Below are 283311 nucleotides of genomic sequence, written 5' to 3'. Positions count from 1 at the left end.
ATAAAACAAAAACAAATCTATGAAATAAATTTAAACTACCAAACTGATCAAATTCAAATGAACACCTTACTTTACTGTGACGAATAAGGATGTTTTGCAGAAGTTAAATGTCTGATGTTGGGCCTCCCAGCAGAGAGATATCATTGTTTTAACCTGTCACTTTATTGTCAGCCCAATTCTTTGGACTTTAACATGATAGACCATCATTTAATCCAGAGGGCAGCAAACATTTTCTGTAAAAGGCCAAATGGTAAATATTTTCAACTTTGCAGACGATATGGGCTCTGTCAAAGACTACTCAACTCTATCACTGTAGCATGAAATCAGCCATAGACAGTAGTAAATGGATGAGCCTGGCTATGTGCCAATAAAACTTTATTTACGAAAACAGGTGCCAGGCGGGATCTGGCCTGAGGGCCATAGTTTGCTGACTCCTGATTTCATCCATCATCTTTATTATGTCATCATTTGGCCTTTTGCCTTTTACCAACAAATTTCACTTTTAACTATTGATTTTTTTTTTTTATGGACCAGGCAATTCAATAATTCACTCTAAAATTTCAACCCTGAAAAAAAAAAAATTAGCAGAAATGATTTCTTGCCTGCTTACTACTCAATCACTGCTAAAGAACTGATATGAAAAAAGGCAGGTTCTGAGAAATACATCATCTTCCCGCTGTGGGCATGGGCATCCTTGGGTTCTGTGTTCCTGTAAGTCCCTTGGGCCATGCAGCAGCTGTTTCTCTCACTTCTTTTCTTTATTTGAATTACTGATTGGACGTCAAACGGTGACATTCTCTCACCTTCATTGGACACGAACATATTATTTAAGATAGTCAGCCTCTACTATTTCCTCTTTATTTTACCAGTCCATCATTCAAACAAAAAACAATGACTGAGCACCTACAAATATCAGGTGCTATTTTGAGCACTTGGGACTTTTTTTCATGTTTTTAAAGTATGCAAGATTTTATTTTTTTATTATTTATATTCAATTAGCCAACATATAGTACATCATTCATTTCAGATGTAGAGGTCAATAATTCAACAGCTGCATATACCACCCAGTGCTCATCATATCACGTGCTCTCCTTTGTGCCCATCACCCAGATGCCCCATGCCCCCACCCACTTCCCTCCAGCAGCCTTCAATTTGTTTCCTAGAGTTAAGAGTCTCTCATGGTGTGTCTCTCTCGGATGACTTCCCATTCAGTTTTCCCTCCTTTCCTCTATGGTCCTCTGTGCTGTTTCTCATATTCATATGTGAGTGACACCTTATGAGAATTGTCTTTCTCTGACTTATTTCACTCAGCATAATACCCTCCAGTTCCATCCATGTTGATGTGCATGGTAAGTATTCATCCTTTCTGATGGCTGAGTAATACCCATTGTATATGTATAGCACATTTTCTATATCCATTCATCAGCCAATGGGCATCTCCGCTCGTTCCACGGTTTGGCTATCGTGGATATTGCGAGCACTTGGGATCTTAAACAGAAAAAACAGACCCAAAGAAGCCCGCCTGAAGAAGATATTTGCAGGGGCTCCTGGGTGGCTCAGTTGCTTAAGCCACTGCCTTCAATTCAGGTCATGATCCTAGAGTCCCGGGGATCAAGTCCCAGGGATCGAGTCCCGCATCGGGCTCCCAGCTCCGTGGGGCGTCTGCTTCTCCCTCTAACCTTCTTCCCCTCATGCTCTCTTTCACTCTCTCTCTCAAATAAATAAAAGATATCTTAAAAAAAAAAAAAAGAAGAAGATATTTGCAAATGATATATCTGATACTGGGTTAACATCCAAAATAGGTAAAGAATGCATATAGCTTATCATGATGAACCCAGAGTAATATATAGAATGGTTGATTCACTATACTGTACACCTGACACAAATGTAACACTGTATATTAATTTTATTTGGATAATAAATAAATAAACATGGCGGGGACCCAAAACAGTCAGATTAAAAATGAGTGAAGGACCTGAATAAATACTTTTCCAAAGAGGACATACAGAGAACCAACAGACACATGAAAAGATGTTCAAACATGATCATCATCAGGGAAATGCAAATCAAGAACATAACGAGATATCATCTCACAGCTGTCAGAATGACTAGTATCAAAAAGAAAAGAAATAGGAATGTTGGTGAGGATGTGGAGAAAAGGGAGCGCTCGTGCATTGTTGGTGGGAATACAAACTGGTGCAGCCACTGTAGGAAACAGTAGGGAGATTCCTCAAAAAATTAAAAATAGAATTACCCTACAATCCAGCAACTCTACTTCTGTGTACTTACCCAGAGGAAAAGAAAAAACGAATTCGAAAAGATAGATGCATTCCTATGTGGACTGCAGCACTTTTTACAATAGCCAAGTTATGGAAACAACCCAAGCGTCTGCTGATAGATAAATGAATAAAGATAGGGGGGCGGTGTAATAGACTGTCACTTAGCAATTCGAAAAAAGAATAAAATTTTGTCATTTGCAACAACATGGATGGGACTTAAGGGTATCGTGCTAAGTGAAATAAGACACAGAAAGTTAAATACCATAGGATTTCACTTAGGTGTGGAATCTGGAAAACAAAACAAAACAAACAGCAACAAAAAAGAGAAACATAATGAATACTGTTATGCTGAAAATAAATTTTTTAAAAAAGAGAGAGAAACAGACTCATATTAGAGTTGCCGGATGGTGGTAGGGGGTGATGGGTGAAATAAACGAAGGGGATTACGAGATTACAAACTTCCAGTTTTAAACTAAATCCCGCAAATGAAGAATACAGCATAGAGAATACAGTTAATAACATCATGATAATTCTGTGTGGTGACAGATGGTAACTGCGCTCATCGTGGTGAGCATATCCTAATGTATGTAATTATCAAATCACTATGTTGTACTCTATGTTGAAACTAATATACTATGTTAGCTATACTCCAATTAAGAAGAGGGAAAAAAGGGAGCGGGGGGAAACCTGCGTTCACAGATCTTACATTCAGACTGAGGAGTGGGCAGTAGAGACAGATGATAAAAATTCAAATAACATATGGATACATCAGTTGTGGTGTTGTAATGAAATCGAGTGAAGGTCTATATTAAATAACTTTAGAAGCCAGCATCATCACAGAAGATGATCGATTACAAAGGATCATCCCAAGGGCAGTGTTCAGTGTCCTTCCTGGAGGAATCCGACAGCAGGCAAGGGTTGCTTATTTGTGTTTTGCCGGAGGACAGGTCACGGGAGCTCTCACGGGAGCCAGCCTTGCTCACCAACCCATCAGGAACCCCGAGCTGTTCCTGCTTGGGCTCCTTGGGCGCCAATGCCGTTAAAGCGCCTGCGCCTGGGAACTCAAAGTGGCCAGGACGACGTGGTCCACGCACGTGACCTAGCAGGTGCTGGGCTGTCGTTTTGCTATTTATGTCCTTCACAGCTCCTGACGGTGTGGCCCTGAGAAGCCCGAAGGAGACCTTACAAGGCTTTGGTGGTTTCCTGGCTCTGCCCCTGGGGCCGTGGATTAGTCAGTCCCCATGGATCAGTAAGTCCCAAAACAGGACTGTGTTTCCCCTCTCCCTCACAGAACTCTTAAGAGAACCAAATAAGATAAATGGTGAGTTTGTTGGGTTTTGACTTTTTTTGTTTTTTTTGTTTTTGTTTTTTTTAATTAACCTGCTGGAAGCTGGTTTGGCCCCAGGAGGGAAAAAAGAGGGGGAAACCACCAGAGAGGGCAGATTTTTACTGATATGCAACATAGCCTGCTCATTGCACTGGGCTCTCACCTTCGGTTAGGACTGTATACCCGCGGTCTCTAATGTAGGGTCGCTGTGTTGCTATTATTATACTAGTGTTATTACATCCGTGTGTTGGAAGAACTACCGAAGCCCAATTGTCTAGGGTGCTCACATGGTTGAATTCTCTTTACAAAAGGGAAACCCTTACTGCCATTCACATTCCTCTTAACTTCATGAAGATAATTAGTTATCAAGCCTACAGATTTCTCTATCTCGTTCTCTTTTTTTTTTTTTTTTTTGGTCTGGCAAAACCTTTCACAGACTGACAATATATATTATTCCTATTATCTTTTGCTTTAGTCAGTTTCATAAAGTACTCCCCACCCAAGCCCTGTTTCTATTGTATTTTCCTCAGGTCTTTGAAGAAGAAAAAAGCAACGCAGAACAAAACTCCAGAGTCTATTTCAGCAGGGTCATGGAGTTGAATATGAATGAATACTCATATTCACTGAATATGAATAGGCAGAAGGACTTCTTGCCTAAACGTTCTCAACTGCAGCCTGTCCGATCCCTACTGTGTGAGAGCACTGAATCAGATCAGACGCGGGAGGAATCACTTATTTCAAACCTTGATTGAATGGATCACACTGTCTGATATACACCAGCGTCAGCCAGGACAATTTCCTGAACCTCTGCTACAACAAAATCACTGCGCTATACACACCCAAAAAATACAAACATGCACGCTTCTCTCTCTCTTTCTCTCTCTCTCTCCACTGTCTCTTTCTGTCCCATGTCCTCTGCCCACAGACCAGTTGTTCCCGGTGAAAGGCTGCCAGATCATATCTCATAAGCACCTGGGGAGCCCGCCTGAGGTTCCCAAAGTCTAAGAATAATGTGGTTTCCCAAGAGGAAGAAAACACCATCCTCCCTCCTCCCCCGCTCCCAGCCACCAGACACCCCACTCCCAGCAGGCAAACACAAACCAGACTGCCCCAAGAAAACAACTCCCCTAAGATGACAACATTTTCAATTTGCAATCTGATTTTTTTCCCTTTAATATGTGTGTTGTGTGCTTTTCCCTTTGTCAAAAGAGCACAAGCCTTTCATTTTGCCTTTTATTTGTCTTGCTGCCGGTAGAGTGAAAATGTATTGGCTTTTCAGTTAGTGATTACACATCATCACATACCCAATTTATAACACCATGCCCCAAAGAACAGATGTAATAAAGCAAGGGCAGGAAGTAGCAACCTTATAAAACAGAGCTGCCGACTCAAAGGGCTTTGCATGTGTGCAGGAAAGAAAACAGTGCCGGCTCCATGCCTGGGAACTTGTATTTTGCAAATGATCACAGATGTTATGGACACAGGTCCAGAGAGTGGGTGAGACAGGAAGAGAAGAAATCAGGAGATCCAGTTTCCTGGCCCAGGGACAAAGACTATATAGCCCCAGTGCTCTGCGGGGGAGAACAGCGCTAACTTCACAATCATCCACCCCAGTAAAACCAAACTGTCCAGGACCAGCCTCCCGAGGTTAAGGAATCTGTGGCTGGGAGGCCAGTCCACCTTGCTAATGGTTTGGAGTTTTATTCCGTTGTTCCAGGAGAGTCCACGGGCTTAGGATCTTGAATAGGACCTTTTGATAGGCACGTGCTGGTGAGACCTCCCTTGGGGTGCTTCTCAAAGACCCCCCCAGACTGCAGGAAGAATCTACCTCAAAGACCCCAGTTAATACTTCCTTGGTTTCGTGGCCTATCATTTGTGTCTAATTTGGTTTTTGATGAAGATGATTAACTAAATATATAGCTATATGTAATTTATTTTCCTGACTGGAGTAAATCAGGAAGGGCCCTCGCTTTTGGCCCAGCAGACGAGGTCCCTCCGCCTGAGGCTAAGGAGACTCACTCACCTTGGCGCCATTTTATCAGTGGCCTCTTCCCTTCACTCTGGGTGGTCTCAGACCTCACCTGTAGAGCAAGGTGTGGCATCCAATCTTCATCTAGGCCCAGACTTGTCTGATGGAGGCAATTAGCCCTCAGGCCCAGAAGTCTGGTTCCCTACTGGAAACCGGGCACCAGCCTCCCTGGACACTAAGTCAGAGGAGACCACAGACGCAAGCACCCTCCATGCCTGCACACACTCAGTTCTCTTCCTTCCTGGTCACCCCCAGAGTGAGCACCCCCATCTTTTATCTCTGCCAGAGTCTGAGCCATTCGCCAACCCCTCTGAGTTTGGGGTTCCCTGGGCCCTTCTGTTTCTCCATTCCTCATCCCTCCTCCTTCCCTCCTTTCTCAGGAGACGGGGGAAGTCCTCATGTTCTCCCTCTCTAAGGCAGGACCCCCTACACTTAGTCACATACAGTCACACACACCCAGACACTCACAAATGCACACACACACATTCACACCCACACCCATGCACGTGCACACTCATACTCCCAGGCTCATTCACATAGACACACTCACTTCCCACATTCACACTCATGCCCACTCACACACCACACAGTCACTGATTCACATATAATCACACATAGAGCAGCCTTTTCCAACTGCTCCATGCACGCTGATCTCAGAATTGAAACTCTGTACCACACTGTCTACTTCATTATTTTATAAATGTTTTCTGTGTGGCAGTCACATATACCTTCCCCTAACTCTGTCCTGAAACTCCATGAAGGCAAGCCAAAGCCATATACTTCCTCCATCCCTCCCTCACCCCACAGCTTTTAGAAGCAACCTAGACTTAAGGCATAAAGTTCAGCAAATCAAATTTTTTAGATCACTGAGCTGAGAGAGGTCTCAGAGATCACCACATTTCCTGTTTTTCCCACTCCAAACTAGATACAGGGATGGATGGATGGACAGATGGATAGATACATGGATGGATGGATGGATGGATGGATGGATGGATGGATGGATGGAAAGATGAATGGATGGGTGGATGGGTAGACAGATGGATAGATGAATGGATGGGTGGATGGATGGATAGATGAATGGATGGGTGGACAGATAGACAGATGAATGGATGGGTGGATGGGTGGATGGGTGGACGGATGGATAGATGAATGGATGGGTGGAGGGATGGATAGATGAATGGATGGGTGGACAGATAGACAGATGAATGGATGGGTGGATGGGTGGATGGGTGGACGGATGGATAGATGAATGGATGGGTGGATGGATAGACAGATGAATGGATGGGTGGATGGGTGGATGGATGGATAGATGAATGGATGGGTGGATGGATGGGTACATGGATGAATAGGTGGGTGTGTGCATGCCTTGACTGATGCATTTGCTGACTGGCAGGATTGGAACAGCTATTTATGGATTGCAGGGTCATGCTAGAGTTGCTACCCTGTCCTTGGCGTTTGGGTGGGGTCCTGGGCTCTAGGGCCCTTCCTTGGATACCCTATTCTGGCCCCAGCCAGAAGAAGTCACTGAAGTCACAGTAAGAATTCTGACCTGGTCTCAGACCAGCCTGGATTCCATGGCCACCTCTGTCACTCCCTTTGTGGCCACTAGCAAGTTCCTCTAAACCTCAGTTCTCTTCAGCATGAATTGGGAATATTAATAGGATCTATTTCATTGATCTGCTGTGGGCTTTAAAAGAAATAAAGAGGGAAGAGCATTCCACACAAGGCCTGGCACATAGGAGAGACCCAATACACAACCGTTACCTGATGATTACCATCAGAGTTCCAAATAAAAAGGAAGAGTGGTTTTGAGTCCTGGAGCTGCCGTCAGTTACCCGTGACTATCCCCTTATCCCTGTTAGCTGGTTGCCTTGCTTTGTTTGGGGACTGGTGAAATGAAGATGATAAAATCTGCTTCACTGGGCTCTTGTAAAAGGTAAATAAAATTTCAACTGTGCCACACCTATTAGTTCTCCACAGCATGTGCATCTAGCGTGGGAGGTACTGAGTCAAGGTAGTAGCTGGCTTCATCTGTAAAGCAGTGGCGCTTGTCCAGGTGGTTTCTGAAGTTCCCACCAACTGTTGCTGCCTCTGTCCCCTGTTGTCTTTCCCCTGTCCCTGTTCCACTGAAACCCAGCCAGGCCATTCCAGGACCAAATCCTCAAAAATGCCCTCCCTGGCCAGAATTGCTGAAGACAAGCTTCCTCTCTCTCTGAGATCTCAAAATGTTTTTAAAGTTTATTACCACTCACTTCTCCCACATTTTTACAAACCAGATCCCAGCTTGGCCATGTAATTGCAGAGCTGAAGTTCCATCCTCTACCACAACCTGGAGAAATGGCCATTTTGGTCTTCAACACATCCTGAGGAATGTAGGTGGAGCTGTGCCAAGGATCTGATGGACGGCCCCAGCCATGGGTGAAATGGGGAGGGGTGGTCGAAGAGGCCCTTAACTGCAAAGGGTTCCAATGCCCTCATCCATAGAGGGCAGGAGCTTGGGATTTGAGAACCAGGAATCGATGTCGGAGGAAAATTCCAGAACAGACTCACTTCACACTTTGAGAATTGGAGTAAAGATCTTATTCATTTGTGTTTTAATTTTAAGCCTCATTCTGATTATAAAAGTAATCATAGAAAATGCCAAAGGGCAAAAGCAAATATAACTAGTGTAACTAGTATGTGTGTATGTGTGTGTGTGTGTGTGTGAGAGAGAGAGAGAGAGAGACTACTGTTAACAGTTCCCACTCGTTTATTTTAACATAGCTGAGATTCACCTGTATAAAATATTTTACATCTGTTTTCCAGTTAATGTTACATATTATTATACAATTAATTTCCCATATCATTAGAAGCTCCATTAATGACATCACCTTTAATGAATCCATAAATACTCCCTCATTTGGAAACCACGACTTTATTTAACCATTCTACTCTTGGCCATTTAGGTTGTAACCACTTTTAAACCCAAACAACCTCTGAAGCACCTTGAGGTCCACTGTCCCAGCCCAGAGGTGAAGGATCTATAGCCTAGGGGCCTTAGGTGCCTCTGTCCCCTCCCCTGCTTCATGGTGGGGGCTGTGCTGTAATTACAGGATGAAGACCAAGAAGCTGCTTCCCTTCCACCTCTTTGCCCGGTTTTCCTGAATTAACATTTTAATGACTAAAGAGCAGTACTGTGATTCTCACGTACATAATTCTAGTCAATAAGATAGGTGATCTGAATTGTAGGGGAATCAATTTTTACTAGAATTCTATAAAGTTTATTGAATGAAATACAACCCATAAATCTTTTCTTTTTTGTCTTACCTTTGATCAGGACTATCTTAGTCCCAAACTCTTGATTGCAAGGATCAGAAACCACTCAAACGAGCTCAAATGAAAGATTGGGGTTATTGCAAGGGTACGCAGAGGTCCTGAAGGAAACCAGGAAGTATTGAGTCAAGCCTCAAGAAGGTCAGGAAGCAGGGATTTGCTCTCCAGCTCTCTTTAATCACCCATGATTTCTCTGCTCTTCTCTGCTCCCTCCAGCCCCCTCCAGGGCCCCCTCCCTGACTGGCTGCTCTGAGTCCCAGTTCCTTATATGCTCAGCAAGTGCATAGTCCCCAAATGGCTGCCCTTGCCCCACCTCCATGTGACCTTTCAGCACACATGCCCAGCACCAGCTCACGACATCCTTCTGATCCCTGGTTCAGATTCCCCAAAGGGGGAATCATACTGGCTGAGAAGCACATCGTGTCCGGATCCACATAAGCCATTGATTGTTCTCTGACCAGCCCATAGTCAGGCTACTCCTGGCTCCCAATCAGCAGTGGTGGGGAAAGCAGGATCACATGAACCCGACTCACTCAGCAAGGCGTTGGGAGGACCATAGATCCCCTGAAAGGGAATCTGAGCCAATAATAAGCTCCTGTGTCTAGGAGCACCTGGGTGGCTCAGTGGGTTAAAGCCTCTGCCTTTGGCTCAGGTCATTATCCCAGAGCCCTGGGATCGAGCCCCGCATCGGGTTCTCTGCTCAGCAGGGAGCCCGCTTCCTCCTCTCTCTCTGTCTGCCTCTCTGCCTACTTGTGATCTCTGTCTGTCAAATAAATAAATAAAATCTTAAAAAAAAAAAAAAGAAGAAGAAGAAGAAGCTCCCGTATCTAATTCCTAGACCAAAGACCATACACTGAGTCAGAGATTTTATTTCCACAGAGGTTCTAGAAGCACAGTCTTCTGGAAAGTGCCAACTAAGGCTCTCTCTTCCCATAATCAGGCCAAAACAAATAACATGGTCCCTGGAAATCATAAGCCCTGGGAACCCTTAAGTGAGTCCCTGATTCCAGTCATGAGCCTTGATCCACCAGTACTTTCTGCAAATCAACCAGGACCTATCTTAACCTTCAAGCTCAAGGGTGCTCTGCAAGCATCTTGGGATTGGACTGAGGGTGTCCAGACAGGCATGCTGCTACCTCGAGTCTTCCCCGGGATACTCACCTCACACCCCAAGATTTCATAAGTCCAACACAGAAAAAGGCATGAACAATAAAATTGTTGATATATTCAACTATGTTAAAATTAAAAACTTCTGTCCGTGATAATATAATAGAGAGTTAAAATGCAAGCTACAGAGTAGGAGGAAGGCACATACAATAAATATATCTAACAATATACGGCAGTTAAAATATAAGAACTCTTGCAGATTTTTCTAAGTGCGACAGAAAAATGACCAAAAGACTTAAACAAGCACTTTATGAAAGAGGATTTTTAAATGGCTTAGGAGTGTACAGAAATGTGCTTCACCTCAGCAGCCACCAGGGAAATGAGAACAAGAAAACACCGTGAGACTGCGCTGTGCTTCATCAGAAGAGCAAAACGAAACAACCGCGGGGACCAAGTGTGGGAAGATGGCAGAGGCGGAAGCTGGCGCACTGGTGCTGAGAGAGGAAGTTAAGGCACCCATCGCGTAAAGCTCCATGATGATACCTATGAAAGCAGAGCCACATACTTTCTATAGGACTTGGCAATTCCACCCTTAGGTGTATGCTAGACAGAGATCCAGGCAACAGAACTCCAGGTGGAAGTGCCAAAAACTAGAAATGACCGAAATCTCCATCAGCAACTGGTGGACACACTTGGGCTATAATCGTACCGTGAAATAGTATATAGCAATGCAAACAGATCCGCTACGCTGACGGGCAGCAACAGGGATGACTCTCACAAGCCAAACAAGCCAGACACCAGAAAGTACATGTCGTATGATTTCACTTCCTAAAGTACAACAACAGGCAAAACTCATCTATGGTGTTAGGAGACGGGATCGTGGTCCTTTTGGAGGAGGAGGCTGGGGAGTGGCAGAGAAAGGGCAAAGAGTGGATTCTGAGCATCTGGGGATACCATAATTCCTCATCTGGGTGGTAGTTACATGAGTGGGTTCACGTTGGGAGAGTTCAAGGAGCTCTATGCTTACACTCTGGGCAGTCTTATGAATGGATATTATGCATCAATTTTTTGAATATTCATTGTTTACAAAGGTAATTACTGTACAATGTGATGCACATAACTGTCCCCAAATAGTATCATCTCCCATACGTGTATATGACTCCTGTGGACCAGAGAGGTAAAGTAATTTCCACAAAGTCACACAGGTCATTAGTGGTGTGCAAGGCCACCCAGACTTTAAGACTCCAAGGTCAATAGTCTTTCTATGACACTCCGTTTCCCACTATATAGCAAAGCCTCAACCCCACCCCCTTTCCAGGCAAGACTGATGAAACATGCCTCCCACCTCACAGAAAGAAGAAACAATTGATATTCAAGACATCCTTTGAGTGGTGAACTAACCTTGATGTAATGATAGCTCTCTAGCGGGCATTAGCCAAACTCAACACTCAATCTTTTTGCCTTGCATATATAAGTCATTCCTGCAGCAACACCTCATCAAGAAGGTCCCAAACCCAGGCGGCCCCCCTTCCAACAGCCTGCCCAGACAGCTGCTGGGTTGCTGACCTCATGTCTGATGATGGCGGCCGGGACACAGCCCAGGACTGCTCTTCCCAGAGCCTCTGTCACTTTAAGGATCGGTTAGGTTCAACTTAAAACAAAAATAAAAGGAGAAAAGAGAGAGAAAAAATGTAAAACTGCAAAGAATCAAAAAAGGACAAAGCATTCACTCACTGGGTTGCTCCCGGACTCCATGCTCCTCTTGAGTTTGTCATGTCTCGTGGGGAAAAAAGAACAGAAAGCTTTGCCCCAAGAAGAGCTTAATATCACGGAATTTATTGCAGTTGAAAGAGACTTTTAAATTCATCTTCTAAGAGCAGAGAATGATAAAGACGACACAGGGAGAGCATTTTACAGGTTCTGAAGACTCTTCACGTGTCTCTCTTGATTCTCTAGGCAGTCCTTTCAGGAAAGGTGTTATTCACCACCACCACCACCACCACCACCCCCACCGAGAGAATAAAAACCCGGGCCATTTGCCAAATGGCTAAGCGGTCTCCTCCTGGTATTGGTCTCGGGTTGACTGAGTCCAAATCCCAGGCTCTTTCCACCCCACCACGCTCCACGCCATAAACCATGTCCTGCTCAGTGGAAACACCTGCAATGTGTCATCACTGCTTCTCAAGAAGCCTTGGAGCGAGAGAGCAATAGGGTTCCGAGACACCCAACAGAGGGACACATTAGCCCACATCTGGCTGCTTCCATACTGAACATTGGTGGCTTTTTGCAGAGCACCCGTGTATCCGTAACGCGCTGCGCTTGGACAGAGTGTCCCTTGGTCCACCCTCTGAGTCAGTAAGGTTTAACCCCTTCAGGGACTGACCCAGTTTGGTGGCCCCCCTGCTCTGCATTAAGAACATTGCAAAGTGATTGGAGAGCAAGTGGGATCTGCATAAAGAATGTAACCCTCACATCCCTTGTTACTTCTCTCAGTAGACGCAAATGCTGTTCCCAGAATGCCAATATCCACAGCTACTAAAGGCCCCACCATGCTCCCGGGCTGACTCCCGTGAAGCCACAGGGCATGCCAGTTGGAAAGCATGTCCCAGAACATGGGCAGTGAGCACACACACGCCACAGGTCCAGGATGAAGTCCTGTCCAGGAAAGGGATGGGAAGGTCCCATGAGTTCCCCACTGCTCCCCCAGAACACCTCAGAGCCCTGCCAAGGAGAAGCCAACTAAGTAGTGTCTCAGACCAGAAAATTCTCTGCCCAGGTTTCTCCCAGCAACAGAAAAGCAAAACCACCAGGAGCCCGTGAAGAATTCCCTCCCCCTCCGCCACCCCATCACCACGCACCCTCCAGTGGCAGGAGCCCGCCCTGGGACAAGGGAGGCCTACAGGGAATTTATAATATGTGGTGTGTGGATCAATGCAAAAAGCAATTGCTTTTTAACAGTGGACTTTCTTGTTCCAAGTCTAACCCTAAACAACAACTAAGGTGAAAGACACTGCCATTTACATGGTTGAAGAAGGGGAACTCCGAACACTCTGCCTTGTGTTTCAAAGCCAGCTGCTCTCAAGGACATCCCGTTTTCAGGATTACCTTTTGTGGCACACATGGTCTGACCGCCCAGGACCAGCTCTCTTCGCGGGGCAAATTGGAGACAGGCAATGTTTTTTGTTTTTTGTTTTTTAAATATGTTATTTATTTGACAGAGAGACATTTGACTGAGCCACCCAGGCGCCCCAAGGCAATGTTTTCAATATCGCTGCTACTGGGCTGTCCGCACAACTCTGAAAAGTCTGCCCACGGAGTCTGTTGGCTGGGCATGGCCGGCTGACTGGGGTTGGCAAGGCCAGGAGCCAAACCCCAAGTAGCCACTCACAGCCTTTCCCGCGCCGAGTTTCCTGGAGTTCTGATTGCGTCCCAGAGGCCCCGGCCCTTCCGGGATGGAGCATGAACTCACCCAGCAGCCCTGGGCATGCCACGGACTTGGCAGACGAGGCCCCGTTGAACTAGTGGGCCTGCTCCCGTGGTCAGGAGAACCGGGAAAGGCTGGCTTTCAAAGGAGCCAAACCACGGAGCTTGGGTTCCAACCCTTTGAAAGTCCTCCCTATAGCAAGGTGACCGTGGGCTGGTGATTCCACTGCCTGCTTCTGCCTCTGCAATCAAAAAGAAGAAAAATCCAGACCTGGGAAAGTAGTTGCTGTGAGCTAGAGTCCAGCCCAGAACGGCAGACACGCAGCCGTCTGTCTGGAGCAGGTGTTGATGTTTATTGACTGTCTGCAGACGGGGGCTACATCAGGGGCTCTGGGGGCAACCGACCATCAGCCTCAAAGGAAGGCCCAGAAATACCACGTTACCTGTGCTGAACATTCTTCAAACCCTAGCCTGTGCCAGGGCTTCAGCCTAAACCTCACAGTCCTACCAGACACAGCACAAATCCATCTGCCAACAGAAACACGAACCACCATCCAGCAGGGGTCCCCTGGTCCGGGGTTCTCAAGCAGAGGCATGCCATACCCTCCTGGGGCCATTTGGAAATTTGGGGAGCAGAGTCTGGGTTGAGGGATGCGACTGGCATTTAGAGAGAAAGCAGCAGGGATGTGAACCCTCCAGCAATGCAGGAGACAATACCGCGCTGAGAATTGTCTTGCCCGTAGTGCCGACACCTGCCCTCGCTCAGCCCAAATTCACAGCCTTGTCTCCCTGGAATAAACATCACAGCCTCACACAGTGCCCTGCAGTGGTGGTGGGGGGGGCTCAATGGCAGTCATAGAGAGGTTGTTTCCTCGGGTGTGGTGCCCATGGTCAGCATCCCATCTGTGCGTGTGGATAAGCACCTGCTCTTCCTTCACAGGCTTGTCACGAGGGGTCAGTGAGCTAATGTGTTTACAGGGCTGTGCTCGATAAGGAAAGCAATGTTCATTATTTAGGAACTGTTAGCCCAAGAATCTGGATCTGAACTTGTCGGTAGCAGACACAGTGGAGTCAAGTGGAATGAAGATTGATTGAATTCTAGAAAAATCTATCAAACCCCAGATCTACTTTTTTACCTGTAATGTCTTGGGCAAATCAGTTAGGCCAATCCAACTCTTCAGAGCTCCGCCCTTTTGCACCTGAGAATGTTCCTGAACATTCCTGAAATTAGGAACCGAGAGTGATTTGCCTGCTATAAGGAGCAGTACAAAGTATCCCCCACACATGTCATCTACGGAGAAGCCTACACAGCTAGACAATCATCCCCATAGGTCGGTGTTTTCTTCTTCACTTAGGATGACATCATTTCCTCCATGATTAAAAGTAATCAATGCAAAAACATACAGAAAGATGTTCCAGCTCACTAATAATAAAAGATGCATATTAAAATATCAAGAGACCATTTTTCATATAACATGTTGGCAAAGATTCAAAAGGCAAATGAGGCTCAGTGTTGGTGAGGGAAACAGTCTTCTTATATATAAACACTGTGGGCGGAAATATTAATTGATACAATATTTCTAGAAGACAATATGGCAAGACATACCAAAAATTATATGTATGTATGCATATATATATACACACACACCCATATATATATATATATATATATATATATATATATATATAAAGGAAATAATTTAGTACTTACAAAATACTGTACAAAAATGTTTATTGCAACTTTCCTTCCAATTAGGAATGGCCTGAATGTTCTTTAACTGGAGTTCGGTTAAATAAATAATGCCACATCTATTTATTGGAATATAGGCAGTCATTACCAAACATAAAATAGAGCTATATGCAATCTCATGGAAAGATGTGTAGATGAGATCACTAAGCGGTAAATAGCCAATTATTGGACAGTAGTAACTATGGTATGTCCCCATTGTGGTGCCAAAAAAAAAAATTATGACTACATTTCACATATCTGAAAGAAAACACACTAGATTCATTGGTTACCTAGGTGCTGGGGACAGAAAAGATTTTCAATTTATATCTGGAGGTGCATTATATCTAGAGGTATATTCTACCCAAATGCCAAGCAGTCAAAGGGTTAAAATTCAGGCCAAACCCTACACATAATTTTATGTTACAGCTTTATCCCAATTTTGATTAAGACTGCCATGAAATTTCAAGGGCTCTCATGGAATGCAGAAAGCCTATTTCTGGCCCATCAGCTTAGAGGGATGTCTGCTAACCCGTCACTTGACCATTTTTGTCACTGAGGAGACAGTCACTTTCAACTGAGGTAGATGAAAAGCAAAATGCTTCGAAGAGAGCATCTTATTTTTCTCTTTTTCTTCGTTCTTCTCGTACTCTCTGCTATGTCTGCATCAAGGATCGTGGATCACAGATGCTCTCCGTGATTTTGGCGTGTTTCCTCCTTTTGAACGTTAAGGTGGTAAAGCGGCTGTCCTATCCCTTGTTCATCCTCACAAAACACGCTGCCTTCTCAGATCAGGCTTTTTCTGGAGAGATTCGTGGCTTCAAGAAAAATAAACATTTCCAGTTAAAGCTGTTCTGAAAGGTTGTTTTGTGTAATGTCATGAATGGTATTACAACAAATAATTCCAAAAAATGAGACTTAAAGACAATCTAATTTTCTTTATCAACTGCTATCACAAATTACCCTAGACTTATACAACAAACATTTCTTTCTCACGGTTCTAGAGGCTGAAGACCAAGAGCGAGGTGCCAGCAGATCTTGGGTCTTAGAAGGTCCCTCTTTTGGTTTGCAGACAGCAACCCCCCCTTGCAGTGTCCTCACTCAGCACCAAGAGAGAACTGGGGTGCTCATCACAACATGAGGCCCCAACCTGGTGACCCCACGGACCTCCAAAAAGCCTCACCTCTAAATACCACCACACTGGGGGTCATGGTCTCTGTGTATAAATTTGGGGGGGGCGGGATGCAAACATTCAGGTCATAACACTAACTGACTTTTTTGTCTTGTTATTTTGTACATTTTCATAAAATTGCTGGTTCCCCAAAGGATATAAGAATATAATGTTTGTTTGTTTGTTTTCCCCCAAATCATCTAGCTAGCCTGTTGTCTCCTACCCTGCACAGGAAGTGTCAGCTCTTCCCCTATTTATTTAACTATTGGAAAGTTTATAAATTCGTGCATACAATTAACAACTTTCATTTTCATGGTTACCGTAGCACTTGGCTCTTACGATAATAAATGCACATTTGTACTTCAACTGATCGATAATATTTCAACATAAAAAGCGCAAAAGGGATTCCCACTCCAGGTTGCATCTAGAGGGCTTGCCTCTCTTGCAAAACAAGAGCATCACTATTAATAAATATGAATGCCACGCCTTGTTCCTAGCACCACTGTTGTTGGGTTTAGAGACAACGCAATCCCCCAACCGCTGATCACACACAGGGTCGGGGATGCCAGAAATGACTTTGCAGTTGACATCTACTATCGGGCCTCCAAAGGCCAAGTCCAAAGCTGACACCAAATATCAGATTTGGACCAAATACCAAGGCCAGAGTTAGCCTTGAGCATATCTCAAACTTCTTCTTATATTCATCTTATATTCATCAAATACTTACAAGAAGCAAGTATTTGTTTTATGATTGAACAGACATTTTTCTTAAAATCAACGAGTCCCCCATCCCTGGGGAAGAAGATATGGGTAGGTAGCAATATTGGATTGAACCTCCCAATAGTTCCCAAACTTTTTGAATAGTGGTTGTTGTTTGATTGTTATTTGGTTGTGTAGACGATCTCGGGGCTTGCGGCCTCCCCTGAGATCACCACCGCTCAGAAGTTCCTCATGGGGACAGCTCTCTGCCCATCTCCACTGTCCCTCACTCCCAGGTGCTGCAGGGGCAGCTAGCTCGGCCAGACCGGATGATGTCTAGCCCCTGTGCCAAACTTTCTAGGACTTCTCTCGCTGACAGGGTAGAGCCTAATCCTTAAGGAGACAGTGAGCATCTCCCAAAAGATGGCCCCACCCTACGTTTCACAGGCCCCCTTCCCTCACCAACGATGCTCCCAGCACCCTGGACTCTGTTCCTCCCATTACCTTCCCCTCAGTGTTGTCCCCGGTGAACTTTACTTGTCCTTCATGATCTTGAGTCAACATCACCCCATCCACAAGGTCCTCTTCCACCCTGTTCCAGCAGAATTCATCTGTCCTCACAGCCAACATGAACAGAGGGCCCACCCCCACTCTTCTGCAGATTCCTGAAAACAGGGACCACATCATGGCCACCTTCAAGACTCAGCCTCCTGCACATTTGTAGCAAATACATCCTTCCAGCAAACAGAAGGATCTCAGCAAATGTGGAAAGAAAGAATGAATGAATAAATGAATGAGCATAGACAATTAATCCCAGATCTTTGTGTGAATTTTACACCTACCCCTTCATAACAATATGATAATTCTGAATAGGCTGCCAAAGCCAGAGTTGGAAATCACTGGACCATTGGTTTTCAAACCTCATTCTCTGGAGATGGATGGCCATCATGGGAGCCAGAAACAGGGCACCCTACGTACCCACTGTGCACAGAGCAGAACCTCTGGGTTCCTTACCTCCAGGCTCACACATGTCCCTCCCAACCCTGCAGATGAAAAGAAGCACTATTCTGACTTCTTTCCCCACAGATTAGTATTGCCTGTTTGTAAACTTCATCTAAGTTGAATCCTCAGTATGTACTCTTTAGAGACCATCTCCTTTTATTTAATATTTGGAGTTTAGCCCATGCACTTGTACGTTTTCTTAGTTTCTTGAAATAGCCAAATAGAACATCAATGAAGAAAAGAACTGGGGAAGCATAAAACCCAAAAGCATGTGAGGCGTAGTATCAGTAGCTGAGTCTCAGGCAGTCTGTAGACCGTAAGCTTCCTGAAAGTGAAAATGATGTCCTCTTCATTTGTCGGTATTTCCAGCCATCCAAATTAGGCCAAGCTCATAATTGGGGCCGGCCACATTTTGGTTGAATTGAAAATGGTTAGACAGCGTAGACCATCTGGCCTTCAGGTTGCTGTGTGTTTTTTTTTTTTTTTTTACCCACAACCCATTTGCACCCCCACCTCCCCCGTGCAATTCCCCCCACCCCACCCCGCTCCGGACCCTGCCCTTTGTCTTTCCCCTCCTCGGGCTGTGCACAGAGCGTGTCCCTGGTTTGGGCCCAGTTGCTTGCCTTTCCAGACACCAGCATGACTCACCCAGTGGAGAGAGAGAGCGAGGAGGAACAGGGATGAGTGGCACAAAGTGCTAGTCAGAAAACTCTCGGGAGAGGCTCCCTGGTCAGGCCAGCAGGGGAAAGAGCTGGAAGCAGCAAGCCTACATACCACGTTCAGACAGGAGACAGAGGCAGACCCAAAGGGGCCCCAGCCTGGGCTCTGGACCCGGGAGCCACAGAGCGCCCCCCCTCACCCCCGCTGCCATCTCCCTCTGAACCCCCATGACCTTCCCTCCTCCGTGTGCACCACGGCCAAGTTTAGAGCTCACCCCAGCTGCTGGGGCACACTGTCACTCCAGCTGTTACTGAGCAATGGATTCCTGTTGCCAAGATATGGATTTGGTTTTAATAACAGTTAGTGCAAACACTGTAAATTTACTGCTGTGAGAGAGAGTTTTTGAAAACGTCCACTCTGGCTATAATTTTTCAGCCGCGCCAGCTGTTTGTGCTCAGCTCATACCTGACATGGTGCTTTGAAATAGCAATCACTGTATTTATAAGAAGGCAAGGACTCATAAATATGTCACAAGTGGAATATACAACGCCATATTTCACCATTCTCTATTTTAAAATTGTGAGTTATGGCTGCAGAAATGCACACCCATTAAAGGTGATATGATGTATTTTCTGCCCTGTTCAGGAGTCCATCCATCATCGAGACAATAAAGAAAACCGCACTTACTTTTTTCCTGTCGTCTGTAATTTATGATCCCCAAAAAGCTGTAACCTTTTGGCAGGCTTTGCAGAAACCACTGCACTGTTAGCAACTAAATAACCTTTTATAAGGTTTTAAATGTGTTGCTACAGTCTCAATGCACTTGCTGTATTGATCCAGAAGATCTTGGGGAAAAAAAAAAAAAAAGAAAGAGAAAGAAAGGTAGGGGAGGAATGGAAGATGATCTATAACAAGATCGATAACGGCATATAGATTGTTGAAAGATGCTTCTAATGATTTTTGCCAGCCATCATCCTTCAGCATGCCACGCCCTATCTCTTAGGCTTTGGTCTGGGCTAGAATTGATTGACCTTGCTTTCCTGCTGCCTCCTCCCTCCCTCCCTTCTGCCGAGCGGTCAGATGGGGAAAAACAAAATGTATTGGCCGCCACCGGCAATCTGCAGAAAAGCTCTGAGAATCACAGAGCTGGATGGGGCCGGTAAGACTACCTCAGGACCCAGATAAGGAAACTGAGGCCCAGCAAGTGTCTGTGACTTGCCCAAGGTCAAAAGGCGATTTAAGAGCAAGGGCTCGGACTCGGGGATTCCTGGTTTTCAGGGCACCCTGTTCCCCAGTCGACCACTCCCCATCTCATGTTTGCCCCACAGGAAGAGGGCGTGCAACAAGCAGGTGGACGCATTTCTGATGAGTTTTGCAGACCCAATAAATCTGCGTCGCCGTGAGGCGTAGTGGGAAGATGACAGGCCTGAGAATCAGATAAAACCGAACTGAATCTACATTCCCCGTCCCTCCCACTCCTGTGAGCAGTAACTAACCTGTCTGGGTCTCTGCTCTCCACCTGTAAGATGGCAATCACAGCCTACCTTGAAATGTGGCCGAGAAGATTAGATCTGGTGTCTGGGGGACACCAAGCACAAAGTAACTGGCCGACCTTCTGCCCTATCGCTGGCATTTTCTAGATTCTTCTTCCTTGCCCTTTGCTCCCCCCCTCATCCTCCAGGACAATAGCCACGGAAACTTCCAGGCAAGAGCCAGCTATGGAGGAAAGTAGGCCAATCTTCCCAAACAAAAAATCTCTGGTGCATAGGCATTTCCTCACTCATCACAGATGAAGGCAGCTGAGGTGGATACAATTATTTCCTTCTCTCTACGCAGAGGCGGAGCCAAGCTCTGGAAAGTATGAAGACCGGGTCTGTGCAATTCCCTTTGGAGGAACCCACATGACGACAAGGGTAATTGAGCTTTGAACACTCTATTCTTGGTAAGGAAAATCTGCAGGTTAAAAAAAAAAAAAAATGCTCTTGTGAAGAAACTGAACTACACAGTGGGGGGTGGGCGGTTCTTGCAAGTATCCCTTCCAGAAAATTCTGCCTTCTTGAATTCAGGGCTCCCAGCTCTGAGGACATGCCTCTTTGGAGCAGAGGTTGACAAGCTAGGACCTGCAGGACAAATCTGGCTACAGCCTTTGTTTGTAAATAAAGTTTCAGGAGCCCAGAGCCACACCCATTCGATTATATAGATTATATATTGTCAAAGGCTGTTTTCAGCTACACCTGCCCAGGTGAGTCTTTCTGCCAGAAACTGTGAGGTATGCCACGCCTAACATCATTACTAACTAGCCCTTTCTGAAAGAAGTTACAAACCCCTTCTCTAGAGTCTACCCAACAAGGCCACGCGCCAGAGAGAGCTTCCCAGTAGAAGGCAATCAATAATTACAATCTGTAAGGCAACTTGCAGTTTACAAAATCTTTCACAAACATGATCTTGGGTAAATCACCCAGCACCTGTGAGATCACCTGTGAGATGGAGATCCTGATTTTCCCAATGGCTCAGAGGAACATCCTCAGACTCAGAGAAGAAAATAATTTGCCCAAGGTCATACAGAGAGCCAGAGACAGAGCTGGGAACTGAACCCAGGCTGAGCAGATCTAAGAGGCCAAGCTTCCTGACCATCCCACGGCCCTCTCCTTCACAATCTGCACACACCCTCTGCCGCCCAGTGTGACAGCTCACCAGCCAGTCCCCTGGGATGGTCACTTAGCACCCCCGGACCTTTTTCTCATATCCGGAAAAAGGAATCACTAGAATACTCATTTGGAAAGACGCTAAGGGACTTTCCAAAAACACAGGCACCCTGTGAAAGATTTCCTAGGGCAAATCCTATTTCCTTCACCCAGTCTGACACCTGTTCCACCCATGGACAGGCCTTAGGAGAGACTAGCAAGACAGGTCTGAGGTGGGAAACAGGGGGAGAAGGAGCTCGCAATACAGGCCAGCCTGTAAGAGCAGAGCGCCCCTGGGTCCCACATCAGAGCATGGAGACAGCAAGAGCAGGCCCAAAGAGGCTGCCAAGCACATGCAAGGGTCGTGGGGGGGGGGGGGGCAAGTGTTGCCCCTCACACCTACAGGGAGCCTGGGTCAGGAGCAGGATAACAGAGCTAAGAGCCATCACCCCTCTGCCCCAGGTCCCACCATCTGTGTCAAAGTCTCTCTCGATTTCTTCCTGTGCTCTCCCAGAGCACCCCCCAAATCATTATTAACATTATAAATAAAAACGAGAGGCAAGTTATTAAATGTAAAATATGCAGAGTTCCTCCCAGAACTCGCCGGGCAGTTCATAAACGTGACGGCTTTATTTGGCTGCTGATCGAGGCAGCTGATGAAGCATCTCCCGGTCCTGGGCTAATTGAAGCTGTTAACGAAGTGGAGGGGAGAAAAGACTGTGGCTGCCTGCCGGGGACCAGACGGCAGCCCTGGGCTGAGACGGAGCCTGCAGTCTCCACCGTGTTGCTGCGCCCGGCCACACCAGGGCCCTGCGAATACCCAGAAAGGAAGCCCTTCGCTGCAGGGACACCTCCACTCCTCCCCTGAGCCCTCAGAATGTCCACCCGGAGCCCGCTTGAAGAGCCAAGAGAAGTTCCTCCTTCTTACCTAGAGAAGAGTCTTTTCCAATAAGATCTAGCTAAGGCTGATTTTTAGGACAACTTAGTGATTCTGGCCCGAGGATCCTTGTCCTCAAAACCCAGGCTGAGTGGAAACCACCCAAATGTCAACGCATCCACAGATAAATGGTGACCGAGTTGTGGCAGCTCATAACAAGGAATGAAGCACTGACCCATGCCACCACATGGGTAATCCTCGAAAACCCTGCACCAAATGAAAGAAGCCGGACTCGAAGTCACATACTGTGTGATTCCGTGTACAGAAAATATCCAGAATAGGTACATCTTCAGAGACAGAAAAGAGATTAGTGGTGCCAGGGGCTGGTGAAGGGGAGAACAGAGAGCAACTGTTTAAAGAAGGTTTTAGGGGCACCTGTGTGGCTCGGTTGGTTGAACATCTGCCTTTGGCTCCCATGGTGCTCTCTCTCTCTCTTAAATAAATACATAAAATCTTTAAAAAAATAAATAAATAATAAAATGGAGGTTTTATATCCATGAAGTTGGCTCCTCTTTATGGGTTTCAGATTTTTCAATCTGGAAACTCAGTCGACACCTAGCTCCATGATCCTGGTTCCCTGTATGGACAGGGGTGACCAGTGGGCCTCCAGCTTTTACCTCTTCAACCCATCCGAGCATCAAAAACAACAGCCAGCCTTTTGTCCCACGTAGGGCAGGAGCAAGGGAGCCTATGGGAGAGAAGCTCAGTATGGCAGAGAGAAGGAGGGGTCTCAAGTCAAAAGAACGGGTTCTGCTATCGTCCAGCTGTAAGATCTTGAACAAGTTCCTTAAATTCTCTGGTCCTCAGCTTCCTCTTCTAAAAAACAAGGCTGGTGAGGCTGGTCTTGCCTTGTTCACGGATTTGTTGTGAGCATCAGAGATACCTTTATTATTATTGGTAACTCTTTAAAAATCAGGGGGACGCCTGGGTGGCTCAGTTGGTTGGACGACTGCCTTGGGCTCAGGTCATGATCCCGGAGTCCCGGGATGGAGTCCCGCATCGGGCTCCCAGCTCCACAGGGAGTCTGCTTCTCCCTCTGATCTTCTCCTCACTCATGCTCTCTCTTGCTGTCTCTCTCTCAAATAAATAAATAAAATCTTTAAAAAAAAAAAAAAAAAAACAGTGTACTGGGGACACTTGGGTGAGGCAATCACTTGGGCAGCTGACTCTTGGTTTCAACCTCAAGTCATGATCTCAGGGTCATGAAATCGAGTCCCATGTTGGGCTCAAGCTCAGCACTGAATCTGCTTCAGATCCTCTCTCCCTCTCTCTGCCCCTCTCACTCATACTCTTGCTCTCAAATAAATAAAAAACATTTTAAAAGCCCGTGTATTAACACAGAGATGTACTAAACAACTACCAAATCACTAGCAATTGAGCTAAGTAATGGAAAGCAAGTTGGGTGGGAACCAGATGGGGGAGAGAACAGGTTAAGACACAATGCCTGCCCTCCATATAGGAAGGCAAATCCAACACAGATGGCACCACTGGAAAGCAAAGAACAGTGATATCCAGTCTCAGGGGTGCGTTCCTGAAGGAAGCGTTGAGAACCCAGAGCCCTGGGTTCTAGGCAAGCTCTGCTCCCAACCCTAAGGGTCATTTGAGAATCACTTAAATATGTTGGTTTTAGTTTCCTCTTTTCTCCAATGAGAGAGTCAAAGTCCTCAAAGATCTGGCTTTCAAGCTAGATACTAAACAAAATTAAAAGAAAAAAGACAAACAGGAAATATATTTTTTAATACCTATGTCAGAAGACAGATGCTCTTAATATGTAAAGGGGCTTTATACAATCAATAGGAAAAAGATGAATACCCCAAAAGGAAAAAAAAAAAAAAAAGTAAATAACGCATGACTTTGTACAAAGATTTTCCTGTTAATTATCATAAAGAGAAATTGAAAACAGTCTAAAAGCCAGAGTTATAAGAATAGTTTTCATTTTAATCAGGCACAGTCATATCGCATAGTTAGTGATAATCATATTTTTCATAATATTTCATGATAAAGTGTTCATAATAAAAGAGGAAAAGAAGACTGAAACTTTCAGGATGCCAGTTTAATGTTTTGTTTTTCCAAAAAAAAAAAAAAGGACAGTTATAGAGAGATGATAAATAGTCTGGAAGAATATACACCAAAAGGTTAACAGTAGTTATCTCTGAGTGTAGGTTAATAATTTTATTTCTCCTTTATACTTTTATGTTTTTCTGAATTTCTATAATGAGCACATTATTTTCTAATTTAGAAAAAATACGTTTAATCTATGATGCTACAGAATAGCAAATTCAGGGTTTTACATTCAGCTCCATTAAAATTTTATTCTAGCACCAAAGTGATAAAACCTTCACTAAAATAAATTTTCAAAGGTTATTAAAAACGGCCTTTATTATTCTGTGACTGTTTTTCTGTAACAGCATCTATCTCACTTAACTGCTGATTAACCTGCCTCTATTCTCAACTATTCATAAAATTTCTTGAGGGCAGAAATCTAGTCAAATTTATTCATAGCATCAAATATGACATTAGATGCTCAATAAATGTTTGTTGAATAAATGGTAAGAATGGAGAGATCACTGGTCTGGAGGAAATTGTCCAAGAGGCCACAGAAAGTGAGGTGGGCCATGGGGTGCCTGGTGGCTCAGTCGGTTAAGTGAGGGACTCTTGGTTTCAGCTCAAAACATGATCTCAGGGTCGTGAGATCAAGCCCCATGTCCAGCTCTGTGCTCAGTGGGAATCTGCTTGAAATTCTCTCTCACACTCTGCCCTTCTCCCCAACTCGCACTCTCTGTTTTTCTAAAATAAATAAATGAATCTTAAAAACACTGAAAAAATAAAACAAAGTTGGTTTTTTGTTTTTTTTTTTGACAGAGATCACAAGTAGGTATAGAGAGAGGAAGAAGCAGGCTCCCCGCTGAGCAGAGAGCCCAATATGGGGCTCGATCCCAGGACCCTGGGATCATGACCTGAGCCAAAGGCAGAGGCTTTAACCCACTGAGCCACCCAGGTGCCCCTAAAACAAAGTTTAAAAAAAAAAAAGTGAGATGGGCCTTGAAGAATGGTAGCAGTGGAATGTTTATAAATCCATCCGTCTAGTCAGCGAGCCTGCTGGGCCCCAGGCACGCTGCTGGACGCAGAGGCTGCTGAGTTAAATAGGACCCAGAGCCTCGCTGGGAGGAACTCACAGCTCAGGGATAGAAGCAGATGTATAAAAAAATGATGGGAATAGGGCACCTGGGTGGCTCAGTGGTTTAAAGCCTCTGCCTTCAGCTCAGGTCATGGTCCCAGGGTCCTGGGATCGAGACCCACATCGGGCTCTCTGCTCAGTGGGGAGCCTGCTTCCTCCTCTCTGTCTCTCTGCCTGCCTCTCTGCCTTCTTGTGATCTCTGTCTGTCAAATAAATAAAATCTTTTAAAAAAAAATGATGGGAATAAAAATAACAAAGCTAGGCCAGGAGACACAAAAGAAGCAGCTGTCCGTGCCGCTGGCAGGACAGAGCAGGAAGAGAAGCAGGAGAGAAGAGACAAGGCCAGGAGGACAGTGTTCGAGGGACAGGAGAGGGAGGGCAGCCATCAAATCCAAGGTGGGGACGCTGGAGAGAGGGGCGGGCGTGGGCGACAGCACGCTTGTTTACTCCACTTCCTTGCCTGTCACCCAGGTCCACGCAAAGTTCACAGGTAGGGAGCCAAGGGCTAGAAACGTGCATGCCTTCTCAGGAGGGCTCTTCTGTGTCCCTGGACCGAGGTTGGTGTCCCGGGAACTGAGCCCAGTGAGCTCTCCCTGAGACCAGCTTGGCAGGAATCCTGTGCCCCCACATGCTGGTCTGGGCGAACGCGTCCACCCCTATATGGAAAATGATCTGAACTCTGAGAAGGGGCGGTTCTTAAGCGGGGGAGCCCACATCCATGCTGTCCTCAACACTACGCCATCACCTCACGGTGAGAGAAAGGCAGGTGGAGAGAGGCTCTTCCTTTCACGGTTGGGTCTCTGATTCTGAGTGGGTTTACTCTATAAGGCGAGCTGGAGGAACTGCTCCCAGGCAGCCCTGAGAGCGCACCCAGACTCCTGCATACCAGGAAGTGGGTTTCCTCCATCCCGGAAATGCCTCCCTCAAGGTCTGCTCGGAGGCTGTGAGCCGGACCGCAGGGCTGGAGCACAGGCAAATGTGAATTAATGTGGTCTTCCAGCTGGGCTTCTCAGCAAGGTAACAAAACGTTGACATCAGCCTGAAAGTCAAATTAGGCTTTGCACTATGCGGTGTGACCCAAGGTGTTGACACCCTGGCTGTCTGCCTTCCGTGCTTCAGGAAAGCATGTGATTGGGAACAGAGCTCATGACTTCAACGGCTTCCCAGAACGCCCCTAGACAGCGAAGAACCCTCAGTGAGCGAATCCGTGAGCCTTTTCCAGGAAATGTGCACGGGGGGCGTTTCGTCGTTCTTCCCACCATCACTGAGTATCTCTTATGTGTCTGATGCTGTGACAGGTACTGGAGCACAGCAGGTGACCTCCAGAGGGGGAGCAGATAGAGACCCAGCCCATGAAACTTTCCCAGCACCATGGTGCTAGAGCACCATGGCGGTCTCTAGCTACCATCCCGTAGCTCAAGTTGGTCTTACCAGGTGCCCTCCCTGCGCTGCCCCCCAGTCACCCCTCAGTCCACCACCAGCTGCCTCGGCCCCTACCTGTCCATGGAAACTGTTCCCCTGGAGAACACCAGAATCTCCACACTGTCACACCCACGGATAGGACCCTGGTTCCTCGGGTTACCTGACCTTCTTTGAATGTTTGCTGCTGCCATATGACTCCTTTTTGAAATTCTTCCTTTTCTTCTCTTGTGGGTCCCTACCCCCTTACAGTTTTCCACAACCTTCCTGCCATAATTCTCCTTAAACCCTCAAAGACCTCCCCATGTCCTACAATTATAGACCCCACACTTGTTGGTATAAAAACCTCTTGTGATCCAGCTCCCGCCAGCTTCTCCAGACTCATCTGTCCCTCCCTTGCCATGTCTCCCCATACCCGATGCTACGGCAGCCCTGAACCACACAGGATACCTCTCCCAACCCCGTGCCCCGTCCTCCTCCCCTGGAATACCTTTTTCCTCCCCACCTGGCCATCTCCCTGGTAAACCTGGGCTGTTCTTCAGAACCTAAACATCAGCCACTTCCTTGTGAGGTCTTCCCTGACCTGCCCCCGCCCACACTGACTCCAGAAAGAGTCCACTGCCCCTCTTCTGGACCACCTCTGCCCCCTGCACTCATTTCCACTGTCCTGCTTGTCACGTGGTATTGCCACTGCTTCTGTGTCTGCCTCACCCACCAGGTAGAGATGATACCCTACTGCCAGCTCTCAGTCTGGCACTCAATTGAATTATGAAAAATATTTATGGAGCAACTTTAAGGAGCTTTTGGCATCAGGGAAAAGATGCCCTGGCACTGATTTTTGGATTTAGGATTTAGGTTTTTGACACAAAGGACATGGGGGATCCAAGTGCTGTTGCAGAAGGAAGCCAGGAGAAAAGGCCGGAGGCCAGGGGTCCTGAGAAGAGAAAGGCATGTGTGCTGGTCAGTTTCTCCGCAGGGTGGAGGGCGCAAAGGCCTGCGTGGGGAAACACAGGAGAGCACTTCCTTGTTTCCAGGCTCCTCAGCCCCTACCCAGCTGAAGGGACACCCCATTTCTCAAGAAGATTGGCACTTCCCTCGCCAGAACTCTCACCCCACAACCAGACCCTGATCATCTCCCGTGAATTCAGTCCCTCCCCAGCACTGTGAGCCCCCCAATGGGGCTTGGCATTTAGAGCCTGGCTGGTCAGACAGGACTTATGGCAGGAAATAGTAAGAACAAAACGACACACAGGATAAGAGCTAATTGGAATATCACCGAGGGCCAAATGCCATTATGTTAAGTTAATAACTGTGCTGGGAGACCAATGAAAGGCATTCTTGCTGGCTGCTTTCTCGGGAAATGTTTATGGGGCAGGTGGCACTTCAACTACTCTCTGAAGGAGGGAACTCTTTGGAAATAGGCAGAAAGCAGCCAAGCAGGGGGTTCACAGGGACGGAGGGATAGAGAGTGCCGTGGCTCAGCACCATGGCCTTTCAGGTGTGTAGGTGGTGGAGTGTGGTTTCCTTGGCCAGGGAAGTCCATCCAACATCTCTGTCTTGTGGAAGGGGGCTATTGTCATTCTTCCAGCTTCTCCCCGGTAGGAATGATGTGCGGTCCCTTGCTAAACCCGCTAGAACTCCTGCTGTTGGCAATTTCTGCAGGTGATGAGGAGAACCTTAAATAAGAACATTTACCTTCCATGGAGCCTCTTGGGCAAAATTCAGGTGGCGGGACGGCCTCTTTTCTGAGCTGCGGGGAAGCCACCTCTAAGAGGCTAACCTGCTTAGAGCATGTTGCTCTGTTTCAGGGCTGGAAGCACCACGGTCAGAAAGAGGCCTGATCGCCAGGCCCTCAGGTGGCCCTTCCAGTCACCGTCTGGATGCCAAAGTAGGAAACAAACAAGAGGACTACGCCAGGGCATGTCTAAGGATGACTCAGGGTGCCTTTGGTCCTGTGTCTCAGCCTATCTGGACAGGACAAAGGGGGATCCTAAAATCCCACAAAAAGGTAGGATCAGGGCGCCTGGGTGGCTCAGTGGGTTAAGCCGCTGCCTTCGGCTCAGGTCATGATCTCAGGGTCCTGGGATCGAGTCCCGCATCGGGCTCTCTGCTCCACAGGGAGCCTGCTTTCTCCTCTCTCTCTCTGCCTGCCTCTCTGCCTACTTGTGATCTCTCTCTGTCAAATAAATAAATAAATAAAATCTAAAAAAAAAAAAATAATAAAAAAATAAAAAAAGCTTCCAAAAAAAAAAAAAAAGGTAGGATCACCCAAGAAGTGAGTTAGTTGGTGAGCCAAGAGTCCATCCCAAGCCCTAAAAGATTGGAGCAGAAGTAGGGAGGGCGGGTTCCAGATTTCTTTGGCGTGGTGGTCCCAGGTCTGCGCACAAGATGGAAAGCCGAATGTTGGTTGAGCTTCACCGAAGAGCTCATACTTTGTCTTCGTTACTATTTTCTATCTTGATGAAAATTATGTTTGTTCACTTGGTTTTGTACCCTGCCACAAGATAAATAGAACCATGACTCATGTTTCACAACCTGCAGTGTTTTGATGAGCATTCGAGGATTGGGGCATGAGCCCTGTTGCTGTGATTTTTTTCCCATCTGGAAAGACGGGGGAGTGTGTTCATGCTCCCCACCACTGTGGCTCTCCAGTGCCACGCCTGTGCCCTGCTCACTCTCCCACCCACCTCCCAGCCCACTTAAGGGTGTAAATCATAGAGACGAAGCACTGCTTTCACATTGGTCCCTGTCCACCCCCTGGGGGCAGGAACTATTAAGAAATAAAACCAGCTGTGCTCAAGAGCCCCCAGCGTCAGGAGGAACGGACCCTCTTGCTTTGGCCCCACTAACACGTCCTTTTTCAAACCTCCTTGAAAAGTAAAACCCTGAGATCTGACAAGAGGCCAGATGACCTGAGACATGAACAAAGGCTTCTCAAAAGTGGCATGGGGGGAGTGGAAGAGAAACGTAAGAGCTCAGTGCATAATGTTATGCTTTAAACCACATGCCTTTTTCCAGACTGGGTTATTAAATTAATTCAGAACTTATGCTCACACTTAAAAGATTTCTGTCATATTTTATGAACATGATGATCTCAGAGTAATTTGCACTGGAAATGTGTCATATTAAATCAGGGGCACTAATAAACTTTATTACTGAAACTCCACATGGATCAGACGTGGCAGATAAACCATTCTACTTTCGCACTCATATTCATGCCATTGAAATATGGCTCTTCCTATGGGAAAACATAAATAAGCTTGATAATATTCCCTCTGCCCCACCACAACTGTACCCATCTGACCCAGAGGTGTCACCTGCCTGTCCTGCCCTCCCACATGGGAGCTTGTTCTAGGAGTAGGACAGATTGACCCAGGCAGAGATATTTCTTTGGGATTTTAAAACACTTTGACTTCCATGACTTTATCATCTTCCATTCACACTGGCATGGCCCTTATGCCCGACTGTGTATAACTGCTAAGAATTGTTTTACAGGAACAAGTATGGTATAAAAAGTACAGAGTGGTGAATTACGACACCTGAGTTCTTCTGCTCCTGCTACCAGCTGGCTCTGCGATCTGAACACAGATCAGACGGAGGGTATAATAGGGAACGCGTCCGCACAGGGATCGGAGGTTTATTTCTATTTAACAGAGGTTTTCTGAAAGCCTAACATGATCCAGGCCCTGTATGAGGGCACTAGAGATGCAGGAATGAATAGGAATTCAATTAGAATCCCAACAGGGGGCGTCTGGGTGGCTCAGTGGGTTAAAGCCTCTGCCTTCGGCTCAGGTCATGATCTCAGAGTTCTGGGATCGAGTCCCGCGTCGAGTCCCGCATCGGGCTCTCTGCTCGGCAGGGAGCCTGCTTCCCTCTCTCTCTCTCTGCCTGCCTCTCCGACTACTTGTGATTTCTCTCTGTCAAATAAATAAATAAAAATCTTAAAAAAAAGAAAAAAATTATCCCAACAGGATTATTTGAGAAACTAAATTAAATTATCCTAAAATAGGCATGGATTTGTACAATTCCATAGAAATACTTGGTGATTTTTTTTAAAAAAATATCTCTATAAAAAAAATTAATGTCTGAGAAGAGCCAAGTAAATTCAGAAGTGTGGGAGAAGACTTGCCTCACCAGATATGAAATACAAAGCCGAGATGTTCCAAATGAGGTGGCATGTGCAAGCTTTCACCCAACAAACCCATGGATATGAGAACCAAGGCAGGAAGAAGAGAAGCCCTTGGAAGTCTGTATTAGGATCCAATGGACGTCCCATGAGTCCTCACCAGCACAAGCAGTCAAGCATCTAGCTTCCCTATACTCAAGAAAACCGGGATTTTTTTCTCTAAAAAAAGAAAAATTTCACCAAAGTGGTCTGAATTCAGGAAGATGGGGTCATCAAAGGACAGGGGCTAGGGACAGAGTAAAAATAGGGGAATTAGGTGAACATCTACTTCTTATCTGGTGAGACAGAAGACCCTCCACCCTTTGCTGCAGTTTCTACAAGGTAAGCCATCAAGGACACCCGGACACACACCAACAGAACTCTGAAGCAGGAGACTAGATGACACTTCTCCAGTAGGGAAAAAAAGACCCCCCACATACCAACACCGGAGCGATGTGGTGCAAAGGGTCATGGCAACCTGATCTGCACCCTCCCCAGTGAAGTCCCACCCCCTCCTCACAAACAGCCTCCACTTAAGTGTGAACAGAGCCAAGGATCATCAGAGCCTTAAGGAAATCCTTCTCGAAGAAGATACAATCAAACACAAACATGAGTGAAAGAATCTGGGAAAAAAAGTAAACCAAACAATAATATCCTCAAGAGAGATGATTTTTCAACCATAAAGCAAAAGTAAAATGCTATTCGAAAGGCCCCGCTTGAAAATAAGAAAGAACTCTTGGAAATTAACATTGAGAACCAAAATAACATTATTCAAAAGAACTAAAATTAAAAGTTAAGGAAATCTCCTATAAATTAAAACTAAATGACAATAGAGTACAAAAGAGAGATGGAAAACATATGAATATCTGGATGAAAATCCAAATAATAAGAATTTAATAAATATAGAAGAGAAACATTTATAGGAAGAAAATTATTCGTGGAAAAATTAAATAAAATTTCCCAGAACCAAAGGACATGAGGATCCTCTGAGTGACTAGCGTAGTGAATGGGGGAGCGGGGAGATCCACATCAAGGAACACCATTGTGAAATTCCAGAACATCCAAGATACAGAAATAATCCATAAAAATTCCATGGGTCAGGGTGGGAAGTGAAGGGAGCAAGTGCATATAAAGAAATGGGAATCAAAATGCATCTGACTTCTCAAAAGAAATTTTAGATGTCAAATGATAGTGGATCAAGACCTTAAAATTACAAGGTGAACAAAAAACTCGGTTGCACATCCATACACTAACAATGAACAATCCAAATAAGAAACTAAGAAAACAATTTTGTTTACAATAACATTAAAAAGAGTAAAATACTTAGGAATAAATTTAACCAAGGAGGCAAAGGACTTGTATACTGAAAGCTATAGAACATTCTTAAAGAAATTAAAGAAAATATAGGGGCACCTGCTGGCTCACTCAGTAGAGCATGCAACTCTTGATCTCAGGGTTGTGCGTTCAAGTCCCATGTTGAGTGTAGAGATTACTTTAAAAAAAATTTTTAATTAAAAAAAAAGAAGACACAAAAATATAAAGACATCCCTGTTCGTGGACTAGAAGACATAATAAGAGATCAATACTGCTCAAAGTGTTCTACAGATTCAGCACAATCTCTATCAAAATCCCAACAATGTTTTTGCTGAAATGGAAAAATCTATCCTAAAATTCATATGGCACCTCAGAGGACCCAAAATAACCAAAACAATTTTGAAAAAGAAGAACAATGTTGGAGGAGGTCTCTCACACATTCTGATTTTGTCACATACTCCAAAGCTATGGCAATCAAAACAGGGTGGCACTAACATAAAAGTAGACATACAGACCAATAGAACAGGATGCAGAGCCCAGAAATAAACCCTACCATACAAGGTCAATGATTTTTGACAAAGATGCCAAAACCATTCAACAGTCCACCAAACGTTGATGGGAAATCTGGATATCCATATGCAAATTAATGCAGTTAGACCTTATGCCATATACAAAAATTAACTCAGAACAGATCAACAACCTAAACAAAAGGGCTAAACCTATAAAACTCTTAGAAGAAAATATAGAGGGAAATCTTCATGGCATTGGATCTGGCAACATTTCCTTGGCTATGGCACCAAAAACACAAGCAACTAAAGAAAAAATAGATAAATTTAATTCATTCATAATTAAAACTTTTGTGCCTCAATACACACTATCAACAGAGTGAAAAGAGAACTTACAGAAGGGGAGAAAATATTACCAAATCATACATTTGATAAGAGATTGATATTCATAATATATAGAAAGAGCTCCTACAACTCAACACTTGATCTTAGCCAAAAGGCCGAGAAGCGATTCCTACAACTCAACAAACAAACCCAATTCAAAACTGGGCAAAGGACTTGAATAGTCACTTCTCCAAAGAAGATCTATAAATGGTCAATAAGCACATGAAAAGATGCCCAACATCACTAATCAGCAAATCAAACACAATGAGATACTGCTCTACACCCATTTGATGGCTATTATAAAATACAAGTTTTTTAAAAAACAGAAAATAGCAAGTGTTGGCATGGACAGAGGGAAACTGGAACCTCTGTGCATTGCTGGTGGTTATGTAAAATGGTGCACTGCTACAGAAAATGGTATGGCCATTCCTCAAAAAAATTAAACTCATAATTATATGTGACCCAGCATTTCCACTTCTAGGTATATACCCAAAACAAGTGAAAGCAAGAACTCGAACAGACATTGGTATACTCATGTACCAACCAACCATCAACCAATGAAAGGATAAATGCCATGTAGTATAGCTGTAAAATGGAATAGTTCTATTCAGCAATGAAAAGGAACAAACCTGAAACAATATGGGTGAATCTCAAAAAAATCAGGCTAAATTAAAGAAGCCAGAGTAAACGTTATGTGGTCCCATTTACATGATATTTCTAATGAGGAAAAATCTGTAGAAACAAAGTAGATCAGTGGTTGACTGAGCCTATGGGTGACTGAGGAGGCTGACTTTAGCTGGGCACCAGGAGACTTTGTGTGATGAAAATGTTCTAAAACTGAGCATAGGGATGGTTGTACAACTATATAAGTTTGCTGAACTCATTCAACTCTACGCTTAAAAATGGATAAATTTTATGGTATGTAAATTGTGCCTCCATAACTCTGTTTTAAAAAAAAAAAAAAGTGTTAGTCATTCTTCCCAACACATAATATATTTCCCAAAGAGCTTTATTCACTTTGTTCTAAAATTCTGAACGTGAGCAGGGAGGGGTTGCCAGGGTGAGGGAGGCAAAATAAAAAAGATCAAATTGTCCCCTCTAGTACCTAATGATACCCAGAAGGAAGAACTACAGGCTTTGAGGGCTGCCATGTCCTGAGGCATCAAGAAGACATATGGCAGAGTCAGAGTTCCTCTTCATTCAATGGGAACTTGAAGGGCAACATTGCCCTTTGAAACTCCCAGGTGCAGTTTCTCAAGCTCCCCTTGGGACATCAAAACACTGGTGCAAAGTGAGGTCAGCCCCAGAGCTCCTCACTCTCCCACTGCCCATTAGCAACCTGAAGAAGGAAGAAGAGAGGAGTCTGCACTATAAAGTGATCAGAGGAAAAGAGGGGAGCCGAAGGTGAATGTGTGTAAATGTGGGTATGTATGTGGGAGCCCACAGATAAACCCATCTGCACAAACACACTCATGTGCTTATATGACATAAAATCCAAAATTTCATCACAATTATATTACATATTTTTAATTATAGGGAAACAAGAAGATGGCAGTACACTCCAATACTATTCTTTGTTAATTTTTAACTTGAAAATTAATGCTACTAAAAAAAAATTTCCTTTTTTACTTGGTCCACATGCAAATGCAAGTTTTTGTGTAATGAAATTCATGCTAATGTAAACACGATTTTTCCTGATAAAAAGAGCCTAGGGTGGCTCAGTTGTTTAAGCATCTGCCTTCGGCTCAGATCTTGATCCTGGAGTCCTAGGATCGAGTCACACATCTGGCTTCCAGCTCAGCGGGGAGCCTGTTTCTCCCTCTCCCTCTGCCGGCTGCTCCCCTTGCTTGTGCTCTCTCTCTCTGTAGTAAATAAATAAATAAAATCTTTAAAAAAAAAAAAAAAAGAGTGGATCAAGACACTCTTTCCTCTCCTAGCCTGGGTCTGGTCTCAGACTCTTTCCAGCAAGAAGCTCCAGAAATCTAATTAACAACTGATGGATATTATTTTTTAATTAACTAATTAATTAATTAAAAAATAAAAGTCTAGAATGTTTCAAAATCAGCACTATTAATGAAAGAACGGACATACTGGAAAACAAGGAAACAAATGATAAACACAGTCAATGGGTTGAAACAAAAACTTTCACCAGCTTCATCAGTCTGGAAATCCACCTTCTCTAACATAACCAGGGGTGCGTGGTTGCTATTGTTACTCTTAAGTGGTGCGTGGTTGCTATTGTTACTCTTAAGTGTGCAAGAAGATGAGGAAGAGCAAGGAGGCAGAAGTAAACTGTACAAAGGAAAACCAAAGTAACACAGGTCCCCAAAGATAATTCTTCTGCTTGTATTTCCAGAGTGGCCAGTTCCATAATCAGATGAGGCAAACATTGACAGAATTTCTACTCTCCCATTGTGCTTTACAGTCATAACAAATGGTGTGATTCGTTTATATGGAAAAGTTCATCGAAAGCAAATGTAGAAACTAGGTTTGAACTCGGCTGCTCGCTGGTGCTCAAGCTATGCGTGTACCGGCTTAGGCATGGGTAAGATATGGAGAATAATTCTTACCTTTCAGGATTGTTTTGGGAATAAAAGAGTGCCATTGCCACAAAGAAACCACCAAGGAAAGGGTGAACGCATCTGCTGTTCACCACCCTATGCGCACGCACACATGGCACAGGTCTTACCCTGAGAAGCTTTGCCAGCACTTCCCATGCAGAAATAGAAAGGAACCATTCTTAAGAAACCCAAACAGACACACCAAGATTAGCATGGTAACAGGCATTTCTGCTCCCAGGGAAAAAGACCTGGTTACTGGAAGCAGCAAAGGGTCACCTTATTCCCCTGCCTGGCCAGGTTCTGATAAGAACCGGGATTAGGGGGTGCCAGAGCCCCCAAATCTGGCTAGGAATCTGCTGAGGGAAAGTCAGCCCCCGATGATGAGGTCAAGGCTGCATATTCAAGTCCCATAAGGAGATTTTTCCTGGCAACAATCTTCCTCCTGGCCCGACCCACGCATACATGTGTCCCAATGGATGGAGGAGCTATGTCTGGGGGTTGGGAGAAGCAACTAAATGCAATCTGTTCCCATCATCAGGAAGGAAGGAAGGAAAAAAAAAAAGAAAACCTCAAAACATTGGTCCTATTGACAATAAGGCCAGATGTCCTTTTCAAATATCGGTATCTGACAGGGGCAGCGATAAAGAAAGACTCTGGACTAAAGAGAACTGTATTCCTCAGAGAAAACATTCAATGGCTATAGTAAAAGTCAAACTAATGGTGGCTCACACATGATAGCTCATTTCCTCCACACCTAAGGAGCAAAGTGTAAATAATCCGGGACAGGAAGGCAGAGCCATCATATTAGGACTCCAGGTCCTTCAAGCACATGGTCCTCGCAGACTCAACATTGTAGTTTCCATTTTGTAATTTCAGCTGACTACTGTGGCTCTTCCATTCTGAGTACATTCCAGCCAGAAGAAAAGGAAAAGAGCAAGGCAAGGCACCAGATTACCCTGGTGTTTAAAGGTACAGCTAGAAAGCTGTGCACATTACTGGAGTTCACATCCCAATGACTAGAACCAAGTCATAAGGAACAGCAACACCTAGCTGCAAGGGAGGCTGGAAGTTGTAGTCTTATTGTGGGTGGCCATGTGGGTAGTAGATATATTGGTTTCCTATATCACTCACCACAAACTGAGTGATATAAACAGAGATTTATTCTTTTATGGTTCAAGAAGTGATATAAACAGAGATTTATTCTTTTATGGTTCAAGAAGCCAGAAGTCCAAAATCCAGATGTTGGCAGAACTGGTTCTGGAGGTTCTGAGGGAGAAACACCCCCAACCTGCTCCCCCAGCTTCCGGTGGCAGCTGACAACCCTTAGTGTTCTTGCCTTTGACTGCATCTCTCCAATTTCTGACACCATGGTCACACAGCCTTTGTGCTTCAGGATGCAAACCTTCCTTTCCTTTCCGGTGTATAGAGACACCAGTTATCTTAATGTGAGATTATACTGCTAAGATGCTATTTGCAAAGAGGGGCACATTCACAGGCACCAGGAGTTAGGACTAGGACGTCTCTTTCTGGAGCATATTATCCAGTGCAGCACAGGGGATTACTGTCAAAGGAGGAGGAGAGTGGGGGATACTGGTGAACGCCTGACACAGTACACTGGGAAACCGCATCATGGAACCTCCACCCAGAACTCACTTCCCTCGTCTAGTTAGTCTAGAAGTGAATCCAACCAGCATTCCCCTCTGCAAACCCTTCATTTTCTAGACAGTTCTCATGTCTTGTGTCCCCCACAGTCACCTGTTCTTATCCCACAGATCCACATCTGTACATGCCCTCCATGGTTCTCCCCTCAGCCCAGCCCCGTTTCAGAGGTTGGTGACTCCCAAGGCTTTTTCCTTTGCTCAGGAGTCAGTGGCAAATAGCTGCCACCCTGAGAAGTAGGGCCACATTATGGCTTTTGTGGGACCTACATGCTTTGCCTTCATGGGCCCTTTCCTCTATTAAAAAAAAAGTTAGGGGTGCCTGGGTGGCTCAGTGGTTAAGCCTCTACCTTCAGCTCAGGTCATGATCTCAGGATCCTGGGATCGAGGCCCGCAACAGGCTCTATGCTCAGCAGGGAGCCTGCTTCCCCCTCTCTCTCTCGGCTTGCCTCTCTGCCTACTTGTGATCTCTCTCTCTCTGTCAAATAAATAAATAAAATCTTTTTTAAAAAACATTTAAATGTACATCTTAATAGTTTGATAGTTTAAATTTTTATTTTATGAATTTTATATAATAGTATATTATATCATTTATATAATTAGTAATTATTTTAGAATTATAATTTTAAATATATGATATATTCTATAATAATACTTATATATTATAAATATAAATTATATTTTTCATAAATATAATATATATTGATTATAATTTTAAACATATTATATTGTATAATTATAAATATGTTTATAATTATAATTGTTATTAATTAATAATATAATATAGAATATATAAATTATTTTATATAATTTAAAGTTATATTTTATTGCTACATTTCTATAAAATTAATGTCTTTATTATTATATATTAATATATTATGTATTGTTATATATTAATATATTAATTATATATGTTAACATAGTAAATGAATATTTGGATGTTTATATTAAAATTATATATTATGACTACATTGCTATAAAAACCAATATATTTATATTATATATAAAACATTGTCTTCAACTGAAAAAATTTTTTCTCATCATTTCAAAAAATCTTTAAAAGTTTGTAGACACTGGGCACTGATCTCCTTGCTTAATGGTAAGTCATCTGAACTGGAGAGCATGTTAAAAGGAAGAGCAGAGACAGCAGCCACCAGATCTGATCACAACTTCTGATCAGAGAATGGGAAGCGATACCCACCACGTCCCCCTCCCCCTAACAAATTGTTCACTTTATTTGCTCTCACAACACCTTAGGGACATACAACAAGGCACATAACAACCCATTGTTAGGTCAGAAAGGGCAGCCTGCTTTCAGAGCTAAGAAACAAATTTCCTCACTCCAACTGTGTTGTCACCACTATTCTCAATCTCAGCATGAATTGGAAGAAACATGCCCACACCATACAACATGGTGGATACAAAGCCTTTATTGAAGGTTGAGAGAAACTGCCCGTTCTTCAACATCATGAACCGTTCAATCCTGCACCACAAATCTGACTAATCCCCAAATATATTTCATCCCATACTTGTCAATTCTATTATTTCCTGATGCATTTAGTTTCCACTCATAAACTGACCCAGAAGACATATTTGTGAGGATGACCAACTCATCCACTAAAACTCATGGATCCCATCAAACCTCTCAGTCTCAGGCAAACCAGGACAGTTGGTCAAGCCATAATGATATCTAGGTGTCATCCTCTGCTCACATTTATGTGTTTTGACCAATAAGATGAAAAGTGCTGAGAACTTTTTTAAAGTAGTGATTGTAGTTCTGGAAAGTTCAAGTGGAGAGTCCAATATTACCACTCAGCAAGATGTACCTGGCAGTAAATGTGGCCAAACCAAGTCCCCCTGGCTTTCATGGCATCTTCTGTGTGGAAAGGAATGGCTGTGATTCAGCTGCCTCTTTTCTGGGCTCCCTGGAACAGTCTCTTCTAGAAATATTTTAGATGAATTGCCAAAGGAGAAAAGGGAGTTGGGCTGTGGTCCTCAACCACAGTGCACTTAAGAATAAGTAGAACTTGTTAAAAGTATGTTTTTACTTTTAGCTTCAGAGAGTCCAAAAAGCAATCTTTCTAACAAGAACTCCAGCAATCCTGATGTACATAGTTAGTGGGTGGACCACACTGTTTCAAACTCAAGCAGGAAGGAAACCTGAGAGCTGCTCCTCATCCCAGTAAGAAAAGCAGAACTGTGCACTCATGAAAAGGGAGGCACTTAGTGGTAGGACTGCTGTTATCTAAAAAGCCTATACTTATAAATCTTGAGAATGTTGCAAAGCATATCTCAGTTATCAAGATAACTATGCTCTCTCTATATATATATATGTTGTGTCATACATTTACCTATAATGTATACAGACAATGACATAAACGAGATAACAGCCACTAAAGTGACTGTATATAATAGGCATTTAATACATATTTATTCAGGGCGCCAGGGTGGCTCAGTGGGTTAAGCCGCTGCCTTTGGCTCAGGTCATGGTCTCAGGGTGCTGGGATCGAATCCTGCATCAGGCTCTCTGCTCAGCTGGGAGCCTGCTTCCTCCTCTCTCTCTCTGCCTGCCTCTCTGCCTACTTGTGATCTCTCTCTGTCAAATAAATAAATAAAATCTTTAAAAAAAATACATATTTATTCATATATATCCCACGGTGATGTGTTTAACATATATGTATATTAACAAATCCATAGTCCTGTTTTGACCACGTTAACATGGCCATAAGATAACCAAATAGAGTTGACAAATGGGCAGTTGGGTATAGGAGACTATAACTCTGGAGTTTGGTCAGGGGTCAAGTTAGGGCTAAAGATACAGATTTAGAAAGTGATCCACATAAAGCTTGTAGCACTTCAATAAAGCACAAACCATGGGGGCTGGGATCTTGATGTTAAGTCAAGATCAAAAGCCCCATAACCTCACCGGCATGAGCTTGGCTCTGTACATGAATCCAAGAACCAATAAAGCTTAGGCTAGCCATAACCAGAAATTAGAATGTTTATCAGCTTAGAATATAGTTCCAAGGCCATGTGTGGAAGCCCTTTGAGGTAAAAAACCTAATTCATTCATAGCTCAGTACAGAAACTCTTGGGGCCAGGCAGAGGCAAGCACAGGATGATCACACAACCCAAGACACCAAAAGGAAAAAAATTCTCACCAACAACATCCCCAAGGAGAGATGCACTCAGACCAAAATCACAGAATATATGAGGAAGGCCAAAAACAGAGCAAGCAAACCCCACACTGCCAAACCCATCCCAAAAAAGAGGGAAGAAATTACATCTGCAGAACTAGAGATAATAGAACAATCTGAAAGAAACTTTGAAATTTGTTCAGTGGGAAATAGAAAATCATTTAAGGGTTTTAAGAAAAAGCTGAACAGGCTGAAAGTAGTGTTTTAGAATTACTAGGGTGGCAATGACATGGAGAAGTTAGAGAGTGGAGCAGCAGGAATAGCCAAGAGGATTTACACCATCTACCTACTGGAAGTGTTCTCTTCCTCTTCTGAACTCCCCTGAAATTAACTGGCACATCACTTATGACCTAGTGACCTCCCCACTTTAATCTGTGTTTTAATGCTACCTCCACATATATAAACCATATAAAGGAACTCGCCAAACTCAAAGCTCCTTTGCAGCAGAATAGATGATAGATAGGTACATAGATAGATACGTAAATGATAAATAGATGATGATAGATAGATACATAGACAGACAGACACCTTTCTATATCCCCCAGAGCACCTCACATAGTGTTCTGGGCCCATGGGAGATATTCATAAATAATGTTTCATAAATAAACAACCTGACAAATGAACAAAAGTTATGTTAAAATCTGATTGATGAGACCTTGCTCTGTGAACCTCTAACTTCAACTGGAACACAAAACCAAGCTGATGGCACATCATTAGTTTATCTCCCCAGGATCTGATTGGCTCCTAAACTTGTTCTCTTCTTAGCCTATGTGTATGTCAGCTGTCAGTGTATTTAAAAGTCAGCTGAATTCAGTGACAGCTTTAAACCCCGTAGCACTGATAAAAATCTTTTGCTATGTGTGGATTCCCTGGTGCAGATTGCTATATAACCTGTCTTCCCTTCAAATTGATTGTCACTCCATAGACTTTTGACTAATCATTATAGTAGGTCTTGCCCTAAATCCGACTACCCCCTTTCTAATTAGTTAGAACATTTCTCCTTCCCTCTTTGAAGAAAAAGTCCGATGTAATGGCCAGTGCCTGGAAAACAGCAATAACTTAGGAACTTATACAGGGGCACAAACTTGCCACACTGAAGAGCATAACAGCAAAGATGTTAGGATTTCCTGTGAGGCCCAGAGCCATGCTCATTTCCAGAGCTTTCCTTATTATGGTGGTGGTAATAATAATGAGGATGACAGTGATGCCAATGACACAAAGCTATTTTTTTTAAGATTTTATTTATTTATTTGACAGAAATCACAAGTAGGCAGAGAGGCAGGCAAAGAGAGAGAGGGGAGGAAGCAGGCTCCCTGCCGAGCAGAGAGCCCGATGCGGGACTGGATCCCAGGACCCTGAGATCATGACCTGGGCCAAAGGCAGAGGCTTAACCCACTGAGCCACCCAGGTGCCCACAAAGCAATCTTTGATTGAACACCCAATATCACCAGATATTATGTTGGGCATCTTTCATACAAGTTGGCATGTAATCTTCCCTAGAATCCAGTTAGGAAGGTACTAGCATGTCCTGCCTGTCCACCTTACAGATGAGAAAAGTGAAGATGAAGAGTTAAATAGACATTTTTGTAAAAATATAATAGGTGTCAAAGCCAAGATTCAAACCTAAGTCAGTGTGAATGCAGTTTACATTCTTTCCATTTCCTCACACTGCTTCCACTATATATGCCCATGCTCCAACAAAACACCCAGGGGCACTCTGAATAATTATCTCAAGGACTTCAGATGATGAACATGTGCTTTGGAGCTGGAACGTTTTCCCATGAGACTGGAATCATGAACAGGCACCAGCTTCCTGAGTTTTTATTCCAATTCTATTCATGACTTCTTCAAGAGAATGACTAAATAAATCTGGTCTTATCATGCTCCCTCCATTTCACTCCACTGAGAATGAACTGATCCAGTCCAGCTCCAGATTTTTGTGTCCGCTTCTGAAGCCAACTATCCACCCACATGGCCAAAGCAACTGCAAACAAACAGCTCTGGAAAGTTAATGGACTTCTTTGGGGATACAGAGTAAGACCATAATAGAAAAATCATAATCACAGCACATTCTAGTACTTGCATCATTGAAATCATCCATTGCCAGTGTGGTCCAAACACACTGTACTGGCTTGCTCTCTAAGACTCAAAGTAACTACAGAATTAATTATTTTAAATTAATTTTAATTAATTTATTTTAATTTATTTAAAATTAATTTTAAATATTTCAAGAAGCTTAGAATGAGTGATATTTTTTAATTACTCTACTAAGCACATGACCATCAACAAGACAATGGTCAATTCTGTGGTCAAGTCACACTATAATACTATAAATTAGTAAAAATACATGAATTACAGCTACTTGCAACAGCTACTTGAATCTTAGAAATATAATTACCGAGAATGCCAAGAAATAGTGTCAAGTGACTCAAAATCCAGAGGGGAAAAAACAAATAACAGAAAAAACAGTGATCCATATTAATTAGAGTTATCAGATAGTGACTTTAAAGAAACTATGATTGATATATTCAAGAAAATAAAGAAAAAGATAGCAAATTTTACCAAAGAACTGAATCTGTTAAGGGAAGAGTCAAATGGAAATCCTAGAAATAAACCAATAACATTATTGAAATTAAGAATTAACAGAGGGGTTCAAGAGCAGATTAGATATTTCCAAAGAGAGGATAATAAAGCAGAGAGGAAAAGGAATGAAAAAATGAGGGGTGAGGGGAGAGCATAAGAGGTCTAAGCACATGCTAAATACATCCAGTATATTTATCACTGGAGTCCCAGCTGGAGAGGAGAGAGATAATGGGATAGAAGCAGTTTTCAAAGAAATACTGGCTGAGAATTTTCAAAAAATGATGAAAACATCAAGCCATAGAATAAAGAACTTCTACAAAACCAAAGCAAGATTAATACAAGGAAAACCATGTTTAGATAGTCACAGAAATACTGCTAAAAACCAAAGCTAAAGAGAAGAATCTTAAAAGTAGCCAGGGAGGGGGAGAGGACACATATTTTTTTTTAAAAGAACAAAAATAAACTGACAACTAAGCAATAGAAAAAATGGAAACGATAAGACAGTTAAAGGAAATGTTTAAATTACTGCAAGAAAGCAATTGCTAACCTAAAACTCTATACTCAGTGTAAATATCTTTCACATATGAGGACATAATAAAGGACAAAATAAAAAAATTTTAGATAAACAAAACCTGAGAGAATTTATCATTAGCATATCTGCATTAGAAGAAACACTAAAATGATTTTTTGGGGCAGAAGATAAATGCTTCCAGATGGAAACACAGTAACACAAGAAGAGAGAACAGCAACTTTTGGTAAAATTTATGGATAAATCTAAATTAATATTCACTGTATAAAACAATAATACTAATATCTGTGGAGCTCAAAGTATATGGGGAATTAAATATGTGTTAACAATACCACAAAAAACAAAAGGAGAGTAAATAGAGTTAAAGTGTTATAACGTTGGGGTGCCTGGGTGGCTCAGTCATTAAGCATCTGCCTTTGGCTCAGGTCATGATCCCAGGGTCCTGGGAATCAAGCCCTGCATCAAGGCCCACATCGGGCTCCCTGCTTGGCAGGAAGCCTGCTTCTCCCTCTCCCACTCCCCCTGCTTGTGTTCCCTCCCTTGCTGTGTCTCTCTCTGCCAAATAAGTAAATAAAATCTTTTAAAAATAATAAAATAAACAATAAAGTGTTATAAGGTTATTGCACTGTCCAGGAAGTGATAGAAGTGATAGGCGTGTTCATTTAAGATAGGTTATAACAAAACAATCATACATGATGCAATCTCTGGGGTAATCACTAATGAATAATAAAAGAATGTACAAATAACAATCTAATAGAGTAGGGAAATGATTTTTTTAAATACCTCATTAAGCCAAAGGAAAGAAAAGAGAACAAAATTAACAAACAATGGAACAAATACAAGGTAAATAGTAAAATGATAGGTTTAAACCTTGCTGCCAGTAGTTACTTTAAATATAAATGGACCAAATTCCCCAATTAAAAGACAAGGATTGTAAGACTGGATAAAAATAAATAAAATCCAACTGTATGTTACAGGCATACCTCAGAGACATTGAGGATTTGGTTCCAGACCACCACAATAAAGCAAATATTGCAATAAAATAAGTTGGATGAATTTTTGGCTTTCCCAGTACATATAAAAGTTGTCTACACTATGCTGTAGTCTATTAAATATACAATAGCATTATCTTTTAAAAAGTGCATAATTTTAAAAAATGCTTTATTGCAAAAAATGCTTACCATCATCTGGGCTTTCAGGGGCCATAGATCACTATAAAAATATATCTAATGATAATGATAAAGTTTAAAATATTTTGAGAATTACCAAAATGTGACACAAAACACAAAGTGAGCAAATGCTGTTGGAAAAAAATGTCACTGATAGGCTTGCTCATCACAGGGTTGCCATGAACCTTCAATCTATAAAAAATGTAATATCTGCAAAGTGCAATAAAGCGAAAAGTAATGAAATGAGGTATTCCTGTACAGCAATACATCTTAAACATAAGATTACAGAATGAAAAGCTATGTGGAAGGTTTAAAACATAGCCACAAATCCTTTGATTCTCCTCATTAAAGGTGGGGGTTTAACCCCCCTCCCTTATTTGAACAGGTTTTTGATTCCTTCAGCCAATAGTATATGGCAGAAGTAACACTTTTTTTCAAGGGCAGGTCATAAAGGCTGGGCAACTTATGCCTTGTTTGATGAAGCATTTGCTCTTGGAGCTCTGAGCCCTCTTTGTAAGAGCCTGACTACCCTGAGCCTTACGTGCTATAAAAATGCCTGAGTTACATAGAAGGGGCATGGGCAGACAGTCCAGCAACACTCCTAGCTGAGCTCAGTCTCCAGTTAGCCTGGTCCAAGTACAAGATGTGTGTGTGTGTGTGTGTGTGTGTGTGTGTGTGTGTGTGTGAAAAATCTCCAGATGACTCTAGCTCCCAACCATTTAAGTCTTTCCAATCACAATTCCAGACATTGTAGAACAGAGATAAGGCATCTCTGCTAAGCTCTGTGCAAATTCCTGACCCAAAACACCTCTGAGTTGTTGGTTTATGCCACTGTTTTGGGGTGTTTTGTTATATAGTAGCAGATAACTGGAAAATGCTAAAACTAAAAGGATGGATGGAAAAAGATACACCAAGCAGAGATTATTCAAAAGAAAAATGTTGTGTCTAGACAACTATCAGACAAAGTAAACTTTAAGGCAAGCAATTTTATTAATTTCCATTTCCTAATAATAAAGTGGTTGGTTCAAGAGAAAAATATAGCAGTATTAAATGTGTGTACACATGGGGCACCTGGGTGGCTCAATAGGTTAAAGCCTCTGCCTTCAGCTCAGGCCCTGATGCCCGGGATCCTGGGATCGAGCCCCATATCAGGCTCTCTTGCTGAGCAGGGAGCCTGCTTCCTCCTCTTTCTCTCTGCTTGCCTCTCTGCCTACTTGTAATCTCTGTCTGTCAAATAAATAAATAAAATCTTTTTTTAAAAATTTGTGCACACATAACAACATAGCTTCAAAATATATAAAGCAAAAACTGACAGATCATAGATATTTACAAGTATGGTTGGAGATTTTAACATGGTCTTAGAGTATGTTGTGAAGGATAGACATCATTCAGAGTATATTCTCTGATAACACTGAAATCAAACAAGAGATCCAAAACAGAGAGATAACTATAAAATCTCTAGATGTTTAGAAATTAAAGAATATAATTTTCTAATTAACCCATAAGTCAATGTAAAAAAAAAAAACCTACATTAAAATATCAAGCTTCTAGCCAACAACAACAAAATACCATTAATAAAGAAAAAAGGCAAATTGTAAAATGGAATAGATATTTGCAATACATATGGAGATTAGAAAATACCCTCAAATGAATGGAAATAAAAATAACATCAAAAATTGTTGGATTCAATAAAATAGATATAGAGAAACAACCCACTATACCCACCAGAATGCCTAAAAAAATTTTAACTAACAATATTAAGTGTTGTCAAGGATAGATATGGAGGAACTAGAATTCTTACACACTGTTGGTGGACATGTGAATTGGTACAACCACTTGGGAAAATTCTTTAGAAGTATTTATTATAATATGTACATACCCTAAGACACAACAATTACACTCCTATTATACCCAACACAAATGTCCATTAACAGTAGAATGAAGGGGCTCTCTGCTTCTCCCCATGTGGCAGACAGCCACTTTTGGTGTAGTGCCAGCCACATCCCCCGATACACAATGGTGAAGGTCCGAGTCAACAGATTTGGCCATATTAGGTCACCAGGGCTGCTTTTAACCCTGGCAAACTGGATATTGACACCATCAGTGACCCCTTCATTGACCCAAACTACATGATCTACCTGTGTTGGTAGGATTCCACCCATAGCAAATTCAGTAGTATTGTCAGGAAATTTGTCATCAATGGAAAGCCCATCTCCATCCATGGAACAAGGACCCATCTTCATCTTCCAGGAATAAGACCCCACCAACACCAAAGGGAGTAATACTAATGCTGAGTATGTTGTGGAGTCCTCTGGGATCTTCACCACCATGGAGAAGTCTAGGGCTCACTTGAAGGTGGGATCAAGAAGTCATCATCTCTGACCTTCTGCTGATATCCCCATGTTTGTGATGGCCATGAACCATGAGAAGTATGACAACTCCCTCAAGATAGTCAGCAATGCCTCCTACACCACCAACTGCTTAGCCTTCTGGCCAAGGTCATCCATGACAACTTAGGCATTGTGGAGGGACTTGTGACCACAGTCTATGCCATAACTGCCACCCAGAAGACCATGAACAGTCCCTCTGGAAAAGTGTGGTGTGATAGCCAAGAGGATGCCCAGAACATCATCCCTGCTTCTACTGGTGCAATCAAGGCTAAGTTCACCCCAAGCTGAACTGGAAGCTCACTGGCATGATCTTCTGTGTCCCTGCCCCCAAAGTGTCAGTTATGGATCTGACCTAATGCCTGGAGAGAGTTGCCAAATATGATGACATCAAGAAGGTGGGAAAGCAGGGATCCTGGGCTACACCGGGTCATCTCCTGAAACTGCAATAGTGATACCCACTCTTCCACCTTCGATGCCAGGGCTGGCATTGTCTTCAATTGTAAGCTCTTTTCCTGGTATGACAATGAATTTGACTATAGCAGTTCGGTGGTAGACCTTATGGTCCTCATGGCTCCAAGGAGTAAGAGCCCCCCACTGGACCACCAGCCCTAGTTAGAGCAAGAGGAAGAGAGCTGCTGGGGAGCCCTTGCCCCAACTCATCCCCCAACACACTGAGTATTTCCCAACCTCTACACAGTTCCCATCCCAGACCCCCTAAAGAAGGGGAAGTGTTTGGGGAGCCCTATCTTATCTTGTACCATCAATAAAGTATACTGTACCCAGCCAACACACACACACACACACACACACACACACACACTAGAACAAATGAGTAAATATGATGTAATACCACTCAACCATGAAAAAGAAATGAACTACTAACACGTATAACATCATGGATGAATCTTACAAAGATAATGCTGACTGAAAGAAGGCAGACATGAGAATACATACTTAATAATTCCAAAACTTGTCTATGGTGATATAATTCAAAACAGTGGTTACTTTGCAGGGAGACTACGGAGAGAATTGACTGGGAAGGGATACAAGGGAAGCTTCTAGAATACTAATCATATGCCATATCTTGATCTAGGTATGGTTACATAAGTGTATACTTTTGTAAAAATCAGTCAAGCTATGCACTTAAGATTTGTGCATTTTATTCTTTTTTATGTTACACTTTAATTTTTTTAGTTTTTTAAAAAGCAAAGGGATAATAAACACAAAATTCAGGAGAGTGGCCACTTCTGAAGGAGAGCCCATGGAAGGGGATAAGGAAGAAGTATACAGACACTTAAAGTTTACATTCCTGATGCATAAAATACCCTTCTGTATATATCAAATATCACATTAAATGTGAAAAAAATCTTTTAGTAAAAACAAATTATTCAAACAATTTAAACCCATGTGCTAAACTCAGGAAGAATTTTTAAAGTAAAATTAATATAAATTATTTTCAGTGATATTTAAATACAGGAAGACAATGCATTAATATAATGAGTGTCTTCCTCGCATGGTGCTGGTTGTACTTTCAAGAGGTCCCTCTGTCTGGGGTAGAGCACTAAGAATGGTGGGCATCACTGAGTATATACTGTCTGTTGGGTACTGTTGTGAATGCATTACATGCATCTAATTGTCACATAACCCTATGAAGCCAGTACTGTTATCACCTCAAATGAACAGATGGGGTAACACACACAGGGAGTTCAAGTGATTTGCCCATGGCCTCACAGCAGGCAAGCCTGAGAGTCAGCCTCTGAAGGCTGGTTTTGAATTGCCCTCTGGTTTAGAGCCTGTTTGTTTCACCCCTGCACTGCTCTGCCTCTTCTTATAAGAGGCACATCCCTGATTTCTGGAAGTTCTCAACCATACCCGACTCCTGACAAGGCCTGAAATCGAGTTCCAGAGTTTTATAATACCTGCCTCAGAGAGAGGGGTGTTGTGATGTGTCCATAATTACAACTACAATGAATTACAGTGTCATTACCGCCAATAACAATAACAATAAACATTAAGCCCACATGGCACTACATTACAGAATAGATTTAAAGGTTGCCATGATTGAACTGTTACCATGTTTCCTAATTTCAGACCTTCACTAAGAAAGAAGTAACCCGGATAAATTACCTTTTCTCTGTGAACTCTCTCCTGTCCTTTTCTGGCTTATAACCCCTACCACTTTAAACGATGCATGTGATTTATTCATGATGTGTATCTTACCTCTCCTCCAGGATGATAGGATTCATTTCTGATTCTTCCTTGCCTCCCATTACTTAGACATAGTAGGTGCTTAGCAAATATCCCTGTAATCAGTGAACGCATAATAAATAAATAAAAATTAGGTCAAACACCCCAGTTCTTTATAAAAGCTTCCACATAGAGGAGCCTGGGTGGCTCAGTGGGTTAAAGCCTCTGCCTTCAGCTCAGGTCATGATCCTAGGGTCCTGGGATCAAGCCCTGCATCGGGCTCTCTGCTCAGCAGGGAGCCTGCTTCCTCCCCTTTTTCTGCCTGCCTGCCTCTCTGCCTACTTGTGATCTCTATCTGTCAAATAAATAAATAAAATCTTTTAAAAATATAAATAAAAGGGGCACCTGGGTGGCTCAGGCGGTTAAGTGTCTGCCTTTAAGCACAGGTCTTGATCTCAGAGTCCTAGGATTGAGCCCCACATCAGAATCCCCACTCCGTGGAGAATCTGCTTCTCCCTCTCCTTCTGCCTCTGCTTCCCCAGGTTGTGCTCTCTCTCTGTCAAATAAATAAATAAAATCTTTAAAAAGACCTTGCCCATCATATTTGCCGCCGTATCTCCAGGGCTTAAAGAACCTCTAAGTTGTAAATATTAAATATCTGTAAATGTTGGTTGAATGAATGAAAATATGAAGGATAAATCATTCTCCCACATTGTAAAGTAGCTGTAAACCATTCCTCATCTCTGTGAAAGGTCTCCCACTCTGGATGGGTCGACATGTCCATCAGCTCAGAGGAATAAGGAATACATGCTGCTGGGTCTTGGTGATGGGATGAATGAGTTTATAATGGAGTGAGGGGTGGCTGGCTTGAGAGAAAACCCTTCACACTGATCCAACCACGTGGCAGTGGTGGTGGTGGCCTGTGCAGGAATTGCAGCAAACTATTCTTATTACATCATCCTAGAGACGATGACGATAAATGTACATGGCTTGAATGTCTTTCAGATTTTTTGTTTCCCTGCTTGGTTGAGATATAATTAACATACAACATTGTTTAAGTTTAAGGTGATAGATTCATCTATTGTAAAATGCAACATATATCACCATATTGAGAGCTGACACCTCCATCTTGCCCTAGCACGACCATTTCTTTTGGGGCGAGAACATTTAAGATCAACTCTCTTAGCAAACTTCAGACATACAATATAGTGTTTTAACTAACTGTATTAACAATAGTTAACTAATAGCATTTTAATATGCCATAAATTAGATCCTTAGAACTTACTCATCTTATAATCATCTTATAACCAGAAGTTTATACTCTTTGACCAACATTGGTCAACTATCTCTCCAATTCCTCAACTCTACCAGCCCCTGGTAATCACCATTCTAGTCTGTTTTTATGAATTCAATTTTTTTTAGATTACACATATACATGACATCATACATTATTTGTCTTCTCGGTCATTTTTTTCACCTAGCATAATGCCCCCAAGATCCATCCATGGTGGATCCATCCAAATGGCAGGATTTCCTTCTTTCTCTTGGTTAAATCATATTCCACTACACACACACACACACACACACATCAATTACATCTTTACCCATTCATCCACTAATGGTCCCTTAAGTTGTTTCTACATCTTGGTTACTGCGAATAATACTGCAATAAACAGGAGAGTATAGGCATTTCTTGGAGATCCTGTTTTTATTTCCATTGGATACATGCCCAAAAGTGGCATTGCTGGATCCCCTGGCAGTTCTATTTTTAATTTTTGAGGAACCTCCAGAGTATTTTCCACACTTGCTGCATCAATTTACATTCCCACCAGCAGTGCACAAGACCTCCCTTTTCTCTACATCCTCACCAGTACTTGTGATCTCTTGTCTTTTTTGATGATGGCCATTCTAACAAGAGTGTGGTGTTATCTCTCGTGGTGGTTTTGATTTTTTTTTTCCCTGATGATTAGTGACACCAAGCATCTTTTCATGTACCCCTTGTCCATTTGTTTGTCTTCTTTGGAAAAATATCTATTCAGTTCCTCTGCCAATTTTTTAATTGGATAGTTTGGGTTTTTTTATTGTTGTTGTTGGTTTGATGTGGGGTGTGTGTGTGTGTGTATGTGTGTGTGTGTGTGATAAAGCTGTCTGAATTCTTTATACATTTTGGATATTAACCTCTTATCAGATAAATGATTTGCAAATATTTTCTCCCATTCAGTAGAGAGCCCTTTCGTTTCACTAGTGGTTCCCTTTGCTGTGCAGAAGCTTTTTAGTTTGATGTAGTCCCTTTGCTTATTTTAGTTTTTATTGCCTTTACTTTTGGTGTCAAATCAAAAAAAAAAAAAGTAGCTCATGGAGCATACTCCCTACATTCTCTTCTAGGAGCTTTAAGGTTTCAGGTCTTCAATCTTTAATCCATTTAGTGATTTTTGTATATAGTGTCCGTTGAGGTCCTGTTTCATTCTCCAGAATTTTCTTTGTCTAGTTAGAAGTCGCCTAGGCTGGACGTCAAGCTCCATGATAGGGTCGGGGAAGTTCTCTTCTTCAGTCTTTCCTGCTCCACTTCCATTTCTTGATTTCTTTGGCATATCATTCTATCAATGGGGAAAGCCTGTGATGGCCATTCTTAAATATGAAACATCACCATTCAGAGTGAGCTATGCCTTGGGGTAGCTCTGGAACAGCCATTTGAGGAAAAGACTGTTCTTTCCTGCCCTTGAAAAAGCAGGCCTTGTTCTCCTGGGTGGGAAGCTTGACCTTCTTCCTGACTCCTCCCCTGCTCTTCACCTCCTACCCAGCTCCTCCTTCTAGCCCCCAACACATCTGTTTCATCTCCTCTTCCCCCTACCCCATCTATCCCTTCTGGTCTGCAGTGAGGAGGCATGCCAGAGTTTGATCTCAGAGCAGAAAGAATCCACAAAACAAGCCACAGAGTCTAACAGAAATGCTCTGGAACAAATTGTTTCTCAGCGACTTGCTCAGAAGAGTGATCAGAACCGGAGACTACAGCCCAGTTTGTTCCTTCATATCCTTTTACTGCAAAAGACCAAGTTCTGACCAGCACGTATTTTTTTTAAATTTTTTTTTTTATTATTTATTTGACAGACAGAGATCACAAGTAGGCAAAGAGGCAGGCAGAGAGAGAGGAAGGGAAGCAGGTTCCCCGCTAAGCAGAGAGCCCGATGCGGGGCTCGATCCCAGGACCCTGAGATCATGACCTGAGCTGCAGGCAGAGGCTTTAACCCACTGAGCCACCCAGGTGCCCCCTGACTTGCACGTATTTTGATGTCTGATCCAGGGCATCGCTTAGCAAAACCCCTGAGTTTCTGCACCCCCCCTCCCCACCACCATTCCCTTCGCTAAGTGACTTGGGGCGGGTGCGGGAGCAGGGGGAATGAGAGGAGAGCTGGGGGAACAGCTCACTCCCTGAGACTCAGAACCCAGTGTCTCAGAACTGGCATCCAGTACACCTCCCGCTCTTCTAAAGGCGTCTATTCGTTCTTAGCATTCTGGGTGAGTTTTTATGGCACCTGTCTCAACCACATGGGCCTCTCCATCCAGTGACTTCTATCTTAGCCTGTCGTCTCAGGCTCTCTCTCTCTCCCCACTTCCGGCGCCGTGGTCACCCGGTGGATCTATCTCGGCGTGTCCGTCCCGCCGCAGACCTCTTCCCCACCCCCCTCGGGGCCCCGGACCCGGAGCGCCCAGCCTCGCCCGCGCTCCCGGGGCGGCGGGGAAATGCCCGAGCGCGCGGCTCGCCGCGCCGGGCGCTTTCATCCCGATCCAGGTGGCGGCAATCCAGGACAGGATTTACGGGGCCCTGACCCTGAGCCGTCAAGAAGGAGCAGCCAGATTAATGGGGTGGGCGGGCTGGGGTAATAATCGTTTGTTTGATGTGACAAGCCTGATAGGCGTTGATTTACTTACAGACTGATGGGCTTTTAATTGAGCACCTCCATCCCAGTCACTTCAAAGGCAGGGGAAGTTGACAAGGGGCCCCTTGCACCGAGGGTGCCCGGTGACTGACAGCCCCCCTCCGCGGACGCTCGGCTCGGCCCGCGATTGGGCCCCGCGGACCCGGCCCGGCCCTCTGGCAAAGTAACACATTTTCGGTGTAACTCAGAAATGGCCTTTTGTCTGCTGCCAAGGGGGGCAGGCCCGGCTCGGCAGGCCGCGCGGCGCGCGGGAGGGCGAGGGCCGGGAGCCGCGGGTGGCCGCCCGGCTCTCCCCGCCCCTCGCCGGGCCGCGCGGCTCCCACCTCCTCCGCCCTCGCCTCACTTCCTCCCGCTTCCCAAACCCGCACTCCGCTCGGCCCTTCCCGCCTCCCCGCACCCTGCTCCTTCCTCCGCCCACTTGCTCCTTCCTCGCCCCCTCTCGGGAAAGGCGGAAAAAGGTGGAGTCGGCGTCTGCGGTCCCCGGAGTGGCCTGTGACCCGGCCCGTCCCGTCCCCGGACAGCCACCCTGCTGCCCCTGTCGCGCCTTCAGATCGGGGCACCCTCGGCCTGGGAGGCCAGGCCTCCAGGGAAGGGGCAGGGGCCACAGACCTCCGTGACTAAGGTCCAGCGGGACTTCCAGCCCGTTCTCCTTTGGTCCAGAAGAGGCTTTCATAACACAGGCTTTTACTCTGCTTGGAATATTAGGAAATGTCCTTTATCGGGAAAGTTCTGTCAGAATGGATTTGTTTTGGTTTTGTTTGTTTGCTTTGTGTAGTTAAGTTCTGATTTCCTGGCTGCTGAACTTGACTTGGGCGGGGAGGAGGACGTGCCCAGGACTCTCCGGTGACGTCTGCTCACCTGCTGCGCCCGGGATGGCGTCCAGGACGAGGCGACCCGGGAGTCGCGGAGGCTGGGACCCCACCCACCCAGGGGGCGGAGTCCCTGAACTCTAAGCGTGGGGCCTCCAAGCGTCCTCCCTGGGCGGGGTGGTTCTGTGAGACCCCTTGAGGGAGGCTCCAGCTTCAAGTTCTAAGTCAAGCCGCTTTAGTGACTGCCCAAGACTGTGGGCAAGGTCCTCCCCTGCGTTTTCTTCTTCTTCCCCCTGTAGTGACCCGTCCCAGCTCAAATAGCCAGGAAGGAAATGAGAGAGCAAGAAAGACAACAATAATAACTAGAAAAGACAACAATAATAACTAGAAAGACAACAATAATAACTCACATTTGCATAGCACTATTTAGTTTGGAACACACTTTCGCCTCTATTATATTAATTGGTCTTTTAACTGTGTGAGGTAATAAGTGTGCTGTCCTTTTGCCCATTTAGACAGATGATAAAACTGAGACTCAAAGGATAATGTGCTCCCAAGAGACAAAATCGCATCCCAAATTCAGGGACATTAAGACATAAACCATGTCCCAAACTCCCTCCAAATCAGCTCCTTCCTTCACAGCACATCACTGCATCCCAGAGACTATTGTCTCCCATTCTTTTTGAAGCTGCTTTTTCTTACTCCAGGTAAGTGGTTAATCTTGTTTCCCTCCCTTGTTTTCTCTTTTCAGGCCCTCCCCTGGCCCTCCACCCTCCTGGTCTGGGTGTCCAAGGACAGAGCATCCCACCTACCTTTGGGAGGCCAAATGTGTCCCTTAGTCTCTGCCCCAAAAGCCACTTCCAAGGCTCCCTGAGACCATGATGCGCCGTTAAGACCTGCTGCCCCAGCTCTCCTCCAGCATCCGTGTATAAAATGGCCATAGGCGAAGCCCCTGTGCATTGTGTTCTCTACTCAAACACATTCCCTGAAGTTGTCCATTGCCTATCATCTCAAAGCCAACAAAACACATGTTTCTCCTGACCTGCTGGAAGGGTAGTTGCTACTACAGAGCTGAGCCCTGGGACAGAGGCTTCAGAGAAACTAATCATCTTTCCCTTTCTGGCTTCTATGCCTTGGACGGATTTCCACTGATGGACTGAATACCACAAGACGTGGTCTGTTTACATGTCGGTGTCCTCCCTGGAGTCCAGGGACAAGTATGCATCTTCTCATCTTATATCCCCCGTGCCCAACGCTGAAATATTACAGAAACTCTTGTTGCTGAAATGGTTATCGAAAGGCAGTATAGTGTCTGGGTGAAGTCAGATAGCCTGGGATCACATTCCCAGCCCCACTGCTTGCCAGCCACACAGCCTTCAGAGAGGTCATTTCCATTTTGCATGCCTCCGTTTCCTCATCTGTAAAATGGGACAAAAAGAGCACCTACCTGGTGAAGTTATTGTGAAGGCTGAACGGGTTAATAACCTATGTCATCTAATCCACAATGCACTGGAGTTTTAGATCTCACAAGGAAAGAAGAAAAGGCTGTGAAACAATCTGTGACACAATGCTTTTTATCAATGTCAGAGATGTTTAAAAGTGTTTAAAATGTCTACATAAAACCCTTAGAGGGGCGTGTGGGTGGCTCAGTCAGTTAAGTGTCTGCCTTTGACTCAGGTCATGATCCCAGAGTCCTAGGATCAAGACCCTACCCCACCCCCCTACCCCCACCACCCCCCCCCACGTTGGGCTCCCTGCTCAGTAGGGTGTCCCAGTCTCCCTCTGCCTCTCCTCCTTGCTCATGCTCTCTCTCTCTCTCTCAAATAAAGAAAATTAAATGAAAATAAAAACACTTAGAAGAGTAGCTATCTAAGTGAAAGCTACTGCTCTTGTTGAAATGTATTCTAACAAAAGCCACATGATGAGTGAGTTAGTCCTCACTTTTTTACAGACGAGGAAACAGAGATTCGGATTGCTAAAGGAGCTTGACTGAGCTCGAAGGGCAATGAACCCTCCGCAGGCATGGCAGGCATTTAAAACCTGCCTTTGAGGTGCAGTAATCTACAGTTATTACAATAGCTGGCAGTCGCCCACCACGCTCCCCGGGAGTTAGGAGCTGGGTTTTGTTCTCAATTGCATTAGCTTTCCTTAATCTAAATTTCTTCCCTCTCTGGTATAATAACTCTGCTTCTTCCTCCCCCTCCTCCTTTGTACTTAGCTCTGATCTTGTTACTTTTCTGTTAATGGCTTCAGGTTCTACTGTATCTGCAATTTGAATTGTAAGCGACCTCATATCTTTTATGGCGGTAGGGGGGTATAAATAAATATAAAGGTCATGATCAGCTTTTAAAGATGACATGCAGCAAGAAAAAGTGAGAGGGCATATGGCCACGATTGCACGTGGGAATGTATATGTGGACACCCTGAGGGACTGCCCACAGTGCTCCCTCCAGTGCTACCCCAGAGAGAATCTGATGCTAGGTGTCCCAGTGCAGGTCAGAGCTCAGCAGGCCCCTACACCTGGGGTAGCTGTCACACCAGACTTTTTTCCCATAACCCAACGAGAACTACAGAGTGGAAAGGCAGAGGATCTTGGGAAGTTCTGGGGGCTGGAGGCAGTGAACTTTTCTAGGACATTCTCTGGCTCTCCTTGGTACCGCCTGCCTCGGTCCCAAAAAGATGCCACTTGGCCACTTGTGCCCACCATTTCCCCACATGAGGAACCCCAGTATTCTACCTCTTCTGTCCAGCTCATAATACTCCCGTTAAAAGATAATGGATACAATAGGGCATAGTATCATACCGAGGTTTTGCTTCCCAAGTCGGGAGGCCAGGGGCTGGCTAGAGAGTCATATTTGTGAATTTGCTTGGATTTTAAAGGATGGGATCCGGGTGGAGAGGGCTTTTCCAAAACTTCTCTCAACTCTCCCACATCAAAAGCTGGGTGAGCAAGGCAGTTTGAGAAGGACGCCTGCACAGGGCACGGGGAGCTTTGCCACGGGAAGCAGGGAGAACACGCCATCCTTCAGTAGCCCTGAATGGAGCCTACTGTTCTTCCTCCAAGATTGAATAAAATGTATTCTATGCTCAGATCTACCAGATAAAGAAAGAATATATCAACAAAGACGGGGAAAGACGAAAATGGTTGTTCAGCGATCCATTCACGTACGTGTAGTTCATCTCCAAGGCTTCCAAGAAAGCAGCTGCGCACCAAATCCCTTCCGACGCTGTCGGTATCTGAGCCTCCTGGGAGATAATCCTCTTAATGGAATATTTAAGAAATCGGATATAAATCACCAACCTTTTATCTCACCTGAAGATCCGTCCTCCATAGGGCGGGTGATGGCGGATGGCGCATACGTCTATCTACATACGGTCGGTGGCAGGTGTCTTTGTGAGTGGATGTTGCCATGTTTTTAGGCTCGTTATGCTTTTCAATATCTAAATCTATTTTAGTTTTCTGAAGATAGGGGTGTAAGATTATAAATCTTAGAGATCAGAGCCCAGAAAACAGCTGCACCTAGAGACAATTAAAACACACATCCCTGGGAGAAACCTTTTTGGTCATTTGCAACCAACAAAAATGCCTATTATTATGACACGCTCATAAATAACGAGTTTGGCATATGCTTTAGTACCAAACAGAAGATGAATAAATTAAATTTGATTTACAACCTTTTTTCATTTTTATTAGCACTGCTCTGAAGAGTTTATGTAAGGGACGTGCCAGAGCAGTTATGCCAAATGTTTTAAGGCGTTGGTATTGATATTATATAAATTAAGGTGTTTTAATTTGCATTCTTTAATTAACTAAATACTGGCAGAAAAATAAAACACAAGGGCAGCCCTGACTTATTGCTTCTATTAAACTGCTGACGTCTCTGAAAAGATGCTTTAAGTAATCCAATTCATACAGAGAGCAGGAGGAAGGGGTATTAACACTCTGATTTGGCAAAACACATCGGGGTTGAAGAAACCAATATCCTGCTTTGCTTGCACAGTGGTTAAGGTGGTGAGTGTATTCTAAGAAGGTCTGCATCAGTGTCCCCAAGGAAGAAGTGGTCAATGTTTTTTTTTAATTGTGCATCCTGCCCAGGTCTGGGCGGAAGGGTCAAGGGGCAGCCCAGCCCTACCACCGGGTATGAGCAGGTTTCTGGCCTGTATCACTGCCAATCTAAAAAGGGAAAGCTGGTTGAATAAAGCCAGTGGATCCCAGGTCAACATGATCAGGTCCAAAAACCAAGGAAGGAAAGAGTTAAAGATCCTTCAGTACACTTAGCTTCTTCTCCTCAATGCTCCCCATCTCATGTAGGCCCCAAGCAAAACCAAAAACAAACCCAAAAAAACCTTCCAAAAAGATGTGCCTGGAGTATTTCAATTCCTTTCCATGCCCTGAGTCCTGTCTTCAGCTCCAGAGACTTCCTTAAAATTCACTCTTACAGTGAGGGCAGTAACTACTTTCTCTTCCAAGTCAGAATGAACTTCTCCCTACTTTCCCTTCTTTGCTCTTCATGTTTGCTCTCGGTTTCTCCTCTCCTGTAGGGTCAGAATCAACCCTGGTAAGGTCTCAGCTTCTGTGATTCTTGCTCCAAACGTGTAGGGAGGGACAGCTGTAAGAAGGAGATCACAGTTTCCCGCGTTGGCCGTAGGAAAGAGGTTTCTCCTAAAACAAAGGCGAGAACATTTTATTTCTCTTCCCTAAACCCACAGGAAAAGAGCCGTACAAAAGCCCATACTGTTCTCTCCCCATTTGAAGGGTATCCGACTTGGATCCTCTGCTGGGACCACCAAGCATCATGTCCAGGGTGGGGATCTTGGGGCTTCACAGACACCTGTTGAGTTGATTGGAGACACCACACAGGGAGAGGTGGGGCTGGGGAGCACAACTTGGCTCTCTCCTGGCCCCTACACTGCCTGTACCCTTGCATATGGCACCAGCACTGTGTCTTTGGAAAGCCCAATAAGAAGCAGGTCAAGGGCAAGCCCAAGCAAGCCCAATGGTCCAGGCCTCCGAGTCCTGTCCTTATGCAATGTCCCTACCCCAGTTTTCTTCCTTGAGGCTTTTCTTGACTCACTCCAGAAATAAAGGATGAATTCCAACTTTTAATAAGGAAAATACCGGTCTCCTTTGCCAGCATCCTATCCGCCCGCCCCACCCCCTCCAAAAAAAAAATCGCACTTTCTTGTCGTTTTCCATCTTGCAACTCTGTCAGTTGTTTTAAAACAACTGTTTTAAAACATGTCTCCTGTCACAAATATGATTGTCATCATGCATTTTTACTGCAGTGGTGAAAATTTCACCCAGCTTTGAGAGAGGGGAGGGACCCCTGAGAGCCCCTTCAGGCCTGCCTCAGGACAGGAATGAACAACAGGAAAACGACACCGTCATGGTTTTGAACTACTGTGGTTTTTCTGGTTGTGGCTGTCTGCGTTGTTTGCTTGTTTTTTGTTTTACTCAATCATTTGTTCATTTTTTTTTCTTAATTTAAGGAAATTAATGAGAAAAATGAACACAGCCTGGCAGAAAGCGGTTGTGTTGAACTTATCAATGACAGGCCCTGGGAGACATGTGAGAGTTGCTTCGGGATGCCTGAGGAAAGTTCTTCAAGATGTTAGAATTTTACTTTAGACATCCTGGAATGTAAATCCATCCTGATTCCAAGAGCTTATCAACACTCTGCCTGGTCCCGATGGTTCTTCCCATTGCCACAGGGTCAAGGTTATGAAGGAAAAGTGAGCTTTTGACTCAGAGGCCCAGGCCTAGGACCAGAAGTGAGAGGACCGGAGTACAGCTCCTGCTGGGAGTCTTGGCAAAGCAAAGCTGCAAGCCTTGTTGAGAAATCACACACGCGTGATGTTTCGTACCTTTGAATTTTACAGGTAATACCTCTTCAAAAATAAAAATAAAATGAAAACTATCTTGGTGAGCACGTGACTAACAGTAAGTGTTGATTTCATAATTCGATGTCTTGCAATCCTTCACAAGCCTCCTTCTGGCTGGGTCTGGCGATGAACCTTGACTTAATGCTACCAAAACCATTTCATGCATTGTCTTTGACACAAACCTTTGCCTTTCAGTGAGCATAAACCAGTTAAGTCTAGATGCTACAGAGTTCTTATTGGGGCTCACTGACTGGAAAGTTGGCTTTATTAAAAGATGTACTTGCCAATATCTTGGACTCTTTTAGGCCAGACTTGAATATTCTTCTCCTCCTTTTTTCCTACTAAATGAGGGAGAAGGTTGGAAGGGGTGAAGCCAGGGTCATGAGAAGCATGCGTGTTTTGTTTATTTGTTTTGTTTTTTGTTTTGTTTTTCATTTCCATCTTTCAAGTTCTCCAAATGAATGTGACCAGAAGGTCCCAGAGGTGTCCCCCAGGTTTCCTGGGGGAACTTCCAGTTCACCCCAAGTACCTCCTCCCAACCATCTTAAAGGGAGTTTGTTTTGAACACATAGAGTTTTTGCCCATGTGCTCCTAAGAATATCACCCTATAATCTATTAGCCCACACAGAAAATGATATATACCCTATATATACCCTTATACACGTATCTGGTAAATCACAGCATCAGCAAGACGAAAAAGCATCCCAATGTCCACCAGGAGGGGACCAGTCACATAAACTGTGACACATCTGTGTAACAAAGCCAAGAAACTAAAAAATAAATAGATATGAGGCAATCTCCAACACATATTTTTTTAAAGCAAATGCAGAATGATTTTTTAATACGTCACCATCTGTGTATCAAAGGAAGAAAGAATATACACGTATATGCTAATATATATATGAAAGATCTCTGGAAAGATGGGCCATAAACTCACAGCCCCAGTGCACTGGGGAGAGAAACGAGCTGGCAGGAGGGAGGTATTTTCACTGTACATTCTCATAGCTTTGGAATTTGGCGCCATGGGAATGCACTTTGTCATAAATAAATGAATACAATTTTTCAACAAAATAAAAAGTAATTTAAAGCACGTTCAGAGGCAGTTCATTACGTAAATCCCCACTCTGAATGGACAGCTAGAGTTGGATACTTCTGGCTGGCCAAGGACTCGGTGGGGACCTGGCCTTTTCGGTTTCCTTCTCGGAGCAGAGGCTGGCAGAAAGCCACGGAAACAAACACTCCTTGAAATTGTTCTGACATCTTGGAATTTGGTTTCATCGAATACAACCAGTGATCACTGAGCCACTGCCGGAGCAGCTCTCCCCTTTTTCTCTAATCAGCTGCGTTGAAATGAGTCTGAAGCAGCACAGGCCAGCCCGTGGCAAGCCCAGCCCAGAGAGGTGTGTGCTTTTGGCAAGTTTAAAGGCTTACCTGCCAGGAGGGGGGAATCAGAGAAACTCCATTCTCAGTCTGCCCCTTACCAAGGGAGGTCTTCTGGAGCGACTGGGGTGCACACAGGTTCCAGCTCGTGGAAGCTCAGTGTATAGGGGCAGGACGTGGGGGCAGACAAGGTCCCCCCTTCCCTTTCAAGGACCTTCGCTCTCCTTCAGGACTCCCCTATACCTAAAGGAGAGACAGAGCCTGAACACACCGCCCATGGTTTATACTGACGCCAACAGGGTGCTCAGTAAATGTTAGTGGATCTCAATTTGACTTTGAGTAAATGCACTTAAGAACAGTGGGTAACTATTCTACAGGCCACTAAGCAGAATTAAAGTTTAGCCCTCCTGACTTTTTTTTTTTTTTTTTTTTTGATCTGCAAAAGAAGCACACAGATCCTTCACTTCAAAGGAATAAAGGGCTGCCCTGCCTTTCAGCAGCTGTGGAATGTGCCTGCTGGCTTGCTCTGGTCCTCACCCACCTTGGGATCACCTCAGGCCTGTGCCTACCAAGTGGTCAATAAAACAGTCATTGAATGAATTAATTCAATCCAGTTTCATTAATTAAATGAATGTTCCCCTCACTTCTTCCTCTGCCTCCACTTCTTCTCCACCATCTTGTCCTTCCTAGGGATGAAAGGGAAATCCTGATTGAGAAGACCAGTGCTCTGGAAAACAATTTAAGTCATTTGTTTACAGTTTCTCACAGCTAGAGCTCCCTCAGTCCTGCACACAGTTGACTGGCTCAGGAAACAATTAGTTGGGTTCGAATCCTGCTTCTGCCAAGTTCTAGCTATGTACCTTGGACAAGTTACTTCACAGCTCTGGGCCTCAGAGGCACCTCACCTTTCACACAGGCACGATAGGTGCCCACCTAAATTAGTTATCACATGCAAGGAGCTCAGAACAGCGTCTGGCACACACTAAGTGATCAGGAAATGTTATTATCGCCCTGGGTGACACTCTCCGTGTCTGCTAATCATAACTGAGGCACTGGCTGACTATTAACATAGGATTCCTCCCAGCAGTATTTGCAATTGAAGAGGAATGCCTAAAGAATTTGAAGGCCCAAAGGAACGATGAAGTCAAGGGGTAATACCCAGGGCTGAGGCTGATGTATGGGGCGTAAGGGGCAGGGCAGAGGAGAGGGGAAGAGCATCGGAAGCACAGGGACTCCCACAGCTCTCCCAGGCCAGCTCTCCTATCTCCCTGGGGCTGATAGGAGATAAATGAAACCACTTCTTCAAAGCACCCTGCTCAAGGACCGGGATCAAACACCAGGGCTTGAAGATAAGCTCCTGCCTGCATTTCCTTTCGTCCATTCCTTCCCATCACATCTCCAAAGGAAATTCTAGAGGGAGGAAAAGTAGTTAATTCCTCTTTTATCAAAAGGAGTTACCTCCCCTCTACACTGCAATGGACCCTGATAGGAGAATGGGGTTGGGTGGGGGGGCTCGGCCAGCAATTCACTCTGTGACTTCAGGCTCCCCCATAAAACTCCCAGTGTCCAAAGGGATGAAAACACCTGCCCAAAATAACTCAGAAAATTGCTGCGGGGGGGGGGGGGGGGGCGGGGTGCATGGGGGGGCAGGTGGAGGGGTTGGAGGAAGGATGAACACGGAGACACAGATTTGGGGAACGATCCTTTCATATGTTTATACAGTTGACGTTTTTGAAAAACACCAAGTTATCCACCTTGAACCTTCTTGGGATGCCAGTGAGATGAGACATAAACAAACAGCACCCAACAGGTAAAATTCTCCTTTATTCAGCAACAAACATTTACTTACGACACTCAGACGGCCTAGATTCACATCCCAGGCCCACGTCTCAGGAGCTGGGACTTTGGGCAAGTGACTGAACTGCCACGTCCTTGGCCACGAAATGGGGTAAGAGAGGACCCATCTCTGCAAGCTTCTGTAAGGATTAGGATTAAGCGGAAAGTGCTTGCAGCGCGGTGCTTGGCTCTTGGCCCTGGCTCCCGGGAAGCTATTGCTAAGCGGTTAAGAATACAAAGAGGCAGCGGACAATGAGAAGCAGTCACAGTCCAATGGGAGCAATGGACAAGTAAACAAAGGAGGGCAGATACTGAGTGATAAGTGTAATTATAGGACACAGGATGACGGGAGAGCGCAGAGGAGGGAGCTGGTCGCGCAGGCTCCCTGCCAGGCTAGCTGTTCTTGCCCCTCGGGCCCTTTCCGGCCCTGGGCTGTGTCTGAAGCTGGGGATAGGGATGGGGCAGGCAAAGGAAGTGGCCTCCCAGGGCCCTGAGCGCGGTGCTCTAAATCAGGGCTCCTGGCCAAGGCAGTAATTGCCAGCCGCTGAAAGATATTAAGCGCCAGGGAGGAAAACCAAGTTCTCTGTAAGGCAGACTTTTCAGAGTTCTTATAGCTTGTAAAAAAAAAAAAAAAAAAAAAAAAAAAAAAAAGTAAATAGTTACCCAGTGAGATATTATTTCATGTTGTTGCCATTAGGGTTTGAGTGTTATGCAGAGAGAGGCGATCATTCAGGCAATTCTGCTTCTGCGAGGACTGAAAACTCCACATTAACCCCACACAACAAATTCACCACCTCCAGCTCTCAGCCTGACTCAGGCATTTTCTCCTGGGTGGCGAATTTTATGTAAATGCAAGTAGTGAAAAAAAAACCTATAAATATTCAGCATTTCCTAAAGGATTTTCCGGCGGGCTTGGGGGGATTGGGGGGGCATTTTTTTTAAAGAGACTCATTTTGACTGGAGGCTGGGGGGAGGGATACTCTCATTTCTGGTGGAATCTGGGGACAGATTGGGTCTTTTTTTTTTTTTTAGATTTTATTTATTTATTTGACAGAGAGAAATCACAAGTAGTCGGAGAGGCAGGCAGAGAGAGAGAGAGAGAGGGAAGCAGGCTCCCTGCTGAACAGAGAGCCCGATGCGGGACTCGATCCCAGGACCCTGAGATCATGACCTGAGCCGAAGGCAGCGGCCTAACCCACTGAGCCACCCAGGCGCCCCGACAGATTGGGTCTTGAGGGTGGGCGGTCCCCAGTGCTGAGTGGCTCCGGACGCTGTTACTGCCATGACTGGTCTTGGGACGCCAGCCCCACGGATGCAGGATGCACGTATCACAGCCCTCACTGACCTGGGACTCCCCTTGCACCAAGGGCTGAACATGTGAACACACATTGTCTGCTTCCAGCCTCCTGACCCTTGGAGGTCATTCTTATACCTCACACATGGGGAAAAGGGAAGGGAGGTTGACTTGTCTGGGCCCAGACCCACCGGAACAGCATGGTTCAAAGGCCTGGTTCTGAGAGATCTGATTCCATGCAACCACTCCACCACTCACCAGTCAAGGACTTGGGGAAGGGACTAACCTCTCCAGCCTCACTCTCTTCAGCTGGAAACGGGAGAGAAGAACACCTAAGGCTTGTGGAGTGTCTGACACATGGAATGGCACAGGGCATCCCCCAGCAGCCTCCACTCTGTCCTGTCTTAATGGGGCTGCTTGCACCCAGAGCAAGCTGAGCAGGTCCTAGAGAGAGGGAGGCTCCTTAACCACACATCTGCCACTTTTCTTTTTATTTATTTATTTATTTGAGAGAGAGAGAGAGAGAGCACAAGCAGGAAGAGCAACAGGCAGAGGAAGAGGAAGACGCAGGCTCCCCACAGAGCAGGGAGCCGGATGCGGGGCTCAATCCTAGGACCCTGGGACCCTGACCTGAGCTGAAGGCAGATACTTAACCGCTGAGACACCCAGGCGCCCCATATCTGCCACTTTTCTGCAAGGCCAGGCCATGGGCCGTATGCCCTGTACAACATCTTGCGTGGGCTTTTCAACCTCATCCCTACAGGGCCATGCGCTGCGCGCCACTAACCTGCAGTAAATAAGGCCCAGCTGAATACTGATCCTTATTCTCTCCCAGGTGGCAAGCCATTCCTCTGAACACTGACCTTGCTCTGCGCCACGGGGAGGAGGGCCCCAGTTAGGACTCTATAGGTTAGCGCTTCAGCCAAGTGAATGTCGAATAGCAATTGTAATCGTCTTCTAGTCGTGGTTGAATCAGGCCTCTGGCCTGGCTAAGTCTGGTATCCCATCTTTTCTCCTAAAGCCATTGGATGGATTCAGCCAGAAGAGCGCTGCTGCTCTCACCAGCACCCTGAAAGGAAAGGTGTCCCATTCCCTTGCTGGCACTTTCCAGGAGAGAGGAAAGAGGCCTGTTCTGGCCTCAGTGCAGTCAAGGCTTCCACTGTTCCTATCGGTGATCACTGCTGTGAGCTAAGAATGTGGGTGTGTGGGTGGGTGAGTGGGTGTGTGTGTGTGTGTAAGGACAATATAATACTACGGAGGCAAATTGCTTACCTTCTACCCAGAGCCTGCCCATTCTACCATCACCCCCTCCTTTCTCCTTTTCTTTCAATCATTCATTACCTTTTTCTTCTCTTTTCCTCTAAATATTCTGTCACCCTCTCTTCATCTCCCCTCTCTCCTCTCTGTTGCCTCCTACCCCTCTTTTCCTTCCAAATTCCTCTTCTCTCTCCCCTCCTCTTTGTTCCCAGCTGATTTCCCATTAATCATCCCTAACACACATCTGCTTGGGTCCTGGAAGGATTTTTTTGGTTGGCTCTCACAGCTGGGCTGGTTACAATAATCAAGAAGGAGTCTTTCATCTCTCTCTGCCTCTTGGGTCTGCTCTCTTCCCGGCTAGTCCTTCTCCAGGGTGCCTATAGAGGCCCACACTTTCCCAGTCCGTAAGGCTTTCTTCTGTTCTCTGTCTAGGAAGCAATTTCCCCAAGGCCAAATAGGCTTGTAGCTCGCAGGAGCCCTGCAATGGACTTTCAAATGTGGTGCTGGCAGTAGCAGCAAAGTCAGAAAGCACGGAGGCTGGCACGAGAAGGAGGGGCATAGAGACCACCACATAGATGGGATTACCCCCTCTCTTGTACCCCTCTTGCTGCAATATGGAAGACACCTCCCAGCCCCCCTGTCATCCCTTAGCATTGGTTTCAACCTGGCTTTACCAGGATTAAAACTGGGGTAGGCAGAGCCTGTGTAATTTCTAAGAGGTCTATGCATAGTACCCAAAAAAAACAGCAAAGATGCAGGGAGTACATTTAGTTTAGTGTATGATTGATATGGCCTGGGAATGGTGCCTGCTGTCTCCTTTAGTGAGCATGATAAATGTACGGGATTGCTATTTGTTATTTCCGTGATGGTTATTTCTTTCCGTTTGGAGAACCCCTTTGAAATCACCTATCCCCATCTCGGGTTCTCATGTTGTTTCAAGGCGTAGATCAACGCGGCAGAGTCAGGGATGGGTAGTCCCGGAGCAATAGGCCCCAAGTGACAGGCCTGACAATCAGTGTGATGGATTGGGTCTGGGAAAGTGGTACTGGGAGGCAGGCAATGACACCAGCGCGCCTCCACTGGCCGCTGAGAGCATGGAAAAGTGGTCTCCCTAGAGGCCGGCGCACAAAGGACCAGCTTCACCTGACGATCCGCCACCCGGGAACTTTAATGTCAGTACTTATGACTATGTAAAATCTCTGCCAAGCGCGCAACCGGCAATACACACTTAATCTAAAAGGTGTGTGTGTGTGAGGCGGGGGGGAGGGGGGGTATTGTTGTTTTTAACAAAAGTTTTTATTCCAAAATTTCCCTGGCAAAAGCTAGTGCATTTCCCCCCACCAGAAGAAAAGATGGGAATGGAAAGGCGCATCTCTGGAGTTTGTATCCACGCGCAGCACGTAGAGATTCCCCCCAACCCCCGCGCCCGGATATACTGGCCTCTCCAGTGATCCTGGCTACGCCCCCCTCAAAGGCGCGCTGCAGGGAGGCAACCGCGCTCCTCTAAACAGACACTGTAAGAAACCTGAAACACACCCAAGACCGAACCTATAAATCAATGCGCAGGCAGCGCGCGCCAGGCGCATCCGGGCGGTGGGCACAGCTTGGGACACCGCGCTACGTCGCGACCATCTCACCCCGGAAGGGAGTCCTCAAACTTGCAGGCTTCGGACAGAACAGGCTCAAAATAGTTGGAGCGGCGACGCCGCGTCCCGAGAGCCGTGGACGCCTCCAAGGCTCGGGCGCTTCCACGTGAGCACACCAGGGAGAAGCCAATTAGGGAAAGAGAGCTGGACGGGAGCAGAGCCGGAGCTGCGCGGGAGCAGAGCCGGAGCAGGGCCCGAGCTAGGTTGGCGCTCTGGAGGCGTGGCCCGCCCCCAGGCGGCCTCCAGGAGAGGCTGGGACTCCGCAGCAGTAGAGCCAGCGCCTTGCGCCCCTACCCCCCCCATCCGCCCCACCCCAGGCACACTCGGCTGGCGGGTGACTGACCCGGCCAGCACCACCTCCGGCGGCGTGAAATGAGAGGGGAGAGAGGAAAGCCAGCGGGGGATAGGGCGCGGAGCCTAGGGTCCGGGACAAGTCCCGTCCTCTATGGGACCCCGGGGCAAGGGCGGCCCAGCTGGGGGGAGGGGAGGAGTACGGCGGGTGGTGGAGGCCGAGGCGGCGGCGGCGCGCGGGCGAGGCCCCTTTAAGGCTCTCCCCTCCCACCGGCGGCGCCGGCCTCCGCCCGCCGCTCTCCCCGCCCCGGGGTCCCGGCGAGAGCTGCGATTGGGCGGGCGCGGCGATCCCTTTGAAGTGTGGCTGCCGATCGCGGCTATTTGACGTGCGGCTCCGAGAAGGCGAAGGTTTTTGTGTTGCTCGCCGGGACTAGCGGCGGCGGCGGCGGCGGCGTCGGTGGAGGAGGGGTGGAGGCGCAGCGACTGCTGCACCGCGCTCGACGCTGCGGAGCGAGCCCACCCGCCCCGGGAGCTCGCCTCCCCGGTGCTCCCCCTCCCTCCCCGCCCCCCCAGTGGCGCTGCCTCCTCCAAATGAGCGATTCGCCCGCTGGATCTAACCCAAGGACACCCGAAAGCAGCGGCAGCGGCAGCGGCGGCGGTGGGAAGAGGCCGGCGGTGCCGGCGGCGGTGTCCCTCTTGCCCCCGGCGGACCCCCTGCGCCAGGCGAACCGGCTCCCTATCAGGGTCCTGAAGATGCTGAGCGCTCACACCGGCCACCTCCTGCACCCGGAGTACCTGCAGCCGCTGTCCTCCACTCCCGTCAGCCCCATTGAGGTCAGTCTCCTGGTCGCTGCCCGCCCAGCGCCGGCCCCATTCCGCCCACCACTGCCGGGCCCGCGGCCCCACTCCCTGCGTCCCGGGGCTCGGTGCGACGCCCAGGTCTGGCCGCGCCGGTGGACCGGGTGAGGAGGAACCGAGGGAACAGGGATCGGAGACCACCGGGTTCTCCTCAGGCTTTTCCGTGGAAGGTTCGCCTTCCACACTCGCCTTTCGGAACTACGTGTTTTCTCTCGGATTGGGTTTGCTCTTGGGAGTCTCCACCGGGTCCTTTACTTTTCCTCTGACACCCAGTTTCCAGACGAGAGACGATCTCTCCTGGGCCTTTCTTGCCCCCGCCCCCCAACACACACACCGGTGTGGGCTCTTTGAGTTCGGATCGCCCCCGTCCCACTCCGCCTCTGTCCCATCGGGTTAGAGCGCTCTACGCCCCGGCACTCCCGATCCCAGGTCTTTCTTCCTCCCACCGCCCTGGGTGCCCTCCCCGGGGGGGAGGGGCCACTAGGAGAGCGCCCGCGGCCGCCCTGGCTTTCGAATGCGTTTCTCCCGGCTCCTACCTCGCGGCGCCACCGCCAGAAACCCGTCCCAAGCGAAGTTCCCCAAACTGAAGTAATAAGTTTTCTCCTGGACACAGGGGAGGGGGAGATTAGAAGGTAGGGGGGCGATCACAGCCCCTCCCCCAGCCCCGACTCCAGACCGGTCACCTGCACCCGCGGCGGCCTCTGGTGGACAGCTTCCACTGCCCCATTTGCCCAGGCCTGTGCCGCACTCTGGGACCCAGTGGAATGAGGGATCCCACTCCGGCTCTGCGAGCGCAGTTCCACACTACTGCGCCGCCCCTCCCGCCTTGCTCTCTGAGGGCCTTGCTCTCAGACCCTCTCCCCCAGGCCTTCCCGCCCCGTCGTACCGCCGCCGGGAGACCCCGTGCCCACCCGGCTCCCCAGACACCCCGCTTGCTCCGTCGGTTTGGTGGTCTCACCCCCTTCTCCCTTCCGTTGCCGCTGTCTCCCACAGCTGGACGCCAAGAAGAGTCCATTGGCGCTGCTGGCCCAGACTTGCTCGCAGATCGGCAAGCCGGACCCACCGCCCTCGTCCAAGCTCAACTCGGTAGCAGCGGCGGCCAACGGGCTGGGAGCCGAAAAGGACCCTGGCCGCACCGCCGCGGGAGCTGCCTCCGCGTCTGCGGCCCTCAAGCAGCTGGGGGACTCCCCTGCAGAGGACAAGTCCAGCTTCAAGCCCTACTCCAAGGGCACCGGCGGCGCCGACTCCCGTAAAGACAGCGGATCCTCCTCGGTGTCCTCCACCTCTTCCTCATCCTCCCTGTCTCCGGGAGACAAGGCGGGCTTCAGGGTCCCCAGCGCCGCCTGCACGCCCTTTCCCCCGCATGGAGCGCCGGTCTCTGCGTCGTCGTCGTCGTCGCCTGGTGGCTCCCGGGGCGGCTCCCCGCACCACTCTGACTGCAAGAACGGCGGTGGGGGTGGCGGCGGGGACCTGGACAAGAAAGACCAGGAGCCCAAGCCCAGCCCGGAGGCTGCGGCGGTGAGCCGAGGCAGCGGTGGGGAGCCCAGCGCCCATGGGGGTGGCGCGGAGGCTGGGGCCTCCGGGCGCAAGTCCGAGCCGCCCTCGGCGCTGGTGGGGGCCGGCCACGTGGCGCCGGTGTCCCCCTACAAACCGGGCCACTCCGTGTTCCCGCTGCCACCCTCCAGCATCGGCTACCACGGCTCCATCGTGGGCGCTTACGCCGGCTACCCGTCCCAGTTCGTGCCTGGCCTGGATCCTAGCAAGTCCGGCCTCGTGGGAGGCCAGCTGTCGGGGGGCCTGGGCCTGCCACCGGGCAAGCCCCCCAGCTCCAGCCCGCTCACCGGGGCCTCCCCGCCCTCGTTCCTGCAGGGATTATGCCGCGACCCCTACTGCCTGGGAGGTTACCACAGCGCCTCGCACCTCGGCGGCTCCAGCTGCTCCACTTGCAGCGCGCATGACCCGGCAGGGCCCAGCCTGAAGGCGGGGGGATACCCGCTGGTATACCCCGGGCACCCGCTGCAGCCCGCTGCGCTCTCGTCCAGCGCCGCCCAGGCCGCGCTTCCCGGCCACCCGCTCTACACCTACGGCTTCATGCTGCAGAACGAACCGCTGCCGCACAGCTGCAACTGGGTGGCGGCCAGCGGGCCGTGTGACAAGCGCTTCGCCACCTCGGAGGAGCTGCTCAGCCACCTACGGACTCACACGGCCCTGCCGGGCGCGGAGAAACTTCTGGCCGCCTACCCCGGGGCTTCGGGCCTGGGAAGCGCCGCCGCAGCCGCCGCAGCGGCAGCCTCCTGCCACCTGCACCTCCCCCCGCCCACCGCCCCGGGAAGCCCCGGGTCGCTGTCATTGCGGAGTCCACACACTTTGGGGCTAAGCCGGTACCACCCCTATGGCAAGAGCCACTTATCCACAGCCGGGGGCCTGGCCGTGCCCTCCCTCCCCACAGCCGGACCCTACTACTCACCGTATGCGCTGTACGGACAGAGACTAGCCTCAGCCTCCGCACTGGGATACCAGTAACTACAGCTCTTGCTCCTACCCAACCCTCTTCTCCTTTCTCCCTACCCCCCCCAACCCTGTTCCCCCCTCACCGCCGCCACCGCAACCTCCACTTCTGCTTGTCCCTGCCAGGATCCCCCCCGGCCCAGACCCTCCCCACCGGACTGTGTATTTATTTACTATAATGTTAGCTTACAAGCTGGGAATATAAGTGCATTAACGGCCCACACGAGTCAATGGTATGCAAAAAGTCTGTGTTCCCCAAATAATAATATTAATCACACAAGTAACTACATGTTTCCCACCCCTCTTCCTTTATTTTTGTTCTTTTTCTTAGATGTAAGGTTCTTTTTTTCCTTTTTCTTTTTCTTTTTTTTTCTTTCTTTTTTTGATTGGTTTGGTTTTAGGGGGAGGAGGGAGAGTTGGGGTTCTGGGGTTCTTCTATTTGTTTTCCCTTCCTGGGGAGTTTCTTGCATGCTTCCTAACCGTTAAGACTACATTTCCCCCTTCTCTTTTCCCCCTCTTTCCCCTTCATTTCTTCTTGTTTCCTTACATTTGAGATTCTGTTTTATCCTTTGTACAATTAACAGAGAGGAGATATTTTTTGTAACTCGTTTGCGGGGATGCAGGGATCTGCCTTGGTGGCAAGAGGTCTTGTGTTCTGTTGACCCAGAACTCTGCTCTGTGACTCGTCCCCTGCAACCCTCTTCTTCTGGGGTCCTTGGTCTGCACCCTGGCCCCCAAAATTAGAGCCTTGCTCCTCTGTCTTGCTGTAAGCACTAAGAGCCCTGACCCCACCAGCAGGCTCCCCTGTGAGAGACCCAAGCGGCCTCTGACAGCCTTTCTACCTTCCAGACTTCTCATGGCCCCAAACACCCGGTAGTCACACTGCCTGCTGGTGGGGGACCTGTAGGGCTTCTCTCACTCAGTTAAAAGTCCTAGGAGGCCCTGCTGGTGAAACTTTGCTCTTAATATTTTGCAAAGTGCATTGGTAGTCCTGTTTTATTCTCCTTTGGGCGGGGGGCAGTGGTCCCCTGGTGGTAAGGGTATGGTCAGTGATTCTTGCTAGATCCCTCCAAAGCAGACCAGTGGCAATATCAGAGGGCAGTACAACCTCGGTAGCTCCATTGGGGGACAGTTAGGGAGCCCGGGAGTACACGGATCACAGTAGCCCCATCACCCCCTCCCAGGCCTGACCCAACAGAATCCCCAAAGTTGGCCGTCGGCTTCCGTGGGCTTCCTCAGTGACTGGGATGGAAGACTCTGACCCCTGGGTCTTCTCCCCACACCTTCCCTCCCTCCTGGTCTTGTGCAGCAGTGCGGGGGGGCTGTGGGGCCTGTTTGGGATGGATAGAGCTCTCCCTTGGTAAGACTTATTTTGTTAATAAATGGAATACTTGGCTATATTCACACCGTGGTGTCTTTCTCTCTTGCCTACCCACTGTCCCATTTCCAGACACCTGAGATGTCCTTCTTTTATTCTTGTTTAAATACCTTATGGTTTCCTTCTGAGATTTCCGTTCAAGGTCGAGTTTAATGCCTTCCTCAAGAAGGGGGTTGGGGATGGGGGTAGGAAAAAAACACAAAACTTCTGCCAACGCATTACAAATAACATAAAACCGCCTTTATGGTTTTTCCCCCCCAACGGTTATTTAGCTCCTAGGCTCCCTCCGAAGTCCTTGACATTTCCTGGGGACAGGGTGGAGGGAGTGTGTAAATGCGGTTTTTCCTCTGGGCCTAGAGGTACTAGGGTCTGAGAAAGGAACCAGGGCGCGGGGCTCATACTGCCGGCAGCACCTTCCCCGGAGCCCCGCAGGTATGCAAAGTCGACGTGCCTCTGGCGCCACCTAGTGGCAGAAAGACGAGTGACGAGCGCCAGCCCCGACGACGCCTTCTGCGCTTTCCTCTCGAAAGGCGAGTAATTTCCTTTTCTCGACTGCCTTTCATACACCTTGACAACAAAGAGTAAATGCCCCTGCTGAGACTGGTGCTTTGCAAGGCTTGGGAGCTCCCCATGGCCAGCGCTGGGTTGTCGACCCCGGCCATTTGCGCCGACAGAGACTTCTCTGGACAGGGTTTGGGTTTTGCTGAGAAGGCGCGGTGATTACTCGGGACTTTGAAGCCACTCTCGGGCCCTGTTGTCTTGAGCTCACACGGCTGACCCAGCTTGGGCATCCTCGGGCCTCCACCCTCCTGAGGATGGGGCGCCGTTTATCAGGAAGCTGGGACCAGGGCCGAGCACCTCCCCAAGGCGCGGGAGTTCGGCGCGCCCAGAGGAGAGGACCGACCTCCTGCACGTCCACCTTGGGCGGTGAGCGGCCAAGGCCGCGGGCTTCGGGGCGCACCGGGCTAGGCCGCAGGGGCTCTCGGCCTCCAGCGCCTGGGACACTCCAGGCCACCTGTTGGGCACACTTCACAGTGGGCTCCCTCGCCCCCTCCTGGCGGCTCTCCTCGGTGTCCGCCCCGTGCCGCTTCCGGATCTGTTGTTGTGCTGCTGTTTTACTTGGCTTTTTCTGTGAGGATTGCGACTTACAGGGCAATTGGTGCTCCGCGAACCGCGCGCCTCTGAAACGTGGGTAGATCCGAGGTCAAGTGCGGAAGGGCGGGTGGGAGGGATGCGCTCTCCGCCCCGCCCGGTGGTTTGAGGCCACACCACACTCCCCTGGAGAATCAGGGAGGGTCTGGGGACTTGACAAAACCTCAATGTCAGATGCTTTTGTAGGGGAGTTGGATTAGGGGTTTTTGAAGTTTTGCCACTATATCTTTGTTTCTGGCCAAAATTCCTTTATTAGTCAAGAGAACCTCAGGCGGCTTCTGCAGAAAATATCAGTGCTAACCGCCATAAGAACTTACGTGCGTCCCAGGGTTGGGACCTGGGCTGCTGGTGTCTTTGGGCACGTGGGGGCCGCAGAGGGAGTCAGGGAGAAGGGCAGGAGAATGGGCTGGAGAAGCAGCCCTGGGACCATGTCAGGGTGTTCTGGGGAATCATCATTCTCAGTGTTCTTCAGGTTCGAATTGGCCCCAATGTTTAAAAGGCCTGAAATGTTACGAGTTGCTTTGGTGGTTCTTCTTCTTCTTCTTCTTCTTCTTCTTCTTCTTCTTCTTCTTCTTCTTCTTCTTCTTCTTCCTCCTCTTCTTCTTCTTCTTCCTCTTCTTCTTCTTCTTATCTTCTATTGTTTTTCTTTGCTTTTTTGGTTATTTCCCATCCTGCCTTCCCCTCAAGTCCTTCTCTTTTTTTTTTTTTTTTAAATCCTTGCTAAAACTGCTGGAAAGTGCTCCCTCTGCAGGAAGACTTAAACTTTTCTCTGTCTTAAACTTGGCTGTCTTCAGACCTCCCTAGCTGAGTTCCTCTTGTTGGGATAGAGAAAGGAATAGATTCGCAGTCTCCAAGATTGAACTCTCTGTATAGCAAAAGTCACATTTATAGAGCTGCTTGGCTCACCCGCGGCTTAGAAACCCCTCAGGCTATTGAGTTCCCCCAGAAAGTGTATTGGTGGCCTTTGCAGACTGGGAAGGAGGCCCTTTGCCTAGTAGGGATGGGCTGTCCCCAGCTACCATTGTGACATCAAAGGGCAACCAAGGGAGTTTGGAGTGTCCCAGTTCTCACCCTGAAATGTCAGCCCTCCTCACCAGAAATGGGTGCCAGTTCCTAAGAAACGTTTAATTAGCTGGTGGGCAGTTGGTTACTTTCAATAGCTAAATTCTCATTAAACAAAGTTGCTGTTTTAATAGAGATAATACTCCCCACTGACTGCTTATTTGCATAATTAATTCATCCAGCAACTCTTTTCTTTGAGAATCACCTCCACCTTCTATTTCACCACCTCCTTCTCTTCCTAGCCCTCCCCCTCCCCTTTCCTCCTAATCTCTCCCAGGCGCCAGAAACAGGGCCTGTGTTCCCAAGGCACCAGGAAGGGTGGAAGCTCAGAGCTGCAACTTGAGACACTGGACGTTCCTGGCTCCAGGTCCGATTTTTACACCTCTCGCCTGGTTATTTTTGTGGCCCCGTGGGCAGCCGTGGAAGGAAGGGAGAGAGACAGGGAGGGGAAGGGGCTCACTCTCAGACCCAGGTTTGACACAAACAAAACAGCATGGTACTGGGTTTTTAACTTACCAGTTGCCTCCCCCCCAAAACCCACCTCTTGAGAAATCTGTAGCCCAAGGAGGAGGCGTGGGGCTGCCGTAACTGCCCCTGGGCCCTCCCCAGCACACTGTGAGGTGTCTCTCAGAGCTAACTCCTGCCTGATGTATGTCTGGGTGACTGTGGAATTCGTCTTGCAATAATCCTGAGGCTCTGCACTTTATTAATCATTTTGTAGGGGAAGCTGCTCTCCAGTTTTCTGTTTGATTTGATTTCATTCATCCTGTCTTTCTGCAAAATAGATGGTTGAGTGCATCCGATAATGTATGGTTTAATTTGGAGCACTATGGGTTTGAATTACCATTTTCATAATGTGCTCTGCATTAATGTGTTACATCATTTATAAAGAGGAATGTGCTGGGTTTCAAACTTTCTCCGGAAAGCCAAAGTCACCTAAAGGAAACAAAGCCAAATCACATCGACCCATCTTCTTACCTCGCCGTTGGAGAAAGCCCTCCCTGCCGCCCAGCCCGGGTTCAATCTGCCAAAGCTCATAAAACCCAACATGAGGCTTTTGTGTTCACATAATGCAGGTGGGTGTCAAGGTTTGGGGGGAACTCGCACATGGCTGCCCGGGAGCATTCAATGGGAGCACAGAGCTCCCCCTCATTATTGTGTAACAACGGCTTTGCAGCCAACCCGGTTGGAGGAGACCTCCAGTGGATGGCTCTGCGTAGACCCTAATCCCAACCCTCCCTCCCCAATGGCTGTAATAACACCAGCTGTCTGTTACTCAAACTCTGACTGAGGAGGAAAAAGCACTGATTATCCAAATACAGTCATTAAAGGGGAAATGTGTTTTTAGGACTGTCAGAGTGATTAATGAGGGCTAGCCGTCTTTGCAAATGCACTTGTTTAGTCTAACTGGCAGCTTCTATTTTCCTATTGATTTATTGCAGCCGTTGCAGGGCCTTGGTGTGTGCGGAGTCAGGGCTCTCCACAACCGGGCCCTGTTTAAACAGGAAAAGCATGCACCATTTTGTCCAGGAGGGAGGGAACAGCCTCGAGTCTCTCCCTTCAGGGCAGTCTCCAGGGGCCAAGCCAACAAAGGAGACATTAAAAACCTGCAGCCTGGAGAGGGAAGGAAGCTGCCTTCCCTCAGTTGTCCGCAGTCACTGGGTTCCAAGGTCAATGGAGACGTGCCATGGCCCCTGGACAAAGCCTGTCCTATTGTGACACTCTGCATGCTCACATTTCCTCCGCCAGTGCTCCCCAGACCAGCTGTCGGCCACTGGGTCTGAGCTGCAGAGAGGAGGGGTGCAGCCAGGCCTAAAACAGAGAAAGGAGGCAAAGCCCTCCCCTCTCCCTTACCTGCACACACACCTATGCCCAGGTCCTGGGGTGGGAGTGAGGCCGGGGGGCTTTGTGGGAAACTGATAGAGCCCAGAGGTTGATTTCAGCTTTTCAAAAGAGGTCGAGTGATACCTACTTCTTTCCACCTGTGCATTGACTGTTTTGACAAATGACGTATCTGATGACAAAAATAGAGAAATGGCAGCTTGGCACTAGAATCCCAGTATTTGAGGACTTCTACTTCCGGGCAGTGGGTCATCGAAGGCCACAGAATTTGCAGGATTCCTGTTATGTGCCCAGCACAACGTGGATGCCACGAGACCCAGGAGAAAACTCCAACGAAATTCTCATCTGATTTAGTTGGGGGAGACAGGACACACCCATGAGACAGGGAACAAGATAGCATTACATATAACCGCATTTATGCTGATCTAATAAAGGCGGAGTGCAGGCAGCAGAGGATAGGACAGGATGTAAACCAGTGCTAATTGGGAAGATCAGTTGGGCAGGCTGCAGTTGCTCAAGAGGGAGACCACTGGGGCTGATGTAGGGGGACCTCCCATCGGTTGGGAGGCTCCCCAATTCTTCCAGGCCCTTCTTTTTTTGAAGGTTGGAAGATGGATGAAGCTCCTGTCCATAGGGGTAGAGAGCTGGAACTTGAGCCCCTGAGCCGGTAATTTCCATTTCTAAAGCCGACCAAGGAATAGGCTTCGCTCACACTGTGTACAGCACATCTGAATTTCCTTCCAGCCTCTTTCTCCCTCGTTGACTTGCATCTCCCACAGAACATTCCAAGCATGAAAAGGGTTTGTACTTCTTCCTAAATGAAGTGCCTTTCCAGGTTTTCCCAGGGTGGTGATATATCACCAGCATTATTAACACGTCCTAGAACAGGAAAAGCTGTCAGTGGATTTGGATCACAGATGAACTGGGAAAACTTTCTCTTAGAAAAGAAGGTGAGGGGTGCCTGCGTGGCCCTGTCCATTAAGCGTCCAAATCTTGATTTCAGCTTGGGTCGTGATCTCAGGGTCCTGGATCAAGCCCTGCGCTGAGTACAGAGCCTGCTTCTCCCTCTCCCTCTCTCTCTCTCTCTTTCTCTCTCTCCCTCTCTAAAATAAATAAAGAAAATCTTTAAAAATAGAAGGGGGGGAGGAGAAAGGGAAGGAAGAAGAAGAGGGAGGAGGCAAAGGAGGGAGAGGAGGAAAGAAGTTGAACCTATTCGCTGAGAGAAACTTTATTTCTGACAGTATTTTATAAACTTCAAAATAGAGCCAAACGGTAGAAGAATTTGGTGAACTTTATTTAGGGCTGTCCGGGAAACTTCAGAAAGTCTAGTCCTTGCATATCTGGTAGAAAGACCATAGACATGGGAGTGTCTTCTTCTGTTTTCTTCTAGCTCTGAAACTTAATTGCTGGGTCACTTTGAGCAAGTCACTTAATCTGTGTCTGTTTTTCTATGTCTAAAGTAAAGCTGTCAGGCCCCATAATCTTGAAGCCGTTTCTAACTGGAATATTCCATGAGTTTCTCAGTCCCTGATCCCCAGTCAAATACAATTCTAATGTTCCTATCAGGACAGGGAGTGTGAAAGATCCAGGAAAAGACACTTTGGGACTTTACCTCACAGATTGGGGGAGGAGGGGCAGGTGGCCTGTACAGAAGAAAAATATTGTCTTGTGAACTTTTCACCCAGAGAAGGGACTCCAACAAAATGAATTATGAAAATATGTTTTTGTTTTTTTGTTTTTTTAATTTGAGGAGATGCTGAGGTTCTGGTGATGCAGGTATTTCAAAGGCCGCCTGGGTGCTTAAGTGGGTCAGCAATTTAAGATAATGTGAAGAGGGCGCCTGGATGGCTCAGTGGCTTAAGCCTCTGCCCTCGGTCTCGGGGTCCTGGGATCGAGCCCCGAGTCAGGCTCTCTGCTCGGCAGGGAGCCTGCTTCCTCCTCTCTCTCTCTCTCTGCCTGCCTCTCTGCCTACTTGTGATCTCTCTCTGTCAAATAAATAAATAAAATCTTTAAAAAAAAAAGATAATGTGAAGAATCCTCTGAGGTTAAACCAAGGTCTATGAAAAGAATCGTATGTTTCATAACCTACAGCCGTTTCATAACCTACAGCCGATTGCTTTTGGAAGATGTAACTGGCAAGAGAGTAACTGATAAGTAGATAAAAGTCCAACCACGGAGGGGTGGAGAAGGAGCTTTCGCTCTAAGTGGGCACTCAGTATCGCCACAGCTCTTTGGAACATAAGATAAAATGATCCTTCCCGAGTTTAAATCAGAGCCAGGTTTTGGAATGAGAACAGTAATTTGGAAAACATCAGTGCCCATTCCCTGTGTCCCATTTGCGCTCCTGGGTCTGTGTACCTATAAATGAGTGCCTGTGCATAGTGAGAGTTACAGGTTTTTACCTAGTCCATAAGGAAAGGGTGTGATTATGCTCTTCCTTTTTATCTTTGACCATTTTAATTATAAGGACCGCTAAACAAATATGCAGAAGCAATAGGCCAGGCCCACCTAGGGTTTCTCAAAGATCATCATTTTGAGTGCGCCATAGCACGGTTAAATATAATGATATATGCTGGGCATTTTTTTTAAGATTTTATTTATTCATTTGACAGACAGGGATCACAAGTAGGCAGAGAGGCAGGCAGGGGGCAGGGGGAAGCAGGGTCCCTGCTGAGCAGAGAGCCCAGTGCAGGGCTTGATCCCAGGACGCCGAGATCATAACCTGAGCCAAAGGCATAGGCTTAACCCACTGAGCCACCCAGGCACCCCATATATGCCGGGCATTTAATAGTTACAAAGGGAACCCCCAGTTCCCTTTGCTGAGAAAAACAAGATTTGGAGAGGTTAAACAAATAGCCGACAGTCTCACAGTTCAAGAGCTGTGGATCCAGGATTCGAACACGGTTCTGATTATAACATTTTGCACTAAGCCAATGGCTTCAGACTGTTTCAAAGGGAGGCTAGATGCTACAGGTGGATAGACGATGGGGATCTGTCCTATCAGAACATTTGGGCCAGTGTACCTGCATGGGTTGGGACTGTGCGGTGCCCTTCCAGGCCCAGATGCTGCTCAGTGTCGGGGATATGACTCACTGGGGACACATTACAGAGTCCCCACTGCATTCTGGGAACTGTGGTCTTCTCTGGGGTCTAGAAAGATGAAAGAGACATGGGCCTTGCCTCAAGGATCCTTCATTCCGGGAGGAGACAGATGCGTCAGCTAAAATATAAGACGGACCAAGAGCTAGCTCTGTTAATATTGTTGTGATGGTCGGTATAGGCCAAATTATGCTGAAGTAACAAAGGCCAAAATCTCAGGGGCGTGTAGCACAACAAAGGCTTAGTTCTCCTTTCTCCTTCACCTCCATCATTGCCAAAGATCTCTGTATCAATCAGGGTTTGAGCAGAGGAGCAGAACCAGTAGTATAGGAAGACATTTACTGTGAAGCACTGGCTTATGCAACTGGGGTCGCTAACTCAGGAAGCTGGAAGTCTGTCAGGCAGGCAGGGAAACCCAAGGCTGAAACTACTGACACAAGCCCTCTGGAGTCTCTAAATTCAGGGACAGCCTAGGCCCTCTGCTAAAGGGCTTGCCTGATTAGGTCAGGCCCACCCACCCCACCCCCCAGACAACCTCCCTTTTGATGTACTTAAAGTCGACTGATTAGGATCTGCCATTGTATCTGCAAAATTCCTTCACAGAAGCACTGAGATTCATATTTTGTTAGATAACCAGGCACCGTCTAACCAAGGTGACACATCAAAAATCATCACAGGGTCCCACACAATTAGTGGGGCCCAATGACTAATGAAGGAACATCACAGCAGGGGAAGAGCTGAAGAATCTTGTACAATTACATGTTTCAGGTCCAATTGGCATATGTTCCTTCTGTCTATCTGTTCATATTCCTCTGGCTAGAACCAATCACCCAGTCCCTCCTAAATGCGAGGACAGGAGGACATTGACCATCCCCTCATGCCCGGAAGGAGAGAAGAGCGGGAGGGGGGTTGCCACGCGGATGCTGCCTGGGAGCACCAACCAGCTTCCATCCTGCCCTCCCCGTGCCCTTTTTACATAGGGGGAAACTAAGTCTGTGCTTGAGATGGAAGCATGCACGACTGCCCGCGGCCACACGTGAGTAAGGCCCAACTCCCCGCTCCCTCCCTCCAGCTCACCTCCACCCTGCTTCCACGGGCCCCAACAAACAGAAAACTCCTTCCAAACCCACTGAGCCCTGTTGACCTGGAGAAAGTGTGCACTCGAACCCACAGGAAACAGGGGCCTCCAGGGATGGAGTGCTCCTGCCGGACAATGTGGCCTTGCCCCAGGTAGGACGGGCCTCTCAGAGCTATGAGACCTTGAAGTTCAAAGAGGTTTGTGACCTTCTGCCTACTTCATAGTCCTGAGATCTCCACCAGGTGGCTTGCAAAGAACCACCTACTGGAGCACTGAGGCAGCGAATGAATAAGCCCTCCTTACAAGAAGGGCAAGGACCTCCCATGTGTTGGACTCCAGGAATGCTTTCATCTGGGAAACTTAAGAAAGGTAAGGATTGACTGAACGTGATAATGATCAATGGTCCCTGGCAGACCAGTGCTGTTTGATGAGCTGTACGTGCTCTCCGTTGAAAGGAAAACAGTCTTGGCCACAGGGACCCGACATGGCCCCTCCCCTTCTCCATCACTGGTGGAGTGCTCACTGTGTGCCAGACACTGTGCTAAACACCTTCTACATTTACCTGTGGCAGCAATTCTCTGCGGTGAGTCTATTATTGAACACACTTTGTCCAAGGTCACAAAGCCAATAAGCCCTAGAAGCAAGAGCCCTACCAAGTCTTTCCGACTCCCCAAACCTGTACTCCAGCCACAAGGGCCTCCACGTACCCTCGTGAGGCTGGTGCCCTGTACGAGAGCAAGCAAGGTCTTGACACCTGGCCTGGCTGCGTCAGCGTTGAAGGGGGACTCTCTCTAAATCTCCCAGACGCTCCACATGGGTAGGGGGCAGGGTAGGCCAAGCCAACTTCAAGCCCCCTCCTCTAAAGACTACAGGTTGGAAAAGGACTTTAAATCCCCTGATCCCAGGCTCACCTCCTGACGGTCACACCTGAACTTTGCAGTGCGCTCGTGCTTGGGGAAGTATTTCCTGAGAACCTGTTACCTGTGCTAAGTGCTACCAAAGGACAGAAGAAGGGTAGGACAGGGCCCCTCCCATCAAAGTGTTTACTGTCTAGTAGGGAAAGCCATACAAACACGTACGGATAATGTGAAACAAGGTCTGACATCAACCCATGAAGGCGACTCACAGAAGGGCTAGGCGCCCCGAGCACCCTGGGAGCTGGAAGGATTCATCCATTCACGGGGCACCCAGAGGAAGAAGGGGAGAGGTCTTTGAGGCCAGTGGGGAGGCCTGAGCAAAGCCCAAAGCCGGCCTGTGCGGGAGGATGTCCCCCCAGCTCACACCTGCGGACTTCCGTGGCCTTCCATCGGCAGGGAGCATGAAGGCAAGTTTGGCTTAAGGGAGTCAGAGCTTCGGGGACCACCAGCAGCACAGGGGTTTGGAGCCCAGCAACCCCACCCCCCGCAGAGGAGGCACAACAGCCTCAGCACGGACAGAACACAGGTAAGCACAGTGAAGGGGCTGCGGTGCGGGGAAAGGAGACTCCGCACAATCCAGTTCAAGGTTGGAAATGGAAATATTCATCCCATATGCTGGTCCTGATCATCCCACTACAACCACCTGCCCTGGGCGCCCCTACCCCCAGGGCCCACCTTCCTGGCCCCAGCGACAGCATCAGGGACCAGAGCACAGAGGTGGTCGCAGTGACAGGTGGGGCCTTCACATCCATCCCCTTCCTGAGACTCACCTGTCTTCCCTGACCCCTGACCCCCGTCCCCTTCTCGGGGAGGGTTGGAGAAATGTTCTCGGAGGCAACCGCCTTTGCACCCTTTGCTAACCTCACATCACCGTCCTCTGTGTCCTACCCCCAAAGCCGTTCCTCCCCCAACACACACACACACACACACACACTCCCTCTCACCTCCCCTCCCTCCCCCACCCCTTCCCCTCCATTTGTTTCAATGAACAGCCCCTTTTATCTATTCTGTAGGTACAAATGAAGCTGTCAAATTTGATCAGGCGCTTGATATGACAGGCCGTGGGAGTCAGGACCCCTTGAACAGAGTGGGCCTTGTCTGTCACAGCCTGCCTGACACTTCCCATAATGCCCAGACTGATGAGATTCTGAGTAGGGCCCAGCACATTTTCAACTCTATTTTGGGTGAAAACCCTTCTTGAAAGATCTTGAAAGGAGCTGGCAGTTCAGCCGCCCGGATGATTAATGAGGGTTGGCTCCGCTGGATGGATTTCTCCTGGTGCCAACAGCCGTCCTCCCAACAGGCTAGAACGTGTTGCTGTTGACTTCCCCCCGCGCTTCCCCCTCTCAGCGACGCCCCCCAAACAACCTCTCCCACCCGCCCTCGGACATCCCCACGGCCACTGCGGCCGCGCACCTCTCACCCATTGTCCCTCACTTCAAATGCAGGAGCAGCCCCGGCATATGGAAAAACGTAACCATCACAGCTGAGCAAGGCCTGGCGTGAGTGAATGGAGCCCGCTGGACAGCTTAGCACAGTTGAGGGGCACAGAGGGAGGGCTGAGAGGGTACCAGACAGGACAGTCACCCAGGTTCTCCTTGAACGCCATGTCCCACGCTCCAGTGGACAGGATAGGCATGTCCGCCTTTCTCCATGGACCTCAGGAGCCCCGGGGACAGAAACCACGGGGTGTCTAAGACCCCAGCAAGATAAAGCCTTAAAGTCCTTGCTTTTCCTCACTCATCTCACTCTCTTTCTCGGAGGGGGCGCGACTGACATTGGAGCAAGACAATTCTTTATCAAGCAGGACTCTCTGGCGTGGGACAGAAGACTTAGTTAGCTTCCTTGGTCTCAAGACACGACTCATTTGGAGCAGCCCCCCCCCCACACTCATGGAGACAACCACAGCCATCGCCTGTAACTCCCAACCCTGTCTGAGAACCACCATAAGGATAAAGAGCGTCCCTGCTCCCTCGCTCCCTCCTGTCTTGAGAGGCTTGCCCTCCGCTCTGCCTCCTCTAGCACTCACAACCCTCAAGCTCACTCAGTGGGGAGAGCACCTTGAAGGAGGAGACAGAAGGAAAGAAGAGTGTTCTCCCACCCACCCCAACAGCTGCTTGCCTCAAACCAGCCCTGCTTGAAGTGCGTTCCTATTTCCCCCAGCAGATTACAGCTCAACCACACTTAGGGTGAAAGAAAGGTGCCAAAAACTTCTCTGGGCTTTCCAAGCTCAGAATCCTTCAGGAACAGGCCAGTGCCAGGGAGTTGGGGTCAGGAATGTGCTGTTTCTTTTTGGAACACCCATAGATGCCTTTTTCAAGCTAGGCTCCAAGGTCCGAGGACTCCATCAGAGGAGAAGCGGAGTCCCTGTAGCCGATGGCATCACCCACGATCTCTTGTAGACCAGATTCCATGGAGCCAGGCCATGAGAGAGATTGTTTCCAAGAATATCAAGCCATACCTACTCTCTTCACTCCAAGTTTTTTTCTCTCCCTTTCCTTCTGAAGAAGAGAGGGGGAAAAGCACATAGTTTACCCACCCCTCAGGTTACCGGACATGGGTACATGCCCCCACCCAGCTTTTACCAATGGCTGATCAGGGGCCAGGTGCTCCAGCCCCCAGATGGACCAGCACCATCAGTGCCTTCATTCAGTACCATCTACTGAGCATCTACTACGTGCCAGGCACTGGGGTCTACTCTGAACATGCAGTAATGTATAAAAAGACACACAGTCCCTGCCTCCATGAAGCTTACAGACTTGTAATAAGAAAAAAAAAAAAAAAAAACACAGATCAATGTAGGATTATAATAGTGGTAATAGCAATGAAGGAAAAGTGGAGCATTTTTTACAGCACACCCAGAGAGGGTGTAGGAAGGAATCCTTGTTTAGAACTAAGGTCAGAGAGAGCCTCTATGCGATCATGACCATGAAGCTGAGACCTGAAGACTGAGCAGGGTCAGCCAGGTAAAGAAGGAAGAGCATCTCAGGCTGGGGAAACCCACACCTGGACATCAGCCAAATGCTCTAAATACACTTGTCTGGTGGAGGTGCTTTTCCTTGTAGCCGTGCTTCCATGGAACAACAAAAAGTCAGTAACTCAGCCCAAGCCCTGGGAAGAACCAGAAGGGAGAGGAGCTGGGAAGAAAAGGGAAGCAATGAAGAGTGACCATCGGTCACTCCACGGTCCAGGGCACCAACATCCACCCCGACAAGCAAGAGGGAGACTGGAGACGGATCTGGGGCTGCCAGGACCTCTCCCTGGAGTTTCAGGGATGCTCTGACACCAAGTTTTGAGGTTCTCTAACTCCTGGAACTGTGATAGGGGCAGCTGCTGATGGAGACAGCCATTGAACTAACGATGACACACATTAACGTATAATTACAAGATTCTTGCCTAAGAGTGAACCTTGTGGGAGACCCGGCTTTCTCTCTTCCAGAAAGATATTTTAATGAAATACAGGAGAATGTGTTTCTTACCCTTAGAAACCCACAGTCCTTCATTGGCTCCCCACTGTCTAATTGAGGCCAAACCTAGGCAGAGAGGCAGGCAGAGAGAGAAGGAAGCAGGCTCCCCGCTGAGCAGAGAGCCCAATGCGGGGCTCGATCCCAGGACCTTGGGATCATGACCTGAGCTGAAGGCAGAGAGGCTTTAACCCACTGAGCCACCCAGGCACCCCGAGGCCAAACCTTTAACCTAACAACCCAGTCCTCCACAAAATGGCCCCAACACCTTTCTACCCGCCCCTGCCAGAACCTTCACAGGAGCCAAACATGACGACTCACTGTTTCCTAGACGTCCAGCTCTGGCATGCAGATGTTGTTCCTTCCTCCTAAAAAGCCTATCTACCCCCCCACACACACACAAATTCCCAGGTCTCCTTTTTTTACCCCATTGGATTGCAGTTTTCCGTTGCTCTGAATCTCTTGAACCCCTCACTTTGTCTCTCGGATAGTCCTTCTGTCTGCGAGGACCCCCTCATCACCCTTCACTGGGCCATAAATTCCTTAATGGCAAGAAGGGTCTCTTCCACACACTCACGTCCTAGGACAGTGCCAGGCATGAGGTAGGCCATAACTACTTGCCAGATTCCACTTAATTGGAAAAGAGCTAAAGAGCTTAAGCAGTTGTCAACATCTTTGAGCTGAAGACACTACTGGTTTGATGAAAGAAGACACCCAGGAGGTAAAACTCAAAGACAGAACAAGAGGGACAAAAGAACAATCAGGAAAAAGAAAAAAAGATGCACACCCTTTACCAGTGGCCCAGTGGCCAGTTGCTCCAGAAGCCTTCCCTTCTCTCATTGGTGTCCCCATGCCCAGAACAGAAGAGGGGGTCCTGAGGGCACAGGGTGCGCTCTGAGGACCTTAACTATCATAGAAAACCCTAAAGGCAGGCATAGGATGCCCACTGAGGTATGGGCAGTCAGTGACCTCCTTCCTCTACCAACTTGCCGTGGCGGCTGGAATTCCCCATTCCCCCCTTGACTCATTTCTTGGAGTTAAGGAGCAAAGTCCTGAAAAATAAAGAACATAAACGTGTGCTACGAATGGCGTAGAGGGAGAAGATACCCCTCCTAAGACAGCAGTGCTCACTAAACCTGTTTGGGAACTGCCCACAGCTAAGTCGACGGGTGGCAAGGCTACCAGGAATGGGACATCAGACTACCGAGGGGTCTGGTGAGGAAAGCTCTGGAACATGGACATTGTCCCAAGAATGGCAGCTCCAGGGTTTGTGCCTCCCCAGAGGACCTGGCAGCCAGTCCTTTAAAGGGTGACCCTGCCTCGGTACTGACTCTCTCTTTCATCCTTATCTCACCCTCGACAAGCCACAACCACGAGGGGAGGGACCATGCCCAGAATTACTGCTGTACCCACAACGTCCAGTCTGCCCATCAGGCAGCAGGCACTCGACAGAGATTTCTTGCATAAACCTATACATTAATAAGGCTGTAAGAAGGTGCTAAGAAGGGACTCCAAGGAAAAACTAGTCCTTGCTCTCAGTTCTGCAAAGGGACCCAGCAAATCTGTGGACGTTCGGACCCACACTGCCAGAAGCCATCCCTGACTTTAGCCAAGCACCCCCTTCTAGCAGACAGAGGTCCACCCCTGAGCAGCTTGGAGAGGGTGCATTTGCAAACTTACCGCACCAGCTTTTGGAGCAGAACCGACCTCCCTGCTGTCTTTCAGGACTGCTTGAGGGAGAACAAGAATTTTCCTGGCCATTGGGCCAGGATATAAAAACAAGGCTACATAAAACAGGCCTAAGAGGTAAAGAGTAGGCCAAAAACAATATGCTCCTCTCCCCCCTGTTTTCTTAGGACCTCAACCTCTTTTCCCGCGTGAGGAGAAGGAGGGGGGAAAGGGAGCGCAGAGCCTAATGACCCTGTGCCCCCTTGCCAGGACAGAGGCCCTCCTCGCGGGCGGGGACCAAGAGGGTAACTAGGTACACAGAGCACATGTGAACAGGCTCCTCGTTTCCAATTCAGGACTGTCAGATGGTGATTAATGACTAACAGACACAGAGCAGCCTTGATTGCCAAGTGCCGTATTGTTAATGCTGACATTTAATGAGGCCGGACACAAGTCCAGCACAATTCCACACCATCATCTGCAAATAGCGCTCAACAGATTTAATTGGTTAAGTATTTGTGTGTGTGTGTGTGTGTGTGTGTGTGTGTGTGAGAGAGAGAGAGAGAGGGAGAGAGGGAGGCAGGGTGATATAAAGAGCAGAAGAAAGGGATAAGATGTCGGTGTGTGCATTTGCCCTACAGGGACACCTCTACTTTAGTATGTGCGTAACTGTGTGATCCCACGAGTCCGGGGGAGTGAGTCCTTAGGACTGTATAGCAGACCTGCAAGATGACTTCGGTCCCCAGCAGGCAGGCCTCAGATCCCGTGGAGGCTCCTGCGACCCCCTCCCCACCCCACCAGCGCCTCTGACTACTACTGTGGTCTCCCCACCACCACCCACCAGCAACACCGCTGTCTCTCAGGGGCAGCTGGGAACTGGCATGTTTGTGAAGTGAAAACACATGAAAGAGAGTTGAAAGAAGAAGCTGTCTAGAAGTGGGCCTGGATCCAGGGAGCCCGAGAAGCCACTTTTTCACTGGACTCAGATCAATGGTCCCTTGGCCCGCCTGACTGGGAGGCTTCCCCTTTGCCAAGAGAACTGTTACCCCCATTCCGGAACTCAACACGCTCTTAGGAGAGGAACGGAATCCATCTTATTGTTCTAGAACAAGAGTCCCTGGCAATAGGGACAGAGAAGCTGGCCTCGCGAGGGTTCCGCAGGCCGGCTGAGCGAGGTGACGAAGGGCACAGAGAAAAGGAGATGTAGGCTTGAGGCAAGGAGTCTGTGCCCACGGAGGCTGGCTCTAGTCACCAGCTGTGACTTGGTCCTTCGAGGACGCAGAGAAGGTGAGACCCAGGCAGCCAGCGCTCTAGTTGGGGAAATAGCAAACGGACATAGGCGAACAGCCTGGACAGTGGTTGCTAAGGGCTAAATGGGTGGCGGGAGGCGGTCAGTGCCTCCAGCTTTCAGAAGAGAGGTCAGCTCAGGGTCTGGGACTAGAAATGTCCAGAAGAGACAGAAAATATGTAAACTGAAAGATGGAAGCCCTCCGGTAGAAAGCACTAGCAAGACCATTATGCAGGCGAGGGCTTTGAATATTCGAATTGTCATTAATTCCCCCTTTAAAGCCTCATTCCTGCAAGGGTGGCCCTAACATCAGCCACATCACCACAGTTCCCGCGTCTGACCTGTGACTCTAAATCTGCCTTTGAACAAGATCCCCAGATATCTGCACGTGTGTCAAAGTTTGATAAAGGTTGATAAGTTCTAAATGCCCTGGCCAGGAAGCCACGCCGGGGTAGCAGTCCTGACCCAGGGACTGATACGGCTGGAAGTCCCCTGACATTTGTCCACCATATCACTACGTCCAGTGGGATCCCCTGGGTCCCCCTCGGCTGGCTACAACATCTGTCCCACCCACCTGGCCTCATACCCTGTGGCCCTCCGAAGCACATCTGGAACACCTCAGAGAATCGTCAGTGTGGGCCCCGTCCTGCTTTCGTTGCTCCTTTCCATTGGGAAAGGGCAGGGCGGTGGGTCGGCCTGTCCCAGGCCCCGCTACCACGGGAAGGCCTTGGGCGGCTTTGAGGGCCTCCCCCCTCCTGGTCCCCGCTGCAGGCTGGAAAGCTTGAGTCACAGGCAGGAGCAGGTCGCTTTCCCCTGTGGGGTCCCAGGTCTGGAGTCTTCACTCTGGCCCAGTGGTCGGTACCTAAATGCTCCATGCTGAGGAAATGAGCTCATGGAGGAGGCCCCGTGTAATTACAACCCGCCCCCGCCCTTCTTTCTGTCAGGCATCCCTGACCTTCCAGATTGCCCGGGGCCCTGCCATCCTAGCTGTGGGAGGGTCAGCCTCAGAAAATAATCATTAAAAGCTAATGTTTCCTCTTGAGACTGTGCCCAGGTGCCCCAGCTGTGACCCAACCTTCCAAACCCCTTTCCATAAGCCACCACACCTTCCCTGCATAGGCCTCTCCGCTTTGAAGCAGCCAACCATTAGGGGCTCTCCCACTAGCTGTTTCCCCCCAACACCACCCCCCATCCCACACCCCAAATGAGCCTGTTCTCCCACCTTCATTTAGTGCTCCGTTGACTTCGATCCCAGAACCTGATCCCACTCCCTCAGTAGAGGAGCCAAGGGGGAGCCAAGATACTGGGTCTCCACTTCTAGCCCTTCCGGGCCCCCACTCAGGGCAAAACACACCCCACACCCATGCCTCGATTTTCTCCTGGTGGAGGGGATTGGATCAAAGGGATGATGCCTACGTAATGGTCCATGGTTTTACTTCAGAGAATTATTGGGAGGGCCATATGAAATGAGATAATGGATACTTGAGTAGGTTGAAAAGTTTCAAATGATGCGCAGACAGGGTACTAAAGAGTCCGGTTCCCTCCAGTCACCCACCAGCATGTCTTTGCAAGCGTCCTCTTGTTTTTGTGGTTCCTGTTTTTCGCCACAGATTGGGGGCAGCGCGAGAGCAGAGATGGTGGTTTCTATTTCTTCTGCCTGCTCTCTCAGTGACTAACACAGAGGCTACTCAGCGGTGTCCCTTACTAGGTGACAGACTGATTACCGCCCCCTCCTCTGGGGGGGGCTGCTCATTCACTTAAACGAACTTGTAAGAAAATCACAGGAAAGGGGTCACCTTTGCTTTGTAGGAGGGGGAGGGAACAGACCGCTCACAAACACACATGTCTCATTTATCTTGAGGAGAAAGGGTAGTTTGCTCCTCAAAATAAGTTGGATGTGGAAATTCAAATGGAATTTTTAATGCTGCCTTGCAAATTAGCACAAACCAGCATGCCCAGGGCTTAATTCCATTCCTCAACTCCTTACTGAGCATGGCATGTGCCGAGGGCCCAGCTTCTCTCATAGGGGAAATACAGGAGAAACGCTAGAAAGTAACAATGTTTTTTAACGAACATAGCAGGAATTAGGTATCAAAATAAATGCTGCCCCATTCAAAACAGCTACTTTGGAACAATCTACACTTATTCTAATACCTTACCTTGCTCTAAAGGATTTGGCATTTTTTGAAAACCATCTCCAAAGCCGGTCACATTCTTTATTGATAATGACAAATCTTTGTGTGTTGGTTAGGTGCGAGAAATGTCTTTTGAAGCCAAGCCCGGTACATAATCTGGATGGTCAGTCTTATTCCATCAGGTCAAAAATCTAAATAATCATCTTCTAATAAAGCTTTTAATGAACATATACAGGCGTAATGTGCAGCCTTTGCCTGTGAATATTTTGAAGGTCTTCTTTCACCGAGTTGCATGAGTTTGGCCGTGTGTGCAGCGCTCAGTGCCACGGCAGGTCTCCTGGCTTCTGTGCTTGCCCTCCAGCCCACCCCGACCCCCATCCTCTGTGGTTAATGCAGCAGCCCCACAGCCAAATCACATCACTTAATCTGCTTGAAACCCTCCCGTCTCACCTGGAGTGAAGGCCAAAGTCCACAGGGTGTCCTCTGAGACCCCACATGAGTCAGCCGCTGCCCCCCCCCCACCCTGTTCCCCTCACAGCTCCTGTCCCAGCACTGTGGGCTCCAGCCTCGCGGCCTCCGTGCCTCCCCTGGGCACATCAGACAGACTCCCACTTAGGGACTTTGCTCCAGCTGTCCCCTCTGCCTGGAAAACCTCTCTCCTGCATGGCCATGTGGTCAACTCCTTCATTTCCCTCAAGCCTTTGATCAATTCTCACCTCCTCTGTGAGACCTGGTCTAACCTTCTATTTAATACGTTCCATGTGAAAACTCGACACACCTAGGCACGTGTGCTACTCACCCACACACATTCATCCCCGATGCCCTTATCCTGTTCTTCTTTTTCTTTTCTCTGTGGTACTTACCACCTTTCACTAGACTGTGTAATTTATCTATATATTACTTATTGTGTTCATTGTTGTTCGCATGCCTTTGCTAGCATCCAAGCTCAGGAGGGCCAATGCCTCGACCTATTTAACTGAATCCTAAAAGCACAGAGCTGGCACTCACTAAATATACAGTGAATTGAATGGAGTTGAGTTGATTTAAATGGAATTGAATGACAGGTCCCAACTTACATGAGTATGGTCCCTGCCTTCCAGCTGCTGACAGATCTGATGGCTAGAAGGATACACACACACACACACACACACACACACACACACACAGGAGCAGCTGAACAATACACGGAGCTACTTGGCCGCATGCGATTTACAGTCACGCTGTGGGGGGCATGGAAGGAAGCCAAGACTTCCATCTGATCAAGCAGACCTTGTCCTTGTCCCCAGCACCTGACTGCATCATTCCCGCTTCCAGAATACTCTCTGGCCCATGCCCTCTGCCTATAGTCCTCAACTCTTGCTGTCCCCTGACCCACACCCGGCACATCCACCAATGCTGAGCCCCCATCCCCTTCCTCCATACAGTCTTCCTTGATTACCCCAGCCCTCCCTGACTTCTCTCTCCCCAGAGCTCCTAGAACACGTATACTTAGTATCAGACGGTTTAGTCTTTAAATAAAAATGCTGTGTGTGCACGGTGTATTCTTAAGGATGTCTTTTGCTGTTTCTCTCTTTTGAATGACGTCACATTGTTTAGGAGTGGCCCCTGATATGCGTGGCTCCCTTTGGTTGGGTCCTCAGTCAGAGAGAAGGGGGAGGGCATTCCAGACACGGGAAACCTCAGAAGCAAAGGTACTGTGTGGTATGAATGGACATGCTGAACTTAAAGGTATTACACCAGGACTTCTCTGCCCAGCCCAGATTTGACTCACCTGGAAAGCTTTTAACAGTAACTCCCCATGGAGGCCTGACCCCAGACAATTTTATCAGAGTATCAGAGAATGTGGTGGAGGCATCACTATTTTGTAAAAGCCCCTCAAGTGATTCTAATGCACAGCTGGGGGGTAATGACAGCCATAGGGAGTGAAAGAAGAAGGGGTATAAAGGATATTGGAAAATAGGCCTCAAAAAACTATTATGGTGTCTGTCCTTTTTTTCCATTTTGCTTCTATAAGTTTGTCATGGGAATTTGTCTTTGTCGGAGTAGTCTGGATGGATCGGAATGTGGACAGATGATTCTGCCCCCTGCCCTGGGGAGAACAGGCAGTGCCAACAGATGTGGGCATGGCCAGGGTCAGTGGGAACCCATGGGAATCAGAAAAGTCCAGGAAACGAGACTATTTTAGACCACTGAGAAGTTGATGTTGCAACCTCTCCCCCCTGCCAGATTGTTGGAATTCAGTTTACTCTGTCTTGAGCCTGCCCATCCGAAGAGCCAAGAAGTACACCAATTATATTCCGGCTACCGGTTCAGGAGTTCCTGGCTAACTCTCCACACCCCTCTTGCCCCCACATCCTCGCTCTAAAAGGCAGCCTGGCTCAAGGACACTGAGGAGCATGCCAGCAGCTGGAAGGCTGTGGGCGTCCTCAGCTAGTCTGGTCCGGAGATGTTCTCTCTGGCACACTGCTTTTTCTCTGCTCTCCCCTCCCTGTACTGACCGGCCCAAAACGGACCAGCAACCGAGGCGCACTTCCCAGCAGCCGCCGGTAGGGGCGCCAGCGCAGCCTGGGCCTGTCCTCCCCCGTCCACGCGGCGACCCGCCCGCGGACTGCCGCCCCGTAGGCCATGGAGCGCTATCGCCAAAGTCACTGCTCACCACTTACCACCCTTACGGGTGAAGCTTACGGTACCCGCGCCCCCTGGGAAGGCACACGGGCTTGCATTCAAGGTGAGATGTACAGGACCAAAACGAAAACTTGTACTGAGCACAGGACCTGCTTAGCTTGGATGAGAACAGAAGGTGGGGGCGAGGAAGGAGAGGGAAAGGGAACTAACAGGGAAATGCGTCCGCACGTAGTGTCTAAGGAGTGGGGGGGGGGGGGGGGAATGCCAGGGAACAGGGAACAGCGAAAGGGTGTGGAAAGACGAGGCCCAGCGCTGACGACAGGCTTCCCCAACTCCACAGGCTTGCCAAGGCCCAGCCCTGGATCCCAGGGAGGTCACGGCCCAGGGTTGACCTCTGAAGCCACCTCCTGTCTCCCCCTGGCTCCTCTGTCTCTGTGCAGAACCGTGGTGTGCCAGGCTCTGGCCAACCTGTGGCCTCTCCACCCTGAAAGAGTCCCCTTGAAAAGCCAAGGGGGAAGAAACCAGCCCCCAGCAGCGAACTCCATATATACCAAGAGGTAACTTGAAACCCCAGAACTGGGCCAGGGGAGGAAGGGAAGGGTAGAGGGGATGAGGTTTTTCCACTTCCATTCTCAACTGTCAGGCGGGTGATTAATGACCAACAGGTTTGGAATCGCCTTTATTGCCAGATCAGTATTGTTGCCGGTGACAGCTAATGAGGTCGGACAGGCTTCTCCACACTGAGCTTTATGGGGCCGGCTCCCTCCCCTGCAGAGCTCACAAGCCCTGCCAGCTTTTGTGTGCAGGAATGTTCCAGCCTCCCCCCTCCAACTTCTTCCTCCATCACTACCTCCCCCCAGTGCCCTGAGCCACCCATCTCACCCAGAACCTGCCCCGTCCACAAAGGAAGCTGAGTAACAGGGGTTTCGATCTCCAGCCCTGCTCACAGAGACCCATCTGTTACACCCACACCCCAGTGCACCTCCTCCCCACCCCTATGGGAGCCTGAGCTGTGGGACTGGGGAAGTTCGTGAAAAAAAAGGAAGGCAGGGGGACAAAAGCAAACATTACAGCCCTCGGGTTTAAGACAAGGGGAAGAGGCTTCTGCCTGCTTGGTCTGGACAGTCTGACCAGCAGCCCTAACAGGTCACTCGGCAGTTAGGTGTAAAGTTCTAGAAGTATTTTATACACTTACCACGTCAGTCCCGAGAATGTTTTGAGGTGGTGAGGATGGAGGGTTGTGGGAATTTAGGAAAAGGGTTTAATAACAGGGGTTTTTAACCAACCTCCTCAAACCCAGATACACACAAAGCCAGAGGTTCCAGGGCAGAAATCAACTTGGTCTGAGGTCTCCGTGTGAGGAAACACGGGCTTTGTTTTCTGCTCTCTTACAAATAATCCTTACCTTTGTGCTAGTTCACATCTTGATACGGTTAAGCATGTGTTTGCCTGGGGTTTAATATTTGAAGGAGTTGGAGCAATGTAATAAGCAAACAGCTTAAAAAGCCCAGGAAGACCCCCTCAGCTTAAAACTCTATTACTTTTCAATGTGATATAAATGTATTTTGCTTCTGCTCACAGCAATTTCCTAGTTTACTCTTATTAAACCAGGAGACGGCTTAGCAGAGTTCTTGATTTATGAAACACATACTAGATTCATTAAAACCTTAAAAGATTTAATACATTTTATCAGGACATTAAATCTGTGCAGGCTTTTTAAATCAAATACCTGCCATATTTCATCCCCCACACCCTGCACACTTACTTAAGAACACTAAAATGTGGACTGACAAACATTACGGTGTTTCAGGCCTGATTTCTGAGTGGCATTAAAGTCCTCCCCTTTAGGATTTATAGCCCAGCTGCTCCCCAAGGCAGATCTTCCTTCTTTAGAATTCAGTTCAGCAAGTTAGCTGAGATCTACATGTCCTACCCATACACAAATGTTTCGACCTCTCCCGGCCCCGAACCCCCCGGGGATTTATCCTCATAGGTTCTCTAGGACCCTACCAGCAATGCCAGCTCCCCATCCTTGACTCCTGGGCTCTGCTTCCCTTCGTCCACATTCAGGGCCTCTCTGTCCACACTCTGCTCACCAGACTCTCTTGGCCCGCACAGAACCACACCGGGGCAACATCTGTCGTGCCTGGAAAAGCTTGATCTTTCTCGAACCCCGTTTCTAAGTCTCACCATACAATGGTGGCTCTTGGCTAGGAGGAATTTTGTCACGTCCCTGCCACCAACCCAGGGGACATTTGCCAATGTCTAGGGATGTACCTGATTGTCACAACTGGGTAGGAGCGAGAAGGACAGTCATTAGTGGCATCTAGGGTTAGAGGATCCAAGGATAGCACAGGATAGCCTCCCCCCAAAAGAACCCCAAAGAACTCTGCAGCCTAAAGTGTTAACAGCAGGGTTGAGAAACCTGCCATTGGACATTAGCAGGCACAGGTGGCCAATCTCACTCCTAATAACTTTCAGCAGGTAAGACTGTAGCTCATAGGTGCTACTAGCTGTAGCTAGTAGGTGCTTAATAAAAGTGTATGGAATTGAGCTAAACTGCTATCCTGATACACCAACATTTTCCAAATTTACAAGCGTTGGGGGGAGGGGAATACTGGATCAACGAGCACACCAGGAAGTGACTTACCCAGCTCACCCGCACTTCTCTATAAGATGGGGTGAACCTCATACTATCCTCAAGGACTGTTAGGTTCTGATGAGCTCCTGTAACTGAAAGCGCGTTTTTAGGTCCCAAAGGGTCACGTGATGTTTACTACTGTTTTCAACAAGCATGTATTGAGAGCTGCTTATATACTAGGAATTCCGCCAGACCTGCCGGGGTCAGGGTGGGTGACACAAAGAGGAATAAAAAGAATCCCGTGCCCTCTGGGACTCAGACGGACAAAACCAGAATGTTTCAGCATCTTGGAGGGGTGCCCTAGGAGGAGGTGGCACGGATGCTGTGAAAACATGAAGAGGAAGCATTTAGAAGGGGCTTGAGGGATGAGTAAGGGCTCTTCTGGCAAAACACACACAAAAGCCAGGGAATAATATCAACAAAGCTGGAGCTGTAGGTTGGGGAATCATCTCACGGAAGATCGTATATGACTAGCTAAGAGATGGGAAGCTTTTTCTCCATAGGATCAGGTTTTAGGGTTTTTTTTAAATATTTTATTTGAGAGAAAGCGTGCGCGTGTGCGCTCGTGCGTGAAAGCAGGAGTTGGGAGAGGGGCAGAGGGAGAGGGAGAAGCAGACTCCCCGCCCTGAGCAGGGAGCCAGAGCAGGGCTCCATCCAAGGACCCAGGGATCATGACCTGAGCCAAAGGCAGACACTTAACCAACTGAGCCACTCAGCCGCCCCAAAGGCAGATTATTATAATAACCCAAGTGAGAAAAGATAAAGCCCTGAACTAGGACAGTGTTTGGGGAAGAGGGGTGCAGCGTCAAGGAACAATGAGAACTGAATGAATGGGGCAGATTAAGGTAGAGGCTGAGTGGTTGGCTTGCAGTGTTGAATGCACAGTGGGAGGTGACTTTCGAGGGAGAAGTACATCTGAGGGGACCTAGCCCTTCAGTTTGCAACTGGTTAGTCTTCATCCCACATCCAAAGGGCTGGTGGAGTGGGGAGATGATGGAACGCTCTCAGTCCCTGAGGACACAGGAGGGATGAAATGAGGACCCCAGGTGGAAAAAGACTGGCCCAGAATGGAACATGGATTCCCTTAACTTCCAAGATTCACATGCCAAGTATCTAAGGTGCCTCTTTGTCTACTGCAAAAAGGAGTCTATCCATGAGATAGAGAGAGGTACAGATAAATATATGCAGACAAAATGCATACAATCTTTTTTTAACTCCTAATAATTATTATGGATTCAGAGATGTCAAAAGAATGGTCATCCCAGGCAAAAGAAGCCAAGCCATACTTCAAACCACCAGGCCTCTTGGACATTTCCCAAGGCAGCAGGCTGCTTTCTCTCACTCCACAAATGCACTGTGGACCTTGACCTAATCCCTGCCCTGGAGACTTCCTCCCCTTTGCCTTCTATTCTTCCATGAGTAACATAAACGGATTATATTAAAATCATAGGCAACGATGTGTATGTCCATCAACAGATGAATGGGTAAATAAATTGTTGTGTAGCTGGACCATGGAATAAAACATAACAGTAAGGGGTGCCTGGGTGGCTCAGTGGATTGGGCCGCTGCCTTCGGCTCAGGTCATGGTCTCAGTGTCCTGGGATCGAGCCCCGCATCGGGCTCTTTGCTCGGCGGGAGCCTGCTTCCTCCTCTCTCTCTGCCTTGTGATCTTTCTCTCTGTCAAATAAATTTAAAAAAAAAAAAATTAAAAAAAAAAAACATAACAATAAAAAGGAATGAACCGTTAACACTCAACAACACAGACGAATCTCTAAATTATTCTGGGTTTAAAAAAATTATATATATATATATAATTTTTTACAAGAAGCCAGATACACCCTCTCCCCAAAAACAATCCACACTGTATGAATTCCATTTGTATAAAATTGTACAAAATGAAAACTAATCTATAGTGACAAGATCAGTTGTTGCTTGAAAATCGGGGTTGCTGGATCATGGAGTGGGGCAGGAGGGAAAGACTGTAAAGGGGCATAAGGAAATGTGGGGCCATGAGCATATGTTCATTATCTGGATTGTGGTAATGGCTTCACAGGTGTATACATATGTCAAAACTTATTAAGTTGTACACCCTATATGCACTTTATTGTAGGTCAATTATACCTCAATAAAGCTGTAAAAACATATCACAAAATGATCTTTAGGTGACTTCCAACCGATTTCCAACTTCATTTTTTTTTCCATGATTCCTCTTTGATCCCTTTACCACACTCCTTTGAAGAAACATTATTAGCCCCGAGCAAATATCCTTTTGTTCTTAAAAGGCACCAATCCTGGTTTTTCCAACAGAAAATACAAGAAGCGTGTTGGAAATAACCCCCTTCGTCATTATTAAGGATATAGTTCTTTACTTCTCTTCTCCCACATTCACCAAAATCTTACTAGGATCAAATGTCCTGAAAAAAGACCTTTATTCCCTGTTTGAGGCATAAAGAAGAAAAATCAAAAACTTTTCCCAGCAACTTCCAATCTTGTGATATAAATGAAGACCAAGATTTTAAGAGTTGCCTGGCTCCTTTGGGGCTCACCTGGTTATTAATGATTCTGCTCTGTGCAAAAAAAAGGGGGTCTTGGGGTGCCAGGGTGGCTCAGTGGGTTAAGCCTCTGATTTTGGCTCAGGTCATGATCTCGGGATCGAGCCCCGCATCAGGCTCTCTGCTCAGCACGGGGAGCCTGCTTCCCCACCTATCTCTGCCTGCTGCTCTGCCTACTTGTGATCTCTCTCTCTCTCTCTCTGTCAAATAAGTAAAAATAAAAAATTTTAAAAATCTTTTAAAAAATCTTTAAAAAGGCATATTTTTTCACCTTGGACTGGCTCTCTCACCAACAACAAGCTTGGTAAGAGGACTAAATACAAACAGCAATCCAGAGATAGGGAAAGGTGGGTGACTGGGATGGGAGTACTTTTTTTATCCTACTACAACCCACAACTGCAAAATGAACGAGCCCAATTTTAAAGTACTTGTGATTTCGAACCATTGGTCTACATTCCTGAAAGGTTACATATGAGATAAATGCGGTAACTCTTGTGTGTGCGTTTTTAAGTCGAATCATTATTTTCTCATTCACTTACTATAATGGAACAGATCTTCTTGGGATCGCTTGAATTCTGCTTTGCAATTTACGCGCTCTGTGCTCCGGGGCAGTCCCTTGACTTCTCTAAGCTTCAACTTCCTCCTCTAGAAGGGAGTTGAACTCAAAGGGCTGACCTCAAGATTATATAAAATGAGAACGGGGTAGGGCCTGGTACGTGGAAAGCATTCGATAATGTTTTATGAAATTTGTATTGTAAAATATCTGTTGAAGCCGCATTTCAGAGTCCCTCATCTCTCCTTCTGAGAAGCCTTCATTTGGTCATTCCTCAATACCACGTAACTTTCAGCTTATCCTTCTCTCACGTTCTGTCACATTAATATTGCAAATCTACAAACAGACAAGAACCCATTACGGGAATTTGCTATTTAAAACAGCAACAGCTAATGTTACTGAACACTTTAAAATGGGCCAAACATTGTATGTATTTGTTTTCTTGAAGCATTGGTGACATACAATGTTATGTTAGTTTCAGGTACACGACACAGTGATTTGACAATTCTATATGTGGCTCAGTGCTCACTATGAGAAGTGTACCCACCATCTGTCACCATGCAACATTATAACAGTATTATGGACCATGTTCCCTATGCTGTACTTTTCATCTCCATGACTTAATTATTTTATAACTGGAAGTTCATACCTCTTAATCCCTCATCTATTTCTCCTGTCCCCTCCCCACTCACCTCCCTTCTGGAAAGCACCAGTTTGTTCTCTGTATTTAAGAGTCTGGCTTTTTGTTTGTTTGCTCATTTGTTGTTTAGATGCCACATATAAGTGAAATCTTATGGCACTTACCTTTCTCTGTGTGACTTACTTCACTTACCATAATATCCACCAGGTCCATCCATGTTGTCACAAGTGGTGAAACTTCATTGTCTTAAGAGTTTGTCAGAGAGAGAGCACAAGGAGAAGGAGCAGCAAAGGCAGAGGAAGAAGCCGGCTCTCCACTGAGCAAGAAGCCCAGTGAGGGGCTCGATCCCAGGACCATGGAACATGACCTCAGTCAAAGACAGAAGCTTAACCAACTGAGCCACCCAGGCGTCCAGAACCTTCATTCTTTTTTAAAAGGCTGAGTTATGTTCCGTTGCATATATATATATACACACCACATCATCTTTATCCAGTCATCTGTTGGTAGACACTTGGGCTGCTTCCATATCATGGCTTTTGCAAATAATGCTTCAATAAACATAGAGGTGCTGTATCTTTTCAAATTAGTGTTTTCCTTTTCTCTGGGTAAATTCCCAGTAGTGGAATTACTGGATCATAAGGTATTTCTACTTTTAATTTTTTGAGAAAACTGCATACTGCTTTCCACAATGGTCATGCCAATTTGCATTCCTACAAGCAGTGCAAGAGGGTTCCCTTCTCACCGCAACTTGGCCAGCACCTGGTATGTCTTGTCTTTTTGAGGCTAGCCATTTTGACAGGTGTGAGGTGTTATCACAGTGTGTGTGTGTGTGTGTGTGTGTGTGCGCGCGCGCGCGCACCTTCCTTGATCTGCCATTTACTGCTTGCAACAATCCTAGAAGGGTTGTACTATTATTACCCCCATTCTACAGATGAAGAAACTGAGGCCCAGACAGTTAAATCATTTTGCAAGGTCATACAGTTAATAAGAGGCACAGGGAGGAGTGAAAGGGCAGGATTTGAACCCAGGCAGTCTGACAATAGAGTATCTTCACTCAACCACTTAAAAGAAATCCCAGGGTTATCTGCTTGATAATGCTGTGTATTGTCAGAAAAATCACAGGAGCCTTAAGAAAGGAATTTTCAGAAATGCTAGATCATCTACTGAAGTTCCTCCTCAGCCTCTAGGCAACACCACAGTTGAACAACCCAGGCCTGGCAGAAAGCTTCCTGGGAACAGAATCCCACAACTTCTACTCATAGTTCATTCCAAAGTTTAACAGTCAGGAAATTCTTAAATTACAACTAATTCAAACCCTTTATGCTGCAAGCTAAACCCCATTCCTAGAGTTGATAAACCCCAATATTTCCATTTCTCTGACTCATTCACTCGACTACGAAACTTATTAAGCATGCCCAGCTGAATTACATACTGAACCACGGAGACAAAAAAGCTCTTAGGTATCGACAGGATCAATCCGAAGACAGGCCAGCTGGAAGGAGGGGGGATTTGTAGAGACAGAGATGGGCACACAGAGCCCAGGCAGCCCACCTGTAGCCTTAACCATACAACGCTGAACATCCCAACACAGACTCACCCAGAACAAACCCAGGGTGAGTTCCAAGCAGAGATGCCTGGACAACCTACGGCTTTCATTTCCCTGTGTCCTGAATCTGTCCACCACCACCATCTTGCCATCTTCTCTGTGTAAAAGCTTTTCATTTACTGAGCACTGCAATTAAGTGGACTCTTCCTCTGCTGCAAACAAAATAACTTCAGTGGCTGAATTAGAAATGTCCCAATGTGTTGCTGCTGAACCGCCAAGGCAGCGGACGACGGGATGCCCTTAGACTAGGACACAGGAGACCTAGATCCCGCTCCCGGAGCCACTGCGCCTTCGGTCCGCATTTACTGAGCACCTACGCATGGGAAGTGCAGACGCGGTCCCCGCCCTCAAGGAAACCCACAGTCCAGCCTGGGGGAGACCGCACGCAACGGCCAGCCCTGTGGACTGCGGACCGGTGTTACAAAGGCAGTTAAGCTCCAGATGTTAAGGAAGCGTCGAGGGGACTGTCATCCACCGCGACCCTTGCATCTCACTGAGCTCAAGATTCTGTTCACTAAAACGGGGATAATTCCTTCTTAAGCTGCTGAATGGTGCTCTGGGGGTCTCAAAGACCAAGGCTCCTGGAAAAGTATAAAGGGCAATTCAAAATAGGGACTGTGTGTGATGAACGACGCACTGGGGCTAATCCACGCTTGAAAAGATGTGCTCCGTTCAGCGGCGCCATAGGCAAGCGCGAGCAGAGGGCAACAGCGGGTGCTACTCGCGGGTACCTGCTCCGAAAAACAACACACTTGACCCAAAGAGGGGGAGGGAACCCAGAGCAAATTCCAAAGTTAGAACCTCGGAAGGAGACCCCCTCCGGCACTCAGCACCCGTGGCCACGAGCGTCCTTCCCCCGCGTCACTCTCCAAGTACTCGGCACCCGTCCCCAACCTGGAAACCCTAACCCGAGGTCCTCACGGGCCGGACCGGGGCGCCGGCGCCCTCTGGCGGCCAAGCGCGGACTCTGACAGCTCGGAGGGCGGGGTGTGGGACTGACGACCTAAGGAAAGGGTGTTCTTCTCGCGTGAACTAATGGCGTCATCAAAGCGACGGGCCCGGAAGGAAGTAGCGTGTGGAGGGCGTGGCGGTTTCTACGGTTGCACGGGGGTTCGGAAGAGTACGGAGCGCCTGGAGGGACAGCTTGGTACGCGGCCCCCGCCCCTTAGTGTGCGCACTGGGCCTAGTTGCGGCTCCCGGCCGAAGCTCATCAGCCGTTCTCCGGGGCCGCAGCTCCCGCAGCCTCTCTCCCTCAGGAGCGAGAAAGCAACCCCTTTCTGTTCCATCCCTTCCCCGCGAGCCCCAGGGCGCTAGGGACGCGCGACCCTCTCTCCGAAGAGGGCAGGGAAGGGGCGCGGGTTGAGGGCGGGGTGGGGTGGGGGGGTTGCAGAAAGGACGCAGCTGCAGATCGGTAGCTGGAGTCCGCCACGGTAAAATAAGCGCCTCGTAGACGTCTGAGCCCGAGCTGTGTGAGCCCCGGGAGGCAGGATCCACGCCCTGCGCGGGTGGGCCCAGGCACGCCAGACTGTGAACTTTGCTGTCAACCATCGTTTTTCCAGAGCCTTCGTTGTTTAGGAAATGAGTCTCTAGATGCCAGCTCTTTCTTATCCTGGTGCTTGAACGCAGTTGGTCCCAGGATCCTAGTCAGCCCACCCTGGAGAACCCTCTTTCTCCTCTAACCATGGGCCTGGGGGACCTGTCAGGTGCAAAGTGCCAGGCAGGTGTGTGGGAGGGTGTATTCAGAGCCCTCCCCGGTTTGGATCCAAAGGAATAATTGGGAAGGTGGACGAAAGGCCAGAGAATCCCATCATGTGAACTCTGCTCACATGCTGACTCTGTCGCTCCAGCATCTGAAAGGAGTAAATAATGGTTTCCTTTGAAATGGCAGGCAATTAGGACTGGGAGGCTCTGACCAGAATTACATAGCCACAACTGCCTGTCATTTGACATCCTCTGTAATTTGGGCAACATACTGCAGCTGCCTCTCTTCCCTTTTACTAGCATGAGTGACTCCAGTGACAGCACATTCGTGTTCACAGGAAGAGAAGGCTGTGTTCTGAACGCTGCCCAACTGGCACTGGTTCTCTCTTGGGGCCCCGCTGTATCTGGAGCCACTGCCTCCTGGGGGAGGTAGGGAATATGATCCCACAGCTGGGGGAGGAGTGGGAATGTTGCCTGAGAACAGGATGAAGAGAGTTGGACATCTAGCCTTGGTACAACAGGCTAGCCATAGTACATCTAGCCATAGTACATCAGGCTGGGCCTGAGCCACTTCAGGGAGCTCAGCTTAGTGGGGTCCTCTCCCCGTTGTGACTTCTCTCCTACGTGTTGGACCACGTTTTCCTGCGTCTTTTTCCCTAGGATACAGGTTCGCTGATGGCTCAGTTGGGAGCAGTTGTGGCTGTGGCTACCAGTTTCTTTTGTGCATCTCTCTTCTCAGCTGTGCACAAGATAGAAGAGGGACATATTGGGGTGTATTACAGGTAAGGAAGAGACAGAAGCTTGCAGCTCCCTGTTAAATGTCTCTTTCCTCGTCACTGTCTAGCAGATTCTGTTGATTATCTGTGTCTGTTGAATAAAGGAGTCTTTTTAGATGGAGCTGTGGTGTCAGTGACCATGAAAGGGACATACACACTCTTATATGCATATATAAACGTGACTCTAAAGCTTAATTGTCTTAAGTTGATGCCATGGGTGGTGGACAATAATTGTGTCTAAAGATTTAGAGACAAAATCTAAAGGAAACCAGTGCTTGCAGATCCTCTCTGAAACATTGTTTTCTCTTGCATCCCTCCCCGGAATCTTGGTGCCACAAGGTTACCTCCCATGAGTTCCAGTTCTTGATGGAAACGAGGAGCTAGCCTGCTCTGCTTGTTTATACCCACTCTTGAAAATTAACATTTCAGGAAAAAGGAATCCTTCAGACTGATCTATATCAATCAAGGCAAGCCCAAGAGTAGTGATTCTTATAAGAAAGAGGAGCCCGTTGCATCTCTGTTGCTGGGTTTTTTTCTTTTTTTTTTTTTGGGGGGGGGGGAATGCAAAGCAAAGAAACACTTATAAATCTTGGGTTGCTTTCTTCTCAGTAACCTCCGTGACTCAAGTTTTTTGCTTTAAGCCATTATGAACCCCTTATATGTGCCCAAGATGCCTATTCCTGGACTGTCAATAGCAATTTCTAAGTTTCATTGGGCTCCGTTCTCCCCTTTATTTCTCCCCACCTGCTGCTCATTTGTGCCCCAAAAAGGCTTTTAATTTTGTTACCCTTTACATATAACTTGGTTCTGAAGGTCATCCTACTGCCCAAAAAAGGTATGCAGATGACTTTTAAAGCATTCTTAAAATTACTCTTTTGGTTGTTCGTGTCCCGTGACTCCAGTATTAGTGCAGTTAGTCGGTAAATGTATTACCGGACTTAACTGCCCTCCAAGGATTGCCACAAACTCAACGGGTATGACCAAGTAAAATAGACTTCCCCTTCTGTTAAGGATTGCCAGGGATCCTGCTGTCTTCATTCCACTTGGCCCTTATGCCTATTTTTCCTGCCTCGAAAGCATGAATATAATGGTTTTGTGTTTTACCATCAGGCTTCCTAGAATGTCAGGGTTGAGCTGAGAGGAAGGGGTCTACGGACATGGCTCGGGCACATGTCATTCTGTATGAGATGTTTATGGGGGCGTAGAGGAGGTGGGTGCAAATAGTAATTGCTGTCATTGCTAGCTCTTGCTAAACCTCCTCTCTCTCCTCTGCAGAGGCGGAGCCCTTCTGACTTCCACCAGCGGCCCGGGTTTCCATCTCATGCTTCCTTTCATCACATCGTATAAGTCGGTGCAGGTGAACTGGGCTTGTGGGGCATGTTTGGGCCTCTGCAGGTTTGGGGTGTTGGCAAACAAATGATTTGGAATTATTTCCCATTAGATGAGTAAATGCCTCTTCAAGGAATGTATATATGTAATGTATCGTGTCTATAGAAAGAATGAGGCCCCATGAACCGCATACTCTGGAGCTTTATTTGATTGTTGAAATGGCTGAATGGGGTCATTGCCTTGACCCATCGGCCCCAGCTGGGAATTATTTCTTCACGTCAAGGTAGAGCCAGAGAAGAATGTGCTGAAGATAAAGAAGGAAAAGTAGGATGTGTGGGTCTGTGTGTTTTTAGTCACAGGTTACCTAGATAAATGGGAATAAAACATGGTAATTTTGCTGGTTCTTATTTGAACTTCATAGATGTGAATGTAATTTGAGGGGTGGGGGGAGAGGAAAGTTGGCCTTGGTGAAGTGGGCTGACGTCTCAAGGAAGACTAGGATTAATTATAACAGATAGAAGGCCTGGCTCAGATAGACTAGCCATCTTTGAAGTATGTCCAGCTAAGAGGGATAAGACGTAGAGGATGATTTTTGAACCGACTCAGGAAAATATCCTGGGACACCAGCATTCTCCCTGTTCATTTCTTCTGCCATCTCCGGTGCTCGATGGTTTTCAGAGTGCGTTTGTGCCCAGGGTCTTAGGAGTCTCACAGTAGTGCTGAGAAGGGGCTGAGCCAGGTTAAATACAGAATCCTCTAGTTTCAAAACTAGTGAAAGGAGGACAGTAGAGATAAAGCGATCTTAGAACTCCTCATCCAAGTTCTTTTTTTCTTTTTTTTAACGAAACCATTATTACAGAGCTAGTGCATATGGTGATTCACTTACAGTGAAGCTGGGGTAGGTACCTTTGTTCCTCTGAGTCAGACACCCTGTGTAAATAAAGAAGATTAGACAGAGTATTCTTGTTGAACAAGGCCAAAGGTCAACCCAGATAACCTCAAGGACCAGGCGATTGGGATTCCAAAACTAAGTTACTTTACTCCTCATGGCCCATTTTATAGCCACTTTATGTCTTCTCTGTTTCTAGACCACACTGCAGACAGATGAAGTGAAGAATGTGCCTTGCGGGACTAGGTAAGCTGCCTGGGGTGAATGGGGTAAGCCTGTGTCGGCGGAAGGACTGGCTGTTAGCGCTCACTGTTAGAGACAGTGAAGGGAGAAGCATTCCTTCTCGGTGGTCTTACCAAATTCCCTGCCTCCTTGCTCCCTTGATTCCGATTTGATGAGCACATGTGGTGCCATAGGAAAAATCACAGAAGGTACGCAGGTTCAGGAGGACCTTGAATTCTGTGCTGAGTGTAGGCTTTTTCCGTTATAAGTGAAGATCCACTAAAAGCTCTTAGCAGATAAATGACTTGATAGCTGGGGAATGTTGTAAAGGTAAGGGCTGACCTCAGGGTCTAGAAATCCAAACAGAACACCACTCCAGTGGTCTGGGTGACAAGTAAAGAAGGTCCAAATTGGAATAGAATCACAAACCACCACCACAAGGAAACATTCAGGCAAATCCAGAATTAGGGCATCTCACGGGACAGCTGACCTGGTGGCATCACAGGGAGGAGCTTTGGGTTGGAAAGCAGACCTAAAAGATATAAACAAAGGCATGGTGAGCCTTAATTAGAACTTGGTTCAAAAATACCATCTATGAAAGACGGGGACTGGCTGAGTCAGCTCGGGCAGCCATAAGAGAGGGCCACAGACTGAACGGAAACAGAGTCCAAGGTGCCAGCAGGCTTCGTCTCTGGTGAAGCCTCTTTTCCTCGCTTGCAGATGGTGACTTTGCAGTGTCCTCACGTGGCCTTTCCTGGGTGCACACAGGCAGAAAATCTCTGGTGTCTGCCCCTTTTCCTTTACCAGTCCAATCGGGTTGGGGACCTACCCCTATGACTTCATGGAGTCTTAATTACCGCCTTATGGCCCTGTCTAACTCAATACAGTGACAGGGGGCTTTTAAGAGTTTCGGCAAATGGACTTTTGGAGGGCGCACAATTCAGTCCCTAACAGGAACAACAGGAAACTGGAATAAGGATCTGGTATTAGAGGCCGTTGAGAAATTATTGTTAATTTCCTTAGATTTGGGACATAGAAGGATGTCATTATACCTCAGTGCATGTTGCTCACTGACATGTTAAGGGAGAAAGAGTATCATGACGGCAACTCACTTTGAAATGTTCAGCATAAAAAGCAGAGCAATCTGTAAGGTAAATGTTAGCAATTGCTAAATGTAGGTGTTCATGTATGCATGTGAGTTGTATTGTTCTTTCGGCGTTTCTGTATGCTTAAAATTATTTCTTATGAATATGTGCCAGGAGAGGGAAGTGCTGAACCAAAGTGATGGTCAAGACAAAGGGAGAAACAGTGACCATAGAGTCCCACGGTGGCCTTCTAAATGCTGAGAAATCCTTCACTTTTCTTTTCCCATCAAAAGGCATTGCAGATTCAGCAGATACGAACTGTCCTCTTCCTAGTGGCACCCAGAAGTTTTACTTTTCTCCTTATGGAGATACTTTGAGGAGGTGTGATTTCTCGGGAGATGGTGTTCTTGCTCTAAGCTTGGAAGATTCCTACTTGGAGATCTCGTGCCTTCTGGCCTCCCGTGAACTCCTCTGCTCCTTTTCTGCCAGGTCACACACCTGATGCCATCACCTAGAGACGGCACTCTGTTCCAGAGCCTACTGGTGACTTCTTTCTTCCTTCTTCCCCCAACAGTGGTGGTGTGATGATCTACTTTGACCGAATTGAAGTGGTGAACTTCTTGGTCCCAAATGCAGGTACGTTTTTCCAGTTGACCTTCACCACCGACTTGCTTTGCCCAGCATGTTCCCCCCATCCGCACTGCCACCCCGCGTCTGTCTCAGCACCTCCGGCGGGGAGAGCTGCTGTGTCTGAGAAAGGGAGTCCTGCCTTTTCTGACTGCAGTCCTGCCTTCCCTCCCAGTGTATGACATCGTGAAGAACTACACTGCTGACTACGACAAGGCTCTCATCTTCAATAAGATCCACCACGAGCTGAACCAGTTCTGCAGTGTGCACACCCTTCAGGAGGTCTACATAGAGCTCTTCGGTAAGAAAGCCTCTGCTGGCCGTAGCATGCCTCCACCGCTGTACCCGCCACCGCCTACTTCTGAGCTATCGTAGGGGAGGATGGGTTCCCAGGGATAGGAAGTGTCAAAGAAGCCAGTGCCTGGGAACTGGTCCCAAGCAGAACTTCTAGAAAATGTTGATGACAGTGGCAGAAGGTCATGAAAGCCGGTGAGCCTTGCGCACAGGCATACATGGACTAGAGGACTCCTGGCCCAAATCAGAGGACTGGAAGGCAGAGCATTGCGACTATCCCTAAAACAGCCTTCTGTAATGAAGACAGAGTCCATTCTAAAAGAACCTTAGAGATTATCCACCCCAAAACCCTCATTTTCAGGTGAGGGGACTAAGGCCCAAAAAGGAAGTTTTAGAACTATTTCTTAGCAGAGCTGAGGCTAGACCCTCCCTCTCCTGGCTCTCGCTTCAGAGTGCTTCTCTGTCCGCCACACTGAAAGAAGGGCCTCCAGGAGAGGTGAGGAGGACAGTAGGGTTCACATTTAATTCTAGAAGCGGGACAAGGACCAGAGCTGCTTAAAGTTCCTAGTTTCTTGAAGCCTGCATGCATAGAGATGAATAGGAAAACACTTAAAAGAATCCACATGCTTACGTACACACTTTTTGACCTTTTTTACCAGTCAGAGTAAACATAGCCTGACTTCAGCAACAAGAGAAAGAAACAGTTCAGTAATTGTTCGAGCTCTTTTGTGGTTAAGTGTTCTCTTGAAGCTTGCTGCCAGAAGTTTTCTAGTGGCCAGTGCTAAGAGTAAATGATAGTACAACTATTCCTGATACTAGGACTGGACAATATCTCTTCCCAGGACTCTTCATTAAAAAGGACCCTGATAGAATGTTTCGCAGAGTAGATAGGAGCAGGGAGGGAACCCTGGTGCTGCCCATGAGTTCAGTGAGGGAGCCCCTTGCCCACATTTCTGATTCGGGTCGTCTTCAGAATCACTTCTAATTTCTCTGCAATAGAAAATAAATCTAAATTCACTTTACAGGGTTTGAATTCAGCATGCTTTAAAGAAAAATTCTGTGAATTTGCTATTACTAGTTTTTTGGTTTTTGGTTTTTGTTTTTAACTTCAAACTAAGAGCACTTTATAAAATAGCTTTAGTTTTCTCAGGGCGCCTGGGTGGCTCAGTCATTAAGTGTCTGCCTTTGGCTCAGGTCATGATCCCAGGGTCCCGGGATTGTTCCCCACATTGGGCTCCCTGCTTGGAGGAAAGCCTGTTTCTCCCTCTCCCACAACCTCCTGCTTGTGTTCTTTCACTGTGTCTGTCTCTGTCAAGTAAAGAAATAAAATCTTAAAAAAAAAAAAAAAAGTATTTAGTTTCTCTCTAGCCCTGGTTTTAGAACTTGTGCAATTAAAAGAACACTTTAAAGCATTTGAAACAACAAGAGACAAAGGACTGTAACTTCCATGAAGAGAAAATGAAAATATGAAATTGTTTTGCAATAGAAAACTTCTTACTGTCTGGGCACTTGGCAGGCTCAGTCGGTGGAGCACACAACTCTTGATCTCGGGATCGTGGGTTCGAGCCCCACACTGGATGTAGAGATTACTTAAAAATGAAATCTTTAAAAAAGAAAAAAAAAATTTCATATTGCCCAAGAGATAAACTTAGTAGCTTAGTGAAACTTCTTGTACAGTGAAGCTGGGAAAATGTAATTGCTTTGAAATTTTCTTTCTTTTTAAAGTTACATCTTTCAAGCAAAAACACTGCCTTGGTTAGAACCTATTTGTGTCTGTAAAGGAGGAATTCATGTCTCTACTCCCATTCCTAGAACGTGGGAGGTTTTCCACTAGCTGTGTCTGTCCTCTCAGGACTCATGGCCCTGACTTCCCTCCCACATGACTGTGTAATTCTCATCCCTGCTTACGCTGAAGCCTCCTCTATGCCTGTCCTACAAAACACTACGGAGTTCTTATTCAGCAATGACCTGTGGCAATCTCTTTGTGTAATGTAACCTAATCTGCATTTATTTGCATGACTATAATGTATAAACAACTTATTACCGATATTACTTTCATAGTAAACCACCTAACAAAATATTTCTTTTTTTTTTAAGATTTTATTTATTTATTTGACAGAGAGATCACGAGTAGGCAGAGAGCCCTGCAGGACTCCATCCCAGGACCCTGAGATCGTGACCTAAGCTGAAGGCAGATGATTAATCCACTGAGCCACCCAGGTGCCCTGTGGCAAAATATTTCTTCCAGATTTTCCTGGAAAGTTATGAGCCCCGGACCACGGTTGTCTGCTTTAAGTGAGATATAATTTGGCCTAATAAATGACTATTTATTATTAACTTAGGGAGGGCACAGAACATCTCAAAGTTTGGTTGGTATCCTATTAAGAAAAAAAATATGAAATGTGATGTTTATCCGTGGCTGTCAAGTTGTTAAACGCATACTAGGTCTGAGGTGCTGCCTTCTGGGCATTTCTCCCTCATGCTAAGAGGCTTGTGAGAGCATATCCAGTGTGTGGAAACGTTAAAATCTCTTGCTTACCGATTAGACAGTTGAAGATAGTGTTGTTTTAAAGCATAAAACAGCCCTAAAAATTAAAGCATAGTAATTAAACAAATGTATTATTTTGGCTCCTAACTAGCATGAACACATTACTGAACTTCTGTGGGCCTCAGTCTGGTCTGGGCATCTGTTAAAGGCCCGGAGTTCCACTTGCCATTCCTCAGAGGCCCCTGTTTTTTGGGCACTAGTGGCCAAAAACAGCCACTTAAAGTGGGTGGCATCTGACAGGGAGGTGATTCAATTCGGATGTCCTAACCTGGTTCAGCACCGTCCAAGGTCTTACCGAGGACCTCCTGGGCAGGGCTCAGGAAGAGAAGGCCCGGCCAGAGAGGGCAGCTGTGGGGGCTGTAGGATCCCGGCCACAAAGAGGGGGGTTGGGAGGGGTTGTCAGAGCTCTTCCTACACTTGCCTGTGAAACAGCTCCCATGTGAATTCCACACAGAGCAATCAGGGCCAAAGCAAACGATTATCAAAAGACTCGGGCTCGTTTCCAGAACCATAAATTTTCATTTTCCCCACTGTGTTCTTTGATGGAGTTCTTAATGGAAATAGTCTTCCTTGGGGCTTTCGTTGACGTCAGAGTCTATTTTTCTTTTAAAAACTTCTCAAATGACTGGATTTCAATGGCTTGGCTCTCTCCGAAATACCTAGCATAGCCACTCCACCTTCCTTCCTCTCAAAAACAGGCTGCCTGGCTTTAGCTGCTATTGTCTAGGAAAAGGCTGCCGCCTGACTCAAGAAATGTGCAAGACTTGTTTGTCCTTTTTCTTATTAAAGCTCAGTTTCCTTTTGGGCAAGGTTGCTATTTTCTTTTTTTAAGTTTTTTTTTTTTTTATTTATTTGACAGATCACAAGTAGGCAGAGCAGCAGGCAGGGAGGGGAAGCAGGCTCCCCACTTGATCCCAGGACCCTGAGATCATGACCTGAGCCGAAGGCAGAGGCCTAACCCACTGAGCCACGCAGGTGTCCCTAGGTTGCTATTTTCTACAGCCTCCGTGATTTTATGTGGAGGCCACAGGAAAAGGATGCTCTCACATCCAGCTTGCACAGAGTGGCTGCAGAGGCATGTTTCTTTGAAAGATGTGCCAAGGATCTTCAGATTTCTGGGCTCTGATAAGCCCTCTGCCTTGGAAAGCCCTTTGGCCCGTAGGGTGCATTCTTGAGCTGGTGGTATAGTTTGTCCTCTACCCCCATGCTTTCCTCCACCCTGCCTATAGTGTAACCACAACTCTTGTCGTCTTTCTTGATTCCAGATCAGATTGACGAAAACCTCAAGCTGGCTTTACAACAGGACCTGACCTCCATGGCCCCTGGGCTTGTCATCCAAGTAAGCATGGCCACAGTGGGAGCCTGCTCTGCTGAAGGGGCCTCCCCCCCTTCCAGAGGATGTCCTTTTTGTGCAGGAAGATGAAGGGCCAGTGGGCGGTGCTTCTGTCCCTCCCCACCCTCACCTTCCTGTGCTGTTTTCCTCCTCCAGGCTGTGCGGGTGACCAAGCCCAATATCCCTGAGGCGATCCGCAGAAACTACGAGTTGATGTGAGTATTTCTGCTGCCCAAGCTACACCCACCACTCTCCCCTGCCCCACCCCCACCTCATCCCATCCCAAAGTTAACTGAAGCCGTGCCAGGAGCTCATTGCCCTTCTTGAGTATTCGTTACAGCCCATCACTCTGCGAGATGGAGCAGGTGCTTCTGGATGGTCACCTGGGCTCCGTAGCTGTGGTGGAGAGCCACAGGAGAAGCCCTTCCCAGCAGTGCTGCTTTTTACAGGGCCAGGGGACATTGTGCTTCCTGGGTCATATCAAAGACGATAGGAGCAAAAGGTGTTTAAGTGGGCAGGCAGGTGCATTTTACCAAAGTAAATTATACTTTATTTCCCACAAATGAGTTATTTTGGAGGTGAAAGAGAGCCGTGTTACTGTCTGCAACAGACCTGCTTTTCCCTGGGACATTGAACAGCCTTACAGGAGACAGGACAAACTCAGTTTGCCTCTCCTCAGCGGAAGTCTGGCTTCTCTGGGAGACAGTGAAGTTCCTCAGTAGCTTCTTCTATGGTGGCCTCACAGCTTTTTTTTCCCCCATCAGGGAAAGTGAGAAGACGAAGCTTCTCATTGCAGCACAGAAACAGAAGGTGGTGGAGAAGGAAGCTGAGACGGAGCGGAAGAAGGCCCTCATCGGTCTGAATGTGGCTCTGCGATCCCCTCACATGGCAAAGGGGGCTGGTGGGGGTGGTGGGAAGCTGAGAGGTAGCCTCGGGCACTGTTAGATCACACAGCCCTCCAAACCCTTGCTGGGGCGCAGGAGTGGCATTCGTACTCCCAGAAGCAGAGTGGAAGTCGTCAGATCACAGCTAGGGGCAGTGCATTTTGAGTCTCTCCTTACGTTTGAAATGAAAAGAACCTTTTTCTTAATGCATAAACGGATAATAAGAATGGCTGATAACCTGTCGAGCAGGTATCATGGGTCATGTACTTTTCTAAGCACTTACATGTGCTCACATGTACTCCTTACAACGACCAGGTGACATAAGTTCTATCGTTAACCTCATTTTCCCGAATCAAAGACCAGAGGGTTTAAATAACGTGCCCAGGGTCGTATGGCAAGTAACTGGTAGAAACGGGATTCAACCCCAGGGACTCTGTCCAGAACCTGGTTCGTAACCACTACACTGGATTATCAACAGTGACTAACTGCTTCCCAAAGTGAAGTGGTAGGGAGAAACTGTTTGGAGAGTATCTTACTCCTTAGCCTATTTGTTCAGGAGAAATACCCTTGTGACAGGAGAGGTGAGAGCCTGCTCCTCGCTTCTGTCACGGGGCCCAGGTCTCTCCGTTTACTGTCTTGTGCCGATGTCGTGGTACCGCCCTCACTGGTACAGCCCACCTGTGCCCCTCGCCGGGCTCTCCTTCTGAGCTAACCCACCGGCCTGCATCAGAGACTCGTGAAGGGTCAAAGAGTCCAGCTTTTGAAATACCAGAGCTCTGAGCCTTTTCTCAACTTTCTTCCTGTAGAGGCAGAAAAAGTGGCTCAGGTCGCAGAAATCACTTATGGGCAGAAGGTGATGGAGAAGGAGACGGAGAAGAAGATTTCAGAAATTGAAGGTGAGCACAGATGATGTGAACGCTCAAGGTTTCCTCAGGCCCCACCTTGTGACAAGGGGGTGAGACAGTCATTTCCTTCGTACTTTCATCTTTGTTCTAAGATGTGATGATTTCTTTGGAAAATCACTTTTTCTCTGTGCTTTGAGTCGACTTTGGGGGAGATACGGGCCAGGCTGGCATCAGTTTTCCATTTCAGAGAGCGTTCGCTCACTCAGCAGACGTCCACTGCGTGCAGCTAGGTGCACTCATGTGATGCCTAAGGAAAAAGGAAATCACTGAAGGTCCTGCTCTCTGGCAAGGGTCTCAGAGCCTAGGAAGTGAGCAAAGAGGTGAGGCCAGAACTGCAGCTCCTCCCTGTGCCTTCCGTAGCCCCCGTGCACGTCAGCAAACACCACAGCAAACACCTATCATGAATACCAAGGCAGCTGTGAAAGGGACACCTTTTCAGCACCAATAGCACTGGAGCTGGAGAAGGTTTTCTCTGCTGGCTTTTCTGAACTCTGTTCACCTTCAGTTCCCTGCCCCTAAGCCCTCAGCTCGTTCCCACCACCTACCCTTTCCTTCATGTGGTGCCTTAAATCAAGCAAATTCTAGGACAAAAATGGGCCCTTGAGGCCCACCTTCCAAGTCCTATGCCCACTTGGACTCACTGTGGGACCTGTCAGGCTTTGAGAAGGCCCGGTAAGGAGCCAGCTAGGATTTTACAGGTCAGTGGCTCCTCATTAGGGAGCTCTTGGCAAAACAAGACATTCTTATTTCTTGTAAAAACATGTCATCAGGTGCTCAGGCCACTTGACAGCCACCTGCAGCCAGCACCCCTGCCAGACTCCACCCTCCTTCCGCCCAGGGTCTCGCTGGGGATGGGCAGGAAGAACCCACCCGCAGACTGGCTGTCCTTACCAGGCTTTTGGCTACAGATATCACTCACGGGAGGCTGGCCTCATTCCCAGGGCAAGGGAGTAAGCAAAAGTTTTGCATCAGCTTGACAGAAAGCGCATCTCATCAGATTGAGGAAGAGTGTCGCATGCGCAGTGGAGGTTGAAATAGGACTTTGTCCAAACAGGTGTTGGTCTGGACCGCGGTGTATAGTGGCCTTGTTTAGAGTTGTGCCAGCTTCCTCACTGTTAACAAGGACCTTTTTGAAATGAGCGATGGAAATAAAAAGGGAAACAAAGTTGGAGAGGGACCGAGCTGTTTCTTTAGGTGGGGTCACCTCCAGCTGGGCTCCTGGGGCTTTTGCTGAGCCCCGCAAGAGGGATGAGGTGAAGAGCTCTGAGGCTCGAGGTGGGGGCAGGCCCCATGCGGCTTCCACGCAGAGGAGCGGCAAGAGGAGTCAGTGCGGGGAAACAGAAGCATCGGTGGGCTGCAGTGCTTCTCCAGAGCCTGCTGTCAGAGAGGTTGCTGGGCACAGCAGCGGCCTTGCTCATCTTTAGTCCCCACCGCAGGGGGATGCCATCCGGGAACCTCCTCATCATGGTTGATTTTCAACCACGACTTGTGAAATAGGGAAAAACACCTCTTTCCATATTTTGCAACAGAGGAAACCAAAGCACAGAGGCAAAAAAAAAAAAAAAAAAACCTCGGTCTCCCCGAGGTCACAGAGGCAGACAGGGGAAGGGCCCAGGGCCCAGTGTTCTGGTGGCCTCTGCCCTGCACTCGCTGCCCTGTTGCCCACAGATGCTGCGTTCCTGGCCCGGGAGAAGGCGAAGGCCGATGCGGAGTGCTACACCGCTATGAAGCTGGCTGAAGCCAACAAGGTAAAACCCTGGGCCACCTGGGGAGGGGAAAGTCTATTTGGCCTTGCACTAATGTTGTTTGAGAGCTCCGGATGTCGGATGGCTGCCACCGGCAAAGGCCCTCCTGGCCAGAAGGGATGGCCGCTGTGCTGTGGGGCACAGGGGCTGCCCATCCCCTGAGCCGAGCTTCCGCAGAAGTTGTATCATCGTGTGAAACAGAAACTCCTCAGACTGGCAGCTCTGACCGCGCAGATCCATTAGTGCCCCGTCACTCGGAGAGCCGTGAGGCCTGGAAGAGTCGAGGGGGCGCACTGCTTGTGAAGGGTGCCCCCCAGAGCTGTCCCGGATCGGACTCCACCTGGGCTCTGCTTTGTTTCTTCCAGCTGAAGCTGACGCCGGAGTACCTGCAGCTGATGAAGTACAGAGCCATTGCTTCCAACAGCAAGATTTACTTCGGCAAAGACATCCCGAACATGTTCGTGGACTCTGCAGGCGGTCTGGGCAAGCAGTTCGAGGGGCTGGCTGACAAGCTGAGTTTCGATGATGAGCCCTTGGACGTAGACCCGGAGGAGAATTGAAAGTTTTTTGTATACAACCTCAGATGACACTTACAAGAGATCTTTATTTTTGAATGATGAACCGGGATGCTCCTCCCTCCCACACTACCTGCTTTGACTCTCTTCCACATTCTGTGGAGCAAAAAGAAGAAATGGATTTAAATCTATTCCCCTTCCTGGGAAGGGAGGGCTGGGATTTATGATTTGGGGTCTTATTCAGGTAAGCGGGTCATGTGACTTCTGTTAAGATGGGCGAATCATGGGTTTGACTTTTGCCCTCCAGACACTCATTTTAGCCCTTTGACGCTGGTGTAAGGAGGGATTTGATCATTACCGAGGGGGAGAGATAGAGGGTGTGGCCTCCAGGTGATTTGCTTTTCCCCATTTGGGGAAAGGCAGCCCAATTTTCTCACTTCTGCCTCCAAGGATGCCTGTGGGGAAGGCTCAGCTGCTGAGTAGCTGTGTGCTTGTGAGTCTGCCCTGAGCTGGGGGCAGCAGCTGCCGAGAACTTTGCTGGTATTTCTGGCGGCACATGGGAGTCGTTTTGGCAGCGCGCTCTCTGGAGCCCTCACAAGGAAGGACTGGTGCTAGGTTTTGCAAGCTTCTCTCTCCTACCCTCCCCACCCCAGGGCTTAAAAAGCAGCGATTTCTGACTACATTCCAGAGTCCGGGTTTGGGCATCACCCACAATTCTTCTTAAAACTCTTCACCTGTTCTGTGATTTTTTTTTTCCCCTCTCGAATCTCTTCGTTGATTTCACTCAGCATTAGGAAGATAGTGTCTTACTAGCTGCTCAAGGGGGTCGCTCTGTCTCTCAGCCAGCGTGGTACCTGCTTGGCAAAGTGCATGTGTTCCTTGAGGCCTGGCATCTTTCTCACCATGGAGGTTCTCTGTCCAAGAGCGCCTCTGGGGACGGAGGAAAGACACCCGAAGGATCTCCTGGTCTTACAGCCTACAGGCAGTCGGTCTGATGGAGTGATAAAAAGGGAGCCCGCTAGTAGCATGTGTTTTGAAGTCTAGGGCGCCAGCAGCCACACAGGGGTCAGACCGAATGTCCTACCTCCAGAGACAGTTGTGGGGTACACGTCACGAGCTCATGCCCAGGTCCCTGGCTTGGAAGGCCTGCATCAAAATCTGTTCGAATGGTTTGGGGTGGTTTTTTGTTGGTTGGGTTTGGTTTTGTTTTGTTTTTCCCCATTTCTAGTTAGGAAAATTTTGTGTCATTCTGGGAGATTTGGGATGGAGAAGACCAACCGTGAAAGGAAGGTTTTCTTATATCCTGAAATCAGAGGGAAGAGGTGGGTTCCAGCTTATGTAGGCCGTGAGCTGTGTACCAGACTGTGAGGTTAACTCCCCTTTCACTTGCAGGCGTGTTGGTCTTCTCCATGACAAACTCCGGCTTAGGGTCTGGCCTTGTTATTAGCTGCCCCCCCCCACCACCACTACCAAAGAAACTACCACGGTACCCCTTTTCCCTCAGCAAAACTATGAACCATACCTTCTGGCACAGATGCCCACCTCATTTTTGGTCCCGTGCCCAGACTTCTGCTTTATTGGATGGCCCCAGAATTCGGGCCAGCTTGCTCCCAGGTAGCACCAGGCTTGTCGAGAGTTTGGGGAGCATTCAGCCTGCTTAGGTAGAAACAACATGTTAACTCCTCTTAATTCAAGCATTGCCCTTACCTGTTCTCATTTCTGGGACTTAAGAATTCTCACACCAGTGGTCCTGGTCACACTTCGTGCAAGTAGCCCACTGTTCCTGGCAATGATGGTTTTTTTGTGCTCAAAAGTGCTTGCAGAAGAGTCTCCCAAGGCCAACATAGGTATCCATTATTAAGATCTTCTCACCCTCCTCCCATTTCGATGCCATTAATCCCTTGTTGGGAACAACATGACACATGACATCTAGTATCCCCATACATATTTTTCTGCTTCCTCTACTCTGAGATTTGCTGCCTAGGCCTCAGAAAACACTACTTCAATAGAACAAAAAGCAAGGATCTCTCCACCTCTCAATAGCACGTTTGCTCAGGTTCTTCTCTTGAAAGCCCAATACTAACATCCTGTGACAGCTTGACCCTTGCACTTGATAAACTTTAACCACAAAAGAGCCTCGAAGTCAAATCCTGCTGCCCCTGCCTCCCTCAATGCTAATGTTGCTTCCTCTTTGAACAAAAATTAGAAATGTCATAGTGCCCCTCCGTTTAAATTCCGCGGTTAGCTGCACCCGCCTGAATAGTAAAATCATGGAAGTCAGCAGTTTCCTCAGCACGGGACGACTAACCAATCTGTGTGATTCTGTGTCTTCAGCACTCACTAGAAAATCTGATCTTAAAACATTGGAATCCTAAACATGTAAAATGTGACAGCCTACACATTTGTAGGCAGTAAAGTCATGGCTGCTATTTGTAAATGGAACTTCTATCAAAATACGTAACTGTTTATAAAATTCAGTTTTTGTAGGATTTTTCCAAGGAAAAGGCACCTTGGTTGAATATTTCTCATTAAACTTTACAGAAGTGGTTCCTATTCGTACTGTTTTTAATCACTTTTTTAATATAAGGACAGAATATTTGCAAGGAAGCCAAAGTTTGTTAATAGTTTTTATAAGACTAAAATAAAATAAATTTGACGGGATCTGTGGTCATATTAACTTGAAGGAGGAAAAATATAATTGAAAGAATTTTGGCAATATATTGACTCCAAAAAAAAAAAAAAAGTTGTTTTCTAAATGATCTGTTGTAATTTCTTTGGGTCCATATATCTTTCAGCACTGTTGGCTTTGCCATTTACAGAGAGTAAGTAGTGAAAGTAAGGTCATCGTCTTACTGACTTCACATTTTAAGTTTGATTGAAGATAAACTTCAATCCTCAGTTGAGAATAAACCTGTATGTTGACTAGTGGCTGCTCTGTGTCTGTGAACTTAACGGGCTACTTCATTAGTTCTACTTGGTAGGGTCCGAGCCACTCTTCTATTGCTTCCTTAGAAAGGAAGTAATAGTCAATCAGCTTGTGTTTGTAATTTCAGTTTCTTTTTATTTCTGCTTTTGTGTAAGCTGGTGATTGAATAACCAAAAGTAATTCTACTTTCAAAGAGCCCCAGCAGTTTAATGACCCCCTCTGTAAATGAGAAATGATTCTTGTTATATTAATCACTCTATAAATAATGTGCTGGATTAATTACCTTGGGTTGATAGCTGGAGGAATTGTTTTAGACAACACTAAAGGTGTGAATTTATATGTTTTATTTTCAGTCTTGATAAATAAAATCATTCTTCTTTGTATTTACTTTTTTATTAAAGTGAAATTTAGCGATAGCTAATATTAGGATAGGTGATACAAAGAAATAAAACATCCCTCCCTAGTGCGTGGAGTGCAAGATCACCCTAAAAATATATTCAGATGAATACCCCCATTATTAATGTAGAAATAATAAACAACTAATTTGTAAACATGGCATGATTCTTGGTAGGTGCTATGGAAATTTATCATTTTAAAGAATCCATTCACTACTGCAATTCTGGCCCCAAGGGTAGAGATCATTTCAGTTGACCCAGAACTCATTTTGATACCAATTCAGTCAGAAAGTCCCAGTCTCTACTCTGGAAAGTTGCCCAGCCTAAAGCTGCCAAGTAAAATACACGATGCTTGGTCCAATTTGAATTTTGTATCAACAACTAATAACTTTTAGTATAAGTATGTCTCAAGTATAGCAGGAGACATAGTAAAAAATTATTTATATGACATGCACATTTAACTAATTAGCCTGTATTTTTATTTGCCAAACGTGGCAACCCAAGCCCAGGCTTTCTTGGGTTTTTAATGGTGCTCTCAGACTTTCTCTGTTGGTGTGCGAACCACTACATACACAATATGAACTTCCAGTTGAATAGGTAAGTTAAGAATATAGTCCCCGGGGTTAGACTGTCGTGATTCAGGTCCCTGCTCGACCACTTCCTATGTGTATGGTATTAAATAATTTTTTTTTCTTTTTAAAGATTCTGTTTATTTATTTGACAGAGACAAAGATTCTATTTATTTGACAGAGACAACGAGAGAGGAAACACAAGCAGGGGGAGTGGGAGAGGGAGAAGCAGGCCTGCCCAACGAAGGGCTCGATCCCAGGACCCTGGAATCATGACCTGAGCTGAAAGCAGACACCCAATGACTGAGCCACCCAGGCACCCCTTAAAATAAATTCTTTACCCTCTCTGAAAATCACTTTCTTCATCTATAAAATGGGTTGAGTGGATTAAATGAAATTCTGTGTGTGAAGGGGTTAGCACTGGGTCTGCCATATATGACGTTTTCAGTCATCTGGGAAAACAGGCTAGAGAGCACACAAATATTCAGTGGGTACCACTAAGTGGAAAATCGAACAAATGGGATAACAGAGTAAGATTACAGGTTGCATAGTGCAGAGAGGAAAAAGGGAACAATATTGGAATGCAGCAAACAGTACTGAGAATACAATCTACAAAAATGTCCCATGTACAAATGAAGCAGGTTTGGCCCTCTTGAGAGGAATTCCCAGTTTGGGGAAAAAAAGACTTTAAGAGGAGGCCAGCAAAACAAAATGTTAAAACCAAAATTTAAAAAGTAAAAAAAGAAAAAGAAGCCAGGGGTGCCTAGGTGGTTCAGTTGGTTAAATGTCTATCTTTGACTTAGGTCATGATCCCAGGGTCACCCTTGAATGAGTCCCGCATCAGGCTTCCTGCTCAGTGGAGATTCTGCTTCTCCCTTCCCCTCTGCTTCCCGTGCCCCCAGCTCATGCTGTCTGTCTCTCTCTTGCTCACTCTCTCTCGCTCAAAAAATAAAGTTTTTTAAAAATTAAAAAAAATAAAACCCATAAGTTGACCCCATAAAAGGTGGAAGGGGAATTTAATGACTTCACTTTATAAAAGTTGCACAAGGGTTGGCTAGGTATTCTCTAGCTCCTTTGAGACCAGTGAAGAGGAAATTAGCTTGCACAGTAGAGTGTTTTAAAAGATTTCACTTAAGGTAAGATTGGCTAAAATTTGAAATCAGGAGAAGTAGTCATGTGCAAATAGAAAGTAAATTCAGGGGCGCCTGGGTGGCTCAGTGGTTATATGTCTGCCTTCGGCTCAGGTCATGATCCCAGGGTCTTGGGATCGAGCCCCACATCAAGCCCCGAATCATGCTCCCTGCTTGGCCAGAAGCCTGCTTCTCCCTCTCCCACTCACCCTGCTTGTGTTTCCTCTCTTGCTGTGTCTCTCTCTGTTAAATAAATAAAATCTTAAAAAAGGAAAAAGATACCCAGGGATTGATAGGAATAATGTTTTCTTCTCAGACGGTCTGAGGGGAGGGTCTGTGCTGTTTGTGATGGTTTCAATGTCATTCTTTCTATATGAAAGATCCAATGTTCTCTAAAGGTTCTGCCCAGGTCTGTGGTTCTAGAATCTATATTCGCATTTCAAAAGCCAAATATGACAGTATGTTTGCTGAGGGATTGTTGTCAGGGCTCCTCTACCTCAATTCATTTGAATTAGGACATGGGCATTATTTCTCCATTTCTCTTTAGAGCCAAGTAACCAGGCAACTGTAATTTTCTATTATTTTCTCTTTTTTTAATCTCCCAAAAGAATCACAGTAAGCTCAGAAGGAAGAATGAATGTTTTTCTCATAATTCAGGGCCTCAGACAACAGAAGTGCATGTTTTAAATACTTGATGACATTGATGGTGAATAACTATACTAGATTTTATAAAATTACTTATAAAATCTGTTCCTCTGGGTATTTGGCTTTTTAATCTTTCTCTCTTCCTCTTTGTCCCTGCAAACTGTGGGGAGCAATTTGAAGACAGTTACAGGTGATGAAGTGATTGTGGACCTCTATTTTTCAAGGATTAGGGAAGAATGAGGTGTTAAATGAGATGGTTGATGTCCCAGGAAGTGGAAGAGAAGACACTGAAAACGAAAATAAGGAGAAAAAAGTGGAATGAAATTCATTCAAAAGCATAGCTGAGAAGTAAAGACATTGAAAAATGTGAAATGATGAGACCGGGGTCACCCTGATCTTTTTGTCTTTACTTCCATTTTCATAAGGTTATAGAATGTTAGAGGTGAAAAGCATCTTAGAAATGAATCCACAGGGGCGCCTGGGTGGCTCATTGGGTTGGGCCGCTGCCTTTGGCTCTGGGTCATGATCTCAGGGTCCTGGAATCGAGTCCCGTATCGGGCTCTCTGCTCAGCAGGGAGCCTGCTTCCCTCTCTCTCTATCTCTCTCTCTGCCTGCCTCTCCATCTGCTTGTGATCTGTCAAATAAATAAATAAAATCTTTAAAGAAACTCAGTTAGGTGTCCCTATTGGTTGCAGAGTGAAACCCTGCTTTGGAGATACTGAATTAAGTGTATTCATGAAAATGTTTTACTTTTTGTGTGCCCATTGAGAATTCCTAATGACTTGTGTGGCTCGCATATTTCCATTGGACAAGCACTGTTTCAAGGATGACAAAAACATGCATTTGACTCGGGCCGTGTTCTTTAGAAAGTTTTATCAGTTCCCCATGAGACTCATCTGAGACACCCAAAGCCACGTCTCCCGCTCTAACAGCTTCGAGTCCTGGTCCCCGCGCGGAAATCTCAGTTCACAGCTCTTGGAACGCCAGGGAAGCGCAAATCCGGGGGGCATTTGGAAAAGGACGAGAACCTCGGAACACGCTTTTTCTTTTTTTCCCGTCAGAAAGGTCCCACAGGGGCGGGGGCGGCGGCTCAGGCGCATAGTGGACGTGGAAGGCTCGCCGGGGGGCACTGGAAGGCCTCCCCCGCCCCAGCGTCCAGAGTCCGGCCGGTAGTTGCCCAGCAAGGCCAGAGCCGCCTCTCCAAGATGGCCGGCGCCGCGGGGCGGGGCCTCCCGCCATCCCGCCCTCGGCCCGCCCCCGGCCCAGTGTCGATTGGGTGAGACGACTCGGTGGTGAGCGGCGATTGGGCCACACAAGACGCGAGCTGGGCGGGACCGGAAAGCTGTCTCAGCCTTGGGGTGCGGGGCGGGGGGCCGTCCGCCCTCGGTGTAGGTCCCTGGGGATGTGGAGAGCTGGCAGCATGTCGGCGGAGCTGGGAGTCGGGTTCGCATTGCGGGCGGTGAACGAGCGCGTGCAGCAGGCGGTGGCGCGGCGGCCGCGGGTGAGGAGGGAGACAGCGTGGGGACGGTGGGCGGCTGCTCTGAGAAGGGGACACCTGCATGGGAATGGGTCGTCACGGTGACGCAGAGGGGGTCTCCCGGCGGGGAGGGAGCCGTCCAGCTGCCTTGGCGTCGGCGCGGGTTGCAGAGCCCCCGCAAGGCTAGCGAAGGGTTTCCTCAGCGACCTCGCGGTGAGTCTGACAGGTTTTCTGGAGGGTGGTTCCGTTGGAGCAGAAGGTGTCCACTACCCCAGAAAATGATGTCCCCGACATCACGGCTGTTGCCGCCCCCCCCCCCCCAGCCTTGTTTAGGAGTCCGCGGCCTTAGCGGACGGGAGCCGCGCCGGTCCGGTGCCCAGAAAATGCAAGAGAAGACGTCCCCAAGAGCACCCAGAGAGGGCCAGGTCTCCTGAGATCGCTTGTGCGGCGACGTCTAACAGCTCGCGGTCGCTCAGTAATAGTCGACACCAGAGCTGCGCTAGGACGTTTGGGGCAGGAGGGAACTGACATCCAGTCCCAAGCACTTTAAAGGGAGACTCCGACCCCCACCACCACCCCGTCAGTATTTGCTCCCCTCCCTGTAAATTTAAGCTGAATGGTGTGGAGTGAGACATAACTGAACAGAAAGGTCAGAGTTTCTCTGATCAAGCATTGATGGTGTCAGAATTCAGAATTCCGTCCTGGAGGCAAGATGACCTCGATTGGTATAGTCTTTCCTTGGCTACTAATAAGATGTACCTTGAGCTCAGTCACTTAACTACTCTGGTCTGGAGTTTCCTCATCTGCCCTAGGCAATGGAATAAGCTCTCATTGCTTTAAGCTCCCTGCCGGCGTTGATGTTCTGGGATTCTCAGTGATTCTCCCTAATACATGTCACGAATATATCAGGACCAGAATGAGTTTCCAGAACCTAACGGTGGAGTTTCAGAAGCCAGCAGGGACACCCCCTCTAGTCAGAGGGTAATGCCTTTCCTTAATGAAGTGATTCTTAAACCTCCAACGTTAATGTGCAAGAGCATCATCTGGAGAGATTGTGTTAAAAGCAGATGCTCAGACTCCAGCCCCAGAGATTCAGATTCAGTAGGTCTGGAGTGGTACCCAGATGATGCTGATGCAGTTGGTTAAAGACTGCATTTTAAGGAAATACTGCTTTTACTTACCTTCCCAGTTCTCCTGAGAGTAGATGTTCAAGTAGCTAACACAGGGCACCTGGGTGGCTCAGTGGGTTAAGTGTCAGCCTTTGGCTCAGGTCATGATCCCAGGGTCCCGGGATGGAGCCCCACATCAGGCTCCCTGCTCAGTAGAGTGTGCTTCTCCCTCTCTCTCGCCGCGCCCCCCACTTGTGTATGCAAGCTCTCACTCTCTCTTTCTCTCTCAAATGATTAAGTAAAATCTTTAAAAAATAATAATAATAAAGTAGCTAACACACTAGATTTGGATGCCATACATTTGAAAGACATTCAATCAACATTTGGTACTGGTCTCCCTCCAGTATTGAAATAACGGAGCTTACCTAATGTCACATTAAGACCTACGCCAATTGATTCTATGGGATCCGTCTTATAGAACTTACTGGAATAATATTCCTAAACATTCACTCATTTGGCTCTTTTCCCTCTTGGCAGGATCTCCCAGCCATCCAGCCCCGGCTAGTAGCAGTCAGCAAAACCAAACCTGCAGACATGGTGATTGAAGCCTACAGTCATGGCCAGCGTACTTTCGGGGAGAACTATGTAAGAGTCCTTTTCCAGTCTGCCTTTTTGGAAGAGTCGTGATTGCCAGGCTTCTGATTCGTTCTGTTTTTACCCTTTAGGTTCAAGAACTGCTAGAAAAAGCATCGAATCCTAAAGTAAGTGGATATCTGAATTTTGGAGTTTGTGTCTATTCTTGGCCCTTCAGCTGAAAGTTAGACCCATTTTGGTGGTTGAGTTTTACAGGATCATCAGCTGGTAGTAGAAATGTCAGTAATCATCTTGAACTCCAAGTATTTCTCAGCTACATTTTCTTTCTTTATTAAAACTAAGACTATAGTTTTCTCCTCTGCAGCTTTTTGGATGTGGTGATTTAGGAGCTTGCTGTAATCCTGAGTCCTTTTGAGGTTTGAAACCTTTAGTCAGTTCATCCTTTGTTTTGTTGTTGTTGTTTTGTTTTGTCTTTTTGAAGTAGGCTCCACACCCAGTGTGTGGCTTGAATTCATGACCCTAAGATCTAGAGTCATGTGCTCTACTGACTGAGCCAGCCAGGTAGTCCATAATCAGTTCATCTTTAATGGATGATATCTAAAAGAAGGAGGGAGCTGATGGGAACAAGCAAGAGAAACAGAGTAGAAGAAGCCTTGGGTTTTTCTCTAAGTATCCTTTGGAGCCTGGCTAACGATGGTGATAGTGGTTTGTTGGATAGACACGAAAAGACAGAAGGAAATGTGTAAGGTATTTGCTCCAGCAAAGCCTTCATAAATTCTAGTCATAACATCTAGTCAAACCTTTTTCTCTGCAGATTCTGTCTTCGTGTCCTGAGATCAAATGGCACTTCATTGGCCACCTACAGAAACAAAATGTCAACAAATTGATGGGTAAGATAAAATTCTAAATATGGAGACAAAATCTCTCTACCATTATATTACTTACACTACTTTCTGTGTGGCAAAAGGAACAGCTTTTAGAATAGTCCTAATTCGGGGCACCTGGGTGGCTCAGTGGGTTAAAGCCTCTGCCTTCAGCTCAGGTCATGATCCCGGGGTTCTGGGATCAAGCCCAATGTGGGGCTCGATCCCAGGACCCTGAGAAAAATAGAATCAATGTTAGATTTTGTCAGATGCCTTTCCTGCATCCATTGAAATGATCCTGTGATTTTCTTTTTCAGTTTATTAACATGTTGAATTACATTTATTGATTTTCAAATGTTAAACTACCTCTGCATTCCTAGGAATAGGCTCACTTGGTCAGGCAGTATTATCCTTTTACTGTTGCATTTGCTTTATTAAGTTTTGCTTAGAATGTTTGTATCTACATTCAAAAGGGACATTGGGCTGTCATTTTCTTGTAATATCTTTTTTTAGGTTTAATAAAAATAATACTGGCCTAATAGAACTGGAAAGTACTCCCACTTCTTCAGTCTTTTGAAAGAGTTTGTGTGGAATTGGTATTGTCCCTTCCTTAACTGCTTGGTAGAATTCATCAGTGAGGCCTGGCGTTTCTTTGTAGGAGGGTTTTGGGTTTTGTTTTGTTTTTTAAAGATTTTATTTATTTATTTGAGAGAGAGAGCATGAGAGTGGGGAGGGTCAGAGGAAGAAGCAGGCTCCCTGCCTAGCAGGGAGCCTGATGCAAGACTTGATCCTGGGACTCCAGAATCATGATCTGAGCCAAAGACAGTTGCCCAACAACCAACTGAGCCATCCAGGCACCCTGTAAGAAGGTTTTTAACTATAGTTTCAGTTTTGTTAATAGACTTCACATAAGCTGTTTTTTCTTGTGTGAGCTTTGTTACTTTATGTTTTTAGAGAAATTTGCCCATTTCACCTAAAGTAATAAATTTATGAGCATTAAGTTGTTAGTAATATCTCTTTATTATCCTTTTAATACCTGTAGAATCTGTAGTGATGTCAACTCATTCCTGATGTTGGTCATTTGTCTTCTCTTTTTTTTCTAATCCATCTGACTAGAGGTTTAACAGTCTTCTCTGATAACTACTTTTAGTTTCATTAATTTTTCTCTGCTGTTCTATTAGTATAATATGTTATATAAACAAAAATAATGATGTATTATGGGATTTATAACATGACAAAGTAAAGTGAATTGAAACAGTGACATACAAAATGGAAAGTAAGAAACAGAAGTACACTATTATAAGGTTCTTAAACTTTATATTAAGTGGTATGACATCATTTTAAGGTAGACTGTGTCTAAGTTCAACTTTAAAGCAACCAATAAAGGTGCCTGACTGGCTCAGTTGGTAGAGCATACAACTTGATCTCAGGGTCATAAGTTCAAGCCTCACACTTGGGTCATAAGTTCAAGCCCCACACTTGGGCATAGAGCTTACTTAAAAAAATAAAATAAATCAACCAATAAAATAACACAATAGAAAATTATAGCTAATAAGTCAGCAAAGAAGATAAAGTGGAGTAATAAAAAATACGTGAAATGGTATTACATTGTGGTTTGATTTGCATTTCCCTAATGACAAATGAAGTTGAGCATTTTTTCATGTGTTTATTGGCCATTTGTACATCTTCTTTGGAGAAATGTCTATTCAGATCCTTATGTGTTTTTTAATTGGGTCTTGTGTGTGTGTGTGTGTGTGTGTTTGACTCTTTTTTCTTTTTGAATAAACATATAATGTATTTTTATCCCCAGGGGTACAGGTCTGTGAATCGCCAGGTTTACACATTTCACAGCACTCATCATAGCACATACCCTCCCCACAATGTCCATATCCTACTTGGGTCTTTTTATTATCAAGTTATAAAATTTCTTTTATATATCCTAGGTACCAGTCCTTTATGCTGTATATGATTTGCAAATACATTCTCCCATTCCATGGGAATGGTATCTTTTTTCTTTTGTGGCATGTGCTATTGGTACTATCGCTAAGAAATCCAAGGTCACAAAGATTTTTTTTTCTTAAGTAATCTCTGTGCCCAATATGGGGCTTGAACTCACAACCCTGAGATGGAGAGTCAGATGCTCTACCGTTTGAGCCAGCCAGATGCCCCCAGAGTCTCAAAGATTTGCTCCTATTTTCTTCTGAGCGTTTTATCGTGTTAGCTCTTACCTTTGGGTCTTTTTGAGTTAATTTTTATGTATAGCCTAAGGAAAAGGGTGGTGCCACTTCATTCTTTTCCATTGAACTTTTTTGTACCTTCACCTTTATTTTTCAAAGGTACTTTTGCAGACCGTAGAGCTTTAGCTTAATGGTTTTTTCATTCAATACTTTAAAGATATTGCTCCACTGTCTTTACTTAGACTGTTTCCAATAAGAAATATAATGTCGTCCTTATCTTTGTTCCTCTGTATGTGACATGTTTTTTTTTTTTTCCTTTAGCTACTTGCAAGGTTTTCTTGTTATCACTGACTTTGAGCAATTTAATTATGATATGCCTTGGTGTAATTTTTTTTTTTTCCACATTTCTTGTGCTTGGGGTGCATTGAGCTTCTTGGATCTGGGGTTCTAATCAAGTTTTAGAAATTTTTCAACTATTTGTTCACATATATTTTTTGCTTCCCCCTTTCTTTTCTCCTTTGGGGACTCCAGTTACCTATTGGTCTGCTTGAGGTGATTCCAGAGCCCACTGATGCTCTTTTTAATTTTAATTTTTATTTTTTTCCTTGTCTGTGTTTCATTTTGGTAATTTCTTCAAGGTAACTAAGCCTTTCTTTAGCATTGTCTAATTTGCCATTAATCCCATCAGTGGATTTTTCATCTCCTACATGGTGGTTTTCATGCCAGTTGAGTCTTTTTATATCTTCCATGGCCTTCTACATTTTTTTTATATGGCACACGGTTACAGTAACTGTTTTAATGTGCTGCTTACTAATTCTATCATCTTCTGTCATCTTTGACAGTCTGGGGCAATTTCAGCAGATTGATTTAACCCCTCATTATGTATCATATTTCCTGCTTCTTTGAGTGTCTGATTTTTGTTTTTTGGGGGGTTTTTTGTTTGTTTGTTTGTTTGCTTTGGACAGTCAAATATGGTGAATTTTCTTTTTGGGAGCTGGTAATTTTCATATTCCTATAAATATTTTTGAGCCTTTGTTTGGAACACAGCTAACTTACTTGGGGCGGTTTGATCTTTTTAGGTCTTGCTTTTAAGATTAGTTGGCGTGCCTAGAGCAGAGCTCAATTTAGGGCTAATTATTCCCTGTTACTGAGATAAGGCCCTCCATGTACTCTACCCGGTACCCCATGAATCCTAAGCCTGTTTGGTGGGAATAGGCACTATTCCATCCCCTCTGTGAACATCAGGCTCTGTTTCTTCTAATCCTTTCAAACAGTTCTGTCCTGAGCCAGGAGTGATTTCCTTACATGCATGCACTGATCTGTACCCAGCCGAGTTCTGGAAGGGAGCCCTTCACAACTCACCAGTGGTCTCTCTTTGTGCTGCTCTTTCCTCTCCCAAATTCTGCCCTGTGAACTCTAGCTACTTAGTCTTTCCAGATTCTTAGTTCCTGTCTTCAACTCAGGTCCACACTCTTCCTGCATTCATTCGCCTTTCCCGTACCACATTCTAGAAACTTTAGCTGGGGCAGTTGTGGCCCTCACTTAATTTGTTTCTCATCCCTCAGAGATCACTATCTTTCACTGCATGATACTCAGTTCTTTTACATCACCATTTCATATATTTTGTCCATTTCGATGTTCAGGTGGGAGGGTAAATCTGATCCCTATACTTCCATCTTGTTGGAAAGTAGAAGTCTATTGTATTTTTTTTTTTTTTTTTTAAGATCTTATTTATTTATTTGACAGAGAGACACAGTGAGAGAGGGAATACAAGTAGAGGGAGAGGGAGAAGCAGGCCTCCCACTGAGCAGGCAGCCTGATGTGGGGCTCCATCCCAGGACCAAGATCATGACCTGAGCCGAAGGCAGCCGCTTAATGACTGAGCTACCCAGGCATCCCTATTGTATTATTTTTAAAAGCTATTTCATATTAGGTGTGAGGAAAGTAGGGAGCCTGTTTATACTTAATAAGTGAACAGCAAGACAGTCAACTTTTTATTGGAGAAATAATTAAATTTGGGACGCCTGGGTGGCTCAGTTGGTTGGACGACTGCCTTCGGCTCAGGTCATGATCTTGGAGTCCCAGAATCGAGTCCCACATCAGGCTCTCAGCTCCACGGGGAGTCTGCTTCTCTCTCTGACCTTCTCCTCGCTCATCATGATCTCTCTCACTGTCTCTCTCTCAAATAAATAAATAAATAATCTTTAAAAAAAAAAAAAGAAATAATTAAATTAGATTCCCTTCCTTGCAGTATAAATTCCAGTGAGATTAAAGAATTTTTTTTTTTTTTTTAGATTTTATTTATTTATTTGATAGAGAGAGACAGCGAGAAAGGGAACACAATCTAGGGGAGTGGGAGAGGGAAAAGCAGGCTTCCTGCCCAGCAGAGAGCCCGACATGGGATCTGATCCCAGAACCCTGGGATCATGACCTGAGCTAAAGACAGATGCTTAACAACTGATCCATCCATGTATCCCGAGATTAAAGAATCTTAACTTGAAAATCAAAATTATGAAGTATTAGAAGAAAAATAGGAAGATATTTTTATTTTTTCAGGCTGGTGAAAGACCTTTCTAAATAAAACAAAGTCTGAAAACCATTAAAGGAACAATTAGCACATTTGCTTACACAAAAATTAAAGCTTTCCATATGTCAAAGCAAAAGGGAAGCACAGATTGGTAGTAAAATAATATTTTTTAAAAGGGGAAGAGGTTAATGTCCATAATATATAAAGACTTTTTTTTTTAAGATTTTATTTATTTATTTGACCGAGAGAGACAGCAAGAGAGGGAACACAAGCAGGGGGAGTGGCAGAGGGAGAAGCAGGCTCCCCGCTGAGCAAGGAGCCTGATGCAGAACTCAATCCCAGAACCGTGGGATCATGACCTGAGCCGAAGGTATATGCTTGCTTAACAACTGAGCCACCCAGGCACCCCTAAAGAATTTTTTAATGCATGAGAAAAACATAGGGAAAAACTAAGAACAGGCCATTTATAAGGATAAAATATACAAAAGACCAGTAATCAAACAAAAAATGCTTACCCTCAATAAGAGAAATACAAAATACAATAATAAATTCTACTTTTCACCAATCAGGTTTGCAAAAAGTAAAAAGTCTGCTAATATCCAATGTTTGAGAGCATGAGTAAATGAGCACTCCACATTTTGCCAGGAAGATTCTAAAATGGTAGGGCTTTTTTGGATTTCTAGTATCTAACACAGTTTTAATTGTACTTTGTCCTTAACTAGTAACTTCAATTCCTGGTACTCATGTATTCTATAGCAACTTGTATATGTGCACAAAGATCTGTTTCTAAGCTTTGGTTTTGTAGTAAAAAAAAAAAAAAAAAAAACAAGGTTAATAAGAACAATGTTAAGGAAATTGTGATCATCTGTTCTGTGGAATGTCGCAGTTGTTAAAAGTACCAGTAGATTTATGGTACTAATGTAGAAAAAATCTCCAACATGTATTGCTAACTGGAAGCAAGCAACCCGTAAAACATTTACTATGATCCAGTGCCTGGCTGACTCAGTTAGTGAAGTGTGTGACTCTTGATCTCAGGGTTATAAGTTCAAGTCCCACGTTGGGTATAAAGATTACTTAAATATAAAAGGTTTGGGGGCGGGGGAAGCAGTATGATCCCATCTATATGTCATTCCAAAAAATAACAATAAATTATACATCTGGGGGGGTGGTCTATGTGATTGGATGGAAATACACTAAAATGATCTGGAAGAATCCTTAGCCCAGTGGTAACAGTGGTAGTTTCTAGGGTGAGAAACTGAGTTTTTACTGCATGTGCTTCTATATTGCTTATTTTTTCTCCACATCAAGCATATCTGCTTTTGGTCTGTTTTTTAAGTATGTACATTTTTTAAATACATACTTTTATTTAAAAAAGTAGCCTAAGCTCAAATTCAACATTAAGAATATGGAGTCATGGGACACCTGGATGGCTCGTTCTGTTGAGCCTTCTGCTCAGGTCATGATCCCAGGGTCCTGGGATTGAGTCCCACATCAGGTTCCTTGCTCAGTAGGGAACCTGCTTCTCCCTCTGCCTGTTGCTCCTTTTGCTTATGTGCTCTGGCTTTCTCTCTCCCTCTCACACATACACAAATAAATAAGTGAAAAACCTTAAAAAAAAGAAAAAGAAAAAACAAACAAACATGGAGTCGTGGGGTACCTGAGCATTTGGCTATGGTCATCTCAGGATCCTGCGATGAAGCCCCATGTTGGGCTCCCTGCTCAGCAGAAAGTCTGCTTGTCCCTCTCCCTCTTCCCCTCCCCCTCAGCATTCACACTGTTTTTCTCTCTCTCTCTCTTAAATAAATCTTCAAAAAAAAATATGATGGAGTTTGCCATTATTTAAGTCACAGCTCTAATATTTGTTAGTTTTGTAAACTTGAATAAACTTCATCCTTTCGGGGCTCCTGGGTGGCTCAGTGGGTTAAAGCCTCTGCCTTCGGCTCAGGTCATGATCTCAGGGTCCTGGGATCGAGCCCCACATGGTGCTCTCTGCTCAGCAGGGAGCCTGCTTCCCTTCCTCTCTGCCTGCCTCTGCCTACTTGTGATCTCTCTCTCTCTGTCAAATAAATAAATAAAATCTTTAAAAAAAAAAAAACCTTCATCCTTTCTGAGCCTCAGTTTCCCCAACTGTAAGGTGGAGGTAATAATAGTGCTTCATGAACCATGGTAAAGATTGAAAAGCAGTAATGCATGTATACCTGTTAGCAAATTGCCTGTTTGACGAGAGCAAGCTGCTGATATTGCTGCTTCTGTCTTCACTCTGTATCTGAGGCAAGAGTGATAGTTCATGTCACATGCATCTTTGGAAAAAGAGATGGTTTCGATGATGTCAGCATCTCCCTTAGCTGTCATTCTGTCGTCCTGGTTGAACGAGAGCACCCCTGTCCCACAGTTTAAGAACATGGCGTTATCCTGCTAGGGAAGCACTTGGGCCTCTATAGTTATCCTTTCTTTATTGTCATCTTGACCCGGTTCTTGCATGTGAACTGAAGTATAGTCCCATCAAGCCTGCTCTTGGGGATCTGCACTATTTCCAGCCCTCTTGAATGCATGTGCCTCCTGGTTGCGGCAGGTCACTGTTTCCCTGATGGATCCTTTCCAGTGAAGTAGCAGTGGGCTGACATTTAAACTGACATCTAGTAAAACCATCTCAGAAGTCTGAGCATAAGTCTGTCTTGTTCTCTTTCTGGGAAATCGTTCTTCCATCCACCAAGTCAAAAAGATGGGTTGTATGTTGCTTGCTACGGTACGGTGAATGAAGAATTACCTTGCCTCTTTCTCGTTGCAGCTGTCCCCAATCTCTTCATGCTGGAAACAGTGGATTCTGTGAAGTTGGCAGATAAAGTGAACAGTTCATGGCAGAAAAAAAGTTCTCCTGAAAGGTTAAAGGTTATGGTCCAGGTTAATACCAGTGGAGAGGAGAGTAAGTGACCCGACCTGAATTGTAGATTTTTCTTCCCCTTAGTATGGTTGAAGGTCTGGAAGAATGCCAGGCCTAAGAATCTGATAGCTAAGGGTCTAGAAGGAAATCACAGGCCTTTACGTAAGCGGTTTCCTGTAGGATCTAGATGGCACAATGACATCTAAGCCAGTCCACGTATAACTCTTTCTTACATTGTGGTTTGTTTATTCTTAGTTTTTTGGTGGCCCAGAATAGGACAAGCCAAGAAGGGAACTGTAACTTTGATCTCCTGAAAATTCCTAGAAATCCTTCACTGCTGAAGGAGATAGCACAGTTACATGTGTAACACTCAGGTGTTAAAAAAAATTACTTAATGTTACATTAGGAAGGAAAAGAAGGAAGTCACCTGAGCACCAGTTAATGATACTTTTAAGGGGTTTGGGTTGACAGTGTAACATAGTGAATAGACTAGGAGCTTTGAAATCAGACCTGGGGTTTGAGCTCCCACACTTTCCAGCATTATAACCTCAGCCAGGTTACCTAACCTCTCTGTACCTCAGTTTCCTTGGCGGACCATGATAATCACAGTGGGTATAATCACAGATTATACGTCAGAGGGTGTTGTCAGGATTGAAAGTGGTAACGTGGGCAGAGCTGCTGGCAGGGAAACCTGCACATCTCTCTTGTTAGCACTTGTTAACAGTAAGTGTTCACAGACTGGTCGTTTGCTTACTACCAGCAGAGCCCCAGGATTCGCCAGACAGTAACATGAAGGAACACAATGCAGATAGGCCCTCGGGCCAGACTTCCTGGCTTTAAATCCCAGTTGCGCAATTTCTAGTTGTGGGACCTTGGACAAGGCACTGAGCCTCCCTGTCCCTCAGTTTCCTCATTTTTAGAGTGGAGACAGTAAGAGTACTTATTGCATAGTTACTGTATTAAGTGAAGAGCTCTTAGAACTTGGCACATGTGCCTGACACGTAAGTGTTTTGTAAATTGTAACAATTTTTATTTCTTTAAGCACCTAGATTATATATTATGTTATCAGTATAGGTATGTCTGAAACTGGCTCCAGGTGAAGTCTATGATAGCATTTCCTGATAATTGGCTATATTAGGCTGTAATTAAAGATTCAAGTGAACATTCGTAGCATCTCCATTTGATAAATGAGGGAAAGAGAACATTCATATTCCTTATAACGGCATAACAAATCATCATTTACCACAGACTGCTCCTCCATTTGTTAATTAGCAAGTTCCATTAAGTTTTACAAATACTTAGTGAAAACTGGGATATATACTTTATTTTAAAATGTTTACAGCTCTAATAAATTAATGAAACAATAGATGTACCAGAGCTGGGAAAAGAATTCCCCGGTGAATCTGGCATTTTGACAATGTGAGTCTTCTTGGTGTCTCAAGAAAGATGGTGTTTTTTTCTCTTCCCTCTGCTCTAGCTGTTCGCAGCTCAGATCACTGAGATTCAGATGATTAATACTCAATTCCTGACCAGAAGGGAAGCAACATAAACAAAGGCCACCAAAATAAAATTACTTTTTAGGACTGAAGGATACTTTTTTTTTTTTCCCCAAGAAGTCCTCTAGCCCGAAAGTCACCTCCTTTTTAAAGAAGAGGTAGAAATGAGGCCTTCCTCTGGCTACTTCAGACATGTTGGTACAAGTGTCTTCTGTTCCTTTTTGTGAAGGTAAACATGGCCTTCTGCCTTCAGAGACAGTAGCCGTGGTGGAACACATAAATGCCAAGTGCCCCAGCCTGGAATTCGTGGGGCTCATGACCATAGGAAGTTTTGGCCATGATCTTAGTCAAGGACCAAATCCTGACTTCCAGGTACCGGGGGCCAAGGACGGGGGTATTGCTCGCATGTTAAGGAAGCATCTTAGTGAAATGCTGTTGCAAGACAGGCTGCCATGATAAATGACCCTCTTCTGAACTCTTCTTGTAAGGGAAGAAGAAAATAAGTTTCCAAAACCCACAGACCTTTCTCAGCCCCACTTGAACCTGGCTAAAACACAGCCTTCGGAGAAAACCAGTTCTTTTCTTCCTTTTCCAATGGCTGATTTTTGTTTGTTTGGTTTTGGGGGGCTTTTTTTGTTTGTGTTTTTGAAAGCAGGAGCATTTGCTAAAAAAAACTCAGTAACTTCTGAAAATTTTGACAGGGCTTGAAACCACAAGGAATCAATAATCTTTGGCAGAGATGTTCAGATTTAGCCACTTTCAGGCATCCTTAGAGAAGGGAGGAATGAAATAAATGTCACACTTGTCTTTTCAGGTGTTACTGTCCCTCCGAGAGGAGCTGTGTAAAAAGCTGAGCATCCCCACTGAGCAGGTGGAGCTGAGCATGGGCATGTCCATGGACTTCCAACATGCTGTGAGTGTCTCCCCCTGGGGACCTTTATCCACCTCAAGGGGAGGGTCTGAAAGACCACAGCAGGGAGCGGTTTTTGTCAGAGAAACCTTTGAAAATGCCTCATCGTAGCAATAGGGTCCCAAGTAGCAGTGGCTCTCACCTATTCCGACATCCCCCACCCCCTTCTTTTTTTAAATTAAATGTATAGAAATGATAGCTTTGACACATAGCTTTTTTTAACGCAATACGATTCCCTGAGTGGATTCTAAAGAACTAAGAAGGGGCTCCTGACTGGCCCAGTCAGTAGAGCACATGACTCTTGATCTTAGGGTCATGAGGTCAAGTCTTACAGTGGGTATAGAGATTACTTAAAAATAAATAAAATAAGGGCGTCTGGGTGGCTCAGTGGGTTAAGCCGCTGCCTTCGGCTCAGGTCATGATCTCAGGGTCCTGGGATCCAGGCCCGCATTGGGCTCTCTGCTCAGCGGGGAGCCTGCTTCCCTCTCTCTCTCTCTGCCTGCCTCTCTGTCTACTTGTGATCTCTCTCTGTCAATAAATAAATAAATAAATAAATAAATAAATAAAAATATATATATATTTAAACTATTATTTTTTAAAGTTTATTATATATGCTTTTTTGGAATAGTAAATAACTTGATGAAGTGCTAAAAATCAAAGTAGAAACTTGACTCTGTGCATCCAGTAGTTGCATTCTTGGAAAATCACATAAACTGAAACAGTGCAAAATTACTTTGTGTTTATAAGTATGACGGAATTCAATCCTATGCTCAATCAGGAGGAGGTATTTTTTTTTCTTTTTTTTAATAAAGATTTTATTTATTTACTTGTCAAGAGAGAAAGAAAGAGAACAAGCACAAGCCGGGGAGCCACAGGCAGAGGGAGAAGCAGACTCCCCCCTGAGCAGGGAGCCTGATGCAGGACTCAATCCCAGGACCCTGGGGTCATGACCTGAGCCAAAGGCAGACACTTAACTGACTGACCACCCAGGCGCCCCAGGAGGAGGTTTTCTCATCTGTCTAATCATGGAGCATCAGGAAGGGCTATGGGCTGTGAGACCTGTCCATTGTGCCACCATGTCTCAGTCAGAGTGTGACCTCTCACTCCAGCCCCAGATAAGCAGCAGTTGTCTTCCCTAATCATGGTGACAGCCATGGACAGGCTTACTGATTTCTCAAACATACCCTGGAGGTAGGATCATCCCAAGGTTAACCCCTGCCCAATGGCCCTCTTTAGCTGCATTATCATCGTTCTTCATAGGACCCCTCGTGAGCCACAGTGACAGGAATGGCTTCAGCGTTGGCTGCCTTATTTCAAACTCGGCCCCAGTACTTTCTCTTCTTTCCCTCAGATTGAAGTAGGATCTACGAATGTCCGAGTAGGAAGCACCATTTTTGGAGAGCGAGATTACTCCAAGAAGCCTGCCCTGGACAAGTCGACAGCCGACCTGAAGGCACCCGTGGAGGTGGCGCAGGCGCACTGAGGCCAGGCACAGCCAGCAGTGGCGCATGGGCCAGGGCCGTCCAGGAGGCGGAACTATGCAGTCATTTGGATTTCCATCTCGATGTTCCCTATGTTACAGCACAGCCGTGCTCTCCTTGTGACCCTCAGAGAGCGTGCTGATGATGACGTGTGTGGATGGAAACCATCTGTACTTAGTATCTCACCCAAGAAGTTCACTTCAGGTAGTGGCTTTGGATTGGATCTCAGAAATCCAGACATTTCTGCAGAACACATATCAAGTCAATAGCCAGGAATTGAGCCAACTCATGAATGCCTTCCCCAGGTTAAAATGTGGCCACGGATGCCCATAATCACCAGAGTGAGAGGGATTCGCATTTGTCGTCCCCTTTCATAGAAAATTCTCTTCACACAAACCCCTAGTGAGTAATTAATTGTCTTTGCTGCTCTGGAGCAGAGTGATCGCTGTCCCCAGTTTCCACCCCACCCAGTAAATATTTATCTGTGCTCTGGAATGGCAGTACAGGTGACCAGGAACTGGCTCAAGGCAGTGCTCCAAACCCAAATCATGGTTCATGAGAGTTTATGGCTTTGGCCACCTTGTGGTATTGACCCTGAAAATGACAGAGGTAACATAAATGGGTTTGAGCCTTTCTAACATCGTCCTCAAGAGAGGGCTTTGAGCTTTCTCCCCTGGGCTCTCCAGTGAGGAAAATGTAATGCTGTGATTTCTTTTACACCATAATCCTGTTATTGGTGGTTTCTTATCAAAGATCAGTGAATCTCAATCGCTTCCCAGAAATTCCTTCAAAGCCAGTTCAGGCTCACAGTTTCAACAAGGCCTGGCTTTGAGGTTCCCACCCCTGCAGAGCATTTTCCAGGTCCATCTATATATACCCTCCCCTCCCCTGCTATACTGATAAGCCAGAATTTTGCAACTTCTTGGTTGTTAATAAAGTAGCAAGAGCTTCAAAAACTAGAAAGCACAATTCTCAGATACTCATAACAGTCTTTATTCAAGCCCCAGTCTTTTATCTCACGAAATAACTTTCAGAACCCGTTGCTACTGCTGAATGTAATTTTGTAAAACTTAAAACCATTATGATGCCTGTATTCTTTCAGTCAGAGCTATATGATGTTTCAGAGTGTGTTAAATAAAAATGTGAGTTTGAATTATACCATCTGTGCCGATTACAAAGCAATTAAAGTATTTATTTTTTAAGACCTGGTGTAATGAGTGAGTCTAACAGGAGCGAGGCATTGGAGCCAACAGGGAGTCACTGTGCCCATCACTTGACGCGGTGCCAGCCCAGCTTTAGAAGAGGACTTGCCCTGGCTCAGAGATGCAGCCAAAGCCGCACCTTGGATGAGAGAAGAATTCTGAATTTCTAAAGGCAAGAAAATGAAATGTTGGCATTTCAGGAATCACTAAAGGAAAGCAGTATTACTTACCTCTTGCCACAAGAACCTCTACTTTAGGTGGCCTCTAGGTGGCGACATTGGCTAACCTGTGGGCAAGTACTGGGGCTCCACCGTGCACATTTCTTGGGAGGGGCCCCTCACCCTGAGTCTCACCCCTTCAGAGGGCAGAAAAGGAGACCATCATTTTTCCAAGTGAGAGGGCTGACTTGCAAAGCCACTAGGTTCTTCCAGATACCTCATTTCTTTGCTAACTGGATAGGGGTCCGAGGATGGCTATGGAACTGGGAAAAGTGAACTTGTCTAAGCTTTTTAATAAAGAACTCTCCGGACTGTGCCTCCAGATTGAGAACAATGAAAGAGACAAGCCAGAGGAGGCTGAGTCAAACCCAGATAAGGAAAGGAAACTAAAGTAGGTCTGTCCAGTGTTCCCACAACAGGCCAGGACCTTTGGCAAAGAGAAAAGCCAGCAAAATGGTGACTTTGATTTTTTTTTTTTTAAAGATTTTATTTATTTATTTGAGAGAGAGACAGTGAGAGAGAACATGAGCGAGGAGAAGGTCAGAGGGAGAAGCAGACTCCCCATGGAGCTGGGAGCCCGATGTGGGACTCGATCCCGGGACTCCAGGATCATGACCTGAGCCGAAGGCAGTCGTCCAACCAACTGAGCCACCCAGGCGCCCCTGACTTTGATTTTTGGTACACGTGACAGGCAGCAGGTCGGAATCCTCAGATTTTCATTAGATGGGTGATAGCATCCACAGCAAGTTCCTGAGTCACAACAGCATGCTGTTCTGGGACAGACCGACCATGTGACCTAGCGTTCTCTGTCCCTGCCATCAGCCACCCAGGCCCTTGGCTGCCTGGTACCAGCCTCAGAGGGTTCTGATGCTCAAAGGCTCCCAATCTTCCAGCATGTCTTTGTCCTTACATACATCCTCAGAGATTCCAACCACTGTATCTCGTAATTACTTCAAATCAACTCTCCCCTGTCCTTTTATAAACATGCCTGGCCTGTAAAGCACTCCCCTATATTCTTGAATTTTGCCCTCACAAAAGCTGGTGGGATAATTTCGGCAACATGGTGGCATCCCTTTGTGGACAGGGCTCTGAGTCCCAGAGAAGGTTGGGTCTTTCCTGAGGTCCCAGTGGGTTGGTGACAGAATGAGAAACTCAAGGCTCTTAATTCCCAGTCTAGAGCTTCACTACACCACACCGGTATCTTCTGTCGCCTCAGGCTTATTATAACAATTGCCAAACGGCATATTCTCAGATTTGTAGGTTTAAGTTAAGAGAAGTGTATTACTAAAACAGAAATGTATGTTTTTAGTCTATTATAATTGTTGAGAACTGACACATCTTTAATGCAGAACAAACTCTGAAACCGCAAGCCGTGGGGATGAGCAGGGAGGAGAGAATTAAACCCAGGCTGAGTGGAATTAGCCTCCCCCTTCTGTCATCCTGTTTCCCTAACACGCACATTCCTCCCCGGATTCAAACTATCCCACGGGCTGCTGCGAGGCCCCGAGCATGCCAAGCTGTGCCCTTTCCCTCTAGAGCCAGACTGGCAGATGATTCTGTTCCCCGTGGCTACATGGGAGAAATGAGCTCAAATGGGCCATTTCCAAAACCCAAGACACCCCTGCACCAAAGCTCCAGACGGGAAGGACTCGCCCACCAATCAGAAGGGCTATGATAAGGGTGGGTGTCGCGGGTGGTGCAATTGGAACCGATTTGCTCTGGGAACTGTGACCGTCTTTACCATGAAATCAGTTGAATGCTATTACATCAGCCTTATGACTAAGGGCAAAAGAATCCAAACCGTCCACCGAGAAGCTTTATGAATCTGCCCTCTCCCCTCAAGAAGCATGTAGGTAAAGAAAGGGGCTTCCTTGTATACACAGTCCTGTATCACCAAGCATCCACTGTGGCCCTATGGAGTTGGGTGGCTAGTCACAGGGTAGGGGGCCCTAACCTTCAGTTCCTCTCCCAAAATCCCTTCAAGGGCCCAAGGGACCTCAGAGCTCACGCTCTTTTCCCTGTGAAGTACAGCACAGATGAGCTGAAATGGAATATGCTAGGGACAAAGGAGAGGGGGTTTGGGGCACCTTTCTTGTATTTAAAAAGACATTTTCTGAGCTCACAAAGGAGCAGAAGCCACCCCTTGGGGACCTGAATGTCTTCTCCAAGCTGGGGCTCCCGGGGTTCCCCAGCACACCCTGCCAGCGCCTGCCACACCCATGCCCCAGCCCAGCTCCCCTGCTCTCTGGCTCCAGAGCAAAGCCTGACCCAGCTGCCAATCTCCCAAATAAAATCAATCTGTGACCTTACTCACCAGCTGTACCGAAGAAACTAGCATAAACTAGGGCCAACTTTGAAGCCAAGAAGAGAAGATGAGAAGTTGGGAGAGAGAGAGAGAAAGAGGGGGGATAACTTGGCTGGACTTGAAAGGTGTCTTGTCTGTCTGTTCCCCATTAGGCGCAATTCTCTTGCAATCTGCAGCCTCAACATAATTCTCTTGACCAGAAACTCTCCAGAGAGTTAGTGTCAGAAGGAAAAACAAACAGAATAGCATCTCTGACAGCAAAGTCACTTAAAAACCTATTTGGGGGGAGGGAGGGGAGAAAAGAGATGTCAGCACACGGGGGAAGGCACTCCACACTGGGGGACAGGACAAGAACAGGACGGGGAGCCCGGGCTGCGAAGGGAAGATCCCAAGTCCTCTACCCTCTGAGCCCCCCCTCGAAGCTGAGGCGTTGTACTTGCTCTGGCCTTCTCACCTGTGCACCCAACACTAAAATCCACAGTGCTGGGCTCTTTGCAGCCTGGGGGTTGCCCCAAGAGGGATTGAGAAGGACTTTCTTTGGAAAATAAGTGGTCCCCTGTCCTGCCTCATTTTTCCATTCCTGACCACCCCCCCTAACCCCATCGCAGCAACAAAAGACCCAGGACCTAGCTCTCCCCTTAAGCTAGGAGCCAGTTCCCAGGCAGCAAAGACCCTTCTCCCCAAGGCCCTTTAACCTGTCTTAAAGCCAAACCTCCTAGGGTTGGGTGAGGCAGGCCCGTCGTCTGCAGGAGTGGGGGTGGGGGGGGTGGGGGGCGTGGGGGGGTGTAAGCACCAGGGAGTGGGGGATACAGGGGATACAGGGCGGGAGAGGGCACTGGCTCTGGGCTCAGGTTTCTGGGGCCAGCGTCCTGTTAGAGGAGAATGCTTTTTTTAAGGGAAGAAAAACTAATCAGAAGAAAGAAGCAAGAGCTTTTCCCTGCCTTTCGGACTTGTTTATTACTAGGATATCTGATTTCAGCAGAGGAAGCAGGCACCGAAGCAAGGTTTTTATTGGCCGTGAGCAAGAGGAATTCAGGGTTTGCCTCTGATTTGGCTTCCCCAGAACACGCAGTGCTGAAGAGTGCCCGCTGCTTTCAGGGAGTAGCTCTGGGCTTGGGGAGGGGGCCCCCCAGAACTCCCACTTTCTGCAGGCTGACTAAAATTCCCCACGGAAGATGAGGGCGGAGCAAGCCCCCCCCACACCCCGCGTGGAAGGTGGCCTCATAAACATTTCAGAGAGGAAAGCGAAATAGGGGACAAACATTATGAAGACATTTGGGGATTGGCTCCAGGGGGGCGCAAGTGCCCCCCTTTTTCCGCATGGGGACCTGGAGGAGGGCTGGCCTGGTTTGGATGAAAGCGCAGTGTCTCTAGCTGACAGAGCCGGGCCGGGCTGAAGCCTCGGGGCCGGGCCTGATGGTTTCAATGTGTGGGGAAGATAAAGCCAGGATGTGCAGAGGCAGCCCCTGCCAACAGCTTTCCTCTGCTGGGCCGGCCGGCCTCGGGGGAGGGGATTACCAGCTGGGCCTCAGGCTCCAGGAGCTGCTGCTGATCCCCGAGGGCTTCCCATGGCTGCCTCCTCACACAGTCCGCCAGGACTGCCTGCCTCCCGCTGGCTTCCAGGAGGGCATATCTCCTCCACGGAGAAAGGGCGAGGGGGGCCCTCTGGAGGAGCCCAGCCATCTCCCTCTCTTCCTTTTTCCCCTCTCTGCTTCCTCTTTCTAGCCACCTTTCCCTCGGGCCTCTCTTAAACCTTGTCCCACAAATCCCAGGGAACAGGAAGAACCTTGAAGCTGAGATCTCCTCTTTGCTGTCCTACTTGACCCATCAGGAGCAGAGCCCCGCTGCTGAGGGCGAGGGGACTTGGAGAGAGGCCAGTCCCCCTGCCTAGGTACGTCTCTCTTCAGGGCCTGGTTGGAGAGCCACCTTCTTCCTCCACCGGGGCGTGGGTCTCTGGGACGGGTCACAGGGCCCTCTCCCAGGCTGGGTGTGCGCCTGGAGCCGCGCCGTTGGCTGTCCCCAGCTGGCCCTGCTCACCTATGAGGCCCAGGCCCACTCTGGCAGCCACTGTGCCACTGGGAACTTTGAACTGGGGCCCAGAGCCTGCGGGGGTGGGGTGCGGGCTGGATGAACAGGGCTCTCACTGTGCAGGCTTCGAGAAGCCCAGGCTTCAAAAGACATCATGCAGCCCATTCGGGATGTGCTTGCAGGCAGAGGAGCTGCGGGAGGAGTTAAAGCAGATGGCCCGCTCAGGGGGCGAGGAGCTGCTGCTGCGGGCAGGCACGCACACCTGCACACGTGTGTGCCTGCGCACACGCGCGTGTGCACACGCACACACAGCCAAAATGCTTGCTCCGAGACTCTGGCACCAACCAGTCTGTCTGGGTTTGACCCCCCACATCTGTACCTCACCAGTCAAATCACCTCAGGCCAAAGACTTAAGCTTCTTTGTGCTTCGGTTTCCTCCTCGGTAAATAGGGGAGATAATAAGAGCGACTGCCTCCTGGTGTTGTTGTGAAATTTAAATATGATCAAGCGTGCCCCGCCCCCCGCCCCCCCACCCCGCGGGCTCAGTCCCTAAGAGCCTGAACCGCTCCATCTCGGCAGGGGTCTCAAGTTCGAGCCCCACGTGGCACGTAGAGATGATGTAAACATTAAAAATCAAGAACGCGTTTTCTTTCAATGTGACAAAGCAGGGAAAATGCTGTGTACAGAACCTGGTACAAAATAAAGGCTCAGTAAACGCAGGTGCCCCCACCAGACCCAGCTTGGTTGGGCTTTGTGGCCTTCTCCAGTCTCCATGGAGAAACGGGGTGGAGCTCTGATGGCCCGAGCAGATAAGGACTGTCGGGAAAGCCTCGGCCTTCCTTCATAGATGAAACTTGATCCTCTAAGCTGAGGAGAAGGGTGACCGTCAGAGAGGCTGCTGAAGCTCCGAGGGCCCACGCTGAGCTCTCCCAGCAGGCATCTCACTGCGCACATTAGGAGGCTGGACACAGAGAGGAGGAAAGGCCCCACTTCCCCTTAATGTGCTGCCCAAATACGGACACCCAAGCCTTTCCCTGCCGTCCCCGTAGCTTTTAACTGAAGACCTAGCTGGGGATGGGGGCATAAAAACAGAGAAATCAGCCCAGAGTGAAACCAAAACTCAATACTCTGGCTCACACTCTCTGGGCGTTGAGACTCTGGTGATACCACCCAAACTCCCCAAGGGCAGTCCCCAGGAGGGAGGCCCAGGGAGGGGGCTCCTCTTTCTGCATTTTTCCCAACCTCCCTGTCCATGACCACTGTGGGCCTCCCAGGGCCCAAGGCTGCTGGCCAGGTCTTGGGTAATAGAGCCTAACCTCCTGACCAGAAGTCTAACCTTGACCTTCCAGGGAGGTTGGGAGGTGGTGCTTTGGTTAGGGTACCAAAAGTGGACAGGAGAGGAAAGGAGAAAGAAAAGAGAGAGAGGAATAGAAGCCGAGGGAGATAAGAGAGACAAAGTCCAGGCCAGAAACCGCCCCCGTGGCCAGCTAGACATCCAGAGGACCGCTGCTTCAGGGAATTGGGGCTCCGCGCAAATTACAAATCCAACTTGCCAGGCTGCTGATCAGCCTCAGCTGTGTGTTAATGAGGCTCCCCGAAACCGGAGGGGCTTCCCGCATGCTCCAAGAGGGACAGTGTGCTGCAGAGACGGGCCGTGGCGTTGGGAGAGGGTGACAGTAACCCAGAGAATCGGGCTTGAAAATGGGCACCTGGGTGGCTCAATCATGATCCCAGGGTCTTGGGATGGAGCCCCACATTCCACATCGGTCTCTGCGCTCAGGAGGGAGTCGGCTTGCCCCTTTCACTCTCCCTCTGTGCTCTTTCTCTCTCTCTCTTTCATATACATTAAATCTAAAAAAGAAAAGGTGAACACAGTTTCAAGAACTTTACACTTAAATGAACTAAACCACACAAAGTAATTTCCCCAGGATAAGTGTGGAAGTGAACTAACCTACTTCTATCATCTTTTAAGCCGAAAAAAGATGTTCCAGTCCCACATGGGTCCCTGCTCAACGGGGAGTCTGCTTCTCCCTTTCCCTCTCCCTTTGCCCCTCCCTCTGCTTGTGCCCTCTCTCTCTCTCTCTCTCTCTCTCTAATAAATAAAATCTTGAAAGAAAGAAAGGAAGACAGAAGGAAGGAAGGAAAAGAAAATCTATGGAGAGCCACCGCCCTGAAGGCCACCCACCCCAACCGTGAGGAGCTCAAGTGGACACTTCTTGAAACTGGACCTGCAAAGCTGCCCTCAGACAGGGAAGTCCTCTTGGTACTAAGGCTCCTTCAGTGGTTTCATCCACAAATCCACAAACAGCATAGAACTAAAAGCAAACCGGGGGAGAGCCGCCTCTGGAGAAGTGGTTGGGGAGAATGTTGCTTCCATGCTATTTCATTTCTAACCATATGTGTGTACTACTTTGATAGAAATAATTTTAATGAACAGTGGTGAGGGCTGGAAGCAGGCTTAACTCCGGACAAAGTCTGAGGCCTGCCTTGGCCTGGGCCCCCTGCCACATCCCTTGCAAAGGGAGAGCCAGGTCTGGAGTCTCACCAGCCCCCAGCTGGCCACGTCCCCCTGCATGCCGGGACCCCCAACACTCCGGGCTTGTCTGGATCTCTCCTCCTGCCCAGAATAACAAGAAAAGCCACTAAGTAGCTTTTTGATCCTCTTCTGTTTTCTTCAGGGCTGGGTCAGGCCTCCCCTGGGGTGAGAGGGGCACAGATGCGTGAGCCTCCTCGTGGGGTCATCAGCCAGACCACAGATTCACACCTACCCACGCTCACCCATGGTGTGCCTGGTAGCAGGTGGGGCGGGGGGCATTGGGGGAGCCGGGGCCCTGTCCAGCTGCGTCGATGAGTCACCCTGTCAGAGCACAGAGAGGAGTGAGGCCAAAAGAGGCCTCTCCAGCCCCGGCACACATGTGCACACATATGCACTCACGCACGGTCACACGAACGCACGCACACATGTCATTTAATCTGTCTGAGGCCCATGTGAGAGAGTATAGCAGCCGCGTATGGGACAGTGGTAAGGACTAAAGGACATACAGTTGACCTTTGAACAACATGGGGAGTTCAGGGCACTGACGCCTCCCTGCACAGTCGGAAATTGGAGTATAGCTTTAGATGCCCCAAACGCTTAACCGCTACAAGTGGTTGACCAGAAACCTCACCGATAACATCAGCAGTCACTGAGCACACAGTGTGTGTGTTATATGTAGTATGTATGTATTCTTCCAATAAAGTCTGCTAGCAGAAAGAACATGTTATTAAGAAAGTCATAAAAAAGGGAAAAGACGTTTACTGTACCGTCAAAAACCCACAGAGAAGTGCGCCTGCACAGGTCCAACCCGTGTGGTCCAGGGGCCGGCTGTAAGCACAGGCGCCCTCAGGGCCTTAGCACCTCAGTGAAAACATCCCTCTCATCCTCCTCCTCCCACTCTTCCTCTACACCCTTGACATCACATGTCCACGCGCCTTCGTCAAAAACGTGGCCCCTGTCACCTGCTCTTCCTCCACGGCCCCCTCCGCCCATCCCACTCCCCCTCACACACTCACATATGCTCTTCCGGCCTGCGTGGCCTGTCCTCCTTCTGGGATGGTCCGACCCCAGCAGGGCTCAGGGAGAGAGGGGTGTCCCCCTGTCACCGGCCTCATCCTCTCCAGGGCCTCTGGGGAGAAAAGACAATGGCTGGAGCAGTTCTTCGGGGGGAGGGTGGGCAGCGGGGCCGAGAAGAAACAGGTCACAGACCCCCAAGAGCCACGAAACTGGATGGGAAGCGAGGCCCTGATGGGCTGGACTACGTCAGCCCCCCCAGAAAAGGCCTTCCCTCTGTGACCTGACAAGGCTGTGAATCAAGAGGCTTCCGGAGACCTGATTCGTCTGCAAGACCCTGGGCAGGAGAGACACACCCTATCGCCTGAGCTCAGAGGAGCCTGGGAGCCTCCAGAGGTGCCTCGGGCCTGCCAGAGAGAGGAAGGGGGGAGGAGGAGAGCCCTCGCCCCTCTGCCACCAGCCCCCCTTCGCTGCCTCACACAACACAGGTCTCTCTGTCTAAGGCACCAAGCCTTCCTCGCCCAGGCTTAGGGAAGCTCTCGGCCTCCTCTTCGCCTGGCTGATGCCTGCTTATCCTCCAGACCGGCCTATCCACTCTCCCTCCAAGATGCCTTTCCTGGTCCCCAGTGGAAACTACCGTCTCTCTGTGCCCCCATTATTCCATTTAATGGCCCCCTTCCCTTCACACACGTTCACCCACGTCACAATTTGTCATTATAGAGCCACTCGTGCCCTTCTCTGTTCAGTCACAGCCTCCCCTGAGGACAGCAACCACAGCTTTGTTTTGTTTCGGTTTTTTTCACCATCGTATACCCAGCACCCGGCCCCCAGTGATGGGCCGAACTTGATTTTCTCCCCCAATTTGATCCTTCCTGAGGCTTCTCCCGCTTAATAAATGGTGACTCCATTCTTCTCACAGCGGAAGCCCAACACCTAGGGGGCCGATCTTTCTCTTTCTCTCACCAAAACACAGTAGACGCACAATACTATTATTAGCTTCGGGCGGACAACACGGTGATTTGACATTACGCAGTGCTGGGGGTCATTCTTGACAAACTCTTCTCACACCCCACTTTCAGTGTGTCAGGGAATCCCGTCGGACTCGCTCTCGGCCCGCACCCAGCCTCCAACCTCTTCCCGCCTCCTTCGCCACCCCCTCTGCCCAAGGGGCCATGGCATCATCGCCACAGGCCCGGCCTCCTAGCTGGCCCCTCGCCCCCCAGGCCGGTCCTCCTCCACGTTCAGAATAGAATTCAAAGTCCTTCCCAGGGTCATCAGTACCCTGGGTGATGGGGACATGAAGGTGAAGGGCACTGTGCCCACACTGGTCCCCAGCTCTTCCCCGAGGGAGCACGGAGAGCGCCTACCCACCTCGCTGCCGCTGCTGTTCCCCCTGCATGGAATGCTCTGTCCCCCCAAATCCACAGGACCTGCTTCCTTCCGGACTCTGCTCAAAGATCACCTGGTCCGAGAGGTCTTCCTCATTATGCTTTATTTCCTTAAGCGGCTTAATTTTGCTTCATTGATCTCCTCCCCACTTACCAGGCTGTATGGATGTGTTCTTTTACATATTATCTGTCACCCTCTGCGATACCGTTCCTGTCGTGAAACCAGACTTTCTCTTGGTTTATCGCTGTATCTTCAGCGCCAGAAACAGTATCTGGCACATAGTAGAGGCTCCATAAATGTGGCTTAAATGAATGACTAAGACTCCAGTAGCACTTTGTTGAACAAATTAAATAAGTGTCTTTTCTATTTTGGGGGCACTAGAATAGGCTGGAAATCATAGAAATAAAAGAATTCCCTCCTCTGGTTCCCTTTGGGACCTTACAGGCCAATGAAAGAGTCAGATACTTAAACAATGAACTCTGAGAGAGGACAGAACTAAGTAGGTACTATTAAAAAAAGGAGACTCAGCTGACTACATTTGAAGATCTAATTGGCTTTATTCACTGATTCATGAATCACTCAGCGTCCCATATAGTAACGGGGCTTCCTTGATGCTGCACAAAACCGAAGGCTTGTACAGGCAGAAGGGGGTGGGAAAAGGAAGTTCCTAGCAAAGAGTGGGTTGGTTCAGACCAGATCTCCCTCCTTTGGGAAAGGGCTGGGGTCTATCAGTTAGATTACCTCACTAGTGCTGACAAGGTCATTCCAGACTGACTGGTTAAAGGTCAGATTTCTGGGGGAGCTGAGACTAAAATTAGGCTTGGTATTAAGTCTTGGTTTGCTGATGTGGGGCTTACCACAAGTGACTCCATTTTGGATCTGCTGTTTCTTTTTCAACAGCACCAATAAGAAAAAACAGCAGCAGGCCCTAGGGGAGGAGCCTGGCTAACCTTTAGTGAGTCCTTGTGTGTGCTAGGTTGGGGTGTTCTCGGTTCTCCACTGTGTGTGCTACAGTTTCGTGGAACAAACCCCACACGTTAAGGGCTCGGTCCCTCCATTTCAGGTGTCAGCTGGGAGTCTTGGGCCCCCCATACTTGGGCCCAGCCTCCCATGATCCCTTCTTTGGTTTCAGTAACTTGCCACTATGGCTCACAGGGCTCGGGAAAACACTTTTCTTACCTTAGCGGGTTTATTTTGAAGGATTCAAACCAGGAACAGCCAAATGGATGAGAGGCATAGGACAAGGTATGGGGAAAGGGGACGGAGCTCTCATGCCCTCTTCCGGTGTGTGGTCCTCCCAGCCCCGGTGATGTGTTCGCCAACCTGGAAGCACTCTGAGTCTCACTGCTGAAGTTTTTATAGACCTCAACCTCTAGTGCCCCTGTCCCTTTCCGAGGCAGAGGCCAGCATCAACAAAAGTTCCAATCCCCCCAATCACTAAGTCATTCTGGTGACCAGCCCCATCTTGAGGCTACCTAAGAAGCCCAGCTTCAGTCATTAGCATAAGCTCAGGTGTGATCAAAGAGGCTCCTGATTAACAAAAGACACTACTATCTCAGGAAATACTGAGGGTTTGAGGAGCTTTGGGTCAGGAACCAGGATGAAGGGCAAGTGTATTTTCGTGTTATACCAACATAGGCATCATTTAGGTACACCTGGTGACATCAGTACAATTCTCTGAAGTAAATACTATTTTTTATCCTCCATTTCACAGATGAGAAAACAGAGACTTTGGAAAATTAAGTGATGTGCCCCAAGTCACGTGATCCAAAAGATAGAGAACGAGGATTTGAAACCAGCGGCAGAGTCCAGGCCCTCAGTCACTGAACTCGAAGTGCAGGAGGCAGTCTGTCATCTGGGGGAATGTGAGTAGATTTCGCTTCAAGGGTGAGTCCAATTTTATTAGACACAGAGATCATGGCCACTTGCTGTGGGAGTGCCTAAATTATGCCCAGGTACCTAACATGTGGTAAAAATCTGGTCACCAAAGGGAAGCCCTTGCAGGCCCAAATATTTATCTAGGTAGTTTCTCACAAAAAAAAAAAAATTTTTTTTAAGATTTCATTTATATGAGGTAGAATGATAGAGAGAGAGAGAGAGAGAGTGTGTGTGTGTGTGTGTATACAAGCATGGGGAGAGGGAAAAAGCAGGATCCCCACAGAGCAGGGAGCCTCAGGTGGGGCTTGATCCCAGGACCCTGAAATCATGACCTGAGCCGAAGGCAGACACTTAACCTACTGAGCCACCCAGGTACCCCAGCTTTTCATAGTTCTTATTCATTCCTTCTGGTTGAAGCAGGAGGGTTTCTCCGTTATGAATACCCTGTGTGAATGTTCCAACAGGACAGGCAACTCAACACTGTCCCCAGAGGAAGGTACAGGACAGAGAAGAGGACAGAGAGCCCAGGGGACTGCCATCCTGGGAGGAAGTTATAGGTTGGGGGGTGGACGGAGGTCACAGGTTCTATGCCTCCATACTGTCTGTATAAGCTAATGGAGCCCTGGAGAAATGTCATATTTGCATTGCCAACCCAATTATGGGCCATAATCTCCTCTATTACTCTCCTGGGTCTTTGTTAGGATCCTGCTTCTGAAAGGTAACAAGGCACAGAGGGAGTTAGAAAACCTAAGAATTCATGGGGCACCTGGGTGGCTCAGTGGGTTAAGTGTCTGCCTTCATCTCGGGTCATGATCCCAGGGTGCTGGGATGGAGCCCCACTTTGGGCTCCCTGCTCAGCGGGGGTCTGCTTCTCCCTCTTCCGCTGCCCCTCCCCTCGCTTGTGCTCTCTCTCACTCATTCTCTACCTCAAATAAATAAATAAAATCTTAAAAAAAGAAAAAGATGGGGTGCCTGGGTGGCTCAGTTGCTTGGCGTCTGCCTTCGGCTCAGATCGTGATCCCAGGGTCCTGGGATGGAACCCCACATCGGGTTCCATGCTCGGTAGGAAGACTGCTTCTCCCTCTCCCACTGCCCTTGCTTCTGTTCCCTCTCTCGCTGTGACTCTCTCTGTCAAATAAATTAAATCTTAAAAAAAAAAAAAAAAAAAAACAAAGAAAGAAAAGAAAACCTAGAATTCAAAGGTGAACAACCAGGATGGGGCCCCCAGACAGCTGGGGGGAGAGAGTAGCACGTGGGGCTAGGACATGCTAGCTCCTGCCGGTTCCGTCTTTAGTCACTCCTTCATTCCTTCTAGCTGAGCACCGAGGCTCCTTTGGAAAGTTTCTGGCACCCTTGATCCTGTTAGACTAGGGGAGGGAGTCCTGGCTCAACAACCAGCTATGGTTTGTGAGTGGACATCTATAGAGATTCTGCCCAGAAAGGGCCAGGTAATCAAAATGAGAAAACTTCAAGGAGAGGTAAACTTTGGAGGGAGTTGCTGAGAGCCCATCTACAAATTACAGAGCATTGTGGTTAAAAATTTGGACTCTGGAGTGCAGAGGTTCAGAACCTGACTTTATTACTTTCTAGCTTGTAACCTTGGACTACTAAGGGGCATCTTCACGCCTCCATTCCCTGTGGGCTAAAACAGTCATCCTCATCCTGTTGGAAGAACTCAATGAGCAATTTCTTGTAAAAGGTGGTCGACAAATGCATGGCACATAATAACCACTCAGTGGCCATTAGCTCTCCTGTGCATGTCCTCCTGTGGTAGCTCTGGTCTGCTCCAGGCTTGGAGGGAGGGGGCACTGACCATTACCCTGGCCTTCCACTCTCAGCTGCTCCTAATGGAGAGGCTAGTCTACCAATGGGGTAAGAAGCCCCAGCTCCTCCTTGAGAAAGAGGACTGGATGAGCATTGCAGCTGGGGGTAGAGAGAGTTTGGCTAAGCAGCTAGAACCTAGGAAAGACAAACTTCTTTTGAGAGAGGCAGACCGGACGTGAGCCCCCAGATACTTAAGGGAATAATGATGGTTTAGTAGAGTCAGGTGGGTTACTCTTCTGCCCTACATGGGACTAAACTTTTCGTAAGCCCCCTCTCTCTTGCTTCAATAGGACCATTTCAGCCTCCTCTCTATTATCATGGCACCTTATCCCTACTCGATTAAAGAGCTTATCACATTATCAGGGAGTATTTAATTGGCCAAACTCCCTAGCCAGATTTCTTGAGATTGGGACTAAGTATGAGTTCTCCTTCAGAGGCAAACAAACTTCCAAAAAAAGGGGGGGGGGCACCTGGGTGGCTCAGTGGGTTAAGCCTCTGCCTTCAGCTCAGGTCATGATCCCAGGGTCCTGGGATGGAGCCCCGCATTGGGCTTTCTGCTCTGCAGGTAGCCTGCTTCCCCTCTCTCTCTGCCTGCCTCTCTGCCTACTTGTGATCTCTGTCAGATAAATAAAGAAAAAAAAAAAAAAGGGATGTTCCTGTGGGCCACTCATCTTTCCCACCCGGAGCCTCTGAGGACAGATAAACCAGGGAGCTTCCTGTAGGAAAAGCTTTGAGTGGCTCAGAGAAAAGAGCTCTTGAAAAGCAAATGAAAGGTAAATCCCCCTGTCTCTTCACTGTTTGTGACTCAGTTTCCTCATCCACACTCATAAAATGGAAAATAACTCCCACTGCATTCATTTCTCTAGGTGGGTAGAGAAGCCAAACGCGATGACATACAGGAGAGGACAGCGTTTTATTCTTTTTTTTTTTTTTAAGATTTTTATTTATTTATTTGACAGAGAGAGAGCTCCCACAAGCAAGGTCAAGTGCAGCACAAGCAGGGGGAGGGGAAGAGGGAGAAGGAGAAGAAGGCTCCCCACTGAGCAGGGAGCCCTTGCAGAGCCCAACATGGGGCTCAATCCCAAAACCCTGAGACCATGACCCAAGCTGAAGGCAGACACTTAACCAACTGAGCCACCCAGGGGCACCAGGACAATGTTATATAAATGTCTCCAGACAACACCTCCTTCCCCCCTTGGGGAAGTTTTGCCTCAGTTAAATGTCCTTTGGCCTCTGTACAGCTCACAGAGTGTGTGTCCCGGGGCAATTCCTTTCCAGACTTTTGGGAGTCTTCATTTAGCAAAAAGAATTGACAAAAAAAGCTGCGTGACCTAGGCCGGAGGCCTCTCCTCCTCCTCTCTGAGAAGTTTCCCTTGTCCAGCAGCAGGAGAGTTGAATGGCAGACCCTGCCTATAGCCGTGCCTCCCTCTCGACCCTTCCAAAGGAATGCAGTCTCAGCCTGCCTGCCGCCTACAGAGGGCTCCTGCTGGGGAGTCCATTCCCCTTCTCTCTTACTCCATTTGCAGTCACTATTTATTTATCTTTGGAAGTTGCAGGAACCAGAGCCTGCAGCCTGGAGAGACTGGTGGAGCCAGAGAGGGAAAGTGAAGAAGCCAGTGTCTGGGCCCAGTGTCTGCCTCTGACAGGGACAGAAGGCGCTGCAAAGAGAGGTGGGAAATTGGACCGAAAGGCCATGGTGCTGGAAAAGGTGCCACACACACTGGCAGGGCCAAGACCACAGAAAGGAGGTGGCAGTTAGTGACCTTCTTTGGCGATACAGTGAATCATGAGGAATAGGAGTTCTGCCCAGGGATCCTCCAACCCAGGCAGGCTGTTCCTCAGTAGCAAAGGGTCTGTTAAGGTCAGAAAAGGCAGAGTTTGTGGGGAAACTGAGGAAGCAGACATACTAGGTTACACTTCTTTTTCCCTCTGTCCCTAGCCCCATTCCCTGCTTGCATCACAGTCCATCTAGGATCCTCGGGCAACTTTCATTCCCATGCCCCTTTGCCAAGGTCAGATACTTCCCAAAGCCACCATCCCTCTGCTTCTGGAAACTGAGTGCCCCCTATCTTCCACTCACTCCTCCAACTACCACAACTGACATTCATAAATTAGGCACACGGAGCCCCATGTTGACCCCAGAGATTAGATACTCCAAGACATTAGAGGCTGTATCCAAAGTCAAATAGAGCCATCTAGAATGAAGCCCTCCTGACCCACAGGCAGTGCTCTTTCCACACCCTGGCCCAGATCCCTGCTTTTCTTCCCATTTCCCTCATTCCCACTGCTTCCTAAACACACACACACCACACACACACACACACACGCACACACACCGGGATATGGAAAAGGTCAGAGGCCAGATCTAGCCTGTTGCCTTGGCCTTTGACCCCTCCGTGGCCCAGGGACATGCACCCCCCGCTGGGCGAGGTCACTGGCAGCAGATGAGGGTCTACGCCTTCCTAAGTATCCTGCAGTGGCTGGAGCAGGACTGTGGGAGGGAGAGCAAGCTTACAGAGGCGCCCCTCAGGTCAGGGGCCAAGGGAAGCCGAGTGTCAGGGCGAGCAACGCCAGGGTGGTGAACAAAGTTCAATCCCAACCCCAGACGGGGAGCACCAGCCATCTCTGGCCAAACCCGCAGGTCAATAGAGGACCCAGAACATAGGGGTGCGGGCTGGATGAGCAAGAGCGAGGGAGAGTTTTGTGGAAAGTGGTGGTGGTTGGCTTTGAGGGCTGAGATGGGTTGTGGTGAGGCAGAGTCCCGGCGGGGAAGGGGGGCGGCGCGGGAGGGAGAAGCAGTGTAGGCTCAGGGCGAGTTCGGGGACGCGCGGGGCCTTAAGTCTCCTGGCCGGCTCTCGCTCGGGGGAGGGCAGCTGAGTGGCTGCGTAGCGGAAGGCGCTAGGGCCTCGCGGCTGGCGAGCTGGCGAGGGGAGGGCGCCCTCTCGGGAGGGCGGGCGGGGGCTGGCGGCGGCGGGAGCGGCGCCGCGCCGAGCTGCCTCCATCCATGGCACGGAGAGGCGGCGGCGGCAGCAGCAGGAGCCCGGCGCGATCCGCTAGGTTCCAGATCAGCGCGGAGCGAGCAGGCGACGCGGAGGGGCCCGGCCTCGGGCGGCCCGGCAGCACAGCGCAGAGACTCGGGCCGCGCCGCCGGGGGCCGCCCGCGCCGCGCTGACAGCCGCGCCCGCGTCCTCCCCGCCGGGGCGCTCGCCGGACATGCCCCCGGGGCGCGGCGGCGGGGATCCCGGGGCTTGCCTCCGCCCAGGGCCCCCCGCCCCGCCCTCGGACGCCCCGGGCCCCCGCTGAGCACGCCTCCCGCAAGCCCAGGTCCATCTGGCCGGCGCACAGACGGGCCCCAGAGCTGTGGGTCCCCGCGGGGCGATGGGCTGATGGGCGCCGCGGGACGCAGGATGCTGGGGGCGCCAGCGCGCCTGCTGCTGCCGCTGCTGCCGTGGCTACTACTCCTGGCGCCCGAGACCCGGGGTGCGCCCGGCTGCCCCGTCCCCATTCGCAGCTGCAAATGCTCGGGGGAGCGGCCCAAGGGGCTGAGCGGCGGCGCCCCCAACCCGGCGCGCAGGAGAGTGGTGTGCGGCGGCGGGGACCTTCCGGAGCCTCCCGAGCCCAGCCTTCTGCCTAACGGCACCGTCACCCTGTGAGTACCCCCACTCGGACGGCGGGCCCGAGCCCCGACGAGGGGGCGAACGGAGACAGGACGGGAGGGGCGGAGGAGGGGGACCGGGACGTTGCCGCCACTTCGGAGACTCGGGGACAGGCCTGAGTCCAGGCGCCGAAAAGGGAGGCTTGGAGAAGTGCGGGAAGCATTAGGGCTCCAGGGGTGTGGAGGGAGGAGGGGGCTTCGGGGGGGCCGGCTGCGCCTGAGAGAGAGGCACCGCGGGCGCCCACTCACCTGCACAGGTGAAGGGAATGCGCGCCGGCGGGACGCCCACGCCCCTTGACTTTCCAGCCTGCGCTAGTGTTGCAGACTTCGGGGACCTGAGTGGGTGGGCTGGGGGAAGGCTCAGGAAAGATCGACGCCCTCGGCCTCAAAGGTGGCTGCGGCCGGTTGTTACCTCCGCAGATGCGTCCTTGGTTGGACTGGAGGAGTCTCCCGGGTTCACCCCGCGGGCTTGGCTCCTCCCGGGGCGGGGGAGGGCACCCCATCCACAGCCCCCCCCCCCACCCCCGAGCCTGCCAGCCCCACTTCCAGCCGGTCTCCATAGGGCGGGTGCGGGCGGGAGTTGTCGGAAAATCTGTCTTTGGGATTGCGGCGCTTCTGGCCTGAATGAGACCCCGGCGTCACGGTTCGACTCGGGCCCCTCTCCCTCCGCGCGCATCTGTGAAGTGAGCTGTACACCGGTCCCGCACCCCGCCCTCTTCTTTGCCTCCTCTGGGTATAACACCAGCTTTGGCTGTTAATCGATTGACTTCTTCGCTACCAAGACTGCGAAGAAAGAAAACCGGCTGAGGGGGAGGCGGCTGCCTCCCGGCCTCCTTCCGTCATCCCGTTTCCTTTCTCAGCCCGGGCGCGTACTGAGCCCTCACTCGGCTGCCTGCGAGCGCGGCCCAGTGGCGCCGCACCCCGACCCCACCCCAAGCCTCCCCGATGGAGGGCTGAAGCCTCCGCGACCCCAGCCCGCCGCGGCGATTTCCTGCTCCGACCACGTGCTCCCAGCTCCACGCACACCGCGGAGTGGAGGGTCCGGCCCGAGCGGCCCGTGCCTTTCCTGTCCCGGACCCAACCTGCGACGCTTCCCCTTTCCTGTCTTCCTGACCCCGGTGGCAAGCGTTTCCCCACCGCCCCTTGCCCAGACTTGGGGCTGGCTCACAGTCTATCCTGATTGTGTCCAGAACAATACAGTCATGCCTCTGGTTGGGTGAGTTCAGAGGCTGCCGGCTTCCTGACAGGACACGACTGGTCAGCCTCTGACGTTGGCGGCCTGGCCTGCATTTTCCCCAGCTGGGGTGTGTGAGTGTGTGTGTGTGTGTGTGTGTGTGTGTGTGTGCAGACACGCTGAGTGTATGTGTGTACATTAGGGGGGTGGAGGCAATGTGTCTGCTCTCTCCCACGTCCCAGCAGCAGCTCTGGGATATGGTGGTGGCCTGGGAAGGCAGCTAGGGGGGCTCAGCCCTGGTCTCTTTGATTGTCCACTGGTGTTGAAGGGTCCAGACAGGCCCGTACATTCCCCAGCGCACTTAGATTTGGAGGAGAAATATGCTTGCTGTGTGGAATGGTTGGGCCCCTGTCTCTGTGAGCCCCTGCTGGGCCATGATAACTTGGTTCAAGAGAGGGGTGTGTGTGTGTGTGTGTGTGTGTGTGTGTGTGTCTACTCGATCTTGTGGTTGTACTCACACACATATGTGGGACACCATCTCTCTGTGTGTCTGCTTGTTGGGATTAAGGAATCCACACATACTGAAGGCAGAAAAGAGGGGGAAAACATTAAAAGGTGGTTTTGCAGTACATCTTAGAATGATTTGGTAACTAATGCTTTCCAGCCATAGCTAATTCCCATCGACGCCACTCCAAGGAGTGAGCACAGCCAACCCTTGGTGAGAATATACTGTGACAGGGTGTCAGCAAACACAAATGCTAGATCACCTTCCCAACCCAAACTGCTCCCAGAGGAAGGGCCCCTTCTTTGTCCCAGGCCTCTCACCCAGCTGGGTTAAGATACCTTCCAAAGGAACAGCCAACACCTTACCCCACCCCACCCCACCCCACCCCCGCCAAGCCCCTGCAGCCTAGCTAACCCTAACCTTCCCAGACCCCTCCTCCTTACTCTTTGTGTTTCTACACAGATTTCCCCGTGCCATCTTTTTGTCTGTCACCTGGTGGAAACAACAGAACTTTCACAGATCAATTTTTGCACCCCCTGGCTTTATCTCCTTCCTCCTCCCCTCTTTTCCTCCGGAATGGGCCACTCAGTCCCCTTCACAGCCCACCCTGCTCGCTTGGGTCCTCAGGGACCCAGGACTCCACCTTGGAAAGCCTGGTAGGCTCCAGTGCTGGGACTCTTCAGGCCAAGAAGTGCTAGAAAAGGTGCCTGTCTGCAAGGAGCCTCTTGTCTCTGCTCAGAGAAAGCTTCCAGGCAGTTCTGGGGCAATTCCGTGACTAGTCCTGTTTACTGCACTGAAAGCCCTTCCACCCTATTATCCCACTTTCTGCCTTTTTGTAGACTTTGTGCCCCCTCTCCCTACTCTTTGCTTTTTCCCCTTCTAATGGATCTTCATTCGCAGTTTTCCAGGAAAGCAGAACTCTTGGCTCCCTTCCTGATCCATCTGTCCCACCCCTCAGCTTGGTCTGCAGTCCTGCAGCTGAGGGGGGTCTGCAGTCCATGCTCCTGTCCAGAGCAGGGGCCTTTCTGACTCACCCCCAAGGGGAAAGGTCTCATAGGAGATGGTGAATTTTGGGGAGAGCCTAGGTACGGGAGGGAGATGAAGACCCCTGTGAACCCCCCACCCATCCCTGGACAGCAGCTGATGGGGCTCCCCTTCTGCTTCTCTGCTCTGGGAGTGAGAGGAAGAGGGAGGGGGATAATAAGGAATTCTAGGAAAGGACTGATAATAGGTAACTCCAAAAGGAAATCGCCTACAAGGACCTTCTGGGACATCCGAGCAGCCTCTCAGAGGATCCCAGCCAGGGTCGTAAATTCCTAGACCAGCTGCACTGAAAAGGCCCTCACAGATCAGCAAATCCAGCCCCTGCGTCTTGGTCTTAGGGCTGAGCAAACTGAGGCCAGGAGGGGAGGGCCTGGTGTCCTGACCCTAGATGACGCCAGGAGCAGCTGGTTGGGTTATCTTACACTTCTCTTGGGTGAGGGACTTGCTGTTCACCTGGCTGGACTTGGGACCCAAGGGACACAAAGCCACTTTTTAAAAAACCCAGTTCCTTCCCAGCAGAACCAAGGCCCTTTTGACCGGGGAACATTCCCAGGCTGGGTGGAGAGGAGGCAGGCAAGGTACAGGTCGTTCTGGATTCTCCCAGAACCCACAAACCCTTGTCCGCTTCGCCTCTCCTTTCTGGGGCAGGAGCTGCCCACCACATCAGCAGCCCACACAGGGGAGAAGGGGCGATTGCCATTCAGATGCAGCTAGTGGTGGCCAGATCCTTTCGCTGGGGTTTGAGGGTCTCTAGAGACAGCATGGGGTGAAGGCGAGGCCCTTTCACTGCCCCTGTGCTTGCTCTAGCCTCAGGAAACTGGTTCTCGAACACAGATCTCCCTCTGGACTGGCCCCTCCCCTCAGTGCCCCTCACCCCAGCTGCCAGGATCCAGTTAGGGGAGTTGGGGGCAAAGTGTGCCAACTGCCTTGCACATAGCCTGAGGGGAGTGGAAAGATGCTGGCTGGAGGGGCGGGTCCTTGCCAGCTTCCCCACCCCCTTCTCTTCCACCCTCTTTCCCCCATATGGTTCTCATAAGGTCTGGGCTCAGAGACAGCAGCCAGAGGAAGTGGCTGTGTACAGAGAGCTTTTGTGCAGGAGAGGAGGGGGAGGGGGAGAGAGCGGAGCGAAAGAAGGAAAGAAAAGAGGGAAGAGGCTGAGGATGGAAGGTGGGAGGCAGCTGGGAGACTCGGGCACACCACCTTACCCTCCTGAGGCTGGGGCTCAGCTGCAGCACGCCCAGTGGGGACTCCTCACCCCGCCTGCGCCTGCCTGAACGAGGAGCCCAGAAAAAATCCACGGTCCCCTTGGACTTCGCAACTATGTGCAGGAGAAGCTGGCAGCAGCCAGCCCCTTCCCAGAGCTCCTGGGGACCCTTTGGGCTCCCTCATGTGCAGGATGTCAGGGTCCGTGGTCCCATCTCAGGGCAAGCTCTGGGCAGAGATCAGAGCCCTCTGGGGTTTACTGGTTGAGTCCTCATTGCGCCAAAGAGACTGGAGAGGCCACCACACTGAACTCCAAAGACAACCCCTATAATTCAGCATCCCAGTGGTTCCAGGACCCAGAATGGGTAATTTGGCCTGAATTATTCAGAACATGTGTATGAACCCAGCCACTTCTGATCCCCAAGGAGGTCCCTTCCCACCGACTCCCACCAACTCTCCCATGGATTATCTTCCTTGGTGGGGGGAGGCGGTGGTGGGCAATCCCTAGCCCTGGGGGGGTGAGTCTGAGAATTTCCCCCAAAGGCACAGACAAACCAGTGTAATTTGAACCTGACCATAAATTGACCCTTAAATTGGGGGTCATATTTTTTTTTTTAAAGATTTTATTTATTTATTTGACAGAGAGAGAAATCACAAGTAAGCGGAGAGTCAGGCAGAGAAGAGAGAGAGAGAGAAGCAGGCTCCCGCTGAGCAAAGAGCCCGATGCGGGGCTCGATCCCAGGACACTGAGATCATGACCTGAGCCGAAGGCAGCGGCTTAATCCACTGAGCCACCCAGGCGCCCTTGGGGGTCATATTTTTAAAGGGAGAGAGTTTCCAAGCTTATGCCACAGGAGAAATCATTGGGATAAGAATGCTTTCCTGAAGGAGAAGAAGTTCCAACCACCTCGGAGTTGCTCCATGTGCTTCCCTCCGGTGGGCTCTCCTCACCAGATCCCAGAGAGGGGCGATGAGCTCCCCAGTGCCACACAGCCTGGACCAGTACTCCTCACTCCTTTGTGACCCTGAGCTAGAGGTCCCTGCCCCCACACCCCACCAGGAGAGCAGGGGAGAAGAGGAGAGGGAAATGGCACTGGGCTGAGGAACTAGAAGGAAAGTCCGGTAACGGCTCGGAAGGGGCGGCTTGGAGGGGCTGTTTATTTTCATTCCCCCAGCCCCGCGCTCTGTTCTATTTAGAGCTCAGACAAAGCTGCCTCCTCCCCTTCCTCCCTCCTCTGGCGGGCCCCCATCCTTCCCAAACTCCAGAACATTCCTTTGCTTTTAGGACTGGGTAATGGGGGTGGGGGAGCAGAGAAACGGTGGAGTGGAGCTAACTCAGGCAACCTCCCAGGACCCAGCTTCCTTAGCCCTGGGAGTGGGGAGGGACCATGGGAGAGGGAAGGGAAGGGGTGTGCAAGATGGATGAGAGCAGGTGAGGGGCAGGGGAACCAGTCTGTCACTGAGGAGCGGCGAATGGGGCGGAGAGAGGACTGAGGAGGAGTTCCAGCCTGAACTTGAGGGGCCAGACATCTCCCAGCTGGAAAGGGAAGGGAAAGTCTGAGAGAGAGCCCCCCCCCCCCCGCCCCCGCCACCCACCCACCTAGGGCTCTGTGCCTGCTGTGTGGTGAGGCAGAAACTTTAGACTTCAGCCTCCAGGAGACCCAGTATCCAGGATGGGAAAAGCCATCAAATATAAGGAGTGGGAGTCTTCGGTCCAGACCCTTCTTTTACTAAGAAGAAACCTCCAGAGAGGGGTTGACCTGCTCAAGATCACACAGCAACTAGCCAGACCCCACGGCTCTTGGTCCCGGGTCAGCCTCTTCCCATGATGACCTCATCCCTGGGGACGGAGCAGGGGAGATAGTGATCTTCTTCCTCCATATGGACACATAAGCCAGGGAAAAGGGGCAGATAACCTAATAAACACGTGTGTATTTAGGGGACCTCTGACAAAATGTCTGCACAGAGTATTCAGAATCCGAGGGACCCAGGGCCGGTGGTTTCTAAAGATCGTCCTGGTGCTTCTCTCCCTCTCTTGCACCACAACTTCAGGACCACACCCGCAGGGGGCAGGGGAAGTTTCAGGAGGGCTGTACTGTGGAGGCAAGGGTGCTGTTTCCATGCTGTCAGGACTGACTCTGCCAAGACTGACTGACCAGGCAGGGGGCAGAGCAGGGGCGACAGAGTAGGTGCAGGGGAGTGGAGGGAGGAGGAAACTGCTCTATGACATGAGAAAGCCAGGGTTCAGCATGAGCCCTGTCCTGGACCACCTCCACCTTGCCTGGGGCTCTGTGCCTCCAGATACTGGTCCCTGGTCCCTTTGTTCTGCTGCACCAGCGCCAGGAGGTGAGGGAGCTGGTGTCTGACCTCAGGGGCCATAGGTCTCATCTCATCAACGTGGAGACATACAGGCTCACAAAGCAGGACAGGATCAGGGCCTCAGGGCTCCCAAGGGAGAATTCTGTGGTGCAAAGATTAAAGGACTAATTTATACTTGAGTGTAAAAGACTAATAACAGGCACCTGGGTGGCTCAGTTAAGCATCTACTTTTCTCTCTGCCCTTCTCCCCGCTCGTGATCTCTCTCTCTCTCTCTCTCAAAAAAGAAAAGAAAAGAAAAGACTGATAACAAATTGATCCTTTCAGGTTTATTTGGATTTGAAAAGAAATCCACTTTCTTCACCCAAAATCGTGACTCCACCTGGCCTGAGATTTTAGGCCATGTTTGGAGAAGCACTTAGGGCGGATTGGGAGTAACTTCCCAGCTTCCTTGAATCAAGTGGACATATACACACAAACATTCCATCCGGTCTGACACATGTCCCTCCACCTTCCATGAATGGAGGATTGTAGACCCCACGTCTCATTGATGTCTGTAGTACCATTGTGTCGCACAGGGCTGAGCACACAATAGGCATTAGTGTAGACTTGAGGATTGAATGAGTACCTAGGCATGAATGATCACAGCAGACTTGATTCCGTGCACTCAAGCTAGGGTGCTGGGACCCCAGATCTCTAGCAAGGCACACCAGCCACCGACCACCAATACCCCGAGCCCCTCTTCTCAGGCTGCAGACTTCCTAAGATTAGTCCTCCCCATCTCAGCCGATTTCTTGGTCCTGCCTCCTCACAACCAAGCTGGGGTGCCCTTGTAGAGAGCTTAGGTTAGAAAAAAGAAGACAAGAAGGCTCCATGCATAGGAGCCATTCCAAGACTATTTTCTTTCCTGACCTTGACCTCAGGCCCTACCTGGACAGTTCAGCTTCAAGGCTGAGGTCAGAGGCCATATCCAGACACAGCCCCCATAGCATGGGGAAGGAAAGGAAGGTCCTACCTGGTCTCCTTCAATACAGGTATCCAGGGCTGTGCGGACAGGCTTCCAGCCAAGGGAAGGATGTTGAGGAAGTTTGGGAGCACTGTGCTGTGTGTCCTCTCCACCCTGGGGATCACTGGGGATCAGGCTAAATGGATGTGAAGGGCAGACCGGAAAGGAAGAAAAGCCACAGGAGGGCAGCCTTTAGCCGGAGGCTGTGCGTCAGGGCGGGGCCTGTGGACTAGAGGCAGTTTCCTTTTTGGAGACCCTTACTGTCATATCAAGCACACAGGAATGCACCCACCTCCTTCCTGAAGTGAAACAGTTCTTGCTCATTGACATAGCTTGAAATTTGGTTGTTATGTACTTAAGTGTTCATCGCAATTATACAGCATTCCTATTTCATAAGCAGTGAAGATTTTTGTAGGTTCCAGACATGTTTACGGGCCCTGGAAATGCTCAGAGGCCGTGGGCATTATGCCTGCAGGAAGGGCTGGGAGTCCACTTTCACGGGCTGGTTCAGAGTGGCTGTGGGCCTGAGACCCCCCACTCATGGTCTCCCTAAGGCACCACTAAGGTGCCAGCAACAGATGTTAGAGACAGGTCCTTCTGAGCCCAGAGGGCCCTGGCGATGCCCTGAACTCCAGGCTCAGATTCCCTGCAGAAGCTGCATCCTCAAGTGTCCGGGCGTGAGGTCCTTGGATCTGTGTGTGTTACAGCAGAATGTGCGTGTGGGGGGCGCTGGTGGGGCATGACATGCGTGAGTCTTCCAGCACTCGAGAGAACAGTTTGGTTCAGGCATGCGTTGGCCCCATGTCCCATGGAGTAGTGCCCACATGACCGGTGCAGGGTCATCTCTGATGTGGGGCTGGGATCTGGTGAGTTCCTGTGGCTGCCCAGAGGCCACAGGGCCTCTCTATAGACGCCAGCCACTCGCTCCCTTGGCCTCCAGCCTCATTAGTGGTCACTCCGCTTGCTTGCTTCTCTTCCCTAAAATAGGACCCTGGCTGGGAGAGAGTTCTGGAATGGACTCGGTGTGCCCCCTCTCCTTGGCCTGATTTCAGACTCAAGGGTTAGAGAACAGGGGACTCCAGGGACCTGCCCCCCTCCCTGTGAAAATCTGATGCTGTTGGAGTGGTAGGCAGGGAGGGAGGGAAGAATGCTGGAGATGCCGGCTGGGGGAGCCAGAGGTCGGCGAGGCCGGCGTGGCTGGGCAGGAAATCCACCTGGCAGGCTCCCTGTGCTGTTGCAGGGCAAGGGGTTGGTGCCGACCTAGGAAGCAGCTGTCCAGTCGGGGTGGCAGGGCAGTTCGGAGGGGGCCAAGCTGGCACTATGTCTGCGAAGCTGGACAGAACCATGGGGCGAAGGCTCCCTCCTTCCCGCCCCATGGTTGAGGCCACCCTGCCAGCTTCTGTCCCATGTGACAGCCTAGCATGGTGGGAACATTTTTCTTCCATTGGACGAGGCCCTGTGTATGTTTTCCTCTACTCCCAGTAACTGCCAGCTTCCTACCTACCCCAAACAACGCCAGACCCAAGCACTTCCTGCCCCAAATCATTGCTCCCCACCCCCAGACCCACAAGGGGCAGCTCCCAGAGCTGAATTGTGTCAGAGGAACCCACTGGCACAATTGAAGCCATTCTCTGACCAGTCTGGGTCTCAAGCAAAAATTTCTTCAGCCCCATCTACGTTGTAAAGGCCGAAAGATCCAATTCTGGGTTTTGGGGGGCTGGGAGCATAGAAATATCTGCCTGAAGTTTGTCCAGGAGTTGGAAATGTGGAAGAAGGGGGGGCCATTAAGAGGAGAAGAACGAACGGGTATTTGCCTGGTGTCCCTGCTTTTGCGAATGGCTTAGAGAGAGATGGGGATCGAGGATTTTTTCTCTGCCACAGAGAAGTATCTCCTTTCCAGACTTGATGGGCTGGGGTTTGCACAGGGTTAAGTCAAGCTAGAAATGTGGGCTGCAGCTGACGCCTTGCTTCTCCCCAGCACAAAAGTGGCTACCTTGTTGGGGGAGGGGGGGTGCTGCCAGAGGGGGATAGGACACCAAGAGATGAGTTGTTCCTTGTTCTGGGCAAAAGGCTAATCTTCACCTGCCATCAGGAGCAAGTCCCCAACCCTGTGCTCTGCTCTCTCTCTCTCTCTCTCTCTCTCTCACACACACACACACACACACACACACACACACACACACACACACTCTACCCTGATTGCCTCCTATCCAACAAGCAACCCAGACTTCCTCCTGGGGAGCCAGGGACCACAAGGAAACTAGGTGAGGGTTAAGCCACTAGCCACATGGGGCTCTTGAGCACCTGTCACATGGCTGGTCTGAACTGAGATGTGCTGGAACAGTAGAACACACACAGATCCCAAAGGTTCCGTACTGAAAAAAAGGAAAAGGAAACTGTGATTTATCATTTCACATATTGATTACATATTGAAATTAGAACTTCAATACATTGGGCTAACTAAAATACATGATTAGAATTAATTTTTTAACTTTAAAAAATATGACTACCAAAACATTTGAAATTATATACTCACCTCACATCATCGTACGTTCACTGACCAGCTCTGGTTTAAAGAATTTAGGGGTATGCAAAAGGTGTTCAAGGGTTAAAGGCTGAAGAGTCTGAAGAATGTGGGGTGTACCCCAACACCACTTTTAGACCTGTGTGGACAGGATTCTCAAGTTAGGATTCCAGGTTTTAATCTCAGAGGTTTGGGTTTTGGAGGATTTTTAAAAATTTTCTGTTTTCAATTCAATGATCTATTTTTTAAAAATTAAAGATTTTATTTATTTATTTGAGAGAGGGAAACAGCATGAGAGGGAGCAGGTGAGCAGGGGGGAAGGGTGGAGGGAGTGGAAGCAGTAGACCCCCCACTGAGCGCCCCCCCATGCAAGTCTCTATCCCAGGACCCCTGGATCATGACCTGAGCCAAGGCCAACACTTACCTCACTGAGCCACCCAGGCACCCCTCCATTCAATAATCTTTTTTTTTTTTTTTTAAAGATTTTATTTATTTATTTGACAGAGAGAAATCACAAGTAGATGGAGAGGCAGGCAGAGAGAGAGAGAGGGAAGCAGGCTCCCTGCTGAGCAGAGAGCCCGATGCGGGACTTGATCTCAGGACCCCGAGATCATGACCTGAGCCGAAGGCAGCGGCTTAACCCACTGAGCCACCCAGGCGCCCCATTCAATAATCTTTAAACAAAACTATTTTGCAGGTAATTTTGAGATGATTATTTACTAGAAGGTATTTTCCTAGTATAAGATTTTCATTTCTTAAGTCAGTGTTTCTCACACTAGAATCCTCAGACATATTCTCAGGAAGTAAGATACTTTTCCCTCCCTTTCGCAGGTGTGTAATCAGGTTTGAGAAGTAATATTCTCTGGCTTCCTCCTGCATGTGTGCGTGCATGCGTGCGTGCATGGCAGCCCTGTCGCTCTCTCCTTCCATACCTTCTCCCTCCCCTGTTCCCCCAGCCTCATCCCCACAAACCAAGAAGGGGACAGTCCCTGGGAGAGACCCTTGGGACCGGGGCACAGGGAAGGTTGAAATACATGCCATTTCTCCACCTTTCTTCCTGACCCTTCAGGACACCTCTCTGATGTTACTCAAAATCCTGAGGGGTCCTTTCACCCCCTTTGACATTTAATGCCACCTCTGAGCCTCACACTCCTCGGGTATATGAAGGAGCTGAAGCAGAGCTGAGGTGAGGCGGGCTTTGATTGAAAAGTCACACTGTCAGGAGCCTGTCCCCACTGAGGGGGCCACCACAGCCCCCCTCCCCCACCCCAGGGCCTGAATGAGACCATTAGAGGCCCTGATGATTTAGGATTTACCACCATGGATAATGCCAATTAAAATTCTCCTGATCCGTAACATGGGAATAAAGGGGGCCATGTGAGCTCTAATGACTCATGGAATGGCAACTGTGATGAACTTTTGGAAATGTCAAGATTGTGTGTAAGTGTGTGTGTGTGTGTGTGTGTGTGTGAGTGAGAGAGAGAGAGAGAGAATGTGCCATTTGGAAACCCAACATCACCCCCACATCCCCTTCACACAGTCACTCTTCAGGTGCTACTAGGAAGTGTCAGTGTTGGAGGGACAGTTAGGTGGGGACCAGATAGGTAGGAGGGGTCTGTTTGGAAAGCCTAGAAGGGGGGCGCCTGGGTGGCTCAGTTGGTTAAGCAGCTGCCTTCGGCTCAGGTCATGATCCCAGCGTCCTGGGATCGAGTCCCATATCGGGCTCCTTGCTCCGCAGGGAGCCTGCTTCTCCGTCTGACTCTGCCTTCCACTCTGTCTGCCTGTGCTTGCTCTCGCTCGCTCTCTCTCTGACAAATAAATAAAATCTTAAAAAAAAAAAAAAAAGGAAAGCCTAGAAGGGAGGAAGCCCCCCTTCCACTCTTGCCTCCATCCTGGCTATTGTATGTTCTCCAAGAGCTTCCTGAAGATGGCCTGGTTGGAACGTCAGATGTCTAGGGTCGTCCCACCGCCTGTCTTGATCCATTCACCTTGAATTCACCAGTCAGCTTGGGGACAGAGCTGCTCGCATGCCTTGTCCCCACCCCGCACTTGAGATCTCCTTTACTGTGCATCCCAGAGGCTGCCCAGTCGAGAGGAGTTTCCAGACCTGTACCTCTGACCGTCCCATGTCCACCAATAAGAGCAAAGAAGTGAAACCCTTTGTCTCAGCCCAGAGCAGGCAAGAGTTTGGGCTGGGAGGCTCATTAAAGTGTTTTAATAAGCAATTAACTCAAAGGATGAGCCCTTTGGCTGGTATGGAACTTCCTCCTCCCAGGGAGGGAGTCTGGCAGAGAAAGGCTAAGTGGGTGGGCAGAGTGGGTTTAGTCAGTAGCTTGGGGCCTCTTTCCTCCCCCTTTTAAATACAAATAAATAAACAGAACCTCCGAGTGGGCAGAGGCAAAGGCTGAGGCCTGGGCCTCCTCTACCAGGCCCCGGGCTGTCTCAGTTTTCTGTCAAGGCCGTGGACAGGCAAGGGTGCTCAGTCCCTCTGAGCCAGGGCCTTTGAGGGCTGGGAAGAGTCCCCTTCTGTGAAGTCCTCCACTCACAGAGTGGGGCCCAAGGGAGGACAGCTCCTCCCACCTGCCCGGCCTCCTGTTCCACCTGGCAGAGCTCTGACCCAATTCGGGCCATTCTCCCACTCTCCTCAGGATATGGGGCTGCCCCCTCCCAGGGGGCAGGAGGAGGGTGCTGTGGCTCAGGCCAGTGGGTCCAAGGTGTAAAGGGGGCATTGCACCTGGACCCCTGCTCAGTCAGCTTGCCTGCAGAGCCCTAAGTCAGATCCAGGTCATGGGGGAACCCAGGGCAGGTGAAATGTCTGGTTAGGGGCTCAGTGGGCTATCCAGGCTGCCTGAACCATTCACTGGAGGGTGGGGCTCCTGCTTCGCACAACCTCAGGGGGCGCCACTGATACAGAAAAGAACATGGTTGTACTGAGGAAACCGAACCCCCTCTCCAGCCACACTTTCTGGCTTGTAACAGCATGTTCTCCTGCCTGTGTTTTCCCTGTTCCTTCAGGCTCCTGAGCAACAACAAGATTACTGCGCTCCGGAACGGATCCTTCTTGGGACTGTCCCTGCTGGAGAAGCTGTAAGTGCTGGGGCAAAGGGGGACAAAGTTGGGGGCTGGTGGTCATGGGCAGGAAGTCAGTCCAGGCAGGGTGAGGACCCCTGGGTGCCGAGGGGAGCCCCTCAACCCCAGACCCTGCTGGCTAAGTGAGGCCCAGAGTCAGACCCACGGGAGCCCTGCCCAGGACTTGACCACCAGGTGGAGGCTACAGAGAGAGGGACCAGCTCCTTCCCCAGTGACAGCAGTGAGAAGTACAGGGAAACCTGGCTGGTCTAGGCAATGATGGGGCTCAGGGAAGTTCATTAACGCTCTTTAATGAGCACTTAGCTGTGAGAGCTGAGCCCCTTAGCTGGCCAGATGCCACCTCCCTGCTCCAGCTGGGGGCCCAGCATAAAGGGCTGAGGATGATTGGGTGTGACTGAGGCCTCTTTCCTCCTCCCCAACCCCACCCCCAAACAAATCAACAAACAAAGCCCCATGGGGCTAGTGCCCTGGGCTAAGGGTCAAGAAAGTGGATCCTGGGTGGCTCAGTGGGTTAAAGCCTCTGCCTTCAGCTCAGGTCATGATCCCAGGGTCCTGGGATCGAGCCCCGCATCGGGCTCTCTGCTCTGTGGAGAGCCTGCTTCCTCCTGTCTCTCTGCCTGCCTCTCTGCCTACTTGTCATCTCTATCAAATAAATAAATAAAATCTTTAAAAAAAAAAAAAAAAAAAAAAAGAAAGTGGATCCCATCCACAGGGCCCCCACCCAACCTGCCGTGCTTTGGGGCTGCATCCCTATGGACCCAGGTGGGCTGGCACTAGGCTCAGGACTTCAAGGGCTCTGCTGGCCAGGAGGGGCTTTTTCCCCCGGAGTTGAGGGCAAGTAACTTAACCTGCTGAAGGAGGGGACCGAACCAACCCCTCAGTTCCCTGTTGGACTGGCCTGCTCCAGAACCCACCCTCGGGTCCTGTCTCCTCCACAGGAGACCTGAGCCTCCAGAGCCTGATCCTTGCTTTCTCCCCTGCCCTGTCTCCTACCTCTGCTCCCACCCTGAGGGTTCCCAAATCTTTCAGCAAGCCTCCTGCTGCCCGCCTCCGCCCCCCCCCCCCCCGTCTGCCACTTTGCCTGCCAGGCGTGGATCTGGTGTGATGGGGGATACAGAAAAATAAGGTGGAAGACTGCCCTCAAAGAGCCCACGCTCACGGTTTAGTGGAGACCGTCAATGCCACGTGTGCTAGAATTGAGTAGGTCGGGGTTTCCACGAAACCCGAAGGAGGGACAGCACTGAGCGGGGAGGGCTGGACAGTTGGAGGGTAACTGGGAGGCGGTCTGTCCGTGACATGGACTGTAGGTCTTCAGCCGTGACAGCAGTCTTGTGAGGTCGTCTCCATTACAGCCCACTCACAGGGGAAGGGAAAACCTGTCCACACACTCCGGCGCCGGGAGGAGAGCTCAGTGGCCTGGCTGGCTTTGTAGCGGTGTGGAAGGGCAAACCCATGTTTGGGGTGGAAAGGAAGAGTGTGCTGTCTTTGCTCTGGGGTGTGCTGGGCTGGGGGGGGGGGGTGTCGGGATGTTGACGGTGGTGCGTGCACCCAGCTCCGTGACCAGGTCCCTCGTCCAACTGCCTTGCCGCTCACAGAGCTGGTGGTCCAGATGGGGAGAAAGGGCCACCACCAAGCTGCTCTTACAAAGTCTCCTTGGCCACCAGCAGCTCGGGAAAGTTTTTATCCCCCACAAGCGGTTAGGCCTGTGGGAGCTCTGATTCCTGCACTCAGGCCAAGCCTGGTCTCCGAGGGCTGAGTGGCAGGAAGCCACACGCTCTCTCCAGGGACCTTTGCAGGATGACAGACTGTAGCTGCCCCCACGCCTTTGCCCAGCCCCACCAGAGCCTGTCACCGCCCAGACTCGCTGTCCTTTCTCACTACCACGAACGAGATGGCTCTGAGCCTCTTGGGGTCCCACTGACCTCTTCCCAGCTTTACCCTCTCGCTTTATCCATCCAATACCCACCAGGTCTCCCCACTTCTCCTCCTCTAGTCTCATGAGGGTCAACTTCCAGATGGAGAAGAAAAGCAGGTCCTTTGCTTCCCACCCGTGCCCATGTACTGAATCTTGCCAGCAGCGGGGACCTAAGTCAGTGCCCAGCATGTGCTTCCAAAGCCTGGGAGGCAATCAGAGAAAAATGAGAGTGTGGTCAAGGAATAATGACTAAGAGCTAAATCACATGCCGTGGCAGGTGCACGGGGCAGGAGCCAGATGAGAATTCAGAATATTGAGGGTAAGCCCCGCTCTTTTAGGGATCCTCCAAGGCCTTCATTCCAGAGATATTTACCGACCCCTTTTTGGGTGCGGAGCTCTGTTCTAGGCATTGGGAGTGAACACAACAGACCCTGCACCTGCCCTCAGGGAACTTACCCTCCACAGTAAGTTATAGCAAATAAATGTGTACCAGGAGATAAGTCTACAAAGAAAAAGCAGGATAAGGGAGAGAAGGCAATGGCGGTAGAGAGAGGCTGCTATGAGGAGCAGAGGGTGCTGTTCCTTGCTGTGTAGAGAGGTCAAAGAAGGCCTCATTGACAGATGATCGAGCCCAAGGTCTAAGGGAGGGAAGAATCCGGAGGGATTCAGACGGGAGGAGTGCAGGGTCTCCAGCCTGGTTGATCACCACTGTATCAGTCAGGTTCTCCAAAGAAGGAAAACCAATAGGAGACGTGTGTGTGTGAATCTTTATATAAAGACACAAGGAAATTATTTTATATTAGTTCTTTATAAAGAAATTTATTTTAAGGAAATGGGTTTGTGTGATTATGGGAGCTGGCAAATCCAAAATCTGTAGAAGGACAGGCCAGCAGTCTGGGAAGTTAGGCAGGAGATGATGCTTTAGTCTCCAGACAGAATTTCTTCTCCTGGAAACCTCAGGTTTTGGCTCTTAAGTCCTTCACCTGTTTGGGTGAGGCCCACCCATGTTCTCCAAGGTAAGGTAATCTCCTTTATTTAAAGTCAGCTGCTTGTGGAGGTCCACTGCAGTTACACATTCCTTCACCGTAATGCCTCCATTAGTGTTTGGTTAGGTTACAAGGTGCTGTCGCCAGCTGAACGGACACATAAAGCTAGTCATCAAAACCACTGGCCTGCTATGGGATGGGGAGAGACCCTGTGCCCCCCTCCCAGAGATGCTAATTCATCAGGTGGCAGGGGCCTGGGAATTTTTTACAAGGTATGCAGACGATTCTCATGCTTATCCGGGGTTGGGAACCGGTGGACCAGATGACCCCGAGACTGTGGGCCTATTCATCACAAATGAGACGCTGTGGCCTGGCGTGCCGTTGGTGCCAGGAAACACTGATCTCTCTGTCCTGTCAGGCTCAGACACCCAGGCTTGGGCAGCTGAGTCCAGGGCAGCCTAACATCCCACAGTCTGTGAGCGGCAAGTCCCGTGGGAGGGTTGGGGCCTAGCCTAATAATTGAAATGGAAGGTCTGGGCCACAGAGAAAGCCAGCATTGCCTCCTTGTGCTGAGCGCCCTTCTGGTCTTTGAAAATGGGTCAAATCTAAATGTGTGTGGTGGGGGAGGTCAGCCTGGTCCCAGTTAATGCATGGAGGGGCCTCAAGGCTGAGAAGGGGATAGAGAGAGGGCACCGTGTAGGAATGTGCCTGAGATGATCTCAGGGGAGGACAGGTGCTCCAGAGAGGCTGGAGAGAGGAGCCGACCTTGTGGGGCTCTATCGGCCATGCGGGTCCGATAAGAAAACCTGAGACGGGGTCCCAGCTGAGAAGAGGTTCACGGCCAGCCCATGGCATGTACAGAATCGTTCAGATGGGCGTGAGACCCTGTCTCTGGGCCCTCCCCTCCATATCCCACCAGCCCCAGGCATGGACAAGCCTGTCTGTCCCCCAGAGGAAAGACTTCTGAGGTGGAGGAGATGGGGTGGGCGATGAAGGGCACAGAACTCCCTTTAGAGTCAAAGAGGCCTGGGATTGAATCCTGCCTCTGTCATTGTCTTTCTGGGTGCCTCTCCAAGCCTGGGGTTTCTCCCCTGGGAAAGGGAGCAATTGGGACTCAGACAGGCTGTCATGGGGATGGCGTGGGCTTTCGGTAAATACCTCTCCCCTTCCCTTCTCTGAAGGGTTTGAAGTTGGAAGATGTTATATTGCAGCCCCTCCTTGCATAGGATTTGCCCAGAGCTCCCTCAGCCTCCGGAGGGGGAGGGGGCAGTCCTGGAGCTGAACCGTGGATTCAGAGTCCCAAAAGGACTCTCGGATGGCCCACCCATCTGGTGGCGGCCATCTCCGCCCACACCCCCCACCACGCACATTCAACAAGGAGTGGGCCACCCGAAGACGTTCCTGGGCTCCGAGGGTGCCCCGGTCACAGTGAAATCCCCCAGACTGGGGACCAAGTGGGCCGCGGGAGAGACAGCCCCCAGAATAGGCCAAGGGAGAGAGACTGGGCATGCCAGCAAGCAAGTGGCTCTGTGCGGACACGAGCCCCCCCCCCAGGCCCTTGCATGCCTGGAGGAGAGGGCCTGGTGAGGGGAGCCCGGTCAGCCTGGGGATGATTTGTCATTGCCTAATGAGATTAATGAGCCCCGGGGGCTGGTATGCAGCGGTGCTGGGGCACTCATTAGAAGCAGATGCTCATGGGAATGATGGCAAGGGAGGGGGGCTTGGGGGGTGGAGTGCTTCTCACCCGCCAGGTGGTTTCCATTAATCTATGGGCGGGGCCGTGAGCACGGCCGCCCGGCCCCATCCTCCGCCCCTTCCCACCCGCTCGCACTAGGGAAGAATGCAGCAGAGAGGCTGCTGACGCTGGGCTGGGAAGGAGCGGCTTGTGGGCTGGGGGACAGACCTTGTGTCCACGCTTGTAGCCCCAGTGCCTGTTTTTCTGTACGTGCTGAATAAATACCTGTTGCTGAATAAATACCTGATATCGGAGACAAGAGGGGCCCGGCCAGGGGTAGGACCATCTCAGTTTTCTCCAGCCACATCCTCTCCCACACCCTCCGTACCTGCGCGGGGGTCTGGCCGGCTGGGAAGTCCTGGAGGGCCCAGGGAAAGCTGCTCTGCGGCCTCCAAACCTATAATTTGGTTTCTGAACCCACAAGCAGGGAGGTCTGGGGGGGCTGGAGGGAGCCGACTTGAGGCCACCCCACCCTGTCCAGGCGTGGTACGGGGCTCACCCTCACACGTGCTCACTCTGGCGTGCAAACTCAACTCTTTAACAGCTTTCGTGGGATGGAATTAACATCCCAGAATGTCCACCCACTTAGAGCATGCCCTTCGACGGCTCCGACTGTATTTACACAGTCCTGCAGCCATCACCGTCTAATTTTAGAACATTTTCATCATGTCGGAAGGCAACCGGGCATGGGCCGCAGCCACTCCCCGCTCCCCCTCCTACTCAGCCCTAAGCAACCACTAATCTCTCTGCCTCTATAGATTTGCCTCTTGTGGACATTTCATCTAAGTGGAATCACATCATATGTAATCTTTTATAACTGGCCTTCTTTCACTTAGCGTAATGGTTTCAAGCTCCATCCAGATTATAGCACAGATCAGCAGTTCATTCCATAAAAGTCTGTTGTGCAAATAGAGCACAAATGCATTATCAGGTGACAGGCACTCGGGAAGTTTCCACGTTGGGGCTGCGACCCTTCCTGTTCCGGTTTTCGTGCGCCTGTTCCCTCGTGTCTCCTGGATATGTCCCTGGGCATGCTGGGTCCCTTGGTAACTCTGCCAAACTGGTTTTCATGGTGGCTGCACCATTTTACACCAGTAATGGAGAAGGGGTCCAGTCTTTCCACACCCTCATTAACTGGTGCTGTGGCCCGTTTTTCTCTGATCACTGTCTTAGCGCCTGCGAGGGGATATCACTGTGGTTTCACTTTGCATTTCCCTGATGACTAATGGTGTCTACCATCTTTTCGTGCGTTGTTTGATCATTTGTATCTGCTCTTGGAAGAAATGTTTATGGACATCCTTTGCCCATTTTTTTTTTTTTTTTTCCAAGCTGGTTTGTCCTTTTATTATTGAGTTGGAAGAGTTCTTTGTATATTCTAGATGGGAGTCACTTATTGGATATATGATTTGCAAACATTTTCTCTCATTCCTTGGGTTGCTTTTCACTTTCTGGATGGTGTGCTTCAGACAGCAGAAGTTTTCAGTCTTTATGAAGGACACTTTATTAATCTTGGGCTGACACACTCCGTCTTACACTCGGCTTCCTGAGCTCAGCTTTCCCAAGAAGGATGGAGGGTGTGATTTGCTCTCAGGAACACCCCCCCCCCACCCCGCCACCCTCCCAACACCCCCCAACACCACCCCCACCCCACCCCACCCCCCGCCGCCGCCCCGACTTCTGCCATAGAGTCCCTCCCTTCCACACTGTCCTAGATACTGGGAGAAGGGCCTTGAGTCAGGGTACCCTGCTCCGGGTTGGGGGAGGGGTGGTGGGGAGGGGACGCTCTGTCCACACACCACACTGTTCCCAGCTTCCAAGACCTGGGCTCTGTGGGAACAGGGAGAAGAGGAGAGATTCCACATCACTGAGACATCTGTTTGCCCTCATGACCTCACCTAAAAAATGGAGGGATCTTGGGGCACCTGGATGGCCCAAGTAGTGGAACGTGCAACTCTTGATCTTGGAGCTGTGAGTTCGAGCCCCACACTGGGTACAGAACTTCCTTAAAGTTTTTTTTAAAATCTTAAAAAAAAAAAAAAAAAGAAGTGAAGGGATCAGGTTATACAATGTAGGGCAGGGGTGCATCTCCTGGGTTCCACAGGCCCCTTGAAATCATGGACACAGTGTTGGGTAGAGTGCATTTTTCTGAGACAGGAGTCCATAGCAAGAAGCACCAACCTATAGGGACCTTACTGGTCAAAAAAAAAAAAAAAGAAGAAGAAAATAAAAGAAAAGAAAAAAATCCAGGCTCTAGGATAGCATTTTCTCCTGCTGCTAGGGAGGGTTTAGCCCAGACCAGCTTCCCCCTACCTTAGGGACCAGCACCCCATCATCAGGCTTTGAGAGCTCAGCCCAGTGAGCAGCCCCTGGCTTGTATCCTTCAGGAGAAGACTCCAGGACTGGCCCATCTGGGCACTGCCTGGGTCACCCCTGAAGCCACTCTGTGGGCGGGAGGCAAGGGGCCCGGCATGCCAATGCTTAGTGGCAGCTTCCCTCTCAGAGGGCCCCGGCGTGGCTCTGGGCTGCAGGAAATCCAGGGCAGGAAGGGGCTGGGGCCCAAGTGGCCGCCTTGCTCCCATCTGCAGAGCATCAGTGGGGCAGGCGGGGTGGGGGCTCTCAAGGGGGGCCGGGGAGGAAATGAGAATAAACACAGCTAGTGGAGAGGGAAGGGGTGGGGGGGGGGCTGCGGCCTCAGCCCCTTGGCAGCCCCTGAAGGGAAGTGACACAATGAGGGATGTGTTTCCCTCTGCCCTCCCCCGCGTGGGGGTGGGGGGCAGAGCCCTGAGAAGGGCCAGACCCCAGCGGGGCCAGGGGGCACATGCTGGAACAGCACCAGAGGAGGGTGCTATGAGACTGGGGAACCAAGAGGGGGCTGCTGGCGGGAGGGGCAACCCAGAGCAGGCTGGGCGCTTCCCCCCAACCCCCCCCAACCCCCACCAACCCCGTCCATCTGCAGTCTCCATGCTGCATGAGCATCGAGGTTCTTCCTTCTTGCACATTCCCTGCTGCTGGTGCACCACCAGCGAGCCTGGGTATGGAAGCCATCCCTTCTCTAGGGAGCTGGCCTCTTCGGTTGGCTTCTTTTCAAGGCACTCAGGGCTATGGAGACCAACGCCTTGGTATGAGGGTGTTTCATTTCTCTCTCTCAGGGTGTTTTTGTCCCCAGCTGAGACTGGCTGTGCGAAAACAGGCCCCCTGGTGGGATGGCACCTCCCAGTCCTGGACACCCATTTCCTCTCCCGGAGCTGGGAGTGGCTACTTAACCCCCTCCTGCCCAGGATCCAGAGATATCCCTGAGACTTTAGCAGGCAAGGCCAAGTTGCCCAGGGTGCCAGCCTGGGCTGGAGGGTCGCAGGGCCTTGGAAAACAGGTTGACCACAGATATCCGTCAATCTCCTCTTTCCTGTACAGGCTCTTTGCAACAGGTTGGTTACTCAGGAGCCCCCCCACCCCTGCGCTCTGCCTCCTAAGCCCCCAGGTGGAGAACAGAGTCAAGCCAGGAGGCTGCAGCCAACATCCCAGGGTGTCAGGAGGGGAGGCGGGCTGGCTGAGCAGTGAGGCTTCCTGCTGCATTGCCCTGTGGGGCTGCAGTCGTGCTGGTTGGGCTCAGGAGAGACTCAGGTGGACCTTGAGGATGAAAGAGAGGAGGGCTGCTATCTGGTCATGTGGTTGCTTTGAGCACCAGGATGCTGGGACAGAAGCTGGCCTGATGCCTCTCCTGCACCTCATTCCTGGGTGTGTGTGTGGGGGGGGGAGGGCTTGGCCCCGTGGAGCCCTGGAGGGGCACCACCTTCTGTCTGGACCTACTGGGGCTCAGCCTAGACACTTTGTATCCCTTGCCACCTTCCCTCAGCACTGCAAACTCCTGGGAGACCTGGGGGGAAGGCAGGTGAACAAGGCTTTACTACCCGTCCCCAGCCTTGCCTTCCCCATCTGAAGAATGAGTGGCCACCGTGGGGGTGGGGAGGATTTATAGTTCTGCCCTGGAGTCAGAGGCCGGGATGGGCCTCCAGGTGGTCATCAGCTTCATTCTGTGTCTCCTCACTGGTTGGATAGAGAGATCAACACGTGGAAATACCACCCCCCAATGCCGGACTCCAGAAGGTCTTACTTTTGTATAGTAATTTACAAAAGACTTAAAAAAAAAAAAAAAGACTTTAGCACCCATTTTCTTTTCTTTTTTTTAAAGATTTTATTTATTTAGTTGACAGAGATCACAAGTAGGCAGAGAGGCAGACAGAGAGTGGAAAGGAAGCAGGCTCCCCGCTGAGCAGAGAGCCCAATGCTGGGCTTGATCCCAGCCCCCTGGGATCATGATCTGAGCCGAAGGCAGAGGCTTTAACCCATTGAGCCACCCAGGTGCCCCTAGCACCCATTTTCAAATGGCTCTCATAGCAGCCCCTGTGAGATCCTTGGCGGCTCAGATTGGAGCAACATGGCCAAGGCCTCCGGCTCCTAGTTCAGTGCTGGCTCCAATCCTTGTTTCCACCATGTTCTGCTTCCTCATCCCAGGGGTTCCCGTCCCATCTCTTGGCTTCTCTATTCTTCCTGACAACTTTGTGACCAGCACCCCCTGATGGTAGTGGGGGGAAGGGGTGCGGCAAGTAGACCTATGTGAGAGGTCAGGTCCTTCATCCAACCTCCTCATGAGGGCTGAGGACATTTAGAAGAAAATCCAGTTGCCAACACTGCTGATAAAAATGAGGCTTCCCCGTCCCAACGGAGCATGAGGCCCCCAGAGCGGGAGAGCTGTGAGGGCCCCCACTTGCCTCCCACAGGGACCTGAGGAACAACGTCATCAGCACGGTGCAGCCTGGTGCCTTCCTGGGCCTGGGGGAGCTGAAGCGTTTGTGAGTGGCATGTCCGGCTTCCCAAGCCCTCCCAGCCCTCCCCATCCTTGGAGATGGTCCCCTGGATCCCATGATCAACTGTTCCTTCTTGTCTCCCCACTCACAGCACCTCTCTCCCCACACAGTGTATGGGGGAGGGCAGAAGGGGGAGACACTTGAAGCCCATCTCCTTGTTCTTCCTGATCCCCACATAAGCCCCGGCCACACACGTGTGTTCCGCACAAGTGGGTCCGTGTGCTCCTGTGTGGCCAGCGTGCTGACGTCGTGTGTGTCCCCCTAGAGATCTCTCCAACAACCGGATTGGCTGTCTGACGTCTGAGACCTTCCAAGGCCTCCCCAGGCTTCTCCGTCTGTGAGTGAGGGGCCATTAGTGGGGAGGAGGGGGAGGGACGGCTCACCCCAAAGGAGAGGTTGGGAGGAAGGAGGCAGCACCAGACCCTCATAGCCGCCTCCCCCCCCCCCCATTCCCTTCACTCACTACTCCCTCCTCTGGCCCAGGAAGACCCTAAGATCCTGGCTCCCTCTCGCCTATCCCCTACAGAAACATATCTGGAAACATCTTCTCCAGTGTGCAACCTGGGGTCTTTGATGAGCTGCCAGCCCTTAAGGTGGTGTGAGTATCTGTTCCCAGCCCGAGGACTCAGAGCCCTACATCCTTTCTCTGTCCAGGAAGGACACACCTGAGCATCATGACCACGGCGCCCTACCTTATGAGTAGGTGGGACGGGCGACGGCTGACACTGCCATATTTGCCTTCCCACTAGGGCTAGGCTGGTGGTGCACACTACCCCGAATGTGCCCCTTCCAGCCTCAGTCTCTCCCAGGGCTCCATCCCCCCAACCCCCCAGAATCCACACTCCCTTGCTCTACTCTGTGGCTCCTCTCCCCATTCTGCAGCGATCTTGGCACCGAGTACCTGACATGTGACTGTCACCTCCGCTGGCTGCTGTCCTGGGCCCGGAATCGCTCCCTGCAGCTCTCCGAGCGCACCCTCTGTGCCTACCCCAGTGCCCTACACGCCCAGGCCCTGGGGGGCCTCCAGGAAGCCCAGCTGCGCTGCGGTGAGCACAGCCTCCCCCTGCACACCTGCCCCTTGGTACAGAAGTGCTCCAGAAGGGCCCCCGCTGGTTCCAGGCTCCCTCTGCCTTAAGTGTTATGGGGTGGTGGGCACCTTCTCCAGGGCATGCCTCCTCTCCCTCAGATCCCTCAGGGCTCCTTCTCCAGCCGTCAGTGCTCCTAGACTTTCTTTGGGGGCAGCTGCTTTGCTTATGTTTTCATCTGGTCCCCCTCTTGGGGTGACAAGTGTGCCCTGGAAAGGAGAACTTTGATCTGCTCATCCAAAGCCCACCTGTTCCTCTCTTGTGCTCTCACTTCCCGAGGCTTTCTCCTGCACCCTTTCTTCCCCAGCTCAAGGGGAGCTCCCATCAGATGGGGCCTGGCCCTGCCCAGGCTGGCCTGTCCCACCCTGGTGCCTGATGCCACCCCCCCATGTCTCCTCCCACAGAAGGGGCCCTGGAGCTGCACACGCACCACCTCATCCCATCCCTGCGCCAAGTCGTGTTCCAGGGTGACCGGCTGCCCTTCCAGTGCTCCGCCAGCTACCTGGGCAATGACACTCGCATCCGCTGGTACCACAACCGGGCCCCCCTGGAAGGCGACGAGCAGGCGGGCATCCTCCTGGCAGAGAGCCTCATCCACGACTGCACTTTCATCACCAGGTACCAGCCCTCCTGCCCCTTCCCAGCCCAAGGTGGGGGTGTGGGAGGCCACCGTGCCCATCGCCCAGCTCCCCAAAGGAACCCTGCTCCGACAGGGGCTGGAGAGCACGCTCATGTACCTGAGAGTGCGTGGGTGTGTTTCTGGAAACCCTGGGCTGAGTCGTAAATGGTCTGGCTAGGGGATAGAGACTCAGCGCCTGGTAGGAAAAAACAAGGATGATACCTGAGGTTTCTCTGGCACTTCCACAATGTGTGCAGTGACTCTCAGCTCCACTGTGGGACCGAGTCTCTCCGATAGACTTGCAGGGGAGGTCTTAGTAGCTCCGTGAGAAAGGTGGGGAAATGGAAAGTCAGGGAGACCGTACCATAAGGCCAGTCGGAATTGAGGGAGTGTGTGCTTGCATCCCTCTCCGTTAAAGAGGACGGAACCGGGGGCACCTGGGTGGCTCAGTGGGTTAAGCCTCTGCCTTTGGCTCAGGTCATGATCCCAGGGTCCTGGGATCGAGCCCCACATCATGATCCCAGGGTCCAGGGATCGAGCAACACATCGGGCTTTCTGCTCTGCAGGGAGCCTGCTTCCTCCTCTCTCTTTACCTGCCTCTCTGCCTACTTGTGACCTCTGTCAGATAAATAAAGAAAAAATCTAAAAATAATAATAATAATAATAAAAATTAAAAAAAAAAGAGGACGGAACCCTGAAGCCCTGCCCCGCAGGCCCTCAATCAGGGGGCCGGGGGTGGGGGTGGGGGTGGGGCGCTTAGGGAGGGTGGCGCGGCCCCGAGAGTGCCTCGCAGCCACCAGCCCACCGCCGCCTGCCCGCAGCGAGCTGACCCTGTCTCACATCGGCGTGTGGGCGTCAGGGGAGTGGGAGTGCTCCGTGTCCACGGCGCAGGGCAACGCCAGCAAGAAGGTGGAGATTGTGGTGCTGGAGACCTCCGCCTCCTACTGCCCTGCTGAGCGAGTCGCCAACAACCGCGGGGACTTCAGGTGCGGTGCCTTCTGCCGCCCCGGCCCCTCCCCCGCCCCGCGCGTCGTCGTCGGAGAACTCGGGGCGGGGGCGGGGCTCCCCATCCGCTCTAAGTCCCCAGCTCCACTGTCCCGCTGTTGTTTTCACAGAGACCTTATCTTTTTGTATAAAACCCCATCTGACATGCGCTGTGCAGAACAAAAAGTTTGGGTGGGTTTTGTTTGTTTCTTTGTCTTGTTTCCTTGCATTAATAGTTTATGAAATTCACCCACAAGGAACATCAGATTTTAATATACCCCTGGGCGTCTCCATGAGGAAGGGCAGGTACTATCCTCCCCATGGACAGCTGAGAACACTCAGGCCCAGAAAGGGTAAGGAGCTTGAAGTCAGGGCTCCATGTCTGAGCAAACATGGACTCAGAGAGAAGGTGGAGCTCAGGAGCCCCTCCAAGGCCAGTCCGAACTTTCTCTCTCTGAATCCACCCCCCAGGTCCTAAAGGGGTTCATCATCCCAGGTCTAAGGGCAGAGGAGGGAGCCTTGCTCTGAGGAGCCTGGGGGATCAGCAACCTCCCACGTCTGCCCCCAGGTGGCCTCGAACTCTGGCTGGCATCACAGCCTACCAGTCCTGCCTACAGTACCCCTTCACCTCGGTGCCCCTGAGCGGGGGTGCCCCAGGCACCCGAGCCTCCCGCCGGTGTGACCGAGCTGGCCGCTGGGAGCCAGGGGACTACTCCCATTGTCTGTACACCAACGACATCACCCGGGTGCTCTACACCTTCGTGCTGGTGAGGCCAGGAGAGGAGAGGGGCAGGGGACACCCGTCAGCTCTGGTTCTGGGGGCTGGGAAGGGGACCCCCCTCATGGCTGTGGCTCTGCTGCTCCTCCTTGCTGTGGGCGTGAGCAGTGAGGGGCTCTCAGCTAGCTTTTCTCCTTCGAGGGCATTCAGATCCCTCCAGGGTCACCCCAAGCATCTTTATTCTCAAACACAGCCAGGGTGGCCTGAAGGGGGAAGACAAGGACAGCGTGAGGCTGTCCCATTATCCTTAGGCCGGTGGTGTTAGAAGTGGGCGGCCCTGAGTCCTGATGAGTCCATTCCTTACATGTGCCTCCTGTCTTGATTAGACCCAGCTGGTGGGCCAGATCCTTCTCCCCAGGCGCTGCGGCCCTGAGCATCAGCACAGACAAGGGGGCCCTCTAGGGGCAGTTCTGGGGGAGAAGGAGCAGAACTGGACCATCTCCTTTCTTCCTTCAATCTTCCCAGATGCCCATCAATGCCTCCAACGCGCTGACCCTGGCTCACCAGCTGCGAGTGTACACAGCCGAGGCAGCCAGCTTCTCTGACATGATGGATGTTGTCTATGTGGCTCAGATGATCCAGAAATTTCTGGGTTACGTTGACCAGATCAAAGAGGTGAGATTCAACCTGACTTCTGGGGTCCCTGGAAACCAGTCCCCGTTTGCTCAAGCCTCTTGTGCCCCAGCCTCCAGGCCCCAGACCCCACTCCTGCCCTCAGTGACTCTCTGCCCCCTGCCAGCTGGTGGAAGTGATGGTGGACATGGCCAGCAATCTGATGCTGGTGGACGAGCACCTGCTGTGGCTGGCCCAGCGTGAGGACAAGGCCTGCAGTGGCATCGTGGGCGCCCTGGAGCGCATTGGGGGGGCTGCCCTCAGCCCCCACGCCCAGCACATCTCCGTGGTAATGTGGGTCAGCTGGGAGGGAGCTTCTTGGGGAGCCTAGCCCTGGGAGGGAACTTAGAGGCAATTGGGGCCAGCCCTTGCCTGCCAGGAGGGAAATGCTCCTGTCTTTGGGCAGCAAGTCCTCCAAGTATGCACCTGCCATGGGCCCAGCTGGCAAGAATTCTGAGCCTGACCGGTGTGTGGAATCCGATTCAGAGTTGTCCACAGCAGTGCAGAGGGGAGGAAGGGGGCTGATGACAGGGAGGAGTCGTGCAAGACTTCATGGTGAGGAACTGGAGCTGTAACGCTAGCCCAATGGAAATAAGGGGGAGGAAGGGGAAAAGGAGCCCAAGGCATGAGTAAGAGGAGGCTTGGAAGCAGGGCCACAGCCCTGTGATGCAGTGAGGCGTCACGGAGACTCCTGCTCCCTAAGAAGAGGGTGACATTGCCTGTGGTGGGCTGTGAACCGATTAACAACTGCCGCAGGGCATCTTGGCCATATAAGATCCCACGCTAGGTACCCTGGGCGGTGTAAGGTTGGACGGGACCCTGCTCTGCGGCTTGGCCAGGGTGGCAGAACTAGTACCTGCTAAGGGGCAAGCAAGGTACAAGCTAGGGTGTGAGGCGAGGAAGGGTCTCAGGAGGGTGCCGTGGCCACTGCCAGGCCTTGAGAAGCCAGTCAGGACTGAGGTGTAGGGGTGCCCAGCCTGAGTGAATCTGAGTGAATCTGAGAGGGACTGGGCAGTGGCAGGCAGGAGGCCCAGAGAAAGCTGCTGTATCTCAGATGAGGAGGGGGCTGACAAGCTCCCTGTCCCTAGAACTCAAGGAATGTGGCACTGGAGGCCTATCTCATCAAACCACACGGCTACGTGGGGCTGACCTGCACAGCGTTCCAGAGAAGGGAGGCAGGGGTGCCGGGCATGCGGCCCGGGGGCCCTGGCCAGAACCCCGCACCGGAGCCTGAGCCCCTGGCTGATCAGCAGCTCCGCTTCCGCTGTACCACAGGGAGACCCAGCATTTCTCTGTCGTCTTTCCACATCAAGGTGGGCACTGGGGAACGGCCGAGGGGGTGGTTGAGCTTTGATGCAGGTGCCTGGTGGGGATGGGTGGGGTGAGTGGAAGCAGATCCAGAAAAGAGGTTCAGGGGAGCGGGGAGGAGAAAACTGGAAGGCCTCAGAGTCCTAGGGGTTCCCAGATGTCTCTGAGGAACTCCGATGTCCCCCCAGAACAGCGTGGCCCTGGCCTCCATCCAGCTGCCGCCCAGTCTGTTCTCGTCCCTTCCGGCTGCCCTGGCTCCCCCTGTCCCCCCAGACTGCACCCTGCAACTGCTGGTCTTCCGAAATGGCCGCCTCTTCCGCAGCCACGGCAACACCTCCCGCCCTGGAGCTGCTGGGCCTGGCAAGAGGCGTGGTGTGGCCACCCCTGTCATCTTTGCAGGAACCAGTAAGGGACTAAACTCCCCTGTGCTGCATGGAGTGCTCCCAAGTGTCTGCCTGGGGCCCCTGCCACCTGCCCTTCCTTCACCCACAGCGTCCCCTAAGGCCCTGAGGGAGGTGGACGAGGACAGTGGCTCCTGATCATTTCCCAGAAGGATAAGGGACAGAGACATCCTCTCAAGGAAGGGATTGCTAGAGAAGAACTCTGGAAGACATTGGAATTTATATCCCAGATTTGTCAAATTCCAAAAGGGTTCTCTCTTCGCCTTTTTCTCCCTCCCTCTCCCTCAGTATTACCTTCTACCTTTCTCTCCCTGTCCCCAGCCACCACTCATTTGGCATTTAGAATGGGTCACCTCCCAGTGCTTTTTGATTCATTCCTGGGTCTCCCTGGTACCTCCCAAGCCCAGCCCACACCCTGCCCCACCCACGGGTTTCGTGCAGCTCTGCCGTTGCTGTCTTGCTGTTGATGTAGGATGAGCCGCCTCACCTCCTCACCGCCTTGTTCTACCTGGGTGGACTTCCTTCTCCCCTGCAGGTGGCTGCGGTGTGGGCAACCTGACCGAGCCAGTGGCCATTTCGCTTCGGCATTGGGCTGAGGGGGCTGAGCCTGTGGCAGCTTGGTGGAGCCAGGATGGGCCTGGGGGCCCCGGGGGTTGGAGCTCCGAGGGCTGCCAGCTCCGCTCCAGCCAGCCCAATGTCAGCTCCCTGCACTGCCAGCACCTGGGCAATGTGGCCGTGCTCATGGTGAGTGGGATGGGGGGCGGGAGCTCGAGAGGACCGAGACTGGGGAATTGGAGGGGGAGGATGGGGTAGGGGTGAGGGTTGGGGTATTCTGATCACTGGGGCCCCCAGAGAACTACAGAAAGCAGAACAACCTCATCGGGCCTCATGACTGTGGAATTCATGGGGAAATGCCCCTCTGGTCTTCCCCCACACCTTTTCATCTTTCAGGAGACAGGTCCTGCCTCCATTCATCCCGAACTCCCCAGCCTGGTCTTCACATCTGTGCTGAGACCCAGACTGTTAAAGGGGCGGGGGGGGGGGGAATCTGGGAACATTTCTCCTTTCTGGTCACCCTCCTCGCTCACTCCTCTCCAGGTCCCTCTCCCTCACCACATTGCGCACCCCACTCTCCCAGATCCTGAGCAGGCATGCACCTGGATTATAGACAGAAACCTCCCCCTCTTTCATCATCTCTGGTTTTTAGGCTGAGAGAAGTCCCCAGAGGGGCAAGAGACGAGGGTGGAACTGGCTGGCGGTAGAGGACGAACACTACCTGGCACTGACTTTCCAAGAGTGCGGCCTCAGCACTTAGTGTTTACCCACCTGGTTGGAAGAGGGGCCAAAGCTGACTGAGCTTGAAGAAAAATGGTCTGGGGGACTGGCCAGGACTCCACGAGGTGGCCCCTACCCCTTGCTTCCTAATACTTCCTCTTTCCTGCTCTTTTTCCAGGAGCTGAGTGCCTTCCCCAGGGCAGTGGGGGGCTCTGGGGCAGGGCTGCATCCCGTCGTGTACCCCTGCACGGCCCTGCTTCTGCTCTGCCTCTTTTCCACCATCATCACCTACATCCTCAACCACAGGTGGGAGCTCCTGAAGGAAGGGAAGATGCGGAGGGGAGGCTGTGGGTCTGAGTACTGGCCAGTGTCCCTTCCCCAAGTGGGTCTCCGTGATGTTTGCAGGCTCTTTCGAAGGGTTAAGCCCTCCCTGCCCTCGGGCCTTGATCACATTCACAAACGTGCATGCACACAGATATCTGCTTTCCCCCTTTGCTCTCCCAATGGCCTTGAGACCGCATGGGCCCGACCTTGGGTGGGTGGCCCATTAATTAAAGACTGTTTCTGGGGCAGCTCCATCCACGTGTCCCGGAAGGGCTGGCACATGCTGCTGAACCTGTGCTTCCACATGGCCATGACCTCCGCCGTCTTTGCAGGAGGCATCACACTCACCAACTACCACATGGTCTGCCAGGCAGTAAGCAGAAGGGGCTAGGGTGGGGGTGGGGAGCGCTCCAAGATGAGTGATGGCACAGAGTTGGGAGGTGCACGGGGAAAAATGACGTCTCATGCTGATAGGCCCCAGCTCCACTGTTGTGTTCAGCCTTGCTGGGGATGGGAGCTATGGGTATAGGGGTGGTAAGAAGTAGAGAAACTAGGAGATGGGTCTTCAAAGTGGAGGGCGGGGATCTGCAGTGGAGGAGAGGTCAGGAACAAGGCAGACACCAACAGCAGGGTTGTGAAAAGTCTCCCCAGTGGAAGAGGAGCATGGGGTGGAAGGAGGGTGACAGCAGGGGCAGAACCTTTGGAGGGTCCGGGTAGAGCTGGGGGTGGGACTGTGGGAGGAGTGGGAGAATAATCCTGGGGACTGGGGCTCTGGGGTGGCTTCAGCAGTAGCAGCCTGGTCCCCCAGCCTCTGTGGCTTGACCCTGCAGGTGGGCATCACTCTGCACTACTCTTCATTGTCCACACTGCTCTGGATGGGCGTGAAGGCCCGTGTCCTCCACAAGGAGCTCACCTGGAGAGCACCCCCTCCACAAGAAGGGGACTTGGCTCCACCCGCACCCCGCCCCATGCTCCGGTACTTGCCTCCAGCGGTCAGCTTTGCAAGGGTGAAGGGCTCCGAGGCCAGGCCAGGGGAAGGACAGCACCATCTGTTTTCCCAGGCTGGAGGCAGGGCGGGTCCAAGGTCCTGGGTGAGCACTCTCCAAAGAGAAAAGAGGCGAAGCCTTGGGTGGTGCCAGGTTGCCCAGGGCCACGGGAGTGGGTGTGTCCTTAGAGCTTTTCAGGGATGACAACAAGGCTAGGGCCCTGGGCCCTGGGATCCTGCGAACCACAGTGGCACCCTGACTTCTGTACTGTTTCGGGTGAGAGAGCAATTCTGGCCTCTGTCCCTTGCAACAGTCATGGTCAAGTCCCCTGGGAACCTACAGAGCCCGCAACAAATTCTGAGAGAATTTAAAGGGGAAAGAGGATGGGACAGAGACCCGAAGTCAAGGTTTCTGAGCATCTGGTTCCAACTCCCTTGGTTCCCCACCATCTCTGACCCCCAAACCCCATTCCTTTCCAGGTTCTATCTGATCGCCGGAGGCATCCCACTCATTATTTGTGGCATCACAGCTGCGGTCAACATCCACAACTACCGGGACCACAGCCCCTAGTGAGCGCCATGGTTTGCCTGCCCCAAACCCATCTGTCCCAACACCAGATGCCCTCTACTCCACGGCAGGGGCACCTGCAGGCCCATCCAGCCAGTGACCCAACCCAAACCCATGCATGTTGCCTAAGCCAGTCTCTGCCTTGCCACTCACCACATCCTATCTCCCCAGCCACCCAGCCACCTCAGACATGCCCCTCCTCACCCACTGCCTGTGTCTCTCTTCAGCTGCTGGCTGGTGTGGCGTCCAAGCCTAGGAGCCTTCTACATCCCGGTGGCTTTGATTCTGCTGATCACCTGGATCTATTTCCTGTGTGCGGGACTGCGCTTAAGGGGTCCTCTGGCACAGAGCCCAAAGGGGGGCACCAGCAGGGTGTCCCTGGAGACAGGGGAGGAACTGAGGGGTTCCACCAGGCTTAGGAGCAGTGGCCCCCTCCTGAATGACTCAGGTTCCCTTCTGGCAACTGGGAGCGCTGGGGTGGTGACACCCGGGCCCCCAGAGGATGGTGATGGCCTCTATTCTCCGGGCGTCCAACTGGGGGCGCTGGTGACCACTCATTTCCTGTATCTGGCCATGTGGGCCTGTGGGGCTCTGGCTGTGTCCCAGCGCTGGCTGCCCCGGGTGGTGTGCAGCTGCTTGTATGGAGCGGTGGCCTCCGCCCTGGGACTCTTTGTCTTCACCCACCATTGTGCCCGGCGCCGGGACGTTAGGGCCTCCTGGCGAGCCTGCTGCCCCCAGGCCTCAGCCTCCCGCGCCTCACCCCGGGCTGTGACCACCGTCCCAGAGGACGGTTCCCCCGTATTCGGAGAGGTCCCCGCCTCCCTCAAGTCCTCCCCGAGTGGCAGCAGCGGCCACGCGCCGTCCCTGGGCCCCTGCAAGCTCACCAACCTGCAGCTAGCCCAGAGTCAGGTGTGCGAGGTGGGGGTGGTGGCCCGCGGGGAAGGGGAGCCGGAACCCATGGGCTCCCGGGGCAGCCTCGCTCCCCGCCACCCCAACAACTTGCACCATGGGCGCCGAGTGCACAAGAGTCGGGCCAAGGGGCACCGCGGGGGGGAGGCCGGCGCCAAGAACCGGCTCAAGGTGCTGCGCGGGGGAGCGGCGGCCGGGGCGCCTGAGCTGCTGTCCAGTGAGAGCGGCAGCTTGCACAACAGCCCGTCTGACAGCTACCAGGGCAGCAGCCGCAACAGCCCGGGCCTTCAGCTCGAGGGCGAGCCCATGCTCACGCCGTCGGAGGGCAGCGACACGAGCGCAGCACCGCTTCCCGAGGCCGGCCGGTCGGGCCAGCGCCGCAGCTCCAGTCGCGACAACCTCAAGGGCGGTGGGGCCAGCGCGGAGCGGGAGGGCAAGCGGCGCTCATACCCGCTCAACGCCGCCAGCCTCAACGGCGCACCCAAGGGGGCCAAGTACGACGACCTCGGCGGGGCGGACACGGCGGTCAGCGCCTGCATGAAGACGGGTCTCTGGAAGAGCGAGACCACCGTCTAGGGCAGGGGTGGGCGATGCTGCAAAACACATCGGCTTCTCGGGGACCCTCAAAGACGTCCAGCGGTACGTCAGCAGATTTGAGGGAGAGGTGCCCAGGGCTTCCTCCGGCCACACTGGCTTTAGTCCCGGAAGCTGGGGAAAAGGACAGGCCAAAGGCCTGCCACTGCCAAGAGGGACGTCCCTCCGGGCTAGCGACAGTCCCAGGACCGCCAGCAGGATACACACCTTCCCAGCCCAGGCTAGTTTGGGCAGTAGACTGTGCCGTCCAGGGTAGTGGGGGAAGGTCCTGTCCGCCTGGGAGGTGGGCACAGGCACAGCTCCCAGGTGGGCTCCTTCGGTACTCCCCACATCTCATCCACCCTGCCTCGCTGGTGGCCATCCCTATCAGGAAAACACAGACGGGAGCTCAAGAACCATGTTCTCTCCTCACTGCCCTCTACAGTCAGCCATCTGTGCCTAGATCCTAGGGCCTCTCCCCAATCCAGCTTCCAGGGCAAGGAGGGGGCCAGTCTAGCAGATAAGCCAGGCGGCCAGGCGCATAGGTGCTACTTTTACGATAAACTATGCAAGAGAAGGTGGAACAGTGCGAAAGGCAACCCTGGAGATGGTGTTCTAGGGAAAGGGTACACAGTCGGGGACACAGGAGTGGTATACAAAGCACAGGGCAGGGCTTAAGAGGTGGTGCTTTAGGACAAAGCCGAGGCCCTGTTCCTGAGCTGCTGACTCCGCCAGACACCCAGGAGAGATCAGAGGCAACTGGAGAGCAGTGCTTAGATTTCGAGCCCCATGCAGTCCTGGCCTAAACCTGGCCCTGTAAACAGTGCTCTGAAGAGAGGCACCACAAGGCCGCAGGTGGTGCTAAAGGAGCACTTCACTGCTCAGTGGCAAGCCCCATAGCCTCAGTCTCCCCCTGCCAACACTGAGGGACTGTGGAAGAGCATTTCCCTGCCTCCATGAGGCCATATGCAAGAACCATTCCAAGAATCTGATCTCTAGCTCCTTATTAGGGAGAAACCTCCCAAACATTGAACTGCCTTCCTGCCTCACAGAAGCCCAAGCTGAATCCCCTAGGGCAGCAGGTAGGATCTCTGAAGCTCACGTGGGGCCCGTCCCTTCACTACTTTTTTCAACACCAGCATCCATATTTCCCCCAACCTAAAAAGCCATCACCAGCCTTACTACAGGACCCAATGAAATATGGAGGGAAAGCTGAGCCTGGTGAAGAGGAACAGGAAAACCAGACCTGACCCAGGTCCCCTCTTGGTGTCCACATCCTCACAGTCTAATCACCAAGGCAAAAGACAAAAGGGAGGGGAGAAAAGTCACACACCTTGGGGATGAATCCTGTTATTTATGCTTGCTGCACAGACAATATTAGACCAAAAAAAAAAAAAAAAAGGGCAAAAAAAAAAAGCTTCGTATTATTCTTCCACATACGCTGGCTGCTGTTTACATACCATGCCAATGCCTTAGCACTGGAGAGCTTTTTGCAATACGCTGAGGGAAAGGGAGGGAGGGGATGAAAAGTGCCAAAGAAAACCTGTTTTTAAAAGCTCGGGTTTTATACAATAGAATGTTTTCTAGCAGATGCCTCTTGTTTTAATATATTAAAATTTTGCAAAGCCCTTTGAGCTATGTAACTTTAGTCCACCCATGGTCCTTTTGTTATGAGGTACAGGATTTTATGACCCCTACACAAGAACCCCCCCCCCCCGTGCCTGTAGATGGACACAGGGCCCAGAGTTGCCCAGTTCCCGTCCTCTGAGGGCTGATGCCATTTCAAATGCCAACCCTGCCACACCAGTGGGGAGGGCCCATCAGGCCTGCAGCAGCAGTGCAGCCGATCCAGATCAGGAGGCGGCCTGACATCCTGCAACCGCCCAGGAAGAGAGCCGTCCCTCATAGTATGAATGTGTGTGCCTTCCCCTTTGGGACCATCCCTCTCAGGGACGGATTCTCTCCAACCCAGTTGTTCCTGCATCGCTCCCAACTTCTACTGCAGGACCCAGGTTCCAATTAACTGCAGAGTCCCTTAGTTCCTTTAAACAAGAGAAAAAAGAAAAAACCAACCACCTCAGGATTTGTGTACACTCACTCCCCCGGGTCGCACAGGCCCGTGGTCAAGCTGCTGCCACAGTGGTGGGAGGGTTCCCTCGGATGCACATCAGGGAGGGTTAGGGACCCCTGTGGCAGCCTGCCTGGCAGCTTGAGCTTTTTGAAAGTCCCTCATTTCCTGAGGGGTACGCAAATACTGCTCTATTTCACTATCAGAAATGTCCTCATCGCCGGTGACCGTGGAGATAGGGGGTGGGGGACAGATCCGCTTCGGGGGCTTCAACATGCAAGGTGGGAGGAGAAGGGCAGGACTGGCTGGCCGCTTGCCCTCGGGCCGATCTGAGGAACTACTCGCTGCCTCTGCTTCTCCCCGCCCTGGCCCCAGATCCTGTCCCTGCAGCTCCTTCCCCCCGCCTTCCAGCTCTGCCGTTCCGTCTCGAAAGGCCTTGCGGACCAACGTGTGGCGGTGCTGCAGGAGGTCGCCGATGTGCTTCACCACAGACCGCTTGTCGAGCCTCAGCACCTGCAGCCAGGCCAGCTGCTCGGCCATCCGCAGCAGCACAGCCAGCAGCTCCTGCAGGCGGGAGGAAGCAGGACAGGGCAGGTCCACGTTCGCCAATTTACAAAACCGGGCGAGGGAACACCTCAGACGCTCTGAAGGCTGCAGCGACTGCCAAGCCAGGAAGGTAGCCGCAGTGATGACGGGCAAGGGATGCCTCCCGGTCACCAGCCAGGTCTCATCTGCCAGCTCCACCAACTGCAGTGTTCGAGAGAGCATCTTCTCTTTGTCTTCCACGTATTTGGCTGGCACGGATGGGGAAGCTTGGAACAGTTTGAAGCTGAAAGAACCAAAATAAGAGTCTGCTCTCCATGCCTATAGGAGAGGGGGCTGCTCTGCCAAAGGGAGGAAAAGCAGTCCCCTTGTGATGGACAAGCTATTCTCTCCTCTTGGACTACTCAAGCTCGCTGGGCAGCGACTTTCTACAGGTGCAGAGAGAAGACAGGTGGAGCATCCTGCTTGTACAGTGAAGGGCAGGAGAACCCACATGAGGCTCACGGTGTTAGCATCCCTGTCAGCCATATTCTGCTTACCAATTGTTCTTTCATCTCCTCCGTACCCCCTTATGTGCACTTATGGTTAGAAAAAACGGGCCCAGAGTCACCCAGCTAGGAAGTAACCCAGCAAACCCAACACCACTGGTCACTGAGAGCCTTTGCTTTCTCCCCTATTTTTCGGAAAAAAAAGAAAAGAACACAGCTACTTAGGAAACAAAGCCTCAGCTTCTGCCTCCTGCCCCATCACTAACTTCCTTTCCCCTGCCTTCACAGATGATCCTGCCAAGGCAGGGCTCTGGCATACAGTCAGGCAGGTCATGCACAACACAAGAGGCGCAAAGTTCAGCAGCCCCGGGCCGAGGCTGACACCTACTTTGCCTACAGCATTAGGCTGCAGTACGGGCAAAGGGATTTGGAAATGACAGCAGTTTAGAACTGTAAAATGGGCTTAACCTTATTAGTACGAGGCACAGGGGAGGGAGAATAGGTTTTCTTCTCGAATCCCTTTAGAGGGGCTTTGGTGAAAAAGAGACAGCCACAGGTCAAAGGATTCAGATCTAAGGAGCCGTCCGATCCCAGGGTCTCCCAGCGGAGCGGGTAGGTACCTGCTACAGTAAGTCTTCACCAGGTCTGCCAAGCACAGAGACGGCACATCCAGCCCCAGGAGCTTCACTATCTGCATGTAGGTGCCAGAAAACACATCCAGATCTGCATACAACAGGGCGCAGATGGTTCCCATGGTGAGGGGCCAGTTATGCTGCCGGCAGGTGATCAAGACACAGCACCCAACCAGCACCTCCTTCTTTTGCAGCCTGGCGGCGCGGATGCCAGGGTGCCGGTAGGCCTGCTGGTAGTAGGCAACCGCCGTGTCCTCAAATGTCGATGGCAACTGCAGAACTCGGCAGAGGTCTCTCACGCGGCGGAGACCTAAGAAAGCCAACAGCAGGACTCAAAGAGGTTGAAGGTGCTACTGTGCAGCTCCTAGCAATTTTTGCTAAACTGGTCTCCGACACCAGACCCACAAATAATGTACCTTTCTACAATGACCATGGTGACACTTGGTGAGGTCATTCTAAAGACACAAAGAAATTCATGGAAAAATTCACATTTCAACCCACCATTCTTCAGGGGCTGGCATGATTCAGAGCCAGGCCAAAGTATGATCTGGAATGCGTGGCTTGACCTCTAACAGCCCTGACAAACCCAAACTGTATACTGAATCAGAACTGTATACCCTCTTAGAACCACCTCCATGCTTTATCTCTAATTACCAATCTCTTCTACTCCACCTTACACAGTAATGCCGAACACAGGAAAAGCAAGAGGGTAGGCTGGACCATCAGGAGAATTTTAAGGTCACCGTATCACAAAAGGTCGATTCTCACCTCGTTGTTGGCTGCGACTAACTTGTTCATTTTCCCCTGTGCTTCGGGAATAGGTTACTTCTGTAAGATAATGGACAACAAACAGCTTGTTTAGCCTTTATTCACCAGATCCCTGGCCTCACACCACACAAAACCGGGGAGAATTCATATCCTTAGGCTCTGCTCCCGGTCACACAGAAGGTACCCATGTTTGCAGGCTCAAAGTCTATCCGGTTTTTATGTCCACAGCAGTATCAAATACAGAGACTGAGAAGGTTGAGAACGCACTACAGTGGCTCCGAGTGTTCCAAGTTTTTTGCCCTCCCTCCTGCATCTCCAATCCAGGTAATTTTCCTGACTGCTGATTTTGAGAGCCGCAGTGGCCAGGAACTCAGAACGCAAAGAAAAAAAAAAAAAAAACAAAACCCGGTATTTTTGCCAATTAGTGCTAAAGACTACTTGAAGGTAATAATTTGTCCGTATCTGTAAAGAACTGACCCACAATCCTTCCATCACACCCAGACTAGGTAAACTGAGTGGAACTCTGCTTCTCTGATTCATTTGGTCAACGTTGATTATACCTTCTCTCTCTCTCCCCAGATAGACAGACGCCAGATACCGTACGAGGGGCGGGAAGAGCAGAGAAGGGCAGTCCCCGACCTCCCGCAGCCTCCTCGGTTACTTTCTCCCGTAGTTCAGCGAACACGGGACGAGGGCGCGGGAGGAATCAGAGCACTCCGCCGTCCGTCTCTCACCACCCCAGGTCATACCCGCGGCCCTGGAAAGGCCGGCACAGATACCTCGGAGGTTGCCTTCGTCGCTGAAGGTGGTAGTAAGGACCCCCTCGGTGACCACGCAGCCACAGTCTGAGCACACCAGCTGGCTCTGCGAATAGTGCGCGTCTTCCACGAGCTCCGTGGACCCGCAGTCCGGACAGCGGCCTCCGCCCGGCATCTCACACCCCGGAGCCGCGGAAGCTTTCGGGTATCCACTCCTACGTCCACAGCAGCAGCAGCGGAGAAGCGAGAGCCAGCACGGGAGCTTTCTAGGCGCTGCACCCTTCTCTTCCGGTCAGAGCAACCGCGGTGCACGTAGGTAGTTTTGTCCGCCGGCGGCGCCTCACTCCGGTCCGTTTCTCTGCGGGCTCGGGTAGAAACGCGAGCCAGGAATAGAGGTTCCTCCTGTGGACTCCGTCTTCACGTTCCCCAGTACCTGCGGTCAGTTTGCAGGTTGAATTTGAGTGAAACTTCTGCCTACGTGGATACACTACACAGGAAAATGTTCCCGTTTCCATACAACTCTCCTTTCTGAAACGCTAGGGAAGCCATAGAATTCTCCATTTCTTTTTGGCAACAAATGTTGATTTTGGCCATAGTACAAAGTTTGCCTAAAAGGAAGAACACTGCCGTGAGAGAACAGGAAATTGCGCTCCACTCTGCAGAGCGGCTTTCCCAGCCAAGTTCTTTCCTCTCCTTCAATCTGTTTCTCTCTACTGTAGAATGAGGGAGTTGAACTGAAAAATACAGAGTGGCAAACACAAATGCTAGCAGAGACTAGCTAAGGGAGTTGGGAGCGAAGGAATATGGGGGTGGTGAGGCTTTGGGCAAACTGGAGGCTTCGGGCAGATTTATACGCTTTTAAAACCTGAGCTTTAAGGTACTCCAAAATTCTGGCTCCAAAGTTCCTAACTTGGTACAAGTATAGGTCAAAGAATGCTGAGCAAAATTGTGCCTCCAGTGATGCTATCACAGAAACCCAGCTTACACATTTAAAATTCTGTTATATTTATAAATTAGAAGTCACCAAAACAGAGTATTTCTAATTAATCCTAATTGCACTCATAAAGAATAAGGATTTTATGCTTGAAAGTTTTAGAATCAGCTATGTCTGAAAAACAAGAACATTGAGTTAAATGACAGGTACCACCAGAGGCTTGTCCCTTATGACTCCAAGGAAGCAGACGGGAGTCAGCACAGCAAGTGCCTAAAGTGTGTGTGGAGAATTTGTTTCTCAGGCTGACAGCTAGGAATTTCAGGTAGGCTCCTGGCATTACCAGATTTTAGGAACTGTTGTGGGCTTAATTTCAACTTATACTGGGGGTTGAGGATGGAAAGGTAAGATCGGCACAGAAAATATTTGGCCGGCTCTGTGCAGAATGAATTGAGGAATAAGGATGCTTTGTCAGACCTTAACAAACTGGGATACTCCTTTGAGGAATAAGATACAGGTTACGGCTGCCTTCCTTCGAAGACTAATAAACTGTGCATTCCAGAGCTGAAAATTTTTCCAAAATAAAAAATGGAGCTTATTAGTCTGAAGAGACAGGGGCACAATGACGATGTACCCAGAGGATCCTCAGAGGATTTGAGCCTCAAAAAGAAAGGGATCTGATCAGACAAAGCTGTAGGTTCTTTTGAAAGAGCTATCATCAGTAGTCAGGTACACAGGATTCCCTGTATGCCTAGCGGGACTGAGTTCCCTGGACCATAGTCATATCATATCATACGGAACAGCATCAGACTCTCATTCCCACTGTGGTGGGGAGCAAGGGCGTTTCTGACACAAAGATTGCACTTTATCTATAATCGAAGCATCAACTTTCTCTGCTTCAGATGTCTCTTATCTTTAGTATAAATTGGGAAGGAGGTGCTGTGCCTTACAAGGAATGTCCATTCAACACAAGCCCCTGGCTCACAGTTCTTCCCCTCTGCTCATAGCTATTCCACAAACCTCCCCTGCTTTGCTACTGTTCAACAGAATTTCCTACACCTCCGACTTCAGTGGGCCAGCAGGATGCTGTTAGTTGACCTGTGAACACAGGTCACAGCAGCGAAATTTCCATTTTCTCATTTTCCACACCAGTATCACAAGACTGTTAATGCACCTTGCTGAAGGGTTGAGGAACTTAAGGTGATCATAATAGAAATGAAAAATATTTTTGTAAAATGGGAAATTTTGTAAGACTCTCCTTACAGCTCAAGAGGAAAGCATTAAAAGAGAAAACAAGCAAAAACAAACAAACAAATAAACCAAAATACCTTCAAAGCCTGCCAGCCCCTTCTTTTCCAGTTTTTCCTTGATATCCAGACCTAAAGATGCCACCTCATCCCCAAGAGAATTCTTAGGACATAAAACCTCTTCTCCTTTCTAGAGAAATCCCACCTACTACACAGGACTTGATCATGCTGTAGCATTCATCCCCTCCCCAAAACCAAGGGCCACAGTAAGCCCCAACAGTCTGTACCCTTACATCTGAATTCCTCACTCTAGCCCCGCACCACAAGGGAGATCAGCCCAATAGCTTTGGGTAGGCACTGGCATTCCAAGTCTCCTTTCTTCTAGACTCGCCCACTAGAGTGAGGGATGTGATAAGGATTTACTTCTGGTATCCAGCAAATAAACACTGAGACACACTTGCATACACACCCATCAAAGACATCCGTTAGTTTTTGACAACACCATTGACATCCTGGTTAGGGTGGAGAAATACGTCTCCAAAAGCAACATAATTGCATTCAGAGTGCTTCTTCACATTATCATACAGAACAACATCAGACTCTCATCCTCATTTTCATGCCGATCTTGACCCTAACTGCGTTTAAAAAAAAAAAATAAAAAGTGGGATTTAACTAGAATCCTCTACCCTTGATAGAAGCCTTAGAATTCTGCTTTCTCCAACATTACTCATTTTAAAGTGGAAGAGCGGTTTTATGATCCTCCAGCCAGCACCTCTAAGGGGTGGAGAGGAGTGATTCTCTTTTCCAGTCACAAGTATGTGATATCCTAAGCAAGCCTGGCTGTCGGATGCAAACAGCCTGGGTGGTAGGCAGGACTCAGGCCAGAAGATGGCGCACTCTATTAAGACTTGTATCGAGGGGAAAATGGCTGGCTCAGTCGAACCTGGCAGGCTCAGTCCTAGAATATGTGACTCTTGATTTGGGGTTTTGAGTTGGGGCCCCATGTTGGGGGTGGGGGTAGATTGTACTTAAATTAAAAAAAGGAAAAAAGACTTTTGCGTCTGGGGACACATCCTTGGTGCCCTTCCTGCCGCTAGACTCTTCTAAGAGTTTCCATTGTTCGGTGAGTGATGATCTGTTTACCAAATGCTCCTCAAACCCCTCTGCCCCATGCTACACCCCACAGCTTGTGGAACTGGAATCATGTTTCTTGTATTTATCTTCAGTGCCCACTTGGTGGCTGGCACGCAGGCTTTTGGAATGCTGCGTGCCCAGAATGTGGGGGATTTGAGTAGAAGGCTCCTGGGGAGGGGAGACTGTTGGAAAGGCTGCCCCAGCCATGGTCCAGATGTGAAATACTGACCGTAAGGCCACGGTTCTTTCTAGAGAAGTAGAGGAAGAAAGGTTTTCTGAGGGACAAGGAAGGCACTGACAGTGTGGGACAGAAGGAAGCTCTCACCAGTCCTCCTTCAGTCAGATGTGTGTATTCTAGCTAGTTGTTTGTCCATCTGGCTCTCCCTTTGCTTGAGAGTCTTTGTGGGAATGCTGTGGCTCTCTTGACCCTCGTGTCCAGGGAGCCCCTCCTACAGGGAGGGCTGGTACTCAGCAAAGAGCTAGTCAACTCCTGGGGATATCTGTCCCCAGTGGGCCTGTCATCAGGAGCAACAAATAGACTAAATTTCTCAGAGGTAAGATGATTCTAGTTTAAAATAGGTAACTGGAGAGAGTTGGGCCACTTCTGGTCTTTAATCTGGCCTCACCTCTGGGCTCCTCCCAGCTCAGTTGACTGAAACATTGTCTGTCACTCTAAACCAGTTTCTCTCTGAGCACAAGGGCACTCTCTCTTGGCCACACGAAGCCCGGCCCAGCTCAGGCGGTGCAGTCCTTCTGACCGGATCTCCTCCCCATCACATAAGCTCTTTGGTGCATACTCCTCCTTCTCCACCACTCATGGTGAGACTGCTATGACACAGAGACCTGAGTCCCGGCACCCACTAACTTCCCTTGCTCCTATACGCTTCCTCCATTTGCACTGTTTATTGCATCCCCACTACCCCCTTCGCCTTTCCCGGGCTGAGGATTCATGTGTTCAATTTCTTGAGCTCCTAGGAACAAAGGCATCTGAGAACTCTAAGAAGGTGATCACTGGCCCCCACTCGCTGCCCAGACTGAGAGCGTGAATGCCAGTCAGCTTCCTTCCCTGGAACTTCCCTCCTCAGGGAGGCTGTGGCTTAGCTGGCCTTGTTTTGAGGGGAAATTGAGTCACAACTGCCTACTCCAAACTCTAGGATTCCAAGAGAATCAGAACATTATCTCCTTGACTCCCAAAGTGATCCTGGACTAAGGGTGAGCAAACTCTTCCTGTAAAGGGCCCCACAGCGAATATTTAGGTTTGGCAGATGATAAGGTCTCTGTTACAAGTACTTAAGTCTGCTTTTATAATCTGGGAACAGCCATAGGCCATGATGTAAATGAATGAGTACGGCTGTATTCCAGTAAAACTTTGTGAACACTGACATTGGAATTTCAGGTCATTTTTACCTATCATATTATTTTGATTTTTTTGTTAAAAATGTAAAAATTCGGGGCACCTGGGTGGCTCAGTGGGTTAAAGCCTCTGCCTTCGGCTCAGGTCATGATCCCAGGGTCCTGGGATTGAGCCCCGCATTGGGCTCTTTGCTCAGCAGGGAGCCTGCTTCCTCCTCTCTCTCTCTGCCTGCCTTTCTGCCTACTTGTAATCTCTGTCTGTCAAATAAAATAAATAAAATCTTAAAAAAAAAAAAGTAAAAATTCCAGGGGTGCCTGGGTGGCTCAGTTGTTAAGCGTCTGCCTTTGGCTCAGGTCATGATCTTGGGGTCCTCGGCTCCCTGCTCAGCAGGAAGCCTGCTTCTCCCTCTCCCTCTTCCCCTGCTTGTGTTCCCTTTCTTGCTGCCTCTGTCAAAAAAATAAATAAAATCTTCTTTAAAAAATGTAAAATTTCCAGTATTCAGTGTGGTGGTGTTGACAGATGGTCATCATTCCATACATTAGATCCCAAGACTCATTCATTTGATGTTTGAAAAAAAAAAGTAAAAATCATTCTTGCCTCGAGGGCCATACAAAGCCAGGAGGCAGGCCATACTTCCTGACCTCTGTTCTCCATCTCCAGGTCAGACAGATGAAGAGTTCAAATCTGTTCTGAAGTATTTACTGTATGACCTGAGGGGAGCTAAAATTCTGACGCCTAGGACTCAGTTTCTTCATCTGCATAATGGAGATACTGTCTGCCTTGACAAGAATTAGAAATAGGACATGGCAGTGCTCAGGGAATGGTAATAATGCAGTAAATGAGACTTCCTTTTGCAGTCAGGGCTGTGCAAAGACAAGAGTGGCTTTCTCTCACCTCTGGCAGGGGTGGGGGGGGGCGCTTATCAGTGGCACCAGGGCCTATTTCCAGGACGCTGAGACAGTTTTCTGTGTAAAATAGTCAAACAGTGAGCGGCTGACGACACTCTCCCTCAGGAGTGTCTGAGGCTTTGGAGTTTGCTGGCTCCAAAGAGCTCAAGGAGCCCAATTTTAAATGCGGAGTGAAAGTTCCTGCCTTCCCAGGAGGGCAAGATTGCAGAGTCCCAAACATGACCCCTGAAGAGAAGCTGAGGGAACAGGGTCCATCTGCTTACAGACCGGGCTCTGGGGCTAAGGGGGGCTGCACTGCTGCTGTTTGGGCCACAGCTGAAGAGTCCTAACCACACCCTCTTAGTGGTTGTTTTCCCTGGGAAGTGGCGGGGGGCAGGGGTGGTGGTGGCCAGAAGTAACCTGGATTGTGGGAGTTGGGGGGGAGGGGTAGCTGCCTGGAGAACGTTCTTCCCCAGAATCACTCTCTGTCCTTGTTGCAGAACAGTATCCAAAAGCATGCAGAAATGTTCAGAGCAATCCGTCCTGTGTACCGCCTGTTCCCATCTTCATTTGAAAGTGTATCTAAATACATAAGACTCGGGGGAGGGGGAAGGAGTCCAGTGAATATGGGGACAGGTGGCAGCCAGACCGACCCGTGGTGATCACTTGGCTAAGACATGTAAATGTCAAATCACTATGCTGTGCACCTGAGACCAATATAATAATATAGGTCAACTACACCTCTATTTTCAAAAATCCAAATTAAATTTCTTTAAAAAAATTAAGTATCTATTTGCATGAGGGGGGAAAAGTGCCTGGCAAAAACATCAAAATGACAATGTTTAGTTACCTCTCTGTAGCAGCAGGGAACTTAGGGTTTCTTTTTTATTCTGAGAATAAGCATGTATGACATTGCTTTGAAAAATCTACAGACCAAGTGGGTGGACAAGGGAGTGGAGGGGGACAGGAGGTGACCCTTGACACCAACTGAGAAGCCAAGACAAGAACCCGAATCCGCCTGGCAGACACCCTCCAAGCTCCCAGGGTCCGGTGGCTTGACTTCCTGCAGCTCAGGATCCTAGACTTGGGAAAGTTCACTCTCTATGCTGTTCATATACCCTATAATCATTCTCTTTCTTTTCTTTTCTTTTTTTTAAGATTTTATTTATTTGACAGAGAGAAATCACAAGTAGATGGAGAGGCAGGCAGAGAGAGAGAGAGAGAGAGGGAAGCAGGCTCCCTGCCGAGCAGAGAGCCTGATGCAGGGCTCGATCCCAGGACTCTGAGATCATGACCTGAGCCGAAGGCAGCGGCTTAACCCACTGAGCCACCCAGGTGCCCCCATTCTCTTTATTTTCCTGTTTTGTTTTGTTTTCTAACTTTTTGTTATTAGCAGCTGGCCAAAGGGGACTTCAAAGAAAGAAGGCGTAGTCGTGTTCCTCCTTGGGCTGCCCCTGAGGGCTGGGTCTGGGGGCACCAGCGGGGACCAGACAAGGGTGGGTGATCTCTAAGGGAAAAGTCAGGGTCATTTGCATAATGAAACTTTCCTTCCCCAAGATTCCTTCCACAGGGCTTTTTTTTTTTTCCTTTTTCTTAAACTGAATCTGGAGGGCTGTGTTTTAAGAGAAGCTGCTCTCCCACCACTTTACATGGTGGCCCTACCTTTGACCTGGGGTAACCAGGGAGGCCTCGCCGGAGCTCCCCCATCCCATCCAAGGGGCTTCACAAGCACTGCCTGCCTCTATCTCTCTACAGTGTGACTTTAATCCCTGGGCAAGAAAAAGAATCTCCTCTCTTTCAAGATACTGGGGACCTTGGAGCATGGACTATGGCTGGGAGGCAGGCAGACCTCTCACCTCATCAGGAAAGACTCAGAGTTCCCAGAGAGCTGAGCTCAGGAGAAGATTCTCTGTGCTTCTCTAATACCGTCTGCTCCAAAATGAATAAACTAAGTTGACTGAACCAGGGATTTGGCTCCCAGATCTGGGGCAGTCTGAAGCCAATCTGAATTTCAGTCAGGTCCCCAAAATGAAACTTTTACTTTATAGGAAATCAGGGGTGGGGGTGGGGGTGGGGGTGGAGGGTAGAGAGATCAAGGAAGAGACCTTGTTCATATGCTCAGCCAAAAGTGCCCGGTGCCAAGCAAAGGTGGCACCTCTTCACAGTGAAGACAGAGAATTCAACCGATGTTCTTCTGGTAAATGCCATGGTCCCTGCAGGCCAAGATGAGGCGAGTGTCATAGGGAAGGGCTCAGAGATGTCCCGTCCGCTGCAGGAGAAAGAACATGGGGACCTCTGGGGACCAGGCAAGGTGGAAGCCACAGGAATCCAGCTGAGGGATGCTCACGGGGTAAGAAATGCTTGTCACTCCCCAAGAGAGGTTTTCCAGGAGACAGAAGACATTTTTCTTGCATCCCCATGAAGGCACAGGCACACATCTTTGAAAGGTAGTACCATTTTATTTAGTGTTGTAGAAATTTTAGGTTACTTCTTAAAAACAAAACCAAAGAAGTTAAAAACTCCCAAACTCAAAAGGCAGGAAATCATTTTATAATCCAAAAACGCTGGGCGATCTTTCAGTTGGAGGGTGGAAGAGGTCAAGTTAGTAGCTCATATAACAGATACTGAGAAACCAGAGTTGAGGTTGGTATGACTACCAGGAGGCCAAGTTCCCTACTGAAGGCAATTAATCTGTCAGCCTTGAGAGATCATTAATTCGTAGCTCTCAAAGAGAAACGAAGACAATCGATTGGGGAAAGGGACTCAGGGAGGTAAGATCCTGCCTAATTGAACATTAAATTGTCTCCGGCCTTCAATTCGGTGTGTGGCTGTCATGGGTCCTCCCCCGCTCTGCCCTTTTGAGATCCCACTGTTAGTAAAGCTGGAAACCACACAGACACACACACACACACACACACACAACCTATTCATTTGCACACACCTTCCACTCAGGGTCAACGGCTCTTCCTCATGGTCAAGGGCAGGCTTTCTTGTTCCTCCATTCTGATGTGCTGACACACAGGAATAAAATGGAGGGCAGGAAACCTGTCAGAGTCCAAAGTCCAAGGAGTGAGATGATAGGAAATAGGCAAAGGATTGACAATGTTTGACAATGTTTTCAGGAGGCTGACCTCCAGCTCAAGTTCACTGCAAGATGTTCGGTATTTAATCTGATGCTTCCCTAAAGAACCGACCGCTCTTTCCGGAGACCGCTAGGTGAGGCCAGTAAAAGAGCTGCTCCCGCTTCTCCAGAACACAGCCTCCTCCCAGCGTGCTTCCATCAGGCTGGCATTTACAGCAGCTGGAGCCAAGCCCCAACGCTCCTCATGTACGTGGGTGCGTGCCCTCCGACGCTCCGATTCACCAACCCCTGTTAACGGGTCAGGGAGACATAAACCCTCCCCCAGAATAGAGCCCTCACGGACAGTCATTACCTCATGCCCTCCAGGTTAGCTATTTCGAGAGGTACAGGACTGCTATGAATTGGATTTCTTTTCCCCCAGCAGTGGTAGAAGCCAGACACCCTTGAAGTAAATTATCCTTCATTCTCCAGAGTCCCCAAGTGGCATTTCAGAACACAGGAATTCACTCCTCTACCCAGACGTCCCTCTCAAATACTGACCGAGTTACACACCCGAGGTCCTAGCAGCAGATAGTATGTCCAGACCAAGTTCCTTCCGTGAACAGTGCAGGTATCCACACCAGTTCCTCTAAGGAGAAATCCTTCGGAGCACCCCTGTCCCCAGTGCCCTTGGGTTATCACAGTCAAAATACATTTCTAAGTAAAACAAAACAAAACAAAACAAAAACAACCTATTGCAGAACAAATATATACACATATGTTTTCAGAGTGGAGGCGCATATACGGTTCTCTTTCCAGGCACGTAAATAACTCTCATAGCACTACAAAAATACAAGTCATCTGGGAAGTTTACAGCTTCCCCACTACTGTAAGAGCATTAAATAAAGCAGCTATAGATAATCAAAAGCTGATTCATCAAGTTACAGTATCACCCTTCAAAGTGAAGTGCTCTGATGTAACTAACGTTGCCGTTAACATAAGATCCTGAAAAGGGCTCTGCTGCCAACCGTCTTGCCTCTTGCCCTCCATAGAACAAGAACAGACAGAGAAGAGAGCCCCGAGCTAATAACTGTTGTTGCCTCAAACCCTGCCCTCTGCACTGGCCTGTGATCTTCCGCCCCAGAGACAGGTCAAGGTTAGGTAAGATTCTGTCACAACCAGGAGGGAAAAAAACGAGCAACACAGAAACATTCTAATTCTAGTATTAGTTTCTGAACAATGACATGACCTGAGGAGTCCGACTGGGGGTATCATTTCAGAAGTGTCCTAGCTTCAAAAAAATAGGTGTGTTCTTCTAGCTTTAAAAATATAGCCAACCAAAACTAAGTGTTACCTTCTTGTTCTTCAAAACTTTATATCAAGGGTTGGGGGTGGGGTAGGGGATCGCCAGGAAGTACTGTGAGGAGATCAGAGAGCCAAGCAAAGGCACTGGGGCAACAGGCCACAGGAGTCCTACTGAGATCATTCCCTACCTGGTAGAATCAAGTTAGTCAGTGCTTTGGCCACCTGATTTCTTCTCAAGGCACTGACGAGGCCACTCCAGCCAGCAGGAGCCCGGCTACGGTGACGCTTTGACCAACCCCGTTAAACGAGCATGAAGTGACAATCTCCCTGCTCTGCCTCTCCCATCTCCACAGGCGGGCCCTATGCACCAATCAGGAGCACACCGTAAGGCTGAAGAGTTGTGGCATTTAGAAAAGGCAGCTTGTTCCAAAATCTAGCAAGGCACACTCACAAGGCTTTCGTTCACCTCCCCCGCTTCGGTCAAATCAGTAAGACCAAGTCCAAGGAGGACTTGGGAGGTTTACACGGCATCAAAACTGAGCACCTCCAGCCTAACGCCACCCTGAGCTACTCTCAAAAGCCAAGCAAGCACGTGCCTGGTCCTTCTCATTTCACCCCGCACTCCACTGACGGGGCGCGGTGGCAGCGGGGTATGTATTTTTAAATGTCAATATCGAAGAGAGAAAATCCCAGTGTTAGATACACGAATCACCCAGTGCCACCCGAAGCTCTGGGCCAGGAGCAGATCTTATGACCACATTTCCGGTCAGAGCATAAAATATTTACAATATAGTTAAAGGCACAGTGGCATTTAAAAATAAAACCCTGGGAATGTACAGTAGAAGATTCATTGTAATAATTAACCTGGCTTCAGTTGCTGGAACTGACTCTTGCCAGATAACAGGCAAGGGAGGCGGCTGGTGACTTCGAGCCTGTGTGCTGGTTATCAGGCCTACAGAGTCCTTGACCTCAGGAGCGGGTGGAAACGAACTCACAGAACAGTCTGGGTCTCCTAGGCTGACGAGTCACATCTTTCCTGCCTTTTTGCCGACCTGAGCCGGGACGCGGAGGATGTTGGGGGTTTCCTCCATGACCCTGACAAGCAGGTTGTCAATGTAGTCTTCCAGCTCTCGGACCTGAAACTCCTTCTTGCTTATCGTCTCCTTCTGCTTGAGGACCAACTGGATCAGCTCATCGTGGGTCAGCTGTGCGTATGCAAAGGCAGGGTCCGAGGGGTTGTATTTCTTCAGAAGCGGAGAGAATGGGGAGAAAAAGTGGTAAAGTCAGCAAAGAAGGCAAATATCGAAAAGAAATCTAAAAGAGGAACATGTTATTAGCGATTGGAGTCTCCTGGGAATGTGTTTTCAGATCAGGTGGAAAACCGGGTTACTGACAAAGTTTTCTGTAAAGGACCAGAGAGTAAATATTTGAGGCTTTGCCAGCCACATACGGCCTGTGTCAACCGTTCTTCTGTTGTTTCATTTGTTATTTGTTTTATGACTTTATAAAAATGTACAAACCGCACTTGGCTCCTAGGCTACAAACCCCTGGGTTAGACTCTGGATTTGAGGTTTCAGGAAATGTAACAACTGGAGGTCTCTGAACACTAGGAGCGGGCACAGCGAATTATGAACACGAGCTGAGAGCCCCAAGCTAAGCGGGTCCATGAAAAAACCCTAGCGACAGAAGGTGCGGGAGACGACGTTCACCCAACCCCTCCCCAGGCAGCCACTCATCCCCGCCGCCTGCTGCTTCCCCCTCGACACTCAGAGGGGGACCACAGGAACGCTGAGGCACTGGCCACTCAGACACCCCCACCTGGAGTCACGTCATCCTCAAGACATATGCAGAATCAGAGCTAAGGGCCACGACGGCGCATCGTGCAGTCAGCACACTCAGACATCAGGGCGCACCCTCTGGGCACTCGGTGGCCACAGCCAGGGCTCAGCAGCCTGGCTCTTGCCAACAGCAGGAGCCCTAAGGAATGACTCCATCAGCATTTATAATCCGGGGTGACTGGAGTCCAGCTGCAAAGTGACCAGGCCCAAACCGTGAGGAAACACAAGATAAGGATTAAATGGAAAAGTACCATGTTGTACCAAGCCTCCAGCTGGAGAAGCTAAGTCGAGAGCGGAATCATCACTCATTCTTTTGACAACACGATAGAAGGCCCTGCTTAGTATAGTGGCGCATCGGCTGCCTACACCCTAGCCAGAAATCAGAGAGAAACCCCATCGCTCTTATCCTGGCTCGGAAGGGAAGCACAGTGCTCACAGCCCCGGCTTAGAAGCACACACCGACGTCTCCACGCACACAGCACGTGTGCACCTACCACAGACTGCACAGAAACAGGCGAGAGGTTGGACTACTTTTTTGAGAAACCACTTCTCCCTTAATCTTTTTGTTGTTTTAGTTTCTTAACTTGTTGAAGGTACACATTCCTCTGGACCTCAATCATCCCATTAGTAATTCTAAAGCCATCATCAACCAGAAAGTTGAGCGTCTGGAAAAGGACGCTGGGGACGGGTTGTACAGGGTGAATGCACTTAACATTACTGAACCGTACACTTAAAAATGCTTACGGTTCCTCGTGCACTGTTGCTGCGAAGGCGAGCTGGTGCAGCCACTGTGGAAAGCAGTATGGAGGTTCCTCAAAAAATTAAAAAACAGAATTGAGGGTGGCCTGGGTGACTCAGTCAGTTAAGCATCTGCCTTCAGCTCAGGTCATGATCAGGGTCCTGGGATCCAGTCCCACATTGGGCTCCCTGCCCTCAGCCCCTCACCCTGCTCATGCTCTCTCACTCTCTCTCTTTCAAATAAAAAAATAAAAATAAAAAACTCTTTAAAAAAACAGAACTGATCCAGTAATCTTGCCACTAGGTATTTACCCAAAGAATACAAAGAAACTAATTCAAAAAGATACGTGCACCCCCTGTGTTTGTTGTAGTATTATTTACAAGAGCCAAACTATGGAAGCAGCCAGGTGTCCCTTGACTGATGAATGGATAAAGAAGTGGTACACACACACACACACACACACACACACAGGAATACTACTCAGCCATTAAAAAAAAGACATCTCGCTGTTTGCAACGATGTGGATGGAGCCAGAGAGTAGGATGAAGCTGAGCTAAATAAGTCAGTCAGAGAAAGACAAGTACCATATGCTTTTACTCATATGTGGAATTTAAGAAACAAACCAAATAAACAAAGAAAAAAGAGACAAACCAAGAAACAGACTCTTAACTGTAGGAAACACATGGATGGTTACCACAGGGGAGGTGGGTGGGGGATGGATGAAATAGGTGAAGGGGCAAAGAACACACTTATGATGAGCAGAGTAATGTATATAAAATTGTTGAATCACTAAATTGTACACCTGAAACTTGTATAACACTATATGTTGACTATGCTTGAATTGAAAAACACTTTTTAAAATTTTGAAATGCTTCAGATGATAAAAGTTTTATGTGATGTTTATTTGACCCCAATTTCTTTTTAAAGATTTTATTTATTTGACAGGCAGAGATCACAAGTAGGCAGAGAGGCAGGCAGAGAGAGAGAGAAAGCAGGCTCCCCGCTGAGCAGAGAGCCGGATGCGGGACTCGATCCCAGGACCCCGAGACCATGACCCGAGCCAAAGGCAGTGGCTTAACCCACTGAGCCACCCAGGTGCCCAGATCCCAATTTTTTAAAAAGGAGGTGCATGTCTGTTGATGGATCCTATCAAGGAAAAAGTACTCTTCGGGAACAATAGCCCAAGAATAATGTCCTCGAGCGTTTTTAGATTCTATCTCTATCATACAAGGATTTTATTTACTGAAAATTGTGGCGCACATAAGGTATGGGGCAAGGCAGTTTGTGAGATCAAGAGAAGAAGAAGCTGTCGGCTGGAGGCAGGAGCAGCAGGGGCTCCTCAAGAGTGGAGACCAAGCCCTTACAGCGCTTCATACACAAGGGCTTAGGGGCGTGGGAGTCAGGAGTCCAGAGAGCTGGGCTACGCAGGGGACTGGGACAGACTGCAAATTGGGCAGTGATACCACAACTAGACTTTGAAGACGAGTTAAAATTAATTTTCCCCTGCGGCGCCTGGGTGGCTCAGTTGGTGAGGCATCTGCCTTTGGCTCAGGTCATGATCCTGGGGTCCTGGGACTGAGGCCCATGTCGGGCTCCCTGCTCAGCGGGGAGCCTGCTTCTCCCTCTCCCTCTGTGCTCTCTTCCTCTCTCTCAAGCCAGTAAGTAAAATCTTTAAAAAAATTAATTTTCCCCCAAAATAACAGAATTGTTTTCACTATAAGGGGAATATTTCCTCATAATGGAAAATCTCAAATACAGAAGAGGGAAAAAATTATTACCTAGAGCTCCAACACATAACATTTGGGTCTCTTCTTTCTTTCTTTCTTTTTTAAGATTTTATTTATTTATTTGACAGAGAACACAAGTAGGCAAAGAGGCAGGTGGGGCGGGGGGGAAACAGGCTCCTTGCTGAGCAGAGAGCCTGATGTGGGGCTTGATTCCAGGACCCTGGGATCATGACCTGAGCTGAAAGCAGAGGTTTTAACCCACTGAGCCACCCAGGTGCCCCGGGTCTCTTATTTCTTCCTTGGTTTCTTTGTGGTATGTTTTACAAATTCAAGCATCATGCAGAATATGGTTTTCAAGCATTTTAAAATTATTATTTTCTGAGCATTTTCCCATCACTAAATTTTAACAAAAATCATTTTTTAAAAACTATTTACTTATTTCACAGAAAGAGGGAACACAAGCAGGGAGAGTGGGAGAGGGAGAAGCAGGCTTCCTGTCAAGCAGGGAGTCTGATGCAGGGCTCAATCCCAGGAACCTGGGATCATGACCTGAGCCGAAAGGCAGACACTTAATGGCTGAGCCACACAGGCACCACCTATTTTTTTTTTTTTTTGGTTGGTTTTTGTTTGTTTGTTTTTTTAGCAGAAATATTTTTAATGGATACTTGAAATTTCATTATATTTTACCCATCTCCTTTGTTAGATATTTTTGTTTTTTCCATTTTCACAATTACATATAACATTTTTATTAAGATGCATGAGCATGAATCTTGGATCACATCTCTAAAATAGTTCCTTAGGATAGATGCGTGGGGTTGAAAAGGGATGTACGCTTCATACCTTGCAAACTAAGAAACAGCTATTCAATTTGGATTTCATAATCCAAAGAGGAAAGTATGTGAGGCTTTGAAATCATTAGGCGATCCTACACATGTGATGACTCAAAAATTATAAAACAATCCAGCGTTACAGAAAGTGAACAACAGCCATAACGAGGAAGAGGTACAAGGAAAATAACCATTAATTCAAGAAAAAACAGTGCCCATTGTCACATATTTCCTTCCAGGATTTTCATATTGGATGTTCCCACCGTAGTTGCAATAATAATGACGTATATTCAAATCCATCTCTCACTGTTTCCGTATTAACAGGACAGATGATTTCTGGATCCAGTTGGCTGTATTATTTTTAAATGGAAGTATTAAAGCCACCTGGGTAAATAATACACTCCCTTAAGTTTCAAATAATCTAAAAGCAATGGAGGCCATGAAACAGCAACCAAAAACCAACCAAACAAACAAACAAACAAAACCCGCCCAAACAAAAACCAAAACCCATTATGGTAATGATTCAGCTAGCTTTTCATAACTTCGGCCATGCAGTTTCTTTCCCTAACCTCTCTCGCACTCTGCCACATTCCAAAGAGTAGTTACTTTTGTAAATATTATTTATGGCTTAGTACAAAGCACCATTATATGGGGGGCTTGTAAGAGTCTCTAAGAAACTCTCCCTCTTTGCTCAGAGTATTACTAGGTATGGTCCATGGCTAAGCGCTTTGTAGCAGGCAGCCAGAGGGGGCAGTGGCCCAGCTTACAAATCATGAGCAAAATAACCAGCAGTTGCCTTTGTTTTAAGGCAAGTTATTCCCTCCGTCCGGGCCAGGAGATAAGCCCCTGATTAAATGAGCTTTGAAGAATAAATAAAATGGGAGCCAAGGGTCTTGCTCACTTCCCGAGAGCTGGCTGTTTGTTTCTCTTTGGAGCCCAGCTGCATTCCACAGTACAAGGAAGAGGGGATGGGAGGCTGTTCCATGACCCTAGCTTTCATTACTGTCCCTTTTATGCTGTTCTTTTGCCTGGTTTCCTGGTAAATATCGTTAAACCCCAGGAAGGTATGTGCTGCCTCTTCCCCACACCCTCAGAGGCCCACCAAGCTGAACTGGGCAAGTTATGGAACATTTCCGGGTAAGGGCTAATTCATACACAGCAAGCACATCTGAAAATGATGCTCACTTACCACTGGCCCCAGCACCACACAGTACAAGGGAAGAGAAGGCAAAGCGGCTAGAAGATGCTAACTTGTTCGCAGTAACCATCTGTGGTCACTGCTCAGCCTCTTTCCCTGAACCTCGGGTCCAACTTTCAGGAAACCTTTCGCCCAGTTCCTGATGGCAGAGATGCAATGGAGCCCAGGTGGTAACAAACAAACCAGTACTTTAAAAACCCTTGCAGGGAAGGTGCCTGGGTGGTTAAGCATCTGCCTTGAGCTTGGGTCGTGATCCTGGGATCTGGTCCCTCACTGGGCTCCTGCTGAGCATGAAGTCTGCTTCTCCCCCTCCTCCCTGCTCATGCTCTCTCTCCTACTCTCTCTCTCTCTCAAATAAATAAATAAATAAATAAGATCTTAAAATAAAAATACCTACAGGAGTAAAAGAGAAGTGAGCAAGAAATTTTTATTCTAAAACCACAAAGACTACTTGATGTCTTATAGTGCACTGTGAGACCTTCAATGTCTCATTGAATGAAGCGTCTAGATGCCCTGGACTAAAATAGAAATAAAGTTTACTTCTACTGACAGTGGTTCCCAGTAGTCAGTCAGGAAATTCCTCTCCATATATTTGAAACTCAACACAGCCTTGCCCAACAGTCCCTCTGTAAATCATTCTCCCTAGCCCAAGTGATAATGAGTCAAAGACCAGAGGTTTGCCAGGAGGCAGTGTTCTAGATTCTCCTGATTTTAGAACCAGAAAGGGCAGGATGGGGATGCTCCAAAGCAGAGATCATCTGAGGGGCTAGTTTGGTTTGGCTGGTGGGCAGGAGTTGGTGTTTTTTTTTTTTTTTTAAAGTTAGCCCAAGCTTGGGGTGCCTGGGTGGCTCAGTGGGTTGAGCTGCTGCCTTCAGCTCGGGTCATGATCCCAGCATCCTGGGATTGAGTCTGCTCAGCAGGGAGCCTGTTCCTCCCCCCAACCCTGGCCCCAGCCCCCTGCCTGCCTCTCTGCCTGCTTGTGATTTCTCTCTCTGTCAAAATAAATAAATAAAATCTTAAAAAAAAAAAAAAAAGTTAGCCCAAGCTTTTGAAGAGAAGAGATCCTCTAATCAAGAAATACACTTCCTGGGGGGCGCCTGGGTGGCTCAGTGGGTTAAGCCTCTGCCTTCGGCTCAGGTCATGATCCCAGGGGCCTGGGATCGAGTCCCGCATTGGGCTCTCTGCTCAGGAGGGAGCCTGCTTCTCCTCATCTCTCTCTCTGTCTGTCTCTCTACCTATTTGTGATCTCTCTCTCTGTCAAATAAATAAATAAAAAATCTTAAAAAAAAACATAAAAAAGAAAAAAGAAATACACTTCCTGGAAATTTAGCTTAGGAAGAGGAAAAGTTCTATGCAAGAAATTGTTGACTGTAGCATTACTCATATTGAAAAACAGAAAATAACCCAAATATCCCATAATAAGGAAATGGTTAAGTAAATATCAGTATAACCAAGTCAAAGAATAATTACATAGCAACAAGCAAAAAATGCTTATGATCTACTAATAAATGAAAAACAGACTGGAACAGTGTTTCCAATGAGGGCGATGGAGCTGGAAAACCACCATTTTGCCACTGCCATATTCACTGATGGATACTGGGAACAAAAGGGCAGTGAGGAACAGAATGCTTACATGGCCTGACATTAACTCCCCACGAACTGTATTGTAAAGGGGGAAACAGTATTGATTGTAAAGGGGGAAACAGGAACTTTACACTCCAGAACCTCGTGGGCACCGCCTGAAGTCAGTCATCAGAGTTAACGCTCCCACTACCGTGACAAGAGGATATAATGTGCCTCCTTCTACTACGCACTGAGAAGGACACGCGATTTGCACGGTTAATTCCTGCCAGGAATGCGTGACCTCAACCAAACCAGGAGGAGAGAGCAGACAGATCCAAACAGAGGAAAATTTCTACAGAACAACTGATCTAAAGTCTGAGAATGTCAAGGTCTTGAGAGACGTCAAGAAGGCTGGGAAACGGGTCCAGGATCAAGGGGCTGAGGGAGACACGGCCACAAAACAGTGGGAGATTCTGGATTGGATCCTGGAACGGAAAGAGAAACAGGAAAACTCACAGGACAACAGGTGAAGCTCAAGTGTGGGCTACAGATGAGAAAAGAGGAGTACAGAGACTTCAAATGTCTTGATCTTGATTCAATGTCCTTATTCTTGGGAATTACACGCTGAAGTATTTAGTGATAAGTGGGGCATGAGGTGGGCAACTTACCCTCCAATGGTTCAGACAAAAAAAAAAAGAAGAAGAAGAAGTACGTCTATACAAAGAGCGAACAGACAGGGACGGGGAGAGAGAGGGTGAAAACGATAAAGCAAATGTGGTAAAATGTCAACGACTGGCGAACTGGGATGAAAGGTTTACAGCAGTCCTCTGTACTGCAGTCGCAGCTTTTTCTTTAAAGTTTGCAATGATTAACAGAAGAAAGTTTCAAAAAAGTGTATCTAGGCAATGATGACAAGCACAAGAATTTTACATTTTTGCCAAAAGATAAAAAAGGATACACGGGGAAATGAAAACATCTGATTAGAGTGGACCAGCCAGTGGGTGACATTTTCTTCCCACTAAAAAGCGGCCCCGGTGTCAGTCTTGTTGCTGGAGACCCAAGCAATTCGACAATGACTAACTCTAAGGGGAGCAGTAATAGTCCCCTGGGAAGTGTAGGGGCTTCCAAAGACTATACGAAGACATAGATGTACATACAGTCAAGTCATTCCTGACCCTCCCTGCTGCCCAGGAGGGTCTACATAATGGTTTTTTATAGTCCCCTAACTAGCACACCTACTTCTTGGAGGAGACATACCTTCATTGCAGTTTCATTGATCAAGTTCTCGTTGATGATGGTGGCGGTGCCCAAGCTGGAGCTGGCAATCTTGGTGGCTGTTGTGCTCATTGGTTTCACAGGGTGAAGTCTAAAGAGAAGGGGAAAGGATCCTTAGACCTTCGGTAGTGACAAAACTGAGACACCATCCACCTCACGGACAGCAGCCGGTGAGACAGACAAGAGGGCAGAGTGGTGATGCGCTCTGTCCGCACGTCCAGTCCGGCAGACGCCGGTGTCCCTGCGGAAATGCGGGCGGTCGGCACGAGGCAGCCACATGCAGGCCCGCCATGCGCACCGGAAAGTCAGGTGTCCCGACGTTCTCACCAGACCCTTGGTCTGATGATCAATGTCAGAAGAACGCTAAAGCCAGCCTCTTGTTCTTGAGGAGGCTACAGCCTAGGACCCACACCAGTGCGAGGGGTCCTGCAGAGCCTCCCGATCCTCAACAGTAAAGAAAGTGCCAGGAACAAACATGCCAGCTTCACGTCAAAGCAAGCTCTCAACACTGCTCCGTTCTACCACTGCACCTCAGCTGGTTTCTGATGCTGGGAAGATGCCGGAAGATGCAGCTTCAGAGCCCCAAATCTGTGCAGAACAATTCCTAAACCATCTGTGAAGACTGTCCCAGTGTTCTCCCTATAAATGCAGGAGTGTCCTGAGGAGGAATTCCCACCCTGGGGGTTGGGGTGGCGGGGGGGGGAGACCCTTTGAAAACAGGCCCTACCAGCAAACTGCATGGCATATGCCATCGGGATAGCCGTGCACTTAGAAAGCCATCCACCTCAGCAGGCAAAAGGCAAAGGGTCGGGTTGTGGGGTGGGCCTCACTCCCGTGGACAAAACGACCTTCCCCGACTCTCACCTGTGCTTGGCTGACCCCGTTCCCGCGCTCGGCTGAGCTGAGATAGGAAGTGTCTCTGAGGGTGAGACCCAGGCCTGAAGAAGCGGCTTCCTCTTGCCAGAACTTTCCACTTTACCAGCGGGGCCCTCTGCTGTGGCCTTTTTTTGAGATTCTGCTGTACTGGTGTGAGTGTCAGCGTGTGGGCAGCCGGGGAAAGAGCGTGTAACAGGAAAGTTCTCAGAAAAGGAGGGACTGGCTACAGGAGAATCCAGGGCTGGATCAGGAGGCTGGCTTGGCCTCCCATTTCCCATCAGCTTTTCCCTCTCGCCGCCGCCAGGACCTGGCAGCTGTTTATCCAACCATGAGCTCTTGCCAAGATCTGGCTTATGAATTCCTGAAGCTGCCGTTGGCTCTGGAGAGGCTGCCGCAGATGTTTTGGGTGCTTTTGACCCGAGGTCATGTGGACCCTCTGCAGGCGCCGCCCAGCCATCTGCCTCGCCCCTGGGCCCCTTTTCCATCTCAGAACGGGCAGGGGACAGGCTCAAGGAGGAAGGTCCTCCTTCCCGGGCTGCCACCTGGACTGTCTCTCCATTGTCTTCAACCTGATCCACTCTCTCATCATCTGATGCCACTTCAGGAATGGAAGGAAGGGTTAAGCCCAGATCAGCCACGACTGGAGAGTTAACCCCTGGGGTAGAGTGGAGGCCACTCAGGGGCTTGGACAATAAACCTTCGTGATCACTGGCTTTGCTCTGATTTGGGGCCATGAGTACATCTTCTGGCTCAATCCTCAAGAGCGGAATGTCTTTCCCTGAGCCTGCTTCACTCATGGGGGCTTCTGAGCCCTTCTCCTCGCAAGACGGGCCAGGAAGGGCGCCTGCCACGGAAGCCGGCACACCACACTGTGCTGCTGGGGACACGGCTTCCCTCTCTGCGGCCTCAGCGGACTCCCCGTCTGATGCATTTCCAGCAGCGAGTCCCTTGCATGTCAGCTCCCGGGGATGCCTTCTGTCCTCTTCCACTGACCCGGCGGCCTGCTCTAGCTCCTCTTGTGTAAAGAGCTGCTCAGAAAATGACACATGCTTCCTGATTTTCTTTCGGCTCTCACCCACATTCTCTTCGTGTCTCCGCATCACGGAGCCAAGAGGGGGAGCCGGTTCTCCTATCTGAAGAGGGGGCACCGCTTCCGTCACTGCAGAAGTCATGCTGTCCTCCTGAAGGCTGGTCTCCCCAAAGGACACAGACGGACTCTCTGAGCCTGTGCTTGCCCTCATCAGATGCTTCCCCGCTGGGCTTTCAATCTGGCCACTTTGGAGTGAAAGGCCGAATGTTACTTCTTGGGCCTCTTGAGATGAAGGGACAGAGTCTCGTTCTGAGGCAGTAAACCCCAGAACTTCTTCCTGGTGCCCCATTTCAGACTGCTTCACAAGAGACTTTTCTGAGTCGTTACCAACAGTGCTCTCTGGGCCTATCTCACTGGTCTTCCTCGTGGGAGAATCTTCTGTCCCTTTACATGCTGGAGTGGGTAGCTTTCTGGAAAGTGACCCCGAGACACCAGAAACGGTCTTTGAAACTTCTATTAAACTCTCCCTTGGCAATTCTGCCTTAAGGGGCAAAGATGGTTCTTCCGGCCTGGCCTGGCCCTTGTCTGTGGAAGGCCAGTTCTCAACCGGCGTGGAAGTGGAAATGGGAGCCACTATGGGAGATGAGAAAGAGAAGACAGAGGGAGATTCAGAGGATGGTGTCTCTGTACCTTGCCCCAATTTAGAAGGGACAGGTGTCTGGCCAGAACTGGAAAGAAGAGCAGAAAAGAAGACAGGAGAGTCAGGGGAAGAAGAAAGCCTGGCTGTGGGTTGAGCCTCTGGAGACACGTCCAGTCTGCAAAAAGGACAAAATAAAATCTGCAGGTCAGTTGCAGATGCATCGTGAGAGGCAAGAAACACAAATAAAATTGTTCCAAAGGGGCAAACACTTTTATGGGGGGGGGGAGCCGGGAGGGCAGTATCTTAAGTTCAAGAAGAAACATCAATTACTTAAGGTAGGAAAGGGACACTTTTATCACCACACATCTGCCACACAAAGGGCTTGTTGCAACAGAAACAGAAAGCCCCAGGTAAAGCAACAGCCCACGGCTGCTTTTGGTGATAAACAAAAAGCATCTACAAAGTTCGAAGCAGTAAAAGATGCCCCTCGGGGCAATGGGCACCAATTCTGAAGAGGAACAGTCTGTGCGCGCATACACGTGTGTGTGTGTGTGTGTGTGTGTGTGTGTGTGTGAGAAATCAGAGTACACAGAATCTCAAAAAAAGTCTCTCCCACCCAAGACCACAGAAATATTGTTAGTGTGACTGAGAGTCAGGCTGAAAGCAGAAAGCCCCCAGTGTTCACTCAGGCTCTCGCAACAAGATGCACAATGGCCACGCAGAGAACAGGCACGCTTGGGAGCCGACCAAGGGGCCCCCGTGCCAGCACACCAATGCCAAATTGCAAGGAGGAAAGATATTATCTGCCTCAAAGGGAAATCCGTGATGAGGACTCTAAAAAAACACACGTTCTGCACATACCACAACCAGAATCTGGTATGCCCCACTTGGAATACTCAGAATTTGCTACAAACCAGGGCATTCCATGGGGGCTGATCTTCCTACCGAGATGGGGCAGACTGCACCTGTTGGCAGCGGGGTGGGACAGAGGCCCATCGCTGCAATCTGTACAGGCCAGGCCAGCCAAGGGGCTGGTAGAAATAACTCAGACCATTGAATGCTTGCCATACACAGGTACCACCCTGGATCCCCAGGCAAGGTTTGCTCCAGCAGCAGACCTTTCTGATTGCCACGAACAGCCCCGCACGAGGAGGGCTGAGACTCACCGAGGCTTGACGGCTTTGGTCTGCGGAGCCCGTGCAGAGCCCACGGGTGGTGCAGCTTCCGACTTGGGCTCTCGGTCAGCTTCCGGTTCTGTGATCTGCACTTCCTCAAAGGGATTCAGGGATTTACCCCGTTCAGAGACGACAGCCAGAGTGTCCTTCTCAGGTCTCTTCAGCAGGCCTTCGTCAGGCCCCGGCCGGTCATCCCTTGCTCGGACCTCCAGCGGGGCGCCTTCCTTCTCCTTCCCCAGGACGGTAGGCGGACTTCCGCCCTCACTGCCCTTAGCCACGTCCTTCTTTCCCGTCACCAGAGAAAGCAACGAGGACTTCTTGTTCTCCTGCTTCTTGCTCTCTTTGGTTTCTTTTGTGGCTTCTAAGCCCGCGGGAGCCACGTTCTCCCGAATATCCCCACTGCCGTGCGGCCGGTAGGATGGCAGAGACATGGTTTTCGGAGAGTCCTTGGTGGAAGACTCAGAGAACCACCGGTCGGAAGACACCGCCCCTCCATCCCCAGGCTCCTTCCAAGACCGGGGAGCCAGGTTCTCGGTGGAGGAGAACAAATGCTTCTTCCTGAAGCCCTGCGGTGACGGGGAGGAGGAGGGGGTGCTGTCCTTGGTCTCGCTCTTGGCTTCCGGCTGCTCCATGTAAACATGGTTCCCGTTGATACAGACATTAGAGCGAGAAAGGACGTCATTCTTAGACCGAAGGCCGCCAAGAAAGGAGAGTCCTTCCTTCCTGGGAAGGCTGAAATTGACCTGGTTCAGTTGCTTAGCATCTGCACTCCCTGTTCTCTTGTGAGACATGACTGTGGGGAGAAAAACAAAGATTAAAAGGAAACAAGAAGTTAAACGACCAGTTCACAATCAGAAGGGGGTGCCCATCTCTCGTGTCTGAATGCATTTCTGGTTCTCGGCATGGGGCTATGTTCCTGGCATCTAACAGGGGGAGGCCAGGTATAGTGCTAGAGATCCTATGAGGCATGGGGCAGCCCCTACAAGGAGGAATTATGTGGCCCCAGCTACCAACAGTGCGGAGCGGAGGTTGAGAGACCCTGCATTAAACCAATGAGAAGGGCAGGATCTAGCCAACCGTAAGGTTTGGTCATTGAAACTGAAGTTCAAATCCACAGTTAATTCACAGTTAAAGGAAGCAGATTCCTCAGCTTTCACTAAGGATGATTCCCATGAGGGTTTAACACATTAATAGGATCTCAATAAATACCTGATGAGGTAATAAAATGTCAGAATTACTCTGAGGTTCTATGATTTTACCCTTAATTAAAAAAAAGAAAAGAAAGAAAAGAAAAGGCCTGGGTACATTTATTCTGTTAACTCCAAAAGCTTTTTAAATCTCCATCAGTTACAGAGATAAAATGTTCTCTTTTGGGGGCGCCTGGGTGGCTCAGTGGGTTAAAGCCTCTGCCTTCGGTTTGGGTCATGATCTCAGGGTCCTGGGGTGGAGCCCTACATCAGGCTCTCTGCTCAGCAGGGAGCCTGCTTCCCCTCCTCTCTCTCTCTGCCTGCCTCTCTGCCTCCCTGTGATATGTCTGTCAAATAAATAAATAAAATCTTTTAAAAAATTCTTTAGTCTTTTTTTTAAAATTTTACTTATTTATTTGAGAGAGAGGGAGAGCACAAGCATGGGAAGCGGCAGGGGAAGAAGGAGAAGCAGGCTCCCCAGTGAGCAGGAACCCGAGGTGGGTCCCAGGACCCTGGCATCATGACCTGAGCCAAAGGCAGAGGCTTAACTGACTGAGCCACCCAGGCGCCCTGAGCCAGGCACTTTAGAAAAGGAATTATACATTCTTAGGAACCAGAGGGCTTAAAAAGAGAAGCCTTTCTGACCAAGACTAACCACCATCATGGCTGTCATCACCACCATCATCATTTCAGTAATCAAGGAACTGAATTAAAGTCCTTCTCCTTAAGATTTGCTTCTTCTGAGTGCAAAGAGACTGAGAGAGAGCGAGCCCAAGTAAGAAGGAGCAGCAAACTTACCATCCGAGGCAGAGGGGGAGTCGTCCTCATTGTCCTCATCCTCCCACCGGGACGGAAAGTCTCCAGGACGAAGCAGCACTCGGTCTGACTTTGAAGTAGGCAGGACGGACATGGACTGGGAAAGTGGCGTTTTCTGCAAATTCGACTTGGAAAACAGGGTCTTGATCTTCGATTTCTTCTTCTTGTCTTTGGAAGGAGACTCATCATCACTGTCAGCGGAGGGGGTCACACTGGGAATGATGGCCGAGGCGGTGTCCGACACGCTATCCTTATGCTTCCCCTTGATCTTGTCCTTCAGTTTCCCAAATGGATTCCGAGACTTGTCTTTCATGGAGAGGTCAAACATGCTAGCAGTCATGTTGTTTCTCATAAACTGGATGTCAACCTCAATTGCTCCTCGCTCTTTCTCCTTCTTTCCGGGTTTGGATTTCAAGGTATACCACCTAGAAGGAGAAAGGCTGAGAGGTTATCTTTGAATCAAAGAGCCTAAAACAACGTTCAGCATCCCCATTAACCGGCTTTTCTTCTCTGTTACCACCAACCTCCAAACACATTCTTGGCTCTCTTCTTTGGAATAGAGAGGGTGGGGTAGGGGAATGGGTGCAGAACTTGCAATTTCATTTTTGAGAAGACACCCACTAGGCAAAGACAGGATCTGACTCTGTACTTAATGTACAGTCACTTAAAATCTTGATTTAATAGCTATTTCTTTTTTTTTAAAAGATTTTATTTATTTATTTGACAGAGAGAGATCACAGTACACAGAGAGGCAGGCAGAGAGAGAGAGAGAGGGAAGCAGGCTCCCTGCTGAGCAGAGAGCCCGATGCGGGACTCGATCCCAGGACCCTGAGATCATGACCTGAGCCAAAGGCAGCGGCTTAACCCACTGAGCCACCCAGGCACCCCTAATAGCTATTTCTAACAATAAAATAAGTCAAACAAATATTCCATCCAGTCATTTCCTGTGACTGGTATTTTCCGCCAACAGGGTAAAAATGCAAAGATCACACACAAACAGTTAAGAAGGCAGAATGCAAATTTACACATACATCTCAGAAAGGAAAAAAAAAAAAAAAGCAAGCGTTAATAGAACAGTCCCTGCTGGGGAATAATAGAAAATATAAGACAGAGAGAATTTTTTTTCCAAAAAGAATGAACTATGCCAGTCACAAAATGACAAACATTGTGGGACACCTGGGTGGCTCCGTCGAGTAAGCATCTGCCGCCAGCTCAGGTCATGATCCCAGGCTCCTGGGATCGAGTCCTACATCAGACTCCCTGTCCAGTGGGGAGCCTGCTTCTCCCTCTGCCTGCTGCTCCCCCTGTCTGTGCTCTCTCTCTCTCCCTCTGACAAATAAATAAATAAAATCTTTAAAAACAAATGTCATTGTATGATTCTACTTAGATAAGCTATCTACAGTAGTCTGATTCAGAGTGGGAATGGTAGTTGACAGAGGCTGGGGGTAGCAGTGAATGGAGAATTAGTATTTAATGGGTATAGTTTCAGTTGGGGAGATGAAAAAGTTCCGGCCAGGGATGGTGGTGAGGGGTGGCATAACAATGTGAATGTACTTAATACCATAGAACTATACGCTAAAAAAATGATGAAAATGGTAAATTTTGTGATGTATATTTTACCACCCTAAAAAAATTAGAAACTGAAAGGAAGCATTCTTTCCTACCTTACTAATCCAAAAAAAGAATATTTCAAACATTATCAAGTATTTCAACTGGTCGTTTGCAAACTGCTTGAAGATATGGCCAATATTCCATCAGTCCAACTCTCCTGAAAGACGATGTCAGAAAAAGGAAATCTCCCTTGGGCATTTTCCTTCTGGGGAACTGCAAGAACATGAGGCTGATGAGTAGCACAACCCCTACAGAGCAGAAAAGTCTGAGTGCGTGGCCCACTGAGAGCCATCCCTAGGGTTACCGTCAGACCAAGAAACCACATTTGGATGTTCTGTGTCATGACCTACTTAAGAGCTGAGGGCCAGGGACGTTAAGGAAATGATAGGTTTCCTCAAACGAGCAGTTTCCTCTTTCACCCTCAGCCAGTCTGCTCGTAGGGCAGATCACTGCCCCACTAGCTCAGCTGATTACACACTGAAAGGTAAGGGGCAGAGTGAAGCAGACACCTAACACTTAAACAGCACCTACAGCATACCCAGTACTGTGCACGCTTAGGGACGCCCTCATCCAAGTCTCACAAGACACTGAGGCTCACAAGTGCAGTGATTTGTCCAAGGTCTTGCAGCTGGTAAAGGGCATGGGCAGATTCTGCATCAGTTCTGCCTTCCTCCAAAGCCCCTACTCTTACACCAAAATTCCTGCTTTGCACTCTCTCGACTCACCTCCCCTTTGCAACATACGAGAGGAGGGTTCAAACTTAAATTCTTTTTGAGGCAAGTTTAAGCTTCTCATTTAAGACTCCTAGCAGAAGAAAAAAAGAAGTGTTCTCGGAAGAAAGGGGGAAACCCGTCATGGCTGGCCACCCATCATAAATCGTAAGATTACATAGAAAGTCCAGTGTGCAAAGTCATCAAGAAGAACTTAGACTGGATTTTTAAAAAACACAGCCAACATCGGAGAAGATGAGGTGAGCTATGATTCTGGACCTTTAGGGGGAAATCTTTTATGGTTTTTAAAACCACAGGCCACAGCTGGAGGTAGGGGGCAGATGCAAGGTCTTTCTACACAGCATCACCCCCGTCAATCTGGTGTTTTTCCAATCTATTTTCTAAGACTTAACCTGGAAGCTATTGCATGTTTGTCATTTAGACACCAGAGAATCATTTGTATTTTCCTCTTCGGACAGTCATGTGGCTCCGTGGTCGCCCTGGTGATGAAGGGTGGCTAGCTTTTGTAAATTCGCATTGCAGACACCTGGAAAGGGGAAGTTGCTGAAAGCTGACTGTAGAGCTCAGATGACCACACTAGCCGCAGGCAGTTTCACCTCTTCACCCTGGGGAAACAGTGGGTCAGGCCGCCTCTCCAAGCTCTTCCCTGCAACTCAGTCCCTTAGCCTCCCAGGGGATGCAGAGATGACCTTCAGAGCAGGCTGCTGACAGCTCCTGGGACCAGCCTGCCTCTCCAAAAGTATCAGCGCCAGTCTGTTTGTTTTGAGTGACGCCACAACCAATTCTAGAATCCTCCCTGGGGGACCTATTATTACCTGATGCATAGGTTCGGTCCTGGGCACTAAAGTGGGATTTGTTTGGGGGAACCTCTAAAACCACTAAGAGGTGAGAACAGATGCTTCATCAACTGTTCCTAAAATTTATTTTTACAGGCAAACCTAAAACCAAATACCAGGTAGTCAAGAAGGGGCACAGGCCTATTAAAGGATGTGAAAAGCAGACTGAAGCACAGGTAAGCATCCCATGCAAATGTTCAGCACAGGTTCAGAATTTTTTAAAAATCTGTGCCGGATTTATTAAAGATGGAAAAGAAGACAGGAATTGTTTCTTCTAATAGTATTACCCTCGTCATTAAAAATTCAAACCGTTTAAGCAAGGGTTCTTTTGGCACATGCATAATTCAATAATAAATGAAAGCCATGATTCATGAATGGCTCACCCTAAGGAATCCCAAACCAGACACCTTTGTGGGTTTTGACATTCAAGCGTCAATTTGATTCTAAGTGTTTCTATTCATTTGGTTTGTTGTTGTTGTTTTTTTTGGTTTTTGATTTTTAATTTGCTTTTTTTTAGCTCACTTAATTCTATCACCTCATGGAAGTAGTTCATAAATAATGAAGTCCCAGCATAGCCACACAGTCTGTGATGGCAGAGTGGGTGTATTCCAGCATTACCATTCATGGAGGCCCAGAAAGCTGGAATTATCTCAGAAATCAGGGCTGGGTTCATTTTCCTAGTCCAAAGGGCAGAGTACAGGAAGAAAACCATCATCCCAAGGTAGTGAGTTTGTTTTTAAGCCCATATTCTGGAAAAAGTCCTGCAACCAATCAAGGAAATCAAGCGGTCCCTTCTATAATCAAATAATTATTTTAACTTATAATTAAAAACCCAGTTCTTCAAAAATCAGAAGGATCTCTGAATACACGGAAAGTGACAGAAGACTTATATATAAACTATATTTTATTTTCTTTTATTTTTTTGTTTAGATTTTATTTATTTGACAGAGAGAGAGATCACAAGTAGACAGAGTCAGGCAGAGAGAGAGAGAGGGAAGCAGGCTCCCTGCTGTGCAGAAAGCGGGATACAGGGCTCATCCCAGGACACTGAGATCATGACCTGAGCCAAAGGCAGCGACTTAATCCACTGAGCCACCCAGGCGCCCCAATATAAACTATATTTTAAAGTAATAATAGGCATAAAGTAAAAATTCAAATCATGCAAAACAGTACAGAATGAAAACTTCAATCTTCCTACCGCTCTACACCCCTCACTCAAGTGATGGTCCTGGGCATATATAGGCAAAAATGCCTATTATCCAAATAGGCTGCCCTGCTGTTTTAGAGTTTTGGGGGTTTAGGGTTGTTTTGGGGGTTTTGAGTTTTTTGGGGGGGCATCAAACACAAGACAAGCAATAGCTCAAAATATAGAAAAATTCAATTATGTCTTCTATTGCCTGGATCTGCACTGTCCAATCTCCTGGGCTTTTAGGCTTTAAAATAGTCATTTTGAGAACCACAGCCAATCTACTTGGCCAGTCTGCTTCAGAGGGCACCGTTTCTCACTGTACAGCTCAAATACAAGGAAAGCTGATCACAGGGGGCCTTCCATCGGAATGCGGCAGGGTGAGGGCAGCACAGCTCTTGCTCTTGGGAAATGGAAAGTCTCACAGCAGTACAGACTTTCGGGATTATACTCGTAAGGGACTGGCTGGTATGTGTCAAAAATAATCTTTTCTGCAGCTGAAGCAAACATGTTTTTCCTTTAAAACATTCCAGAGGGCAGACACGAACAGGGAAATGATGGCTTCGAAGATAAAGTTCAAACATTTTTACATAGCAGGCGCTGGAAATACAAAAGGGCCAGATTCTGCCCTAAAAAGCATACCATACCCTCCAGTGGGGGCAAGTGGGAACAGAGCAAGAGCCCAGGCTCACCAAACATCACCATGTGTTACACTGGGACCATTGCTGCCTTTTCGGACTTTGAAACCTGAGAAAATAATTAGACATGGGAAGATATGCTTGCTAAAGGGTATAATTTCATCCCAAATAAGGACTCGCACACAATCAGGGTCCTCAGCAAAATTAAATCCTATGTGAACCACCTACTTAGGGGCTCCAGTAAAATGAATACTGTATTACTGTATTAGACACAGGGGGTTCCGGGAAAGGGAGGGGAAGAAAGACCACTAGCTCTACACGTGACTTCAACATTTTCATGTGTGTAAATTTCAAGGGCTCCTTGTCTGTGAGTCCAGTCGGGACCCGAGGGTCAGAGGTGGGTTACCCATTTCCCTCCCCCTGCAAAATCTCTCCCTGACTTGTAGCATGAGTCACCTGCGTGGTAACCAAGCATTGTGACACAGGGGATTATGGCCTCGGGTGAGGGAAGAAGCAGGAAGAACAGAACAGCACCTGCTGTGGTGTTTGACACAAAGGACACTCTCAACCATTCTCAGGTGAAGAATTTTTTTAAAGCAATTCATTAGTTGGCTCCACCAGGGAATCAAAATAAGGCTGAAAATCACGTGGGGTTAGCAGCTGAGAACATCTAAAAGGTGTTCTGGAAAGGGGTGAGTCCAGATGGGTGAAATGTCTGGAAACTTCATTTGGTAAGCCTAGAAGCAGTGCAGAGCAAACAGGGACGGAAACATTTATGACCTATAAAACATGTGTGGTGTGTACCCTACAGAGGCTAAGTAGTTTAACAAGTTTTGTGATTGCCCCTCAGTAGCTGGTCATCATTGCCTAACTCAGAATACCTAATGACCAGGGCGCCTGGGTGGCTCAGTGGTTTAAGCCGCTGCCTTCGGCTCAGGTCATGATCTCAGGGTCCTGGGATGGAGTCCTGCATCGGGCTCTCTGCTCAGCAGGGAGCCTGCTTCCCTATCTCTCTCTCTCTCTCTGGCTGCCTCTCCGACTACTTGTGATTTCTCTCTGTCAAATTAATAAATAAAAGCTTTAAAAAAAAAATACCTAATGACCGATGGGCCAACCTTGCCTCCCCAGGTGGCCCTCTCTGCCCATTGTCAACATCTTGGAAGAATTTGTGGTCAGTCATGAGAGAGGCAAAGGGCTAATTTTTTTTTTAGCCCAATCCCTGAAACAGTCATTCGGGCAGCACTGAAAGGCTATCTGTAACCACCAAACTGAATCCTAAAAGCTGGGAAGTGCCAGGCTCCAGGACAGAGAGCAGAAAAAAGCGGGTTGAAAATGCTTTGGGTCCTTTCCATATTATTTGCTCTATGGAAATTCTCTTAGAAAGTGAGCACAACAGGTTACAGAAAATTTTTTGTGAGGGTGCCTAGACTAAGCATTTGACCCTTGATCTCTGCTCAGGTTTTGATCTCAGGGTTGTGAGATCTAGCCTCATGTTGGGCATGCTGGGCAGGGAGCCAACTTCAAAAAAAAAAAATTTTTTTTTTGTTAATTTTTTAAATGAACTCACTTTCATACTAATCTGATCTTTATAACCTTTTTATGTATCATTTTGAAGCCTTTTTTCCTATACATTTTAACAATCACTAGCTGAGACTCTTTAGGCAAGTTACTTAGCCTCTCTGTGGCTCAGGCACCTCCTCTGAAGCAGGGCTAAAAGCCCCTACCTCATCCGGATATTATGAAGATAAAACCACCTAATGTATGTCAAGCGCTGAGAACAGTGCCCGGCACTTAGTAAACATTCGCTAAGTGTTAGCTATAACCCTTACTCAGCTGTAACCAGAGCAGACGTGCAATTTTATTCATAGTGTGTTGTACATTATTGCCCTCCAGACTTCATACCTGCCACTTCTAAGGGCTGCAAGACCTTCTCTGAAGGGCACGAATACCATGGTTTACCCATTCAGAGAGTTCTCAGAAGACAATTTAAGATACTAACATTTCTGACTGGCTGTACTCCTAGTTATCCGACCTTATCCATCAAATCCAAACAACAATGGTATGCATGTGTAGGGAGGAAGAAAACACTCAGTTACAAAATCAGTCTGTATGACATCATTTCTAAAATTAAGAAGTATTTAAGAGTCTAAAAAACACCGTGATCGGTATATATTTTCTGTAACTTACAGAGAGATTTACCGACCCTCAGATACAACTCTTCAGCACGGACAAGAAATAGAGGGCTTCCAAACCCTTGTGGAGAGATGACAGGATGGCATGACTGACTGAAGTATCAGGATGAAGACCTGTGTTTTGTTTTATTTTATTTTATAAGCATTATTTTTTAAGAATTTAAAAAAATTTTTTAATTTATTTTTGCACATGGGAGAGTGCACACCCCTTGTGCGCGTGCCCCCTCGTGCTCTCTCTCAAATAAATAGAATCTTAAAAAGAAAAAGAAAAAAATCAAATAAACAGAATCTCTAAAAAAATTTAATAATTTAAATTTTAATTAATAAAATAATTTTTAAATTAGAAAAAATCAACATCTTTTTAAACATGGACGAGTACCCCTCCTATAATCATTTACTTGTCAATTTGTTTTTCTACTTGATCATATCTCAAAAAGCCACAAGTATTAATATTCTACCATCAGATCCCATATCTCACCTCTTGCTCAATGGGTCTGTCAAAGACAATCTCCTGGCAACCACGGAGTCCTTTATCACCCGCACAAAGCGACTTTACGAATGGGACAAAAATGAAGTGGCATGGTTCCCCATCTCTTGACCAGGACAAGAGAAAACAAACACATCCTAGCATAAGGGACCTATCAGTCGGCTCCCCCAGCACAGACAGATTCGCACTCCTTCAGTGAGATTTCCTGACAAGGAAGCAGAGTATCAATGATTTATCTTGCAATCAAGCTAAGACCCAAGAAGGAAAGGTGAAAAAACCCACATTTTTAAATCCTGTTTTAACAACCAAGGCTTAGTAGAAGTGCCACTGACGTACCAGGAAAACCCCACAAGACCAGTGTTACAGGGGGCAACACCCCTAAAGAAGTATCCAGGGGCCTGGCTTGCACTGCGGCCCTTCGCACAGGACACCCATTCTTCATGATCACAAGAGGTCCTTTCAGACCAGGCCTTCTGGAAGCCTTAATTGTTCTACCTAGCTTAGCCACCTCCTTTCTCATAAAAGAGTATTTAAAAAGTGAAGTGCATAGCAGCCACACCTCTAGAAAAATTTTTCTGGGATTCCTTATAAATGCCTCCCCTCTACTTCATATAAAGGCCAGCCTTCAGGAAAGGACACTTAATTACCACTGCCTTTTTTTCTCTCCACAACCACATTCCTAAATGTGTCCCTTGGGGACACCCTGGAGACTAAAATCCTTGATTTTTCTCTAACAGATTATCTATAGACTTCTCCCTGCAGGAAAGGAATTTCTCATCTCATTAGTAGTTAAAAGCAGCCCCCTTGCCAAAGGCCTGGTTAGCAGAAGGTAACCTGCTTCTTCAGTGTTAAGAAAAGGACTGGCAAACACGCCACAGCCAAAACTAAGAACCATTAAGAAGCAGAATTCTGCCTTCAACCCTCAATTGCCCCTCGTCTTTAATCCACTGGGCTGAACCTTTAATCCACTGGGCTGAAGGATTAAACCCTTCTCCACATTTTTCCAGCAAACTGCCGCGGGCCCTGTGCGAAAAATCATCACTCATTACCCCACTCACTCACACAGATGTTTTGAGCTCCTGCCCTGGGTCACACGGCAGAGCGCAGGACCAAAGTGGTTCCCGCCCAGCCAAGGGAAAAGCAGGCAAAGCCAGGCTTGGGTCTCCTGAGCCTGCCTGCTTTTGTGGATCGGGCCACAAGATCTGAATCAGGACACCTTCAGGGGAGCAGTTCTTGCTGCCAAGTCTTTTCCAAAACATATGATCTTGGCAGGGGACTGATTTTCCTCAAAGACCAATACAAGGGTCTGGGTGTTGATGTTGGAATTCAAAGGCCCTGAGGCTTAGAGATCTGCAACCCCCCCCCCCCCATCAAAGGCCACCCAAGGGGACTGCTCAGGGAGTAAGATAAGGACTGAAATGACCTCTTATCACTTTCTCCAGTAGGCAAGGGCTTCTTAATCCCTCTGGAGCTAAACCAGAGCTAGAGTCTCCAAGATTACAGAGCACGGACCACAGTTCTCTGGGATGTATGGCAACTAAAACTGTAGTATTTTAATAGGTATCTGAGATGACTGTTAAGTGGGAAAAGAGTAAGGTCAACAAATCCGTGTTGGGGTAGGTAACATTTTAATAAGCACATGTATTGCTTTTAAAGTAATTAGAACATTTCTAAGTTAATCACTAAGTTAAATGACATATCAGATACTATTTCTAAAAACTTCCGTCTGATGGTAGTTACAGAAATAGAGTCTTTATAATCAAAGGGAAGTTTAAGCAAAGTGAAAAAGGCACAAGACTCCTTTGTACACTTACCTTCCCTAATGTGCAAAACATGTAAATGGGTGATTTACTTGCCTCCAGAGTTTTATTTTTCACTTACGGGTTTGTTTTCCCTACTGTTATATATGAGTTTTTCCTTTGCTTAGTCCTGTATTCCTTGAAGCAGTGACTTCGTCAGCTATGTTAGAGCACACCAGGGAGATTTCATTAGCTATGTACACTATTACAAAACAAAGACTTGGCCTGTATTAAAACTGTAAATACTTGGAGACACACACACACCCTGGTTTCAGTGGTGCTTCCTACAGAAGACTGTGGAGTCACAGGTGTCAGGGCCCAAAGCAGTCTTTGTAATGGTGACCTCACTCCAGTATCACGGAGACTGCTGGGGAAAGAAATCGCCACCACTTCCTGGTTCATTTTCAACAGCAAACTCTCCCTACTTTATTAGTTCATTTTTATCACTTCCTCTCTCTCACCCCCACCCACACGCAACCCATCACAAATCAGGCCAACTGAACCTCCAAAATATTTCTGAAATCTAGCACCTCTCTATCTACTTCCATGGCTGTCACCCCAGTGCAGTTCACCACCATTGGTGGCCTAGATTAGTGCGACTGCCTCCCATTTGGCTGTCTGATTCCAGCTGAGGACCGCTTCAGATCCACTGTCCACCCAGTGGTCAGTGACTTTTTAAAAAATGCAGATCACAACACCCCTCAGCTTTTAATACTCAGGGACTTCCCACTGCTCTTAAATAAAGCCCTGCCCTCCTCTTCAGCCTCAATCTACACAATCTCTCCAACTTCTCAAGAGTTCCTGCCTCAGGGCCTTTGCATAGGCATCTCCCTCTCCCCCAGGTCCCCTTCCTCTCCTTTTCACCAGAAAAATCTCTTTGTTCTTAAGGTTATAAATAGCCTCAGAGAAGCTATTTGCCATCTCCTTCTTTAAGTCATGTCTTTCCCCCTCCATTCTCTTCTGACACCCTGCTCTCTTCCTCCACAGTGCTATCATAATACATTATTATTTATTTATGTGTTCATTTGTTTAATGTCTATCTTCCCCACAGGGCTCTGAGCTTCCTCAAAGTAAAGATCATGTCTGTTTGGGTCACTGTTTATACCCCAGTGCCTGGCACTTAGAGGTATTAAAAAATATTTACCAAAAACATAAGAATGAGATCTTGCCATTTGCAACAACATGGATGAACTTAAGAGGGTACAGCGCTAAGTGTAGTAAAACCGAGAAAGACAAATGCTGTATGATTTCACCTAGGTGTGGAATCTAAAAACCAAAACAAATAGTAGAAACAGACTCATCAATACAGAGAACAAAGTGGGTGGTTGCCCGGGGAGGAGGAAGTGGGGGGTGAGCACAGTGGGTAAAAGGCAGTGGGAGGTACAGGCTTCCAGGTATGGAATGAACAAGTCATGGGGATGAAAGGCACAGCACAAGGAACAGGAGGTGGTAATGTAATAGCATTGTATGTGACAGATGGCAGCTAGACTTGTGAGCACCACATAAAATCACTACGTTGTACACCTGAAACTAATATAATATTGTGTGGCAACTCTACTTCAATTAAAACAATGTACTAAAAACATAGATTTTAAAGACCAAAAAAAAAAAAAAAAAAAAAAAGGGCAGTTCAAACTTTCCCGAAGCTAACTGAATGTCTTAGAGATGAAATCATAATCAAATAATACCATGCGGGAACTTCTTGCCCATCACCAGAACAATGACTCTCGAGTCCCCTCCCTCCTCTTAGTCACTTCACTTCAGGGCTACAAGCAGGTTAGGGTTACTTCTCTCAGAGCCTGACAGAGTCTCAGTCACGGGCATCTCCAGCTTGGAGCTCTTAGCTTCCTGGGGCCCCTGAGTTGAGGAATGGTTTCCAGTAGGGCCCAATGTTATCTTTAAGGGGAATCCCAAGAAAGGAAAAACTTAATCAGTAACACTGCTCCAATTTGCCAACTTGTTACAAAAAAATCCTAAATGCACTGAGGAGCCTTGACAATACAGGCACAAACACTGACTGCTTATTATCTATCTCTCTGCTCATCTAAATCATTTCTCTGCATCCGACCCATCCAGAAAAACAACTATTGAGCCCTTATTTCTTTTTAATAACCCGGATTTCCTTTGGCAACTTACTATACTTATACTTACTATATTTACAGTTCTTCAAAATCTCTAACCTTTATTAATATCCAAATCCTTTCATATGCAACCAAATTCCCTCTTGCATCTTCAAAAGGTGTAAGAAAACGACTCTCCACCACTCACTCTGTCTTCATGGCTGAAAGACTAGGGCAGTATTAAGTTTCATGATACTAGTTACACAGTGGCCAGCCTGAATGGCTGTTTTTTAATCTGCCCCAAACAGATTATTTCCCCACATCTTGTTGCTCTTAGTGCCCCAAAGTTTTTTCCCCCCCTTAGATCAGTCTAGGATCCCAAACTACCTGAGACTAGAGAGGTGAGCAGAGAATCTCCCATGTTGGTTACCTGTTTCTGCCTCGCAGATTCATGTCTGTTTTATGAACATGAGACTTAACTGGTTCCCATTTAACCTAGGCCCAACTTTGACCCCGGGTCTTTAACAGGTAAGGATAAGTGCAAAATCAATGCATTTCAACTGCCTCTTAAAGACAGGCGCTATAAACTCCTCCCTACTTAAAGTATCCTACCTATGCCTACCTATACCATAGGTCATCCTCTGCATTTTAAAATATGTGTGTCATCACACTAAATTTGAGGTCCGCAAAATCTGAGCCCCGAAAAGCATATTCTTTTGCCTCCAAATGTATGACAGATGAGGGCTTATCAAGAGAACCAAGGCAAATTCTAGCACAGTTAGCTCTTGACGTCTTGAGTTTCTGGACCCATGACAAGAGTCATACTCTACAGCAACTCTTCTTTGCTCAAGATTAACACACATGCACGCACGCGCGCACACACACACACACGCACGCATGCACACAAACCCAGAGACCAAAATTTGAGCTTCTGTTTTGTTGCTGGTTTTTTATACCTAAGGTGGAGTCAAACCTTTAATAACTAGTTCAAATGACTTTTCTAACCCAACCAGTTTCCTTCTGGTAAACTTCCGCTTCTTGTTATATATCTTACTCTCCAAATCTCAGCTATCTCGAGCGCCCAAGGAACGTACTGGGGCAGCTGAGAGGCTTGGTTTAACTAGGTTCCCCTCGGAAAGTCCCAGGAAGCGGCAGATGGAAAGTTTACAATTTCACCTACTGCTGAGGTGGCAAAGAAGACTTCGTTTGCAATTATTAGTGGTGGGGGGGAACCCAACACATCAACTAAGCATCACTTTCCTACAGGTTGATACTGTGACTAAGTGGTAATCAGCCCATACCGTAGAGATAGGAGTAACCATCTAGGTTCAGAGTTACATTGGAGAAGAGGACAGAAATGAAGTTTCAGACCTCTGAACCCTTCCTAAAAATAGGGAACTTAAGATGATTTTTGTTTCTCACAAAGCAGTAACAGAACCTTTTGAGTCTACACACCGGCCCCAGTAATCCAGGAGCCCAGAAACATCTTATAAATATCAATTAAGCCTGGCAACAAGCTCCATGTGTAAATAGGGAAATCTGGGTGTTTAGAGACGGAGCAACCCAAAGCCTAACAGTGAGTCAGGACCACAGTGGGCACCAAACCCAGGAATCTGGAATCCTTCTCTCTGGCGGTGACACACGGTCTTTCAAGGGAATAAAATGTTCACCCGAGAAACAGACGGCAGAGACAGATGATAATATCCGCGCATCTTGGGACAGAATAAGACAACGGATGGCCAAATGGCGCCCAGTTGAAGCTGGAAAGGAAGCCAACCCAAGGCCCCAAATGTCAGTCAAATGGAAAATCAGCATTGCTTCAGCGCCTCCTCAGCAAAGGCACTGCTCACCTTATGGCTTGTAAGTTAATGCCAAGAGATACCCTATCCATCCTCACCTCAAGGCTCTCTATTTTTATCTGATTTGAATTCAGAAATGCCTATTCATCTTGGGCCAGATAAGTGAATCAGGTATTCCATTTGCAAGCACGCAAGCTGAAATTGGAACCACGAGGCAGAAAAGGGAGTCTGGTAACATCAAACCCTCTGGCTTTTTCCGTCCCCTCCACCAGGGAAAGTTAAAATACCATTTATATCTAAAACACCCAATGTGAATTCATGTGCTTCACAAGCTGTAGGAGTTGTGGTAATATGACTGATTTGCATATGTAAGGTCCAGCAAAGTAACCAATTATGCCAAGGAGGCCAGTTTTTGATACAGTACGTGAGCACAATCAAATGTTCCATAATCAAACGCTCCATGGCAAACACCTGCGAAAGAGAACAAATAAATGGGTGATACCTTGAAGTGAACTGGGTGGTGCCCAGCTTTCCCTGTGGGAGTGAGATACCCTAGCACACTACTCTAGACTGAAAAGCTACAGGTGAGCAGCCATCCTTTCAGAATAGGACCAGAGGGAATCCGACAAAGGCAGAGAAGAAACAATGTCTACCTCCCACTGTAGCTGGGCCAAGGGCAGACACAGGCTCTGCCCAGCACTGGGAAATCCTTACTACCTTGGGGCTCAGGGGAAACAGTTTTAAAAATTTTCAGTGTGAAAGTGAAGACCAAGCTGTTCTAGAGGTTTTGGGGCCCGGGGTGGGGTGGGGGAAAAAAGGGGAAGAGGGAGAGGCAGATTCTCTTCACTAACCACGTAGGCAGTAGTTGAGGTGGGGGTGAAGATTCTACATCTCTGGGTGGCCTCCACCCCGCATTGTAATGCCCCAGGTCTGTCCCTGGGTGAGCCTCTAAGGCCACAGTGTCAGTGGGGTTCACCCTCCACCTTGATCCTCCCTGCTCCCGGACCCAGCCATTCCCAGCTCAGTGTCTAGGACAGTGAAATACCCAGGAGGCTTTCCACATAAGCCAATGAGTGTTTCAAACATCCACACTACCCACACTAGGAAGAAGAATTCGTCAGCCCACATGTATTTCCAATTCATCGAAAATTCATAAAGTGCTTACTAAGTTCCGGGCGCTGAGCGACGTCCCTACAGATTCAAAAACACCCCAGGTACTCCCCCACCTCCACCCTCGGCGCCGGCTTCAAAGAGCCCACGCGCTGGGAGAGCTGGGGCGGGACAACCCAAGGAGAAGTTGAACCTCCGTGAGACTATGATTATCGTCCACGGGGATCCCTGACCAAAGGCCTCTCTCCGTCCGTCCCCTTGGGACACAGCGGCGCGGTGACTGCCGCACTCGCTCTAAAAGAATCTCGGCGCCCAGCCTCACGTTCCCCGCCCCGCACTGCCCCGCTCCCCGGCCCGCCGCCCCCGGTCCTCTCCCCCGGCCCGCACTCACTGGGTTTTCCTGCGTCCCTGGTCCCGGTGCAGCTCCCGCAGGTCCACCTCGGCCCGGCCCAGGAACTTGTCGAGGCCGAGCAGCGCGCGGTGCAACACGGTGAGCTGCAGGGTGGCGGCGGCCGCGGGCGCGGCCCCGGCGGACAGCAGCGGCGGCAGTTCGAAGGTGGCCTCCTCCCGCCACACTGGCGCGCCCAGGCTGCGCTCCGACACCGAGGTGGCGTACTTCTCCTTGCCCACCTGGATCACCGCGTACGCGTCGCTCGTGCCCCCGGGGCCCTTGGCCCGCAGGCCCCGCGCCTGCAGCACCGTCACCTGCACATGCGTTGGGGACCACACGGACCCCGGCCCCCGGCCCGCCGAGGCCGCCAGGGACATGGTGACGGCGCCGCAGTGGGCTACAACACGAAAACGCTACCGCCGCGATCCGCGGCCTCTGCGGCCCGCCCCTCGGCCCCAGCCTCTTTAAGGCTTCCGGCCACGCCCCCGCCAGGGCCCGCCTCTCCCCACCCGCGCCGCCGCGCCGGCCCCGCCCACCCCACCTGCCTGAGCCGCGCGGGCCTCTGCGGCTCAGGCTGGCGAGCATCGGGGCGCCCGAGGCAGGCGCGGCCGGGCGGGGCGGGGCTTGGAGAATTCCGGTACGAGGGGTGTTGGTTAAGGGATGGGGTCCCCAACTGCCAAAGGTCGTACGGCCCAACCGGAACTGACCGGGGCACTGCCTGGGGAGTCAGACCTCATTCCCAGTCCCGCACCGCCAACCGGCCGGTGTGTGAGCTGGCACAGATTACTTAACATCTTTTGGTCTCGGTTCCTTCACCCATAAAATGAGATAACAATCTCCTCCTAGTGTTGCTGTAAAAACGATAATGTAGCCCGGCTCACGGTGAGCTCTCAATCAGGGGTAGCTGTGAGGGCGATAATGAACGCGATCCCAGATTCACTGCTCTTTGATTTTAGCCAGCCGGTGGTTTACTCTGGAGGTGGGCGCGTTCTGGGACGGCGCCGGGTGGGTGGGGAGGGAGGAGGATCGTTTGAGGGCCTGAAGAGGAGAAGGAAAGCGGGTGGGGGGCGGTCAGGAGGTGATGTGGGAGTGTCCTACTATTTTGCCCTGCCCTCGCCAAATAAGGTGAGGCTAAGAGGCTAAATTAGGGAAGGGGAATAAAGGAGGAACTGAAAATAGGATTGCCAAACCAGACTGCAGGAGAACCGAGTGCCACCCCGTCTCCATTTAGTTCCCCAGCTGTCCCGAGCTGGATCCTCTTCAGTCTCTCCCTGCTCCTTAATTCTGGGCTTCCAGTCGTTCACTTCCTTATTCCAGACGTCCATGGGATTGGCAGATTCCTTTCATTCCCAAATCCTGGTAAGTTACTCACATTTACCCCATGGGTAAACTTCCAGGAGTCCCTGTCAGGGCAGGGACCAGGTGGTGACTTATTTAACTTGTTACTTCTGTAACCCCTGGCAGAAACCTGGGTACACCGTAGGTCCCCAGGGAATGCTATGGAATTGAAAAGTGTGCAGGTTGCAGCACCCCCCCCCCAACAACCATGAACACACAGTGTATCCTTTTCCCATGGAGGAAGTTAGAAGAGGCATGATGCCTGAGGTATGCAACTGAGGGTAGCTCCTGTGTGGGAAAGACCTGATACTCAGTATGTTATAAATATGTAATGGTGATAGAAAAGGGAAAGGAAGGAGGCATCAGACAGGTAAGTGATGGCAAGCCCTAAAAGAACTGTGCTGTTTTGGGGCCACTTCTGCTTCTTGACTATCTTTTGGTGTCATTTAACCTCATGGATCCATTTATTACCATAAAGATTTACTGAGAACTTACTTGGTGCCCATGCTAAGAGCTATGGAAAGCACAAAGCCCTCTGAGCAAGATCCAGTTCCAAGGCACACCATGGCAAATGCTATAAAGGAAGACCCAGGGGCACCTGGGTGGCTCAGTCAGTTAAGTGTCTGCCGTGGGCTCAGGTCATGATCCTGGGGTCCTGGGATGGAATCCCACATGGGGCTCCCGGCCCAGTGGAGAGTCTGCTACTCCCTCTGCCTGCTGCTCCCCTTACTTGTGCACTCTTCCTCTCTGACAAAACCTTCAAAAAAAAAAAAGAAAAAAGGAAGTTCTATACTAATAAAGTGCTTTGGGGATTTTGAGGTTGGAGTTATTTCTCTAAGCTGGTGGATTTTTTTTTTTTTTTAAGGAAATGACATTGTGCTGTGCTCTGAAGCATATACCCGATTTGACAGGCATAGAGGAGGACACGAGGTGGGAGGGGGCAGCATTTCAGGAAGAGAGAACAGAACAGCCTAAGCAACAGTATGGGGGCCGGAGAGTTAAGTTCATGGCACGTTTAGGGGTTATGAGTACCCCCTTGGGGTTGGAATGTGGACTATTTTAGGAGGGCACTGGGGTGGATGGTAGAGATAAGACAGCCCAGGTAGGTGGACCCAGATCCTGTAGATCACGAACACCAGACTAAGGAGGTTACACCACAGCGTTAGGCCGGGGTGAGCCATCCTTCAGAGGGTTTTGGGCAGTGGTGTGAGGAGGCTGTGTTTCACGTCGTAAGGCAGGTATGAGCAGAAGTCACCCAGCGGCCAGGATCATGGCAGGTCACAGCCAGGTGCCTTCATGTTCACCTAGGGCCTGTCTACCTCGGGCCCCACTCCAGCGTGCCCCTTACCCGTACTTGCTGTCTATTCCTGGCTGGTACTGTATTCAATAAGGCGTTGACTTCCCTTCTCTTTTTCCTACCTGCGGACTGCTCCATTACATCCCAGCCGGACAAAGTCAGAGATCTGAGGTCCAATGCCACCCTGGGAGTAAAGGTTTTCAGCTCTGCTCTCCCGTCCGCCCCCACACTCACATGTGCTGCCCCACAATAAAGATAGCAAGGAATGAAACCTAGCCGGACAGACTCACAGGCTGAGAAGAACACCAAGCATCCTTCCCTTCATGGAAAGGATTAGAGGACAAGGATGGGGGGCGAAGGGGAAGGAAAAATTAGGAGTACCGTGTGACCTCATGTGTTTGGGTTTCTGTCAGACACACACAGGCTTTGTGGTTAAAGCAGAGATGGTGGGTTGGGGGAGGGTAAGGCTGTCTCCCCCAACCACGAGGAAAGCAAGATCAAGATCTCTCCAGACACTGGAGGCTGGCAGGGGTTAACTCAGAGGTGTAGGGGCTCACTAGAGGTTGGAATTAGAAATAACCTTGGGAGCTAGAGCGAAGCCGGGAGGCAGATCCCCAGATGTACCTGGTGCTAGAGCGCCTTGGTGGCTGTTTTCTCCCCTCCTCCAGCTGGAGCACATTGTCTCTCCAACCTCACTTGCTGACCGCCCGGAAGTAAGTCTGTCTTCCCCCTAATTTTAGAGCCCCACAGTCCAGGCCGGGGGTGTGCAGATGCAAAGACAAGGAGCACGAGAGGGCTGGCGCTCCACGAGGTCCTGTTCGCTACCTGCCCTCAGAAGAACCCCCCTGGGCAGCCCTCCCACCCTCCCCCACAGGCCAGGCGGTCCTGGGGCAGCTGACCCCTCGCAGGTTCACTGCATTCCGGGAGTGTTTATAAACACCTCCCACAGCCAGGGTGCGGCAAGTTGACTTCTGGTTCCTCTCACTGGCCCGCCTCTAGCCCTGACTGAAAGAGGAAAAGAGTTTCTGTTGGCTCTGAGCACGTGGACAAGGTGCCTGGCAGGTTGGACTGGCCAGGTTAGCCACCTGTCCTCCTCCCAGAGCAGCAGAACACAGCGTGCCAGGACTCCCAGACACCAGCTGTGTGGTTAGAAGACCAGTGCAGATTTGCTTTGGGAAGCAACCAGGAACAATCCCGCAGGATAAGGCATCGTGTAGACCCACGCTGTGGGTAGGAGGAAGAGCCGGCAGAAGGAGAGATGTTTATCACCCTGCCACTGCCAATCACTCCTGCCCACAATTCCTCAGTACACCCCCAACCGCAAGAGAACTCACTCAAAAACCGCATGGAGGGAGGGACCTGGGGAGCTCATTCAGTTAGGCTTCTGACTCTTGGTTTCAGCTCGAGTCATGATGTCAGGGGCATGAGAGTAAGCCCTGCATCAGGCTCTGCACTCAGCATGAGTCTGCATGTCCCTCTCCCCTGCTCCTCCCCATCCTCAAAATAAACAAACAAACAATAAATAAATGCTCTGAATGGGCTAATGTACTGTCCCAAAGGAGGAGCAGAAAGAGGCTGGTAATGGTTGCTTGTATTTCTCCTTTACCTTGGACTCTGGGGTGTGGTGATAAATGTCCACACACATGACTCATTCACTAGAGTGCTTGTAAATAGGATTCTGGCTTCTCCGGGTCCAGCTGCCTCAGACTCTTGCCCACTCTGCTGACCAAGGAGACCACTTTCCGGGTGCCGGCTCTGGGAGCAAGGGGCTCCTACCTCAGGGGTCTGTGAGCCAGGGGAACAAGTCCCCAACATCTGGGTCTCTTTCCATTGCTCCAGTGGATGTGGCAATGTGGAAGTTAAAACTATGGCCACATTGTGGGGTCTGGGGGGTTCAGCTGGTTAAGCGTCCGACTCTTGGGTTTCTGCTCAGGTCATGATCTCATGGGTTGTGGAATCTAGCCCTGTGTAGGGCTCCACGCTCAGCAGGAAGTCTGCTGGAGATCTCTTCCTCCTGCCTCTCCCCCGATGTGCATGCACATTCTTTTCTCTCTTTCCCTCACATAAATCTAAAAACACAAAAAATAAAAAAAACAGCTATAGCCACACTGGACAGAGGATGGTCTCAAGAGGCCAATGGCTAACATTTCCCCCTTTCCCCCTATTATTCTGTTTAACAAAACTTGCGTCATAGATAACACAAAGATGTTATCTTTCCATTTTGCTGAGTGTCTCCAGAGAAGGAGCTTACCACTACAGACTGCAGAGGGAGACTACGGACCTGTATTTTCCTCCCCTTTCTCCACTAAGCCTTCCGCTGTGCCCCTCCCATTCAGAACGGCTTCTGGTTTCCTAGCTTCTTTCTTAGACTCTGATTCAGCACTTACTCCCCTGTACGCATCTCGAAGGCCGGAAACGTGGTCCTTACCATTTCCGGCTCTCCCAGGGCCTTGCAAACAGAAGGCAGGTCAGGTTAAGTGGGAAAGACAGAGACAACTCTGAAGCCTTTTAGCACCCCCTGACATAAGCACCTTTCAAAAATTTAGGTTTATTTTATTCTGATTATAAAAGAAAGATGTGTTCCTCCTCAATCCTAGCTGTCCTTCCCCTTCCCGGAACCAGTTTCATGACGTATAAGAGGAGAGCGGACGCTCTGAGCGTTTATTCCTCCTTGAATCGGCCCATTGGAAACCACTCCTCAGGATCCTGTTCTCCTTCTGGCCTCTTCCATGTAAGCCACGAGCCTCCCCTTTCCAACTGCGGGGGACCTCTGAACACAGAGCCACAGAGGCAGAGCTGGCCGAGAGATGGTGGGAGCAGCCCCCACCCCCCTTTCTTCTCTTCCCTTTTGACACCACAGTGCACAGCATGAGGCTGATGGGTATGTTCACTTTTGACCCTCAGGAATTATAAGCCTGGAAGCCTCAAGGCAAGCCCAGTGTTTGACATTTCACCAATTCTAAAGCTGGGGTGGGGTTAGGTGGGCACAGCCAGAATCCGAGTCCTTACGGAGAGGTCCCCTCTACGAGGCAACCCAGGTCCAAACGGTTTCCTGAAGTACCCTCTTCTTACCTGCCCTTACAGTCCCTCTGACAAATCTCTGCCTGACTTCAGGAAACACTATCCCTTACCTATCCTAGAATGCATAATGCTTTTCATAGGTCTAAGCTCTTGTCCTAAGCCTAATCATTCACTCTGGAGTAACATTGCCCACTGCCATCCCAACCACCAGCCCTCCAAGTTTGGGGGACACCTTCAGCCAGGAAAGTCAGTGACACTAAGGGCTTATAGAGGGGTTTGGGAAGGAATTATGAAACAGCACAGTCTCTGGCACCATTGGGCCCCCCCATTCAAGTTTCAATCAAAACCCATTAGACTAATATGTATATGTATATACATATGTATGTATATATATGCATATATATATATTTCCCCAAAGAGACAGTCCTGAGAGATGGTATAGTCCCTAAACCCATAATGAGAAAGAAAATAGTGTTAATCATTCACAATTTTTAAGAAACATAGGTATTGAAATCTAATATACACAGAAAGTAAAAGAAAGCGTGAAGAAGGTAAAGAGGAAAATGTGCTATAAACATTATCTGTAGAAAAGTGCATAGAAAAGTTCGGTGTGGTGAGTCTTCCCCACCCATATTGGCAGTATTGGCACGTGCAGAAACCATGCTTGCGTCCCTCTCAGTCACTGGGCTGTATTGGCAGTATTGGCAGTGCAGAAACCATGCTTGCGTCCCTCTCGGTCACTGGGCTCTCCTTCTTTCTGTTGGGTAGCAACAACCATCCCAGCTTCTGTCCCCTAGGTTAGTCTTGCTATTTTTGAACATTATCTAAATGAATTGTACACTAGGTGTTTATTTGGGGTCTGGCTCCTTTCACTCAGTGTTATGAGAGTCAACAGTGGTGTCCATGTAGCAGTGATGTGTTCATCTTTATTGTTTTAGAGTCATCTATCACAATTTATTTTTCATTCTACAGCTGATAGACATTTAGGTTGCTTCTAGTTTGGGGCTAGTAGGGGGCTGAATGTTTCCCCAACAAATATATGCATGTCCTCATCCCGGGAACCTGTGAATGCTGCTTGTTTAGAAATCAAGTTTTTGCAGGAGCACTGGGTGGCTCAGTCAGTTAAGGGTCCGATTCTTGGTTTCGGCTCAGGTCATGATCTCACCAGTCATGAGATGGAACCCCATGTTGGGCTCTGTGCTCAGTGGGGAGTCTGCTTGAAGATTCTTTCCCTCTACCATGCCCTCCAGTCTCTCTCTCCCTCTCAAATGAGTACGTCTTGAAAGAAAGAGAGAGAGAGAGAGAGAGAGAGGAAGGAAGGAAGTTAGTTAGTTAGTTTTTGCAGATCTAATTAAGGATGTTGAGATGAGGAGCTCATCCTGGATTGTCCAAGTGGCCCTAGATCCAATGACAGACATCCTTAAACAGATGGATGAGTCAGAGAGGTTTCACAGAAGGGGACAAGACCAAGAGAAGGAGGCATCGGTTGGAATAATGGATCCACATGCCAATGAATGCCCATAGCCAGCAGAAGTTGGAAGAGACAAGGAACTGAATTTCCCCCAGAGCCTCTGGAATGAGTTTAGCCCTGACACCTTGATTTCAGACTTCTGACCTCCAGAATTGACAGCGAAAGAATAAATTACTCTTTTAAACCACTGAATTTGTGGTAGTTTGCTATGGCAGCCACAGGAATCTAACACAGAGGTATTAAGAATAACTTGCTGCACATTCTTGAATGTCTTTTTGTACGTATACACATACATAAACACACACACACCCCTAAGAATGGAATTACCGGATCGGGTTGGGTATATGTTTAGTGTTAAGAGATATTGCCAAATAATTTTTCAAAACATTTATACCAATTTATACTCCCACTTGCGATGTTTGGGAAATCTAGCTTCTCCACATTTTTTGTCAACCTCGGCATTGTCAGTTTTGTGTTTTGCCCTTCTGGTAGATGTGTAGCAATTTTAATTTGTCTTTCCCTGATGACTAGTGAGGCTGGGCACTTGTTTATTGGCCATTGGGATATTTGGTCTTTTGTGATGTGCTATGCAGGTCTTTTGTCTGTTTTTCTTTTCTATTGTCTATGTTCTTACTGATTGGTTATATTGATATATTTGTATTACATATAATATATAATTTCTATATTTCTATTATATATATATATATAATTCCTTTGTCCAAAAATGCATTGCAAATACCTTCTCCCACCCTGTGGCTTGCCTTTTCACTCTCCGTAGCTTTCCTGGGTGAAAAGTACTTCTGTTTAATGAAATTTAAGTTATTTGTCTTTTCTTTTGTGGTTAGTGCTTTTTGTGTGCTGTTTAAGAAAACTTTGCTGCCCCAAAGTCACAAATATACTCTCCTTTATAATCTTCTAGAAGCTTTATTGCTTTACCTTTCACATTTAGGTTAGCAATCCATCTGGAATTAATTTGTATGAATTGTTAAAAGATGGGGGTGCCTAGATGGCTCAGTGGGTTAAAGCCTCTGCCTTCGGCTCAGGTCATGATCCCAGAGTCCTGGGATTGAGCCCCGAATCGGGCTCTCTGCTCAGCAGGGAGCCTGCTTCCCCCTCTCTCTGCCTGCCTCTCTGCCTACTTGTGATCTCTGTCTGTCAAATAAATAAAATCTTTAAAAATAAAATTTTTAATTTTTATTTTATTTATTTGATAGAGAAAGAGACAGTAATAGAGGGGACACAAGTAGTGGGAGTGGGAGAAGCAGGCTTCCCACTGAGTTTTTTTTTTTAAGATTTTATTTATTTATTTATTTGACAGAGAGAGAGATCACAAGTAGGCAGAGCAGCAGAAAAGATAAAATCATGACTCTTACGCAGATATAAAAATGAACAAGTATAAAAATTTATTTAACTTATTAAGAAGAAAAACTTGCAAGGTGTTTCAACCTGCTCAAAAGTGAGTCCAAAGAACAGACACATTCATAGGTCAGGAATATTGAAATGAATATGCAAATTGAGGCAAAATAAGTCTTTCCATGAGGGTGGGGGGATGGTGTCCCTCCACCAGACAGAATTTATTTTCATGAATTTTGCTATCAGCTATCTACAATTTTATAGAGTTATAAAATAGTTGCCATAAAATCACCATCAGATAACCCAGAGGTTGTGCTGCAAAAATGCAGTTTTCCATGGAAGCATAAATTTTCCCAACATATAGTATCAGATAGGAATCAGGATTCTTAACGTTTTTCACAAACATATCCCATAGACCCAGCACCATTTACTGAAAAACATAACTTCCCCCTACTAGCTCTTCACTGTCATGGTTATGTGTGGGTTTGTTTCTGATCTCTATTCTGGTCCATTTCTCTACTGGTCTGTACTTGAGCCAATGTCGCATTGACTTATTATTTTAGCTTTCTAATACTTCTCAATATCTACTAATGTAAAGACTTTAGCTTTGCCCTTCATCCATCCAGATTTCTTGGCTATTCTTGGTCCTTTGCATTTTCCTATTCATTTTAGAATCAACTTGTTCATTTTTTAAAGATATTTTATTTATTGGAGGGAGAGAAAGCACAAGTGGGGGGAGGGGCAGAGGCAGAGGGAGAAGCAGACTCCCCACGGAGCAAGGAGCCTAATGCAGGATTCGATCCCAGGACCCTGAGATCATGACCTGAACCAAAGGCAGATGCTTACCTGACTGAGCCACCCAGGCACCCTCAACTTGTTCATTTCTAAGATATAATGAGACAAAACAAAACAACAAAAACGTGCTCAAATTTTGATTGAGATTACATTGAATTTATAGATCAATTTGGGGGAAATTTCACTTCTTTACAATAGAATCCTTCAAACAACGAACAAGATAGATCCTTTTTAAATTTACTTTCTCTTAATATTTGTAGCTTTCTATGTAGGTCTTATATATCTTTTGTTAGCTTTATTCCTAGGCATTTGAAGTTTTGGTGCTATTGTAAACAGTATCTTTTCACATTTTCTTTCTTTCTTTCTTTCTTTTTTTTTTTTTTAAGATTTTATTTGTCAGAGAAAAAGAGTGAGCACAGGCAGGGAGAGTGGCAGGCAGAGGGAGAAGCAGGCTCCCTGCTGAGCAGGAAACCTGATGTGGGACTCCATCCCAGGGCTCTGGGATCATGACCTGAGCCAAAGGTAGATACCTAACTGACTGAGCCACCTAGGTGTCCATATGTTTTCATTTTTAATAGCCAGTCATAATTTGTAAGACCTCTCTGATCCTGGGTGCCTGGCTGGCTCAGTTAGTAGAGTGTGCAACTCTTCATCTCAGGGTTGTAGGGACAAGCCTCATGTTGGATGTAGAGATTACTCAAAAATAAAATCAATGTTCAGTTCTTCTCCTTCATTTTCCCTCTCTTCTCTGACATACACCAGCCAGTGAGGTCCTGGGGGCCGAATAGGAAAAAGAGGGCTCCCTTGAGAATGCAAAGAGATGACTCCTTTGAAAATGGACCATATTAAATTCTTAACCTAAAACCTTCATTCACTTCAGTTTTTTTTTTTTGTAATAACAAGACTTCCTTTATTTATTTATTTATTTAAATTTATTTATCTGACAGACAGAGATCACAAGTAGGCAGAGAGGCAGGCAGAGAGAGAGGAGGAAGCAGGCTTTCTGCTGAGCAGAGAGCCCAATGTGAGGCTCAATCCCAGGACCCTGGGATCATGACCTGAGCCGAAGGCAGAGGCTTAACTCACTGAGCCACGCAGGCGCCCCCCTTTATTTATTTATGTACTTATTTGAGATATTATTATTCATATAACATGAAATTCACCACTTAAGTGTGCTGTGCAGGGTTTTTTAAGATTGTCACTATATTGCACAACCATCACCACCTTTTAGTTCCAGAATATTCCATCACCCAAGAAAGAAACCCCATGCCTCTGAGCCTTCAGTTCCAATTCCTCCTCCCCAGCCCCTCGTGACAACTAACCTGCTTTCTGTCTCTATGGACTTGCCTTTTCTGGACATTTCCTATAAGTGGGATCATACAGCCTGTGGCCTTTTGGGTCTGGCTTCTTTCACTTAGTCTCAGGTTTTCAAGATTCATCCAAGTCAAGCATGTGTCAGCACTTGATCTGTTTTTATGACATTATCTCTGTGCTCACATGGGAAAGGAGCAAGGATTGGTTCCTAGGAAATCTGGAAAGCAAAGACAAGTAGAAAAACATAAAACAAAACAAAACAAAAATTTATATCCTGTCTTGGAAAAATAGGAACAGAAAAACATGTTTCTTTGTTTATTTTTTACAAAAGTTTTTAGTTTCTTTTTTTTTAATTTTTTTTTTAAGATTTCATTTATTTGAGAGAAAGGGCGTGAGTAGGGGGAAGGGGGAGAGGGAGAAGCAGGCTCCCCATTGAGCAAGAAGCCTGATGGGGGGCTCAATCCTGGGACTTCAGGACCATGCCCTCAGCCTAAGGCAGACACCTAACTGACTGCGCCACCCAGGCACCCCCCTGCCAAAAAAACCAACATTTTTCTAGACACACTTGTCTTTACATGCAGTTGAGTTATACTGTACACACACTTTTGTATCCTATTTTTCTCATGTTTTCTCATTTTATTGGAATATTTCATATACTTAATTTCTAACTTATTTAATTTCATCATGTGAATGTATACTAGTTTTTTTAACTATCTCCTTTTATTAAACAACTAATACTTCTCATGAAAGTGTGCATGAAACACTGCCCATACTTAGATTTATTTCCTTAACATATTTGCTGATGATATATTCTGGGAAATAGGTCAAAAGCTGTGTGTATTTTTAATATTCATTATTCATAATGACAAATATCACTCCCCCTCCCCCAGCAATGTATTGGAAAAGTGATTTCCCCCATCCCTCTCCAATACTGAGTATTATACACTTTTTATTTCTGTTAATTTGATAGATTAAAAGAGTTATTTTTGCATTTATGCAATTATAAAATGTATAATTTGCATTTCTTTGATATCTAGAAAGACTGAATTTTTTCATGTGTCAATCTTTATATTTTACATATGAAGTGTCTGTTCGTATCCATTGTTCAATTTCTTCACTGGGGTCTTAGCACTTGTTTACTAAATTATAAACATCCTAAGGTAATACAAACATTGACCCTTTGTATAGTTTCTGATAATTTATTTTTCCTCCATTTTATTGTTTACCTTTTAACTTGGTCAATAATTTTCCATTTTTACGTGGTCAAACATTTTCTTTTGGGGCGGTGGGAATAATGTTTTCCATTGCCTTTAAGCTGAGAATGTCTTCCTCCCTCTGGATATGAGATAAATATTTACTTACATTTTCACATGGCCATTTTTGGCTTGAGTTTTTACTATTTCGCATGTTAACCCTTCTAGAATTTATATTGGTACATGACGTAGATTAAAGATAAATTTTACTTTTTCCCATGAACTATTAATTACATATTAAAAGATAATTTGTTGAATAAACTGACCTTTCCCTAATTGGATCTATAATCCTTCCTTATCATGTAATAAGTTCCTATATTTCAGGGTCTGTTTGAAACACCTAGCCTGCCGGAATGATTCTAACCATCTTAATATATAAGATCCCATCAGCTTACCCATTTCAGGAACTTTCAAGAAAAGAAAATACATACATTGGAAAAGATAACCTGGATAAGCCCTTCTTTGCTTGATTTTATTGAATTCTGATATCACAAGAAAAGGTCAATCAGTGTGATACAACACATCAATAAAAGAAAGAACAAGAACCATATGATACTCTCAATAGATGCTGAAAAAGCATTTGACAAAGTACAGCATCCCTTCCTGATCAAAACTCTTCAAAGTGTAGGGATAGAGGTCACATACCTCAATATCATCAAAGCCATCTATGAAAAACCCACCGCAAATATCATTCTCAATGGAGAAAAACTGAAAGCTTTTCCACTAAGGTCAGGAACACGGCAGGGATGTCCATTATCATCACTGCTATTCAACATAGTACTAGAAGTCCTAGCCTCAGCAATCAGACAACAAAAGGAAATTAAAGGCATCCAAATCGGCAAAGAAGAAGTCAAACTATCACTCTTCACAGATATGATACTATATGTGGAAAACCCAAAAGACTCCACTCCAAAACTGCTAGAACTTGTACAGGAATTCAGTAAAGTGTCAGGATATAAAATCAATGCACAGAAATCAGTTGCATTTCTCTACACCAACAACAAGACAGAAGAAAGAGAAATTAAGGAGTCAATCCCATTTACAATTGCACCCCAAACCATAAGATACCTAGGAATAAACCTAACCAAAGAAGCTAAGAATCTATACTCAGAAAACTATAAAGTACTCATGAAAGAAATTGAGGAAGAAAAGGTAGTATCTTCTAAAGGTCCATACCCTGTCCCCCGCTAAACTACACTTAAACAATCCCCTAAGGCATTCATGAACTAAGGAGGACTTCACTGAAATGATAAAAACATGGGATATTTTTATCAAACATTAGTAATCTTCTGAGGATTTATATCTAATAGGAAGAAAAGAAGAATACAGGAACATATATTCAGTGGTACTTTCCAAAAACACATGAAGAAAGGAAGGATGACTTATGTTTTAATGGTCCTTGACTAGATCCTTGACTTCATAAAGGAAGACAGACAAAAACAGCTTACAAGTCGTGAAAAAATTTATGTAGAAAACAATTATACAAACAAATACAAAAATTAAACCATGACAAGTGCTACAGAGCTATCTCTTTTCAGTATTTTTCAAGTTATTTTGACCATAACTTTTCTGTCAAATACATCTGACATCTGGACCTACAGGAACTAGTACTCCAAGCTCTGAGAGTAACATCAGGAAGATGAGTAGAAATTAAGTGGGTAAAGAGGAGAAGAATGGTCTAAGCAGAGAAAGTGTGTGCAAAGACCCCGTGGCAAGACAGAGCAAGTGATTATAGGCATTGTAAAAAAGCCTACCTGGCTGGAATCTAAAGAGCCAAGGTGATCATGATAGGAGACGAGGCTACAAGAGTGATAGGATACAGACCGTGTATGACCTCAGAGGCCACGGCAAGAGCACTTCTCTCAGGTTCAGATTTGGTCTGAAAAGATCACTGGCTACAGTGGAAGGTATATAGAAATAGGGCTGAGCTTGGCTGAAGACTAGTCAGGCTATTGCAGTAGTGCCAGTGAGAGGTTATGGCAGCCTGGACTGAACAGGAATCGTAGAGATGGAGGAAAATGAATGCAATCCAGAGACTGCAGACAGTAATTCCACAGGACATACTTAGTACCCTTTCTGGGCCATGCACTGTTCTGGGTCACGAAGACACAGCAGAAAACAAGACAGGCCAGGTCGCTGCCCTCAGGGAGGTGATGTTTTGGCTCCAGGTTTCTGGCTTGCATAACTGCATGGACAATGATGCCATCGACTGAGATAGGGAATCCTGGAAGAAGGATTGGGGCTATTTTGGACACGTATAGCTTTGGGTCCTTTTGAGACACCCCAGAGGATGGCAAATAGACTGTTGGAAATTTGAATCTGGAACTCAGAGGAGAGGTCTGACCTGGAAATATAAATGTATTTTCTCCATTGGGCCTAGAACCAAACTGAGAGATAAGAAACACGCCATGAAGGAAGGGTCTCTGTGCGTATAAAGCTGAGTAGAAGTTGTGCAAGAATTCATCTCAAATGACACCATCGTTGCTTACTGGATACTTACAATACACTGAAAAATCACATTATATGAATGGTCAGTTGCTACACATCTATACCCATGAATATATACCTGTGTCATACCTATACATAGGTAATTTGCTTATACTTCTGATAGGTTTTCCTGTTTGTGTTACTATTTTTTTTCTTTAGTGATCCTAAACTTCCTAAATTGTGACAATAATGATCAAATTTTATATTATATTATGTATTATATATAATATACAATATATATTATATTATATTTATATTAGTTTATATTATATCAATGCTTTATATTATATTAGAATTATTTAAGCCTATGCCTACTCATCACGAACTTCTGGGGGATAGGACCTTGTCGAAATTTCATCATTTGCCCTCGAGTTCTATATTCAATGGATAAAACGAAAACTTTTTTCTCCCTCAGATTCATTCATTCATTCCATTTATTAGGAGTCCAGATTTGCATCTGTGCATACCTGAACACACTCATCACAATAGCTAAAATTGTGCACACAGCACAAATAATCATTCCTTTGTTACTTTAATTCCTGATTCTATTACCTTGCATGTTTATATATATAAACATTTATTTCTTTATTTATTTATAAAAATATTTATATGTGAACATTCAAAGTAAAAAAATTAGGAATTAAAGTAACATATATACACATATTCCAGAATATATGCGTGTGTGTGTGTGTATGTGTTTGCATCTATATATATCTACTTCTGTTAAAGAAAGTCCCAGTCACAATTGTACTTCTATTCAGATGTACAAGAGGCCAATCTGGGTAGTGCAGTGAGAAAAGGAGTGGTCTGGGTATCAACGGGCATAAATCTCAGTTTACGTTCTTCAGCTCTGGGACCATCAGCAAGTAATCACTTCCAGCCCGAATACTGTGCACAAATGGCGATAAATGGTCTCTATGGTCTCTTACATCTCCAAGATCCTTTGAAATCCAATTTGATAGTAAAAAATGGCTTTTCAACATTTTGATGCCTCCGACTGCAAACCTTTGATTGAAATACCTTGGAGAAAGCAGTAAATGCTTCTAAGTATTGAGTATGGCTACATTCATCTTCTAAGATTGCAGGAGGGCAGGGCTAGGGGCAGGGGCGGGGAGGTAGAATGTGTGACTTAAAACTGAAAGCCAGGGGCACCTTGGTGGCTCAATGGGTTAAGCCGCTGCCTTCGGCTCAGGTTATGATCTCGGGGTCCTGGGATCGAGTCCCGCATCGGGCTCTCTGCTCAGCGGGGAGCCTGCTTCCTCCTCTCTCTCTCTCTGCCTGCCTCTCTGCCTACTTGTGATCTCTCTCTGTCAAATAAATAAAATCTTAAAAAAAAAAAAAAAAACCTGAAAGCCAACATTGGTGCTGGAGTTAGAAAGCATCATGTGGTTTGGAAGTTGCTCTAGGAAGGGGTGCTAGCGGGACCACCCTGTTGAGGAAGGGGAACACGAGGTCTTGCACTTTGACAATTGTTTCGGTTTGTACCTAGTATAAGAATATGACAACTGGGGGCACCTGAGTGGCTCAGTTGATTAAGCCTCTGCCTTCGGCTCAGGTCATCATCTCAGGGTCCTGGGATTAAGCCCCACATAGGGCTCACTGCTCCGTAGAGAGCCTACTTCTCCCTCTCATTCTCCCTCAGTGCTCTCCCTCCTATCTCTCAAATATATAAATAAAATCTTTTTTAAAAAGGGGAGGGCCTCCGTCGTTAAGTGTCTGCCTTCTGCTCAGGTCATGATCTCAGGGTCTTGGGACGGAGCCCTGCATCGTGTTCCCTGCTGGGCAGGGAATCTGCTTCTCCCTTCCTCTACCCCTCCCCATTGCTCATGCTCTCTCTCTCTCTCCAATAAATAAATAAATAAATAAGACCACCAGCCTGGTCAGCTTTCATATGAATGTTGAAGTCACCCCGTGGTGCGTAACGGAAAATAAAATACCAGGAGCTACCACTTAGATGACCGAGTTTCATGTTATTTTCTACTTATGTTTTGCTCATCTAATGGTCTTTTTCAAAGTCGTTTCAAACGTTTGGGTCTATGAGTTTAGAGTTCTGCAGGGAGCATGAGGGAAAGGTCATGAGTTCACAGTAACAAATGGTTAAAGGGGCACAGCATTCCCAGGCCTCACCCCACACTAAAGCTGGTGGGTAACAGCAGCAACTCTAGCAAGTTGCGCAGGTGGAGGCACAGGGAATGCCAGGAGTCTAAGGTCAAGTCTGCGGTCCTGTCAACTCTTTCCATGAGGAGACAGATCTCTTCTCTACTGTGAGTTGTGGAAGATTCTAGATGCTATGGTCACTAAGGGGTGTAGTCATTTTCTTACATTTGCACAAGGTTTAGCCAATATCAAAACATCTGACCTTTCGGAGTCAGGGCTTTTCTTTCTGTTTATTTGTACCCTGCCCTGTCTCCAGAAGGATTTAAGATTGTTTACAAAATCACGTAAGTGAAGTCAAACAGCATAAATTAGAACACCCTGAGAAAGGTGAGGCAGAGAAAAACAAGGATCGGGACATGAACGGGTGGAGAGTGAAACAGGCAAGCGTGGAGTTGCAAAGGCACACTGGGTTTTGGCATGTTGGGCTTTTTAAAAACTTGCTGAAGCTGTCAAACCAGTGTTGTGTTTGCATTCCCCAGAATCCTGTCATTGTTGGGGACAAAGCCCAGCGACACAATCAAATCCAGATTCACTGGATAGAAGGAGACCTCCTACCTCATCCAGTGCCCTAACCCAACACAAAGCACCCGGTTCCCCAACTAGTCCCCATGGATGCTTTCTGGAACCTGCGCTCACTGGATACGAGCCCCCCATTTAAAACTACAATTAAGGAGAGGTTTCCCAAGGGTTTGGTCTGTTTTACAGCAGAGTCCCAGACTCCTCGGAGCAGCCTGAGCTTTCTGAAGAATGGGGAGGGAGGAAGTTCCAGGAGCTAGAGGAGCAGGCAAAGCCATGGAAGCTACCTTAAGCTGGGTCCAGGGTGAGTCAGCCCGGCTGATGGAGGGGTGTGGAAGAATGCCTCAGAATTTCTTTACCCCTCCCAAACTGCTGGTGGCCACCACCCAGGATTTCACCTGAGCCGCATTCCAAAGACATTTGGGATACCAACACAGGTGGGAACCACACTAAAGGACAGATCCCAGCCCTCCCTCCTTCCCGGGCCAGCTGAGGAGCCCTGAAGAGCTTGAAAAGGGAGATTCCCATCTCCCACACCCTCCTCTGCTGCGGCCCCAGGAAAGGACAGACTTACCAGGGTAGAGACGCCTGACTTCTCCAGTTCAAGGTTCAGGTTTCCGCTTCTCGGGCTCCCAAGTTTATTCAACAGCACCACCTGCTGTTTCCTAAGTCAGAAATCAGGCAAGGGCCGCACTGGGTGTGAGCCTTAGCAGACAAACACTTGGGGTGGAACGCGTTTCTCCCTCACAGGGCCTGTAAGACTCCTAGACAAGCAGAGGGAAGGCAGGACACTCCTGCAGGCCTGCTGTATGCCCTCTCCTCTACAGCCCCTGCCTCCCTCCTCCACACCAGTCCGCCCCTTGTCAAAACCCACCAATTTCCCACAGCTTTCTGCTAATTCTACCACCAGCACCACCTCAACCATCCCTCTGACACCCACTTAACCATTGATAAAGCAGGCCCTGGACCCAAGATCTTTCCCTGGCTTCAGCACTTCCTGTTGGGAAGGGGTGGTTAACTGCTTAGGGTCGGGTAGGGCGGTAGACCCTTAAATGTTCTCACAGGGTACACCCTGCCCAGTAATTTTGTTTAAAAGATTTTATTTATTTATTTGACAGACAGAAATCACAAGTAAGCAGAGAGGCGGGCAGAGAGTGGGGGGAGGGGAAGCAGGCTCCCTGCTGAGCAGAGAGCCTGACAGGGGGCACCATCCCAGGGATCCCAGGACCATGGGATCATGACCTGAGCTGAAAGCCAAGGCTTTAACCCACTGAGCCACCCAGGCGCCCCCAGTAATTTTTTTAAAATCATGGTCAAGCACACCTAACAAAATTTACATTTTCTTTTCCTTAAAAGATTTTTTTTTTTTGACAGAGTGAGAGAGAGATTATGAGGGAGGAGGGAGAGGAAGAAGCAGGCTCCCTGCTGAGAAGGGAGCCTGATGTGGGGCTCGATCCAGGACCCTGGAATCATGACCTGAGCCAAAGGCAGGTGCTTCACCAACTGAGCCACCCAGGCGCCCCTGAAATTTACATTTTCAAATGTGCAGTTCAGTAGGGCAAGTAATTCAGCGTTCACAACTCTTCATCTGGACCCTGGTACCGTTTTCCACACCATTCTCCCCCCACTCCCAGCCCTCTTGCCCCTCTTCTAACTCAAGTTCTTCTTCATTGCCATATATTTAAAAAATTGATCTCTTGAGGGGTGCCTGGCTGGCTCAGTGGATTAAGGCCTCTGCCTTCGGCTCAGGTCATGATCCCAGGGTCTTGGGATCGAGCCCCGCATTGGGTTCCCTGCTCAGCAGCGGGCCTGCTTCCTCCTTTCTCTCTCTGCCTGCCTCTCTGCCTACTTGTGGTCTCTGTCTCTCAAATAAATAAAAAAATCTTTAAAAAAAAATTGATCTCTCGAATCCTCATGGAACTCACAAAATACACTCCATTAGCTTAGCCATCTCTCAATTTCCCACCTGCTGTCTTTAAACGCTGGTTTATTTTGTTTTTCCTTCTCCCCTCTTAAAGCAGTTTCAGTTCCTTGTTTTGACACCTCCTGACAAAGAGAATGCAGGACAAGAGAAAAGAGTTGAGGTTTGTTCATTTTTCTGCTGCAGCCCCTCTGAGAGACTGGGCCCAGGAAGGAGCTAGAGAACTAGTCCCCTAGGGGGCGCTGGATCCTTGGGCTTCCCTGAGTACTGTGCTCAGATTGTATGTGCCTGCCAGGAACATATAGATATGTATATTTAGGGAGACATTCTCTACCTTTCCTCAGATTCCCAAAGACGAAAGCTAGGAAAGGCCAGAAAAAGCTAGGAGCCACCCACAGACCACCATCCGAGGAGATTAGGGTCTGGAGTTTTCATTTTATCCAGCTCCTTCCTTGAACAATCAATGGCTGTGAACCACATGATGACCAACAGTACCCTTGCCTTGTATGGGCCAGTGTGGGCTGAGTAAGTAAGGACATCAAAGAGTGGCAAGGACATCCCAAAAGGAAAGTTGCAGCAGAGTACTCGCAAGAAAGATTAAAGTGGAATCACAAGGGGAAGGTTATAATCTGCAGATGTTTCTGGGAAGCCAGAGAAGTAAGGAGGCTAAACAGAGGCCTTTCATGCCTCACATGGCCTTGGATGGCTCCTTGAGTTCTCACCTAGTGACTTTAGTGCCTATAGGAACTTCTGGAAGATTTATGCTAATAATAACTCTTACTGAGCACTTATTACGCTCTTAACAGACATGACCTTATTCATCCTCACCACAACCCATATAAGTGGGTATTTTAATCCTAATTTTACAGAAGAGAAAACCGAGCTTAATAGGTCAGTTTTCCAAGGTCAAAGCACAGATTTGGACCCAGGTTTGCCTCACTTCTAAGCACATCCTCCTGATCACAAGGCTATCCCTTGGGTTTGTTTTTTTTTTAAATTGTAATAAAATGGAGAAAAGCTGATTTCTCTTAAGTGCAGAATACAGCCAACCTCCTCAACACAGCCTCCATGGAAATCCATTTTCATTGGGGAAATACTAAATAAGTTGCTCGGGTATTTGTAGAGGGAGATGGAACCCCTAGGTACACCCCCAGGTGCTCCAACAACAAAAGGTACTTTTTATTTTCTTTTCTTTTTTTTAAGAGTTTAATTTATTTACTTATTTGACAAAGAGAGACCCAGAGAGAGGGAACACAAGCAGGGGGAGTGGGAGAGGGAGAAGCAGGCTTCCCACTGAGCAGGGAGCCTGATGTGGGTCTCTATCCCACAACCCTGGGATCATGAGCTGAGCCAAAGGCAGATGCTTAACAACTGAGCCACCCAGGTGCCCCAAGAGGTACTTTCTAAACTGCCTTCTAAAGGCGGGACTCTGCTGAACAGAGAATATAAGCTTGGTGTCTGAACTAAGCTGCTCAAGATCATTAAGAAATTTGTGACGTGTAAAAAGGAGAGAGGAAGGGAGGAAAAGGAACCAGCTAGTAACCAGCTGGGGACTTTTCGGGGATCAACAGGGAAGTCTAATAGGGAATTTAATAAGTTTTCCATATGGGCTACCAAAAGCAGATAGAGACACCACACACCTCAAAAAAGAGGCCAGTATTTCTGATGATCATAGACTCAAAAATCCTCAACAAAATACTAGCAAGTGGAATTCAACAATACATTTTTTAAAAAATCATACACCATGATCGGTGGGATTTGCTCCCCAGAATCCCAAGGTAGTTTAATATTTGCAAATCAATCAGTGTGATACATCACATCAATAAAAGAGAGGATAAAAACCATATGATCATTTTTATAGACCTAGTAAAACCATTTGTCCAAATACAACATCCATTCATGATAAAAATCCTCAACAAGGTAGGTCTAGAAAGAAAATACCTCAACATAATAAAGGCTATCTATGAAAAACCCAGAGCAAACATCATACTCAATGGGAAAAACTGAGAGCTTTTCTCCCAAGGTCAGGAACAAGACAAGGATGTCCATTCTCATTACTTGAAGCCAACATAGTACCTAAGGTCCACCACTCCAGACAACATAAAGAAATAAAAGGCATCCAAACTGCTAAGGAAGAAGTTAAATTCTCACTATTTGCAGATGACATGATACTATATATTAAAAACCCTCAAGATTTCATCAGGAAACTACTAGAATTGGTAATTTGGCAAAAAGGCAAAAAATAAATCATGCGTGATTTAAAAAAAATAAATAAATAAGAGGTATCCCCAACCTTCACAAACCATGGGAAGAAACATACACATATTTCCTCTGGGGTATGACTTCAAATGAAAAATTTACTAGTTTATATTATTTTTACAATAAGATATCTCAATTTTTTTGTAGAAAAGGATTAAATTAATAAGTCATTAAATGAGACACAGTAGAAAAGTATGTTGAATCATTGGCTTTGTAGTGAGCTGGGTTTGAGTTTAAATCCCTGTTCCAAAAATAGCACAGTATTACCTTGGGCAAATAACCTTTTAATCCTTATGTTTTTCTTATCTGTAATATGGAGCAATAATAACACAATACCACCTACAGAACTGTTTTAAGGTTAAAATGAGATAATATGTAAAAACCATTTAAGATAACTCAATAGGAACTAGATATACAATTATTGTCACGATTATAAATATAAACTTCATAAATATAAACTTCAAACAAAAAATTGCATTAAAAATCACCATATAGTTATATGTCAAGTGCAATATCACAGGAAGAGATTTGGACATAAAGGTTTCATGTTCTTCCTTTGAACAGTAGTTAGAATCAGGGCAAGCAGCTCCTTCACTTTGCAAGTGAAGCAGAAGAATGTGATTCTGGAATGCTCCAAAGACAGAAAAGATGGCAATACTAGTCCCATTATCACTTTAGCTGGGGACACTTTCAGAGATGAGAGGCACAGCTGGAAAAACACTGGTACTGCATTAGTTGACTCCCCTTCTAGCAGCTATGGCTACACATTTTCCTAGTCCCTTGGGGCCAGAAATAGATCTTAAAAGGACTCTACTTAACATTTTCTGACCCCACAGAACCTGTCCCTTTCAGAGCACATCACTGGGTGTCTGTGAAGGTGGCTTCTACCACTTTTGAAAATGCTCTGGGTCATCAAAGCGGATTCAGAATACACTCTTAAAAACATTTAAAAATGTATCTCACAGTATGAAAGAAAATCTAATTGTGCACAGACAAGCTTTTAAAACAAAGATCTATTGAAAAATAATCAAAATGTAAGAAATTACACATATTTAAAGTATGCAATTTGGTAGGTGTTGACATGTATAAACACTCAGGAAATCACCAGTACAATCAATACAATGCCCTTATCTGTCACTCCTAAAAAGTTTTTCTTTCTAATTCTTCCCTCCTACTCCTCCCTCCCTGTTCTTCATCCCAGGAAACCGCTGTTGTGATGCTAGATTAGTAAAATAAGTAATTTAGTTTGAATTCTCTTTGTCTGATTTCTTTCACTTAACATAATTTTGAAATTCATCCATGTTGATTCATGTATCGGTGGTTCCTTTTCTCCTCATGGTATTATTGCATTCATTGTAGATAATGGCACAATTTGTCCATTCACTTGTTCATGGATATTTTGGTTGCCTTTAGTACCTCTATTACATTTCTATACAACAATAATAATGCAGCAGGAAGGGAAATTAAGAAAACAATTCCATTTACAACTGCACCCAATATAATAAAATATCTAGGAAGAAACTTAACCAAAGAGGTGAAAGACCTGTAATCAGAAATCTATAAAACACACCAATGAAAGAAACTGAGGATGACACACAGAAATGGAAAGACATCCCATGCTCATGGATTGGAAGAACAAGTATTGTTAAAATGTCCATACTACCCAAAACAACCTACAGATTTAATTTAATCCCTATCAAAACATCAACAACATTTTTCACAGAACTAGAACAAATAATCCTAACATTTGTATGGAACAATGAAAGACTCCAACTAGCCAAAGCAATCTTGAAAAAGAAAAACAAAACCGGAGGTACCACAATTTTGGATTTCAAGTTATATTACAAAGCTGTAGGAATCAAAACAATATTGTATTGGCACAAAAACAGACACCTAGATCACTGGGACAGTATAGAAACCCAGAAACAAACCCACAATTATATGGCCAATTAATTTTCAACAAAACAGGAAAGAATATCCAATGGGAAAAAGACAATCTCTTCAACAAACAGTGTTGGGGAAATGGACAGCTGCATGAGGAAGAGTGAAACTGGACCACTTTTTTTCACCGTGAACAAAAATAAACTCAAAATATATTAAAGACCTGAATGTGAGACACAAAACCATAAAAATCCTATAAGAAAGCACAGTCAGTAATGTCTCTGACATCAGCTTTAGCAACGTTTTTCTAGAGCAAGAAAATTAAAGCCAAAATAAATTACTGGGACTACACCACAATAAAAAGTTTCTGCACAGCAAAGGGAACAATCAACAAAACTAAAAGGCAACCTACAAAACGAGAGACAATATTTGCAAATGACATCTCTGACAAAGGGTTAGTATCAAAAATATTAAAAGAGCTTACAGAAATCAACACCCAAAATAAATAATTCAATTAAGAAAAGGACAGAAGTCCATGAACAGCATGTCTCCAAAGAAGGCATCCAGATGGCTAACAGACACATGAAATGATGCTCAACGTCACTCATCATTAGAGAAATGCAAATCAAAACTTCTTGAGCTATCACCTCCCACCTGTCAGAATGGCCAAAAAAAAAAAAAAAAAACAGCAAGTGTTGGTGAGGATGGGGAGAAAAAAGAACCCTCATGCACTGTTGGTGGGACAGAAAACTGATGCAGTCACTGCGGAAAACGGTATGGAGTTTCTTCCAAAATTTAAAAATAGAACTACTCTATGATCTAGTAATCATACTACTGGGTATTTACCGAAAAAATACAAACACTAATTCAAAGAGATACCTGCAACCCTATGTTTATAGCAGCATTATCAACAATAGCCAAATTAAGGAAGCAACCCAAGTGCCCATGAATAGATGACTGGGTAAACAAGAGGCAGTACGTATAGATACACAATGAATACTATTCAGCCGTAAAAGGAATAAAATAGCTAAGTGAATAATGTGACGCTAAGTGAAATAAGCCGGAGAAGAAAAACACCCTTTGATTTCACTCCTAGGTGGAAGTTAAGAAACAAAATAAGTGAGCAATTCAGGGAAGGAAAAAAAAGAGAGAGAGAGAGAAACCAAGAAACACACTCTGAGCTATAGAGAACACACTGCTGGTTACCAGAGGGGAGGTGGGTGGGGGATAGGGAATGGAGAGCAGGAAAGAGGTGAAGGGGATTAAGAGTGCACTTACCATGATGAGCACGGGGTGCCGTACAGAAGTGTTCAGTCACTATATTGTACACATGAAACTAACAAAATGTTGTATGTTAACTATATCGGATTTAAAACTTCAAAACTGGGGCGCCTGGGTGGCTCACTTGGTTAAGCGGCTGCCTTTGGCTCAGGTCATGATTCCAGGGTCCTTGTGCTCTCTCTCTACCTCTCTGTCAAATAAATAAATAAAATCTTCAAAAAGAAAAGAAAAATTCAAAACTAATTTTAAAAAGACATAAAGGTCTGTGAACTTAAACACAAAAAGATGAAAAGGATTCTAGGTGGATCAACGATGTTTTGATTGTAAGAAAATGCTACTCAATTATATCTTGGCATTTCAAGGCACCCCCCTAAAAAAAAGTTTTCTATAGGGTAAATTCACTTCTCTGTCCCCATGACAGCTTCAGCTTCGTGGTGTAAGATGAGTTTTGAAGAAATAGGGTGATATGCCGAATTTGCTTCAAAGGGTGAATGGTGAAAAGCCAAGAGGGTGGTGGGTGGCCCACCCAGACCCAGGGTCCCATATTTATTGAGCTCCTGAGTGCTGGACCCTGTATGATGTCCCAGGAACACTGCCTTACAGAAGTAGCTGACCTAGGTCTCTAAGGAAATGAAGACTGGACCTGGGAGCCAAACTTACATATTGACAGACTGCAGCTGCCGCGGAAGAGCAGGTTTCTGCAGAGCTCGGGGGGCTGCCCCGTCCCAGGAGGCATTTTTCCGGCTCTAGTATTCTATGGAGCAAGGAGCCAATTCATTAATAAAAGTGCGATCACAAAAAAAATTTCAGAACCTGTTATGTGCCCGTCGCAGGTTTGACAAGGCAAAAATGTTCCCTGCTTTATGTGACATTAAATTGTCAAAGTCGGAGAATAAAATGAAAGACACGCAAAGTGTGCACAAACAGGTATAAAGGGAAACAAGAAAGAGGAAATAAGTATGTTCGTGGGGAGTGGAGACCTTACTTCGTAGGAGGGTTACATAACAGCTTTTCTGAGGGGGAGACATTTCAGCTGAGAAGTGAGACCTACACGACGAGAAAGAGCTGATCCTGCCAAAAGCAGAGAAAAAGTGTTACTGGCATAAAAGAGAGTGTGGACAAAGGGCCTGAGACAGGAAGACCTGCTCCAAGAACTGAAAGAAGCTCGGTGTGGCTGCAGTGTGGTGAACAAGCGAGAGAAGCGCTTAAATCTTGCATCACAGAGGGACGGTCCCTATTCCGGGTCCAAGGAGAAGGGTAGGAGAGTACGCGGATTCGGCTGCCCAGGACCACCCCAGAGCCAGGACAGGATGGAAACCTCGAGCAAAGGCGAAGGCCTGCTGGGGGCGCTCAAGTCCGTCCTCCACGCTCACCCCTAACACCCAGCCTTCCATCGGTCCGCTGTGGGGCTTCCTCCGCGGTTCGCTCTCCAGTCCTTGTCCGGAAACGGGAGCCCCAGCTTTGGCTCCAAGCAAGTGCCTGGGTGGAAAACGCCTTCCTCCCATCCCTGGGCTCCCGGCCACCCCGCAGGCTGGTTGTCGGCCCCAGCACCCAGGTCCGAAGCGCGGCCCCCAGTCACGCCTTCATCCCCGCGGTCCGTGCGGTCCTGGTGGCCCTGGAGGCCGTGCCCTTGCTCCGCCCCAGAACCCCATCCACGGCTTTTCTCGGGGTCATCCTGAAGCGAGTGGTCGGTCACCGCAGCCAACACACAGACACACACACACACACACACAGGGGATTTGGGCCCCGAGGCTGGGGCCATCACTGCTTGCAGAGAGTGGAGAGCGGGGTCCCAGGCTGGAAAAAGCGCTCGCGCCGGGCTTTCCTCCAGTGTGTCCGCAGCCATCTGTTAACCAGGGCAGGCCTACCTGCCCCACCTCCTTTGCTTTGACTACGTACGAGGTCTTGCTGAGACCCACGGCCGACGGAAAACGGGAGAAAGCAGCCCAAGAAATGCTGGGTAAAGCTCAGCGCGCGCACCCACTAACTGCTGGGCTTGGGCACCAGCACCCATGAATAAACACGAGGGCGCACGTCCTTGGGATGCCACGGAACCTTCTGGAATCTCAGCGCCCCTACGGGGAGAACCTCGGAGTTGCCAGGTACCTTCAGAGGCGGATTACCTTGAAGATCCAGCTCCCCGGCGGCAGGTCGGGGCTCAGCGACCGGCGCAGATGACTGCACTTCGAAGTACATCCCCTGGGGCGCTGTGCATGTACGCACAGATGCGAGCAGCAGCCCGGGCTAGCGTGGTCCACGTTGACCGCCACGAGAAAAAGCGGAGTCGCAGTGTGTGTGCAGACACCGCCTCGAGTCTCCGCGGCGAACCCTGGCTGCTCGGCAGCCATGCCCGCCCTCCGGGGGCTCCAGCCGCTGGTGGCGCCGCGCGTCCCTTCGCCGCGCTTTCCACGTTAGAAGAAAGGCTGTCGATCATTCCGTCCTTCTTACCTGTTCCTTTATCTCCAGGTCCTTACCAGTCCCTCTGAGCGCTAGGTTTTCCTCCCGCGCAGAGGATTTTATCTGCTCCAAGGGGACGCAGTTGTGCAGCTCCTCATTCTCCGTAGGGCGCAGGTTACCGCTGGCTCTGGGGGCGCTAAGCCTGGAGGCTCCCCGGAGCAGTGTCCCTGTGGACTCTGTTCTGCGGGCTTATTACCTCCTCGGAGTTAGATGCAAGAGCTCTGGGACGGAGGGAGGGCGAGAGTGAAGGAGTGATGGGAGCAGCCTGCGGGGGAAGGCAGCACCCTTAGCAGAGGTCAAGGTACTATGTGCGTGGATCCCTGCAACCCGTTACTAGCTGTGTGGCCCGAGTTGGGCAGGGTACGGATGCTCAGCAGCACAGGAGATGCTGGGCGAGAAGTGCTTAGAACAGTACAGCTCCGGATGAGCGGTCGCCGTCCGTTAGCTAGGGCAGCAATGGTCATTATTACAGTCTGAATTCATTGGAAGAACCAGATGCATTTACAGATAATTGACTCAAACTAAGTACCCATATTTCCAGTGTCCTACACTGGGTTACAAAGGAAAAGAGACCAATAAGAACAAAAAGTGGAAACCTATTCCTTCCCATGTTAATTTTCCCACCGGAAAATGCACCATTATGGAAATCTTGTCTAACTTCCCACCCGCAGGCCGTTACATTCTATATTTCTCTGATTCCAAAACTTCTTTTTTTTTTCCATTTAAAAAATCAAAATCCGTTAGCCAATTTATAGTACATCATTAGTTTCAGATGTAGTGTTCCTTAGTTTATCCATTTAGTATAACACCTGGTGCTCATCACATCACATGTCTTCCTTTATGCCCATCACCCAGTTACCCCATCCCCCCATCTCCCCTGCAACAACCCTCAGTTTGTTTCCTAGAGTTGAGTCTCCTGGTTTTTCTCCCTCTCTGATGACTTCCCAGTCAGTTTTGATTCCATAAGAGTTTTAGAATCAGCTCTTCAATGTCTATTATATATATATATATAATAGACATTGAAGACATTTTTTTTTTTAAAGATTTTATTTATGTATCTGACAGATCGAAAGTAGGTAGAGAAGCAGGTGTCCGGTGTCCGGAAGGAAGCTCCCCGCTGATCAGAGAGCCCAAAGTGGGGCTCGATTCCAGGACCCTGAGATCATGACCTGAACTGAAGGCTGAGGCTTAACCCACTGAGCCACCCAGGCACTCCAGTATCTATTTTTTTAAAAAAGGGTGGTGGGACAGCAGTTCTGCTATAATGCTTGTTTTGAAAACTTGAATTTGTTCCAACACAATTTGATATGTTAGGGAATAATTTGAACATAACTTAGGTGCAATTTCTTGTGCAAGAAGCACTAGAGGAATGCCAACAGCTGCATGCTAACTGGGAACAAGGCTTTGGAGGAGCTCCAACTTGCTGGTGTTCACCTTGTTTTTCACTGTTGGTTTTTAACACTACGCAGAGTAGAGACAGGGGATGGGAACAAAACAAGTTAAAATTCCACAAAGCTCACAGCTTTTATAAAGAGTTTGCTCTTTATAACCCAGTGTATAACCCAGTGTTATACAGGGTTGCTGGGTTGCTGCAAAAAAACCTGTCTGGGTTGATTAATTTCCAGAATTATGAAAAGGTTCCTTCTGATAATTTTTGCCAGTTTCTCATTGCTTATATGGAAGAGAGAATTTTCGGAGGTCCTTACAGCACTATTCTCATTGACATCACTTCACTTCCTCCCCTCATGTCAACTTTCCTTCCCCCTTTCCTTTTTCTCCTCTGTCACACTCTTTACTAAAAGGATTCCCTGTCCTGATCACACTTGGTTACCCTCTTACTCCAAGCCTACATGTAAGTAACTGAATTTTGCTGGAGAAAACCATATAACCTTACTCAATGGACATTCCACAAAAGCAGTCAGTCTTACTACAATTAATACTTCCCACTCTTAAAGAGGAGAGAAATGGGTATTGATTCCTGATTTTTCTTTTTTCTTTTTTTTTAAAAGATTTTATTTATTTGACAGAGAGAGATCACAAGTAGACAGAGAGGCAGGCAGAGAGAGAGGAAGGGAAGCAGGCTCCATGCTGAGTAGAGAGCCCGATGCAGGACTTGATCCCAGGACCCTGAGATCATGACCTGAGCCGAAGGCAGCGGCTTAACCCACTGAGCCACCCAGGCGCCCTGATTCCTGATTTTTCAATTCCAATGCAGTGTCACAGACTATATATCTCATTTTCTGCCCTCAGAAATGCTGACGAGATTAACTGTTTTATGCTCTGTTGAATCTTTCTTTACACTCTTGTCAATTATTTTAGTTTGTTTGCATTCTTCAATTAATGATCAGTAATAATCTTTTCAGGTTGAAAGTTTCCTTTTTAGGAAATTGCTTGCTAATGTCCTAAATCCTTTAATAAGCTACTTGTTTATGTCTATTTCCCATCAATGTATTTTTTTCAAGATTTTAGTTTTAACTGGGGGTGCATGGGTGACTCAGTTGGCTAAGTGTTTAACTCTTGGTTTCGGCTCAGGTTATGGTCTCATGGGTCATGGGATGGAGTCACATGTCTGGCTCCACAGTCAGCTGGGAGTCCACTTCAAGATTCCCTCTGCCTCTTTCCCTACTTGTTCTGTCTTTCTAAAATAAATAAATAATTTTTTAAAAAAGATTTTTTTTAAAGATTTTATTTATTTGTCAGAGAGAGAGAGGGAGAGAGAGCGAGCAAGCACAGGCAGACAGAGTGGCAGGCAGAGGCAGAGGGAGAAGCAGGCTCCCCACCAAGCAAGGAGCCCAATGTGGGACTCGATCCCAGGACGCTGGGATCATGACCTGAGCCGAAGGCAGGCGCTTAATCAACTGAGCCACCCAGGCGTCCCAAAAAGGATTTTATTTTTAAGTAATCTCTACACCCAACATGGGACTCCAACTCACAACCCTGAGATGAAGAGTCACATCTTCTGCAGACTGAGACAGCCAGCCACCTCAAGGTATGCAGTCCTTTTCTTCATGTCATAAATGTTGCAAATCAACAAGGTGTGTGTGTGTGTGTGTGTGTGTGTGTGTGTGTCTTTATTTTGGGACCAAAAGCAAATACAATTGGCCAGAATTTCTGTTTTTTAATGATGTTTAAACAACTCAACTTATAATGTCCTATACCTCTCTGTATCCCAATGAGCTAAAAACATTCCTCATACAAAACATAAAGGAGGCTCAAAATTTACTGTAGATGATGACTGAAATGATACAGAAATATCTTAGAGCAAAAGTTTCCTAATTCCCAAAGTCTGCTTTCTAGAGAAGCCAGCCTGGTAAATGCTTGACCTAGTCTTGTAGAATTTAAGAGCCAGAAGCAATTTTAGGTGATGATATATTTCATTCTGGACAGTTTAAGGAAATATAAGATAATTTAAGAAATTTAAGGGGCACACTGGCTTAGTCAGTGAAGCATCCAACTCTTGATTTCAGCTCAGGTCACGATCTCAGGGTTATGAGATTGAGCCCCATGTTGGGCTCTATCCTGAGCATGGAGCCTGCTTGAGATTCACTCTTTCCCTCTCCCTCTGTCCTTCCCCTTACCATTCTCACATGCCCTCTCTGTTTCTCTCTCTTAAAAAAAGGGGGGGGGCACCTGGGTGGCTCAGTTGTTAAGATTCTGCCTTCCACTCTGGTCATGATCCTGGGGTCCTGGGATTGGCCCCAGCATCAGGCCCGCACACCCACCCCCTGCATCAGGCTCCCTCTCCCACTGCCCCTGCTTGTATTGTTGCTCTTACTCTCTCTCTCTCTCTCTCTCTCTTTCTCTCTCTGTCAAATAAATAAATAAATAAATAAGATGTGGATAGGGTAAATGTAGATACTTGAGGCTGAAGCATTAAATTTGAGATCAACCAATTAAATACTACTTATATGCTTGGTAGACTACTGCCTAAGAAAAGTTAGAAATTCTTACACACACACACATAGATACTTGATTACCATTTTAAACTAAATGGAAGAATAAACCATAAAACTTTTATAAAAGTTGGGGCACCTGGGTGGCTCAGTGAGTTAAGTCTCTGCCTTCAGCTCAGGCCATGATCCCGGGGTCCTGGGATCGAGCCCCGAATCAGGCTCTCTGCTCAGCAGAGAGCCTGCTTCCTCTTCTCTCTCTGCCTGCCTCTCTGCCTATTTGTGATCTCTATCAAATAAATAAATAAATTTTTTAAAACTTTCACAAAAGTTATCTATGAAGGAGAAGGGAGTAGCATGGAGGGTATAGTAAAAAACAAACAGACTTTTTTGAATATACCTTGTTGTGTAGATATGATTTTGGACCCATGTATTTTACATAATCAAAAAAGAAAAGTAAAAATTATTCTCTAAGAGCAACAGTGAAATAAAACAAATGAATTCAACTGTAGATTGAACTGGTGATATAACCACTCAGAGGAACTATTCTAAGTGTCTTTAAAACAAGTAATTTGGATGAATATCCCCAGTGGGATGTAGCCCAAGGACAAAACCTCTGCCAAAAAAATATTTTTAGCTGTTTTTAGTAATCATATCAGTACTGGTATTGAAATTATGTTTGAGAAGCTACTGTGTTAATAGTGTCAGTTAAAGCAAATAAGTAATCACATTGGTGTTGTCAAAAGCTGGGATTTGGGGCATGAGAGAAAGAAGATTGTAAGAAGATACAAAATTAATGGGGTCAGTAAAAACAATGAATTTCTGAATTGTGGTTGGAGTTATCGGTAAGCACTCGATGTATTTTATGTTACTGAAAGGCTTGGAAGTGATGACCAGTCAGTCCAGCAGCAACGAACACTTCAAGAGCCCAGATTGTGGTTTTATAAATACTTTTTTCTGCTAAAGTGATTACAGCTCCTTTGAGAAATGACTAATGCCAGAACTGGGGCAGAAGATGTTCAAAAATTTCCTGGAACATCTTGTCATGCCAGAAAGCAGAGAAGCTATCAGAGTACTAGGGTTGTATCAAAACATCTCAGAAACTAATTTGAATTGGCTCCTACAGGTCAAAGATGGGACATTTTAATATCAATAAGGGTAATGTTTGCAGTGGAATCAAACACATAAAATAGGCTTACGCCCATACATTCATAACACTTTTTAAAATACCTCACCAATCACCTTTAGAGAATGCTAGTACAGTAACTCATTGATTTAAACACTGGTAAACAGTGGGACAGAAGCATTAATTCTGCCTTTCCTATATAAAATGCAGCTCAGGTTCATCAAATCATAGTGAGAGGAAATTCCTATTTGTAAACATATTCTAGCTAAAAAATGAACAAATAATGTTAGACTGAGAATATCACCATTCTGCAATACTAATGAATTAATGGAGCTGGGCAATGATCATCAATAACTACTAACATCACAGAAAAACAACTAGTATCATGTGTTTATTGATGAAACATACCACCACCATCAATGATGTGACCTTACTAAGATAAGGAATAATAATAACCTGAATCTGATCAAGCCTCTCATCTTAAATTCTTATTTTCAAGAAATACAGGGAGACAGAGGAATGGTTAAATTATAGTAATGGGATGGAATCAGCAAAACTCAGTCTGTGGGAAACCCCACAGGACAAAAGACCCAGTTCTTCAATTTTAAAAAATCACAATATTAGGGGGGAAAAAAAACATGGAAGAAGAAACTATAAAGACAGAATTAAAAGACAAAATATTTGTTCCACATAGCTATATTTGTGTAATAAATCACTCCAAAATGTCATTTCTTAGCAATAACAACATTTCATTTGTTCTTAGATTGGTAATAAGGGAAGGGCTTAGCAGGACGGTTCATCTCTATCTCTGCTTCATTCAGTCAGCTGGGATGGCTTGAAGGTTGGAGGCTGGAATCAACACATGTCTAACTGTTGATACTGGCTGTCAGTGGGATCTCCACTAGGACCAGGGCCAAAATACCCACACCCGACTCTCAGTGAACCTGCTTGGATTGTCCACAGATCAGTAGCTTGGGTTCCAAAAGCAAGAGTTCTAGAGATTGAGAAAACCTGGATGAATAAATTCTATCTTCATCAATTGGTGAGGAAACACAGGGACTCAAGATAAATCCATCTGTAAGCTCGCTCCACTTGCTCCATGAACTTGCTTGCAATCCTCCTCGATTATGAGACCTGTAGACAGAGGCCCCGCCTCCTAGCCTAAGAATCACAATCTATGGGAAAGCCACTATTTACCTTCCAGGCAGGAATCCACTAGTCTTGCCAGATCCCAGGCTTTGGGATCTGAGCCCAACCCCATGAGGCTGATCACTTCTGCATGCCCTGTAAGAACAGTCTTCATGGAATACAAGAAAGCTTGCATTGTATTTGCCCAAATCCTTGTGCTAAACCCAGCACAGACAGAGCCCCATTCAGCACCAATGTGTGATATGAGTATAAAGTGTTGCCAATCAGGGATACCAAAACTCTGGGATCCAAAGTTTTATTGGGGGTCAATCATATAGGTATGCAGTGTCCATGTAACTGACCTTAACCACTCAGTCTCTGGCCCCCAGAGGTCAAACATGTCTCAAGATCTTTGGCATACAAAGCCTCTTTTATCAAGCAGGATACTCCAAGGGCTCAGAGTTCCTTTCCCAGGAACCAGTCAAGGGCTGGTCCCAAAGACTTTTCAGTTGTACAGAGTTTGAGCAAGACCTGCTGAGTTAACCATTTACTCATACTCATCTAACACATATTACACATCACTTCTTATTTTTTAAGATTTTGTTTATTTATTTATTTGAGAGAGAGATGGAATCAGAGAGAGAGAGCGAGCAAGCGAGCAAGCAGGAGTTCTGGAGGGAGGGAGAGGGAGAAGCAGACTCTCCATGAAGCAGGGAGCCCAACATGGGGCTCCCTACCAGGACTCTGAGATCATGACATGAGCCAAAGGCAGGTGCTTAAACCACTGAACCACCCAGGTGTCCCATGTTACCTTTTATTCTTAACTACATTTTTACCATGTAAGTTGAGTCTCCCCAGTTAGGGTGGAGGGCACCATAAGCACAACAACTGTCATACCTTTTAGTATCTTGGTGGCTTGATTATATATTAGCAGATGCCCAATAAATAATCAGATTCTACAATCATGCCAATGACCCTTGCTCAGGTTGCTCTCTGCCTGGGATACACTTCTAGCTCCCTTCTACCTATTATCACTACTCCTAGCCATCCATCAATACCCAAACCAGTTTGTTGTTCCTTGTGAGATCTTTCCCAACTGTTCTGGCCCACATTAAGGCTATTCTTCTCTAAATTCTTGACATATTTACTGTTCATATAATCTATATGGCTTTTTATTATATTCAACCTTGAAATGTTGCTTAACTTTCATAGGACTAAGGCTCATCTCTCAAACTATAAGCTTCTGGAGAAAAAGCACTGGATTGTACCTGGTTTTTTGCCTTCCCTTTGATACCCAGATGCTATGATCTAAATGTTTGTGTTCTCTCAAAAGTCATATGTTGAACCCTAGTCTCCAATGTGATAGTGTTTGGATGTGGTTAGATCATGGAGGCAGAGACCTCATGAATGGTATTAGTGCCCTTATGAAAGCAGCCCTAGGGAGACCCCCTGCTTCTTATACCATGTGATGTTCTAGTTAGAAGACGCTGTTTATCAGGGCACCTCGGTGGCTCAGTGGGTTAAGCCTCTGCCTTCGGCTCAAGTCATGATCCCAGGGTCCTGGGATCGAGATCCTAGGATCCTGGGATCAAGCCCTGCATCGGGCTCTCTGCTTGGCAGGAGGCCTGCTTCCTCCTCTCTCTCTGCCTGCCTCTCAGCCTACTTGTGGTCTCTGTCTGTCAAATAAATAAACAAAATCTTTAAAAAAAAAATAAGAAAATGCTGTTTATGAACCAGGAGGAGGGCCTTCACCAGACACTAAATGGTTGGTATTTTGGTATAGCAGCCCAAACAAACTAAGGCACCTGATCAGGACCTTAATATAGTGTTCAATAAATATGAGATGATCATTGAAGATAGACGTTCCCTTCTTCTCTGGGCCTTTTTAACCTCTCTTTGCTGAGGCCAGACCAATGCTTCATAAACAGGTGGGAAGAGAGAAATGAACTGCAACAATGAATAATCAGCACAGAATTTTTGCGAAGACTAAAGCTTTTTATTCCAACCAGGGCTCATCAATTTTCTGAAGACATTAGTCCAAGCCCTTGGTGGAGAGGACAGCCTCGTTAATGCTCTGAGTGATATAATCTATGTTGTGGGCATTGATACAGGTGAAGTTGATCCGACTGTTCTTGGGGAGGTAGATATGCTTTTTCTTGATCAGGTATTCCACCTGTTGGACTGATGATAATCCCAGGGTCTGAGATACTAACTCCCCTCTAACCCAGGGGGCATGACAGGGGATAGGAAGTGTCAGCATTTCTAGGGATCCAGAAGGGTCTTTAAAGCAACTCATCTTCCCTCCAATCAAACTCTGAAGCTAGGAACTGGTCACCCAGTCAGTGACGTTTAATGCTCAAACACTCCCAAGGTCAGAAAAGAGGGAGCTACCCTCTCCTAGACACTTACTATTGAGTCCAAGATAGCTATGGGACCCATTCTGGTCTGTGATGTGATCCCAGGAGCCAGGCGTTCCCAGGAGTCGGAGCTTCTCCTTCACCTTTTCCTTGATCAGCATGATGTTCTCTACAAGCCCTTTCAGACTCTGCTTCCTGACAAAGAAAAGACAGCAGGAAATTAAAGTATGAGGTTTCCCTGCTGTCAGCCTCCTCACTGCCATTGTACTCTTCTTGCCTTCCAAAGCCCCAAGCACAGTGCCTGAGGGCGTCCCAGTGGAGCCCGGGAGTTTCAGCCCATATTAATTTAAGCAAGCCAAGCAGGCTCATAGGCAGATTTTGCCAGAGTTGCAAGTCCTTGATTGAGGCTGCCTAATCTCCTCCAACCTGGAAGAGTTCAAATAATTCATTGGACTGTGTCTGAGAAGAACATCCCATGGCCCACTCCCCCAAGGTAAGGCAGCTTTGGGCACAGCCCCTGCTGCTGATACACAATGAGTCCTCAGCAAATGTTGGTAAATGAATGGAGTCAAAGAGGCAACTAAGCAGGAAGAATCTTGTGAATGGGCAAGTCTGTACATACGTCTAGAGGCTCTGCCATCCTTTTCCGCCCTATACTTTACCCTTACCATTCTTCCTGAAGAGCAGGGTTACAGAGGATGGAGGTGATAATGCGAGCACCAGTTGTAGGAGGGTTTAGCCACAGGGCCTGAGTGAGTTTCATCAGTTGGGAGAGGACGCAGAGCAGGAGCTCGTTGTTGAGTGCCACCACGACCAGGATCCCTACTCCTTCATCTGCAGCATTGGGACAGACAGCCCCTCAGTGTCCTCTGTTACCAGAGCCTTCTCTTGTGACTTTACATCCAACCTTGCAGAAGAGAGGGTTGGACCACTGCCCCCCCCCTTCCCAGCCAAGCCTGTATCCAGACCCCAGGAAGTGGCCAGAGGCTCTTCTTCCAGAAAAAGTAGATATAAGTAAGAGCCTCAAAGATGGAAAGCACTTGAAAGATCACTAAGCCCTCCCCCTCATCTTATAGGTGAGAAAACAGAAGCCCAAAGGGGCAAAATGATTTAACTGGAGTCAGTCTTGGGGCATGTAGGTGGCTCAGTCAGTTAAATGTCTGACTCTTGATTTCAGTTCAGGTCATCATCTCAGGGTCATGAGATCAAGCCCTTTGAGTTTCTCTTTCTCTCCCTCTCCCCATTCTCTAAACAAACAAAATAAATAAATAAAATGTAAAAAAAGAACTAGAATCAGTTTTAGTAGCCAGTTTTAGGAATTGAGCCGAGATGATACCACAAAGCCTGACTTGTAGCTCAATGCTCTTCCCTTCTGCCTCCATGGTACTCTCTCTGGAGTCCCTGGCTTTCTCCAGAGGATAGGAGTTACCAAGCACATCATTTGTGCCATGGCTAAGTGACCACTTCAGCATGAGGTCTTCCTTTCCTTTCTGCCCATTCCATACCATAGATGCCAAAATTCTTGGACAGAGACTGGCTGCAGAAGAACTCAAAGCCTTGAGACACAAAGTACTGTAAGAATCCAGTATCTTTTTCCAGGTCCCCGGTGGATAAACCTTGATTGGAAATGTCAAAAAATAGGAATATCCGCTTGTTCTGTAGGAGAAAGGAGAATGGGAAAAGGATGAGGTTGATGGAGGAGATGATAGACGGCATGAGGGAAGGAAGTTGGGCAGATGTTGGGCTCACCTTCAAGTTAGCCATCAACATTGCCCACTGACTTTGTGTCAAGTTGCAGTCACAAATGTTCCCAATCACAAAGATACAGTCATGTGGGGCCTGCTGCAGGTAGACACCGTCTCATCAGGCACTTCCTCTACCAAGTGGGAGTGGCATCAGGGCATGTGGAGGAGGAGTCGTCCTCCATGTTGGTTCTTACTAAAGGGCCAGGCAAAATCAAGCCTAGGAAAGGCCTTTCATGACAACGGGGTCAGCGGGGACAAAAGGCAAATAAAACTGTAATCAGGTCTGAGGAGAAGTTTCTGAGTGGGGCCTCTCTACCTCTGCCACATTGAGGAGCACGTTGGCATCCATGCACAGCTGCTTGGAGTCCCAGAAGGAGTATTCACGAACTGTAAAGCCCATGTCCTGGAAGACGAGTCCATAGGGTTCTGTGGGAACACAGCCCCCCTCCAGCTGGTACTGAGGAAATGGAGGCAGACGTGTCAGGGAATGGGTCTGAGGGTCACTGGCAGAAGGTGGGACGATAACAGGAAAAGGACAAGCACACTTGGCTTGTCCGCCATCTTGCTCATGACAGAGAGTGAAGATGGCAAATGGGGTGGGACTCGGGAACAGGAGGGAAGGATCTTCTGTCATCCCCATTTTGCATAATAACTCACCTTTTTTAGAAGAAATAATGTAAACTATCTGAGAATCTTTACGCCAGATTTTGAGGAACTGGGCCCCAAGTTGGAAGGCACCATTGTCACCAACAATGTGCACACCCCCTACCTGCCAGCAGAAAATAAACAGAAATAACTCTTTCAAAGAGTAATAATGATGAAGTCCTGCCTCAGACCCAGGTGATTCCTTTCTGGAAAGAGCTTGGACATCAGCAGAGTAATGCAAAGAATGGTGGCTTCAGGTTTGGATCCTGACTCCGTCCTCCACTGACATAGTCTCCGGACTCTGAGTCTCAGAGCCCCCTCTGTCAATGCCCGGGAGCCCTCCAAGACACCCCTTTCTGGTTAAGGACTGTGTAACCCCAGAGCTCCACTCCCTGTGTCTGGATAAGTAAGCAAAGGGCCCTTCTTCTCACCCTGTTCTCCACAATGACTTGGTTGTGCTTTCCAAAGAGGAGTTTCAAGGCCGCCTCAGTGAATGACCTCATGCCGTTCACCGGTAGGTACTCGTAGTTCAGAGATGGATCCTGGGCGATCTGCAGGCGCATCTTGGGCACCACAGAAGACACCCACGACTGGCCTTTGCTGGTCTGGCAGACTGTGAGGGAAGCCACAGGGGTGCTCTGGACGGCCGACCTCAGGGCCTCCGAGTCTGGGCTCTGCAGACAGCCCACAAACAACTCATCGGTCCTGGCTTTATTGGGGCTTTGGAAAGTTGTCTAGGAAAAGACAACTTTCTTTTTTTTTCCTTCCCCTTTATAAAAACAATGTGCTGGAAGTGAATGTCTAATTTTTGTCTTTTTAAAGTAGACAGCTAAAGCCATGCCTTTTTTTTTTAAAGTCTGTGCCATTTTATTTTTATTTTTTTTTTAAGATTTTATTTATTTATTTGACAGACAGAGATCACAAGCAGGCAGAGAGGCAGGCAGAGAGAGAGGAGGAAGCAGGCTCCCTGCTGAGCAGAGAGCCCGATGCGGGGCTCGATCCCAGGACCCTGGGACCATGACCTGAGCCGAAGGCAGAGGCTTTAACCCACTGAGCCACCCAGGCGCCCAGTCTGTGCCATTTTAAAGGGCAAATATGACATACCACATGGGAGTTCTAGACCCATGAGACTAAACAAAGGTAACCCCAACTTTCACAGTGGCAAGGGCTGGCTGAATTTCAGAAGAGTCATTTTGGGGTACCCTTCTTAGTTCAGGAACAGAAAAGGGGAGGGGTGGGGAGAAGGAAGAGGCTAAAGAAAATATAGTGCCCATGCAGACCCCGAAGCATGGAGCTGGAGGAGAAGACGTAGCTCTTACCAAACCCCTGGAAGCCCCCAGCTAAGGGCAAAGGGCACAGAATGACCCAGAGCATTTTTTGTACTTTTCCCACAGGGCAATTCTGTTAACAAGAACAGAGCTCTCCACTTGCAGAGGCGCGACCATCTCCAGGTTCCTCTGCAGCAGGGGCAGACTGTCCTCCTAGAGGCAATCAGGATATGAGTACTAAGTCTTATAACACTCCCAAACCACAAGGTATCTACCTCTAAAGGCCAGGAAAATCTTGTTAGGACAACTGTCTTGCTTGTAGGTCTTTAACAAGCTGCCTTCTAGCTTCTGGGCTAGGGGCACGTCCATGAACACCGAAAGGGTAGTCATCACTGAAACACAAGTACAGCCAAGCCTAGGCTGTTCTGGGCTCCTGCTCCAAAGCCTTCCTCCGAGGCTGGCCCAGCCAGACCTGCCTCTTTTCAGGACCCTGGCAGATCCAATGCGGAAGCTCTGGACAACTGGTCACCAGAGCAACAGAACGCTACAATTCCCAGTCTCCATGGTGGCGGTCCCCAAAGGCTATGGGAATATTCCACGGCAGTTGAGGACCATTCCCTGAGAGAGCGCACAGAGATGGGAGAGGAGAGGGGAGGACCTGGAATTCCCAAGCACCTCTCTCTAACTCACTGCCTTCTCTGGCCCCCCTGTTGCCCAGACCAAAGTAGCAAGGCAGCCCTTGGAAGACAGGGCAAGGCAGGCTGCCCGGAAGCCAGGTGCAGAAGTGAAAACCTCAGACCCAGCAATAATCCAAGTTGAGCAATACATTTAAAAAGCTTCTACTCTTGTTTTGCTAAGGATCCCGGATTTTAAAAGGAATAGAAAGAAAGCACTGTTTCCTTCCATAGTTATTTTAAATAAAGACTCTATGTTTAGAAACAGGATAATCTTCAATTCTGTAGCCCATTCTTATTTTCTCTCAGATCTAGAGCCAAGACTTCTACATTGGTTAACCATTTCATGGGTGGCCCAGCAGCAAGCGTAGATGGCAGAAACCAAGGGCGCGAAGAGCCGGCCTCTGTAGGATCAGTCTTACGATTTGCTTTCTTCTTTTATTTCTTAAAAATAACTTTGTAAGTGATTGTTGTAGACACTGTTGGTGTCTCACACAGATATCCTTTACCTGCCCTGCTGGCAGATAAGGCTCCTCTTCCAAATCCAGTTCTCTGGAGAGTAGCCCTCCGCTGACAGGGAGTTGCTCACCCAAAAACCACCTGCAGTTTACGCCCTCACCAACGGGGGGCAGCCAATGACTCTCTAACCCAGGCATGCAAAAGGCCAGGCCTCTTGTCTTGGGGTATCTCTTGGCTCAATTTGCACTCCACCGCCCACCCCCTAAATCAGCTCAAGGCTAGACTTGACTTGGAACCACATCTTTGAAAAGCCCGTTTCCCCTTCACAATGCTACTTCTTATATTCTCCTCCTACAGTGTGCTCCCTCTGCAAATCATGAACCCCAAATTCCTATCTCAGGCTGTTCCTCCAGGGAACCTGCCTTGTGACAAATGATTATGAAAATCATCCCTATTATTGTAGAAAATTTTAAAACCTCAAGAAACTATAATGAAGAGGTGCCTGGGTGGCTCAGTTGGTTGTCTGCCTTTGTCTCAGATTATGATCCCAGGGTCCTGGGATTGAGCCCAGCATCCGGCTCCCTGCTCCGTGGGGAGCCTGCTTCTCCCTCTCCCTCTGCCTGCTCCCCCCTGCTTGTATTCTCTCTCTCTGTCAAATAAATAAATAAAATATTTTTTAAAAAGAAACAACTATAATGAAGAACATCAATTTGCTACAAACAATCTACAACCACACTTAACATTTTGGTGTTACCCTCTTCCAGTTTCTCTTCTGTGATGTTTATATTTTAAGACAATTGAAATCAAAATGTACATGTCATTGTCATCACACATTTTTCACTTCACATTTCAGTTGTGAGAATTCTAACATGTGTGCCAAACAGAACTGTTTCCATTACAAGTAATAAAAAACCCAACCCAAACTAGCCTGAGCAAGAGAGATCACTTATTTGCTCTGTAACTGGGCAGCCCACCATATATCCGACTTCGATCACAGTTCAGTCCAGAGTGTCAGTGTGTCGCCAGGGCTCCGGCTTCATTCCCTGTGATTTCCTTGACTCTGCTCTTCTAGATGCTTCAGTTTGGTTCTCCAGCTGACTCTGGGCACAGGAGCAAAAGTGAATGTAGCAATATGATACACATTTGAAAGAAGTTTACAGAGCAGTCCTATTTGTAAAGAAACAATGCCAATTACTAAAGGCATGTTTGAATTAATAATGGGACATCCATAGGGGTGCCTGGGTGGCTCAGTGGGTTAAGACTCTGCCTTTGGCCCAGGTCATGGTCTCAGGGTCCTGAGATCGAGCCCCACATCAGGCTCTCTGCTCAGTGAGCTTCCAAAGCCTCTCTCTCTCCGTCTACCTCTCTGTCTACTTGTGATCTCTCTCTGTGTGTCAAATAAATAAATAAAATCTTTAAAAAAAAATAATGGAACATCCATATAATAGAATTCTATGCAGCTGTTAAAAGTAGCCCTCTGACATGGGGGGATGGAGAGGAGAAAGGAGTTGAGGGAAATTGGAGGGGGAGATGAACCATGAGAGACTATGGACTCTGAAAAACAATCTGAGGGTTTTGAAGGGGTGGGGGATGGGAAGTTGGGTGAGCCTGGTGGTGGGTATTATGGAGGGCATGTATTGCATGGGGCGCTGGGTGTGATGCATAAACAATGAATTCTGGTACACCGAAAAGAAATTTTAAAAATTAAAAAAATGTTTTTAAAAAGTAGCCCTCTGTGTACCTTTGTGGAAAAATCTCCAAGATACTACCTTAAGTAAAAACCAGGGAGGTACAGAATAGAGAGCAAAGTGGAGGAACATTTGGGGAGAGGGTGTGGGGAGAATAAAAAATACATTTGCATGTATATGCATGGAAAATCTCTGGAAGGATACATACCAGGAGCAGGTAACTGTGACTGCCTCTGGAGAGTAGAAATGGGTGGTTGATGGATAAGGACAGGGAGAAAGACTAACCTGCTTTTCATTGTACGCCATTTTGTACTTGGGAAATGTTAAACCAAACACATAAATCTCCCATTCAAATACTGTGTTTATGTTTTTTAAAATGGCCTCAGCCTTTCCAGACATTATATCCTTACAATCCAGAGGAAGGGAGAGCACCTCTTCTCTTAGGTCCCTGGACGAACAAGGACGTTTCCTTCTCTGAAGCCCTCAGTCTCCTTTTTCCCTTCTCTTGGCTGCAGTGAGTCACTGGCCCATCTCTGACCTGATCGTGGGGGAGGATGGGATACTCTAGTGGGTTTAAACCAACCGCCTAGAGCTGAGGCTGTGGTGGATCCCTCCCAGACCACACAAGAGAGAGGGGACAGAAGGTTTCTTTAAAAGAAATCTCTAGTGTTCTTAAAAACGGGAATGGGCGGGGAAGAGATGCTAGGAAAGCGGTCAGCAAGGGTTCACTGCATCATCCATTCTGAAGTCTTAAAAAACCACCTGTTTTAATGCCTATTTTTATATGTGTTGTCCTTGTACTTCTAAATCCGTTAAACTTCCAGGGTCCCCGTTGCTGTCTCAGCAGCCATGGGATGCAGGGAAGGTGCTCTTTGGATGACCCCAAGGCTATGGAGTGTGACCGCAGGAGGGCGGTCACCCTGGAGGAGTTGGCTGGCTCGTGCCAGAGGCTCTGTCTGGGAGCTGATAACTGAAGTGGAGTGTTTATGGCCCCATGTTCGCTTCTCTCAGCAGCCCAGGTACAGACATGGCTCAATGAATTAGAATAACCTGCCTTTTCCTACACAGTATGTACCACTAGCTGATCTTAATCTTCCCCAATTGTTCTTGACCATTCTCAGGGTGCTCTGTGTGACTTTGGGGAACGTTCTTTCACATTCACCCCGTGCAGTCAACCCCTCGCCCACATCTATTTCATAGGACATCACTTGGGTCCAGCATTTCCCTATTGCCACAGGGACCAGTGACCACTCTGACAACTACAGGACACCAGTGTGAATGCCGAGGACCCATTCTCCTAAAGCTTTCAAAGCCATAAACTCTCACCTACCAGAGCAGTCAGTCCATGTCTGTAACCCTGAGAGTCCCTGGAATAGTTCCTTCAGCTCTTATCTACCTTCCCTCTTGGCCACAGCACTCAGACATAAGACCCGCCAACCCTGCCCCCCGACTGTCAACTAGAGCCTCATAGTAGAGCAGACAGAAGAGCTAGGCAGATCTGGCTTTCCATCTCAGCTTTCCCCCTTAACACTTACATACCCTTAGGTAAGTGGTTTAAACTCTCTCCACCTCAGTGTATGCATTTTATTTAAGATTTATTTATTTATTTTGAGAGAGAGCGAGTGTGTGCATGAGCCTGACATGGGCCTCAACCTCATAACCTTGAGATCACAACCTGAGCCCAAACCAAGAGTCCAATGTTTAACTGACTGTGCCACCTAGGAGCCCCTATGCATTTTTAAATGGGGATCAACAAATAATATAGAATTGTGTGCGGTTTATTATGGAAAAGAGCATGCCCCTCAGGCTACCAAGAGACAGAAACCACCATATCAATATCCAAGGAAGTTTTGAGTCTAGAGTTTATAACAGAGTATTTGGGAAGTTCAAACTAACATTTGAACAGACTAGTTTTTAAAGGGCTCCCCCCTCCCACAGGAAATTGCAAGACCCCAATCTTCAGGTTCTAGTAACCATGGTCACAGAAGTTGCCTGCTAAAGTGGAGTAATCCTCATGGGGAAATTTTCCCATAGACCCCTCAGGCTCAGTCAAGGAGGACAAAGGGTAAAGAAAAATCATAAAGAGCTGGGAGAGAGGGGTGTCCTTATAACTGATCCAAAGAGTTCATTCCATTGCTAGGAACGCGGATCAAACAAATGGTTGCTCCTTCTGTCCCTGTCCACATAAACGTGGTATGTGCTCTGGACCAGTGATCACTGTATGTTGCTCCCCTTCCCTGCTTCTCTAGATGGCCTTCATAGCCTTTTCCCTTCCAGCACTGAACACTGAATATATTAGGGAATAGTTAAATTCCGCTTCAGTCCATAAGCTGCAGTATTATGAGTAGCCGCTTTCAAATGAAGATAATTCACCTCACCCAGAGATCCTAACTCAGAGCCGGATGTTGGATGTGAGTTTGGGTTGTTCCTTTTGGGAGGAGAGAGCAAGTTTTTACTTGCATGCAGAAACACTGCATTCTGTTAGTTTTGACCATTCTTAAAATTACATGTTTGGAGAAAAATATGGGCTGATGAGCTTCCAAAAGGTGGAAGATAGTGATTTTTCTCCAAGTCCACCCAGAAACCCCTTTCCTACTCTTTCTGGTAGCAGGCCCCAACCCTCTCCGCAGCTTTGGTCCTCGAATCCTGAGTGACAGCGCTTCCTGGGAGAGGAGGCACGTGGCTCAAGCCTGGGCTCTTGGAGTCCTGCTGGAGCTGGCAGAGAAGAGCTGTCCATTACTCTCTAGTCAGAGAGCTGTATGCAAAGGATCCTAAAGCTCTCAGAAGCTACTGGGCCCGCCACGGAGGAAACCCCCAAAATGACGTCAACTGCCTGTGAAGAGAAATCGGAAAAGAAGAATGTCCGTTCGTTGGCTCAAGTCTCTGATTCCGGTCAGTATCCGTTAAGGTACTTGGTGGCAAGCCACAGAAACGGGCTCTAGCTGGTTCGTGTATAAGAGGAATTTATAGAAAAGATCCATGGTAGCTCGCGTCAGCGATAGGGAGGCTGGAGATTTGGGAGCAGGACCCACCGCTGCCATCAGACCACGAGAGGAAGCAGGTGGGGATCCTACCGCTGAACATCAGAGGACGCAGTGACTGACCCCACCTTCACAGTCCTCTGCTTGGCCACCCGAAGGCCGGCTGCCACTGCAGGTCCCAGACATGGGTCTTCGCTGCCACAGCTACTGCGGTGGATCCGGACCCTCCACGGTCCTTCCATCGCAACTCGCATCTCCGAAGGCCCAGGGACCAGGAAGTCCGCGTCTGATTGGCTGATCCCACTCACGTGATCCCGCGCCCCGCCCCCAAAGCTCTAGCTAAGGGGTGGGAGGAGAGCGGGTCAGGTCATGACCCCCTCAGTTAGGGCAGGTGGGCGCTGCCTTCCAACGAGAGTCTGAAAAGGAAGACTTTCTTCTGGAAAGAGGTACACAGGCTGGGCATCCAAAAAAGATAAATTTTCACAATTTTATCACCCCTTTCCCTCTCTTCTCCAACAGCCCCATACTTCCTCCCACACTACTGAGGGTACTTGTTTCACAGAGACAGGAAAAGCTGTCAGAAGAGGGTTTCATGGGCGCCCATCACAGCTGCCCATCTACTGAACTAAGTACCCACCTACTCTCTTGTCTCTTAGTGGGGTGCTTGAGCCCCCCTCTTCTGGGCCCCATCTCAGTCCACCCTCTGCCTTTGTTGCCTGGGTCCTGGCTACACTGTCCTGCACTTGTCCTTCCTCTCCTCCATCGCCAATCACCCCTCTTCCCTAGAACATTCTCTCGGGCGTACAAACAGGCAGCGGAACCCCCATCTTAAAAACAAACACCGCTCTGGTGACCTCCCCTCCCCTCTCCAGCTGTGACCCCATGAGTCAGTCAGGGTTCAACCAGAGAAGCAGAACTGCTGTGAGCGATGTGGGTATTGTGGGAATTAGACCTCACACAATTGCAAGAGGACCCAGGGAAAGGAAGGTCCCGGGAAGGGAGTTGGAGATTGAAAGAAAAATCCTTTGTCAGGCTGTCTGAAACTCCCCTGGTGGACAAATCAGAGCCTCCAGGGAAATCTGAGAAGCCAGACACATCATTTGCAGAATTGGGACTCAGAAGGGGTGATGCGTGGAGGGGTCTATGGGAAAATAGGGCTTCTGCACAGCTCCACATCTGAGGGTATGCAGCCAAGTCCCCAGTGGTGTGGCATCCCACAGTCGGCAGAGCCCGCACTCTGGAAGCAGAGCACCTGCTCGGGGCCTGGCACGGAGGAGAGTCTGAAGACAAGCAGCCTCCCCTAACACGTGTGCTTTCTGTTCTCACTCTGTAGTCCCTGCGGTATTAAGTGGGGGCCATTTCTCTTCTGCCTCTCACATCTTTGGCAGGTTTCTCCTCTTTTGGTCAACTCTAACCCAGAATCTAACAAGAATTCTGGGAAATAGGTACCCAGATTAATTAAGATGACAAGGAGATCATCCACCCACCATATTTCTCTGATCCTCTTCAGAACAGCAGCTATGGAGAGACTGTTTTATATTTTCTATCTCCACTTCTTCATTTCCCAAGTTCTCTTGCGCCCACTCCATCACCTCCACGCCATCAAAGCAGCTCTCATCGAGGTCCAACGTGACAATGGTGCATTCTTGGTCCTCCTATTTGAAATGTCAGCAGCATATGACACAACAGGCCTCTTACTCCTTGAAACACTTTCTTCCCACAGCATCCAGGATGCTACTTACTGTGGCTTCTGCTTTCATCCCTCTGCTGCTGCTCCTCAGTTGCCTTTTCTGGTCCCTTCTATTTCTGACCTCTAAATGTTAGAATGCTCCAGGGCTTGATCCTCAGTATTCTTTTTTTTTTTTTTTTTAATGCCTGAAGTTGTTTTATTTTTTCCAACTCTATTGAGATCTAACTGACATATAGCCAACATTGTGTAAATTTAAGGTTGTGTATTCAGAATGTATTAAATTGATTTAATACATTCTGAATTTTTCTCTTCTCTGTCTATGGTCACCATGCAGGTGAGCTCATTTCACTCCCATGAGCTTAAATATCCATCTGTCAACTTTATATTTCCAGATCCAACTTTCCTTCTAACCTACAGATTTGGAAATCCACATGCCTATTGATGTTCCAACAAATAATTAATAGACTTTTCAAATTTATTGTGTCCAAAAACTAACTCATAGTTTCATATCTCACTTCCCTTGTCCTACCCCCCATTTTGGTCAATGGCAAGTCCATTCTGCCAGGTGGTCAGGCCAAAAATTGTGGTCTCATCCCTGACATCTTTCTTTTTCTCTTATACCCTACCTTCAACTCCTTGGAAAACTGTATCCTTTTTATCTTGTGATATCTCTAGAGACTCTTCTCACTATTACTGCTGAGATGGATGGATGAGTGGATGAAAACAGTGTACAATCTGTGTTTAGATGGAGGACAGAGGCTACAGTCTGTGTGAAGACACAAAGATAAAGAAGAAAATGAGTTCATTAGTAAATCTAAGTGTGGTTGGAATAATAGTGTATGGAGGAGGAGAGTGGTGAGAAATCAGGTAAGGAAGGTAGGCACTATCCATTTAATGCCACACTCTGTATAGAGGGCTCCAAATCTCACCCCAAATGCTTTAGAAAGCCATTGAATGATTTTAAGAAATGGAATAAATAACATTGTCAGATTTATATTTTAGAAGAATCTCTCTGGGGTCTTATGGAGGATGAATTGGAGGGTAGCCAGAACTCGGCAGGCCAAGTGGAAACTACTTTAGTTCATTTGGTTAAGAAGGGATGAGGGCCTGAGCTATGGCAGTGGCTAATGGGTAGACTTGCCACATGTCCCCCCTAAAAATACCAGGCACTAGACCAAGCATTAAGGGAGATGCTGGCAAGCAAGGGCAATCCTGAAAAATATCCACTTAATTGAAACAACATCTTACGCATCAGTAATAAGTTCCACTTATTTTTGTGCAACTTTTCTATCTCTTGCTTTTTAAAGAATTTTTCAATACAACAACTTGCAAAAAATGTTAAAGGACAGCAAAGGCAAAATTTAAATGGGTTTTTCATTTCATGAGGTCAGCAGTCCAATGGCAGACCAACCAGGTTGATACCAGCTAGCCAGCAACACTACCAAGGAGATGAGCATGAGAGTGGATTAGGAGTAAGAACTAGTTTGTTCTTAGGACTAGTTCTTCCCGGGGCATCTGGGTGGCTCAGTCAGTTAAGCATCTGACTCTTGATCTCGGCTCAAGTCATGATCTCAGGGTCCTAGGATCGAGCCTTGTATCCTATCCATCTGTCCGTCCATCAGTCTGTCCATTGGGCTCCACACTCAGTGGGGATTCTGCTTGAGATTCTCTCTCTCCCTCACCCTCTGCCCCTCCCCTGCTCAAGCACACTCTCTCGCTCCTGCTCTTAAATAAATCTTTAAAAAAAAAAAAAAAACTAGTTCCTCCCTCAAAAATGAGAGGAAGCCATCACTCAGCTAGGTTCAGGATCTTGAGGTTGCTGGAGCAGTAAAATTCACCATCAGCTCTATATGTTTCTTCTTCCCCAAGAATGGTAGGAATTTCTCCATTGGAAAAGCAGCTGCCTAAGTGTCTTCCCTTAGTTCCCCCGTCTCCTTCCCTGTGGTTCTGGGAGAATGTTCCAACATCAATTAGGTTCAGACTTGGGCCCGGGGGAGGCTTGGGAGGAAGGGTTCACTCATGTGATCCAGTGACTGGTGAGAAACCAGAGACACTGTGGGTGGCACGGAGCTGCTGCAAAGCTCTCCTGTTCCCACTTCTCTCTTCCCTGGGAAGGAGTGACCCATCCCTTCTCCCTTCTGGGAATACCAACAGTGGAAGCAACATTTCTTGGTTCTTGCTGAAGAGATTTTGGAAACGATGTTTGCTGTGTTTTTGTGGTAAAAAAGGGTGGTTCCTCACTAGCAACTCAGAAATAAATCGCTTTTGAACTTTTAGCTCCTCGTTTTCTTAAAAAGGTATGTGTGGGCCAAGGAATCGGAGAATGACTGGTTGTTACCTCAGGCCTTCATCAAACACAAAATCTATAAGACCCTGTTCCTCAGATACCCAAGCAAGAGTCTCCGGAAGACCTTTGGAAGAATAGTAAACCATATGGTCATGGGATCTTTCCCGAGCTTGTGGTTCCACTGGATTTTGGTTTCTGATGGGAAACATTTAAAAACACCACCAGAGAAGGGCACCTGGCTGGCTCAGTCAGTGGAGTGTGCAGCTGTTGATCTCAGAGTCATGAGTTTGAGCTCCTTGTTGCAGGTAGAGACTGCTTAAGTAAATAAAAAACAAAACAAAACACCACCAGAGAAGGACTATTAGAAAGAACAGCCTTGGGCAGAATTGTGCAGTGAATCTGCATTTGTTTTCTATTGTTGTGTAATAAATTGCTACAAACTTAACAGCTTAGCACAACATATATTTATTACCTCACAGTTTCCATGTCTCAAGAGTCTGTGTATGGGGGAGCTGGATCTTCTGTTCAGGGTCTCACCAGGCTATAGTGAAGATGTCAGCCAGGGCCACAGTCTCCTCTGATGCTCAGTGTCCTCTTCCAATTCACGTGATTGTTGGCAGGATCCACTTCCTTGCACTTGTGGAAATCAGGTGGCTAGCTTCCTCGAGGACAGCCAGAGTATCTTTCTGATGTCTTCCATCTCTGACCTCTGACCTTCTTTTAAAGGGCTTGCCTGATTAGGTCAGGCCCACCCAGGATAATCTGCTTTTTAATTAACCTAAATAAATTGATTAAGGACCTTAATTACATCTTTAAAGTCCTTTCACCTCTGCCATGTAATACTACCTAATCACAGGAGTGATATCCCATCACCTTTGCCATATTATTATTTCTTAGAAGCAAATTATAGGTCCCACCCACATTTAAGCAGAGGGAATTAGACAAGGACGGGGGTCCTTGGGAGTTCTCAGAATTCTGCCTCCCACAAAGTCTAAGAGATTCTGGAGAGAACAGCCCTTTCTGAGGGGTGACTAGAGTGGATGTTAATCTTCAAGACCAGAACTCTCAGTTAAAGGATTTACAAGTGTCTCTCACTATATTGGGTCAAATGGTAGTCCCCAAATATATGTTAACCTGGAATCTCAGAATGTGGTCTTATTTGGATTAAGGTTCTTTGCAGATACAATTAAGGGTCTTGAGATGATGTTATCCTGGATTAGGATAGGCTCCAAATCCAATGACGTGTGTCCCTATAAGAGACAGAAAAGAGACACGCATGGACACAGGAAGAAAGTGAGGACAGAGGTAGAGATTGGAGTGAGATATGTCTCCAAGCCAAGGAATGCTAAAAATTTCCAGAGCCACGAGAAGCTAGGAAAGGGGCATGGGACAGACTCCTCCTCAGAGCCTCCGGAAGGAGCCTGTTCTGTTGATACCTCGCTTTCAGACTTCTGGCTTCCAAAATCATGAGAGAATAAATTCCTGTTGTTTTAAGCCACAAAGATAGTGGCAACTTGTTGCAGCAGCCTTGGAAAATAAATACACTCATTGATAATTGTTCCCGTGCGAATCAACATCAAAGAGACAGACTTGGTAGTGTCGAGTGCCACATGAATTCTAACTCTATAGAGATACCAATTTCCAGAGATCAGGGATGCCCTAAGAAGTACTAAAGCAAGGCAGCTTTGTCACCTACTTCTGTCATTCATCACAGAAGGTCAGCAGATCCCCATTCATTTATACCCTTTTATTATCCCTTCATTGATGAGTTTGTTTGATTTGGCTGCTGTTTAAAAAAAAAA

At 48.0% G+C, this 283311-nt stretch overlaps 8 protein-coding genes and 5 long non-coding RNA genes across 28 annotated transcripts in view; 7 read left to right on the top strand and 6 right to left on the bottom strand.

Annotated features, from left to right (window-relative positions):
• Window positions 1-34315: 34315 nt before the first annotated feature.
• LOC309855335 lies at window positions 34316-54320 on the bottom strand. The gene is made up of 3 exons (XR_014306728.1): window positions 54144-54320; window positions 49630-49712; window positions 34316-34661 (listed from the first exon to the last, which is right to left on the bottom strand). It is a non-coding gene; the product is annotated as an uncharacterized lncRNA (long non-coding RNA).
• LOC309855337 lies at window positions 52879-60215 on the top strand. Its single transcript, XR_014306730.1, has 3 exons — window positions 52879-53112; window positions 57435-57718; window positions 59834-60215. It is a non-coding gene; the product is annotated as an uncharacterized lncRNA (long non-coding RNA).
• A 7424-nt stretch (window positions 60216-67639) lies between these two features.
• On the top strand, window positions 67640-72700 carry ZNF703 (zinc finger protein 703). Its single transcript, XM_082715521.1, has 2 exons — window positions 67640-68764; window positions 69782-72700. Exons 1-2 carry the CDS (start codon window positions 68522-68524, stop codon window positions 71309-71311), a joined length of 1773 nt encoding a protein of 590 aa, XP_082571647.1. The 5' UTR covers window positions 67640-68521; the 3' UTR covers window positions 71312-72700.
• A 20083-nt stretch (window positions 72701-92783) lies between these two features.
• LOC309855286 lies at window positions 92784-99973 on the top strand. Its single transcript, XR_014306714.1, has 3 exons — window positions 92784-93107; window positions 93345-93561; window positions 99598-99973. It is a non-coding gene; the product is annotated as an uncharacterized lncRNA (long non-coding RNA).
• A 2050-nt stretch (window positions 99974-102023) lies between these two features.
• ERLIN2 (ER lipid raft associated 2) lies at window positions 102024-119158 on the top strand. Of its 9 annotated transcripts, none has more exons than XM_082715445.1 (13): window positions 102048-102143; window positions 102998-103126; window positions 103358-103479; window positions 104749-104830; window positions 105891-105937; window positions 107573-107634; window positions 107801-107926; window positions 111733-111806; window positions 111957-112015; window positions 112565-112656; window positions 113491-113580; window positions 115258-115337; window positions 115700-119158. In XM_082715445.1, exons 3-13 carry the CDS (start codon window positions 103373-103375, stop codon window positions 115892-115894), a joined length of 1014 nt encoding a protein of 337 aa, XP_082571571.1. In that variant the 5' UTR covers window positions 102048-102143; window positions 102998-103126; window positions 103358-103372; the 3' UTR covers window positions 115895-119158. The 9 variants fall into 9 exon arrangements, with proteins under 9 accessions (XP_082571570.1, XP_082571571.1, XP_082571572.1 ...); XM_082715446.1 differs by having other exon boundaries at window positions 102049-102143; window positions 103036-103126; XM_082715450.1 differs by having other exon boundaries at window positions 102133-102426; window positions 103036-103126.
• A 3232-nt stretch (window positions 119159-122390) lies between these two features.
• Window positions 122391-138231, top strand: PLPBP (pyridoxal phosphate binding protein). Its single transcript, XM_082715443.1, has 8 exons — window positions 122391-123015; window positions 124638-124745; window positions 124826-124861; window positions 125509-125584; window positions 133050-133184; window positions 134868-135010; window positions 135453-135551; window positions 136900-138231. Exons 1-8 carry the CDS (start codon window positions 122917-122919, stop codon window positions 137029-137031), a joined length of 828 nt encoding a protein of 275 aa, XP_082571569.1. The 5' UTR covers window positions 122391-122916; the 3' UTR covers window positions 137032-138231.
• A 5177-nt stretch (window positions 138232-143408) lies between these two features.
• On the bottom strand, window positions 143409-155532 carry LOC309855280. Its single transcript, XR_014306709.1, has 4 exons — window positions 155328-155532; window positions 146335-146447; window positions 144492-144633; window positions 143409-143743 (listed from the first exon to the last, which is right to left on the bottom strand). It is a non-coding gene; the product is annotated as an uncharacterized lncRNA (long non-coding RNA).
• Window positions 154450-189506, top strand: ADGRA2 (adhesion G protein-coupled receptor A2). The gene is made up of 19 exons (XM_082715417.1): window positions 154450-155072; window positions 167867-167938; window positions 177356-177427; window positions 177708-177779; window positions 177969-178040; window positions 178325-178488; window positions 178932-179145; window positions 179968-180132; window positions 180699-180897; window positions 181374-181523; window positions 181648-181809; window positions 182609-182833; window positions 183017-183233; window positions 183765-183973; window positions 184683-184810; window positions 185078-185201; window positions 185659-185804; window positions 186294-186383; window positions 186609-189506. The coding sequence occupies exons 1-19, from the start codon at window positions 154810-154812 to the stop codon at window positions 187864-187866; spliced, it is 4002 nt and encodes a 1333-aa protein (XP_082571543.1). The 5' UTR covers window positions 154450-154809; the 3' UTR covers window positions 187867-189506.
• Window positions 189507-189526: 20 nt separating this feature from the next.
• On the bottom strand, window positions 189527-193723 carry BRF2 (BRF2 general transcription factor IIIB subunit). Its single transcript, XM_082715437.1, has 4 exons — window positions 193142-193723; window positions 192363-192422; window positions 191583-191904; window positions 189527-190760 (listed from the first exon to the last, which is right to left on the bottom strand). Exons 1-4 carry the CDS (start codon window positions 193293-193295, stop codon window positions 190031-190033), a joined length of 1266 nt encoding a protein of 421 aa, XP_082571563.1. The 5' UTR covers window positions 193296-193723; the 3' UTR covers window positions 189527-190030.
• A 7389-nt stretch (window positions 193724-201112) lies between these two features.
• On the bottom strand, window positions 201113-233370 carry RAB11FIP1 (RAB11 family interacting protein 1). Of its 2 annotated transcripts, XM_082715418.1 has the most exons (6): window positions 232771-233244; window positions 217913-218355; window positions 215919-216720; window positions 213071-214927; window positions 212189-212297; window positions 201113-204283 (listed from the first exon to the last, which is right to left on the bottom strand). In XM_082715418.1, exons 1-6 carry the CDS (start codon window positions 233145-233147, stop codon window positions 204065-204067), a joined length of 3807 nt encoding a protein of 1268 aa, XP_082571544.1. In that variant the 5' UTR covers window positions 233148-233244; the 3' UTR covers window positions 201113-204064. The 2 variants fall into 2 exon arrangements, with proteins under 2 accessions (XP_082571544.1, XP_082571545.1); XM_082715419.1 differs by lacking the exon at window positions 213071-214927 and having other exon boundaries at window positions 232771-233370.
• Window positions 233371-265239: 31869 nt separating this feature from the next.
• On the bottom strand, window positions 265240-273535 carry GOT1L1 (glutamic-oxaloacetic transaminase 1 like 1). Of its 5 annotated transcripts, XM_082715435.1 has the most exons (9): window positions 272006-273535; window positions 270894-271075; window positions 270475-270586; window positions 270134-270243; window positions 269822-269914; window positions 269578-269728; window positions 268741-268906; window positions 268125-268267; window positions 267084-267896 (listed from the first exon to the last, which is right to left on the bottom strand). In XM_082715435.1, exons 1-9 carry the CDS (start codon window positions 272118-272120, stop codon window positions 267748-267750), a joined length of 1221 nt encoding a protein of 406 aa, XP_082571561.1. In that variant the 5' UTR covers window positions 272121-273535; the 3' UTR covers window positions 267084-267747. The 5 variants fall into 5 exon arrangements, with proteins under 5 accessions (XP_082571558.1, XP_082571561.1, XP_082571559.1 ...); XM_082715433.1 differs by having other exon boundaries at window positions 270134-270586; XM_082715434.1 differs by having other exon boundaries at window positions 269578-269914.
• A 24-nt stretch (window positions 273536-273559) lies between these two features.
• Window positions 273560-283311, bottom strand: part of ADRB3 (adrenoceptor beta 3) — a 17313-nt gene continuing 7561 nt past the window's right edge. Inside the window, exons 1-2 of one of the 3 annotated variants that reach the window (XR_014306706.1) lie at window positions 277626-279007; window positions 273560-273963 (exon numbers count right to left, since the gene is read on the bottom strand). The gene's annotated coding sequence lies outside the window, so the exon portion shown is untranslated. Of the gene's footprint in view, window positions 273964-277625; window positions 279008-279904; window positions 279989-281981; window positions 282760-283311 lie in introns of those variants that run through there. The other 2 variants (XR_014306704.1, XR_014306705.1) reach the window with 2 other exon arrangements.
• LOC309855283 overlaps window positions 277890-283311 on the top strand; it is a 9466-nt gene continuing 4044 nt past the window's right edge. The window contains exon 1 of the long non-coding RNA XR_014306713.1: window positions 277890-277978. This is a non-coding gene — a long non-coding RNA (uncharacterized lncRNA). The remainder of the gene's footprint in view (window positions 277979-283311) is intronic.

The sequence above is a fragment of the Mustela nivalis genome (genome assembly GCF_964662115.1).
Source record: "Mustela nivalis genome assembly, chromosome: 20".
NCBI classification, from domain to species: Eukaryota; Metazoa; Chordata; class Mammalia; order Carnivora; family Mustelidae; genus Mustela; species Mustela nivalis.
The sequence above is the reverse complement of the archived record's forward strand: the minus strand, read 5'-3'. Positions and strand labels throughout refer to the sequence as shown.

What these genes read in the sequence shown, in the direction of transcription:
- RAB11FIP1 (XM_082715418.1), bottom strand. Translation starts at nt 233,147, where the DNA reads ATGTCCCTGGCGGCCTCGGCGGGCCGGGGGCCGGGGTCCGTGTGGTCC. An exon ending in CAGGGACGCAGGAAAACCCA is followed by an intron (nt 218,356 to 232,770) that starts GTGAGTGCGGGC and finishes TTCTCCTTCTAG; the next exon opens with GTGGTATACCTTGAAATCCA. An exon ending in TCAATGAAACTGCAATGAAG is followed by an intron (nt 204,284 to 212,188) that starts GTATGTCTCCTC and finishes CCGCTTCTGAAG; the next exon opens with AAATACAACCCCTCGGACCC.
- ZNF703 (XM_082715521.1), top strand. Translation starts at nt 68,522, where the DNA reads ATGAGCGATTCGCCCGCTGGATCTAACCCAAGGACACCCGAAAGCAGC. An exon ending in CTCCCGTCAGCCCCATTGAG is followed by an intron (nt 68,765 to 69,781) that starts GTCAGTCTCCTG and finishes TGTCTCCCACAG; the next exon opens with CTGGACGCCAAGAAGAGTCC.
- GOT1L1 (XM_082715431.1), bottom strand. Translation starts at nt 272,120, where the DNA reads ATGACTACCCTTTCGGTGTTCATGGACGTGCCCCTAGCCCAGAAGCTA. An exon ending in AAGTCATTGTGGAGAACAGG is followed by an intron (nt 270,587 to 270,893) that starts GTGAGAAGAAGG and finishes TTCTGCTGGCAG; the next exon opens with GTAGGGGGTGTGCACATTGT. An exon ending in CCTGCTCTTCAGGAAGAATG is followed by an intron (nt 268,268 to 268,740) that starts GTAAGGGTAAAG and finishes TTTCTTTGTCAG; the next exon opens with GAAGCAGAGTCTGAAAGGGC.
- PLPBP (XM_082715443.1), top strand. Translation starts at nt 122,917, where the DNA reads ATGTGGAGAGCTGGCAGCATGTCGGCGGAGCTGGGAGTCGGGTTCGCA. An exon ending in CGGTGGCGCGGCGGCCGCGG is followed by an intron (nt 123,016 to 124,637) that starts GTGAGGAGGGAG and finishes CCCTCTTGGCAG; the next exon opens with GATCTCCCAGCCATCCAGCC. An exon ending in TAATACCAGTGGAGAGGAGA is followed by an intron (nt 133,185 to 134,867) that starts GTAAGTGACCCG and finishes CTTTTTGTGAAG; the next exon opens with GTAAACATGGCCTTCTGCCT.
- ADGRA2 (XM_082715417.1), top strand. Translation starts at nt 154,810, where the DNA reads ATGGGCGCCGCGGGACGCAGGATGCTGGGGGCGCCAGCGCGCCTGCTG. An exon ending in TGTCGTCTTTCCACATCAAG is followed by an intron (nt 182,834 to 183,016) that starts GTGGGCACTGGG and finishes ATGTCCCCCCAG; the next exon opens with AACAGCGTGGCCCTGGCCTC. An exon ending in GCAATGTGGCCGTGCTCATG is followed by an intron (nt 183,974 to 184,682) that starts GTGAGTGGGATG and finishes CTCTTTTTCCAG; the next exon opens with GAGCTGAGTGCCTTCCCCAG.
- BRF2 (XM_082715437.1), bottom strand. Translation starts at nt 193,295, where the DNA reads ATGCCGGGCGGAGGCCGCTGTCCGGACTGCGGGTCCACGGAGCTCGTG. An exon ending in TAGTCGCAGCCAACAACGAG is followed by an intron (nt 191,905 to 192,362) that starts GTGAGAATCGAC and finishes TGGCTTTCTTAG; the next exon opens with GTCTCCGCCGCGTGAGAGAC. An exon ending in GTGAAGACTTACTGTAGCAG is followed by an intron (nt 190,761 to 191,582) that starts GTACCTACCCGC and finishes TGGTTCTTTCAG; the next exon opens with CTTCAAACTGTTCCAAGCTT.
- ERLIN2 (XM_082715444.1), top strand. Translation starts at nt 103,373, where the DNA reads ATGGCTCAGTTGGGAGCAGTTGTGGCTGTGGCTACCAGTTTCTTTTGT. An exon ending in CATATTGGGGTGTATTACAG is followed by an intron (nt 103,480 to 104,748) that starts GTAAGGAAGAGA and finishes TCTCCTCTGCAG; the next exon opens with AGGCGGAGCCCTTCTGACTT. An exon ending in GCGGAAGAAGGCCCTCATCG is followed by an intron (nt 112,657 to 113,490) that starts GTCTGAATGTGG and finishes TTCTTCCTGTAG; the next exon opens with AGGCAGAAAAAGTGGCTCAG.